Source organism: Diorhabda sublineata, chromosome 3 (genome assembly GCF_026230105.1).
Source record: "Diorhabda sublineata isolate icDioSubl1.1 chromosome 3, icDioSubl1.1, whole genome shotgun sequence".
Lineage (NCBI taxonomy): Eukaryota > Metazoa > Arthropoda > Insecta > Coleoptera > Chrysomelidae > Diorhabda > Diorhabda sublineata.
Genome location: NC_079476.1, coordinates 15,719,940 through 16,008,297, shown reverse-complemented (window position 1 = coordinate 16,008,297; position 288,358 = coordinate 15,719,940). Strand labels below are relative to the sequence as shown.

At 33.2% G+C, this 288,358-nt stretch overlaps 3 protein-coding genes across 3 annotated transcripts; all 3 read right to left on the bottom strand.

Annotated features, from left to right (window-relative positions):
* Positions 1–69,333: 69,333 nt before the first annotated feature.
* Positions 69,334–258,765, bottom strand: LOC130441447 (uncharacterized). Its single transcript, XM_056775140.1, has 6 exons — positions 258,515–258,765; positions 211,590–211,795; positions 160,905–161,040; positions 141,417–141,550; positions 79,171–79,414; positions 69,334–69,646 (listed from the first exon to the last, which is right to left on the bottom strand). The coding sequence occupies exons 1-6, from the start codon at positions 258,588–258,590 to the stop codon at positions 69,564–69,566; spliced, it is 879 nt and encodes a 292-aa protein (XP_056631118.1). The 5' UTR covers positions 258,591–258,765; the 3' UTR covers positions 69,334–69,563.
* A 13,345-nt stretch (positions 258,766–272,110) lies between these two features.
* On the bottom strand, positions 272,111–272,698 carry LOC130441677 (uncharacterized). Its single transcript, XM_056775459.1, has one exon. The coding sequence runs from the start codon at positions 272,696–272,698 to the stop codon at positions 272,111–272,113; it is 588 nt and encodes a 195-aa protein (XP_056631437.1).
* A 4,689-nt stretch (positions 272,699–277,387) lies between these two features.
* LOC130441676 (potassium/sodium hyperpolarization-activated cyclic nucleotide-gated channel 2-like) lies at positions 277,388–278,971 on the bottom strand. The gene has a single exon (XM_056775458.1). It carries the CDS (start codon positions 278,969–278,971, stop codon positions 277,388–277,390), a length of 1,584 nt encoding a protein of 527 aa, XP_056631436.1.
* Between the last annotated feature and the right edge of the window lie 9,387 nt (positions 278,972–288,358).

Below are 288,358 nucleotides of genomic sequence, written 5' to 3'. Positions count from 1 at the left end.
TCTGATACTGTCTTCTACATACCTGAAACTGAATGGAAAGTAATCTCGTTGTTTGCTGCCAACATTTGTATTCTCATCAATTCGCCTTCTTGCTTCATTTCACGCCTTTTCACGCTTCTTCGCTATTCTTCATATCGTCGTCTTCCTTCAAATTCACACGTTCTCTCTAACTCACGTATATCTTCTACTCTTCCTTTCTTCATCTTCCGTCTTTCGGCCTTTCTTCAAATATTTATCTTTCTCTCTCTTCGTCTTTTTCATCCCTTCATTTTTTTAGGTACCTGATCTTGCCTTCTTGATTTTTTGTATGGAGACATAACGAAAAGTCAAGTCTACGTCAACTGACCCAACAATTGAGAAGATTCAATGGAACGAATTAGACATGAAATGCCTCCGCACGGAAGCTCTGAAAATCAGGTATATCCATGCTTGGCGCAGACTGGTAAGTTAATTTGGAGATTATTATTTCCAGTTTATCATTAATTTATCTTTATCAAATAATAATCACTTAATAAAATAAACTGTTCGATGTGTTTTCACAGTTATTTGAAAAATGAACATTCTAAGTTCTGAATTTCACTTGATAGCAAAGCCTGTGCCCACTGTTAAGGCTTCTTGACTAAATTTTTTTACTATATTTCAAAATTTTTTGATGCTTTATTTATTCTTATAACATTATACAGTATGCATCTAGGCATATCCTCAAAAGGTTGCCGACCCCTGGTCTATACAAAGTATGTTACAATGTGACATGATGCTCAATAATTATTTAGATTTATGATTGAATTAGACGCGGAGTAAAATAATTAGACCTTCTAATAAGTGTTGTGATTTTCGATATCCAATTATTTATGGAAGATTTTCAGTAGTTGGTTGAGAAATTTAATTTATTCATATTAGAGTTTGTTTTCACGCGCTCAATAACAGTTTTCACATCTCTATTTCAAACCTCGTTTATCGCTGGCGCCAGCTAGTGAACATATAATCGGTAAACATCATTGTGATTATAAACAACCTATAAAGTCAAAAAAATTGATATTTTATACAAATTAATTAATTTATAACCTCAAAATATCATGATACATTTTTTCAATTAATTCAAAAATTTGCATAAATGAGCGATTTAACTATCCTCCGCCAAGAATCTCAAACACAAAAGTTATTCATTAATTTCCCTTTCAAATAAATGAGAATAATTTTCTTTTGCCTCTCAGACGACCGTAATTTTGTATCTTTCTCAATATACTGACTCGTGGAAGTTGTGGATCTCAACGAACAATGGCGCAGATATTCAAGAGAAAGGGGGACTAGCAACAAAAGGATTTAGCAGTCTCTGAAGTAGGTGTTAATTGATGCTTGATATTGGGGTATTTACGAGTAGGAATATCATATTTATCTTCAGAGATTCGTGGAATTTTTGATTGATAAAGAAGCAGATAGAGACAATGATCAATCATAATAAAAAGAGCGAGGTAAAGAAGGCCATAGAAAAACGAAAGATTGGGAATAGATGAAATAAAATGTGAAGTGCTAGAATATTTGAGATATAAGGGCTTGGAATCATCATAAAGAATAGTATAGTACCCATTTACAAAAAAGGAAGTTATAACGATTGCAAAAATTATAGGGGAATATTGCCATTTTGTACTGAAATTTATTATGAGAAGAATGACAGAAAAAATAACATTTACACGCAATAGGACGTTATAGCAGAAGATTCAGTGAAACCATTCTGTACTATAAACAGAGAAAAAATATGGAAAGTGATGAAAAATAAAAAAGTTAATGAACAATTGACGATGATTAAGTAGTTTTCTAACTGACAGAGGAATAAGACAAGGGGGCATTTCAAACCCCTTCTTTTTCTTTTCATTCATGAAACAGCTAGAAGAAGTGATCAAAGAAGGTAAGAATGCACATGTAGGATACAACAGACTTAAACCAATCTACACAAATGAACTAATTGCTCACAACCAAGTGGCTGGAAAAAGGATCAAGTTCCATCCCAATTCTGTGAGATAAGAACTATATTATCTGTGTTCCTTTGTGAAGAGCATTTGAAAAAATTATGAAATTGATGAAATTGCAGAAAATCGTGCAGTGACGATAATTGAATCTCCACCATAACACTCCGAACTAAACCTTATTGGACCTAATTGAACTTGTATAAGCACAAACCAAGGGAGAAGTATAAAAAAAATAATTCTTCCAGTTGTACACAGTTGTATTTAGTGGCTTTGAATAATGTGAAGCCTGAAAACTGGGAAAAAGCAATTATTCATAAGATTGAAGAAGAAGAGAAAATGTAGAAGCTCGAAAACATTACTAATGAAATGATAGAATCACTAATTGTGAGTATTAGCTGCAATAGTTCATCTTAGTATTCATCTGATTCCGAATTTGATTTGGATTTGAAGTAGCTCTACTTATACTTGTGAGTTTTCATATTGGAATTATTCTTTATGAACTTGATGTTATTTGATAATCAAATTACAACTACATAACTAGTAAAACATAATATTCTCAATATACCTCCTTGAAAAATAAAATATTCATTATTTTAACTTTGGCCGTTCAGAAGTTTTAAGTAGGTCAATAAAGTGAAAATATAAGTACACCAAATATATTCATTATATTCTTGGTATGAATTGAAAAAAATATTTTTACTATCTACTCAAAGAGTAGCCTAGAGATTACGATTTCTTCTTCATTTTATCACTACCTTATCTATGAAAATAGACTATATTACCTATAGTTTTTGTATCTAAATTTTTCTTGTATGTATTATTTCATATTATGTTCAATCTTTGCGTTGTTGTCTATATTTCTGCCTCGAGCGTGAGTATATGACTGACTACGTTTTTGCAAACTTGTATTCTTAATTCTCCCTCCTCTCTTTTATTTTTGAGCCTAAGTTATACACATGTTTGATTTGTTCCATTCAGTAATATACCAATACCATTTAATAATCGTTGTCTATAGTCAGACTTTTTTTTCTCATTTATTTTCTTACTCTGTCTCACTGCTCGCGTTGTTCTGAATATTTTGATATTTCGTCTTTCGATTTAATAGAATTCGTTGTATTTTTAATAATTCTCCGACTTCGTTTATCGTTGCTTCTATTGCGTCTATTCCTCTAAATTTTAGTGTATATCTAATGAAAAGCTTTGTAAAGGTCTATAAAACAAAAGTGCGCTTCTCCTGACTTTCTTATGATGAAACTAATTGTCTCAAATGAAACTCTAAATGGATTACCCATGTTAATATTCTGAATCAATACTATATGTATTATTTTGCACGAATTCCAATTCTATCATAGTAAGCATTCACTAATAAAATGGACCTTTGCGATAAATTCAAAAGTTGGTACTAGCGAAAACTATCAATTACCAGAGCATATCAGTGTTATGCTGATATAAATCATTTTGCTTGTAAGAGTTTCGAAGAATTGCCTTCCATAACTTTCGTGTCTCTTGATAAATTGACATCCATCAGGAGAAATATCACCTAATTCTCCACATTTCAGTTCACACTCGAGAAACAAATGCGGATACATAAAAAACCTTTTCAGAATATTAAACGGAATTCACTAACGTATTTTAGAAACTGTAGTAAATTTTTGACACTTTTCTTTCTCAAATGAATCGGACTTATATGTCGAATCGATAATATGATATAAATCAAGTTCCATTTTATGAAACCGTTGGTGATATGAACTGTAAAATTCACTAAAGGGTCACTGAAAATAAAAATTTTGTTATCAAAACGCGTATGTTACAATATAACTGTTGGTGTTCGTTTGTAGTAGATGAAAAATATGTAAATAGACGTGGAAAGTTTATAGAAATTTTGTTTTTCGATTATTGATGTTCAATTTAGAAATATACGGCGCCCATTATTTTTCAAGAGTACAATATTATAATATTAACTCATTAATGTCTAAGAGGACTATATGGATCAATCAAAGGTGGGAGCATTTAAATGGTGGGATCTGTGCTTCTTTTATAGTGATCCTAAACTCGTTCAATTATTTGCTCAAACAATACGAGTACACAGAGTGCGCGTTTTTAGTAGATTTGCACAGATTTTACTTATTTAAGTGATTTGTTTATGATTTACAAAATCAACGTAACTCATTTACTATGAAAAAATGTATTTCAAGTGGGTATAATAATTATGTGTAGTTATTTTTTAATTTTTTTAGAATTTTTTTGGTGTTTGGTCTAGGTAAACTGCTGTAGAATCTATCTAGAAAGCCAAATTGATTCTTTCTGTTTAATCACTAGGCAGTTAACAGCTAATAAGATTTTTTTGACGGTGGTATTACGCTAAAGGAGGCCCTACATATTGCCCACGCCGAATCAGAAGATGAAGGAGATATATATTGAACCTTCTGAAAGTAATGTCTCAAGAGATGAGGATTCAGGTGATGAGGATGAGGCGGGATTTGTGGACAACCTAAGCGCGACATGGATTCTATGAAGTTGAATGAGATTCAAGTTGTAGAGGAAAATAATAGTTTATCCACTAAGAACATACAGGAAAGGCTTCCACCTGTATTATCCATAAAAACGCAAATAATTATTCAGTTAAAGGCGACATTGAATCTTCGAAATACAGTTTTTCTTAGAGGGATTACTCCACTTGTAGTCACTTAAGTTGTGTAGAATTGTTTCAATTATTTTCTACTGATGAATTATTATAACAAATTCTGAAACAAACGCGAAATTACGCTATTTTGAAAAATTTCTACAATCCCCTAATTACTATTGAGGAGCTAACAATATTTTCACGACTACTTGTTTTAAGCGGATATAATCAATTGCCCTCTAAAAGAAGCTACTGGGAAAATTCTCCCGATATGAGTAATGAGTTGTTGGCCGATGCCATAAGGCGTAACCGTTTTCTGCAAATATGTTTATACATTTCGCGGAAAACGATAATATAGATTTAAAAAACAAATTGTATAAGCTTCGCTTGTTACACACAATTTAAACAACAAGTTTCAACTCATTTTGTGCCTCCACAAAATCTTTGCTATGATGAATCCACGATCCAAGGACGAAATCCTAGGGCTAATTTTGAGTCTTTATTTGGTAAATGTTCAGCCCCACGTTTGCAAATGATTGAAGAACTGCGAGTCAAGTCATATCTTCGATATAACTTTGATAACTTTCTCACATCCACTAATCTACTAAGTACGCTAGAAGTTAATGGCTACGGGGGCAATATAAGAGACAACCGATATCATCTTACTTCAAAAATGTTCTCGACAATCAAAAGCAAGAACATTTTTCTTCAGCTTTTGAGAAAAACTCGGGGATACAGTACGTACGTTGGTTGGATGATGGATTTGTTACCATAGCAAGTTCACAATTTATTGTAGCCCTCATCAAAACCTATGAAAGGTTTAACCGCACTGAAAAATACGACAACAATATTTCGTAGTAAAGTTCTCACGGATATATGTCCTTCTGTTTTCATATTGGTCCTATATTTTTTCAGCTATCGAATAGATATTGGATCAAATAAGTGGTACTGGCCAATATTTACATATCTAGTGGATGCAGCAGTACAGAATGGATAGTTATTAGGAAAAAAGCTTACAAAAGAATTAGTCAGCTAGAGCATCGGAGAAGTTTTTTCTCTTAAGACTTTTTATTTTTGCTTTTGTTCAAATTGCGAGGTGAGGTTATGTTATGTTCTAAAGATTTTCACTATAAATAAGAAAAGTGTTTTTCTTTGAATTTAAATAACATCCAGTAAGCGCCTAAGGGTATCGTATGGACCCAGAATTTAAAAAAAAATAATACCTAGAGAGATTTTTTATTTGCAAATATATATTAATTGGACGTCTTATTTTCAAAATTCCAGAAAATAATAAAAAAATTATTCTCAGCGTTAATGGGTTCATATTATAATATATAAGGGTATATTAGATAAACAAAAAATAAAGGTGAAGGAGTGAGTGGTAAAATTTGAAGAATACACTGAAAAAGAAATGGACATATGGCAAGATCGAATAGTAAGTGTATTAATAGAAGGGATGGGATATATTCAAGGATATGATAGAGACAGCAATTAAAGTATGTGGCATTACCGCAACTGTTGGCAATAAAAAAGTGGAAAGATGGTGGAACAAAAACAAAACAAGGACAAACCAAAGTAAAGAAACAAAAATGGAGTGAATATCGACGGAAAAGAACGACTGAAGAATATGAAAATTATGGAATTCTAAGAGAAAAGGTTAGGTAATCGTAAAGAAGAATGGAGCACAGTAAGATTTTGACAAAGAGAGGAAAAAACACAGTAGAAGTAATCGAAAACTCTTCCACAAAGCCCTAAAAATACTTAGAACTAGGAAATCTAACAATATAAAGCAGATATGAAAATAACAGAGGTTGTATTGAGACAAGATGGAAAACTTTTAGAGCAATTGAGGGAATACTTTGGAGAACTACTTATTGTAGAAGAAGAGGAACAAGTGGAAATCCAAGATGAAAGGCATCTAGAGCTAGGAAACGTTGAAAACGAATAACCGATATAAAGAAAAGAAGCTAAAGCTAAAAAGAGGTGAAGCAGCAAGATGACAATATCACATCCGAAATGCTACAAAATTTGAGAAAAAGGAGTTTACAAATGCTAATGAGAATAAAACAGCGAATATGGATGGAAAAAAATCCAACACATTAAGTATATAATTCTAAAACAAAAAAATAAACTAGTAAATAATTTTGATTTAAACATTAATAAGATTCATTCGAAAAAAGTTGCTAGGTACTCTTAAATATCTGGAACTGATAATAAAGGATTTTCAAACCAGTAAATAAATAAAGTAAATCCGTTAATTCCGGTCATATACATTTATAGGCGTAGAAACTATATTTCTCCTAAGAGTAAGCAGCTTCCTTTTCATCCCATCTGAGTTATATTTCAGTCATTTGGTGAACCTGTGTGAAAAATGATATCAATCGAATGAAAATCATGCAACAAACTTCTGAAAATCTTGTTTAATTATTAGTATCTCAACATACCTAAACTAGAATCCTTATTCCAGCTTAAACAATATGAACTGGTTTATACAATATTGATTAACCTGTAAAAATCAAATACAAATTTTAATTCAAATAATGAAGTACTCAGTTCACAATACAAGGTCAAATACATATATCCTGTTCAGCGCGCACCCAAATCTTTAATAGTTTAAGTAATGAAATTAGATTTAGAAGTTCTTATCAAATCTTCAACAGAAAATTTATTAGCTTTTTGAATACTTACTAGATGCTGTGAGAAAATGGGAATAGAAAAATAGAAAGTTATGTTATAAAGTGCGAAGTGCGACAACTTAAGTCTGTTTACTATAAGTTATTTAAGACTCGAGGCCAGAGCTTTAAGGCTCTGATGTGATAATCAAACAATTGTTAATACTCTCGTAAAGTGTTTAATTAGTAAATAAAGTTGTTACAGAAAAATTTTTACTTTACTATATCACATTGTGCACAAATTTTGTATGAAATTACAAGTAAAGTTCAAATTTGCTACCTCATATCGGTATAGACGGAAGGCCACATTCTAAAACAATATTTTAAATGAATTCAGAGTCATCTACACTCGTGAACAGAAAAGTCGACTCAGGCGACACTCCCGCAATCACAATTCACTGTCAAACAAACTAAATGTTATTTTTCTTGATAAAATGATATCGAATATTGTGATGCTTCTTACTCTTGCAGTCCGACACTATGTTATGATCAGTAACCACCCTTTTTATGCTTGTTTACAATAATGCTGATTTGGGATAACTTTCCATAGAAGGTTATTTCCCTGATCCACAACTATCATCTATCAAAAACCAAGTTGATATTTATTGAAACTGCCGGTAGAGCACAAGGGGATTAAGGGCGAGCCGATACATAGAAAAAATTTGAGGGATTCACGTCGTTATCGACCTCAATTATTTCATCGGCAAAAAATTCATCCTAATGTAGAAGAATAGCTGTCCACATACTAGAGGTTCCTTACGGAAGGATTTACAGGGTGTCGAAATTGCCTAGCTCGTCGCTCGGACTCAAGCATTCATGGGATGAACTAAATAGAAAATTTTGGGCTAGAATATCTGCACCATCTACGAAGTTGGAGCTCAAAAGGTGTCCACTGAAAAATAAGATAGCATGGAACAAGACCAATAAAAAAGCGATAGGAAGCTATTATTAGTACCTGGAAAGGGCTTAAGCTCTTAGGCAAAAAGGAATTACTAAAAACATAGACCACTAATTATGAAACTAAGATTAATGGTTTTGATATGCTGAAATCAAATAGAGAATTCAAGCTACAGATTTTTTACTAGAAAATTTAAAGCGAGCATGATACTTTAGTTGATTTTTTCGCGCACGATTGTATACAGATTCCAGATTATAATAATATGATAACTACCCAAAACTTTTCGTTCCATATCCTGTATAGCAAAATTCAATGCTTGTAAATTTTTCTTTATATCAATAAGCCTGACCCTGCTTCCTTTCAAATTGAAAATGTATCGTTATTATTTTGTTGTGGGAAAATATGATTCAATTAAATTTACGAAGGAAAAGCACGAACGAAACTTTTTATGATAAAACAGAAAACATCTCTTTCGAATTCAAATGAGAGACGAGATCGCGTTGGTCTCGTCCCGATACCGAAATCAACAGACCAAATTTATTATTCCATCACATACTTGATGCTGTTTGGGAATTTGAAATTTTTCATCAGAGACTCCAACATCGCGCTGTAAATATTGCATATTTTTTCATGTTCTTGTTCTCCCCAACGTCATCCGATTGGATATACTCATCATACAAAGTGGTTTTTCTCTCGAAAACACAAAGTGGCATCATGCTAAAACAAACAATCCTTTCTCGTGTCCTAAAATAACGAGTCTAGAATCAAAAAGCTATAGTTTCGATTTTCTTGGAATATAATAAGAAAGCATACCAGAAAATCGAAATGGATTTACGAGCTTGTACTTTTCAACAATAACAATGCGTATGCCAAAGTAACGGAAGTAATCAAGAAATTCTATCTATCGAACAAATAAAACACTATTTTTTTTCGTATTGACTCGATCGAATTGAATATATTCATGTGTATTATTGGGCTTATGTTACAGGGCTGATAACATATGTCGCATAGTTTTGATTCAAAATTTACGAGTTTACAAATAGGTAATAATATAATTTATACAAAAATTGTTTATTTTCTTGACATCAGTTAGTTCCTTTCTAAGTCAGTTGCATTAGAATATCTTATAAGTAAGAAATGCGAAAAAACGTTCACAAGCGGATTCCAGCGGTGTCTACTATCATATGGGCATAGGACAATAGATAGATGAAGTAAGTAGTGCAAAATAAGAAAAGCAGTATGATCTCTTTATGAAGTGGTGTCACCAGAAAAAGGCGTAAAACTCAGCGGAAAACTTAGTGCTCGCGTATTTTTCAGAAAAATCTAAAATCTGAAAAAGTTCTACTTTACGGTCTACATTCTCGATGATTAAAAGCAATAAAACATGATGTTCACATCAATAAATATCTAAAACTCATCAATTTCCTGAAAAAACCAAGCAAAGGGTATACTGCAAAAAAATCAAAAACTATAACCAAAGAAAATATAATAGAATTCTTGTTACATTCTTATGCGTCGTCTAAAAAATGTTGTGTACGCCGCGGCTTACCACTTTGTGCGACTGGTCTGTTGCTCGCCTTACTTTGCTCGTCTCGCAATTTTCAGACTCGTCCAACAAAGTAACACTTTCAGTCCTTGGCATGCAAATAACTATTTCGTATTATCTTTATAATTTTCACGTTAACTCCCCTGTCGACCATCTCTAGGTACTTTACCAAGTTCAAGAAGGCCATGTACAATTTCTTCTTTTCTTATATTGTTTTTTTGTGTGACCTATTCCATAATAAATACTTAATCTTGGGTGCTTCTTCCCATTCTTATCTTCAATATCTTTTTCTTATCATTTCCATTGTTGTACTAATTCATGTTATTCCTTAATAGTTTACATCGCCTTTTTGAAAATTGGTACAATTATTGCCTTCAGTTAGTCTCTTGTGGACAAACGTTATTAAAAAAATTAAAAAAAAACAATAGCCTACCAATTCCAAAATGAAATTATTCAGCCACATTGACGGTAGATAAGAACATTCTCATACAAAAGCCACTTGCAAGAACGTTAATTAATTATTTTCAATGTTTCAATATAATGTATATATCATCGGTTGTACATTCCAATAGGAATAGCCACCGCTCAATCAAAAGCTCTTTGAATCGTTTCATGTGGTGAGTCAATCCATCAATTTTCTTTTTTTAAAGTGAAGTTTCTTGCATGTTTTGACTTCTATTGCTATTTTCCTTAATTTTTGCCTGACGTTGGTACTACCTAACCATCCATGGATTCCCATTTTGTTCATATCATTTGCAACTGGATTTTCCCATTAGGTTTTTGGTCTTCCTCTAGGCCGGTTACTTGTAGGTGTTATTCCTAAAGGTGTTATTCTTCTTCTCTTCCTCAGTGTTCGACAGTGTTCATAATCTTCCATTTATTTGTCACTAGCCATGTTAGTCTTGCCATTGATTTTCTTTCTATTAGTGTTTTTAATTTGTTGTGTGCTATTTGCTGTGTCTTGAATACTTTTCTTCATATTTTCCCAGTTCCTGTTTATGTTCGTTTTTTCAGAGGTTACCTTTAAAAGTCTATCCAACTCATTAATGAATTCCTGTGGCGTGTTTTTCAACTTTTCTGTGTTCCATCTCTTTTTATTTGCTTTGGTATCTTTTCTCATTTTTACGGTTAGTTTCATTTTAGTTATTATCAGAAAGTGGTCTAAATCGACATTTGCCCGTCGAAATAGAGGTGAAAGTACGGTAGTAATCTTCTTTGGTTCTCTTGTACTTTTCTGGGAAAGTCATCCGTTATTCATATATTAGTATAGTATTTTTTATTTATATATCAACATTTTTACATTCCGGGTGCTTGCTTTTATACGATTGGGACTTATTTGTCCAGGTTCAAAAACACCTAATCTTTCTATTTTCCAATTCTTTTTCCAGGTCTGTTTGGAATGTTATCTGATCCATTACTATTTATATTCTCTTTTAGAGCGTATCTTTATCTTTGTCCTTATTATCAGGTATGCCCCTTAACATAAGGTTCTTTCCTCTGCGTTGTTTCCTAGAGTAGCTATTCTATCATCATGACTTTTTTTGTTTCAGCTAATAATTTTCATCAGAACACTTATGATCTCCATGTTTTCATTGATTTATTCTTCCATTGCTATTGATTTGATTTCATTTGTTCAATCATCTGTTTTATTTTTTCCATGTTTTTCGGTCTAACTCAACTTCTTAGTATATTTCCAGTCATCCAAATGGTGGAGTCCTCTATACAGTTCTGGTATCAAGCCTCTACTAAATTGGATATCTGGCCCACACAGAGGCTGCCATATATTTGTTTGTCTAGATATTACTTTGTGGTTCATTTATTTCCATTTAATGTCCGTTATATATATTTTGGTTTTGATTTTCCAGCGCACGTGTTGTTGGCAGGATCGGTAAAAAAATTAGACAAAACGACGTTATGGGCACTAGTGATACTGGAATAAGATTAGGTAACATCGGAAAGGAGTGGATGGAGAAGAGGTTTTAAGGTTGTTGATATTTTGGACATTTTTCTATCTCGATAGCTTCTCGCATTATTCTGGATGTGAAAGAGCAAAATGGGGCGATAATTCAGGCAAGGGTAGAGGAAATATCCTAATAAGTAACAAATAATAATTGTCTTTTTGCTCCGAGGGAAAAACGTCGATTTGTCTGGCCTGTGTTGGAACAGGACTGGACAGTCTAAGCAATGGATTTCATAATCACCCATGGTGTTCATTAGGAATCTTATCTATGACGGATATGATTAGGTGGAGTTTGAATATTGTGCAAATCTCTTGAGGTTTGAAGATTCTGAGCATTGAGAAAACGGTTAGTATGAGTGAGTTCAAGATAAATGGGGAGAAAGTGTGTGGAGGAAGGTTTTTGATCATGACGTCAAGACATGATAAAGACGAGTTTTCCTTCACGTCCATTATGAACTGTATACAGGAAGGTACGCCATAAATCAGCACCATTTTGTAAATAACAGCTTGGTCAGAGAGAAATGGTCCATGGAAATATTGGCAATAACAAAAGAAAAAAGATCCCGGGACATCGTTAAATTGTTTGTAGAAGTTGTCTTGGATTATGAAATAGGTGATGGAGAGACTGTGTTTGATGAGAAGAGGATAATCTGGGACAATGTGGTGATTAGTGTCCAAAATAGATGTTTTATCGATTGAGATATTGGTGAATTAAGAGACAATATTAAAACTAACAAAAATGAAACTTTCGGTCTGTTAAGGCGTGGTGATAATGAATTTAGTATAAATATTACTATTAATTCCAGGAATTCACACTTAATGTCTACCTCAAATCTAACGAAACCGCATAATTATGGGTTAACTAATATTGTGAAACTGGACTTTAATGTATCTAGAATAAATAGTTATTAGTATTCATATTTTGGTTAGCTTTATTCACGTACCATTTATCTCTATAATATGAAAAAATACCCTATGGTATTATTCAACGTGACCACAATATGCATAAAATAACTCGATTTCATATTCCAACCGAGAAACAATCGAATCGGGTACATCATTTCGGGATTTATAGCCACTCGAACGATTTATACAGCTATTTGCGACATTATGGAACACTATTTCAAATTGAATTAATTAATTGAATTGACAAACCGACGTGGTCTGCCAATACATTTTAATAGGGTAGTTACTCACTTGACAGAATGAAATCTTGTCGACAGGACGTACATATTACCAGTCAATGTAGTGATCGATCAGTTTCGTTGATTTCGGAAATTTGTAGTAGATTTTTGAATTGTAAGTAAAAAAAAAGTTATTTGACCTTCGAATTCTTATACAGGGTTAGTTTGCACTATGAAAATATCTGTATATCCTTGAAACGAAAAATGATACGAACCAGATTGTAATAGATTCTCTATTATTGAAAAAAGTGCAAATTTTTGCTTCACACAAATTGTATTCTTGGGTTATATGGTGACGCAGATAATGATATATTAACTATTACATGAAAAAAGTATATGGTTACGTAAATATTTCTCACATATGAGGGTTGCTACTTAAGTTTTCAGATAGACAAATAAAAACAAATATTTATAATCGGATATGGCTTTATGAATTTCCAACATATTTTGCATTAAGATCAATATACTTTTATATGCGTTTGAACCAATTGTCGTAGCATTTTTCCTTTTCCAATTGAGGTAATTCCAAAACGTCAACCTCGCAATTTATTTTTGATCTGCGGAAATAAGAAGAAATAATTGGGTGCAAAATCAAGGACTTTTGGATGGAAGGACTAATTGGATGCTTTGACTGTTCAAAAACGTGTTTAATTGTCATGGTGCAGAATGATTCGTTCTTTATAGATTGGTTTCCCTAATTTTATAAGCACTTCTGGTAAACAAATGCTAGTATCCATTTAGAATTGATCGCTCTACATTGCTCTAAGTGCAACATGTCCAGTTATTCCAAAAAAACCAGCGACCATTTGCTTCGTGCGTGAACAACTTGTGCTCGTCTGGAAAGATGATAAAATCATAAGAGGGTGGTTAATACCTACAATATTAAAATGGAAATGGCTCTTTAGTTGAACTTTATATTGAAGGCTGTTTTACCATACTTTCATAATCTTCTTAGAATAAACTAAATAAAACTGTGAAGATTTATCAAGTGTTTTGTGATGAAACCTAAAATAATGATAATCGACTTAGTTTTAAATAAGTTATCGAAATGCTGCTTATAATTTTATGTATATCATTCTTTGTGTGTCTTCGCTAATTCCTCTTCAGGGGGCGTTTATATAGTCAAGTTTCGAGTTCATATGCATAGATACATAATTCGTCGTCTGTCGCGATCTTATAGACATCTCTTGAAGCATCGCGATTGAATTTTCTCAGTATTTCTTTGTACCTATCGACACGAGGTTTTTTCAACGATTGACAAATTTTCGGTATCCAACGCGAATAAATCTCTTTGACAACCAAATGTTAATGCAATATTAGGTGGAGCTAATTTCCAAGTATGCATTTATCTCATGGTATGTCACATGATGATCTTCCAATATCAGTTCAACTTAAATAACACTCGAATGACAACACAGTCTGAGTATGTTTATTATTAAAAATGTCAAACTTCTTGATAACAATACCACAAAAGTTCTACATTGAGGAAATTATGGAAGATCACAAAGGGGAAGGAATGATAATAGTACATTTTTCTGAACGAATATTTCATCAAATATTCAAGTAATAATCGGAAAATCCTTTGTTGATGTTATTATTTTTATATTTTTTTAATGTTTCCTCCAGCTGTTACATTGGACAGAAAATAAAATTCACGAAAAAGACTATCTATTTCAATTCCAGCACTAGGCAATTCTTTCTTTATCGAATTGATATCGAATATTACATTAATCAGTTTTCTTCCTCAATTTATATTTAATTGTATTCTAGACTACCGTTACTGTCTCAAATCATCTTCTAATCCGTTAAGAAGGCCCTGAATCGTCATTTCTCTCACACAATAAACTGACCGTTGAGAATAAAATATTCTTAAAATAATTTTCTCACTTACCAATATAATATGAGAGTTGTACCAAAAGTGAGGTTTTCAATGAGATACAGTTTCGTGGAGAGATGCCAGGTTAAATCCGACGACAATATCGTGCGCAGGGACTCTTTCAGTCTCAAGCCCATACATTCATGATTCTCTACATTACTCATTGTCCATTTGGCAGTTGTTTGAGTGCTGGTTTGTTCAGCTCGTCTGCAAATGTTATAGGGCTTTTGCTGATGGGCACAAGGAAGCTCACGCTGAAGAACGGAGTGGAGTTCCGCCGGTTTCAGATGTGTTTGTCCATGAATTTGTTGAAAAAATGACTGAAACTTCTCATAGCTTAATTGGAATATCTCTAACAGAAACGTTAGAATATCGCAATGTGAGTGCTCGTTGAGTCTCCCTGATGGACACATTAAGCACCACCTTGACTGTGCTCGCAGGTTCATTCAACAATTTGAGGGGGTACGAATCAAGTATACTTTGTTGGACTCTATCGTCACAAGAGAAAAAATGTAGACGTTTCATTACACCCCCGGAAGAAAACTAGAATCAAATCAGTGATCAGTTGGCAGAAGAGGTTATGTCGACTGTATTTTGGAATCGTAATGGGGGTAAAACGAACTATAGTCGCAGGAAGTGTCTTTGACCAAGGGAGTGATGCTTCTTCATAACAACCCTCATCTCACGTTGCCTTTCAAACAAGAAAGTTTTGGAAGAATTTGGGTGGGATGCTACAGCACTGACCTCTTCTCCAAGCTTAAGAAATACTTACTATGCTGAAAGAGTGATGATGAAGACCAAGCTGAGACCGCACTCTCTCAACAGATTGGCGAAAGACTTCCCCGACTAATGAATACAAATGCCGGAGATAAATTTTTGAAAGGGTGTCGAGAAAAGTTGACAATTTTTTGAAACATAAACAAATGACTTCAAAACTGTCCACTCAAAATTCCGAATATTGATAACTGTTATATGAAACTTCTATACTTCAGAAGATAGTGATTAGTTGAGGAGATACTAAGAGAGAAAATTTTTATGTTAGCTTTCCGACATTATTCGCAAAAAAATCTGTAACGGGTAGACAGCCGCACGGTTACTGCTGGCGCCGATCATAACTTGATTTGATGGAAACTATAGATTGGCGGGTACATAGTTACACATAAGTACGGCGCCGTTCATTAATCAAATTGTTTATTGTAATTGTAAAGAATTTTCTGGACAAAATTTGTATATAACTAGAAACTCTATGGGTTCACAGTAGATGAGTCTGCTGAAAATTAGAAACAACGAATAATAATAGCACTTTGAGAACACTCCTTATTTATTAAACTCAATTGTCTTGAAGTCATCACATTGATGTAGTGAGGAATAAAGCTTATAGTATGACACACACTCATCGTGTTCTTAAACGATTGAGATTCAATCTTTATCATGAGACGAATGAAAAGAAGTCTCCACCTCACTCTCAGACTTGTTACAAGCGAAATTTGACTAGAAAGTACAAGGTTTGCTACTTAAGTTTTAAGATATGGCAACACTGATTAATATATGTCAAATCTGACATTGGGCATCATAATGTTTTAATGGTGAACGTACTCAGAACGTGTTGTCATACGAGTGCTATTTTAGTTGCTTACAAATACTATAAACAATGATCTTGAAGAAATGGAACTAAATCGCGAACCAACAGTTGATCAACACGCTTCTACTTTTGGTAATGAAGTGTGTTTCGCTGGATAGGATGAATTTCGTGAAGGTCGTTCAAAATAGATTGTTATGCCAGAAAATATCAATGCTATATGTAAACTAATATTGTAGGATCGTCATGTGACATACAGATATATCAAGGCCTACTTAGTCATTAGTTCCACTCGCATACATTCAATAATGCTTGAAGATTCAGCTATCAAAAAGATTTGTCCACGTTGGATACCGCATAATTTGACAATCATGGAAAAAATTCTTTTTGATGCTTCAAAAGACAAACAAAAAACAAACAAAAACAACAAAAACTGTTCGCGCACAAAGCACTTTCAAGCTAATGGTTGCCTGTTTTTCCGGAATAACTGGACATGTCGACACAGTTTCATTGGAATAACGTATAACGGTCAATTCTGAATCAACATTTTTTTGCAAATATTCAAAGAAATGACGGAAATCAATCGCAGAAGACGAATCATTTAAGCGTTTTGAATATTCTAAACAACGTACAGTCTTTGTTTCCCACCCAATGGTTTCTTCTCAGCCCCGCAGCTCAAAAACAAATTGCAAGGTATTTCTACACCTGGAGAAGCATTTGACGCATTTATATCACATATTTTGAAAGTACATGAATGAAAGTTTATTGATCTTAATAGAGAATATTTCGAAAAACAATAAAGCTATATTCAATTATAAATATTTGGTTTCACTTGTCTATCTCAAAACTTAAGTAACGAACCTCGTATAATGAATTCCTTTATCACAAAAGCTCGTCAACTACATTGAATTCATAATGAACGTACTCGCAACAGCTTATTCCGGTAACTGATTCTCCTCTCATTCAAATGACTTTCCAATTGTCTGAAGAGTCTTAGATTCATCTGAGATGTTTTCACTGTTTGAAACTCAATTCTTAACTTCAAAGTTCTCAACTTTCTCGAAGTAGATAACTACTAACACGCTGACTGAAAGTCAATTAAAGAATACTCGAAAGAGGAAAAGAGATAGATAGGCGAAAACAGTGACATACCGAACGATAAATTAACCAGATTATATTATATATCGTGAAGTTATAGGCTCAACATTTGTATACAAACCGTTTCTTAGTAGAAAAGTTGATATTTCCAGAGTTTACCACGAAAGTGAAGCAATGTATGTCTTGAATAAATGATGTAATAGATTCCTATAATTGATTGTTTTTTGAATTCTTTGTATATTGTCTGAGATATTTAGTCACTTCAATAAGAAAATTCGTGTTTAAGAACTTGATTGACGCTTACTACAACTTGATTGCCATATATCAGAACATTCTATGATAGCTTCAGGAAAAAAAATATTACGAAAGTGACCCCGAAAAATATGTGGAAATTGACGCTGAACCTTACAGCTGGTTTCCATATGTCCAAATAGGTTGAATATACCAATAACTCATTCTCGATAGATAGTTGTGATGTTCTACCAAATATCTAATATAATTGTCTAAGTTTAATCCCTAACTGTTTTCTTTTCATGAAGAGATGTTTTCACGAAAAACTCCTATCCACATTGATTCCAAGATATTTGACTTCCTCCTTCTGTGGAATTCCATGTTCGTTTATTTTACCGGAGGGACAGTCCTCATTTGTTTGTGAAGGACATTTGAACTGATTTAGACATGTTAACTCGAGATCACCATAATCTTAACCATTGCTTTGGCCAGTCGAGATTTATTTAAAGGGTTCCTGATACAGTTTAAGAATCTCACTAGTAAAGCAGTATCATCGGCATATGTTATATGTTAGCCGATGTAGTTAAATCATCTGTATACGGGCGATATAGTAGCGGACCCAATCGCTACCTTGATGGACACCTGCGTTGATTAGATGTACCGTTGAGTATTTGCTTCGCTCTCTAACTATAAAATACCGATCTTCAGGGTGGAATTTGAGCATGAGGAAATAATTCAAGATAGATTTGGCTTTTTCATAATATACAGAAACCCAACAGTTTCGATATGAGAATACAAACTAATTCTAATGAAATAAACATAAGTGTCTCAGGAGCCTAGCAACTGCAGTATTAACTCACTATATATTATGAATTTGAACTTCAAGAGATTAACAGAATGAGTGGTTTAACATTTAACGGACGTGTGGAGATGAAAAGTTAGTTTCACATTGTATAGTTGCGGTAATTTAATTATGCAAGATCTTGAATAATTTCTACAATTATCACAATTATGAATATCGATTTATTGCATCATCCGCCAAATTAACTTCATTTTGCTCCTTCGAATAACTTTTAATTCCTAAAGTGAATAAATGAAAAGCTTTCGCAAACAAATGAAAAAATATTACAGGGACATTACACGAGAAATTATTCTATGGATGGACAAACCAGGGGATTTTTATTGGGCCAAATGAATTAACTGATCCTCCATTCCCCGAAAGTCGTATTAAATCTACTGTTAAATTTGACTCAAAAACTTTTTCAGGTTAGGTTAGGCTTCAGTCAGTAAAATCGGTTGCATGGTTTTCTGATGTGTAGATTACTTGTTATTTACTCTACAATCTTCAATTTTTAATTGAATTTTTTTTATTAATTCCAAACTTTCCAGAATTTGTTGTATTTGTTTCAATTTATACATTTTTGAAAATATAATTTAACTTTGGATAATGCCGATAATGATAGAGTAATGATTAGTGTAGCTGCGATAGCAGCAAACGATGCGGGTTTTCTATGATCAGCAATAAGTTTTTGATTACGAGTAATTATCAAAAAAGATTCAGGGCATTGATCTTTACTTGATGAACTAGCCGAAGAAGATGTATGTCCTAAAATTATACCATCAGACCACGCATCGTGAAAATTCTGTACATGTGTATCTTGGTTTTCAGCGATTTGTTTTGCTTCCTGTGCCATCAATGAAGCTGCCAGAAAATCTTGATCCCTAAAAACATTAAGGTTCAATAGGTAAATTTCCATGGCGCGCAATCCAGACCTATATTTGCATTTTTGTTGGAATTAACTGCAACATTATAGAGACTTATTATTTATATGAAGCAATATTGGAGAAACTTCAGGAAAAAAAGTTATAACAAATTCTAAGCATTTCTCATTCCTATAAATAAGAACTGGGCGAGAGTGTAAAACTTGTCATGAAAAAATGCTTTCAAGTCCGGCTTTGCTCAGCTTATTTTTATGAAATTTTTATTGTTTAGAAAACCATCTATCCAGTTAACCAAAATATGTAAACTCCAAGCAATTTATTGACAATCTAAATGTTAGAGGGCGTTATTTCCCATGTTTTGAATATTGTGATTTCTCTCATCAAATTTAAATAGAAGAATGTATTTTTAAGTTTATCTTTTAAAAGTTATCCAAATTAATATCGAAATAGTGCAAAACGCAAGTTACTATCTTTTTTTGAACCGAGTTATATCGGTTCAAAAATGTGTAAACTAGGAAAATTTTGCACCCCAAATTTCTTAGGCCAAATTAACTACTCCAAAAGATGATCCATCTGTTATCTGGCCGAATTTACCTCGTGAAACTACCATTGGAAGCTAATAATAGATATCTGTTATTATGAAATTTTATAATACAAGTACGTCAGAATCAATTATGTAAGTGAATGTTTTTACAAATTATAATTCCCTCTCTTAATTCAACAACTACCTAACTATCACTTGAAAATCAATTTCTAAGGAATAATCCCCCAATTAATTGAGTATTTGATATAATTGTGGAATATTCTATAACTTCATACCATTCAGTGAACAAGTCAGATCTAATTAGATCGTTAACTGAATTTTAAAGATGCTTCTTAGGTATAAACCAACAGTGGAACGTCTGTATAGTTACAGAACAAAGGAGGCTCAATTATGATAACAGAAGGAACTATCGATTATAGCATAATAAACCATTGAACTGAGAGAATTCCTTTAATATTTCAGAAAACTTTCTCTATATATAAATATCAAAATTAATTATTGCTACAATCCGTAATTATTTCCAGCTATAGGTACAACATAACCTGAAAGTATTTAACAACAATTCTGTTGTGGAAAATCTCATTTCCATATTTGGGTTTGTTAAACAACATTTCATTTTATATAGAGGCTTTAGTAAAGTTACGACTTATATTTATATATTTTAGTTTTTGTACGTAAAAGTAGTAGAACCTACTTACTAATCCAAAACTTAGTACCGTCATTTAAAATATTTATAAAGGATAACCTAAATATTTCCCATAATTCTGTTTAAAAATTTTGACGTTTCGACTTTTCTTCAAGTCTTTATCAAAATATGATATTGACACTGACAATTTGCTTATTTATATTGATCACCTTTAACATGAATATTAAAATAAGGATAAAATCAACTTAGAACTTCGTTCTAACAAGAAATATTAATTCGTGAAAATTTATCTTTCTTTCAAAAATGATCAAAAAAAAACTAATTTTTAAACAGAATTATGGGAAATATTTAGGTTATCCTATATAAATATTTTAAATGACAGTACTAAGTTTTAGATTAGTAAGTAGGTTCTACTACTTTTACGTAAAAAAACTAGAATATATAAATATAAATATAAATATAAATGGTAGCTTCACTAAAGCCCTGTATATAAAATAAAATGTTGTTTAAGAACACAAATATGGAAATGAAATGTTGTTAAATTGAATGAAATATAGAACTATAACCTCATACTTCCGAGGACAACGGAATTAACAAGACAAATCTCAATTATGACAAACATTATATTACATAGATGTGGATTCAAGCGAAAATGATCGATGTTTGTTTTGGTTTGTTTTGTGACAAATTCGAAAAATATTGAGAAATTTGGTATAGATGTTTTACATACGAGAGGTGGGAACATACTTAATGCAGTGGACAGAATGCTGCCATTAACTATGAATGCGACTTTCGCCGTAAAAAATGGTCTGCAAAAAGGGAGTTTGTTTTCTTAACACTGAAGTTTTTGAGATATATTTTGTGGCTGTCTATTGTATGTGGAATATATTCGTTTTTTGTACTTTTTAATAAATGAGTTCACATATTCTTTGAGCAAGATTGTCACAATTAATCTTTTATTTGTATATCATTGCCCCAAAAATATCTATCATTAATCGTCATGAAAGATATTGCATCACAAATGCAAATCACAAAACTTAGGTTAATTTACTTCATGCCATTGCAATATTGACGTTTATATATAAATTACAAATCTGTGGTCTTAACCGATATTGATTAGTTGCTTAAATTACCTTCCTCTTCTCTACTATTACTGTTTGCTCCTTTTTCAGTTTCAGTACCTTCCTTACTTATATGAGCAAATTTTTTATGTCAAGCACGCAAAATATGAATCATATTACTCTCTCTTGACAAAACTGAATTTTAAACATTCTATGAAGGTTTTCTAATTTTTTCCATTCTGCTGCTTTTTCTACCAACTTAAACTTATTTTTGTTTGAGTACATTTATAGGTTTTGTCCAATGCTCTTCTTAACAAAAGCAAATAGCTTGGTCAACAGTAGAACCAATAGATCTTTCCTCATTTTTTTGCAAACTAAAACCAACAACATTTCTCCTTATAGCCGGCGTTTTACAAAATTTTTTTCATATTTGTAGGCAGTATCTTATTAAATGAAGTCCTTCACAATCAAAGCATTATATCTATTTTTATCACTCTTATTCTCCATTTTATTTTGATCAAGACTACAAAATATTTGAGTCGATATCACCGATGCTTCCTAACTATTCTTAGTACGTTTTTCCTCGAGCATTAATCTCGACATAAGATCAATAACAGCTCTGTTCACTTCAGAAGTTGACTCCCACGCTGTTACAAAATGCTCTGGCAAGGATATCACGACTTTTGTCATAACCTCTGATCTCTTCTCATTGTGACATTAAATCTGCAGCATTACCTTACTTAAATTGTGAATCGAAAAATCTTCACCTGTATCAACAAATATAATATTTTATTTATAATAGTTATAATAGTTTTTAGCTTGGTCCACATTTTTGGCATGATCAGTACATGTTCTGACCTGTTTTAATCTTAACACGATGTTTTTTTGTGCTTTTGTGTCAATACATGATACCGTTTATCTTGATTAATTAGTAATTCAAGTATATCGTTTCCTTAGGATCAAACTTCTACGTTACCTCATTCCATGTCAACTCCATTTTCCATGTAGAATTAAAAAATATTATTAAATATTGAGCGTTTTATTCAAAAATAATTTAGATGGAAATCGTAAATATTGCTCTGAGGTATGAGGGACATTTTTTCTAAAAAGGTTTATAAAAAATATAGAGAGGAGACGAAAATATCTGAATTATTTCCATTCTTCAGTTTCACTGGAAATTTCCTGCTTGCATGCTTGATTAGTACAAACAGAGAAATGTGAGATATGCCTTTATCAAGAAAAAACATAGTTTAAGTTGTTCATTGTTACATATTGGTGATAGATGAGAAAAATAGAAAAAAAAATGTTTAGATGGACTCTTCTTAACTTTTTCTCAAGGATTAATCAACTACCTTTAAGAATTTATGAGTATGTAGTAGGGCGTTAACCAAATTTGCAAATCGATTTGTTCATGGTTGATCTTGGAGCCACGGTTGCCATAAATTTTATTGTTGACTAAACTTTCATTTAAAAAACACTATTACCCAAAGTACCTACCTGATGATTATTGAAAAAATATTTCGAATTCTGCTTAATACCCTATATTCTCAGGATACTTCGACTTAGTGACTGGTTGTATCTGGGGATTATTTTTTTGTGTATTGTTCTGGTTTATCTATACTTTTGAATAATTCATTGATTATAGAAATTGAATATTGTATTGCGCGCCCAGAGAAGTTGTTTATTTTCAAATTCGTAGTGAGGCGTCTCTCACCCCTTTTTGTGAAGATAATATTTTTGCTATTTGATGACCAGCACTGTGTCACATTTAAGAAGAAATATGTAGTTCATGCAGAGCGGGGCCTCTCCAAATCTCCAATTATTGTTATTCCATTTATGTTTATTTATTTATTTAGATTGATCTTGAGCTGTGAATATTTCCTCCTGTAGAGATTCTAGACTTAACTTGAGTACAATGATTAGGATTTTAGAGACTAGTATATAAATAATTTTGTATTTTGATACGAACTAATCAAATTTCGAAGCAAATTATGCTGAAAACTCCATTTTATACATTCTTCATCACTCATTTGTTATGTGTTATTAGGAGTCTATCTCCTGGGTCATAAAAATCGTACCATCATCCATCATCAAATGAACTATTAATTTCTTTCTAACAGAGTTCAACTGTTGCGAGTTTTTGTATGCTCCTCTTTCCATATCATTGAATTATTACTGTCGGTTTACTAATTTTCCTGTAGAATTAATCATCCTAACTTTCCAAGGACGTTATTAACCAATTTAATATCTGTTATTTGGTACATATTGCACTGGCAGGTTCACTAAATGTGAGGTTTTGTAATAATTATAGTTCCCTAAATAATTGAATGTAGTCGTACTAGTAATTGCAAGAAAATAAATGATCAGTAGAAATATTCATATTATTTAAATGATAAATGAGCTTTAGTAATTTAGAATTAGTAAATTCACTACTACATAAATTTAAACTTATACAGTATTGATTTCTTTTAAATTGAATATGTCATTGAACATATATCATATATATATATATATATATATATATATATATATATATATATATATATATATATATATATATAGGTAGGTCGTCCCAAGAGATCTATTGTGTTCCATGTTCATTCTGTGGCACTGGGAATTTCCTATACATCCTGGGGTGTGCTTTAGATTTCCGTCTCTTCGAGAGGTTCCTTCTTCCTCACGTGGCATCATCCTTTAACAAACCTTGCGTCTCTAAGTGTCCATTCCCCATTGATGCTCCTCTTCAATCGAGAACTGCTGTTTGAGTTTTGAAGTATGGCAAACCTGGTGTGAATATGTCGAATTGACACTGCCATCATGAAGTTTCACATATTTAATGGTGAACGTATTCAGAACGTGTTGTCATACGAGTTGTTTACAGATACTTGGAACATTTACCTCATGAATTTAGAGATTCAATCTCATATTTAACCTGTTTTTTTTTTCACTTGTTTCTATACATCGTCCATTATCATTTTCAATAGTACTGGACTCAGTACTCTTCATTTGACTTTTGGTTATGAGAAAAAAAAACAATTTCCTAAAATATTCAGCAATGTAATTATTTCTTTTAAATAATATTTCTACGTACATTTTCTCGTTATTGTAATTTTTAAATAGCAACAGCTTTCATTTACAAAGTTAATTATGGAATACAATGTAAAAATCCTCAGCTGTTGGCAAAAAAAACAATCGTTCTAGTCTGGCGTTAGCTTCTTTTATCTATGTTCCGGAGACAAAGGTTATTTGAAATACGATAATCAAGGACGAAATTGAGAGGATAACTGAAAAGAAACAAAGGAAAGATTTATTTTCTCATAAAAAAGGCAGTGCTAGAATAAAAGTGATCTCCAAGCTTGAATATGATTACATAAATCAAGACTTCTCATTTCACTAGAGATGTTTTTATGTAGCAATTTCGACATAAGTAGCATGAGATTATTAATAAAAATATATTGGAATTGGGGAATGTTTGGTCGTATTTTTTCACATTTTGATAAATGATGATTTAATTCACAGGTGCCGTTCATAAGATTATATAGAATATAAATTAAGATACTTTTTTATCAAAATTAATTCTATATAGAAAGAAAGTCGGTGATTTCCCCAAAAAATATATAAAGACATTACGAGAGTGATTTGACGGGAATATAATACCTCACACTATCAATTGACAAGTATTCACAGTTATTACATTTGTCTATTTAGAAATATTCGATATTATATTAAAGATAGCATTTAGACAAAGTAACAAAAAGTTACACCTTGCACCATAAAGCACAATGGAATGCGTGTGCAGATGAGATAGTGTAACTGATAAGGTCGAGAAGTGGAATGAAAAGTGCTGTTAGTAAATTTCTAGATGAAGCAAAACATTTTGGAAGTCAAATATGAAAACAAAAATATGAAATGAAGAAAAACTGGCAAAGAATGTAACTTTGAGAAAGTCAATCAATTTGATAATCTACGAGTTACTATAAAATTTATAAACCTAGAAGAAGATAGGTAACAAAGAGGTAGGACCGTTATCAAAAATACTGAGAGCAAAAACGTTTCAAGAACAGTCAGTATGAAACAATTGTAAGACACACAGTTAGTTCTATGTGCAGAAAAACAAACAAAGAAATATTAGAATAAACTCGAATTAAGTGAAAAATAAAAAGAGCTACCACACTTCAGGAAGCGGGAAACTTCAGTGCGAATCATACCGGTACAGGTAAATTACTAGTGTTCCTAATCATTTTGAGAAGTTTCTTCTTTCTCTTATTATTTTTGTAACATGAATTATCATTGCGAGATATTTTTATTGTTGTTTAGACTGTGCAGGCTCTAATTTTGAATTAAAAAGATTTAGTACAGCGAAAATTTTCATATGATATTATTTGAGTATCTATAAACCTAAAATTAATTTGTCAAACAATGAATCAACTAATAACCTTCAGCCACACCGATCTAAAAGTGAAAAGTGAGTGGGCATGTTGAAAGAGTACAGACAATCGAGTGTTAGTGGCGCAAGTGAGATAGACGACAGCAAATGTTTGTAGTCAAGATGGCGTCACAGTCACATTGGTGTATCGCTTGCTGTCATTTTCAATGTTTTTGACAAAATTGTGTTACAATGGCTAGTGAACAATTAAAATGTGTTCAGCCAGACCGAATAATTGCGTTAGAAATGTCAATTTCTTGGATATTAACTTCTTAATAGGAATTTTTAGACTTATTATCTGGCAGGGAAGATCAACTCTTGACGACAAATCAATTTCAGATAACTTACGATATTTTGTCTGCTGTAACTATTGTAACACAATTTTGTCAAAAACATCAAAAACAATGGCAATGAATACTTCAATATGACTAAAGTAACACCATCTGGATTACAAACAGCTTTGTCGTCTATTTCGTTTGCGTCACTAACACTTGATTGTCTGTAATCTTCCAACATAACCAATCACTTCTCACTTTTAGATCGGGCCAAGTGAAGGTTTCGCAATCGAATTGTTTTGCAAATAATTATAAAGTTTTTGGATAACATCATATAAAAATTTCCCCCCTACTAATATCTGGCAATGATAGATTCTTGTTATTAAAATAATACGAGTAAAAAGAAACTTCTCAGAATGATTTGAAAAATTATTAATTCACCTGTACATGTAGGATACCCACTGATGAAAGCAACCACCACTACCAACCAGATAACTTGTATAACTTCCAGGAGAGTGAGAGAAATAACATATAACAAAAATGGCCTACCTGAAATTCTCGGAAATGCCTAGCTTTTATACTAATAAATCGGTGTCAAATTAGCAGAAAATATCTAAAGAAGGTATAAAAACAGAGAAATAATTATGATTCACAAGAAGTCTGAGATAACACAAATAGTTCGATCATAAATAGCAGGATAATTAGGACACATTGTCAGATTGTTTCAGGAGAGAAATGCGAGAATGGTACCGAAGGAAGACGCTAGAAGAAGGAAGAGGCATAAAGAAAAAAATGGGTGCAAGAAATCAAGCAGGATGTAGATGATGCAGGAAGGATTAAATAGAGAAACCAAAGGACCGATGAATCCAATAATCGCAAAATATTGAGAACTAAAGGTGAACACGGGACATCATAAATTCAAAATTTTAAATCGTATATATCGACAATATTTATAAATTAAATTTAATAAATATGCATCAAATCTATAAAAAACCAAAACATTAAAAAAATTACTGAAAATATCGATTAGCTCTACTTTTTCCTTTTATGAGGGGTTGCACTTTTCTTTTCAAAAACCTACAGTAATCAACCATCATGGCCGAGTCCCATCGTCCTTGACACCGCATTTCCATTGTTCTGATATCTTGGAGGAACTTTTCACCCTGCTCATCACTGACAGCTCCTAAATTTTCGAGAAAAAATGTCAGATGCGATGGAAATGAATTTTTATTGACATTCGAGCACCAAGGGATTTGTAGGCGTGTAGAAGTTCATCAACTAACTGTTGGTAGTTTGGATCAATATTGTTGCCCAAAAATCCCCTCACTACAATAACAAATGTCTTACATATACAATTTGACATCACTCAACTGGGGAAATACTTTATCTATAGCCTTTACAAAGTTTTTCATTAATCCAAGTTTAATGTAAAGGGGGACAGGGGCACATATCTGTCATTCATACTTGTAGTTAATTTTGTCTAAAAGCAAGCGAATATTTTTCATAAGTTTCTTTTATCTTCACAGAATGAGCAACTGGTATCTACGGTTTTGAATTTCCATTTTGTAATAACACTGCCTTTAAATTATATTTAGACGAGACAATAAATAGACGCCACTCACTGGGATTATGCTCAATATCAAGTTCTTTCATTAGACCATCGCTATCCGTACACGCACACAACGAATTTTCCATACTGTAGAATGCAAAAAATGTATCAATTCTTTTTCTAAAGGTCGTAATTTATGTCTCTTGGCTAACAATTTCCATTCCTGAAGACGGGAAGCAAGAAGTTGTTGGTTATCCAACCCCATATCACTTGCTAAATCATTCAACTCACTTTGAACAATCAAATGTGGCTCGCGGGAACTGGTACTTCGAGTAAAAATAGGGTCGATGAATTGTTCTTCGGAGCTTCCTGATGATAGGTTGTCTCCAGTATCTTCTAAAACAATATTTTATGGATCTAAACGTAATCCGTACTGGTAAATCTTCGTTATGGAGAACAGGTCGTATAGCAAACGGCAAATTTGGATACTCGATATTGTGCTTCTCTTTATAAGAATAACCTCCAGTCTTTATTAGACTTTATTCCAGTCGTCAAAGTGGTTAGTAGGTTTCCACCATACCATGCTTTTTTTCTCCCCTTTCATCCATTCCACCAAACACACACTACAACTAATACAGCACGCGTGGGAAGCCCACTGCTTGTCTTGGTCTCCAATCAAAGTACCATAATATAGTACCATAATATGTATCATAATAGGCTTTTTTCACATTTTCGGAAAATGGGCTTGCGATTCCACCATAAATTCTCCACAAATATAGCAAAATTTGTCAGGAGAAGTTTTGCAACTGCTGCGCGTTTGACTCAATATTTTGGTCTTTATAATCACTTTTTTGCACTATGAACAGAAAACCACTTACTATGAAACTCAGCAGAATATTAATTTTTCATGTTATTCTTATGTTTATTATTATATTATACTAAGTTATTGAAAAGTGGTACGTGTTAGGGCTTAATAAATATTTTTTCTATTATTGGACGGGTATTTCCATTTTAAAAATAAAGGTCTCGCCTGTGTTACGAAAATCTTCTCGACCAGTGTTATTAATTCAGTAATTACATGAAGCAATAATCAATTCTAATAACAATATTAACATATTTCATAATGTTGATGTCTTCTTATCTCTTCCAATGGAAGTATTATAAGTGGAGTTTCTTCAATAATTATTTCGATTCTGAATTCCTCCATTATTAGATGTTTTAAAATAGTTGAAACTAGATGAGATTTCCATTTGTAGCATTCTCTTTCCGCTTTTTCAGTGAAATGCATTATGTTGAGGAGTAGAAAATCATTTGTTACATTGAACTTGGAGCACTATCGTTTGAGCAAAGCACTCGAAATGATAATAGCATAAGAATTTTATGATGAGAATCTTTTGTACTCATACGTGTTATTGGAATCCACAGATTGGCATAATTTTTTATCAATACATTACAATGTATTATGCATTACATAATACATTTTAAGTAATTCCATCGAGTCACACCCACACACACACACACGCACAATATAATAAATAATTTTTTCAGATATTTTGTTTTCAACATATACAAAGTGTTTCTATATTCGACCGACAACGCACTACCACAGAGTTATCTCAATAAACGTTTAGATTCTATGATTGTTTCGTACACTTAGGAATTCATATAGCCCCATATAAAAAAATCGATAAGATTGAAGCCAGGTGATCTTGGATACCAACAATTGGGTCCACCCCGTTCAATCCATTTTTCTATAAAACATCTATTTGAGTAATTTCTTGCTGCTGCAGCAAAATGAACGGATGCTTTATCGCTCATTTCAGCTCCATAAAAGGTTATCAGTTTTTTATCTAAAATTAATCAAGCAATTTAAAACAATATTGAAGAAAAATGTTCCAGTGGCGAAAAAAATAGGGGGATAAAAGTGACAACCCTGACAACGCGCTATTGGTTACATTTTTCCAAAACTTGTTCATGTCACCAAATTTGAAAAAAAAATCAAAGGCGTTCTTGGTTTATGGTATTATCTTGATTTTGATTTAAAATTTTGAACACCCTAAATCTCAAAAACTATGTCCTGTACGGGTTCGGTCGAATATAGAAACATACTCTACTATTTAGAAATAAGTCATAACGTATTAAAAATATTTAATAATCAAATAAATTATACTTTCTTGTTAGGTGTAATATGATCTGAAATAGTTATTAAAGTTGATAATAATTGATCCCCAATTTTCTCCATTTTTTTTCAAATTCAAATGTCAAATAACCATAGTATAACGAAGAAGATTGAACTTGTCCTATCCTGAAAAGCAGTCAGGATTTTGATAGATTTTCTTCATCAATTTATAATTTCTAATTAGAGTTTATTTAAATGAAGTTATGTTTACTGTGAAGAAAAGTGTTACATGTATGAAATCTAGAATTTATGTTGTGGAAATTTAGAATAAATATGGACTAAAGAATATTTATCAAGAAGAGCATACAGAAGAAATAGTAAAAATTAGCATAACGGAAAAATCAGGAGTAATAATTAGTAGAGGAGAGGTAGAACATGCAATCAGAGAATACGATAAAGTAACTTCAGAAATGATGAAAAGTATGGATGAAAAAGGAAAAGCCATGCTATTCCATATTTTTAATAGAGCTATAGAAGATGAGACATTTCCAACAGACTAGCAGAAGGCATTATTAGTATCTATATTCAGAAAACATGATGCAAAAGACTGCAAAAACCACCGAGGAATAACATTAATCAATGCAGCGATGAAAATGATGGAAAAAATATTAGAGAGAAGAATCAGATTAATAGTAAAAGACACACTTGAATACCTGTAATTACTATAAAATAGATGACAGAAAAAGCAATACAAGCAAAGAAGAAAGTATAAGATTCCTTTTTCTGGAAAAATAATGAACTTCAAATGGATCACCCTATATATTTTATGCTCCTGGAAATCCTTAAGAAATACTGTTTATTTTTTATTTAATATTCTCTTTACTTAAAAACCAAAATAATAATTGTACATTAAGATGGCTACGATTGAATCGTTTAATTTGATTATTCTTTGATAATTTATGTGCTAATACAAACCTCGTACAAACAAGGTCAAGTGTCAGTTAAGTGAGTAAAAAGTTTAACTGGTGCTGTAAAATATTTATCCAAATCATGGCGCAGAAAACCTACAACTGAAGACAAATCTTCAAATGTTTATGTTTTGTTAGAAGTGGATTCACATTTGTGAAGTAGAAAAATTACAAATTTTAGAAAACATATAGTAAAGGCGATTACTGCAGATGCTCAAAATGTCTGAGGTAATACTATGTTTAATTCCTCAATATTGACAGGTTTTGTTTTATAAACGATAATTTTTAATTGAACTCAGAGGAAATAGTCTAAAGGATTCATGTCGTGTGATCGCGGGGGCCATTATAATCAACCACGCCTTCCAATCCATCTTCTGAGAAACACATTATTTAGGTATTGCCTTACCACACACTCATAGTGAGGTGGGGCACCATCTTGTTGTAGCCAAATATTGTCGTTTAGGATATTGTTTTTGTCTGAAAATTTCTAATAATGAAGTTTTTCTTTAATGTAATTGAAAATACTAAATTGGATTCGGAAATATCTGAACCAATTCAGGTATGATTCTATTTTTAAAAAAATCTATATTCGCTAATTCGCTCATATAAGTCACCCTCAATGAAAAAAGAACCAATTATTTTGTCGCTTGTCATTCCAGCCTATACATTCAATTTTTCGGGACATTGGGTTTGAGATTCACGCATCCAACGAGAATTGTTACGTGACCAGTATCTACAATTGAGGCCGCAAGCGCAGTGGCCTAAACCTAAAGCCTAGAAGATCTGGATGATGTGGAAAAATTAATATATGAATTAGCATATTTTAAACTTATTTGAGATTTAAATTTCAATAAGAATTATTTTTTTTAGTTTTTTATAGTTTTATCTAATTTACTTTTAAGATAAAAATATTTTAGAAATAAAAATTGTAATATTCATTTACTTATTGTGAGTTGAGGCAATTTTACAGTTTATGATTTCTTTGATATCGATTTATAATGTTGGTCATTTTGGCCAGGAATAAAAATCAATATTACCAAATATCTTTATTTTTATTACACCATATAACAATAAAAATTAAAAAAACAATTAATCATTCTGGTCATCGAGGTTGTCAATGAAAATCTCATCAATAGCTGTTGAAGATGTTTTCAAATTGCTGTAAATATTATGATGAATTGGGGGTAGGTAAGACAATAACTCTATTAAATCTTTGTTTTTCTTTTCACTGATTGTGTGAGTAGTGGGATTTAAAAGTTCAAGATTTTTAATGATAAAAGAATTCCTCTTTTTGAGGTCAACTTAACGAAAAAGAACATCATTATTATTAGAATATTTAAAAGGACGCACTTCACAAGACATTAGCCGTTGCAACTTCAACCATTTGAAAAAAAAATACACACATAGATGTTTTTGAAGAACTGTTTCTGTTTTTCCACTGAACCATAATCCTGATCGCATGACATATATGAATGTCCGCTCACAAAAAATTTGTGGTCAATTTTATAAATACCATATTAAGTAGACTGGAAACAATAAACCGACAAAAAAAGCAATCTTGATACTCCTATTTTGCTCTCCACATTGATGAGAGTACATTATAAGATGTTTGCATTTTAAAATATTTTTTAAGAAATACAATAGACAGGAAGCTATTTCTTGAGCACCTCTGGATGCTATAGTTTCATCCCACAAAAACATGTCCACTTCTTCATTTTTCATATTATGAACACCTAAGCAGTATGTCCACAGTTGACGCTTGTAGTAACATATTCATGTGCTAATAACAGGGGTTGGAAGTGTTTTCATAAGATCGAAGCAAATTACAAGTCTTGTTTTTTCATTATTATTTATTAAATGCATCACACTTTTTGTATGAATCTGTTACAGGGGGATGAAAAATTAGGTTAAATTGTTCATTAAATACTTTGCTAAAAATAAACTTGGATGCTGGATTTTCAACTCATTCAGCGTAAAGAGAGTACAAAATACTTGAATTCAAATTTGCCGATAACTATTGCGGTTTATTGTCTTATAAATGGAGTAATGTCACTGTCAACCTATCCCGCCAAATTACGGAGTTGTTAGTGTGCAAAATTGGGTTAACCATGAGAAACGGAGATTAGGCCATTTTTGCATCGAAATATTGACACTACTGAATTAGTTGATGTACTGAACTTTAATATAAGGAAATTGTTGAATAGGTCAGTTTTGCGCTGACGGCCTCAATTATGCCTATTTACGTTTCCATTAATACAAAAAGTGGCTTCATCGCAAAACATAACATTATTAAAAAAATTTGGATCGTTCTAATTGTAATATTTTTCCATGGTTCCATCTTCACGTCTATCAAAACCGTCATCTGACATCTTTTGAACCAACGTTACATTTGTAAATTTTTTTTACGGATGTTTGCGAAATATCAGATTTCCTAGATATTTGTCTAGTACTCAAGTGTAAATCGTCTTCTAACTGGATACGAACATCTGAAGATTTGTTTTCAGTTGATGCAGTTTTTTGATTAGGTTAAATCTTTTACTGAATCAGTTTCGCTAAACTTTTTTACTAATTTATTGATAGTAGATCATGTTATGGGATTTCGGTTAGGATATAAATTATTAAAGATATTATACTTTCCTTGTTGTCTTCTATCCTAATATCATTGAAATATCAATTCGTTCTTTTTCAGATAAACGATTCATCATGACTTTCAATATACTTTAACAATAATAATTTATTGAAACGTCAAATTTCTTATTGTGGCAGTCATAGCCATTTAAATGTATTATTTTAACTTCGGCGGAGATAACGCAAATATAGCTATAACTCTGAAATTATGGCATTTAGGTATAGGTAACATTGTATAAAGAATAATGAGTTTCGAGAAACGAAAAATATACAGGGTGATCTATTTGAAATAACAATAAGTTTATAATTTTCGAGGAAAAAGGGAAATAATACCGGCCGTATCTCAAGACCCTTACACTAATCCATATTTGATTATTAACTACTAAAAAACAAAAGTTTCCAGTAAATTCGCTTTCAGTATATATATTATCAAATAATTGGAAAAATATGCTTGATTTATATATCTTTAACAATTGACATCAAAATCCAAAGAGAAACAGATTTCATGCACCCACTAAATAAAATAAAAGTTGGTCGAAGAAATAATGAAATTATAATAATAAGAAGAAATATTATAAATATATATAGAGAATCATTACAATATATGTAATTTTTCATATATAAATCGGGTTTTCACAAATAAAGCACAAAGGCAAGTCATGTGGAATCACCTTCATTCAGTTCGCTGTGTACTTTTCTCAGTTTCCTAGCCGTTGTTGCAGTATCAATGTTTTTTTGCTTTATTTCGAAAGTCAAAAAGTATTTCTTTCTCATCTAAAGTTATAGATATTCATAGCACGCTTGGATTTCACACCTACAGTGGCTATGTTGACTCCATCTAGATAATTTTCTATCGTGAAAACCACAAAGATTTCTTTCTCGACGACTCGTCGAGCTTAGTCCTTCAATCGTAAATAATTCAAGGAAAGTGTTAGTAGGTACACTCCCATGACTATAAATTAACTTAAAGAAGATAACGCCGTGACACGTCTACGACCAAAAACTTTTCGAGAACTTTCTTGGTTTTATTTAACTGTGAACTTTTATACGCGTTGTAAAGTGAGTGAATGAAACAAACTCCTAGAGACACACCGTTCCATGTAAAATTGTGCAGTGATAAATTCAACTGTCTTTTCGGAAACTTAATGAAATAATTTTTAATAAAAGTTTTCTTCCTTCGTTATATTTAATAAGAAGTGAGATGATAAAACCATTTTCGCGGAAAGTTTTCCAGGGCACTGAACTAGATTTATATAAAATTCGAAAGTTTATTCGACACGTATTTGGAAGAAAACATTCTTGGATCATCATTCGAGGATATGTTAATCAAATTTGTTAGTGTTTACCGCAATGAGACTATCATACATCAGTGGTATTCAAATTAATGTGGTCACACAATCGATTATTCTGGAATATTCACGCAATAACTAATTTCGATATAAATTTTCCGTGTAATTTCCGTCGTGGTTGAAGTTTGTGAATAACGCTGTCAGATTTATAATTACCATCGTTCCAACTTCGCTCGGCCCAGGTTAACCACCCTTCACTAAAATTTATCAAAGTCTCTATTACAATTTATTTTAAAAATTGTCACTCATACATTTTTAATTTAGCCGTAGTTTGTATAACTTGGAGCTAATATATTTTTAGGTTACTCATAAGTGGTGACATATTCGTATATATCATGACAATAATCACCACTGTCCAATCCAATGAGTTATAGGCCTTCAAAGCTGAAGATTTGTTTAATTTATATTTAACGTGAGTGACCATTACAAAAAAAGTATATTTCATTAGGAGTCTGGAAATAAGGATTTTTTTTCAAAGTAATCATAAAGGTGCGTTGAAAATTGCAGGAGCCGTTTCCTTTATAATTCCGCTTATCGTACATACAGGTATGCGAAAGAGAAACTGCCAACTTCCATAATAATCATCTGAATTAACGCATTTTAATTTATTTATTGTAATATATTGTAGTAACTCATTGGAGTGCTCTTTTCAAAAATTAATGTGCTCACTATTTGTACGAATAATTCAACTTCCACACTTGAAAATCTACAAAAATTGCTGGGCTTCTTCTAATTCCAATTCACAAGTAAATGTGTGGTAAGCGTCTAAATTATCCGGTCTTCGCAATCAAAACCTAACCCATTTGTTTGTCTTCTTCAATTCGTCTTTCTTTGACTTACACAAAATCAACAAAACCGCTGCTATTTCTCGTTTCCTTGAAGACATCATGAATAATGTATATGTTAAATTAAAATTCTAGAACTGATAGCACTGAACTGAAGTCATGAGATGTTGACTGGATTAAGTCACTCTCAGAAAATAGCATGTCAGTTTAATTCATGCTAGTGTTATGAAATGAAGAGAATCCAGATATTCCTAATAACGTACTTATTAGTGCTAGCGGCATGAGCCAGTTCTGATTTGTTATCAGCAAAATCTAGGTCAAGATGTGAAAACGAGATCTCAAAAAATTTGGAACAGTGATAATATTCTTCTAGTTCATTTGTTCAAAAAAGCCAAAATATTGAATAGTTCAAGTTACGGAGTCGTTTCTTAATACTAGGAATTGCTGGCAGCACAAAAAATAAAAAGCTATTGCTTTTTTGGAGCATCAGGATGTGAGCTATATATAAAATGTCCAGGATACTAACGGTGGAACAAGTAACCACATCACATGAACAATATATACTGGTTAAATTGATTTTAATGTTTGGGATTTTTGGCGCAAATCACAGAGATGATTTGACACGTTTGTGTTTAGACGACGTGGAAGTTATGGGCGAATTATTGTGGTGATTTTGCGAAATAAAACAATCATATCTAAAATTTAACAATTACCAATGAGGGATGTAGATTCGAGCCCTGTGGACATTACCGACAATATTCAGATCTACGGCCAGAAAATTTCAACAGCAGAATAATATTTGTTGCATATACGGAAATGGCTCTGATTTGCTTATTTTGACTTGATAATTTCCCATTTGAAATTATTCAAATTTGCAAACATAGCACAAATGTAACAGACAGAGATAAAATCTCTTGTGTGTAAATCTATTAGTCATTTAGTTGAAGAATACAATAACGTTCCTTATTTTTACCTTCCATTAACGTATTTTCTCATCAAGATTTATTGTATACGATCTTTATAGGGACCCACATCTTAGATAATTTAATCTAGGTGTCCCTTGGACACTTGAGTTCCATTGAATATTCAAAAACGGACTTATATATTCATAGATAATTATAACCTTACAAACAATAGGATTTTTTTAGTATTTCAGATCTATAAACAGATAGATATCTTAATATTCTAGTGTTCGTTCGAATATGGTCGACGGATCATTGAAACCACGTCCAACTACTTATTTCATCATTTAATAAACAGATTATTTTGAAGTAGTTTTGATGTTTTTATACAGCTTACATGGTCAACCATCATTGGTTAGCCCGAAGATACATTACATTGATCACTCCGAAAATACACGGAGGATGGCGTTCCTTCAACGTAGCATAAGGATACATAGAGGAATCTATACAAAGAACAATAGAAGTATCGCAAACATTGTTGATTGCAAAATATAAGCTTCGCAACATCCTATTAGGAAAAGCAACATCTTCGTGCGGTTTGATAAGAGATGGTGTAACTTGTATAATATTACATCGTTCTTATATTTCGAACCTGCGTTGGAAAGCTATTGTACGTCTTTTCAGTATATGTCATTCATTTGAAACGTTAACAACATTTTTTTTTCACTCAAATATGTCGAACTTTGTTCCTGAAAGAGTGTTTTTGCGGGGAGTTCTTCTTCATTACTTCAATATGAAGAAACATTCTGCCGAAAGTCATCGTATATTGATGGAAGTTTATAATAAACATGCTTTAGCTCAGCGAACGTGTTAAAAGTGGTTTGCACGATTTAAAACTGGTGATTTTGACTTGGAAGACGATGAAATTGGGTTCCACATGAACTCAAGCCGAGAGACGTCGAAAGGCGGTCTTCCATGTCCAAAATGCTGCTGGAACGCCACAGAAGGAAGTCATTTTTGCATCGGATGGCTACTGGTGATGAAAAATGGATCCATTACGACAACCCCAAGCGGAAAAAATCATATGTGAAATCCGGCCAACCAGCTAATTCAACTGCAAAGCCGAATATCCGAATATCCGAATAATGCTCTGTATTTGTTGGGATCAGAAAGGTGTGCTGTATTATGAGCTGCTAGCTCCGAGTGGAATTATCAATGGATAACGCTACCGAACACAATTAATCCGTTTGAAGAGAGCAGTAGCCGAAAAATATGCGACCAGACACGAGGCAATAATTTTTCATTGTGACAACGCTCGGTGGATAGGAATAGTTTTACCTCACCCGCCTTGTAGCCCAGACCTTGCCCCTTCTGACTACCATTTGTTCCTGTCGATGCAGATCGCCCTCACTGGAAAACGGTTTACATCAAAGCAAGATATCAAAAATTGGCTTGATTCATTCTTGGCTGCCAAGCCGACGCAAGATGTGAAAAGGTAATAGCTTTAGATAGGAAATACTCTGAATGATACTATTGTACATGTTTTTCTTAAATAAACGTTCAAATTTTGAAAAAAAACCGCACGAATTAAGTTATTGTACATCAAATGTTGATATTAATACCAAAGATCACCAAATATACTAATCATGTTTTTGTTTCCATATAAGTGTTATGAATGGAATATTGTTTTTTATGCTGAAATTTCAGTTGTATTTTTTCATTTAGCACACAGAAAAAAATCGGAGATTGGGAAAAATAATGCTCTGTTCTGAAAATGTCATCTTCACGTCTTTCTAAATATAGATGGAAACAAGTTGTTTGCAGATAAGTATAATCAAAATGAATTATTCGGACCTATTAATAACAATTCTCATCTTTAGTAAGATGATATATTATTTCCATTGTGATTGTGCTCAGCTAGTAATGTCAGACTTACAATTTTGATTTGAAATTAAAGTCAATGTTAACTTACAAAATACATCAGACAAAAAAATTAAGTCATCGAGAACTGAAAGTAAAGTCGAGGTTTATGGTATGGAACAGCAAAATTCAATAAATAAATGAGGCCGTGCGTTTGATATGACAGTAACTGATACTAATTATCTTATTTTGAATTCAATCTACTGAATATTATATGTTTTTTGGATTCTTTAGGGAATTATAGACACAATTCATGTACAATGTCTTTTACCTATCTTCAAACGTCTCGATTTTTTTTGTTTTCGGACTTATTATTACAAAACTGAAAAGAAGGAAAGTATCTCATTTCACAAACTCGCTACATTACACTCAATACTAATTCACTATTCAGCTCTTGATATGGAGAGCATAGAAGAGAGCATTTTAGAGTCACTTTTACTGATACGAATTTAAAAAAAATACAAAAAAATGATATTTTCGTTTGAATTCCGTTACTTCACGTGATAGTATCGTTTTACGGATATGATGAAAAATTAAATGCATTTCTATATAATGACACCAGCTCAGAAGCTCATGGAAGAAAATTTCGATAGGAAAATGTATTTTTGTGAACAAATTATTGTAATACTAGATAACAGTGCGATCACCCTTCAGGATCACGCTAATCTATAAAACTGCTACTATGCGTCTAAAGATAATCCTCACTGGATGTGAAAAGACCATACGCAATATCATGTAGACATTAATATTAGGGTGGAAATTGCTGGAACTTATATTGTAGGTTCCTTTTCCATTGCTTGCAACTATAATGGTGATACATGATTAAAATTTGTACAAAATAATGTTGTGTCAACTTATATCCAGATCCAATGAATCTACAAGTTAAAATATGTTTTCAGCAAGATGAAGCAACGCCCCATTGCCAGAAGTATCTGAACGATCTGACTTATTTTTGTGATGTGATCTGTTAAAAGTACTGTATACAAAATCAAACCCTTAAGCTAGAAGACTTGAAAAGACGTATCATGAGAATATTAGGTATGAGATGTTGAGTAATGTTAGAAATCATTTCTTTACCAGATTAGCATGTAGCCAAGACGTTCACGGCGAAAGTTTTAAACAGTTCATACATTGCCATTAGCGTAATAGCCGTTTTTTAGAATTAATTCAATAAATAATCTGATAGACTAATAAACGGTAAGTTTAGGCAAATTAATATGTTAAGAATTACATAAGTGTTAGTTATAAGTTTTGGTGTATAGTGAATAGTTTATTGTACTTAATATAAGTGCATAAATAAATTAAATAAATAAGCAAAAAACGCGGTGTATGAATTCATTTGTTTCTCTTAAATTGAAGTGCGTCAAATTTAACGATAAGTTTTGTAGATTATGAGTGAATTCATATAGGTAAGATAATGATTGACGTAGATTTTTATATGGTCAATTAGGTAATCTAATAAAAAAGGTGATCTACGTGAAAATGACAACCGTGAACTAAACAATCAACTTTAAATTTCCATTTATGCGTATAAGTTTATCGAACATGAGTAGGTTGCAAAGTGATAACCTAATGGCAGCTAAAAGGTCCAAAGACAAACTTAAAGTTTTAGGTGGAGATTTTCATTAGACGAAAATGGATTTAGTCAGAATCTTTCTCATGCAGTTTGTGGGTATGAGTTACTTTAGGCTCTGTGGATATGAAACAACGCCTAGTATCTTTATTTTCTAGACACTCTGTATTTGATTTCAATCTAAGACAACTTATAGCTTACAGTAGTAAACATCTAAGGGAGAAAACACGGATTGTTAGCTGAGAGAAGCAGAGCGTTTTTGGAATGAAGGTTTACTTGAACGTGAGTTTAAATGCAGAAAACGTTTTTCAAACAATAAAACAAACGGGTTGGGGATAATATTATTTCCCTAGTAGTAATTCAGTGCTCAAGTCCCGTATTTAAATTTGTACAATTATTCTTTTCCGTCGTTTGAATCACTACGTATTCTGTCGGGAATATTTTAAAGATTGGAGTTTTGTCACGAAATGAACCTAATTAAAATGTGCAAGAAATTACAATTAGAACAAGGATAATTTCAGCAAGAATCTGAGACTTCATTTCCGGGATGAATCTGTAATTTTCAAACGATTATCATGGAGCTTTTCAGACGAAGCTACGTTTTGAAATGTTTGCACTGAATCCTACAACTGAACTGATTCCTTCTTCTGATATTCTGATAAATGAATTTCATGGAGAAAGGACGGAATTATACCTTAACTAAGTTCAAAGCCGTAGAGTAAACATCATTAATCAAAACAGTGGTATATTCTGTGGAAGAGTTTTTAATATAGAAATTAAGTTTCAAATGCAGGAATGGGATGAAACATAATTTATCCAAATTTATGCCATTGAAGACACAATGTGATGAGACATTAGTTTTTATGGCAAAAATAGAGGAAAGGAAAAATATTGAGATTGGTGCAGTTGTATCATTCCGTATCAAACACAATGAATGTAAAATGTAGAAAATTTCAAAAAAAAACTTGAGATTCTGTTCTAAGTCTTATGACACAAGTAAAAAAATAAGTATTATGAAAAAATTATTTAAGTATAGTTCACATGGCAAACAAACTGGAAAAGTTGACGAAAATCGGAATAAACTCAATTTTAGTAATAACCAAAAAAGAAAATTCAAATAAACTGTCCTAGTGAACGACAGAGCTGTTACTGTGATTAATCCACGACCAGAGGTGCCAACGTTTACTTGGTATATTACTATCAATCTACTCGTTTACCAGACATTCGAAACATTCTTCCAAGCAATACTCACACTCAAATCCATGAGAGAAATAGATAAATATACCGCCTGGGGTGGTAGCGGTAGCTATTATCGCTCGATAATTATTGTGAGGAATGAAGTTTGATTTGGAAGCTACTAGAACAGAAAGGCTGATCTTCAATGTTAAATCCTTCATTCATGCGTTGGAGCACTGTACATTGATGTCCTGGATTTGGAGATGAAATGTTCGAACGATGAAGATGGATGGTTTTTATTGATTAACCGTTTTTTTTAAAACACAGATCTTGCTACACTAGAAGCTCACTAAACTCACCACTGTATCATGCAATGAGGTTATGTAGCAATGCAATTTACTAATAATATTTCGTTTCTTGTTAGATTTACAAGAAAAATTTTGGAATTGTTGATAGAGTTTGATTATTTGGAGAATATTTCTATTCAATTTTTTACATAAGACTGAGGAGTGTACAGGTTTTTTGATACGAAGTAACTTTTTATCCAATGGGAAGCGATTCACTAACAATAGAATTGTGAGTCGTGTCATGATCCATTAACCTGTCTACGCTATTTCACATTCAAAATATTCGTTAGAAAAAGGTCAAAATCAAGATAACTTGATTGAAAATATCATCCAAGAATGACATAAATAAAATCTCAATGTATCTTTATCAAAAGCGAGAAAATATGCAGAGTAGGTCGATTGAAATTTGATACAAATTTGATAGAAACACTCCACGCAAATAGAAGAATTAATAAGATGAGTTGAAGAGAGTGAGGTAATTGAACAATTGCTGAATAAATAGCAAAATTCGTTTTCTGAAACATTGAAAGCCGTTGAACCATTGGGTTGTGTGTCATAGTATGGCGACCATACCATGTGCTCCTGCATTCAAAAATATATAGTACAGGTGCACTTTCATTCGTAATATTTCTCATATTTTCATCGTTTGTCCAAACAATTTCCTTGATATAATAATAACCTTCGAACCGAAAAATTCCAACTTGTCTTCTCTTGAGCATTAGAAGCTAATTTCTTTCATAACATTCCTAATGTCCTAACAGCATACAACAAACTTAATTCTCTCCTATGTACCAACACAGCTACGTCTCTCTACCCTCTAGATTGTTTCATGGCACTTCCTTCTATTTTTTACTTACGCATACCCAGGCAAAACGTGTTAAGGTCACTCTTTCTCGGGATAGCAGAGCGAGCAGATCTTTGTATATTTTTCGGACATTACCCCAGAGAACCAACTGTTGAGAAGTGGTTCACGATATAATGTCAGTTGATCGTGAAGTGAATCCGATTGATATAACTAAGACACTAACCAGAGCGATTTAAACTTTCTGGCCAGTTTTTAGAGCTAATCAAATGTAGTAAACGCAAGTTTTTGCGTGGACAATGAATGTAACCATTTCATTCAATCAACAATCAGAATAGTGGACTGCATTTTATGATTCCTTCAGCATCCACCGCGTTCTCCCGATTTGCCCATAAAGCAATTTGATTAAAGCAGCTTTTGTTAGTTTTAAAATGTGAATGAAAAGGAATTTCGTGTGCTAATGAGGCAAATAATATTGATTCAGGGCTTGATTTGATGAACATTATTCGGACATTGCCCCAGAGAAACAACCGTTGAGAAGTGGTTTTGTGAGATTAGATGAGGCAAAATTAGCATCGAAGACGATGCATGCATGGGACACACCGAAAAACTGTTACTGAAGGGAACATCAAAAAAATCGACGATACAATTTCGGTTGATCGTGAAGTGTATCCGATAGAGAGAACTGAGACCTTAACCAGAGCGATTTAATGTTGATGAGCAGTTTTTAGAGCCATTCAAACGTGATAAAACAATGCATGAGACCATTTCAACCAATCAACAATCAGCCGAGTGTACTGCATTCTATGAATCGACTCCGAAGCGTGCGTAGACGCAAAAGTAGGCTGGGAAAGTTATGGCCTCAATATTATGCAAAGATTTTCCTTCAGAATCCACTGTATTGTTCAAATTTGGCCTCCAGTCACATTTTTCTGTTCTCATAACTCTATAGGATGCTGGCTAGATAGAAATTTTGCGGCGATGAAGAAGTTATTACCGTCACTGCAGGTGTAAAATGAATGATCCAACGTGAACGCTAGGTTTACAATCAGTAATACGACATAAAATGACGGTTAATTCAGTGTACCCTTAGGGTACAATAATTAATACGATGTGCATTGGAAGCTGATCTAGTGTAAAATTAGTGTACGATCAGTGATACGACGTTCAATGGCAGTTTATCAGTTTACACTTATAACGTATAATGAGACCAAAGACAAATTGAACTATAAAAATTGTATCAAAAAATTGTATGACCGATATAATAATTGTATTATCATCGTAGGTAACCATATTGAATGAAAAATGAAAAAAGGACAAACAATTTTAAGAAAAAACTCTTTGGATCATATTCATCAGAATTTAGAACTCATTATATATATGGTGTCTTTTAAATAATGGATGAGGGATGATAACTGTTCCGCATTATTTAAAGTTTCTTGGAGCAAATTTCCCAGCTGGTGGTTATGATGTTTATTGGAGTATATGTTAACGACTTTTCAATAAGTGATTAACTGTCAGTGGTATTTTGCGGTGCTGACATTGAAGATTACCCGTTGAAGTTTCTTTTGCAGCTTGATCTGCAAGTTCATTCTCATTTATTCCAGTGTGAGACGGTAGCCAGATTAAAATAATGGTAACAACAGAGCTTGTAATAAGGTCAATAGAGTCATGATTATTCTGAATGATAGGTTATACTGGATATATTTGTCTGATGGAGTTTATTGATGTAAATTGTCTGTTTGTTCGTTTGCAGCTGATTGTTTGTCGTCAGGAGATAGGGAATTCAAAGCTTGAATGATTGCAAATAATTCTTTTGTATAGACGCTAGCGGAAGATGGTAGACGACGTCGTTTGATTACTTGATGTAAATTAGCTACAGCCCAACCTATAGAATCTCATCATATTGAATGGAATTGATAATATCTAGAAATCGTTGTTTTAGTACATCTCTGTGTATTTCATGCTTAAGGAATATGTATTAAAAGATGTATTGAATTCTGGTTGCTTCTTTTTCTAAGAAGGACGGGATTAAATAGGAATGGGAGCTTTTCCAGATAGGTTGATTTTGGTTATGAGTGGTGATAGGATTGCTGGAATTCATTGGAGTCTAGAGCCAGAATTACTGGTGTCAGATGAACGATTAATCAGAGGATGAACTGGATTATCAGGTTGTGCTGAGACTTTTGCACAGTATGACACGAGAAGTAGTTGTCGCCGCAACCATAGTAAAGGTTCCTGAATTCACGAAAGATGCTTTCAGAAGGACTGTATTCGAAAGTTCCAAGGCAAATTCTTATAGCTGTATTGTGAACAGTATTAAGATTTGCTGACATGTGAATAAAGCTTCTATAATTAAAAACAAACTAGAGATTTGTACACCTATAGCAAAGTATTTCTATTAGCTCCCCATTGAAGGTTAAAATGTTTCTTCGTACTATCCAATTCTTTTTTATTTCTTTAATATGATCCTTCCAGGTTAACCTACTACCAAAGATTTGAACCAAAAAACTGGAAGATATTTATTATTCAACTGTATTTGAGGGAGTATGTTAGATCTTGATGCTTCACTGAATTCAAAGATTTTTAATTAGGCGGTTGAAACTAGTTGAAAGGGATTCTTGACTAAGTTGATTTACCGTGAATCAAGTTACATGTGGTTTGTTCATTTTCATTGCTGTAAAAGATAATTAGATCATCTTTGTATTCAGAAATCTGAACAGGAGGGATACTAGAAGAGCACAACAAATAAATAATAGCTATTATGAAGGACGTTGAACTCGGCTGTTATCTAGATAGTGTTTTGATGAAATTCAGCCGTTAATGGACACCTGGAATGATCTATCGGTTATGAAATGTTGTATTAAAGCAAATATGTTACCTTGAAAGTTGTACCTTTCCAGTTTATAAGTATTAAATGTAATTTCCATATCCGTTACAATGATCACAACCTCATGTTTTTTGAAAAGAGAGTCTGCATTGAATGTTTGAAGATAGGCAAGTTGTTTATAGTACTTCAGTGTGGAGAGAGTTCCGTAAATCTTGTATCAAACATCTTTCCCATTAGTTCGCACATTGTATATTTCAAAGATATGGAGCAATATGAGTTGAGATCTGTTGATGGTTTTTATAGTTTCACCACGCAATTTAATATTGAGTCTCGTAATTGATTTGGGAACTGATATTTAGTTCAGATTGTGTTATATGATTCAAGTAACTCTGTTGAAGATATCGGTGAAGGAGATCTTAGGAAAATGAATGATATATTATCATTTTCATGTTTACAACAAGAGACAGCGTAGGCTAGTTCTTCGAAAGAGAATGGAAGATTCTTTTCGTTAATTATGATTTTGATTATTATGATTCTTGTGTCTGCATTTCTCTTCAGAAGTGGTTATGGAATTAGCGATTTTCTGATTATCGGGAATAATTTTACCATCAAGTATCAGCGTAATTTTATTCTTAAGATGTGTAAAGTATGAAAATAATAAATAAAACATTGAAACAGGGACAAATCCTCTATAGAATTATGGTTATATCTGTAAATATGGTCCAAAAAGATAAAAAAAAGTGGGCTAGAGATCTCTTCCTGGAATACCGTCACGCTCTCCACGACTATAATGAACTACGTATAATACTGGAGAGGTTTACTGCAAGTTTGTATCCTAACAATGGGAATTACTTTGACGGCATGAGAAGAAAAAAACTATAGTCGCTTTAAGAGAAGATATTGAGGGTTGCTAGTTTATATACTGTCACCATATAATTTATCTTATCATCGATTTAGCTGGTATAGGAATAGAATGAATATACCGTAGGTCATACCCCAGGAACAGATTATATTACAACTTCAGGTGAAAAGTATCTAACAAAAATGGCAGCATTATTTTAAAATGTTATATTTGTTTGCCAATGAAGCAAAGCATAAAATGTGGAATTTGATATAAGACCAGATTATTGCAATTGGCCATTATACTCGACAATCCTAAAATACTTTTATGAATCTTGTGGACAGATGGGACAGCGTTTCATAGTTCTGGTAAAATGAATTGCCATAATATACACTACTGGTCAGATAGGAATCGCCGTTGAATGCAGGAGAACTAACATCAGGGTCGTTGGTCTGTAAATGTGTGGTGCGGGATTCTAGACAGGCAAATTATTGGGTTATTTTTATAATGAGACACTTGATGGAGAAAGATATTTAGATTCTCCAAGTGACGAATTGCTACTTTTTTCTGAAGACATACGAGAGATGGCACATCACTCCATATACCAATATACGGTATTTTTTAGTTCAAACATACCCTAACAGGTGGATAGGTCGCGAAAGTTTATTATTCAGCTACCCATATCTCCAGACCTAACTTGCTCAGATTTTCAATTGTGAGGCCGAATAAAAGATCTTGTTCACGTCAATAGATTGACTTCATGTATAGAAATTGATGGACGACATTTTGAATATCTAGGTCGTTATTAATTATAAAATTGATTTATCACCTCTTTATTTAAAGATTTGCTCTAAAATCGTTATTTGTATCAGCTTTAGAATAAAATAACACAATCTAGCGGCAATAATGAGATTATAACATTGTATGTACTGATGTACAGAATTTGTTAAAGAACTTGATATCGTTTATAAAGTGCCTCATAATAAGATGAATTACAACCACAATCGTTATATCTTTTTCCTCCTTTAATTCGTTGGAGCATCATGAATTATGTCAAATTGATTATATTGCCTGTAACATAATAATAAATAATAAATAATAAACTGTCCAAAAGCCTCATTGGTCAATTCAGATAATAACTGAAGAATAAAACCTGCATTTATTACAAATTTTTCTTTCTACCTAACTCATTTGTTCATAATATAATCGAGAAAATTCGAATTAACCTTAAATATACTGGTACGGTTACTAAAATCCCTTATGAAAAACTTCATTAGCTACCCTTCTTGCGGTTTATAGGTATGCATCATTTCTAAGCATTGTGTGGTTGCCGACAATGTTATTTATTCTCTACGTACTGCATAATGTACATAATAAATTTTCCTATTAACCTCACCTCTTTGCTATGGCTGGATAAACATCAACTTTGTTATGATTTACTCAACCATCTTTTTTGGACGGAAATACTCATTTTCTTATAAAAATTGATATATTCTTGAGAAAAAAAGGAATAATTCACTGAGTTTCTGTTGAGATATACAACTTGCCTTGAAGATAATGTACTTAATAAAAAATACAAAGAAATAGTCCTTGTAAAATACAGACTGAGAAAATAAGGGCACACCCGATATATTCATATGAATATTATTTCTTGCGAAAATATTCGATGCAAACTCCAAAACATATTTCAACTGTCTTACTATGAACCAATACTCTTTCATTTTGATAACTTCTTTTTCATAAAATAGACTATAGGAATCGTTTGATCTTTATTAATTGAAGTAACCTTAAATCAGCATATCTACTTATAAATTCTACAAAGATTAATTTCCGTTAAATCTTCTACAGACTCATTCATTACACCATGACGGCACCCCTGCTCATTCTACACAAAGTATTACTGATTTGCTAAACAATCAGTTTGGTCTAGGCTAATTTAATAGAATGAATGGCACATATTTATTCCGAGAGCCAGCAGGGCGAAGCCTCAAAATATAATAATTGAAATCGAGAATTTTTCATCTCCTACAAATATTATCATCATCATCATCATAAAACCATTCACTCCTTTGGAATATGGCTATCGCATATAGTGCTTCCAAATCCTTTTTTGAGGTGGATTATTCCTCGTTTTTTTTTTGTTTTCGTCATAGTTTATCGTTTGTCTTGGCTGCTTTTGTTATTATTTTTCATTACTTTCGGTTCCGGCATTTTACCCTCCAGTTCTCTATATTAAGTGCTCTATTTCGTTTCTCCAAGTCTTTCTCGGCCTGCCTCTTCTCCTTGACTACAATGGGGTTCATTAAGTTATTCTCTTGATCATTTCAGTTGATTTTCTTTTCATTCTTTTATGTACCTTACTATATTTGTCTTCTCCAGGTCTTCCTCTATTTCTTCGTTTTTCTTTGCTCCTTTTTCTCCTTTCTGTGTTGTGTTTGGAACTGTTATAGTTCTAATTATTTTTCTCTCAGTTCTTTTAAGTTCTTCTTCTTTCCTTTTGTTGATCACTGTTGTTTCCATCGCATACGTGATTACTGTTCTTATCAGGGTTATGTACATTTTTATTTTGTTTTGTTTAGGTATGTTATTGTTTTTTAATAGGTTTTTGGCTCTTCCATGGTCTTTATAGCCTTTTTGTATATTTTCCTTTATCCTGTCTCTGGTTATTTGTTCCAACTTCAGTCCTAGATAGTTAAAAATCGATACTGTTCCATAATTGTATTTGTTAGTCTTCAGTTGATTTTGTTTCTTCTGGTTTTTCCTTATTTTCATAGGTTTTTTTTGCATTTATCTCCAGTCCTTAATCATTTATTTCAGCATGACGGTACCCCTGCTCATTCTACACAAAGTATTACTAATTTGAAAAACAATGAATGAGATATTGGTCCTCCTAGATCCCCAGACCTTACAATAATAAAATTTTTCGTATGAGGAATGATGGAACTGTCGATGGAATTGTCGACACATTCCGAGTGATAGTGAAAAGACAGAATATTTCGTGCAGTTTGATTAATAAATAGAGAACAGATCAGGTGATATCTGAACAGTTTCATAATCGTATTGAAAAATCCCCAAATTTAGGAGGGGGATTAAGAAGCCTAATATTCATGAGAGCCACATGGGCATAACCTCGAAAAATAATAATTGGAATTTTTTATCTTCTACAAATGTAGTTTCACTTAAGTCAAATAGTCTCTAGGTAACTAAGTGACTATCTTTTCATCTTTTCCGTTATAGATTGGTGATTTTTTCTTGACCTAGGTAATTTATAGGCATTCATAATTAATAATTTCTTGTTTTTATTAAAGTTTATTCGCTTCCTATACATGAATCATTCCAAATTAGTTAGATTCACCTAAAAATGTATATTTCATCACACTTAGAGACATTCAGTATCTTTTCTCATCATTCTTATCACACTAACATGTCCGATTCCCTAAAATTTCATTAAAGTTACTTCATTATTTGGAAAGAAAGTTATAACGAATTTTTATACGATTATTAAAACTTAGTTTTACAAAAAAAGATTATTCAGAATTATCCAATTTATTTTAAAGTAATAATAGAGGTGTAAAGTTGTTGAACGAAGATGTCGTCTATTTCAAACTCAATCCAGTTTAAGTTCATTAATCACGAGCTTGAAGTAGATTTCCAGTAGCGTCGTTTGGAACCGAATATTAATTTTACTACGAAATCAATATAATGTTGCATAATTAAGGTTACTGAGTGAATTAATTATAGATCTTCCTTTATCATCTCCTTCATAACTAAGACAAGTTTGTTCACCATATAGGATAGTTCGCACGTTGAGGTCACAAAGTTTTTCTTGTATTTGACTGTATTTCAGGGATATATGATTGATGTCATGTTTTTTTATTTAGATTTATAATTTGTTTTTAGTGTATTAGTTCTCTTCTTCTTCTTTCTTCCATAACAAGAGTAATACATGTTTTTTCCTCAATATCTTTCGTCATCACGATTCTAGCTCGTCACATCACCTCTTTTAAGGTCGACTTTTGCTCCGTGATCCAATTGCAGATTCATATCGATAGTCTATATATTATACCAATACCTCGTATCTGACTTTTTTGGGATTTTTGGTGCACCGACATGATGGGAATATTCTCGAATCTACTGCAAACCCCGTATCTTTATTTTCTTTCAAACTATATAAAAATCAGTTTCGATTAATACCCTGTACTGTGACATTTGGCACATGCGCAAAAAAAATAAACCGTATAGTTAGTATTTTTGTAATCTAGCTTATCTAACCGGTAAAATACGATCAGTGAATGGTAACATCATTTAAAGGTAAGTAAATTTATGTTTATTTTGGAAAATAAATCTTTGTAATGACGTTAACTTACAACATGTTCAATTAGTGAACACATAATCTGATTTAAGTATATTTAACATTTACAATCACGATACGTGATGTTATACAGAGATTTTTATGTAGATCTGTTAGATACGGTTTATTATCACTGATCTACAAACATAAGAAATTTTTTGTAGTAACACAAGAATGAATAACATATTGTAATAAAATGGACCTTTACAAATACGAAAATATGAAAAAATAATTGTAACAAGTGAGATTTAAGTGATATTTATATAACCATATTCAATGGTAAAATATTTGATATCTATTTAAAAAAAGTCACGTTTTTTAAATCGCATATATTGACAATATTCATAGTTTACATCTAATAAACATGCCTAACGTCTATTAAAAAGAAGAAATTTTTAAAAAAATCAATTTAAATATCAATTAGCTTTACTTTTTTCTTTTATAAAGGTTTACACTTTATCTTTTCAAGAACCACGAGTAATAACCCATCATGGCCGAATCCCATTGTCCTTGATACTGAATTTCCATTGTTCTAACATCTCGATGGAACCTTTCACCCTGTTCATCACTGACAGCTCCCAAATTTTCGGGAAAAAATGTCAGATGGGAATGGAGGAAATGAATTGTCAATGACAAATTGTTGCCCAAAAATCCCCTCACTAACTAACAAACTAACAAAAAATTGTCATAGTCAAACAATTTTTTTATTTGTGGATCAATAAAAATACCCTCCTTCAATTTGGCATCACTAAACTTAGGGAAGACTTCTCTAAAGTATTTGAAGCCATCAGCCTCTTCATACATAGCCTTTACAAAGTTTTTCATCAATCCAAGACAAAGTTAAGGGGAACAGAAGAACATTTTTGAGATAAACATAGGGTATACCATAACTTAAAATTTTGAGATTCCGGTTGAAACTCACTTCTTGCTTGCCAATTTTTTTACATAGTGTTGATCTACTGCCCGACTGTCTCATAGACAAAGAAAACAATAATATTTCGTTATCACTTCCTGAAGTTCCATTAAAATTCCAATCACCTTCAAGTCCTCACATATCTGTCATTTATACTTGATGTAGTCAATTTCGTCTAAAAGCAGGCGAATATTTTCATAAGTTCCATCATTCAAACACCATGTGTATAAATTCACCTCACCTTTTAAGAACTGAACCTCACCGATCATCATTAGATTAGATATTAGAAATAACATAGGGAACTTTTATGAAGAAAATAATTTCTTACGAGATATAAAACATTTTTTTGCCAAAAATTTCAAACTTAAACGTCATCTAGGAATCCTGTAATAAAGTTCCAACCCTGAATTCTATAATACCGTTGCACCGTTACCAAGGGTCAAGTCAGCATCCAATCCAATTGACTACAGTTTCAGCTGTTACATGCTATTCTTTATTAAAAATGCCTCGAAAGCAAAAGCCCCGTGCAGCAAAAGTTGCACGAAATAAAGAATCACACAGAGATGAAAAGACAACAAGCAGAGCGATAAAGTGTTTTGAGAGAAGCTGAAATTTCTCTATAGGACGAGTTCGTACAAAAAGACAAGCTCGCTGCAGCCAGCTAGAAGAGCGATAGAAACGCCATAACAATCGCAGGTGAGAAGAATTCATAAAGATGAAACTGTTGGGATGTGTTGTTCCAGTGATAAAGTTTCACTACCATCACTTGGTGAACTAGAAAAGCCTTTAAAAACTATTGACAAGTTTTACAGATGTGTCGAGAAATGTTTATGCAAACTAAGAAATTTTAAATCAATTATATTGATATATATATTTAATGGGTTCAATGCAAGCAACGCCGTTACGAATAAAAGCTAGTAAAAATACTTCTTCACATTGATGTTGGGAAGTCTATAAGGTCATATAACATCTCACTGCGTCCAATCCCATTACACAAAAACTTTAGTGATATTTGAATTTCGTTCACGATTTATTTACAAATAACAGCACAACTTCTTTATGAACTTATTTAACCAGGAAATCCTTATTCACTGGAGAAACGCCGGTTTTACATAATTTTAGCATAAAACAACTCTGCCTTTGTGAGAATATTTATTATTAAACACTTGTTTTGTGTTTTTAAGATAATTTGTCGTATAATGCAGCACTTAATGAACTTTTCACTGCAGCACTCGAATACAAAATAGGGCGTCTATTTAATGTTGGTAAAAAGTTATTATTCTACAAATTTGATATCAAATTTACTTACAAATCGCTTTATTGTACGTCTGGATGATTATTTTTTGTTTAGTATCTCAAATCTCGTAGGTTTTATGTATTTGTTCGAATGAAACAAGAAGCACATCGCAATCGAAATAACAAATTTAGGTCAATTATTCAAAACTATCTATCTATATATATATATATATATATATATATATATATATATATATATATATATATATATATATATATATATATATATATATATATATATTCTCGATACCACCGATTCTTGGACATTGGTATCGGGATCGAGAATCGATCTCAAAAAATCAATACCGATGCCAGTAAATGGCCGGAAAAATTATTTTTTAATCCAGTTCTTATTGTTATCAAAGTGAAAATATCATATTTTGGAAAATCGTTTGTTAAAATATTAGTCTTTGTTTAAACAAAAGGCTGCCCCAGTACAATTATTGCGCCGACAAATTAGTTCCATCTCGTCTTTGATATATTAGATGTAGAGTGTAGAAAAATCCTGATTTTTAAAAAAACGAAAATGTTACCTTTATTTTCGGCGACAATTATGTCCGCCTCTGCTGTGCCTTCCTCACGCAAGAGAAATTACATCTACATTTCTTCGTGATATTTATTTTATTTAATGATTTCGACAACTTAACCTTTGCGTATGGCTTACACTTTTTATCATCAGAAATAGCCCAATTTATCCCTGTATAAGCATAAGTATTTTAAAATTTGTTCGTAAATTGTTCAAACAAAGTATGAATATGTTTCTAGTAAGATAATTTTTTTTACAAGCAGCTATTAAACATCGATGGTATTGGTATCGGTATCGACAATCGAGAAACGATTTTTTAGGTATCGGTGTCGAGATTCAAAAAATTTTGGTATCGACACATCTCTAATCGCTTCATATATTTCAAATGATTCGTTGTTATGGAAAACGGATGAGCTATACTCACTGGACGCCACAGGAACACAATGATCTCAGTTAGCACAGATGCCATACAAGCCATAAAGGCCGAAAAGGTGTACTCTACACTAGTGCTTGAGTGCAAGAAAGTCCTACATAATCTAACTTCAAGATCCAACACGATTGGGTGCCCAGGCACTCAAACAATAAAGGCAACGACGAGACGGATTCACTCGCCAGATTAGTATCGGTGATGGCCTAGTAAACCTGCGAGCGTGGTTCAAACACTTGAGCAAGCCTAATAGTTTGCCAAATGAGATTAAAGGTCTCATATCAAAGCAACATCGACCTTTAGTATTTTCCAGTCGGGCACGACGGCCTCTTTGAACGCTAATGTGCTCATTGGCCCCTTATTCCCCCCAATGTAACTATGAACTATTAAAAGCTTGGTTACTGTTATGACAAAAACATTCAAAAATAAGGCATTACATAAATATCGATCGTTTAAAAAAATTATGTCATTTTAGGACAAATCGCCCTACTTGATACGTGTCATTTACTAATTTTCTATCAACACTTTCCACTGTTATGATGCTCAATACACGAGCCACCGATGAAAAGTCTTTAAATATGATACTGAATCAGCTAGATCACCTATCAGCTTAACACAAAACGAGATTTGTATCACACACGTCGTCTTCGAAACTTAACCTAGCAAAATCTTACGTTTTCATGATACGACGATCTTCGTCGACAAGAATGTGGGTATTTGGTGGTTCAATATATATTTAGTCAAAACTCTCGTTGTAAGCAATTTCTAGGGCTTCTTTTGGAGTTGAGCCTGTTTCGAAACAAAAAGCAAGGGCAACTATGAATTGATATGGGAATTGAAGTACTATGAGGAATATCAATGAAAATTATCGTGCTACGACCTCTAAATTATTGGTTTGTTACGAGGTAAAGAACATAGAACAAACAGTACAAAGTAACGCAGGTACAGAAACATTTATTATCGTTACAAAGGGTCAGGGCACAAATACTGAATTGCTGAGCGTGTAGTTCAATTAAAATTTGAAATTCTAATAAATAATTATTATGGTCTATATTAAATATTAACTGTTCATAATTTTAGATGTGGTACAGCAGAACTAGATATATTTTTTTCGTCTTATAAACTTCTGCAACACTGCTCGAAGATTTTTCTTTTGTGTGAATTATTCACCAAAATCAATTCTGAAACGATAACGACAATAGCTAGGACTATGGAAAATGTTTCCTTGGAGTTAACTTAAGAAGATTAAAAAAGGAAATCCCAGGTTGAAGTCCACTTTCCTTTCTTATAAGGTCTAAAAGAGCCCTCCCTTTGTCCTGGACGCCTAATCCGACGTCGATAACAATATAAAGGAATTTTTCCACGCATTTTGTTAATTGTTTCTACTCTTTCCTAAGGGAAATGCCAATTAATTAAGTAGAGTTCTCACAAATTATCGGCCATATGGAAAAAGTAATTCGCCCTGAGAGATTCTTAAGCTTAGAATTGACATTAAATGGAATTAAATGAAAAAGATAATTATCCCTTCCGGAGAATAGGAGCTTTATTTGTAACTTCATTCAAAGTAATTTTGTAGCACTGAGCTTACCAAAAACAATTCGAAAATAAGGGGAAAAATTCTTTTCAATATAATTATCTTGATGTTATTATTATAAGCTATTAAATCACGATTTTCAAATAATAAGGGATTAGTTCCGTCAGATCATTACATTACAATGATCACATACTCTAGTAAAGTAGACTAATTCCACATAGCGAATTATCATTACGAGGGTTGTTTCGAGATAGACAAATGTAAACATATACTTATAATTAGATATGGGTTTATTGTTTTTCAAAATATCAATAAACAAAAGTGTATTGATCTTAATGAATATATTCCATTCCAATCGAGATAGCAACTTCATCTTCAGGTGTAGAAAAACGTTGACCTCACAAGTTACTTTTATATGCGGAAATAAGACGTAATCATTGGATTCCAAACACAGTGCGCATGAACCATCCATTCGATCTTTTTACTGTTCAAAAAAGTTTTTGTTTGAGCTGATTTTCATGGTAGAGATTAATTCGTCTTCTGCGATTGGTTTTTCTGACTTTTTCACATTTCTGGCAAACAAAAGTTGGTGTATTATTCAAAATTGGCCGTTCTACACTGCTCTGATGGAACGGAGATGACACTTCTAGTTATTTCGAAACAACAGGCAACCATTTGCTTCGAAGTGTACGAACAAATTTTGTTTTGAAAGACCTATACCGCGATTGAATTTTCATAGCATTTCTTTGCATCACTCGACACGAGCTTTTTTTGTCAAATTATGCGGTCGTGGACAAATATTTTAATAGCCGAATGCATGCAATGTTGATTGTACGCACGTGCCATGATTGCTCAAATGTGCCTGAATCTGGCGGTATATCACATGACGATATTACAATTACAATATTTGCGCTCAGGATCTATGGTTCTTGGCACAGCAGTCGATTTTGGATGACCTTCACGCAATACATCCCTGTAGCATTCACGTTCTGAGTAGCTTCAACATTAAAAATATTGATAGCGTTATCTGTACAAGAGATTGAGTGGAACTGGCGATTTTCAGAATTATTATTTTGTGCCTATTCAGGCATGAATGAATTTCTGTGTGTAAAACTGTTTAAGACCAAGTAATTGGTGTGTTTGTTTTGTCCAGTTATTATAAATCACCAGCCTGAGTAGTTTTTGGACTATCTGAGCGTAAGCTTGAAATTTTAATACGGGCGAACTTTTGACCAGCTTTGCATATAGGCAATGAAAAGTCACTCTCTCTCCAAAATATCGCATTCTTGTTATTAGGAACTTCTTGATTATTGTATCCGTGGGACATACTTCTTGGTTTAACTTCAAATGAAGATGATTAGACTCCAAATGGTGAGATAGATTTCCCTCTATGCACCTGGCAATTGCAAATGTCCTTTTGGGTATGGCCATGGAGATATTTGCATTACTTACATTTTACATCAGTATTACTCGAATCTAGAAACACATGCGTCACATTTTTTTGTTGAATCTTCAATTTCCAAATCTAAATTTGGAAACCATTTTAACAGTTTCCATGTGGGATTTGTGTAACTCTTGTAATACTTGAAATAACAATTATGTGATTCAACATCATACAATTATAAAATATTCAAACTTATTTAAGAAATGTGACTTGAAGAAAATATTTTCTAGGCTATCCCTTTTTAATCAAAAACATTACCAGTTGAAGAATGTTACCTTTTGTACAGTTTAAAAATCTTTGATGTTTGTACGAAATAGCAATAGATTATTGCAGTCTTGTCTTTATCAAATGAATTATTATTTCAATCTGATGGCATACGTGATAATCAATGCTACTTTTCATGTATTCAATTCAATAATTACCGCCCATGGCCTCAGCCTATTAGCTGTTAATTGCGATATGCTCTTGGGTTCGCTAAAAATTATTAATAAAGGCTTGGGATCTGTTATAATTTTAAAATGTTTTAAATATAGGTACTGATCAAACTTCAAAACTCCAAAAAATTATTGCTAGTCCCTCCTTTTTTGGATCTGAGAGTATCTTTTTTCGGTCTCCGACAATGATCTGGACGATTTTGGGAAACTTCTACATATTATCTAATATGTTTTCGTATTAAATTTGATCATTACTACCGCACGCCAACGTGTCATCGTTGTACTTTCTATTTTGACTCCAAAAAGACTAAGTTGAAAATATGAGTCAATCTATACATTTGTGTATAGATATATATCCTTTTATAGTAATTTTCACGTAACATTTAGCACGTATTTACAAACTCTTTTTTCTGTATGCCAAAAAAACAACTTCATATTCCTTTCTAAATATTCGTCACTCGAATTATCTGATTAACACATAGATGAGGATCACGTTCTAAGCAAACTGTTATAATTAATCCATTTGAATGATAATTCATTACATAATCAGTTCAAATTAGACATGTCGAGAGACAAATTGTTGTTTGTTAAATACAAACTTTTTATATTACTTCCAGTGATTCTGTTTTCAAGCGAAATACCGCAAATAGAAAATTGATGTTTATTTAACTGTTTATTCCGCTCCACAAACTGTTTACTTTTTGTATTTTATTCTATTATTAGAAATGTGAGTAGTTATTCTAAATGATCGTTTTAACGGCGTATCTGGCTACAAAACTGATTCAATGATATTCAAAAGATTCCTTCCAAGTTCTATCTTTGTAATGGTTATACATCAACAAGTGAACTTTGAAAATTGACTTTGTGGTAATACTAGTGTAAGGTGAAGTAATCGTCACATATGATGACTAGCATCAATGCATAATTAATTTACTTGCTTATAAAGGGTTACGAGTTATTAATTTGGTTATCATATGTTGAATATTCATGTGCTTATTCAGTACTATTGTGGCAGCTCAATTTCATTTGTCAAAAGAATTCAATAGAATTACAATAGTTATTCATTAATAACTGGAACGAGACACAGCAAAAAGAATAGCAGATATACTGTCTGACTCGCATAGAAACGAAAGATTAAATGAATAGACTCACAAATGTTGTGTTTACTTACCCATTCCACGATCATGACGAACCAATCAAATGGTAACCCTGCCATGTGATAGGATATTAAAAAGAATTCACAATCCAATTATTTTGAAACGTACTCTGATTCAAATGTTTCTCTTGTAAAAGTTTTTCAGTGATACTTCAATTTATGTTTATGGTTGATTTGGTTAATTTAATCAGTAAATAGTTCAATTCAAATCTTCATTCAACAAATTTAGAGTTTTTGATGATTAAAAAGCTTCGTTAATGTTAAATAAATGTGCTTAATTAACTCGCAACCGACGACTCATCAAATAAGTAGTGGGGGAGAGTAGAAACCTTGTAATGAAACAATGCCCGTTCCCATGTTTCACTCACCAGCCCAATAGACGTTTGAAAGAAAAAATCTTGTCGTTTACATATTTATTAAGATATCTCGAGAGAGGGAAAATATTTATTTAAACTTTTATGCTTTATGCTATTTAAATTTTTAATGAAAAGTCACAAAAAATGTATGGAACGTCATCTAGCATTTATGTGGTCAATGAAAATGGAATAAACAGAAACGGACTTACAGAAATTTTCTTATAACCTACCTTTTATTTATTTTTTTACTTGTGAAATTCAAAATGCGCAGAATCTTCTGAAGAATTTGATTATTCATATTAAGTACCATTGAAATCGCTAAATTTTAAGAACTTTACTTTATTAATTCTATATTTTCGCTGAGATATGGCAGATAGCCGTTCTTGGTTGCCCAGCCGGTATAAATATTTTTCCCTAACGTCCTTTTTTTAATACAGATGGATGTTTTGAAAAGGAAATCGCAATTATTTCTTTGTATTCTACCTATCCTAGAGACGGGGTCTCCCCATAGAACTTCATGGATTTCAGTAGGGAGGAATTTCCATAATAATAATTATAAATAGGCGACATTGTCCACTGGAAGCTAATACTTCTTGATTACGCTCCAGCTTATATAGTTTATGTAGTTGTAAAAACAAGAAATATATTGTGTTGTCATAATGGGCCTATCCTGGTCACTTGCAAGCACGTCACTTCAATTTATCAACCTATATAATCTCAGAAGCTTAATTAAATCCTAATAAATCCTAAAAACCAATTTATATTACCTGTTTCCATAAAAAAAGCCTCTATATTTAGCAGTATATGTTGAATTTCTCGAATATACAAATGTATCAGTTCAATTGCAGCCACATTTTCACAATGCAGATATTTGTCATTTGTCAGCTCCTTCTGTCTTCTATTCACACAACTCCTCCCAATACGAATAACCTCATCGACCTAAGAATAACGCATCCAAAGGTGAAAGATTTCACAGTTTTGCTATTGTAGGAGGACGAACAAGTATATGAAGTACATAAAGATTGAAATTCCATACCATCAACCTTACGTCATGTTTCATTTTCGTCAAAATAACATGCCGTTTTTGCAGATGTCTTTTAGTGCAATTTATAATGAATCCATAAGCGAAACTTGAGAATTAGTTGAGTTCAAATATAAAAACGTCATATTATATGAAGTGGTATAAAAATATTGATGAATCCACTCTTCAAAATTCGCGAACAAATGCGAGTGTTATTCAAATATAAACTGAAGTGTTTGAATAAACGCGCGAAAAATTTAGTGACGCGCAAGAAGCTCCACTGGATGTTGAAGTGGTCTGTTATGAATCTGGCACCGCGTACGTCGCGTTTTAGGATACTTATAACCATGAAGAAGAAATATATGTACCTGTGTATGTTGCGTATCGCATCATTATTCATTTTTTAACAAAGATAATTAAAAATCTGCCAGAATTTATTCAAAATTACTCAAACACTTCGAGGATGATAGTCTCTCCAAGACTCAAGAGTATGGTGTTCGGTGGCCAATGAATGGAGGCAATCTTATTACAAGCGCGGCGTCCTAGAACCGATGTTATTCATGAGAACGTCATCACTGAAATAAAAACTCATATTGGAAGACCAATGCGATATGGCTCAAAAATTAGGCATTAGCGTAGATAGTATTGATCTAAAAATTGATGAAAGGCTCAGTTACCGCAAAATTTCAACCAGATGGGTGCCAAGACTTCTGAATTTTCAGCAGAAATTCATACGATGGGAGGTTTTCACGCATATCCTGTGGGAGTATCAGGAGCAAGGAGGAAATTTATTGTACCGAATAATTATCACAGACGAGACATGAGCGAGCGGCTTTCTAGACACAAATTTTCAAGCAGAGATATTTGCAAATTGAATCTATGCCGGACATTTCATCCATGAAGACCACAAGAACAATCAAATCTATAATTGCTGTGACAGTCGATAAGTTGATGTTGAACACTACTAAGATGGTGAAAATTCATATTAAGCGGCTTGAAAACATCAACAGTATGTAAATATAATATGTATTCCAATCCAGGAATTGGCCGGGCGTAATGGCTGAAATGCTGAATGTCCAGCACAATCACAATCCAATTCCATAGAGGAATTTTTAAGTATTTGTCTTCATTCACAATATTTCACGAATGGAAATATATTTTTTCATCACTTCCTCAAAACATGTGATAATATACAGAGTGTAGTCTGAGTTAACATCCGATCTAATTTTAAATAGTAGTGGGGGGTATTAAGTGAAATATTAATTGCATTAAATACTAATATCATGTTAGTTGTGTTCTAAATTATTTGTTGAAAGACTTTTTTATTGTGTTTGAAATAAATAGCTAAGAAATAGTTATTATAATAGCTAAATATTTATTAGTTCTTTAAGAACCACGTATAAGTGAACAACAATTGAAAGGAAGCAGTTAAACTCATTATATACGAATTGACAGTTCTTTATTACTCAATTCATTTGAAAAGTTGAAATACCTGTACACATTTTTGTTAGAAATCAAGCATTTCATGCTTTGAACAATGATTTAATGAAATTAGATACAAAATTCATATACTTAATTAAATCTACTATAGTCCTCCATTCACAACGGCAGCAGTATTCCAAAATCACTTCACTATTACGACCGTATATCATGCAATGTAATACAGGGTGAGTCATGAAAAACTTCACATAATTTTAAAATTATAGAGCCATAGGGACGATATAATGAGGCTTCTAAGAAGTGTCAACTTCTCCTTTATTAAATTACAATGTGATTTGTGGAATTGTCTATAAAGTGTTCAATGAGCTTTACTGATCAGCTGAATTTCATTGTTTATTTATCTAGTTTGGAAATCACTTATTGCATTAGAAAAAAATATTATACAGGATGCAATATTCATTGCGAATACCTAAATTGATTTTTCCAAAAACCGGTCTCGAAATTCCTGAGTATATTGCATCATAAAAGAAATTAGAGAATCAAATGAGCCGTATAAACACTATAGCGAAATAAAATGTATGGTCAATCACTTTGTAAATTGATAAAGAAGAGGTGTTGACACTTTTTAGTAGTGGGGAGGGAGGAGCGGAAGCGCATCGAGCGCACAGGCACATTTAGCGCACACTACCTTTGTCGAATTCGCACAAGTGCACAAGAAAATTTGATCTGTCTAAGTGAATCTTAGAGATGGGCAGACATATGAACTTTTGAATAATTATCCATCAGCAACACGATTTTCTAAAATGAGCAAATGTTGAACAAAAACTGATAGAAAAAATCATTTTTTCTAAGAATGAGGTAATTTTTGGTATAATGTTCAAAATAATTCAAAAAATGCGTATTTTGCGTATTTCAAATTTTCAACAAAAAAGCCTGTTAATCTGAGAATGGTTAGGTTAGGCTAGGTTAGGTTTGGTTAGGCTAGGATACTATTACTATATCGCATTGATGAGGAAGTATTAACTCTTCATTACTCTCTTCTTAATTCTTTTATAATTTTTCTTCATCAATTTACGGTAATAAACTAAGCAAAATACAGGTATAAGAGATACCGTCTTTATACCTGCACTCGATGCACCCTCCTATATAATCTGTGCGCTCGAACCACCGTGCGCTCGATGCAGGCATTCCTTTTTAGTAGCCACATGATATACTTCTTAAGCTCTACATATATGAAAAATTTCTCATTTATGGACGGGGGCCTAAATGTAAAGCGTCTAGCCAAGAAAAAAAAAATAATATTGAGATTACTTGTAGTTTAATCTGTTCAAAAGAAATGAAGCTTTGAGAGTTAAGGCATCTTAACATGGTGCAAGACAAATTGCAAGAAATTGCATGCAATTTTTTCAAAAGTCGAAATATTTCATAGATTAATATTGTACGTTGTTTAACATTACCACCACTAACAAAAATTCTATAGTAAATTAAACAAATTCCTGACGTCAAATTTTATTTAATATTTTTTGACAGTTGTAAAAATGAAAATAACAAAGCTAAGTAAAACGGTCAAGAAAAAAGTGATTAGTGAACGCAAAAATTAACTAGACTGCTCTCTAGAGTTTCAGCTTGTGCGCAATAAAAATAGCATCAATTCGATAATGTTGATCAGCTGAACTTCATCTGCGGATGCTTTTGATCAAGAAATATTGCGTCTTGCATTGCATTACACGTTTTATTGCATCATGTCAAGCGGCCTTTATAAATCATATTTCTATTTCAAAAATTATTAGTACCTCAGTTAGTATCGAGTTTTGAATAACCTCATCCAAATACATACTTGGTAGCTAATTTCTTCCAATTTTTGATAATTTTGAATACCAAAAAACGAATATTAATATTTGTATAAGCTTATCAATATATGCCGCAGTAAAATAACTGTTATTGTAAATGGATACTACAACATCAACAAATTTTACACATTTCAAAAGAATATCCTCGTAAGCATCGATTTTAAATGTATTTTTTTCAATTTAGGACTGAGCTGTTGAAAACTTAAATTTCTCTTTCCGAATTTTTCATTTTTATTTTGTCAATCGGGATTGAGCTACGATAGTTTAGGAGCAGACTAGAAATGTCAACCAGGAACAGTTAAAAAAAATCGAACAGAGCAGTTTATGTTTCGAAAAAAATTATCTCAACTACCTGTTATTATTTATTATTTAATTCACAACATTATCATGGGCAACATTTGAAGACTCTCTACGGGACCACACGAGAAAACGCGAATGCAAGAGTGTAGACGGTGGGCTGGTATCCCTTTGATTTACTGTCGCTCAGCATACTGTCGATTTTTTATCAGGATGGAACAATTTTTACATCTTTTTTTTGATATTATACCAAATCGAACCAATTGTTTGGAAGAAAAAATCTTTATCACAGGATATATACAGGGTCTTTTAAAACGTTCGCATGTGAGTTATATCACTGCATTAAGCTAAAAAAATCTCTTATGGTTCTCTCGACCGCTCGATAGGGAGGAACTTAAATGTTCCACAAGCTTTGATTGACTAAACCTTATTGTTAATTTGCGATTAATCTATGCGTTATAGACATTTGATTGTTTGGTGATTTTTAATCGATTTTTTTCGCTTAATGCAGTAATATAACTCACATGCGAACGTTTTGAAAGCCCCTGTAAACATACTGTTGTAATACACCATTGAATAGCTGATGCAGATACTTAAATAACGCCAATTTTGTGGAAGACGTAGCAAGCAACGAATAAATCGAGAGTGGGGATAGCTAGAATTCCTAATGTCACCACTCGTGAGAGCCTTGAGTGCACATTACATATGAATTGTTAATTCTGAAAGTGTTCTCAGTCCAGTTATACTCGAATTCAGATATCTGAAGTTTTCAAGGTTTAAGTATATTGATTACAAAGCTCTTATTGTCATAGTTGATAATAATTATATGTTTTATAAGTTATGGACTTAGATGGTTCCAAAATTAACAGACTCGTTATAAAATGCGTACATATCGCGTACAGTAGTGCGTCTGTCTTCCGAAACTCACAAAAATCGTAATATTGCACAACAGTATAAATATGAAAATTCGTTATTACCACTAGAATACCAATTATTGACTGTAAGCTACACAGCTGGCCGCGGACCTATCACTATATTTAAGAAACTTGCAGGTGTGTTTTTATTTGGAAAGTTTAGATTCCACATTTCACCATTTACGGGTTAATATATCTGTTTATAACAATAGGATGATGAAAAGTTTTTGCAATTGAAGTCGTTTATTTTGGTATTTCGATTTCGTATAAATTTCAACCTTATGTATCTTGATAAAAATAATTATACTTTACTTAAAGTTCCATTTATATGGTGCAGTTTAATGTGATTCATATCATGAATTATACTTTTTTAAAATTTTCTATATGTGAATTTGAACTTTGAGCTATACATTCTCCCATTTCGTCGTGATCTAGAAGCTAGCGTTATACCAATCATGTTAATAATTCATAAAGAGCTATTGACATCAATCTTGAAGCTTATCTTTGGCGTTTCATCAAACTGCTTCAATAAAATAGATTAGTTTGTTATGGAGCTTCGTTTTCAAATCAATCATTATGTCATGAATTCCAGTGCTTGTTATAGTCTGTCGGATTTTAGTAAATAAATGGAGTTCTGGAAGACTCCTGTTGAACAAAAAGAGATCTGCAATTGACGCTAAATCACTGGCATATCAATGAAGAATAATAATTTTATTTCATTCAAATGAGGAATATTAGGTTTCTACCAATGTTTATACAGTGCTATTCAAAAATTCACTCATATTTTTGGAAAAATGATAGTAGTGAAATCTGGAAACTGGATATTGGTTGGTAATATTGTGAAGTTCCCTAGTAATGATTATTGAGGCTCTAATCTCTAATTATATGCAGAATGCATATTTTTGCACTATAGCTTGCATATTTTCTCAAATTTATGATTATTTTTCAATTTTTTAAGTTTTTAAACATACTCACTTTATGAACATTTATGACACTTCTGAATTTAAATTTATTTTTCAATATAAGGCTTATTGCACGACATTCTGGGTATGACTTATCCTCATCAATTAGTAGTTAAGAATTTCCTTACTCCCATTACCAGCCAGTCCTTATTAATTTCTTCACCAGTATTTGATCCATTCTGTTATCTACGTTATTTTTAACTTGTGACAGGTAATGAAAGAAACTTCTTGTTTGAACGATTTTTCGAAACGTAATACACGATAAAAGAAGTTTCACATATCTGTCAGAGAGTTCGCGTGTCGGAATTCGTGATATTTGTAAAAATATTGATTTGAATCGACCCAATACAGAATTTTGGATGGTGAATGTTTGTAACCATGGCGGTAAAGAGAGTAGCTCCATTTAAAAAATATGAATTATGAATTTTTCCAAATTTAATTGATATATATATATATATATATATATATATATATATATATATATATCATACATACAGTTTTGTTTTAGATATCAAATTCAAACAAGGGACAAATAGACCAAAATTTTGTAGCACCTTTTCATAAAAGACCTTACGAGGAAAAGAACTCACAAAATATTTTGCAGACATCTATTCGGGAGGTTTTCTTAACCAATTCTGCACCTTCCAGTTCGATATAAGTAAGGCCATGCTTGGATGGAATATCAATATACTATTAGATGAGTTAGGTAACTCAAGTTTCACAAAGACAATGTTGTGAAAGATTAGTTTCTGATGAAAAAAATTCAATGTCTCATTTGATAAACATGTCTCGATAAATACAATCTTTAACACTGGCGGGGCGCAAAAGCTCGGAAAATCAGAATATTCTAGCGATACCAAACGGCATCACTGGTCTGTAAAAAGTTAATACCGAGACTAATGACGTGAGGTTTTAACCTATAAACAACAAGCGCTTTCCCACCAATTCCATATGTCCAACATATTGATATTTCATATTGGGTGCTCTAAACTTAGCGACCAGCAAGCACAAATTAAATCATGCCTAAATTATTATAATGATTACTCAAAATTAGCACCATCTACTTTTTGACATTCATGGATCCTTTTCATTAAGTTATGTCTGGTAATTCTGGAAATATGATCAGGTGTATATTATTCATATGTCGTAACACTAAATATCCGAATCTGAAAGAGCCAAATCAGGAGAGTGATCTGGCTACCGAAATGGACTCTGATTGGCAATCCTTCTACCATGAGAAACGTGGTGAAGATGCTAAGAAACATATCCAAAGTAATAAGTAGTGCTAAAAACTGATACAGAAGCGAAAAAGTTGGGACCAAAGTGTTTTATTCGCTCTTATTCATAAAATATTGTTTTGAATGTCTTTAATAGCTTCTTGAGATAATAAAATCACTGTTGGCGCATCTTTTGTTTGACAGTTGATAGAATAGTGAGTCATTGGGCGATAAATCGGGTGAATAAATAATGCATCAATTCCATGTTTTTCTTCTTCAAATATTCAGTTACTAGACATGCAATATGGAAGCTAATATGTGGAATCCATCTGGAACATATCTTCCTCACACCCGAATGTTAATGCAAAATTGATTGTATTGCAGTATGCGATATCCTAAGAGACGTCTCTAACTGTCTGTAAGTCACATAACGAACTTCTTTAATCATGTTTCACGCAACATCGAGGTTTCTCGGAATCACAACCGATTGCAAACAGTCTTGTTTAATGTTCCTTCATTATCAAGAGATGCACTTAGCAATTTTATGAATTGTTGTTTACAAGCTTTCTTCTTTTAAACATTCACTATCAAAGATGGACTCAATTCTGAATTTCTAAATTTTCACTGGATTCACAATATCAAACGTTAATGTTCACAAGTGCGACAATTTAGTGACGCCACCTATTGTTCGATTGCAAACACTTGTAAGGCAACACTCGTATCAAGCCGAAGCCGGGTCTCCCATTTCTTAAAATATGTAACGCCTGTCGTATGGCTTGTATAACGTAGCAATATATTTTACCATTTAAATTTGTATCATAAAAGTTTCATGCTAGAATTTTATTGTCATTTATTGTACGAAAAACATAAAATTTACAACTACATATTTAGGAAATAAAGCTCTCCACTGATATGTGGATTTTCATTAGACTAAATATGGGAATTATGTACATACATACATATATAACTTTTTGTTTGAAGTTTTTATTCCATGTGTGTTCATTAAAATCCATTTACAGAATTGCGTCCATTGAGGAAGACTACCTAATTACAAGTGTTTTTTTGAAATGTGATGAATTGTTCTTGATGACGAAGAACAGACAATCTATAATGGAGACTTTCAGAAAGGTCTTAGAATGAATGAAAATTTCAATTTCGTTCTTGTTACTGTCCACTAGTGGTTCATTTTGATCTAATTTTATCTCAAATTAACGAAACTTATTGTATTTTTCAACATTACCAGTTATTTTTTGTCTATTAGGATACTTTTTTGTAAAAACACGTTAAACTATCAAATCTTCGGCAGCCATTGTCTACCCTTTACTAATGTTGAAATAATTGTTATCATATTTTGACTTATATAATGGAATATCTCATAAATGATTGAATAAAGGTAAGTCAGGTAGCAATCAGCTTAAGAAATAATGGAAAATGTAATCAAATCGACGGTGTTCTGCTTAAGGTACAAAATTTATAATGATTCAAATTGGGCATATGGAGGCTCAATTCAAAACTTCCTGTATGAAATATCAATGAGTTGGATATATGGAGTTAACGTCTGTTGTTTATTGATGACAATTGCACAATTACTACAATGGTATAAATGAAGATATCCCTATTTAATGTGAGCTAGTATTTTTTCAAAATCCTGATAAAACGATCGCAAATACTCATTACATTTTTTGTGAAGGATATTGTGCATCAGCTGTATTCAGAATTTCACATAAAATTCGGAAACGTCTAATTCTCATATATAAGTGTAATACTGAGTTCTCATACTCAGTATAATGTCGGTCACCACCTAGCTAAAATCTCATCTTCACAACTGCGAACTTGATGGTTAACAACTCGTCTAGGTTCGCATTCCAATATTTATTTCATAAAATCAGCGGATCGTTTGAAAGTACTGATAAACAACAACAATACACAGTAAAATCAATTCCTTGGAATTCCTAAATGAAACAATTCCTAAATCAAATGATACTTAGAATATAATAAACGTTCATAAGATATTATACATAAATCGAAATGTTTCCTATAACTATCAGGTAGGTACGTTTAGTAGGGTTTCCGGTTCACAGCCAGAAGTTAGTTGTGAGCTGTGCAGTCGATTTGAAGATTCGGTAAATCTCTTATTAGAATCTAGAACAGACGCTTGAAAGCTAATTTCAACTGTTTTAAATCGAATTTGTACTTGAGGGATGTCCAATAGAGAAGCTATCCAGGAAACAATGTTTTTGAGAAATACTTCTCAGATTACACTCTACAAAATTATAAGGTGTGGCGATAAGATAAAAAAGGGAACGTCTCAGTGAATTTTTCAGAATTAAACCATATGAGTTAACCACAATATGCGAAACAGTATACAGTATGTTCGTATTAAACATAATGCCAAATCTTCAAGGTATTCTTGCAGAGCTCCAAAGGAAATATATGGTATGTACGGTAAGAACACTGGGTAATTTAGATAAAACATGGTTTCAAATATATAAAAGTGAACAAAAGGTAATGGAAAGTAGTTTTCAATTGAGTCGACAAAGACAAAACTATTACTTCGATGAAACATGGTTGGATACGTTTGATACTGTTCGTGAAGTCTAGACAAATGATAATTGGAAATGTAACATAATAGTACCCCATTCCAGCTTGAAGAACTGCAATCAAAAAGTTAAGTTAAGTAATCTATTTTTTGATCCAAAATTTTTGAAGCAACAAATTCCTAGCGTAACTGATCGCGCCACACCCTATATAACACGAATTGATTGAGACTAAGTGTTTTTCTTAACAAAAAATACTCTTTTATTTTGTAATATAAGTTACATACAAAACTCTGTCGCCATATTGCCGTATCTTATATATGAAAATTAAAATTACTCTTCTGGCAATAAATTATCAGAATTGTCGTTCTATAAAGTTTTCAACATTTATTACTCTGTCCCTAATGCTACGTTATTTTTGTGAATTGGCAAACTCTGTCGCTTTGTTATCTTGAAAGCTCCAGGTCACACACTTATATAAATTACAGATTTGAAACTCTGAAATAGCTTTTGAAATGAGGGGGGTTCCTGAAAACCTACATATAATCCAAATAACACTCATTTTTAAGTCCATTGTTCCAATTTTATTGCACATTCGGACTTGATTTTCTCACATATATCACAAATATTTGACAAATACTTGTAGGTCATAGTCATTTATTACACTAATTCACTTCACTATTGTATTTTTTCAAAAATAAAAGTTGCACTATTACTTTTTATGAAACTTTCAAAAGTTCTAAATAATATTGTTTGGCTCCAGTCCAACTGAAGGAATAGAAATGTATTTTCTAACCTGGTGTATGCCGTAGAAGTAACAGGAGGAAGAACGTGTGTAGAATAACAAGTATCTTTTGAGGACTAACGGAAATGCCTGAAAAAGAAACAGATTATAAATAAATCAAACTCAAACGACTTCGTACATAGTAAGAAAGAACACATCACGTCTGCTACATTAGAATGTTCAAAAAAAATTGATGATCTTTAACCCGTAGCTGTTACCGACAGGGTCTGTGCTCAACTAAGGACACTGTTCACAATCCCACGATTAGTAATAGAGTGGGGTGTCTGTAAAAACTGATTTTTCCCAGCTAAGATACCTTTTTACAAAAAATATTCTTCAGTTTGAACCCGCTTTGATTAGCTTCACCACCTGTAAATGGATTTGTAATTCTCTTTTGTGGCTTATTACTGTTAGTATCCCCACCACATTAATTGCTTTCGTTAGCTGCACGGGCTAAGGCATCAACCTCCGGATACCCTGGTCGTGGGCTAAAATCCCGTTCACGCTGTGGAAAAAATTTTATGTTTTTTTTTGTAAATTTTCACTGCAAATTTCCTCTTCACATTAAAATAAATTTCACAACGGTCTACTCTTTGTTAGAAATTTACATTACTAATGATTAGAGCTTGAAGAAACCTTTTTATTTTCAGCAATAAATCTAACTAAAAAGAGGGGAATAAATATAGTTAAAAAAAAACAGAAAATACGCTTCCATAGCATATGAAACTGAGAAGAGGAAAATGATTATATTTTTTAAAAACTGAGAAGCACGCTTTTAAAGCCGATCAAACTAAAAAACTGGAAATATTTTCTTCTCAAAATAAAACAATAATGAATGAAAAATAATGGTATTGTTGTGAAAAAGGCGTGAAACTTTGTTCCATATTTCTCGTAAATGCGCCCGACGCTTAAAACTTGATAATACCAGTATTTCTAATTCATTATTGCTTTAAGCTTATTTTGAGAAAAAAATATTTTCAATGCTTCGGTTTGATGAGCTTGAAAAGCGTGTTTTTAGTTTTTTAAAACTATATTCATTTTATCAACGTTGTACTGATTAGTTTTGAGAAAATTCGCAAGAGAATAACTCTTAAGATAACGTAGAATTAAAAAAAGTGCAGAAGCTGCTCAGTTTATATTTAATCAGGACATGTGTCATCCTTTTCTACATCAATATACAAGAGGATTTGTGAAATTGATCATAAAATTTAATTGGCTTTAGTGTTTAGACTACTTATTTGGTTTTTTTAAATTTTTTTTGTGATGCAATACACTACTATAAAATATTCGACTGCTATTAGCTAAATTTAGAAATTCCATGATCGGCTTTGGAAAAATCAATTTAGAGATTTGTATCAGTTATTGAACCCTGAACAATATTTTTTTTTAATGCAATGAGTGAATTTCGAACTACATAAATAACCAATGGAAATGACACTTCAGTTGAATTTACAGTGAACAATCAAATCTTATGCAAAATAGATCAACTATAATGACGTATCACATAATAATTTAAACAACTTCTATCAATTTTGACTATTTGAACTGAAATAAGTGGCTAGAACATAATTTATTATATATATTTAAATTCAACTTAATATTTACTATCACTTTGTATTGCATTTAAAGACAGTACCAATTGTTTTCCAATTTTGAATTTCTAAATAAAAATCGCATATCGGGGCATTATTTTCAATGATGAATTACATGATTTAAAGATCAAATATCATGTATGTGTTCATTGTAAATGATTGAAACTTTATATCAGATAATAAGACATTGCATCCACTGTACCAAATGAAAATAAGGAGCAGCTCTAAAAACTTAAGATTCACGTTTCTTGATATTCTAAACCCATTGTCATTATCAACTATCATTCATGTGCACAGTAATACATTTTTTTCCTCTACGATATATACTATTATGTTAGCTTTGGTAAAGCTTTCGTTACTTTCGTTCAAAATGCCGACATCATTTTTGTCTGTGAGTTATGTAATATGTATGCAGAGCAGAGATTTTCTGATCGTTAAAATCCAAGTCATCCAACATTTGGGTCAGTTTTCAATTATTTGCACTTTTGTAAATGACACTTTTCCTAAGGAAAAAACAGAAAACATACGGATGGAGCGCAGGAAGATGAGATATACAGGACACGTAAGTTGAAAACTGAATGTTACTTAATCTAAAGTAAGTAGATTCCTCCAAAAACATCATATGTACCCATATCATATTCAAATGGTTCATAGACTACATCTTAGAGATGAAATCCATAAGCTTAAATTACGTATATGGATTGAAAATCATCAACCAACGCTGTACAAGACTCTATAGACTCTATATTTGCAATAGGAAATAGGAAATATGGGTAACAGGTGGATTTGACGTGAAGGTCCTATTTTATGATCCCCTGATTCAAATCCCGGTGATAACCATATTTGACGACAATTAAAGCAACTAGTTCACACAAAGAATATGTGTTAATAACGGTCAACAATTACTTGGTAGAATTAAACTATTAAAACGATCTTTAGAGTATTCATAATTTAATACAGTAATTATCAATTCCACTCCAGATTCTGCATCAAATTATTTCAATTTTGTTGCAATTATTGTATTTTTTTCAGCTTTTAGTTATGCGTCTTAATTACATAATATCATTTGTTCTAATAATTGCTTTTCGTTATTCTAATTCGTTTATCATTTCAGTACCTACGTCATTATGGTTGTGCTATTTTTGATGAGATTTTATTGTTCTCTGAAATTTGAATAAAAGTGTGAGAACATTGGTTATTCATATAGTTTGAAAATCATTTATCGCATATAAAATAAGGGTGTAATATTCAATACGAATCCCTGAATAGTTTTTTCCAAAGCCAGTCCTGGAATTTCCAATAGCAGTCGAAAGCTTGATAGTAGTTTACTGCATGATTAACTCGTTCAAAAAGTAGCAATTTCAAACTCGCAAATATACATTAATACTAAATATACTCTTTATAACGGGTGGAATAGGAAAATTTATTTCCTATACAATCATTATCATCCAATTTTTAGAAAAGACACCTATAAGTGCATAAACCACATTAACGAATAAATATTACTAATTTTGTAGTTACTGTCTCTGAAGACTAAACAAAACTGCTCAAGCAAATCCGTTCGCAGTTAGTAAAAGACAGTAGAGTCGTGAAAATTCTGCTACCTTCCACTGTCAAATAATCAATTATTGAATTGAAATAAACAAACTTTCTTTGATAATACCATATTCAACAACATTCTTAGATGAACTACGATTAATTGAATGGATCAGTTTCTCAAAACTACATATCTCCAGTACAATTCCCTATTTTTTCACCAGTATCATATAATATGTAGGAAATTTGAAAATTTCATTACAGTTTCCTTATGCATTTGTGAGATCCTTAATCTAGGGTAAAGTGCTCAGAACGAGTAAAAGTATTTATTTTCCTGAGCAATAAACACGGTTTACGAAGAACTTTTAATGAATCGTCTAAAAATCCGGAATTTAATTCACATTTCGCCGAATCCGTAGATAATCGCGGAGCTGAGAGGATTCCAGGAAAAAAAAAGAAAAAAAAAGGATTCCTTGAATGAATTGCGGAGGAACAGATAAGAACTGAAAATGGCGTCAATTATTCACAATTTGAAAAAACTAGAATTATAACGATATAAGTTTAAATCGATTGTAATTTTAATATCACCGTAAGAAGTTTAAAAAAATTGATAAATGTTGATTCAATATTTCTAATACTTGTATATATACCAACGAAACACAAATATTGAATCCTATCATCAAACATCGTCATTAATAGGTAACAAAATTAAATAATTCTACCCAACTGACCTCATATAAGGCCAACTTAAACACTTGTCATTGTTGGATCAACCTCAGAAACGTAAACTTTTCATCAACAAGCATTGAAAAAACCATTTTTTGACCAAAATACAGAGCAAATAATCCTCAACTTTGTGTTATCCAAGTAACATTTCAGAACCGTACACGTGATTGCTCAAATTTCTCTAGTTTCGTGACATCTCAAAATATACAGACTTGACCTCGTATAACTTGTTTTGATTCCTCAGTATTTTTAGTATAACCACTACAACTTTAACGTACGCTCAAAGGATCTCCGTGTAATTCTGGGAATACGCACACTATAGACTTGAAACTACTGATATAAGGTCTGCAAGGTTTGGTTGGAATAGATTACTTACTCGTATTATTCCCGTTCTGCGTTCTGCGGTTGTTTGTGTATTTTATAGTTGTAAGCAGTTCATACTTAATCACTTCGTCAATTCTAAGCCTTTCTCTCCGTTGAGATGTATTATCACTTCTCCAAAGTTCCCTCAATTTATTATTATCAATTACTTTTCGTCTTCTTCTATTTTATATTTCTTTTCTCTGACGATAACTCAGCTTTCTCACACCATGTTTGTCTTGGTATTAAATTTTGTTTGCTGTGCTTGTTTTGTCAATTCTTCTAACCGCTATTCTACAACATGTGTGTACGGTATTCACTGCTCTTCCTGTATTTTGATATCTATCTGTCATTATACGTCAATTACATAGCTGTCATTTGCGTTTTGTTATTCCAAGTCTGATTCTTTTTTGTTATACCACGTTTTATAGTGACTGACGTTTCATGTCAAGTCACACGGAAATGCTGTCGAAGAGGATAAAAAGTATCCTATGTCCTTCTCCTGGCTCTAAACTACCTCCCTGCCAATTTTCAGCTAAATCGGTTCAGCCGTTCTTGAGTTATAAGTGGAGTAACTAACACGACTTTCTTTTATATATATATATATATATATATATATATATATATATATATATATATATATATATAGAAGATATGATTAGATCGTAATATGAATAAATGCTCTGCAAGCAAGGGAATTATAATAAGAAAAATCTATTTTACTTCGAGGTTCTCGGTAAAATTGGTTTATTTTTTATTTCCTATTATTACATCACTAGATTTCAACATGTTGAAATGGTTGATGATTTAATTTTTGTGAAAACACACTTTTTGTAACTAGCACAAAATTTTCCCAATTCAAATAACTTCCCTCTTCTATACAAATATGGATTCTCGTTGGGTTGTTCCCAGAGGATCAACTTTATTGTAGGGTTTCTCTGAAGGAAAAATGCAATTGGTATGGGATAAGCATACCGCAATAGAGTGCCAATTTATGTTTGAACTTTGAATCGTTTGTTATCTTTAACGATTTCGGAATTTCTGCCTTCATATATTTGAATGTACCGAAACGAAATACTCTTCTTCACTAAATATTTATTGAATATCATGAAACTAACATGATAAATTTCTAAACTGTAGTAAATTATCATTTTATGTGGTTTGATGGTATATCTAGTGCGCTTAAATAATATGTGTATTATAGAATAAGTTTGGAGAAAACATTGGATGTCTCTTCATAGACATTTCTGAACATCTATTTTCATGCTGGTAATCCTCATAAGCATTCCTGAACAGCTATTTCCATGATGGTGATCAACTTCATATTGTACATTCAGTTTCAGTTCGCAGGTTGACTTTGTTGTTTGTATCTATCCATGCTTGTCAATCATACTTCTTACACTTGGATGATACTCATGGGTCAATTTCAAAAATTTTACTTCGAATTGAATAACTGTCATTTATAAGAGAGACTTGTTTAAAGTGGATTAAAGATTATGTTGCAAAATAAAAAAATATTATGAAAATAACGTGCTTGTTTCTTTGTTAGATTGGAAATTCTTCAGATAACTCTTGAAAGGCTATGTGATGAGAAAAGGAGAGAACAAATTAATACGGAAGATGTTTGAAGTAGAGTAGAGGAGGAGCTGCTCAGAAAAATTTGAGATGGCGTGTAAAAATAGAAAAATAAGTTAGCAGGAAATGTACCAACAGACCAGGATAGAAAAGAATGCAAATAGTTGTGGAAAAGGGCACTCTCATTATGATTCAACCCCAACCTAAATGAAAGAAAGGCATCGGGATCCAATGAAGTGCAGTGAGTAGTAACTTTAGGAGCAAGATTTCATACTTGATGAAAATTTGTCCAAATTAAAGAAGGTTAAATCCAACTATATATCGATTTGACATGAAATGACTAATCTTAAAACTACTTCATTTTGAAATGCATTCGCTCTGAATTACAGTATGGTGAAAAGGAAAGAAATGAATTTCCTATTTCGTGAACCGCCAACCTCAATCGCGTCAATTATGATTACATATACATACATATATTATTACAATAAATTGGATATTGTAATATTCATTAAATACAACGAAATCTGAATTCAGTGCTCAAATTTGTCATCTTCAACTAAAAAACAATGAGAAAGACGAGCCGTGAACTTTTCTCTAACCTTCTCTATAACTTACGAAACTATTTGTGTAACCTCAATACGTATCCTATCTCTCAATCTTTGATATACTGTGGTCTATTTTGATACACTTTACTTTTAAAGTATCACACAAATAGTATTCAATATCTTGGTAGCCATTCTATTGTTCCTCTTCGACCTATCCACCGATTTGCTGTAGCTATAAATCATTTTTATTTAGATACAACCGGTTCAACTCGGGGAGTAAGAAGTTTTGAAGACATTCTAAATATTGAGATTTTTAGAAAAAGTATGGTCCAATAATCTTATCATCTATTATTGGTATGATAAGGATTCTAGAGCCAATCAAGCTAGAAAGCCTTCACAAACCAATAGACAAAATACATGCTAGACAAAGATACCTCCTTCGAAGCGATAATTAACAACCTCCAGTCATGAGTCAACAAAAATCTTTGTGAGTTCGGAATGTATCTCACACAGACGGTTCAAAGCTAGCACAAGAAGCTGGGCTGGGCATTTACAAACAAAACTGCAAGCTCTTCATATCTCTAGGAACTTCACTCACATTTTTCAGGTAGAGTTGCTAGCAATAAACAAATGTGTTCAAGAATGTTTTGTTAAAAACCTCTCTAAAATAGCCAAGAGGCTTTAAAGATCCTGTAAGCTGTTGTGTGTATATCCAACAAAAACAAAGTAACCCTAATTTGACTTCCAGGCCACCAGGCAATCGAAAAGATTCATAACCCTATTAGCTGATACCATATATCTGAAGAACTTCTCGTGATGATTAGAAACGAAATGAAACTGGTAATCGGTCTTCTGGCAGGTTACTGCCTCTTCAAATACACTATCAGATAATGGCTATGACATAGGAAAATAACTGCAGATTTTGCGAGCAAGCCATAGAAACATCAGAGCATTTACTCTGCTAATGTCTTGCTCATTTCGCTAAAAGACTCAAGTAACTTAAAGTAGTACTACTAGGAAAGTGGGACATTAGAACCCTCCTTTTGGAGAAGTCCATGTATTTTGGAAGCAGAACAATAGGATGTGTACAAAATATCTTTTAGGTGTATGTTTAGAGTAGTTGTAAAGCCAAAACGATTTCCTAAAACAATCTACAATCTACGGTACTCTGGTATCTTGTGTGAATTTATCGTAGCCCAGTACCGATAAGTTTGACGATTGACATGACCGTTTAGTAGATATGTAACTTCATCAAAGAAAAGAGCTATCGGATTTCTGTTACTTGTTGTTTCACTAAGTTCAATTTGTCAATCAAAATCATCTTCCATTAGTTCTTGTACTAAAACTTACTTTTTGGGGATGCCACTTTTCCATCTCTAGCTGTCTAAAAACGGTTGAATGGTCTATGTCATTATCTAATGCTACTTGCCGTGAACTAATATGGGAATAATCTTGAAAAGCTAACAAAGCATTTAGTTGTTTGTTTTCAGATATTGGTTCTCCACTGCTTCTAGAGAAGTTTCGATATGATCCAATCATCTGAATTTATCTCAATTCTCCACACAGTGGATTATCAAATTGGTTCTCGGTTAGGGTATCTATCATTTAATAACATACATACTTTTTTCTGTGCGTGTTTTATCTCCACAACTAATTATTATCAGAATTTCAAATCTTTGCGTCTTACTCAGCTTCATATTGATAGATACAAAGACTTTTTGATTACATCTACTACAATTAATCACTTGACGGAAAGTCAATTAAGTTTCGATGGTCAAGTATAAATATTGATGTTGATAAGGTAATTACATAATATTTGTAATAATACACAAATCAATCACCATACAAATTGATAGAACATAAATAGTTACTAAAAAGACCTTCCAAATAACACTCGAAGATTCTTGTCGATACCCATGTAAAATGACTTCCTGAATCAAATATTCCTAATCACTAACCCTCCCTCAACCCTCCCTTATTTTTCACATATTTAAGTTTCTAGCCATTCAATGTCCGAAAGCAAATAATAAAATTTATAGCAAAGTGTATGACAACAATGTTACTAAAGAGTTCATAGAAACTATAATGAAATACCAATATATAAGAACATTGATAAAATATACGAAGACGTACGAAAATATCACCAAAATCTTTGAAATTGTTGATGAAATTAGTTATCATGATAATAAATGGAAACTTAAAAGTTGTTGCCCTAGTCACGGGCTTACAATCAGGATTCACAAAATATTGCCGCTTCCTTTATGAATGGGACAGCCGAGCTCGAGATAAAGATTACACCGTACGGAACTGGTCTCTGCGAGAAAATTTTAGCTCTGATCAAAAATATATCTCCCCCGATCTTTTGGAAAATATTTACTTGCCACCTTTGCACATCAAACTTGGATTGATCAAACAGTTTGTTAAAACAATGTACAGGTGACAATTTTTGGAAACTAAATTTCCTCGTTTTCTCTGGAAGCTGAATCAAGGAGTTTTTGTGGATCCCCAGATAAGACAAAATTTTCAAGCTACGACGTTTATTGAACACCTAAATAAAGAAAAAACGTGCTCGGCTTGCATTCTAAAACGCAAAAGAGAACAAGTCTGCTAAATTACACTCCTTCAAGTCGCATTGGACTTTTTTTCTGAAAATTTAGGAGCAATTTCCGATGAACACGGAGAACGGTTCCATCAAGACATCGCTAAGATGGAGAAGAGATTTTCAGGAACGTGGAATGCATGTTGGCGGAGTATTGCTGGTTTTTAGAAAAAGACAAGGTATAAAAGGAAAGTAAGCACCAAATAATAGTAGATATCTCCATAATTTATAATTATTTTGGATAAAATGGTTCTTTTCATCTCTTCAAATTAAATCAATGTCAAAAGTTGATTATTATTATTGAAAAGTGGTAAATATACTGGCCCGAAAATGATGGGTTATAACAGCAGTTATATTTGGATTCAGGACGTCATTTTACATAAGAATCTCTAAAAATAATTTCGGGGTTGGATTAAAATTTTTTGCAGACCAATGTAATGTATTACAAAACCCATAGATGACGACATACTGTCGCCAAAAGTCGCCATACTGTATACTAATCAAATGATATAATGAGATTATTTCACTTGAGTATTCTTATTTGAAAACTTATCAATTCATAATTACCGAGGTACTCTAGCATGCATTATATAATGCGAAATGCATAGAATGAGTTGTTATCTTATTGGAACACTGAAGTTGAGTCTATTAGTACATAGTATCGCAACAAATTATACAAACCATTAGCCGAAGTAGACGGAACCATGATAAGAGCGAGTTGTGGGGCTGCCTCCTGTATATCGACCTCTTTCGATGAAGTGTACAAAGTAAACATTGTTGCCAAACATCGCAGTTTAAGTTTGCCGTTCCTGAAGAGATTGGGAGTAACTCTAATGGAGATCGTTGACAGAATTGTTTCCAAGCCTGGTAATGCATCGAAGTGGATGATTGTGTTGTCGATCTGGACGTCGTTGGATGGATGCATCTGCGGACAACATGAGGATTTAGTTATAGGTCATTTGTGAATCGATTTTGGAACGAATCGCTTTGCGGCTCAAATCAAATGGAATGCGGTTGCTGATTTTATTTACAAAACTCTGCTTTTGATATATGAAAACTGTTTTGTAACATCGAAAGGTCAATAAGCACCGAATAAACTGGGATAATATTTATTCATATTATACAAGGTGACAAAATTTTTATGTTTCTGATATATAATTCTAAAATAACAGAATATAATTTAATGAAATAGTGATTGTTACTGTAGTATACGAGAATATATCTATTAATTAGAAAGTTCAAAATTGCATTTTTGTGAGCTCAGACAGTTTTGAAATTGGTTTAAAGTTTCTGGGTGTTCTTGCCTTTGGAGAATATAACCAAATCATCAGCTTATAATCTGCATTTAACTACTTCCGAATAATGGTTAGATATATTAAAAATAGCAATACAAAAAGTGTTGTACTAATGGAAGATCCTTGAGGATTTCTATGATTTTTTTAAGTTTGAAATAGTGTTATGGTACAAGGAGAAGAACGAATTGGTAATGTTGAGTGTAGAGAATGTATTGCTGAAAGATCATGTTTGTATAAGTTTTTCGTAGTTTCTTGATGTTTTGTACAGATACTGTCCTGCTGGGAACCGTAAGAGACCCAAGAGACCCCAATGTTCTCATTTATCTAAAGTTTACCAATGCAGCTCTCTGAAGCTGAGAGATATAAACAAGTTACACCTAGCGTTTTATGACCGAACTGATAAACAATTTCATGATGCTTTCATCCTAAAAAACGTAAAGCCTCTCCCCGTCAAACGTCGTCGAAGTGTCGTGTGAACCAAAAACTATGAGCGTAAATTATTTTATTCAAATATCCTCTAAGAATGTACCTGTATGCCGATAGGTATTCCTGGATATATTAGGAATAATGAAACACCGAGTCAATACAGTCGTGAAAAATTTTAAGATTGATGGTACTATTCCAAAAAAGAAGAGGAAGGGAGATCGAAAATCACGTCTATATGATAATAAAATGGATGTTGTGATTACTTTCGTAAAATCGTTCAGGTGCATTGAATCCCATTATTGTCGCGGTAAGACTTCTTTGAGACATCAAAAAAAGATATATAAAAAATATGTAGCTGTTGTTTATGTTTCAATATTGGTTGACACGGCATGCCTCTAAGAACCTAAAGAAGGAGGAGGTAATTTTTTCCATTTCTGGACATTCGTTTATCCCTCCAGATAGGGTTTCCGCTCAAATTGAAAGATGTTGAAGAGAATAGAGACTCTCGTTGATTCTGAAGCTCATGAAAGCATTTTAGCTAAAATTTGAACAGTGTTTAGACCTTGAAGTGACTTCGACCACAATTGGGAGCAAGCCAGTAATGTATTCATCAAACCACCTTCACAATGTCATTGCAAATTCGTCCCGACGAAAAAATTTTTTATAACAAAAAACAAAGATAAATCTATAGTGCAAGTGAAGATATGAGCCAGAAAGTTAGTGGTGAAGAGCAAAAGAAATATTATGTGAAGCAGGCTTGATGCTGTAAGGAGCCCCCAAAACTTCGTGATGCCAAAAAATTAGTGACAAAACATTATGGACCAGATTGGGAAAAAGACAACCGATTAATTTTTTACTGAAACATTTTGGCTGACTTGAGTGGTAATGAGAAAGTTTACGAGGAAAGAGATGACGAATTCTTGGAGAATAATGAAGTCATCATGTGCGAGCCTGAGGAAGACGATTTAGCCGCTCAAGTGTAAAGTTTCGTTTCAACTATATTACTCGTATATCAAATATATAAAATTCTCGTGTCGCGGTGTTTGTAATTGAATTCCTCCGAAACGGCCTGACCAATTCTCATGAAATTTTGTGTGTATATCGGGTAGGTCTGAGAATCGAACAAGATCTATTTTGTATCCTCCTAAATGTCAAGGGTGGTCCCTTTCTTTATTTTTTAGATAAATTTTGTTTTAATTATAAACTTTAATTTTTTTGGCAAGATTTTTATTTTTTTTTGTCATGACCGTGAATGGAAAAATTCACATTACTCTCAATTATTCACCCTTCTACGATCAACCCCTATTTTTGCGTCGTGATTTTTTATTTCATCCACAGATCCGCAATATGAGTACAAGCTGAAAATCGAATATAATAATTATAGTACAATAAATTCTTATTTACAATATCAATTTCCTTTTCGTATCGATCGTAGCAGTGACTGTTGTATGTATCATTTTGAGTTCTCTTTACAACTCTCATATTAATTTTACTCTCATCGTGAATTTCTCATTAATTTCCAGTGCAATGATTATTTAATATCTCCATAACCTTTTCTGTTATGGAGATGAATGGTTTTGCAACCTCACGACACAATTAATGGATGAGATTTTTATGCATGTTTTCAACATTTTGTGCATATTTTTGTTGAATAATTTGCAATTTATGAGCATATTTTGAGAATATCCATTTGCATATCTGGATTTTTCTCTAGTCACAATATAATATGAATTTTTCCAATAACAAGTGTGGTTGTTATCTACATGATTTCTTTAGAACACAGAAACTTTCATAACGTTTGATACTGAGATAAGTGAGAATCATCTTTTTATTCTTTATAATGTTTCTTAATAATTATCATTTTCGAATAATATTCTAATGCCATTTTCATAACAAAAATTGCTATAAAAAAGATATAATTTCAAACTAAAGGCCCGACTTCGTTTATAAGAGGACTCCACTTGGGTTTGAACGATTTTGATATCATCTAAACGGTTACTCCACAATGTTTCAATCCCGAAAATAGTAAATGTTGGATTTATACAGATTAAAACCCTGAATTATTAAAACAAATGTGTTCCTGTGGAATAAACCCGTTAAGCCTCATATTCAATTCATAGAGAATCGTGTCCTACAGTTTAAGTGTTCCACTGAGGATATTGAACAAGTGAAGCGTATGGATTCCAACTCATTCGTAATAATTGTTAGGAAATGGTTTTCTTAGCAAGAATATGTGATTTCATGCATAACGAGGACATCGACATGCTTTTTATTAATTCTTATAATGCATAAGCATTTCTTTTACACATTTGTCTATCTAATACTATATAACTTGAGTGATATTTTCAAACAAATAATTTGTAATAGACAATAACCTATTTCAATACCTCATCCTTTGTCGTGTTACCGACATCAATTTTCATCAATTATGTTTCACACCTCTGTTATATTGGCGGTGGCAAGTACGATCTTTGGATTAACACCATCGCTACTAGGGTTACTATTAATTGGTAATGTATGTAGAGATTCCTATTAAGCAATATTAAACGGTCGTTTGCTGATTAAACGATTATAGTACTGTTGAATATGAACATTTTTTTATTGTCTGTTGGTAATAATGTTGACAATACCGTACCCTCCAGGTTAAAAATCTCAATAAAAACATAACAATTTGGCGTTTTATAAATCGCATAATTCATAATACAACTTTTTATCAAAACAAAATGAAAAACATTTGAGATATTTCAAAGACTTTATTATCGAGATGAAGTACATTCAAAACATTTATGAATGGAACTCGACTTCGCTCATATGGCCACCGCGAGCACGTTCGCAGCGGTTGATTCATTGGACCCAATTTTCCATGACTCGGCTACACATTTCGGCCGAAACGGCTGCTATTTCGCCTTCAATGTTGGCTTTGAGCTTTTCCAACGTCGTCGGCTTATTAGCATAGACCAATGACTTGACGTAGCACCAAAGAAAAAAATCTAGAAGCGTTAAATCGCACCAACGATACGGCCAATCTATTGGTCCATTTATTGAGATAACACGCTCAGCTAACTTGTTTTTCAATAAATCGATTGTAACGTGTGCTGTGTGGCTTGTGGCACCGTCCTATTGAAACCACATGCTGTCAAGTCCGCACCAAACAGTTTTCTTTTGTGAATGAAGTGGTTTTTGATTAGGCACATGTAGATTTCCACCCACTCAATATCGCATATTTTGTTTATTGACAAACCCATTGAGCCATAAATGATCTTCGTCACTGAAGATTATTTTGCGATGAAATTGATCATCTTTTCCAGAGTCCAATCGGAGAACGTCGCTTCGAATTGTCCATCGGCTTCAATTCTTGAGTGAGTCTGATCTTGTACGGGTGTAAAGTAAGATCCTTACGCAAAACTCGCCATAAAGTGGTCTTGGCGATGCCCAACTCTTGAGAACGCCGAGGAATTGACTGATTTGGATTATTTATTACGGACGTTCCAACGGCAGCGATATTTTACACACTTTAACCAACCGCTAGTCTCACTAGCACGGCAATAACTGATAGCGTCAGTTCGATGTTTAGTGAAAAGATGCGTTCACAAACTAAATTCAAAATTGTCAAGTCCCTATTGGAACACCCATACTAACAGTTTTACCAATAATTGAATTCGTTAACTTTTTGTTTATGTCCATGAACTAAATTCATAGATCACACAAAATAGCTGTGACATTTGATTATGAACACATTGAATACAAAATTGTTTTTTCCCAAGTTATGGGCAAATTAAGAAAACCTCACATGAGCCAAAGTAAATAAAACGTAATTTTTCACATTGTTTCGTTGAACAATACCCTCGTAATCTCCACTGCAGTAGCTGGAATCATCCTCGTAAATTTTTCCTTTAAAAATTGCCGGTTTTATAAAATATTATAGTTTTGACATTTCTTCGTTTTCTTTGGTACACATTATCCCGTTTATCATGTTTTATACTTTAAGCCAGTTTTCTTAATCTCTTATCATTGTCAGAATCATATTATATTTAGTTAATTTTGTTACAACGAGGGCTGCTACTTGAGTTTTGAGATATGGCAACCCTGATGTGAATATGTCAAATCTGAAATTGTCATCATAAAGTGTAACATGTTCGATGGTACTCAGAAAGTGGTGTCATACGAGTGCCATTTGCGTTGTTTATAGATACTTATAGATTTTTGTCAAAAAATGGAATTAAATTACAAACATCCCCATCCGATGATTTTCTACGACTTTCCTCATGAGTTAAACTAACAGCAGTGTGCCGAACAACTCGCTCCGACTTCCAATGATGACGCACTCTCTTGAGTCACTGTGTTACGCTGGTTTTCTGAATACTATCATGGCTGCACTTTTCTACAAGATGAATTTCGCGAAGTTCGTTAAAAAATGGCTGTTGTGCCAGAAATCAACGATGCTGTGCGTGAACTGATATTGCAAAATCGTCATGTAGCATACCGTGAAATTGAGGTATACTTGTGTATTGTTTCTATTAGCATACATTTAATATTGCAAGAAAAAAGAAAAGAATTGGCCGCGTTGGATAACGCATAATTTTACAATCGCTCAAAACATTCAATCGCAGTACTTCAAAAGAAGTAGGATAGTGACAGGTGACGCACCATGAATCTATGCATATGATTCAGAAACTAAACAATAATCGATTGTATGAGTCTTTCAAGACGAGCCACATCCAACAAAAGCTCGTGCACAAAGCACTTCAAATGGTCATCTGATTCTTAGGAATAACTGGAAATTTTGCAACCGTTCCATTAGAGTAAAGTAGAACGGTCAATTCTAAATAGTACAGGAGCGTTTGATTGCCAGAAGAAAAAATCAGGGAAACTATTCGCAGAAGACGAATCATTCTCCACCATGACAATGCGAGCTATCATAAATCAGTTTAAACAACAAAGTTTTTGAACAGTCAGAACATCGAATTGATGGGCCATTCACCGTACAGTCCTTGTTTGACACTCAATGATTTCTTCTTATTTCCGCAGATCAAAATTGAATTGCGAGGTCAATGTCAACGTACCTCAATCTGAATGGAAAAATGCTTCGACAATTGGTTCATTTGGAGAATATTTTGAGAAACTATGAAGCCTATATATTTATTACATTTTTCTATCTCAAATTTCAAGTAGCATTCCTCGTATGTTTGTTTCCGTTCTTATTTTCAATGTATCTCATTCGTCACAATAGAATAACGTTTACTCTGGAGTATCCATAGTGACGCATTAAACTCAAGAGTTCTCTGACTTATAGAGATTTTTCGTGTAGGATCCGTGTCCTGTGAGAATTTAGATTAAGAAGTAATTTAACCTACCGTTCAAATATTGTCCCTTAGTTACATTTCTATATCCATCATGTTTGACACGCTTTGCATGTTGTCTGTTTTACGAAAGAAATATACCTCTATTTGGTCTCCAGTTGCTTTTAAAATTTGACTTAGTTCTTCAACAAAGAGTCCAATAAATCGAAACTAGATAAATATGAAAGTATTGCTGTAATATTAGTTCTTCTGACCGACATAATATGAAAAAATGATAAGAATACTTGGAAAACTATTATTAAAAGTGGATAATATTGGCTTAAAAAAATCGATAAGGTTGGTACATCCGCAGCCAAATATATCTATTACTTCTTCCTTCTGTAGTAGGGAGTGTTTACTACAGCTCTCTGCCAAATCAAAGGCTGACCCTATCATGTGTTTATAGATGTGTCTGGATGAGAAGAACTTTGTTTCCTTTACCCAACTCATTTCATCATTCTAAATATTCCAATCATTTGCATCTACGTAACAGTCGATTAGGATTGATATATCTTTTTCCAGTAGTCTCAGCCAAAATTGAATCGTGCTGATTGCTAAAACTTCCACTTAAAATGAGAATGATATCCTATCATTTGGCGTATTCAGTTTAAACTCATAAACACGAATCTCTTAACGTATTATCTCCTATTTATCATCTTCGTCACCTACTGGGAATATCAACAATTGGATTTTTGCTTTACTCCTAAAGACGATTCTCTTTATTTGAAATCTGCCTTCAATCTTGAACGCGATAACATATTTTTGTCACCGTAAACAGCCTCTATTCTATTTTTAATTTGTTTTGGTTTTAATTTTTCTTCAGTCAAAAGTCGAAGCAGCAAGTTGGAACTTGCAAGAATCGTCTTCAGCGATTGGTTTCCCAATTTTTTTCACTTCCATCAAATAAATGCATAAAAAATTGAGCAATTTATGTTGCTCTAATAGAACGGTGGCCATATGTCCAGTTATTTCAAGCACTGCGATTGATTTTCTTCTTTGCACAAATCAACACGGTCTTTTTTGTGGGTGTCTGATTATGCGGTAAGCAGCCCGAACAAATTTTTGACAGCATGGTTGTTTTCTGGCACAACAACCGATTTTGGACGACCTTCAGGAAATTTATCCTATAGCGAAGTGGATCGGAACACTACTGTTAATTCAATCCACGCCTAAAGTCATAGAAAATCTTGAAATAGCACTCGTATGACAACACGTTCTGAGTACGGAAGTTGATGAGCTACTGGATGTTTTATTGACTAAAACTCCCTTATTCGTGTTGCAAGGTGACAATGCATATTATTTGTTGCAAGATCCAATTATACTCGATGTGTAGGTCTCATTCGCATGACGCTTCTTAAAAGTCTTTCAAGAGCATCTTGGTAAAAATGTTTATCAACTGCTTAGCTTCCAGGTAAAAACGATTCGTAAATTGTATGAAAAAATAAATTAGCAATTCATTTGATCCATAACTTGCCCATTCTTACTATTTGAGCCCTAGAAAATTTGCGTACATTATTCCATGCTCTGGAGCTCTGTTTATATATCTTATCAACTTCCATCTACTGCCGTCTTTCTAAGGATGCCTCAAATCGTCTGAATATTTCGACAAGTGACAAAAGCACACTAAAGTTTTGCAATAATTCCTTGTCTAGTTGAGGATCGAATAATAACACTAGTTTCGTTGTCCTTAAGGGACCATCTGATGGCTTCCCGTATAATGATCAAGTTATCATTTGTAACTGATTGAATGATGAGAAGCTTCATTCTGATTGCTGTCTATATCCACCTATTGTAGGTTCTAGGTAGCGAGTTATGCAGTTTTGGATAAAGCATGTCTTTGAATAAAAATATTTATTTCAATTTATTTTTTTTTTGTTCAATTAATTCAATTTGCTACGGGTTATCCTGTATGAAAAAATGAACGCATGGTAGTAATCCAAACGGAAGCCGCTGTTTTTAAGTCTCTAAGAATTTTTGATTGAGTATCACTATTGAAGACCCTCTCTTAATCAATCGATTTTGATGAAAAGTATATCTATCGAGTGATCTGCCTTGACCACCCGCTGCTATCCTGAATCTCTTCATAATTGTTCTTTGAACAAACTTTGATTAATTTCCGTAATCCAACGAATTGGAATCCTATTATATTCGTCAGCGTATTCGTTGTAGTTAGGTCTGCCCTATTGTGGAAAGTTGCTCTGGATGGTTTGGTGAAGGGTAGCGGCGAGTTGAATATTCAAATTGTGTAACTCGAGTTAATTAAATCTTGAAGGGCAAAACCTGATTCTAACGACTATGCTGTATCGTTTGCGACAATTATTATCCGTTGATTCCGTCATTAGAAAATTGTGAATTATGATGGAATATACATTTCTAGAAAATTCTTCGGAATGATTCACTTAACGTATTTCTAAATTTGTTGAACTTTATATTGAAAAAATTCATTGAAAAATTGAAAAATGTATTTGGTGATAGATACTGTTTACTGTATACTGTATACTATATACTGTATAGCACGTATTTCGAAAAATCATTGTTTGTAAAGCTTTTGTGATTGGAAAGAGTTGATAAAATTTTAGGAAGAATTAATATAATACCTCTAGAATTGTTAACTAAAGAAATTGAATTGGAAGATAAACGCGAAGAATTGGGACCAAAATGACACTCACTACACTATCTAACAAAAAGCAAGCTCGTAAGAGCAAAAGAGCGCAAAGATGGCAAAGAACACACGCTTTTGTCACAGATCAGGCGGAATAAAAAGCTGGGTCCATCTTCTCTCAGTCAAGACATCCCATACCATTTGTCAACAACCTATGTTGTAAAGGGGTCAATTCCATATGGGATCACGTTTGTATCCATCGTTCATAAAAGAGCTCCCCATCCTTATTTTATACTGATATTGGCATAAGACGCTTCTCACTTCAGGAGCCTTCACACTTATGAGCCCAGCCTATTTTTTGGAGTTCAATCATCATTCAGGCACTGGATGTATAATTGGGATCTGATTGGTACTCTTCTACGTGCACAACCTCTGGTTTTTGCTCATTTTCATTTCGTAAGATCTTCTCGAAACTCGTATCAAGTTGATCTTCTCTAGATGCTTTACCACAATTATTAAGGCCACGTCATCCACGAATTACACGAGATGCGTCTTTCCCTGTTACATCAGTTTCAGTAGCTCATCATACATGATTTAAGAGAGGACTTTGAATTCTTTGGAGGATTCTCTCGCTTCTCACCATCTTCTTTAGGTATCCTTATCTTGCAAAAAGCCTTCATATCTGACTGTATTGGAAGCATTCTTTATGTTATGCTTTATGATCAAACAGTACATTTTGGTTCCGCTCTTCCATATGACTGAGATTGCTTCCATTGCTGTACTGATGAAGAGATCAGTGGTACCCAATATGGAGCGACCTATCCAAGAGTATTGATTACATCCTGATAGAGGTTGTACTATTGCCTCTGTCCTTCTATGGAATATACGCTCAAGTGTTTTTTCGGCTATATCCAGAACACAGAGTGGACGATAGGATGATGATTCTTAAAGTGACTCCTTTCTTTTTGATAGGAGCTCTTATATCTATTCCTTTGATGAGATTGGAAGGCTTCTTTATTTTAGATCTGAGAACAATTTGGGTGTTATGTTGATGGTTGCTTTAAGCGTGACGTTTGGAATTCCATCTAGACCAGAGATCTTGTTGTTTTCTACCCTACCACAAGTTTATCTCAGTTGTTTTCCTATAATCTGTGAAATACAATCTATTCAATATTGCTGCTTTTCGGAAAAACAGAGTTATTGTGTAAACTAAACCGTTAGAATCTTTTCCGAGGGTTATAGGCACATGCGATATTGTGAATATAGGCTACTCAACCTTGTACGATTTGCCCCATAGGTCACCATCGTCTTCTTCAAGGAGCCGATGCCAGCATTGCTACTTACTGCATTTTATGGCTTTTGTTGACTTTTTCCTGCGTCTCCTTGTATGTTTCCTCCATCTTCTCAAATTTTGGGTTCTTTCTGTCACGTTGTGCTAGCCTTCTCTCTCTAGCACAATGCCTGCTGAGGAGATTACGCCAACCCAGAATATACCAATTGATAATGAAGAACTAATATACGAGGGTGGTCTAAAAAGCTCAAGACAAAAAATTTCCTAACATAGATCATATAGTTCCAGCGATTCTAAATGATCTTTCTCCTCAGAATAGCTGTTCAAGTGTGCGAGAACATCTTCAGCAAATAAGAATTAGGAAATCAGGAAAAGTTACTGGAGGCCAGATCTGGTAAATACGGTGAATGATAAACCATCTCGAAGTAAAATACGTGATTTCTAGCCATGTGATCATTGAAGTGAGAATAGGTACCTTGTCATGATCGCCTCTCTCTTAACTTCTTTGAGCCTGTTATTGTTCAACCTTTTTTTTAAGAGAGTCGATGAATACAATCTCATGATTTAAATAATGATCGCCATAACCTGTCCAGTCGATGAAAACGTCTTTGCTTTTTTCAAAGCAGGTTGTCCTCTCGCAATCCATTTGTTAAAATTTGTCTTCTTTCCAATAACATATATTCCAATTATTCTACAAGATGGAAAACACGACCTAGTACATGCTAATTTCAAGTGAAAAAATGGTCTGGAATACAGTTTTTGAAAACACCAACTTTAAGAGGAAAATTGATACTGTTTCTTAATCAATCCATATTTCAACATTTTTTACCTATTTAAACTTTGCGTTGTTATATCAAATATCTTGACATTTTCCCTGCAATTTCATACTGGAGCTTTGGAAGAAAATCGTAGTATTGAAATAAACTTTGTAATCTAACTCGAACCAATAATGCAGCTTAAATAGACCCCTGCTAAGGATATCTTGAAAGGCCGTTTGAGGTTTCAAAAAGGTTTTCACGTAAAATTCCATGTGAAAACGGATTAACTGTAATCTGTTTATTTGAAAGGACCCAAAATGATATGAAAAGCTGTTAAAAACATATAAAAAATTCCTTTCTTGCTCTTATACTTTTTTGTGGTTTTTTGTGTTTATAGACAAGTTGTAATGCGGTCGTTAGCCAAGGATGATGAGGATATTAATTAAATATTTTGTCAACACGGCTTAACTGCTTTGCGGTAAATTGCAATATGAGGATTTACCATGAATTAAAAGTATAACTAAGCGTCTTTTATAAAATATTTCATGAAATTGTGGAAGCTCTCATGAGATAAACAAGTTTTTAGAATCAACGTGAACGGAAATAAACAAGAAAATTAAGTAGTGAGTAGTCATGAGAATTATTATTTTTTAATCAGTGAATAATTACCTAAAATGGTTCGACTATTTAAGCGGATTTTAGTATCTACATTTCTTGCTAGATATGTACATTCGAACCACTTATAAACATTCAGGGTGGAGGTAATTGACTCTATGAAATTGTCGACCTCTGGGCATAATCATTTACCTACCCTCAAGACATAAATAACTATAGAAACAAATGTAAGTTGTTTTTCAATTAAAAAGAGGTGACAGTGAGAGAATCATCCAATTTCTAATAGAACTATTCAGGTTCAATATAAATGATATTCAATTTTGTCTTAATTATAACAATTCTTAGATATTAAGGTTGATAATATAATGCATCAAATGACAATACTGTTACCACAGAGATGTTCTCATTTTGTAAAACCATCAAAACCAAAAAAAAAACATTTTTCCAAGATCCTAAGGTTTAGCGAGACATATACAAGAGAAATACCCCAGCATTTCATGAACAAGTTCCGAGTTATACATCGGGGACAGCTATAGAAAAGGCGAAGGACCACGCAAATGAAATATTTTCTTGCCGAAGTAGGCAGCGAAACATACACATACAATAAAACGTCTAGAAATACAGCCGAGATTGTATAGCAACAGACTTCCCAGAATCTCCCATAGAACTCAGGAGGGAGGACGAGTTCTACGCGCAAAACTGTGACGCGAATGAGGATAAGGACTTATCAAAATAAAAGGAGGTTGGTGAAATGCACTTCTTCGCACCCATTTGGGGATTTATCCGGATGTGGATGCTTAGAGGGACGAGTTTTCTCACGCATGCGTGTGTGTTTATTTTTGTATTCGTATAGTTTTGTTATAATCTGATTATTATTGTAACATTGATAATCATCTAGGAAGAGGACTGAAAGTGGTTTTGTGGAAGCACAATCAGACAGTCCACCAAAAATAGATGCATTCATGATATTTCATTTCATTCCTTAAGTTTATCATGTCTAAATTCATTTTCGAGAATTTAAACAACACAAAAATTTTTCATAATGAAGTAGACATCGAATTATATGAACAATCGCTTCTCTTGTAGACTTGTTTATTATAGACCATTAACACCATTGCATTCTTGTTTTCGCATATCTCAAAACTTGAATAAACACTCTATCAGGTGTCCTTCTATTAGAATTTTTAAGATGGTATAATACAATACAATATAAAATGGTTATTAAATTTTTTCCATAGCTTTTGTCGCTTTTCTAACGTAAAATCTATATAAAGTAACTGTCACCATTAAAGTAAACAACAGCTTCGGCCAATAGAAATCCATTTATGTGTACGATTCGATCTTTTAATTGGTAAACAGTGGAGGTGATGAGTCCATGTAGACTGACGGTTTGTTAGATGTTCACCAAATGTTATACGGGGAGTAAACATCATTTTTCATCTCTTAATTTGATATGAGTACCGTGCGTATTTATGAAATATTGATTGTTCCTCGCACAACTGTCTTCTGTAATTAATATCAGAAGAACTATGCCAGAGAATTACTTTTTAACTTCATAGCTATGATAGTTTACTTGAAAATTCTCAAATTGTGACTCAAAAAATTTTATGTGGTCTCCATTTATAATATATAGACTACAAAACAATTATTCTGAATCACTAACATCATATTCATCATCAGAATTACTGTAGCTTAAATAAATTATCAATTTGTTTAAAACTGGTAAATATTGCAATTATCGATGTGCAACTCTTTTTACGTGATTTATGTAATTTTTCAAATTCTTGGTGCTAATGTTTTAACATTCATTCATCAGTTATACAACGTAGAAAGAACTTTTGAGTGAAGTGTTATTAGTTCTTATCTGTATTTTCAGTTGGAACCATATTAATTCGATTGGATTAATACCTATCTTATCCGAATCCTAGTACGAAGGTCATCTTAAAACAGTGTGACTATTCTTCTTGGCCGTTTCATCTACAGTATATTCCTTGGCAACCATTTTTGTTTATAAAACCTGTATGACTTGCGTCTTTGTAATTGTTCAAGTAGAAACACCTGTATATCAGCTTTGTAAGAATATTCAGTTGGAATTATTTGAATTTGTGTTATACAACACAATTACTAGCTTTACTAGCTAACTATAACATACTAATGCATCATTAATCCAACCTTGCTTGCCATCGCAAATTAAATGTATATACGCTTACCTCCTAAGACTTCGAAAAACCCATTGTTAGAAGTGTTATTCAACTGTTTAGCTTTGAGGCAAATACGATTCGTGGATTATAAAAAAAAATTAATCGTCTTTATTCGGTTCTTCACTTCTTTATTCTTCCTATTTAACCGATATAAATGTTCGTGCACTATTCCATGCTGTGAAGTTCTGTTTATTGGTCATATTCATAAATTCAACTATTATTACCAGTTATTACACGTTCAAATGATTCTTTTCCAACAAACCATGGCAGCTTTCTCTTCTGATCTCTAATTGATTGAGCCAAAGTTTGGCCCGGAGTTAACTTTTCTTGATTATTATAACCATAAAACAACGAGCGGAACGTGCAATTTCTCTAATTCTGTCAAAATTTTTATCGATTGTTGCTGTTAAATGCATTCAGCTACTTACTTGAACTTAAACTTAAACCTTAACCCATCGACTGTCGTTTTTCTGAGGATTACTCAAATCGTCTAAACATTTCGACTAGTGACATATTACCTCTGTAAAAGCTAACTAAAGTTTTTCAAAAATTTCAATAATTTCCCACAATTTAGGGATTCAATAGAGATCAAATTCGCACTCTTCAAGTCACGGACTGTTATGGATCGAATGATGACGATAATACTGGTTCTGCTATCTTTGAGGGAGCATTTCATAGCGTTATGTGGTATTCTATTGTTTTCATCATGAAGCGTCTCTTTGGATAGGAAATATTTTAGTTATTGTATATGTATAAGCATTCCTCTCTGGAATGAGGTGCATACGTTTTACATTTTCATTTCTTCACAAACAGTATCATGTCTGTTGAACCACGTTACATCCAAGTAATAGATTTGTCGTCCTTTACTACGATACTTCGAAATTTTTGTTATATATTCATTTCTCCACTTCATGAACAACTACTTTCCATTAGTCTTTACCCTTTTATTACATCAAGGATATATATTCTTCCATGTTCTACAAGTATACCTGAAAGATTTAGCATTATGTTCTCTAGCTTAAACAGCCATCACCCCATTGCTAGAACTTTTTGTGATTTTTATCAAACTTCTGATTGTGTTGATCATAATACTTCAATTGAAAAATTACAGTTCTACGGTTCCAGCAACCAGCAACCAACATAAGTCAGCTTGTAAGTGTTGATACAACGATGTCTTCTAGCAAGCCAATAAAATGTGGAGTGTCCCAAAGATCAGTACTAGGCCATATTTTGTTTCTTCTGTTTATAAACAACATCGCCTATCGGGACATCAGTGGTAAAATATATCTATTTGTAGACAATACTAATTTCCCTTCTCTCTTACCATATCTTGTGACCTAATCACCCTTAAATCATGGTTTTATTCGATTCTTTTGTGTCTTCGTTTCTAAAACTGAAGTTTCATCATATAAAAATACATTTCTGTGTTTTTATCGAATCACAACACTATTGACGCCGTTGAATCTGTGAAATTTTTAGGGTTTGTTGGCAACAATTCCTTGAAATGGGAATCAAATATTGCCGACTAATCTAAAAAATTAAGTTCTTTCTGTCTTGCGCTGAGATTAGTTTTTAATTAACTGAACACATCCACCTCCTTAACAGTGCCCTTATTTTGAGTCGTATCTCCGATGTGCCCTTCCCTTCTGGGGTATGTGTGATGCGACTCAATTTGAGCGAATTTTCAAACTACAAAAAAGAGCTGTTAGATATTTACTCGGAATGAATAGCAGGGAATTCTTTAGGAGATCAAAAATTTTGACTTTTCCTTCTGTATTCACCTTTGAATCCGTTTGCCTAATTCGTAAGCACGCTTCTATAGTTTCAGAGAGGACGTTGCACGGCTATCCACTTAGGAATGCGGAGCACGACCTTTACCTACCTACTTCACATTCAGAGTTAGTTAAGGGCTCGATATTTTACAATTTATTTCCCAATAATTTAATGGTCTATTCACTGGAAAGTGCCTTCTTCTCTGTGAACAACTTCTATTCTAATGATAATATTTAATTACGGGTATGCTGCTTGCTAGTTCAATTCTGCTTTGTTTTTTAGTTTTCACAAACTTTTGTCTGAAAATTGTAACAATTTTTTGACAATAAAGCATTTCTATCTCTAGATCTCTTCTAAACATTCCTCGACTACCAAGTCTATTAAAAACAGTTAAAGCCACTTTTTGAGCATCTGTTGATAGATGTTTTCAATTGTTTGGCCTCTCTTTGTGCTAGGCTCTAGTAGGACGTGTACCAAATCTGCAAATCGACTTGTTGATGGTTTATGTTGAAACTACGGTTGCCACATAATTTATTGTTTTTAAAGTGAACTTATTTGTTATATAGATAATTTTCATATTGTACAAACAATACACATTATTTTTTCCTCATGTAAAATATTCCTGATTTTGAATAATATACATAATATGTTGGAAATTAGACAGTCTACAAATCTTAACCTCAAAGAATTGCTTCATATATTCTTAAATACACATAATATAAGAAGGTAGTTTGAATATAAGCCGGAGTTTTATTATGAAAATTTTTATCATTAAGTTACAGTACTAGAATTTTTCACAGTCTTTCTAGTCACACTCTCCATACTTTTGCCATCTCCTTGAAGCTTTAGGATCCCTTTTTCGTGAGGAGAGTCTACCTCCCCATTTCTTTCGAATCGTAGTTCACCAAGTACCTCTTTCAAATAACCCAAATGAATTATTGTCGCATGGTAACAAATTAAAGCGACAAGGAGAGTGTTCCAGTTTTTTCCAACCCAATTCCTTCAATATTTCCATCTTTAGTCGAGCTGTACGTAGTTTTGCGTTATTTTACAGCAATATCGCACTACGGATTGGAACATTGCGTCGTTTCGATCTGTAGACTGTTTTCGCCTTATTATAGGAGGTTACTATAGAACACAAATTTTTAAAAAAAATTCTTTAAACTAAGTTTACAACATCTTCCTCGCTGACAGTGCAACTTTCGCTTCAACAGGCTGAACTTTCGCGGTAATTGAGCTGTTTATGCAAGATTTGTTCAATGCTACCTATGCTAATGTCCAATTCCTCAGCCATATCACGTAAAGTACTGCGTCCATCTCCCAAAATGAATTTGTGGTAAGTTTTTCACCACTTGAATCTTGAAGAGGTGCTCATCCTCAAATTGTTCGAGTGATTTTCGATGAATTTTCCGCGGATTTTACATTATCTTTGACCAAAAAACGAATAATAATGCGTTGCGCAAGTACACTAAAAAGCAAGGTTACATGGTCCCGGTTATTTCTTACGCTTCGGAACAGACCAATCTAACATCCAATGCAGCCATTTTTAGGACAATAAATTTTTCGCGCGATTATACAGACCTTGTCTATATTTGAACCACCCATATTTCTTGAGAGAATCAATATTTTTTTAACTCTTCACAAATCTAATGTATCTTCACAATTGTGCCTTGACAAATCAAATTATATTTTATGTTTTTTTCATACAGAATGATTCATAAGTGATGGATGAAATTATAAACACATGTTGAGATGTCAAGAACACCTGTAACCTTAATTGAATTATTCTTCATTATAGTCCACGAGGAGATTTTGTTAATAGATTCGGTGAGAAACTTTCTATAACTTTTGCAATGAATACTTATAAAACGCATCCACTCCACCCCTATATAGTCGATAGCCTCGTTAGTATGTTCCAAATAATATTAACGTATCTGCTATAAATTCAATTACCTAATGAACCTTTCCAGCAGGTAACACAATATTTACACAAATACTATATCACCGTTTCATTTAAACTTGAGATAGATCAAAGTTACCAATCAAATTATGAACGCAATTGATTGTACATCACACGGCTTTTCGTGCTCGATATCTCTGTATTCTACTAGCTCGACAAGAAAATTGATTAAATAGTTGACATTCTCAACATCTAAGTAATCAGGTCGTCGTCAGATGGGATTGGTACAATCAAGAAAATAATGAAGGTTTCTTAGCAACATAACTAAACCAAGATATTATGTTAGCACAGTGTGTTATCAAGCGCTTAATTCTCAAATCACGAAGTTCCAGATTCAGAGATTACGAAATATAATAATGGATTAATCAGGTTTCCACTAGGTCAAAAGAATCGAGAGGGAATTATACTTAGAGTCAAATATTTAATTAAAAGTATGGGTGTTATACAAAAATTATTAAAGGTAAAAGCCCAATTCCGCATTGAATAATGAGTACTTCCAAAACTTTTCTATTTGTATGTGGTATTTTGTAACTTTTTGCATCCCAACAGATTGTTAAATCTCTTTGGTTAGTTGAGTTGCTAACTACAATGTACTCTAATATTTTCATCCACGACCGATACATAATTTTAAACTGATTATTAATATATATATATATATATATATATATATATATATATATATATATATATATATATATATATATATATATATCAGTAGCACAGAGGTAAACCGTCGCATCTCCACGTTTAGCCAAATTTGAGTTCACTACACTTTACCGCAAACCAAAATTTTCTTTTTTCTAACGGCAAAAGATCGTAAGTATAAATGCATTTAGTATATTCGAGGTAGAAACTGTAGTATCTCCTGTACCCACGGAAGTAAATAATAGTAACTCCACCGAGCGGTACTGCGCATGAATCTGAAGCTAGATTTCAGTAGTGGTAAATGATCGTATCTCCATTCTTCAGTGTTTTCCACCTATTTAGAACTACTAATAATGACGAGCAGAAGCAGAAACCTTGTGCAGCTGGCTTTGGAAAATGTAAGAAAAGGTAATGACAGATACGGTGTGTAAAATTTTCACTGATAGCTTAAATTAACATGAAAACATGGTACGTTTTGAGGTTATAATTTCAAAAATCCTGGGCAAAGTAATGTATTGTTATATTCTAATACTAAATGAACGCTTGTGACAAATGTGAACATTATACAAGAACACATTTTTTGATTGTCTGTTACAAGAAAAAATGATGCCCTCAGTAATTAATCAATTTGGAGATACGACTGTTTACCTCTAAGATTCATTTCAGAAACCACAACTAATGAATCTGTCCCAGTTAGAAAAAATATAGCAAAAAGTGTCGACAATGCAAGGAAAGATAATATCACATACGGTAAGTCAAATTTTCATATAAACTTACGAATAAAAGAGAAATGATTCTCTCACTGACCATTTACTTTGAAGATACGGCTATTTAGGTATCTGTAAACTTTGTTTCAGAAAACACATCAGATGAAGCTGTTGTAAAAAACGTCACGGAAATTATAGAAATTTTTGATACTGTGTCTGAAACCGCAAATTATGATTTTATGCTTAATTCTCGCCTTGAAACTCAACCTGAATCTTTTCCCTTAGAACAAACGCAAAATAGAGAAGTGAGAACAAAGGGAATCTCAAACTGAGTTTGAAATTTCGAAGAATTTAGAAGCAGTGGCTTCGAACTTTAGAACTAACTGTACAGAATTAAGCAACCCAGAAGATATGTCCATTTCCGAAACCGAATCTGAGGAGAATTTGCCTCTCTCAAGCATAGCTGCAGAACTAGGCCATTCTTCTAGCAGTTCTACTGACTCACACCTCAAATAAATGGAAGAAAATACAAGTAAAACGACTCCAGCAGCTATTGATGATTACGATGGGATTGGGGAAGCTTATCTTGGTGATGACAGCGACGCGGATCCTGACTACGTTCCAAGTTCAGAATCTGAAACAGAACAAGCCTCAATACAAAATATGGAAAGTGAACAAGAGAATGTCGAAAATCTACATGGTGCTGCAAACCCGACTGCAAAAAAGGAGATTAGGAAACAACTAAGAAATATCGACCAATGGAAAGCAACCAAGAGAACAGTGAAGACGTTATCTGGAAAAGAGCATATTTCTAAAACAGGCAAGTTAATATGTGCAAAATCCATGCAACAAGCATACGGGCCCTGCAAGAAAAAGTTTCAGAAAAAATTGAACAAGATGTACGAAACGAAATATTCCACAGTTACCGGGACGCATAAAAAAACTGGGATGTAAAGCGGCAATTTATAATATCACATGTCAGCAGTAAGCCCCCGAATCGAGTAAGATCGAAAGACGGCAGCAGGAATGGTCAAAGGAAGCAAACAATTTCCTACTACTTTGATGTAAATGGTTCACGAATAGAAGTCTGCAAAGTGTTTTTCTCAAATACATTAGGAATCTCAGAAGCTGTAGTAAGAACGTCATTGAAAAAGGGAACTCTGGGGAGTTTTGCTGCACGTGATATGAGAGGTCGACACGTACCTTCAAACAAACTTCAGGAAAATGTCCTCAACAGAGTTAGATCTCATATCAGGGCATTTCCTTTGTATCAGAGTCACTACAGCCGCGAGAAAAGTGCTAAAAGCTATTTGGGAAGTGACCTAAATAGAGGCTTTACCAATTGTACAAACAAAAGAGTGTAAAAGATAATGTTACACAGAATGAAATCGTGAAGCATTGGGCTTACAATCGTGTCTTTGATAATGAATTCAATCTAGGATTTAAGAAACCTTCCAGTGACACCTGTGATACTTGTGACAGTTTTGTTTTGAAACTTAAAGACAACTCTCTTGACGAAAAAGATAAGCAAGAAGCTCAACACGCTTACCGTGCTCACCTTGACGAAGCCGAAAGACGGTACCAAGAAAAAAAGCAAGATAAAGAAATGAGTAGGAGCCTTGAAAAAACCAAGGTAATAATGTTAGACATTCCATATCTGTCGAATTGCCAAAGCTCCTATTTGCTAAAATTGTGGACACTCAATCTCACGATATACGATGCTACCGATAAGAAATCCTACTGTATAACTTGCAAATGTAACTCCTTGGAACTGGGAGCAACTTATACGAGCTTCTGGTGCAAATGTTTTCAGTATGGAAATAGAAGATTTTAAAAATTTTGAAGCACCCTTCACAAGCAGGAAACAAAATACGGACAAAGAAAATTTTCTAATATCTGCAGTTGTTTGGTTGGAGGCATGTGTTGAGTCACCATCCATTATTTATTATAAAACAAAATTCGACCAAGAAACCTTCAAAACTGTTAATTTGCAAGATCTGTTAGACAGGTGATGAAACTACCTGACAACTTACCTGCCATAAGAAATAGTCCAAAGGAGGTCAACAAAAAGAAGAAAGATCACTTAATTACACTTCTCAAGTGGGTCCCGACCACCTTTCATGACTACTACAGAAATATACCGGTAGCATCAAAAGGTGCGCAAGACGATGACGAATAAATTTAACTGTTTTGTCTTTTTAAGCTTGGCATTCAGTGCATGTTTCTTTTTGTGTATTTGAATAAAATTTCAGTTTAAAAATATGATTTTTTAAATTAAATGAGAAGTAGTAACTACCCTTTACCTGCTATTTGACGTTGAAGTAAATAGTCGTAAGTCCACAAAATCAAGTTCAGGTATGGGTTATGGAAACAATGAATACTTCTTTTTGTCATGCAGAGCGTATTGATACGGAGTGCAAGAGTAGGAGTTCCTGCTATTTTTCAATTTTCGGCAATTTTTTTAATAGACGAAATAAAAACTGTTTTCGTTAATTTCTCAAAACTCTCTATAATGGAGATGCGACGGTTTACCTCTGTGCTACTGATATATATATATATATATATATATATATATATATATATATATATATATATATATATATATTAATATAATTAACATAGAAGCAAATAGAACAATCCAGAATCCAATATAACGTCTGGACGACAAACAACGTATTTAACACTGTTATGACCAAGGTTTTGTTAGGTTTTTAGTGTAATCATGTGTTCTGTTGCCTTGCGTTGCCCAATCTTCATGCCAAATCCTGGTGAACTAACTTTACTTAGCACAAGCTGTTTTTTGCCTTTGAGAACTGTATGAGAAAACCTACTAGAGCTTCAAAAACTGCATAGTTATTTAAACCTGAAATGTTGTTGTCATGATTTCTTGAAGATTTGCTAGAAGTAGTGAGCTTTAACAATGTAATGAAAGCTAACTTAGTATAAGCATCAGATATGTCTTCTGATGATAAATCTGTCTGCACTTCTTGAGAACATCCAGATGGAAATTCTTCTGGAACGTTTTCTATAACTTTACCTGCAGTTTCAGTATCTTAAGTAGAGCTTTAAGATATTCTTATATAGATAATACTGATTTGAGTTCTGCTCAATAATAGTTGTCATTACGGACAGATGTAGCTTTTGAAAAGGAGTAAGCTTCTTCAAGCCCCTTTCTAGGAACAGTTTATCAAGTTTTACACCTATTAACGTTTTTATCTTCTTTCGTATTTTTTTATTGAGGTATAACCTGTTTCAAAGCCAATGTTTAGAATGGGAATCCAAACAGTTTAATATATCTTCCAGATGTACCGGTTTCCGTAAAATAAAAGAATCAGTGGATACTTGAGGTCATTCGTTTCCTAGGCAGTTGTATAGAACTAAGCTTAGTTTACTAATAAAAAGCACGTACATGAAATGAACTGTTTGGAGCATACTCTTGTAAATTTCGTTTCTTGTTGAATTTACTCGTTTTATAGCACCTAGCCTGTTTGAACTATGTAAGAGGCATGCCTTTCAGATCTACTACCACAATTTATCACAGTGAAAAATGTAGGCATTGTAGAGATTTTTTTTATTCATATTATGATGGACAGGCCAAACAGAAGTAAAATGTATTTGTATTCAAGTGACAGCTACTTGCATAGGTCTATTATTTCCACAGATAATTTTGCAAACACTAATTAATAATGAATTGATATCCGTATATATCATCCGTATTTTCAGTCTTATTTTTTTGAGTTAAAAAACAACAAAGTTTGATCAAAAAAAAAGAAGATAAGTGTCGAATATTCTAGAATGAAATTAGAATATGTATAGAAATAATAGAAATAAGAACAAAAATTAATAGATCTAACAACTCGCCCTATTTTTGTTTATACTAAGGTGTTTATTATTCCTATATATAGGAACGAGCATATTTTGCGCTTTAATTCATTTTCACGCACGTTAGTAGATAAAGAAGGTATATAAAAAGTATCAGTCGACAAGGAAAGAACATATAGTTTAAAACACAGTTTTTTCAACAAAGGTTTATCGTATGTAAACTGTGAAAATTTTTTGAATATTTTTCATAAAAATAGGGGACATATTCTTCGACAAAATGTGAATCCACTTTTTAAGAGGATTGTCTGCATAGTTTCCAACTTCGACTTGAGCATGTCACAGCTAATCAATCATCCCACGATGAGTTGAAACTATCTGTATGTGGCAAAATTCTTATATTAAAATCATTTTCTATGTTTGGGTTTTGGATAGGATCTTTTTAACTAAAATATTTTCAAAGTTAATTTACATAATGTGTATACATTTATACATTTTTGAAATCTTCGTAATATTTTAGTATACTTTTGTCCGAAAACTTTTTTCAAAAAATGCATACTTTTTGAGTTTTTTTTTTGTATAATATTTGACTGTTGCAGATCCTTATAAATTATTTTTTTACGAGGATACCCTTAAATATATGAAAATGATTTCCATTCGGTTGCCTTTAGCAAGGTCAGACGTATTTGAATCTATATTGTGTTTATAAAAAGTGTGCAAAGTTTAACTTCATAAATATCAAATTTCTTAATTTTTTTCAATAGAATTACCTAGTTTTTTCTATTTTGATGCATTCAGAGGTGAAAAATGAGGAAAATTCATTTCTACTTTCCTATACCTGAACCTTACCGTTTTCCAGATATTAAATTTTCAGAGTGTAGTCCGAATTTTATTTTGACCCGTTCATACAAGCATTAAGAAATATAAAAGTATTTTTCTTATTCTTTTCTGTGAAAATAATCGAATCTAATTGTATTTACCAATCCTATTCCAACTTTTAGTCGTTGCCGAGATATTTGAGTTTTTAAATTATTATTGTATTTTTTTCAACAAGTTTTAATTTTTTTGTATACTTTTAATAGGTTTTGTAATAAATGACATCTATTTAACTGTCATTAGTTAAGTGTTGATACTTTCAAAAATCGTTAGAATGGCTCGTTCTCAATTCAATAATAAATAAATAAAATTTAGATCACACCTGCATATCTAAAAATTAACAGAAAACATTGGAATGGAGGTGGGCTGAGTCCACATTAACTGTCTCGAGTTTCAGGACGATCGGACAACATTTAGAGGTTGCACACTTTGAACATGAACAGTTTTTAACCTGGTTTGCGTATTTCTAATTTTCAGTTATATAGGAAACACTAAGTTCTAATGGACTTCCTTTCCTTGTGTTTCAGGTAATTAATATATAAAATGGCAACTAAAAGAGGAATTTGGCTGTTGGAAAAAGTGCCTAGTATTGAGTTTTTAGGAGCTCCACTTCCTTCAAAGAAACAAGTACTCTTAGTATTCATTCACCATCGTAAGGAACTGAACGAAACACTTTCTGAAGCAGCTAAATCCACCAGTACTAAACTTTAAGTAGTTTGGAAGAAAGCAAATATACCTGTTAAAACTGAAGAAAACATTCATATTAGCATACAGAAACTGTACAAAGAATATCAAAATCTCGGCAAAGAAAAATCAAGAAACACGGATAAGGCTAAGTTAAAACGCGAGATGTGCAAAGGTGATCTGGTCGAATTATTTGACATTTCCCGCCAAATTAATTATTTCCCAGACGATGCATACGTAAGTATTCGAAAGCTCGGAAAATATATTAAAGTTAGTCCACTTTGGTTTTCCGTTGCCACGTTCCCAATAAGAAGCCTGGAAAAAGATTCAGATAATGTGTAGGGAGACTCTGAACCATTATTTTTTATCGTCCAATTTTGGGCCCCTGTTTTCCAACATTGTTGTATCAGCTTGACTCTCTATGAACATTTGGGATAGATAAAAATCACGACAACTAGGGGTATTAGCAAAGCAGTTCACTGAATAGTACCTACCAAGCTCTAAATTGATGTTGAGAAGATAGATATCTATGTGTTGGATAGATATCCACGCGTTGGGTGTCGCATTGCTCAATTTGGACCAAAAGCCCATTCGAATGAGAATTTCAAAAGTTTCTTTGACACGATTGAGGCAGCATGATATGCAGGCACAGCTTTTTTTCATTTCATATCAACTTTTTTATTTCATATTTATTAAAATATTTTTCGATACACCTCATATTATAAAAGGAGATTTGATAATTACAAACTTTCTCATGATTGGAATTCATTGTTGAAATTCAATCAAACATTTGATAAATGCCAAATTCAGTTGAATGAGCTCCTTTCACTGATGTGGAAATAATTCAGTGAATTCTACAAAAGGCCAAGGAATACTGAAATGTAATGAGACACAAAAAATTGTTAGCAAGTTCACTGCAAACTTCTTTGAAGTTTTTGTCAGTCGTTAGTAGACAGAAGCAGTATGAAAATGTAATTTCCAAGGCTGCTCCATGTATAAGTATACATTTGGTAAAGAAAGAAAATTTAGAAATGTTTTTCCATGTTTACGGTTGAAAACTATAATTAGGTGTTAAAAGTGGATGTTATTTATGAGGTATGAAATACTACTCAAAAACTTTTAAAAATATGTTCCCAAAATTTTTATTGTGAATATTCAAATACTCTATCTTCCATTGATCTCAAATTTCTCGATTTTTGAGTTATATTTTTTTTTATTAGTAGCACTTATATTCAATAATTATTGAAATTGATCAATAAATATGAACTTAAGTTGAAAATATCATAATCCAGTGACACCTCAACAAATTCTAGTCAATTCCGCACTAGCACGATTCCAAGAATCAACCTTGTAGTGTGCACCTAACGTGCGCCAAACGTAAAGCAACAACCAACCGAAAATATAATATGATATATCATAATGATCTAATCAGGCTGGAAAAATGCCTATCTTATTAAGGCAATTTTGACAAGGTACACGCTAGGAGCGCATCAGGATTACCCTATTTAGAAAAAATAAATCTGTAATCTTTCTTGATCATGACTATATAAGGATCACCTTAATGGAAAAAAATATTTCTTATGAGGTTATACTGACGAGAGCCATACTGGGATTACATTAGTTTGACTCTAAAGAAAATGAATTAATTTTTCATCAAGTCTTCTTGTTCATTTCCGTACAAAAAATCTCTGGGGTTCACCTTGCTGAAAAAATATTTTTCTACAAAATTTGTGGTTCAATTTTTTTATCATCAAATTACTCATTTTAATTGTTTTATTAGAACTTTCTACTATGAGTGAGATAATTCGTATTAACAATCAATCATCAATCTAAACTAGATAGATCTAAATATTCGCGATTATAAAAATATCTTTATGTTTGAAGGAAATTTCTCAAAATTTTCAGATTATGTACTTAAATTTATGTTCAAAAGTTTCAATAAAAGATATATTTTTTTATGTGCATCGACGTTATTGCCTGGAGAGCTCCAAATTTCGGGCTCTTGAAAATTATTATCAATGATCGGTTACACTCTGTATGAAATTTTTGGAAAATATCTGAGGAAGAGGGAAAAGGGAAATGGGAAAAGGGAAAAGGAAAAAGGAAAAAGGGAAAAGGGAAAAGGGAAAAGGGAAAAGGGAAAAGGGAAAAGGGAAAAGGGAAAAGGGAAAAGGGAAAAGGGAAAAGGGAAAAGGGAAAAGGGAAAAGGGAAAAGGGAAAAGGGAAAAGGGAAAAGGGAAAAGGGAAAAGGGAAAAGGGAAAAGGGAAAAGGGAAAAGGGAAAAGGGAAAAGGGAAAAGGGAAAAAGGAAGAGGGAAAAGGGAAAAACGAAGGGGGAAGAAGGAAGAGGGAAATAAAATGCGGGAAAATTCTTCTTGATGCTTTAAGTGCCATGACTGTTGCTATGTATCAATGCCTTTTGAAATTGAACCTAATTTCTCCAAGGGGATTATCTTAACACACGTCATTCAAGTGACTGAGTGGACCGTTGAACCATGGTTTCCATCTGTTGGGGTACCCCCATGGGGTATGATGGGACCGTTAGTTTCAAGAGAAATTATTATGTTTGTTAGGGCCGCGAAATTTATCTCTACATAAATATGTGGTTCCTGAATCAAAACAAAATGAATTGCCGAATAATGTTTATTTTCCATATTTAATGAATACAGATAGGTACAAATAAAACTGAAACAAAGTATATTGTCATATAATAAGTTGAAACAGGCACAGTTGTGACTCCCCTACACACCCGACACAGGAGAATGTAACTTTTTTTGCTTCATTCTGAGCTGCCTTTCTTCCATCTCCTTTGAATGTTATAACATTTAGAACAAAAACGCCCAAGTTGATCCGGTTCTTTAAATGTTTCGAATTTGATGTATTTGATGGTACATATTCAATATTACAAGTCGATTACTCTAAAAATCATTTTTCAAAATTAGTTGTGGAGAGACCTTCACTGTAAGATAAATAATATGAGCATTATTAAGTTGTAAACAGTACAAAAGCTAGTTGTCCGTACCACTTGAATGATTTACTCAAAGGATTGTTGTAGGCACCTATATGATCATAAAGAGCAACAGTTTATTCACCTTTTTTACAAAGGCCGTTTTTTTTTTCAACCTCCGATCGCTCCGTGCAGACACTACGCAGGCAGAAGAAAACGGTTATGTGCTGCGACTGCGAAGCCCTCGCACTATACACTACGCCATTTTTGACATACAGGCGTCAGTTGGCGTTGTGCTAAAGCTACGTAAGCATGTTCACCATTATTGATACTCTATCACTAACATGATTTTACATAATCTTCATCCTTTTCATTATCATCTGATCCGAAGTCCGGTACAGAACTAGCAGAACTATTACTGTTCTGGAGCACTTTACGCTCAACACCTGCTGAGCTTGTCGACGCCATGTTAACTCACATGTGTGTTGTCTCTTCTTGACCAATTAGACAAGAGGCAAGAAGGAATCTTTTACGCTACGTTCCCAAATGTTGATGAGTTTGCGTGAGAATAGTTCTGGGGCTTGTTAGGTCTATGATTAACCGTATTTCGTAGAATCTCAGGATTTTTCGAATTGTGGCTTGTCACCCTCCAAGCTCCTCAATTGTAAATCTTCTATAAGATCATTCAATTCGAAATTGCTAATTAAATGTTGAGTATTATCTTGGTGTGCGAATTTGTCAGAATCACTAGAAATCGATTTGAATTCAACATCACTTTCATTCTCATCCAGTATATTTTCATTCGAATTGCCGGGACACATTGGATGTGGTAGTTATTTCGAATGTAATATGGGCTTGGTAATAGACTGAACTTTGGCGTATATAATACTGGCTTTTTTATTATTCCAATATCCTCTGATCACAAAAGTAATAATCACTTTCATAATTACTAGGTCCACTCCATTGCATTGGTGGACCAAATGAAAAGTGAATGTTTTCTTCTGATGGCCACTGGAGTAAAATGCTTCTTCATATTTCGCAAACTTTACTCTTACTACTTGACATATTAGATCAATACGAAATAATAAAAATTGTTGTTTGGAGCGAAAAAATACACATTAAAGTGTTGTTAACATGTTGAAATACATTTGACTGTTGGAATAAATTGTGGCGTGATAAACTACGAGCGCCGTTTTTTTCAACCTCCCATAGCTCCGTACGGACACTACGCGGGGATGCCTGGGAAGCTCTCACACTACACGATCCAACATTGTTGATATTCAGGCGTTGTGCTACAGCCACGTAAACATGTCCGCCATTATTGATGCTTCCGCCAAATATGATTTGCGAAGTGTGATTCGTTTTCTACAAGCTGAAGGCCATAGTACTGCAGTTTCCATCGGAGAATAAGTCGTGTGTATGGGGAAAATTTCATGATTGTGTTGTGTGTGAATGGTGTCGAAGGTTTAAAGATGGCCGTAATTATGTGCATAATGAAGGGAGCCGAAGACGCAAATCTGTCGTTTCAGATGACTTGGTTCAACGAGTTGACAGAATGGTTAAATAAAACCGCAAATTCACTATTACTGCGTTGTCTACGGAATTTCCAGAAGTTACTGAAGGGTTAGGCGATATTGGCGACAACTTTCTTTGAAGAGGGTATTGGAAAGGTTGTCCACAGATATCGAAAATATCTCAATCTCTTCGGTAATTATGTCGAAAAATAACTGTAAGTGTATTTTGATAATAAAATTATTATTTTATATGAACTTCTCTTTTATTTATAGCATATCGGTGGCTCTCGTATAATCTGAGATCAATTTTAGTTTTAACTTAGTTCTTCTTCTATATCTCACTTCTTGTTACACTGTTGAATGTGTCGTGGACTTAAGTCACGACAAGACCAACGCTCCAATGAGGCAATTGAATCGTATACGGACCACGTTGGGTATATTGGCCGGTCATCAAATATATTTAATTATCTTCGAAATTTTATTGGGCATAGCGCTTACGTGTAAAATATTTCCATCTCTCAAATTAAAAGCGAAAGGTTATTGGCATGAAATTATAAATTAGTCAATTACTGATATAATTGAGTTTGATATTCGTAATTTCATAACTTCTTGTGAAAAGAAAACATCATTAACGTTATAAAAAGACTTTGAAACTTGGGTCACTAATCGACGCTCATTTAATTTGAGTTTCCAAAGAATTCTAAAATTGATTTTGAAGGCGTTGTTGACAACGAAGAATTATGTAAATATCCTAAAATATAGCTGAATGTATGAATAAAACCGTTGTAATCAAAAGTATCCCGAATTACAATTTCAAATGTCAAATAAAAAGGTTATGTGTGCATCCGTAGATTTATAGTTGAGTTTCGAATCATGATAGTATATTTCATTCTTATAAATTCGTGAGTTTGTGCAGTTCGTGGCGATGTAAAGGCTTGTGAATTTGAATAAAACTGATTTAATCATGTTTTGGCGCATATAGCGACGCTATTTCAGTGGAATTTACGAGATGCCAATAGATTCTCGATTTAATACTATTCTGATACCGTGCTTAATATTGTTGACAAATTTTAGTGTTTTATTCATATATTCGTGAAATGAATATGATTAAGTGATTCATTGAGTTCAAATTGATAGAGGGTGTTTTTAATTGGATTTGTTATATCTAGGCATATCAAAAGACTTGAATCTTGTTGTGTCAAAAAAAATCACGTTCACTTCTGATAAATCACAACTTACGAGGTATAAATTAGGATATAACTTATATTTTGGCATCCTGAAACTATTCTCAAAATTCACATATAATTGGATGGTTGTAAGTTTTGAAGTCAGGGGGCAAAAGTCATAAAAATCAATTTTTTCTCATTTTTTCCAAATATCTCGTTTTCTATGTGTTTCATGATATTTGTATTTATCATCAATATTGTAGAGAAGAGAGGAAGAACTGTTTTCGAAGGCGTAAAGTGCGCGGTCAGAGAATTATCTGAGGTCAACTGGTAGTCTTGATCAAAAACTTGTGATATTAACGTTAGGTTAGGTTAGGTTAGCTTAACGTTATACCTTTTTGCTAAATGTATAATTATTATTTTTTAGCAACTTATAGATTAAAATATTTTTTGTTACCTATCTATTTTTAATAAAGTGTCTATTTATTTAATAACACCAACCTAGCCATGTAAGTAAGGAATTGTTGAGGAAAATAATTGAATTGTATTTTATTTCCATATAAATAGAGATCTTCTTTTTCTCCATCTTCTTCATCATGTCGTCATCGTCCCTCATCCCCTCGAATTTCATGATTCTCTTCATTACCGTCCTCAACGACATTTGTATCCAAGGCATTCATGATTGATATAGTATTGATACAGCATTGAGACAAGCTTGTCCCTTACACTGGCCGCAAGCTGAAGAGCACCCTCACCCCGCTTTCCTGCATCCAGATCTTGAGCCACATCCACTTTTGCAGTTGGAGAATATTGTATTGAGTAATTCAACAGGTGCAGGTGGTAAAATAGTCATGATATGTTCCGGGAATTCATTATTCATTATCCAACCCCATTCCTGGGGTTCTGAATCATACCATAATCAAGTTTGAATTCGATAAACGCGATTTATGAGCAGCACCACTCGTTGTTGGTATATTTGGTAACTGCATAGGTTTATTAGACTTTGTTAACTTGACGTATAATGCATAACAGAGATGATCGATATTATCCACTGATTTCGGAGTATTATAAACTGCTAATAAAGTTTGCATTCCACTCTGAAATAATTTTTGATCCGGGCAGTTATTTTCATTAAATGCTGCAGCAAGTTTACGGATTTTAAATAAGATCTACTCGATTATTTTCTATTTGAATATATCAGAATATAATTACAATGTAATTGAAATGTGCCCCTTAGTAATTTTTCAATTACCGAAAGAGGTTATGAGTGTCATTTAATTGATAAATTTTAGAATTATTAGAAATAAAGATTGAATTTATTTCAAGAGTTGATAGAAAATGATAACTATATATTAAGAAATAAATTGCAACTTTACTTTCATGAATTTTTGTCCTAAGATAATTCTCTGAATACAAATTCTTTATAATATTGCCAATAAATACAAATAACGTAAAACCAATAGAAAACGATATATTTGCAAAGAAAGTGTTTTTTGTGACATTTCACAACTGACTTTGAAACAGTCGAACAACCAATTATATGCGAATTTTGAGAATAGTTTTAGTGGTAATATACTGGGTATGTCGATTTTCCGAGGTTACTACTATGTTCAATAGTTAGTCTGATTTACTGTGTATAGAGTGAAAGAAGCTTCTAGTTCTACAAAACGACTGCGAGGAGGAATATGATGCAGTTGTTGTATATGATGATATACCTGATGAAAGGGGACGGTTGGGTGATGAAGAAAATATTATTATTACGGAAAAGTCACTTAGAAAGAGTGCAAACAGAAAATGAATATATGTATTAGTTGAATTTTCATCTAAAGGCTTATACTGTGTTGCTAAAGTATTAAAAGAGAGAAATGATGCATCGTAGTTTCTTGTGAGTTACCTGAAATAGAGAAAAAATTATTTCACAATGCCAAATTCTTCAGATCTGGCATATGTCAAGGATGAAAATGTTAAGTTCAATGTATAAACTCTTAAGCTAGGGCCCGCGTTGGCGCCCTAGTTCGCGTTAAACATAAATTAAACTGATTACGAAGTGTGATTTATAAACCCAAACGCTTGTGCCCGCGCTCCACCTACCTGACTATAATTAATTTGTCCTTATTTCCTTGAAACATCATAATGATCTTATCAGATTGAAAAAAGGTTAACATTATTGGGGCACACTTGACGAGGTCCAAGCTAGGAGCGTATCAGGATAAAGACCCGTGCGAAAATAAATTAATTGTTGTTCACGCTTTCCTTATAATGTCCAGGCAAGGAATCTTTCGGGATCACCCTACTAAAATAAAGACTATTTCTCATTAGGTTATACTAACGAGGTCCACAATAGTGTCAGATTAGGTCTCTCAGGTTTATCTTAGTGTAAGAAGAATAAGTCAATTATTCCCGAATATTTCTATTATTGAATCAATCATTTTAGGCTATCTAATTTGAGCCTGCTATGAATTTCAATACAACTGTAGTCTCATTTTACTTACATAAGCTTATTCATTTGGCATTTGAATTGTATATCAAACTAAAGTGTAAACTACTCCAAGAGATACAGTTCTTCAATAATATAAGGAGATCTGAATATTTGCGTGAATATAAGTTTCTGATAAACGTTAACATTATTATATAATAATAAAATTTAATAAAAACTATAGCATTGTTATTATTGTTTCAAGATAGTAGTAAGTAATTTTTTCCTTGTATAATTAGATGAATTCTTTCTATTTAGTGTCTTAAATACCTAGACCCATTGTTAACCATGGAGAGATATATTGTTCAGTCAACAAAGTACACAGTGAGTGAATTCTACTTGTTTTTCGAATCTAATTTTCTCGGGTCTCCAGTATTGGTTTCAGAGGCATTAAGTTCATTCTTATATGTGAATAATCATCTTATACTGAAACTAAATTTGAGATTATTAAGATTGATACGTTTTGAGTTATAAGATATACGAAGAAAGTAACTCCTTGTTTACCCGGTGACCTACTATACTCGAAATTTTAACGTCTCTAGGCAAACTGTGAAGCTTGCCCAAGTGTTTGTACACTGCATTTGTAAGTTCTGGACATCCACCGATGATGTGGTCTGCAGTTTCTTTGTACCACAATCAACAGCGCTGTTTTCAGTTGTCCGTGATGTCTATAGTGTGTCCATTATATCTAGTTAAAAGGCCAATCACTATAGAATTTCACCTCTGTTTAAGCCGTTGTTTAGCAAAAAAGACATAAGGTCAATCTTTGTGTGACTTAGCTTGTTCAATTGCAGGTATTTCCATCCATTTCCGCAGTGCCTGCTTTGCGGATAGACTGTTGACCAACAATTTTGGCTACATCAAGAATGAGTTTTGGGCATACTGGTGGATTTGTTGATTCAAATGTGGTGGGCCAGACATCTCCGTTATTACCTTCGTTGCTTCTGTTTCTACGGCGTCGATTGAGTACCATACGTTTCTTTGCATTATAGCAAAAACATGAGCTTAAGAGACGATAGCACGTTCTTCAAACACCATCTACTATTGCTGGAACTCTATTCTAATTTTACCTGAATTTTAATACATATTTACACTCATAGTAGACCAACTTGTTAGGGGAGTTCTAGACGCAATGCTAATAGATAATGGAAGCTCAAAAGTTGTAATCACTCAAATTCTGATATAAATGATAAAAATCTCTCAGCATAATTGTTCTATCAATCAAGATCGTTAGAGATGATGAGTTTCTTGAAAAGTGGAAATAAATGGATGTATAAAAAAATGAACGAAATCAATTTATTATAAAAATCATTATTTCTGTCTAACAAGAAATTAAATTGCTATTATTCTCGATCCGAAACAGAGCAACGTTTAATTTTATTTCAAGAAACACTTCCATCAAATGCCGACGTTAATTTGATAAATGGTTACGTTTCCATATAACACGTTAGGTATTTATCATTAATTTTGTCATTAATTGATTACTAAGTCAGACAGCTTCCGTACAAGTATCTAATAATGAATTCCACTCTCAAAAACACGACGAAAACTTATTTTTTTAATAAGAAAAATCCACTATTCACGTAACGCATCATTATACTTATAACGTGAGCTGAAATGTTCGTGGACTCATACATAGATGGCGCTTTTAATATGAAATTCAATTGATTCCCAATTAGTCTTAACTAGGTGTTTCGAGTGTTGATGAAGCATTGCTTTTTGACAAAAAATACTATTAAATCCAACGTTTAACTTAATTAAAATGATTCGGACTTTTTCCCAGCAACATCAACCGTTGATGAGGAGTGGTTTGCTGAGTCTGAACAAGGCATTACGAATAACGATAGCGACAAAGAGGCGGTCATAGATGAAAATATCACAAAAGTCTAAACAGTCTATATATAAAATTCATAATCAGCTTCGCATCAAGATGATTGAGATATTTGAGATCCTTGTAATATCGAAGGAACGTGTTGGACATATCGTGATTGAACATTTGGGTATGCAAAAGCTCTGCTCAAAGAGGATGGCTGCGGGAGCTCACAATCTATCAATGACACCAATGAATTGATGATTTTGAGCAGTATTTGAAGCTGATCAATAGTAATGAACTCAAATTTTTGCAAGAGATGAAACATGGCTCACTGATTCACATCCAACCGAGAGAAATGCACTGCAAAACGTGGAGAAATAGAAATGTCGACTGGCAAGGTAATGGCTTCAATATTTTGGGATGTACATGGTATAGTTTCCATTGAATGTCATGAAAAGGTAAAATATTTATACATCAACCATCAATGTAGCATTATTGGATCGTTTTAAAGAGGAAATTCCAGAAAAACTGCCCCATTTTAGAAGAAAAATGTGCTGTTTCATCAAGACAATGCCCGCTTTAATGAATAATTTGGAACTATGGCAAAATTGAATGAGTTGCTTTATTATCTACTGTAATTTCCAGATCTCGCCCCTGGCGACTTCTTTTTGTCCTCAGACCTTAAGAGGATTATCGTTGGAGGAAAATTTTTCAGCGATGAAGAAATTCCGTAGACGGAGAACAACTGGAATATGTGGAAGAAGAAATTGAAGAGAATTAATGGACTTCTAAATTAAGAATAAATATGAAATGAGGGTGAAGTAAACAGAAAGATTGTAGTTTGAATGAAAAATTACATTAAACGATAAGGATATGAAAAGTTTAGTTGTACATGACTGCAACAGACAACAGCCGGACAGATGGAAATAAGAAAAAAAGCAGCTACAGACAGTTGAGATAAAATATAGATAAGTAACACTGTATGTGAGCATAACATACAACTCAATAGAGCTTAATAGAGCTCAAATTGAGTGAATTTATTCCGTTGATACACCACAGCAGATGCAGCTTGGTCATACTTCAGAAACAAAAATACAGTCGCAGTTATTAATGCAGCACGAGGAAAGATATACGAAGGAAGTGGAAATCTTTTTTTTTTCACAATAAGATCATGACAATAATGTTTTGGTATTCTAAAGGTGTAATTGTTATTGGTATTTGAATTGACGAAATAGAAAAAACAATAAAAAAATAAATACAGAAGACATATTAGAAACAAGGAATTTTTCGGAGGAAAATTCAGCCGCTGAGGTAGAAACTTGACAATTGAAGAAAAATTCGACGATGAAGCAGAATTATACGAAAAATGAACAGAAGAGGAAATAACGGTAAAGGAAGAGAAAGGAGCGATAGGAAAAGCCACAATAGGAAAAGTGTATGATGAGACACATTTGAATATATCCAAATGAGCATGGAATACGAATAGAATACCCAGAGACTTGGGAGGAAATCAATTGATATCACTACATAAAAAATCAGATGACCTAATGTGCCAAAATTACAGAGCAGTGTGTTTATCGTGAGGTGGCTTAAAAACATATACGAGAATCATCCTGACAAAGACAATATTGATGAGGAAACGGAGGAGAGGCAAAGTGAATATAGGAAAAGAAAACAAAACGAAAGATAAGGTAACCATATTGACGAGCTTAACAGAAAACAAAATAGAACAGCGAGAAGAACCATTTATTAGATTCATAGATTTGAAAGCTGCATTCGACTCAATAGATAGAAAAATGTTATGAGGTAGTGTGATGAAAATAATAGAAATTCCTAGAGAAATAACGGAGATAACGAAAGACATACAAGATGGGCCAGAAAGGTGTACAATTTTACAAACTCTCTTGGGTTTAAAAGTTATGAGAGGGAGCTGCGCGAGTGGTGGTGATGAGTAGCTTTGTTCTCGGAAATTTAGTCGCGATGGATCACTTTACCGGAGCGCAACGTGCATTCCGCATTAAACATTATTACAAAAATAGCGATTCGTGCGCTATTGTTCGGCGTTTGCTTCGACGTGAGTTTGGAATAAATGACATAAATCAGTGTCCGGTGTGATTTGATAGTGGATCAGGGAGTTCGAAGTTACTGGTTCGACTCTCAATCAAAAGTCTACGGGTCGCCCAAGATCAACAAGAACAGAGGACAGGACACAATTCAACATGTTAAACCGTCAGTTCAACGTAGTTCTGGTCTATCGAGAACATCTTTGCGTCGCATTTTGTTGAGAGATCTGAAATTACACCCGTATAAAATTCAACTTGTGCAAAAATTACAGCCAAATTATTTAATTTTAAGACGAGCTTTTGTTAGAATAATTTTGGAACGTTTTCAACAATATTCTACTATCCGACGATGCCCATTTTTACTTTACATTACAAATGGGCATGTCAATAGACAGAATTGCTATCAAAGGCCTCTTGCATTCGCCACAAGTAACAATTTGAAGCCTATAATCGCACGACATGGTTTTAACAAGATGGCGTGACATGTCATACTTCTAATGCCTCTTGGACGGTCGTAAACCAGAAATTTGCTTGGAAACTGATATCTCGCTGAGGTGACATTGCATGGCCGTATAGAAGTCCGGACCTAACGCCACAGGATATTTTTTATACCTGAAAAGTAGAGTCTATTCCAATATCCCAGCCGCGCTTCATCAGTTGAAGACTAACATCCGAGAAGAAATAGCAGCTATTCCCCACGAAAACGATTATTGGCTAATTAACTGACTGGTTTTAATACTGAACTTCTGAAAAATGGCCGTCTTCGTTGAAGAGAAGAGTTTTGTTCTATTACGACAATGCGTCTGTTCATTAGTTTGCTATCTTCACAGTTAAATTCGTTTCCCAATAAAAAGTATGTGAAATAGATTTTAAGTTAACTCAATTTATGATTAATTCACAGTTTCTTTGTACTCTTTTTTACGGAGACAGAAAAAAATATAATTAGGATTCCAGAATAAGGAATAAGCAGGATGATTTGAAACTGCCAGAGGGAATTACAGAAAATCGTTTTATTTCATTTCTCAAATGTTTGATGCAGATGTTGGAAAATATTTTCATATTTTCAGTCAAGCATCAATTCTGTTGCCCAAATAATTTAGGAAACAACGTTCATTTTTTATATAGAATCATTTTCACTTTGAATTAATGGAACAAGCAATTTATATAAAATAATGTATAACTCTTAAATGAATCTTCATTTAGAAATAATAAAGCACTTATATTTATTATTTTTTGTATATATCTCTGATACTGTTAACAGCCTAGAGATACGTCCAAGTAAGAGTGGCGAAGGAAAAAAGTTTGTTTCAACTATTAACAAAACAAAAAAATTATAAAAACCAGTGAACTGATTCTATGCCTTATGCATGGTTATTGTTAGTTGTTAAGCTCCTAGGCGATAGTAAAGCCTGATATTTGTAGTTTGTCTTCAAATCTGTAGGATTTATTGACATCAATATTGGCTTGAATTGTGATTTTTGAACAAAACAGAAGTATAATAAGTTTCAGTTTCAAAGATATTTAAATAAAAACAATATACATATATTTAATATTGGATATGGCTTTAATATTTTTAAAACTAATATCAATTAAGATCAATACACTTTTTATGTATTTGAACCAATTTGCGAAGCATTTTCTCCATTTCTATTGAAGTACTTTCAAAACATATCATTTGAACCAATCAACTGCTTCTAGAGGTGTAGAAAAATGTTGACCACCCAATTTATTTTTGATCTGCGAGAATAGAAAGAGATCATTGGATGCCACACAAGGACTGTACTGTGAGTGACAATCAATTCGATGTTTTGACTGTTCAAAAACGTTTTTTTTTAACTAATTTGTGAAAGCTCGCATTGTCTTGGTGGAAAATGATTAGTTTTCTGTAATTGGTTTCCCTAATTTTTTCGTACAATTACGGTAAATGTATGCTGGAGTACCATTCAGAATTGACCGTGATACGTTGCTCTACTGGAACTGTCGAAGCGAGTTGATCGGCACACTGCAGTTGATTGAATCCACGTCGCCAGTTATACATATAAAATCACCGCACGAAAATGTAAGCTATTTAATTCCATTTCTTTACCAAGATGAATGTTTGAAGTATATAGGAACGATTCAAATAGTAATTATATGAAATGACTGCAATGTCATATTCGATGTATTCACTTCAGTGTGGCCGTATCTCAAAACTTAAGTATTAACCCTCGTATAGTATGATGGTATTCACTAGAACCTTTTTCTTGGAAATAACGCAAATTATCTTTATTTTGAAAATCTGAAACCTAGCAGAATTTATGCTTAACACACTGTTCAACACCACTAGACCTACATTCTAAATTACATGATTCGCTCCCTCGAGCCTTTTATTGAATCATACCCGACTCGAAAGACCAGACAATGTTTCTGATTGAGTGTTGTTGTAGTAAAATGTGTTGAAAATTGAATCACAAGAAAGAAAAGCTCCAATCTTGATGTACTATTTAGTAAACAGAGTATGTTTTAGTTCGATAAATTTCGATGATTAAAAATAATCAAATTACTGACGTTGAAGAAGAATTGGCATATTTTGAAATGAGAAGCTTAAGAAAGATCCTGATACTAATACAAGTTTATTGAAACTCGATTCTAACTAAACAATTTGAATAATTAAGGAGGACAAGTCAAAAAGTCTGCCTCGTTCTCTGAATAGTAATTGCTTATTAATTCCGTTGTATAATGAAAAAATGAGAAATTTATGGATGGTAACGGTTGGGGAGTAGTCACGAAAACCAATTGGCCTCGAATGCATAATTTTTTGTATCCAAAAATTCCATTTCTCGTAAACTCATCTAATATTCAATATAATTTATTTTGCAGCTGAAGGAATTTGAAGAAATACCTTCCAAGGCTACGGAATGCGTCCAGATTGTACAAATTGCGAGATTGCGAGGGTTTTCTTGCTAGCCATCTAGCAATGTTGTGCGACGAGCGGTGGTCAATGAAATTGACTAATTTGACCGACATTTTTAATAAACTGAACACAGTGAGCAGCTCTCTACAGGGAAGCATGATAACCATATTCACAGTAAACGACAAAATATCTTCATTTGAAGAGAAAATCGCCTTCTGGATTGAATATCTTCGGCAAAAAAATTATGATTGCTTTCCGCTACTTCAGCAATTTGTTGAAAAAAATCATCTTCAAATAACTATAGACTTGGAAAGAAGAATACGTGAACATTTGACAAGCTCCAAATCTTTAGAGGAATATTTTCCAGAAGATAAGTTACAATTACGGGAGATCGACTGATTCCAAAGTCCATTCAGGATCCAATATGATATTTAATTGCCATTAAAAATTCATCAGCATTCAAAAAACTTCTCGAATCTAAAGATACCACGAATCCAAGTAAATTTTTGTTTCGACCTGAAAAACGAATACTCGGTATCGCTGTAAAGGCTAACATGGTTGTAATCCCATTTGTGTCAACTTATAGATGCGAGGCTGGGTTTTCAGCTTACGCCTACACAAAAAATAAGTTCAGGAGTAGGCTGAATGCTGCTCAAGTCCTCCGGATCCAATTATCAGACATAAAACCTGACTTGACAATGTTATTTTAAGGAAAACTATGAAAATGTTCCATTTAACACATTAAATTAAGTGAATGTATAACTAAATAAAAAATATTCATGTATTTAAATTTATCTTCAAGTCGATCTTTTGATGTCAAACTATACTTACTAGAGCGAACACCCCTAATTTGACCTAGGGTTCTGCCAAAAAAGGGTGAACCAAAAAGGGGGTTCTGTAGCCAAAATAATTCGGGAACCGCTAAGTTAATATATTCACTCACAATCTCTACTTATACTTTTCAAATCAAAAAATCATGGAAATCATATTGGAAAGTGACAAATCCAGTTATGACAAATAATGATAACAATTAATGCATCTATTTCTGAGAACAGTGAAAATAATAAAACAGTGGGTTCACTACCAGTGGTGATCACCCAAGTAATTGAAACTATGGAAAATGACCTCGACGAATATACAATAAACAATAAACCCTTCCACATTTCAATCAAAATCATTGTATATATAATTATTTTTTATCTGTCTCGCCAGGACTATCGAATCGTTTAACTAAGTGGTTTGTCCTCAAAATCCCTCAAATTTGCTTCGATGATAAATTCTAATATCAATAGTTATCATTATCACAATTAATAATTCAGCTTCATCATATCTAAAACATATTACATAATAACTATAATTTCAATATCAGCATTTTCTCTAAGGAATCTTATGTATTGATACTAAACTGCTGCTGCTGTATCTGAAGGACAAAGTAATTTATGTGATCCATATTTCGACATTGTGGAATATTTATTGGCAGTTTACCAGGAGCTTTACTGCTTATTTTCTGATGGATTCGTTGAATTAGAGAAAAGTTTGGCGTCTTATCGATATGAGCGTATTTTTACAAATGGGAACAAAAATCTAGATATTGAATTGCAATCAAATTGAATGGAGTAGTCATATTTTTTGTATAATGAAATCAGTTCAGGAAAATATAGGTCAATAGAACTTTTGTACCAGGAGGTAGATAACCAAACAGCGTCGATCAATGAATTACACTAGTTTACAGGGTTTTCATACCCCAGGTAAAAATTGTTATTTTATTATTCATTGAGGTATAATCATCCATAAAAGATAATAAAAAACTTATGTTACGTCTGGCTTAGAAAATATTCATCAATTCAACTGAAAAAATCATAATTTTGGTATTGATACTAATTAAATAATCATTTTTGCTTTCTTTTCAAAGTTATCAAATGAATCTCAAAATCCTTATGTCGTTCTTCGAAAACCTTTAAATCTTAGTGAATAAATTCCCTTTGTTCGTCATATTTCTTAAATTTTCAGGGATAAAACTAAGATACCAGGGCAGAAAATCCATCTTCCAACATTTTTCATGTAATTTCCACTTTTTCTATTTTCAACTCCACAACCACTTTAAATCACTTTCGAGTGGATTTTTCATTAACAGATAAAAGGATTTGAAACTGAGAATCTTTCATAATTTTATGGATTTTTGGGCCAACAAATATACCGTTTTTCCTATGTAATGTTTGAAAAGTTTTTTTGTAAATACGAGAAAGGATCTCTGGTTTTATCAAGCGGCTGCATGAAATTTCAAATCAGCCTTAATTTGATTTGTAAAGGGGGTGGAGTGATGTAATTGGGATCTACCTACAGCTCGTATTTAATGTTGACCTTGATGTTGCGGCGAACTTTCTATTTATCAAATTAATCCAAATACGCATTTTATAGCTCATTCTACAATTTACTGCGTGTCCTAATGGTATGAACGTGTTTTTACTACCATTGTGTAATAAAACAGCTTTTAGACTGTATTTCGAAGAATCTTGAGGGGTTCGGAGAAAGAGGGTGACAAGCCACTAAGTCACATGTTTGAGTTATTTCAAATTCTACATTCCAAGCAAATCTTGAAATCGTAATTATTGATGAGTCATAAAATTTTTTGCTGTAATATATTCATATTTAAATGAATCAAAATAATGAAACAAAAAAAAATATCACTAGGTAACAAAAAACTTTAATTTTTGGAAAAAAATGTCGCTTATTGCCTTTTCCAACTTAAAATATATATATAATAAACCAAAGTAACTAGCCTAGTTCGTCATCGTTAAGATCCATGTGTTCTATATTATCTTCGTATAATTTATCGGTTGCTTCCAATTTTCTACACCTAATTGCGCGTAAAACCTATGATAACCTAGGATAAACTGACTTGAAAGACTCATTCAGGTAATGTTTTATGAACATAGTAGTAGAATACTCTACCTCAAATCAAAAGCACCGTAATTTGTTGAAATTTACATTTTCGTCTGTGTCTGTTATATTTTTTTTGCTTATATATTTTTTTGGAATATCCCCATAGCAATAACAATCTGCCTTGTCATTGTTATTACTTGGAAGGAATTTTTTTATCCACTATCATAACTTGTTTTCACATATTCTTCATCCTTTTCATTATCATCTGATCGGAAGTACGATACAGAACTAGCAGAACTCTCACTGGGCGCTTTACGCTTAAAACCTGCTGAACTTGTCGGCGCCATGTTAAATCACATATGGCTTGTCCCTTCTTTACCAATAAAACAGATTCAAATGGCTAGAGACGAAATGGGTAATATGGACTTAGTAACAGACCGAACTTTCACGTATATGATTCTTGCCTCTTTTTACTATATTCAAATATTCGGAACACAAAAGTAATAATCATTTTCATAATTACTAGGTATTACAAAAATATTAGATGTCAGAACATTAACCTCAGTAAACACAGGGACTAACCACCATATGGTGCTAGCCATAATGCGGAACTGCGTACAAAGGAAAACCCAGAACAAACCGAAAGTGACAAAAAAGCTGAACATAGAAAGCCTTAGCGATGATACCACAAAATACCTCTACCAGCAAAGACTACGGAAGGCAATAAATGAAAACAAGATGATACCGTAGAACTAGCATGGAAAAGATTAAGTACTAATATAAGGACAGCTGCAGAAGAGGCATTAGGCAAACGAAAGGTGAACCTAAACGGAAAGCCCAACACGAAACCATAGTTCACACACGAAATCAAATCACTTGCGGAAGAACAAAGGAAAGCATATCTTCAATATAGAAGTCAAACAATTACATATGCTGATTACAAAGTCGTGAGGAATAGGACAAATATGGAAATACAAACGATTAAGAGACAATTCTGGGAGAAATACTCATCAGACATGGAAAACGACTTATATGGGGGACAAAAAAAGATCTGGAATATGATAAGGAACATCAAAAGACCAATCAATGAATACATCCACACGAAAACAATAACGTTAAAAGAATGGGAAAGGTATTTCCATGAACTCTACGGTGACATAATAACAAGCCAATCCACAGAACAGAAACAAGAAAATATATCTGAGGAAGGAGAAGACATCCAACAACAATTAATATCAAAAGACAAAATTGAAGCAACAATGCGCAAGATGAAAAATAGGAAATCACCAGGGCTGGATAACATTAATAACGAGCTTCTTAAATATGGTGGCAAATGCATGTCATGTTCAACAAGATATACGACCAGAGAAAAGTACCAGAGAAATGGAAAGTAAGCATAACGATCCCCGTCTTTAAAAAAGGTGAAAAGAAAGATTCAAATAATTATAGAGGGATCAGCCTCCTAAGCACGACTTCAAAATTACTAACAAAAATTATTGCAGAAGAAATCTCAAGTAGCGGCATGAGCGAAGAACAACAGGGATTTAGAAAAAATAGATCAACCATAGACGCTATACTCATCTTAAGACAGATTGCCGAAAAGGCCATAGAGTACAATAAAACCGCGTTTATGTGCTTCATAGATTTAACAAAAGCATTTGACAGAGTGAGATTACATGACGTCATTGAGCTACTAAAAAAACGAGGCGTAAACCAAAGGACAATAGACATCATTCGGGACATGAACAACGGAAATAGCACATATGTAAGAGTAAACAACGAACTCTCCAGTAAAATGCCAGTATCAACAGGGATCAGACAAGGAGATAGTCTCAGCCCAATACTCTTCAACAATATAATGGACGAAATCATAAAAGAAGTCAAAACGGCAGGCAGAGGATACAGAATGGGAAAACATGAGTTTAAGATAGTTTGCTACGCTGATGACGCGGTGTGATATCTGAAGATGAGGATAATCTGCAAAAACTGCTACACAGATTTGAAACAGTTGCAGGAGAATTCAATATGATCATATCGAAACAAAAGACACAATCCTTGACAATAGCGAGAGAACCAAGAAGATGCAAACTGGCAATTTATAATAAAAGTGTAGAACAGGTTATGTCTTTTAAATATTTAGGGGTTAACATCACGAGGAATAGGAACTTGAAACAAGAAGTCAAAACGCAAACAACAGCAGCATCTAGGATATCAGGATTCCTTCGAACCGTGATATGGAGGAATAAATTTTTAAGTATCGAAAGCAAAACACGGATATATAAAACTTGTGTCAGAGCAGTAATGACATACGCCATAGAAACGAGGGCGGAGACTGCAACTACTAAGCGGATTCTCAGAACGACCGAGATGAAGACACTACGCTCAATCACAGGGAAAACACTAAGAGACAGAATAAGGAGCAATGAAATCAGAAGAATGTGTGACGTTCCGGATATAGTGAGATGGGCCAGAACTAGAAGAAGAGCATGGAGAGATCATGTCAATAGAATGAACAACGATCGACTGGCGAAAATCGCAAAGGAAGAGAGACCCAATACAAGTAGACCGCCTGGAAGACCACCAAAGCGCTGGTATGAGAGCTGGTCCTCGCAGTCACAACTTAGGCTGCCTCTTTGAAAACACAAGACACAGTCTTAAAATAAGAAGAAGAAGAAGAAGATAATTACTAGGTCCTCTTCACAGCATTGACGGGCCAAATGGAAAGTGGACATTTTCTCCTAATGACCACTCCGCAAAACACATGAGGCACCCACTTGTTATTTTGATTTGAAACAGAAAATCAAAAATAATGAAGATATGAACTTTTCAACGAATCTACACTGTGTTTTTACTTTTTTGAAAGTATAAAATAAACTATCCACAAATTTATCAAAAACGATCAGAACTTAGTTTTCTCATTCTACTCGGCATATCAGATCAATTCGAAACAATACAAATTGTTGTTTGAAGCGAAGAAATAAAGATTAAACTGTGTGTTTTTTTCAACCTCCGATAGCTCCGTGCAGACGATACGCGGGTAGAAGAAAGTGGGCATGAACTGTAGGCGCCTGCAAGGCCATTGTTGATATTCAGGCGTCAGTCGGCGTTGTGCTACAGTAAGGTAAACATGCCCGTCATTAGTGATGCTCCCGTCAAGTGAGAATTGCGAAGTATGATTCGTTTTCTATAGGCTGAAGGCCATAGTGCTGCAGAGATCAATCGAAGAATGAGTAGTGTGTATGGATAGTATGAATGGTGTCGAAAGTTTAAAGATGACCGTAATTATGTGCATGATGAAGGGGGCCGAGGACGCAAATCTGTCGTTTCAGTTAACATGGTTGAACGAGTTGACAGAATGGTTAAGAAAAACCGCAGATTCACCATTACTACTTTGTCTACGGAATTTCCAAGAGTTTCAAGGTAGTTTCAAAGGAAGATAGATTAAGGATATGGGGATATGAAGAAAGTTCAATTTTTGTAAACTAGTGTTATTGTTATATTGAGCCAAAAAGGGTTTTCCATCCACAGGTCTTGATACATCCAGTAGTTACTGAGGACTATATAAGAATATTTAGGAAGCAATTAATTCAATTCGCCTATTGTTTCATTTGAATTGAGTCGTATCTTTATTATTTTTTTTTTGTTGATTGCTCCTATAATGTACAGTGATAGTCACTCTCTATTGTTACTAGAAATAAGTGTTGAACACGACATTTGTATACCAAAGTATCCAGGCCTCAACCTTACAGGTTGAGTATTGCATTTATGCAAGCAGAGACTAGTTTTAATCGTATTTAGACCAATGCCGGGATTATGAGGAACGACGACACCCAATTAGAAAGAATTGTTTCAAAACAAAGAATTGTTTTAAGCAATGAGGAATGTTTACTATTTTGGTGGGCGATAATTTCTTACTGTTATTGTCAAAATAAGTCAAACATGAAATGTTACATATCTAATTGAAAAAATTGATAGAATGACTATAGTGATTACTTATATAACATGCAATATTAAGTTTTGGACATTATTTCTCTCCTTGTGGCCAATTTTATTTGAAATAAGAGACAATTTGCTGTTAACCCACCCCGATATTTGTAGTGTTTAACAAGATGAGAAGTATGTGATTTTAGAGGAAATAATTTTCTCAGTGGAATTTCACAGGAAATAGAGTTTTTCTGTAAAAACAAAAAATAATCTACCCTCACAATACTTGTATCTACCAGGCTTCACTTTTTCATTTGTCACTTCTCATAATGCAGTTTTATGAGAATAGAGGGATAACTGTGAATGAGGAGGCACTAAATCGTAACTAAGCTCAGCTAATTTTGCTGCAACAGCGAATGCATATACAGGATAAATTCTACAGTACCTCGTCATTTTTGGTTTCTTTTTCTCATTTTTTCCAATTTCTCAGTAGAATTCTACTTTTTTGTTTCTTTAAATAGCTTTCCATTATCTTGATTGGTTTTTTAATAAATTCTTCTCTCTTCTCCTGTCTACACGTTGTTTTGGTTTGTGCTGTTTTTTGAAGCTTCTATTTTGTACGGTTCGAAATTCCAACATGTTTATTTTCTTCTTGTGTTATTCTTTTTCTTCTAGTAACTTTTGGGTAATCTCTGATAAAGGTTCGTTAATTTTTTCTTATCTCTTTTATTCCTTGCCTTTCCTGACTTTGTCTCTGTTTCAAGGAAATTACCTTTTTAATCCACTTTTGCACCGTATCGTTTTTTATTTTCACTACACTGTGCAATTTCATAGTTTTCATTCGCCCATGGTCTAAAAAACGGCAGAAATATTTCGAAGAAATTGTGTACATACGCCTCCCGACAGCTTCGTCCAATAGAAATGCATTTATGTTCACGATTCGATGTTTTCATAGAATATGACAAGTCCACGTGGGCTACCGAATTTTATACGGGGAGTAAACATTATTTTTCATATCTTAATCTTGGTATGACTGACGTGCGTATTTATGATATATTGATTGTTCCTCGCATAACTCTTCTGCAATTGATATTGGAAGAAATTTATCTCTTGATGTATTTTCATAATAACTGGGAAGTGATAACTATTTTGAATATATACAAATATTTAACTAAGCCAGATGTAATTATGGATAAATAAACTTATAATACAAATCTACTGCAGATTTTCATTAGATTGATTCACAAATCCTCAAATATATTCCAAATTAAAACAGTATAATCAAAACAATATTGAAACTGATTCGTTAAAGCTACTTCAAACCTCATTACCCATATGTAATAAAATATATTCAGTGGTATTTAGTTTAGTAAACACCAACAAATAGATTGATGCTGAATGAATTCACTAAACCACAAAAGCTATATACAAATGAAGCCAGCATTCTAGTTCGCAATATTTTGTGGTTTATTGCATTTTACAATTTGGAATTTGCATTAAACATTTGTGTGAATTATGTCCTACATCATCACAGTCCATTGTCGAGTTGAGAGGAAAATACGGAACAAGTCAAAGTTTAGATTTGTTTCATATTAATTGTCGAAAAATAATGTAATGGGATACGTGGATAAAAATTTTATCTGGTACAATAATTCGTTTTTTTTAATTGGTTGCATCGGTAGATGATTCTTAATAGGTGCTTCAACTTTTTATTGGGACAAAATAGATGAACTGCAATATTAGAAGGTTACGTGAAAGTACAAAGTGAAGCACGTCTCATATAACAAGTTTAATAAAATTTCCAAAAGTTGTGAGTGAATTACGAGAGTTACTTAAGTATTGAGATATTTAGACATTTTTGAAGGTGAACGTACTCAAAACGTGTAGTCAGTTGAGTGATATTTGAGTTGTTTGAATATACTTGGAACAATCATCTTAGTGTAAATTAGAAAATAAATCGTGAGATGACTATCGACGCGACGTGGCTTAAGCCAGCAGCAGTTTTCTGATCAACCAGCATTTTTGATCTCACTTCGCTACAGGACGAATTTTGTCAAGGTCGTTTAAAATTGGCCTTGTGCCAGAAAACATCGATTCTGTGCGTAAACTGATATTGCAAGATTATCATGTGACATACCGTGAGATTGAGGCATACTTGGGCACTCGTTCCACTTGCATGCATTCAATATTGTATGAATTCTTAGAAAGGTTTGTTTGCGTTGTGTACTATGTAGTTTGAGAATCGCTCATAAAATGCTCGTGTCGATTGTTGCAAAGAAATGTTGAAAAAGTCCTCTATGAGATTGTTAAAGGCGACAAATCATGAATCAATGCATTTGAGCCCAAAACTAAATAATAATCGTCTGAATGAGTCCTTCAAAACGAGCCAAATACAAAAATAGTTATTCGCGCACGAAGCAAATGGTCGCCTGTTGTTTCGAGATTACTGGGCATCTCACACATCACAATTCTCATCAGTTTCACATGTTTAATAGCTTGGAAATTAATTTGGAACGACATCATTTTTGTACATTGAAAAAAATTAAAACAGTTGAAATCCACCAGCTGGAGGCTGGAGGAGTTTGAACAATGCTGAAAGTAATGGAAAATCCACCTTTAACGTTGCGTGGCTTTCTGAGGAAATCACCACGAAAACGAGAATATCCAATTGTGAGCTCACACGAACAAAACAACTCAATTCACGTCTCTATTTATGGCAACGTGAATATGTCAAATCTGATAATGCTATGATGAAGCTTGACATTTTTATTGGTAATCGTACTTAAAACGTATTGTCATACGAGTGCTATTTGAAGTGTTCATGAATACTCGAAACATTTAAATCATCGAATTGACGGGTCATCCGCCGTACAGTCCTTGTTTGGCACCCAATGATTTCCTCTTATTTCCGCGCAGATCAAAAATAAATTGCGAGTTTTTCTACATCTGCGTGTATATCAAATGCTTAGGTAGTACCTCAATCGGAATGGAAAAAATGCTCCGACAATTGGTTCAATGGCATTTAAAAGTTTGTTGATCTTAATGGAGAACTTTGACAATATTAATGTTACTCATTGGTAAACATTTTTTTTCCAATTTTGGATAGACCTGACGAGATATTTACAGAACCTAAATGCTAGAAAATACAAGACCTACTCTGAATAATATATAACCGTTATAAATAGCTGAATATATTGTAAAAGGATTGCTCTTGGATTGGGTTTTAATAGGACCACTCTTCTGAATCACAATAAATGCAAAATAGTGAGAGGAAGAATTACTTTTAGTCCACTCACTAGTAAAACTGTTCTAGATTGAATCACCTCCACTGATAAAATCTAATCGATTATTGACAAATCTGACGACAATTACAGTTGGTGGTAAAGGAGAGAGCTATTCTCCATCAACAAATGAACTAGTCAATTGTAGTACAAAGTACTGGAAGATGAAGAAGTTGTATTCTTACACACTCTTAATCCACCAGAGATAACTCCTCATATTCTCGATATTGGCACTCCAATAATATTATTCCGCAATTTAAATCAGCCAAGATTTTGTAATGGTACCAGGCTATAAGGTCTTGCACAAATATTTTTCAATTTTCTTCAAAAAATATGGAAGAGATAGTATAGTAATTCCTAGAATTTCTATAATTACTAATTCGAATTCGAGAATTTAAACGTAATACAATCTAATAATTTTCAGGTCAATTGAAAAGCTGAAACTACGAACATTTCATTTCAAATACGCTTTCAAAATACAAAATTGGTGAACAAAAAAATTTAAAATGACAGTATAAAAGTGAAAAACATACTAGAACAGGAAATGCTAAAAAGTTCATTGTTTCAGATTTATATCCATTTAGATTAAGTTAATGAATGATATGAGTCAAATTGCTGCTTTTTTCTTGAGCACGACAGAATATTGATGACTACGTTTAGATTGTTCATAACCAGTAAATATTCGCCTAAATTTGATATGTGAAATAAACTCTAGACTAGACTTTATAGATACGTCGATTCCAGGTGTAGGCCTACTAAAAAACGCATGTTGACCGTTCACGACGAGTTCGCCGATCAGTAAATAGAGAAAGTACTTCGTCAACGGAAGGTGAGGGACGAAGAGAAGCACCGATGTACTATTTGTCTCGTGATTGGGTTAACATAGACATTGACTAACACTTACGTGCGAGTTTACACTTTGCAGCGTCAACCTCGCTTAGGCGGATTGTTCTGAAGGTCAATGTAGTTAAAATAACTAGGTACGATTTCGAGCAGACTGACAGACTTAGTTTCATTTCGTATGTTTTCAAGGTCAATTGCGTAGTACTTCTTAAGGGCCTTGTTTGTTGACTTTGATCGTTACAATGACAAGTGAAAACCGTGAAGTTGATTCAGAATGTCGTGTTTTTAAAAATAAGTAGTCTTGGAAATACTTTTTTACCACCATAAAGTGGAAACCTGTGTGACTCATTAGCAATGAAACTGTAGTCGTATTCAAGGAATTCAACCATTCACGACACTTCATGTGCAAATGCAGAATTTTTGCGAAGAATCAAGACTTCAAAGTTGTGGAACAGAACCTGGACATTTTCAGCATTACATTTAATGTGATTTGTGAATCGATAAAACCGGAATAGCAACTCGAGATAATTGAGTTGTAGTGTAACTCTGAATTTATTAATTATTTTTAAGCATTTCTAAATAAGCTCATCCCCATTTCTACCAAAATATGAACTTTTAGAAGCTAAAGCACAATTTCATCAGTCGCATATACCATTTCTAAAAAATACTTTTTACCATTATAATCTTTCTTGGCCCGCCTACATAATTTTTTGTTTTATTTTGTCCTTGTTCTCCTCCAAGTTTCAGAAGAAATTTGCTCGTATCTCTTCAGAATTTTTATTATATTTGAAAAACTGAGAACTGTTGAGGTCGGCCATCCCTTCTAAGTTAAAATATCACGTACTTCCACGTCAATAGTTTTATAAAATCATATACTATTTTTTGCTATTTGTTCGAATAGCTTAAAAAAGAAATAATATCTATACTTCCCAGGGAGTCACAGAACACGCAAAAAAATATTTTTTGTCGAATATTTGTAAACATGTCAGTGATTCGCGATCGACAAATATAATGGAATTTCTAAAGCTATTGTGTAAAAAAAGCAAATAAAAACTAGGGAGTAAGTTGGGAAGAATAGCCTCCATTTCGTTAAACGAAATTTGTTGTCGCTTCCACGCATCGCACATCACTAACAAAAGAGGAATAGTGTAATTTCATCTCTCTTGTTATGAATTGTAATTTGATCTACCGCATTATCTAACACGAGTTCCTTAGAACAAACACTATTATTCTTAGAAGCTTTAGGTTGACGTAACAAGATATCAAAATATATTTTCTGATCTCTTAAATGGGCTGTTGAACCAAGAAAATTATCTATCACTATCAAACCTATCAAGGTTTTAGTTCATGAAATTTTGTCAAAAATTATAGTCCAGGAGATAGTGATATCTTTACATGGACAAATTCCTCTAAGCGCTAATTAATATAATGGATCAGATAATTGTATTGTATTATGAAACCTCTAGGGCGGTGGATGAGAGGTGGTTACCTCCCACGTACAAAGGAAAAACCAAATATATTCGATCATTTCCCCCCAGCTAAAAAATTGTAGATAACCCGATATCATGCATATGAAAATAAAATCAGAAAACTTTAACTTAATATATTATACATCAGTAGGTGTTAAAAGCATAAAAAAATTGATACGCTCAATGATTTTCTCTTAAATGAAAAGTTACTATATAAAAATGGATAATGGAGCACTCTGAGCTGATTCTTTGAAACTTATTATGTAGTAGGTAGTTATGCCGAAGCAACTATTGCTTAATCAAATGCATCAGCTAATTAAGTTTCGTACGAATTACTGATACCTGATTTTTTAACGTATATTCACTTACATTTTGTCCGTCTCACATAAAGCAAATAGCGAGCTTTGGTTTTATGATTTTGAATTCCTCTATAGCTGAAGACAATACGGAAGAAATTTTGAACATTATTTGGAGAAAATTATATAACATCCATTCTGTATATTCAAGAGAAGCTACAATAAACGCAAACACATCAATGGATCGAGTCTTTCCAAATTGATTGCTTGCAAAATTGAAACTTCTAATTATGAATTTATTTTTCATTTCATAAGCCGATCATAATGAGAATTGTGTCAAGAAATAATGAGGACAAAAGGTAACTACCTTTTTTGTCGAATCGAATGTTCAAGTTTTTTGACAAATAGTCCATGAAGTAAGGAGTTTATAGAGCAGGTTAATAAAAAATGTATGTACAAGCATCTAGTTTTTCTATATCTTCCAATCCATAGTAACAAAACGTTAAAGTGATCATGTAAGTGAATATGGAGTCTCGTATACACTGCCACCCAAAGGGTCTATTGCGTCCCCCTTTCTTACTGCGATACTGGAGAACCCAGCTGATCCATCAATCCCATTCCTTTTGCAAAGTTTAGAATATGGGATGGCTTCAATTGCCAGAGATCTTCGTCTTCTATTTCATACGCACCCAGGTGTAGTGCTCTGGAGTTCCTTAGTATTTCACACTTCGTGAGAATGTAGATAGACGTTTCGTACTCTGTACAACAAAATCTGCACGCCTCATTATCTGCTAAGTCTAGCGTCTTTAGGTCTTTGATGAGGTGACAGTGCCCCGATAGAACTCCTGTTAGTATTTGTAGATTGTTCTCACTTAGGTTGATACATTGAGTAGATCTGCTCTGGTTATAGTATCACAGATACCATATTCATATCTTTGCATGTCTTATCCCCTGTAGGCTGCCCCAATAATTGGTTTTGCTCCTATGTACTCTCCTTCTTTTCCAGTGCTTTTTACATTCTTCTGTAGCTGATACCACAAAAGAGTTCGGTTTCCATGGAAGGGCTTGTCTGCCTCCACTTTAGCTAGCTTATCAGCAATTTTACTTTCCTTCGCTCCGGTGTGTCCCTTAATCCGTTGTAGGTTAAGTTTATTTTTCTTCCCTACCTCGTCAAAATTTTCTGGGCAATCCCAAATGAGTTTGGATTTTATATTAGAGCTCAAGCTCTAATGACTGCTGATTATCGGACATGTTTGCGATAGTTCCTCTTTAGATTGAACTGAAAACATTTTTCAATTGCATAAATTTCTGCTAGAAATATAGTAATCATAAATATGAGTTCAAGAATTTTTCATAAAACTGTGTCCTTAAAACTTATTAATTTTCTACTCATATGAAAACGGAAATTCTAAAGTTTGACGGTTCTTGAAGATCACAGGTCTATTTGGACCCTCACAATTTGCTAGCTAACGCGAACGTCGTTATCCTAGGGAAGTATTTTCAGCATAACGGAGCATTCCCTCACTTTTTGCTGGAAATAAGACATCTGAAAATAATTTATGGAAACACGTGAATAGAACGTGAAAGTCTGGATCATGGCTTCGAAAATCCCCTGATTCCAATCCCATTGATTGCTATATTTATGGCCGATTGAGGCGACTAGTTTACACACAGAATATCAATCACCGACCACAAATAGAAATGATCGTTACATTGTTTCAATTTAATACGGAAATTACCAATTTCGGCAATAAAATTGGAAAGGATACTGGGTTCCATTTCGAAAATGTACTTTAAATGATTGTATTTCCTTTAGTTTTCATTTATGCGTCTTAATTACAAGATTTTAGTTATTCTATGGAAACTTTTATTGTTATCAGTTACTGTCTTCTGCTGTTTGTTGTTATTGGAATTCGATATATTCCATTTTAGTGCTAAAACTCTAATTTATGAAATTTGTTGCAATTTAAATTATGTTACACGTCATTATGGTGTTCATATAGAGATCGACATAAGTCGGGCAACAAACTTGCAACAAGCGGAAAAAAGCAGCGTCAAAAGGAATATACAGGAGGGTTTTGAAAAACGAATCCTCATCTGCCTATCCATTCTTAAAAATGAAGGTTGAGGTATTCCCACACACATAACGCGTAGTGCGGCGAAGGTCCATCCTGCATGAAATGACCGATGAAGCCACGAGAATTTCCGCGTGATTACATGCCCTCACACATACACTCCCGGCAGGTTTTATTTTTCTTCAATGAAGATGTGAAGATTCTGGTCGTTCCATTTGGCACTGAAAGTAAACTGTTTACCTTCGAAAGCACGCTTCTCCAATTTCACAAAGGTTATCCAATTAAGAACGCGGAGCACGACCTCTACTTACCTATTCCACGTACAGAATTAGTTGAGGGCTCAATATTGTACAATGCAAAAAACGCACATTCATTTGCCAATTGTAATCCAAGCGATATCATCTTTTAGCGCTTTCCGCAATAATTTTAGGGTATATTTACTGAACTTCTATTCTGTAATCGACTTCTATTCTAATGATAATTTTCAATTTCGGGCATGACACATTTGGTATGTAAAGTTCCTCATATAGTCAAAATGATGAAGAAAGTGTAATTTTTTCTGACTGGATGGTTATTTCATCAATCCAGGAGGATTCAAACTTATTGTCGATTCGTGTCCGGCACTAATCAAAATTCAAAAGCTCACGTGAGCATGTGATCAAATTTGGACAATGTTACATCCTTTTAAAAATTTGTTTTTAATATGGTGGATGATAAGAGCTATCAATAACTTTTTCGCGTATGTTGAACGTTCCACTATCCAATAATTTCTAAATTTTCCCAAACATTTCACGCCATAACTTTCAATCTATTAAATTCATACGTATGGTAAAAAAACTTCTGGATCTCCCCAAAATCCTCGTAGATAGTCGTATCAAGGGCTCCTTATTATTTTCAAGAATATAGGGATTTTTCATGTAATCTGAATACAGCAGATAATTTTTCATAATATTTAGATACTCGCTTGTTGTCTAGAATATATTTTCCATTCATTTCATTTTCTTTTCGAAGCTCCTACAATTTTTTCAAATACCGTGACAATAAATACTTCAGCAAAGTTGTAATATCAGAAAAATTATCCATTGAAATATTACTTATGGACTCGTAGTGAAATCCGATTTAGAGACGAACATTGAAAGTACTTCAGATTGAGTAGTTGTAAAGGAATTTTGACTATTTTCAGATACCTAAGATGGACGGAAATGAGAAAATGTGATTTAATAAATCAAAACGTGTTCTATACAATTGACATTCAATAATGAGAACAAATTTTATGCAAAATATTTCATGTAATTTTATATATCATTTAAATTGTTAAAAGTTAAAAGAATTTCTGATAGTAAATAAAATTGACAGTACACCCTTGAAAATTTATATCGCAATTTTCTTAAAGGATTCAATTCCAACTTTATGTTTGCCAGCGAGATGTCATACTACTTTTATTATAACCATTTTTAATATTCAAGTAGCTGTAGCAGTTTCATCTCGACATTCTCTTACTTTATGTCGTTTTGTGTTAGCTCCTGAAAATGTAAATTTAATGGAAGAAAAATTCTGTTATGTAAATGATAAAAACATGTTACACTGTGGAAAATTTGTTTTGATACGACTGTTTGTATTAATAAAATATATGTTATCCGTGGTGTTTCTAAATTAATGTCACAAAATTCGGGGTGATTACTCGTATGGAATTATGTTGGGTTTTTCCTAAATTTCCAGAATTTCCTCAGCCCACCCCTTAGTGTTTGCACGTATTTACAACCACTTATCCAAAACTGAAATTCAACCAACACTGGTCGTTTCACGTTTCACCATTTTCAAAATGTTTTTTCATTTAACGAATGTATTGGTATGTAGAGTATAACTTAATTGGACCACATTTTCGGCCCCAGCCATTAAATGGAATTTCATACACCAATTTTCTCGAAAATGATCTCCCTGAACTATTTGAAGACATCGCATTCAATATCAGACAAAACATATGGTTCGTGCAAGATGGTGGTCCAGTAAACTTTCTTGGAACTACTAGTCAACATTTAGATACAACAAAACACTACTATTGAAATGATCGAGGATGGCATCAGCATTGGCCTTCTTGATCTCCAGAATTGAATCATTGTGATTTCTGTTTATGGAGTGACCTTAAATCATTAGTCTACTTGAGATTCATAGCTGATATCAACAATTTGAAGAATATTCAAATAGCTTTGACACCATAAGAAATACACCTCAAATCTTTGAACTTGTACAACAATCCATGACACGTAGGCTAAGTTTATGTAATTCATAGTTTTCCACTCAATTTATTGAAAAAAATGATAAATTGTGATGTTCATTTCTTTTTCCTCTGCAGGTATTGGTTCAGGGCAAAATATTTAATAGAAAAAATATTTTTATATAAAACAAAGATTTTAAGTTACATTTTTTTTCATAGAACTTGAAAAAAAGGTTTGATACGCAATAAAGTAAGGGTGATTAATTTCACTTTTGTATAATGTAACAGGAATATTAAAATAATACCCGTAGCTAGTCCTTTGCAAGTGCATGTAAATTATAGGATTTAAACATTCTGGTATTACTGAAATTTTGGAAAAGCAATAAAACTTTAAGTCACCATATTTTAATGGTGATATCTCGAAAAGAAGTAGACTGAGTAGATTTTGTTACAGAAAAGACCCATCTTAATTTGATACAAGCAATCACCTCCTGAAATTTGTCGCATGAATTACGAAACCTATTTATATGAAAAAAATCGTGATTAAGAGAAAAATTCTGTATATTGGATCGAGAGGAACTCAAGTTTAATTTTTCACGAATTGTAGCATCTTTGTTTTTGTTTATTTAATCAAATTTATCAAGTCATTGAAACGTGAGTCCTCGAGAAATTGATTTCTAGGACATAGCAGTGATCATAAGGTGATACCCAACCTGACAAATTTTCAGAGCTTTAATTTTAGGATACTTTTGACTTCAACTATACCATCTATGGAAACGTTGGTAATAAAATAAAATGTAGTACATGCTATGGGACGAGATGAAGGCAGACAGAGTTAACAGGAAGTACAACCAACAAGTTAACTTTACCGAAATACGATAAAAATAACTCTTAGCTGACCATACACAGTTGGAAGATGACTGCCAACGCAACATCATAGGAAGGGTCAGTTATTCTACTTAAGTTGCATATGCAATAGCTAACTGTAAGAAGAAAAACTCATTAATCGTACAAAGGTTGAATGTATATACCATCAGTTATCATCTCTTAGAACAACTGAAGAAGAGCCTTACATTCAATAGAAATTAAACACTAATGAAGAATCCTTTTTTATATTAACAGCTGTGTGACTTTAGCTTCGGAAAGTGTGGACAAAATTTGAACCATGAATATGAACCATGACGAAACCACAACAACGACTCATTTCTATGCCTCTGGCCATTTCCCCGTTTAAAATGACACTACTTTAATGGGAATTAGATTAGATGAAGTCAATTTCTAATAAAAGCCGCATGGTGTGAGTTAATCTGAATTTCTTGGAAAGAAAACTTTTAGCAGGAAAAAAAAATCTTGCTGTATTCTCCATTCATGAGAATTAAAAGCTTATAAACGACAAGAATTATATAAATTTGTGAAATAAATCATTATAAAGTCTAAATTTTGAATTTTGAGTCATACCAACATGAGTTTTGAGGGCAATCGTTTTTTTCGTAATTTCATCCAACGAGTACAATGTAAATGAATTTATTGAAAAAAACCACTGTCCAGCTTGTTGTACTCATATATTTGGGTTATAATATTTAAAAAGAGAGATTTTAAGAGTCTTGGAAATTTCTGTAAAGTTGAATATTTTTTCTTCAAGTATTATAACAAAACAAAAACTGAGATCCATATAATGAATCAGGTGTTGGATCATAACACAGCTCCGACGCACAGTATTTTGTTCAGTACAAACTAGGGAACTACAGTCAATTCAAAGAATAGAATAATCAATGATTTTATACGTCCTCCTTATTGACGTCTCATAGTGAGTCGCCCAGAACAAGCTAAGTCAACAGAAATATGTAATTCAATGGCTTATGATTCTTTGTTGTTTTCTTAAATAGTTATTTATCAATTGATTATTAAGAAAGTTGAGTTATATTTTTGAATATAGAAAGTATTTAATCGGTATTGTTAAGAAGAAAAACACTATCAAATCTACACCCAAAACTGAACATTTTTATTGTAGAACTTGGTTCAATATTTATCGTAGGATGATTCTTGTACATTAGAGCAATCAAGTGATAAGTGAACTTATCACTTGTCACTTTATCAGTTTTTAATAGAGATGATTAAAAATAGAAGTTCTCCAGGAAATTCTCGGTTCTACTTTTATGAACTCACAACAGTTTCAGCAAATCAGTATTTGTGGAAATACGTGATATTTTTTTAACATTATGGCACTTACAAAATCTTTGTTTTAGGTTTCTTGGCTCTAGTTTTAAAATAAAACGGCTCTAATATAATCAAATTGATACCCTGTAATTTCTCCACTCAGTGCCGCATTTATGGGAAACCTGTCTTCTCATTATTTTTGTTACCCTAACCAAGTCTTTCATTGGTAACAATAAGCCTCATCTGGTCAATCAATATCATCTGCCTGCCATTTCTTCATATCCAAACAAAAAATACTTTGAGAAGTGGACAGTAAAAACTTCTCCCAAAACTTTGTTATTTTCCGTTATAGTGAATTCATTTAATTCTTTTGCAAAAATTATTTCATAAGTCGACAATAGAATGTTAATGATCTCCGTGGATTTTGCAAAATTATATTTCGACCGTCGCTCACCTCAAATGAATAAATAAAAATACAGAGAGCAACTTGTCAGTAACATCTGTTTGTGAGTATTGTGACCAGAGCTTCCGCCATATCTCCTATCTATGTAAATGAATTATCAACAAGTATATTTTTCAGAATCTCACTTTGTGCTTTAATTAAACGTTTGTTATTTCTAGTGTAGCTTGAGGTTTGATTTCGGTACGCGTTTTTGTGTTTTTTTATGTTCGTTACATTAGTAACACAATCTATTAGACTCATATATGTATGTATGGATGATGCTCGTCAGTTTGGAAGAGTTCCAGGTGCACTTAGAGTTCACAAGTTTATGCTTCATCACTGGCCAACTATTTGCAGCAATTAAATGATTGAGTTTCTTTTTTTCAGAAGCATTTTCTAATCGAAGTAGTGCAACGTTTAGCAGCTTAGCCCCTTAGCACCTTCATAAAATAAGTCATTTCCTTGGGAAAAAATTTTGGTATAACAGAATAATGGTTTATGATCCACACATTTTTTTACACATGGTTTTTTCAGGTGGGAAATATTTTTCGAAACTAATATTTGAACTTGTAAGTGTTGCGCTATGATTTCATTTAATTTTGATAAGTTTAAATCTTTTTGCAAATTAACAAAATCAAAATAATTATCAATATTATTGTTATTTACTTCATCTACCCAAAAATTAGTATTTTTTTCTTAAATCCATCCATTTTATAAAATAAATGAAACGCAAATTTAAATCGTTAAAATCTTATTCCGCGAGAGCCATCGAACATCTGTATGAAATAATAATTGCTCATGTTCTCACCAACCTCCTGACAAAATATTGCGAATAATTGCAGTTTAAATCGTTTTTTAAATAGAATTAATAGTTTTTATAGATTTCGCTAAAACCTTATTTAATTCTATAGATAAACTTTTTGCAGCTAAATGTTGTTTTTGTATTATACAGTGGGTCATTAATAAATCAAAAATAGCTACTTGCTGAATTCTTTTAGTAACACCAGAATGTCTGTCAGAATATTCTGTACGTTCGTTACTTCCAACGATAAGAAAAACACTTATAAGAATTTCGGGAATTTGTCTTCAGTGCCGTACTAATCATGAATTACGTAGAACAAAATTAAGTAAATTTTTCTCGTGGATAGGCGAAATGTCTGCGAATCAGTTAACTTTCTCCGAGGACCCGAGATTGAGAATAGCTGGATTAGTTAGCTAGTAACTAGTAATAAGTTAGGATCGAGGATTGCTTTTTTTAAAGATAATTGAGATTTTCTACCCATCAGTCAGTATAAATCTCTTAGTTTCAAACCCTATTCTTTGCTCTTAGTAAAGATGTGTTCCATTTAGGCATGCCTAGATTTTGGTTGTTTAGAGGAACTTCTGTATATTTGCTTCTACGGTTGATAAAAGTTACTGGAACCAACCTTAATTCATTTGCTTCAATTCGCTTCAATTTTTTTAATCAGTTTCCTACCTTATCGAGGTGAAACTGTTGTGTGTTTGACGCTACAACAGAAAATATTTGTGACACTAATTAAACGGTGTAGTATGCAAATTTGGCTGCTAATACTTCATTGCTATTTGGCAGATTAGCTGTAAAGAGGAGATACAATAGTAGCTCCACTACATTGTGAAATTCTGGGTTTAATTTAAGGAATGGTGTTCGATCTTTAGGTAAGGATTTTATGATTTTACTCAAGAGGTTATCCAGCCATACATTGTCTAATGCCTGGGTAATGTCTCTAGGTACGATGCAGTACAACATTTTTTATTTTCTAGATCTAGTCTAGGATAAATTTTGTTAAAAAGGTTCATAGAACAAAAATAAACTATATCGTGGGAAATACTTGGAAGCTAATAAGTAATTTATTTCATGTTTCCAATCATGAATTCAATGAAACTATATGTTAAGATCGATTATTAGTAAATCATTATATACATTTTGAAGTGTATCTCGAAAGAACAAAACACGACGTTGTTATTTCTCTAAAAAATCATTAAATCGTCAAATTTAAAATCAATATTTAAATTGACGCTTCATAGAATTATTAAGCTTACTGATTCATTCTAAGAGAACGCTCTCGACATCTTTCTATTCCACTTGACTTGATGGGAACACCTAGTCTTACATCACCAGACGTTTAACATTCATATTCAAGTAATAAGAATAATATGAAATGAAAAAGCAGTAAAAATTTCTTCAAAAATTCTACCGCTTCAAATCTAGTGAAAATTTGAGTAAGAAATGGAAATTGATGGAGGGTGTCTCATCATTTTTTTGTTTCCAAATGTTCACTTTGTTTATCAAATAATATGGTACGTCGTATTCTATGGTTTTAACAAAACCTCTTGCAAGCAAGCTCTTGGTAAGTAAAACCATTCTTTGGGCATAGATATTAACAACTGTCACACTATATTTTCAATATCTCTTTTGGATCCAAACTTTTGATCATAGATCTGAATAAATAGAAATCTGACAGTCCGGACTAAATGCTGTTTGCAGTAGGAATATAATAATATTAAGTTCGTCGATCTTATTTCGCGTAACTTTCACAGTAAATGATTTAGCATGTGTTGATTGTAAGAGAACCCGCTTTCGATGGTCTAAACTTGGATATTTTTCAAATAAACCCTTAAATATTAGCATAATCTGTAAAGTATATACCTCGGAATTGATGGTTTGACCATCTTGAATGATTTCAAAGTACATACATTTTTCATAATTCCCCCAGACACACAACAAGACAAGGCTCTAAATGATCCCTCTCTGCGACGAGCTCTTGTAATTGTACTTTGTCTAACCACTCATTTTCGATGTTCGGGTTTGGGTGAATTTATTGTTCATTGCAAATAACAACGCGTCCAATAAAATACTAAAATTCAACTCTTAGTTTCGCTTAAATTCTGGTATACTCTTGTAGCTCTTTCCGGGAACTTATAATTTTAAGTGACAATCTATCTTGAGAAGGTCCAAGGCAGTCCGATAATTGGCGAGGGCAAGTACTAGGCTGGATTTTTATGCTTTCCTTGTAACCTCAATATCCCACTTAGGTGGATGACCTGAGCGGGAACGATCTTCAAGCGTCAAATTTCCACTATACAAATGATCAAACCAACGATGTGCTTTTCAAGATAGGACATGTCTTAAGTGATGCTCAAGAATTTTCACATATGAAAACTGATATTATTGGTGATAATTAATGTCTCTACTTCCAGCTCTGGTGATTTTAACAGGAGAAATTATTCAGAATAAGGATATAAAAAAATTTCTGGGTATATAGGTAGCTGCAATACAAAACCAAGAAATGTATGAGAGAGCTAATACCTGATGTAAATTATGCTAATGAGATAAGTAATAATACTGATTATAAATATGATTTCAACTTCAAGTAAAATGGCAAGGAAGTATCAATTTTTAGAATACTTTCTTTGATGAACGTCAAATACATATCTATATGAGAATATTAGTCAACTCACCTTCAAAGTATTAGCAAACCAAGTTATGTTCATAGTGGGGTATGATCCAGGTGTTGAACAATTTGCTTTGATCTTCTCACCAGGAGCAACTTTATGAGCTTCTGTTCGTAATACAGGACCATCTTCTGGAACATCTGGAATAATTAAAGTAAAATTCAATGTTATGTACAAGCGATTTCGGATGATATCGTCGGCACCATGGTAAAATAACGAATGTGAAAAATCGCTTTTTTTAAGTTCGATGGTTTCCCGTAGTACTAAAAAACGGCTACCTATTGGTAAAATGATGAATCTGTTAGATGGTAGTAACCCAATGTCATTTTCACGAATTCAAAGCTTTGCTATATTTACGAATAAGATAATCAACAGCTTACATAGTTGAACAAATAGAAAAAATTCCCAAACGTTATAATCTAAACTGGCGAAAATGCCAGTTTCGTTAGTTAGTTTCGTTTATTACCACTAGACAATTGAATGCGCAAATTGAACCATTGTAATGTATCAAATATGGCACATTCGATAGTATATATTGTAATTTTGTCTCTGCATAATTATTCATGAATGTTTTTCTAGAATTGAAATCTTATTTCATTGTAAACTATCTCATTCCTCAACTGGAGTGCGTAGTGCTTATTAAATTCGAACCTTCAGTCGCTAAAGGTCTGTTGTCAGGAGGAACTCCGATACGTCCACAGCATGAACTTTTTTCAGCCGTTGAAGTGTTTAACTCCCCTCAAGCTTCACTTTCTGAATACCAAAAAATCTATTTGATCTCCAGTCTGTTTTGACCACGCCTAAAGGAGCAGCTGGGCCGATTTTTTACGGGTGCAAGCTAGCTGTTTTGACTATATATAATTTGGGGAACGCAGAAGTCAATTGTTATACCTAGAACGAAACTGAGGGAAAGAGGGATAGTATTGAAATTTTCAAATTCATTTTGACCACCCTGAAGTAACCAAAGTTCGCATGTTGTCTGACAGTTTCGGAGGGTAGCAGAAAAATTTTAACTTTTCTTGAATGTGCCTGTATGCGTTACTCATTTGGAAACTATTGATCATGTTTATTTTGAGTTAGGCTATTTGCAAATGGAGTGTGACTCGGTCCACTCTAAAATTGAGGCTAAAGCAAAAAATATACCAGTACACGTACCCTCTGACTGGAATTGATCAGATTGGCGTGTACAAAACCAAAACCTCGCGATGTGACTAGGCTCCATCATGATGATTTTCTAAATTTTCATCGTTATGAAGACAAATTTGTTCCAGAAACCACTGAGAAAAAGAAAAACCTAATAAGTTCCAATTCTTGTATGTGGTTGCAATACAGGAAATGTAAAGTGAATAAAGTTTTTGTCGAAACTAATTTAGATGGCATTGATTTCGATGTTTTGATCCGAAAACGAAAACGAAGGAAAAAATTCACTACTTCCAATGATAGCCCTCCTGAACCTTTTATGCCATACGATGGTCAGATTCGTATATCGGAAGTGAGAAAAAAAAAGATTTATTGCATCTATGCAATCAAGGGCTAGTTCCCAGGGCACACAGGTCTTTTTATAATAAGCTTCCTAGTTCCAAGTCAATCCGTGATTCTCTGGCGGAACCCGATAATACCGAAACTGAACAGTAAATTTATTTTTCATTTATTATATGTTTTCGATTAATCGTTTGTAGAATGTACCTGAATTACTTTACTTACTGATTATTTACTTTCCATTATTTATATTATATTTTTAAAGATTTATTGCGTTATCTTGTGTTCAATGAAAGTTGTTCTTAGTAAAAAAAACGTTTGTTTTCAACTTTTCATCCATTATCATTAATTTCCTTCTTGTATCCTATATGAATGTAAAGTAGCGAAAATAAATGCCATGAAACTTCATATATATATATATATATATATATATATATATATATATATATATATATATATATATATATATATATATATATATATATATATATAATAAATAAAATTAAAATGATACCTTCGAACAATAGTTTTACATTAAAAGAAATCTATAAAAATTTAAAAATTGAAAATAACCAAACGCGAAAAGATTATATTCAGTGTTTTGGCTTTCCTGAAAAATGCCAATTTTCAGATTCATAATTTAGCATGGTACCGACGATATGATATCTCAAGTAAATTGTGAATCTTGGAAATGTTAATCTGACACCTGGTTAGGTGCTAGGAAACAAGAATTTAATAAAATTCATACACATTGAATCTCACAATTCAATATAAAAAAAAATAGTATAGACTACAACCATAAAACTTGTATACGACAACGCGAAAGCATGTCTGAAACATGACTCAGAAGCATAACTAAAGCATGACTAACTTAAGCATAGAAAGAGGAGTAGAACAAGACGACGACACCGAACCAAATCTGTTCATTACTCTATTGAAATATATTTTCAAGGAAATTGAGTTTGACGATAGAGGTATTAATAAAGATAATGAAAAACTTGATTATTTTAAATGCTTCGTTGACCTTGTACTAATAGCAGACCGTCTCGACTATGTCAAAAGTATGCAGATCTGTGTATCTGTGATTTGTGAAATAAGCAAAGATTCAAAATGGGCCGACTTCAGTAAACTCAATTATGCCTTTAAATCTGAAATTCCTTGTTTATTTGAAGAGATAGGTGTTGGAAATCAACTGCTAACATGCGATGGTGAAACTTTATTTTTAACATAATCTTTCATAAACGAAATCCAAGTAATGGAGCAATTGTAGGTTTAACTATGAGGGACTGAGTGACAAATATAACATTATGCAAAAAGACGGATTTAACGAATGCGATAGTTAACGAATTCAGAATAACTGAACTGATATGGAACTGGGCGGGCCATGAAAATCGCTGGACCAAAAGAATTATTGAGTTAAAACCCATAGAAGATGCCGTTAGGAGTAAAGGACGCCCATTGACACGCCGGTATGACCTTATCAAGAGGGTGGTTCCCAGTTGGATGACAGTAGCTGGGGAACTTGTACAGTGGTGAATATTAAGCGTGACCTTTGTCCAGGAGTGGAAAAGACTGGCTGTTTGATGACGATTAATATAAAATTAGTTGACGGTTGAAGAGATTTATTAGAGAAGAATTCCAAATGAGGTGTCAATACAGAATTTATTTGTTTTGATTGATTCTGGGGTTTCTTACATAAGCATACCATGCATTTTCAATTATAGTAAAACATCGTAAAGCACTATTTTCATAGAAAAAATCGATAATATGCGAATTATCCTGAAAAATTGATATGGAGACGAATCCTGCCATCAAAATCTGATAGAAAATAACAAAAAAATAAATATCAAGATACTATATTAGTTATTCTAAAAATTTTCGATATGAAGTTTTAACCAGCCATAGGGAAAGATATTTTTTAAGATAATCTAAAATCATATAACTAGTCTACTTACCCTGCTACAATATTTAAAATACAGCCAACTCTCAAGAAAATTATTAAAAAAAAGATCTTAACCCCATATAGTAATGTTTCAGCACGAGATTCGCAATTTTATATATTTCCTTATACTTTGATAAATGGAAAATTTAGTGTGATAGATTCTAAAATTTTATTCGAATGATAAATATAATTTCTATTTGGTTATTACGTTGAAGAGAAATACACAAAAATTGCATGGCTCGGGGTCATATGCCACCTAATTCGCCGGTGCTGCAGAGAAAGTTTTCATTTACTTAACCATACCCACTTCTGATCTGGTATAAAATTTCTGCATCAGAGTCAAAAAATCATTCAATCAGCTACTTTCTGAATTAAAAATAGCAAATTAATTCAATAAATTCCAGAGATTGAGAAAGGCATTTCTGCTTGAGATACCTTAGTATTCTGTGGCAGAATTCGACAATCTACCATAGATCTGGTAGACAGGCATAATACAATTTAGTATAAATTGAAATTTTACATGTATTATTATTATTATTACTACTATTATTATTATTATGATTATTATTATTCTCCATTCGAAGTTATATTAACAAAATTTCCCATTTATTGTAGACGTCTGTATTATGTATAAATGACCTTCATAACTGCGTTTACACAAATCATTTATATACCTAAATAAAATTCTACAAAGCTTCAGAACAAAAAGAAACAGAAGAAATACATAAATAGACCTAAAAATAATTTAGAAGAAATACTGTAAATAAACCGCCTGCTACTAAAAAATTGTATATAAATAAACATCAAAAGACTTCCGCCTTTTATAAAGACATGTGAAAGACGTCGCCCAGAAAACACCGCGTGAATTCGCAGAATTTTTAAAATTCCTTAGTTGCTGGACAGAGCCGGCCCAGGAAATCATTCTGTGAAATTGTTCTTAACAGTATATTAACAGTAGAACAGTTTTCTTCCATAACGGGGTTTTGTGTTATTTTTCTTCATTATGATTTGATACGTGCCATATATACTAATGAAGAGGCTTGCAACTATAAAAATAATGGAACAGATTTCCAAATTTCTTTGACAGAGTACGGGGTAGATCTTTCAACTTCCGGAAATTGTATCGATAAATCACTTCAGCCATCTTCAAATTTTTGATTCCACTCACGAACAAAGCCAACCTCATAAAGATTTCGATTTACATTCGACTCATTCTCCGATGAATATCCGCTGCATTGCTCCACCTGCAAGAAACGAGAAAACCAATAGCGACAGCAACTTAACTGAAAATGACCTGCTGGATTTGCCAGTAACAGAACGTTTGAGCAGGACTGATCCGCTGTCGCCTACTATGCATCTGCTGCATTTAGAGGTAGAGAAAACAACCTTCATAAAATGAAAAATATCAGATCTCTATCGAATTCCAAGATTTTGAATTAGCATAACGATTTATTCGTAGCTGACACCAAGGCGATACTATGAATATTTATATTAACTATATCATAATTAACATTTTCATTTCACATACATTCCAAATATCTTTGGAAAAATCCCGCTACATGCTCATGAATATTGGGTTTCGTGACATTATCTCTTATACGGCTATTTTCAGGATAGTAAAACAGCGACCTCACTGGTAACAAAACAGTCCTTTCCAGAAAGAGTGGAGAGCGCGCAAATACATTTACTAAGATTTCTGACATTTTCGATGTGTAAGATGAATATTGAAAATGACGAATCGCTCACTTGCGACAGCAAATGGCTCGAATCGAAGGTATCAAAAATATTGAGAAACAGTAAATTGTTCTATTTAGAACAAATTTTGATAATAGACGCCTCTTGACTCTGGATTAGAAATATTAGAAAACCTTTCAGCTCCAGCATACGTTCAATATAAGATTGCAAGAGATGATGAAGACAGTTTCAATATAACCAAAGACTACTTGAACCAGGATTGATAAGAATCACACTCTAGATTTTCAAGGAGTACTGCACTACACCAGCCGTGAATAACTTATGCAGCAGAAGATGAAGTGGTGGATGTAAATGATGAACAAATATTAAATTATTATTCTACATGTAAAGACTGGGAAAGAACTCTTGAAAATTATGCTTACGTAGCAGCAGTATTCTGGTACTTGAGGTGTGCTTGTCATTGAATCAATGTCTCTTCAAGCTTGCCTTGAGTGGCCACCACTTTTCAACCTTGCCTAAATGGCCTAAACGGCAGGAACCATTTTATCTTGCATTGACTAATATGTAGATGCTTATGAAAAATATTAAAAGAATGATGAACGTAAAAAGGGTATTATCCATAATACGGAATTTTTTTTTTTCGGGTACTTTTAATAGGGTTTCCGATTCACATTCAGTAGTTAGTTATCAGCTGTGCAAGTGTGCGGTGTATTTGAGGTCAAATTATTCTTTATTAAAAATTTTATGAACAGTATGTGGCAACCGTGACAAGATCGACCACCAACAAGTCGATTAGCAGATTTGGTAAACGTGCTACTAGAGCCCAGCACAGAGCCAAGCAGTTAAACAAAGACGGCAATATCTATCAACAGATGCTCAAAAACTGATTTATAGTTGAAGAATGTCAAGAAGAGGTACTATCCAGTATACAATGGTTTTGTCAAATACTTTGACTAAACTTGAAGAAATTATTAGAAAGTTTTTTGAACATAAAACCTGTTAGATCAACTCCAATATACGAAACAATTTGCAATATCTTCGCATCGAAATCTTCTAGGTATTCTCGCAGAACTGGAAAGCAAACATATCCTTGAGATAGTTTCGGTACGAACAATGGAAACATTTTTCAAAAAACATGGTTTTAGATATAAAACAGTGAATGAAAAGGCAAATAGTAATTGAAAGTAGTCGTTTGATGTAGTAGAGAAATGAGTATATGACAAAAATTCTGGAGTAATTGTGGTGGGTTTGGATGAATAATGCGTTATTATTAAGTTCTAAGCATGTTGAGGAAAGTTCTTCAGATCATCACTAAGATATTAAAGGGACCCTTTTCTAATCTTGATTTAACAAAAATCTGTTACCATAGCTACATGCACACAGTGTAATTGTGTTGAATAACACCTCGTATCATTAAAGACAAATTTCTATTTGAACAGAACATATTTAGTAAAATATTATTGATACAACTCATAGAGGTTTTAGAACACTATTTTAAGATTAACTCCGTACTAGTGTGTTTTAAATCCAATCAAATTAATATGGTTCCAACTGAAGAGACAGAAAAGAGCTAAAAACACTTTACCCAAAAATTCCTCCTCAGTTATGGAACTGATAATGGAATGATGTTCAAACAGTAGCACCAAGAATTGAAGAAATGGTATAAATCTCGTAAATCGAGTTGAAAACCAATATATGCAACAAGTACCAGTTTTAAATAGACATTGTAATTGATTTAAACGATAGTGATTTTGACAAATATGAATTTGATATCAATTATTTAGAATAATTGTATCATAGTACAAGCATTGCTAGTGAAGTTTCAGCCTCGTAATGAGGCATAGAACAATCTGCGTCGTGCAATCCAGAACAAAAGACGTGGCAAGTTGAGTAAGGGTATCGTTTTGCTGCATGACAATGCCCGTCCACATGTGGCTAAACCAAAGATCTCATCAAATATTTTCAATGGGAAACTCTAGATCATCCTCCCTGCAGCCCTGATCTGGCGCCCAGTGACTGCCATTTGTTCCTGCCCAAAACCTCTCCTCTTATTGTAATCTTAGAGTATCAAGGGGTAGTTTTGGCGGGCTTTGGTGTTTCGTGCACATTGAAATTTTTGATTAGCTTGCTTTGAACTATCATTGTGTCAAGTTTTATAACAATTAGATGAAAAAAATTCCGTTCTTCGCAGTGTACCTTCGTTTTGACGAGGTTGGGAGCAAGGAGTCTGGGTTTCGAGCTCATGGAGACTTTTAATATCAGCTATAATTAAGATTGAGATTCAGAAAAATTAAACGAAACCCAATTTGTATAAAGATTGAGTCTTGAGTCAGGATTTTTTATAAAACGAGGTTGGAATTCAAATTTTGTAGGTTTCTAATTGTGAAAGTCTCAGGACACCTTGTGAATAAACAGGGATAGAAATATATTTTGATTTAAATAATTTATCACGCCGACAATTTTTCAAAATTCAAACCACGTTCAATTAACATATACGTTCTTCTAACATAATTAATGATTTGTTAATCCTTGGGTTAAAGCTGCATTTAGTGTATTGTTTACCAATTAGATATTGCTCCAAGTTCAATACTAAAGTCCACAACTCCGTTCGTGAATTCCCTTGGCATTACAAGTTAATCTACGGATCATGTAACTTCAAATACAAGTTTTCAACAAACCAAGACAACATTATTTCCAGTTATGTCTTATTTCTCAGAGGACGATTCCTCGAAATCGTGTATGAAGTTGTAATATATGAGAATTCGATTCACGACAATTTGTTGATAACAATTACGAAAGTGTCTGCGTACTAAGCTTATAGAATATGTGTGGTTTGAAGTGCTTTGAAGATTATACCTCAATAAATTGTTTAACCACAACTGTATACAACAAACTTTGTAAGCACAGTCACTTAGAAAGTTCATTTCTGCAAAGATAATTGTGAATAGATAGATAGATATTTTAGTTTCTCGCAATACCTGATAATTATGAATAAATGATTCCAATATAAAATTGTATACAAAAGTAAAGAGAAAAGATGACGAAATAGTGAAATAAACTGACAAAATTAACATCATAGTGAATTTACAGGATTTTAAACGTTAGATTAGGTTAACCTAACCTAACCTAACCTAACCTAACCTAACCTAACCTAACCTAACCTAACAAATTTCCTTTTTTCCTTCTACCTTTTCCTTCCTTTTGCAAAAATTAGCAGAAATCAACTGTCATGGCTGTATCATATTGCTATTCTTTCCAAATTTACATTATTCTTGGTGAAGCCTTCTAGGCTGCTCGTCACTGCCAGTTTCAAAATTCTCAAAAAATGATAGATAAGTTTAGAGAAAGTGAATTTTTAATGAAATTTTGGCAAGCAAGTGATTTGTAGACATCTCATTGCTCTTTAAGTACATATCCATAATTTGTATCCATAGTCTCGCCCAAAAAATCCTTCACGACACTCACGAATGAGTTTCGAGCTCTAAGTAGTTGATTGGTTTGGATTTGCTATGGAATTTATATCGCCAAGCGATTTTTTATTTTGTAATCCGAAATAAGTTATTCTATTTTTATTCATAGTCTACAGAAAGTTTTTCATTAGTACAAGTTTAATGTGAAGCACAGGAAAAAGCATTTTTTTAAGAGGCACAAACTGCATATTTTTAAACCACAGCTAAAATTCGAGCTTCCCTGAAAATTTGTTCACCATAATTCATCCACTACAAGATTTCGTGAACCTTCCCTGATTAAAATTGTAGCAACTTTCAAATCTCTACATATTTGCTACTTGTAGCAGTTAACGTACATTTTTTTTTGAAAAGTGACGGATATTTTCATAGGTTTCTTCTAGTTTCGCAGAATGGTGAATTGCTATGAATGATTTTGGATCCCTATTATATGACTTTATGACCCTAATTTTATTTTGATGAGTATGTATGAACAATCGCCATTCATTCGAAAAGAACTTGATATCAAGTTTCCTCATTTTAGTTATTTCAATTTAGCTTCCCACATCACCTGAGAGTAAATAATTCCAACACAAAATCATACAAAAATAATACACAATAATACACACAAAATCATACACAAGGGAAGTAAAAAGAATAAAGAAAAGATCTATTATCGATTACGTTATAGTGAACTTAAGAAAAAGAAAAGCGATAACTGATACTAGAGACAAACACGGAGTTGAGATTGGTATTGATCACTTCCTGCTCATATCAACGGAGGGGAAAAATGAAAAAATAGATGAAAATGAAGAAAACATGTACATTTCGAACTATGAGAATATATAAATTAGAAGAGAAATACGTGACAAAACGCTATCAAATGAAGGAATAAATAGGGAAAAAAATATGGAAATGATATCTGGCTAGAAGAACAGTGGAAAACTACTAAAAATACAGATAACAAAGTTAAATACATAGTAGCCGAAGCAACTAAAACGAGTTAAGTAGATTTCGGTAACAAACTAAAAAGTAACAGCAAGAGAAACCAGATATTATTCTACTTAACAATTAATTCTTAAATAAAAGGCAAGAAACAAGACGAATTGTACATAAAGGCTGAAAATGGTAGAATTTAAACGGAAAAGGTTAAGAATGATATGAAGAAAGGTGAATTTCAAGCAACGTAGAGGACCAGCAGCAAATAATTAGGAAAATAGAGAAATTAATAACATAAATAGGAGAAGAACTATGGTGAGAAGAAGGATATCGATAAGAAGAGAATATAGGAATGATCAAATAGCTAAAACATGGAGAAGCTACAGAATGCGACAAAATAACACATGAAATGCTGGAATCAATGACAAAGAGAGCTTTATACTTATTCACTAAAATATGCAACCTTGCTTGGAATGCGGCGAAGATGCCAGAAAACTGGGTCACCTTGTTACTAACAATTTTAACTCTGTACATCGATGTAACTGTACAAAAAAAGATAACCAAACATAGAAAATACAATAAATTATGCACAAAGCGGATTCCAAAGAGGTGAAAGTGTACAAATGTAGTTGTTCGCGGAATACAAATGTATTAATTGGATTAAATGATATGAAAAATGCTTTTGACAAAGTGGCAGGGCAAAAATATGGAAGAGTTTGGAAGAAGACGATTAGATAATAACTCACGAAATGCAATCAAAACCCTATACAAATGAATTGTTAACTACGTAATTAGTAAAACCCTAATATCTTTCCTAATAATAAAAAGAATAGAACGAAGTAATAGCAATGGCTATCTTCATCAAAATAACCGTCAAGAACCTGTATTTAAAAGCTCAAATTTAATACAGAGTAGGGTGCAAATGTACCATAACACTATTAGTGCTTATTATTAGTGTTTTAATGATATAATTGAGAAATATTCAGAATAAAACACAATCTACTCATTTAAATTATATTTTTACATCAATAAATGAATGAACACAATCTGAAAAAATATTATGGAATGATTAGATGCAACAAAAACTAAAATAATTATGAAAAAAGAACAAGAATTTTACCTATACCTTGAACATTGATTGATTTAATTGTCAAATTTGTTCGAAACTGTTATAATTTTGAATGTTCTGCACATACAGAAATTTCGAAATTCTCTATCTTCACTTCTATCGCATAACAATCTGTTATCTACCAATAACTTGAACAGGTCATTCCTTCCTTACGTTTAATTCTGACAAAATAGTCAACGTGGATAGTTGCGATTTGTCTTAGTGGTATCTACGGATTATATTTTTTCTAATCGATTCTTGGCTCAACTTCAAAAAACATTCTCATCCAAACGATTAATTTTCTATTCTGAATTTTTTAAGATCTACAATTTATAGGCGTTGATGCCACAAATATCCAGCAGATGGAAAAATAAAGCCATCAGCTACCGATTACTTTTTATTTGTGCCGTGATTTTCTTTGCAAATTATCTGTTGTATCAACTACACTCTTGGTTTTATTGTATTGTGAGATAATAGATTTGTTTGTGGGTTATATTCCGAATCAGTTTAGGGACCGTTCACACTTTCAGAATTGTCGTTTTCAGGTCGATGACTTCACCACCCCGCGAACGACAATTTTGAAAGTGCACATGCGATCGGTCCTAAAACTGGAATTTGGTATTTGATCTGCGCTTTTTACTGGTAGCCTCTCTACTTATTTGTCATCGAAATGTTCTGTCGATAAAATCATAACTGTCGCATTTTTTTGCTACGTAGGAAACTAAGGTCTTAATTTTCATAAAAGCAAATTCTTTTTTATGTTTTGCTGGAAGTGGTTTTTTGAAATATGAGAATCCTTTTCACGCAGCATAAGGAAAGATTCTCATCTAAAAGCTTATTAGCTAGTTAAATGCTGGTAAAACAATTTGTGGTAGTTGTTACATATCCTGTAGATAGATGATTTACCAGGTCCATCAATACCGTTTGTCCTTTGCATTTCTCAGGTTTTTCACCTACTTTAACCAACTAAGGCTGCATATTTATTGTCTATGTTGAATTACCAAATCTAACCTAACCTATCCAAAGCCTAGGTTTTTAAGCTTCACTTATTCAGTTTACTCTTCATTTGAAGCCAAAAAAGGAACCTTGTATCGGATAGTGACTAACTGCTTATCCAGCGATCATATGAATTCTAGGATTCTTATAATTCAATGGAAAACCATCAGAATATCTGATTTTGGCATATTTATTCGTGTGTTTTCTTTCATGTCCTGTTTCAAAATTGTCGAATCTTAGAAACCTCATAATCTATTGGAATCTGTTGCGAGACAAAGCACATAATAATAGAGGCCAACACAAAGTTGATTCTTGGTTTCATACCACATATATTGGCTCTTTCGCGAAGTGACCGGCTTCAAAAATAATAAGTAGACCAAAGAATGCTTGCATTTCTTCTTGCACAAAAGAAGAAAAGGCCTACTCATTTTTTGCATGAAATGATCGGCCTCTTCTGTTTTATAATATCCATAATATTTAGTAAATGAAAGTAAAGAAAGTAATGGTCAGCTCTTAAGGGTAGGTATAGGGGAACAATCCTCCCGACCATCGATTATAAATTTGATAAAAATACCATTTCCAGTCCTAAAGGAAATGGTGCAAAACAAAACCTCTCCAAGCACTGAAAATGCTAAGGAAGATGTGGAGGGCACAAATAACCTTTATATCAAAAGTCTGGACCAAAGAGAATTAATCTCAGTGGCCCCAATGGAAATAGAATGCAAAAGAAGCGAAACTACCGTGGAAGAACACGAACATTTAGTGAGCCAGACGAACCTGATGTTTGATCTTACTGCGAACGTACACGGCAATTCTGAGACCAATCATCACATATGGGCCGGTAGTTTGAGGCACTAGAACAAGTCTTAATACAACGAGGAGCAATCTCTCGCAGGTACAAAGACTGACTTACATATGTGCAAGGTGAGCCATAAAATAATGCCAAATAACTTCAGTAGAAGTGATTCTAAATTGTACGGGAAAGCGTGGCAGAAGAAACATAACTTAAATTGCTTGGTGTCGACATCACTAAAGGAAAACCAACCTTTAATATTGACCGAACCTGGAGCATGTCAACTGAATACTACGCTGTAGAAGTAAGTGGATCAAAACACCATACAAGAGTTGAACATAAATGTCATTTAATGCTATACGGACGGATCTAAATCAGCAGACAGAACTGAATTAGAACACAGGCCAAGAATTGAACACTCTAAAAACCTGGAAAACATACCAAGCATTTTTCTAGCTCAAGTAAATCCAAACTTATTTGGGATAGAAATATTAAACGAGCTAGGTAAGAGTGATTAAGTTACCCTACAATGGATTCCGAGACATACCAGAGCGGAGGAGAATGGAATTGCTGATTAGCTCAGTAAAGCGGTGGCGGATAAGTCCATCACGAGACTCTTCTGTGGTATCAGCAACAGAACAATGAGAAAAGCACTGGGAGACTGACAAAGATTCTTCTGAGAAACTATAAATAACCAGAGAAGATCTTCTAAATGTATCAACCTAAGTAAGAACAATCTACGAATACTAACAGGAGTCCTATCGCAGTACTGTCGTCTCAATGGACACCTAAAGACGCTAGACTTGCACATTTGTCGCACGAGGACGAAACCTCTATTCATATTCTCTCATGTCAGTTGGGATTAATAATATCACTTTTAACGTCATTTGAGGAAAAAATTAATCCCAGTTATTTCAAAATTAACATCATTATCCAGTTACATAATTGTATTTACCATTCGATGAAAACACTTAGAAATTGTCTTTTTTCATAGTATTATGAATTGATAAAAAATCTGCTCACCATCTTTGTAATATTTCTACGAATAAATCTAATTTCAACTGTAATCAATAATCGCAACAAAACCACGTTCTATACGTTCTATCTAACTCCAATAAACGATGAGTATTTGAAAGTGCTTCAGGGATTAGACTTCAATGAACTCCTTAGGCCCCGAAAGACCTAGTCTTATAAATATGAGCAAAGATATTCTTTTTACAGACTTAAAGATGATGGAGTAGCAACAGCTGTTAAAAATAGAGAGCGGGTGTACCGGTTCAAATACGATATGATTAAAGCAGCGAATGTATTCAAGAAACTTCCTCGGTGTCACAAAAAAATTACTTCGGAGACCTCAAATTTGAAATGCAAATTGCGCTTATTCTTTGCTTTGATATTCCGTTCAATGTGTTTCGGTTGCAGTTAATTTGTTTTATTGAAACATGTGAAGAAGCACAACGAAAAAATGTACTATTTAAAAAGAGTCAGAACTGTATTTCTCATATTTATACGAGGTATATGTTAAAGAACTTTACAGATGACTTTCATAGACCAAAACAAGTTTATTTCAGTGAACGTAGCAAAAGTCGCTTAAGCACTATGGAGTATTGAAATTGTATTTATATACGGTAGACAAAGAAAAATTTCCGTGGTGTAACATACTGTAGTAAAATGAACTTATTTAAATACGAAAAATAAGCTATAACAAGTAGGGTGTTTTTGTAACATTATAAAACGGAAGAGTGGGAAAAACGAACAGAGGAATAGAATCCTGCTCAGAAGGAGAAACGGACAAAGAGAACATATAATTGAGCTTTGTGTGAACAACCACCTAAAAATAGATAATAGAAAGAAATATACAGAATAACGAGAGAAGAAATTCCTACTAATTACGTTTATCATTTTAGAAGGAAAATTATTTATTTTTGTTATCCTTACAAATAAAATATTTTTTTAACATGTTGCAATAGATAGATGGTCATATTTCTGCTAGATCTTTACTTCTACATGCAAATTCTGCTTTAATAATACCTTGTTCAGGAAGCGCGGAATCGTCGCGAGAATTTGAATGCGAATAAGTTGAGTCTTGATGAAATCCGCATGTACATTACCGGTCAAAAGTTTTTGCACACCCTTTAGTTTGCGTAATAAACAACAAATAAAACCAATACGTATTTAAATTTTTTATTCATCGATGTAGCCCCTTTTTGTTTTTATTATTTCAGTGCACAATTTTGACATTCTTTGTAAAAATGTAGACAAATAATCATCGTATATTTGTTTCAGGATTTTCTGGCACTGCTTTCTAACTTCCCCTTCCAATTTATCCCATAACAACTCTATCGGGTTGAGACTCGGCCCCTGTGGCGGCCAAATCACTACTTTCAGTACATTGTTCCTTTCCAAGTCTTACAAATACTCTTCGTACAGCTTCAAGGTATGCAAGTGATAGTTGTCATAAGGTAACATATATTATGTGCCGATCAGGTTCTGACCAAAACTATATTTTTATACCCTTCTTTCGACCAATTTTCCAGATTCCAGTCGCCGAACCTCCGCCGCATACGTTCTTTCTTTGACCTGCGCACAAACACTTTTTTCTTAGACCCAAATAATTCAAACTTTGCCTATTCCATAAAACTTTCTGCCACTCTTCATGCGTACAGTTTTCATGTTCTTTAAGTCACTACAACATTTTTATTTTATTTTGACGTCTCAAAAGATGTTTCTTTAATGCCACCCTTCCAAAAAGGCCTTCTCTCACTCTCATTTTTAATGTAGAAGTACTCAAAGATCACTAAGATCACTAGATTTATTGATCTGCTATCTTTGACTCGTGAGTGGTCAATCACATTCACTGATTAATACCATATGTTTATCTTCAGCGTTTGTGGTTTTTCGAGGCTGTTTTCTATCACGAAAGATCCTGGTGGATGCATATTTTTTCGCGTTGTTGTCCACGGTAGGTGAAGGTATTTTAATTCGGCGAAAATGGTACGGACCTGCGATTAATGTACGAATTTCAACTTAATTTTGCAAGAAAGAGAACAATTCGTATACTACCACTATTATTTGACAACTCTCGTGAACCACCGTCATTTCATGCAGCAATACATGTTATACGAGTATATGCAGAAATACATTAATGCTCATTTTGGAGAATGGATAGGCAAATGAACATTCGTTAAGTGGCCCACATGCTCATATTATCTGAAACCCTGTGATTTATTTCTGTCTGGTCATTTGAAGGGCGGTGTTTTTGCAAGAGGAGCTCGCACCCTTCTCGATCTCCGAACTGCAGCTAAAGAAGAATTTGAAACTTTTCGTGGACAGATTGACGTGCTTCGCCGGACCTGCCTCTCCTTTGAGAAACGTTGCCGATAATGCATTGATCAAGATGAGCATCATTTTGTTACTTGCTTATAATATGAAAATAGAAAATTTGTTGATTCTAAACAAGTTTTCTCAATAACTTTTTAGTCGAATTTTTCAAGGAAAAATTAGACTATTACGGTAGGCATGACTAGAAGAAAAATGGGGGGCACATCATTTTTCCCATGTTTTGAGACCTCCTGAACACGATTATGATGGTTTTTCAAATGTCTGTAGTTATGAATATTTCGAGGGGTCGCAGTGCAAAAAAAATGGTTCTTGACTTTTGCTCACCTCTGCAGGTCAAAAGAAAAGTGACTGAAAAATGAAATTTCACATGTAGGTTCAATTAGATGCGAGATGATTTCCTGTCTATTGTCGAAACTTTCCATCTCCACCCCTCTCCATTTTATGGTCATTTTTGTTATATTTTCTCATTTTTGGCCAGAAAAAGTTTAACTAGAGGGTTCGAACTTCGCATGAAAGTAGGGGTGATGTTAAAGAATTCTCTTTCTTAAGCTCAAAGTTTTCTTCTTCTAGCACAAAACGTCCAAAATCATTTTGATCGTTGTAATTGTTGAACTGGACCGCCTCCTAGTTAATGAATAATACGAGTATGATCGTTGCTAGGGTGATTTTTTTTACTTCCCATTTTCGAAATTTCTTGTCATTATGACAATTTTTTCTTTGTTGTCAATTGGAATTGAACAAGAGGGTTCAAGACCACCAGGTCTATTGAAATTATGAATTTTCATTCGAGAGAGAGAATTAACTTGTGAAATGAAAAGTTATTGAGGAATAGCAAATTTTCCATATAAAGAAATAAGATTGAGAATTGATATCATTTCCAAGAAATTCATTTTATGGAAAGATTTGCTTGTGTATCAGTTAATTTCTTCATTCGACGAAAAATTCGACTTTCGTGGTGGAGCTCTGCTGCTCACGGCTTTTTTTTAATATTTATTATATACAATACCTCAGAAAAATATGTTTTCTGGAAAATAATAGGAGAATATTTGATTTTTCAAAACTCAAATGATGTTAAAACCTAGCCTTCCACTGAGCAGTGACAAAATTTTCATCTCGAATGGGAGTCGTTTCATGTATTTGGGGATACATTGTATATCCGGGAAAAAGTCCATAATGACTTTTTATCAAAGGAAAATAAATATTAAATGTCAAATGTGTTCCAGAAAGCGTCTTGCATGATTTTTTTAAAAAAATCAGTAGTAAAGTAAATTATCAGTCGATAGATATCAGCAGTAAAATCGCTTTTTGCTACATAGGCACTGAAGTTACTGTCATCCGCTTCATGTTCGACAGCAGTCGATTTCACGTCAACTAGCTCACAACATTTTAACATTACGAATGGTTTAAGATATTTTTTCTATTTTTCTGCTATTCATATAAATAAATGGAAAGAAATAGAATTTGCATGCTTTTATTTAAAAAGGAATCATACTATACAGATGTGCATCATATGCAACACGAGACGCATTACCTATTAAGCTCGCCCTAATTCCAAATATTTTCGCAATTACTCCTGAATCTGGGCGATTTCGAAATAAATATAGAATGTAACTCCTCCCTTATTATTAAGATTTGGGATTAGATTGATTAGATTGGCGTTTTCAAGAAATAATAAAAATTTTCAATACTGTCTATTATTTGATCAATTCCTCAATATCGAAACTAATGAGAGATTTTCTACCGTACCCTTCACAATCCTATTCCATTATTCTGTTATTTTGACGAATTATTCGAAAAGCTCTTAACAATTATTGTACTCCTAGGTTGGACTATCAATCTAATACGTGTTGGAACGAAAGGGTCTACATCCCATACAGGTAAGAAGATGAGTTACGTCCCTATTTTGAAGTGCTTAGTTTCTCCAAAGCTTCTCAAAATATTCCGAATGTTATATGGCACTCTTAATTCAAAAATAGCCTTGGTCATAATTGGAATATAAATGATTTTTTTGTATACAGCGAAATTTATTGTAATATATATATATATATATATATATATATATATATATATATATATATATATATATATATAACAGTCTAAAATTGAGATCAAATTGAGAAGTAATATATTTATTTAATATGCAAGAAACCATTAGTAATTAGTAAGTTCAAGGTATAATAATAGGAAGGTTCCTACTCAAAATTTTTTCCATTCTGATTGAGGTATCTCTAAAATATGTGATTTGGACCCATCAACTGCTTTTTTAAGTATAGAAAAATGTTGACCTCGTCATTTATTTTGGATCTGCGAGAATAATAATGCCAAACAAGGACAGTTAGAAAATCAAATTGATCCTCTGTACGATCAATTCGATATTTTAACTGTTCAAAAACGTTTTGGTCTGAACTGATGTGTCTTCTGCGATTAGTTTTCCTAATTTTTTCAAACACTTCTAGGAAAAAATGCTGGCATATCACTTAAAACTGAGCGTTCTACATTGCTATAGTGGAACGATTGCAATGTTTAGTTTTTCCGAAAAAACTGGCGACCATTAGCTTCGAAGTGTTTCTTCGTGCCCGTATAACTTTTGTTTGACTTGGCTCATTTTGAAAGATGACTAGTTTCAGATTCATATGCAACGATCCACGACTTTTTTTGAGCGATTGTCAAATTATGCGGTACCCCACGTGATCAAATATTTTTGATAGCCTCATTTTCATACAATATCCAATGTATGCGAGTGAAACCAATTCCTAAGTATACTTCAATCTCATGGTTTGTCACATTACGATCTTGCAATATCAGATTACGCACAGTATCGATGTTTCCTGGGACAACAACCGATTTTGTACGATTTTCACAAAATTCATCCTGATGGTTTAATCCAAGGGCAGATCCATGGTCAATAGTATTAAGGCGAGTCCTCCCTCAGAGACATGGCATTTTAAGCCTTTTACCCACAAAATATTAAACACAAAAAAGTTAATTACGTTGTTTTTGACATTATAATGACGAATTTTACGCAATTTTTACTTTAAAACTGAATTCCTCATAGACTTTGAATCATATATCACAGCGTTAGTCAGTATACTGTATATTCTTGTTTTGTCTAGGGTAGTTCTCCATTACAGTTGAATAACGCGAAATAACGGATAATGCGAAGAGTTTTGATTGAGTTTATTTTGACTTGTTAAATAATCATAATAACGTTTATCAATTCTAACTAAAAAATTACAATTTATTAAAAATTAAACTATACTAATATGCACATACAAAAATGGATATTAATCAGGGTTTAGGAAGGACATGATCCCCACTGGATCCGCGCTTGGTTTAATCCAAATCGAAAGTCATATAAAATCATCGCTTGAAAATGTTCACCATCTATTTCCATTTTTTTAACCAAGATGAATTTGCCAAGATTTCAGAGATATAATGTCATCTTTCATTAAGTTGAGCAAAAATATTTCTTTCATCATATCAAAGATCCAATTATTTTAATAAAATATATGTTTATGTTGACCCTCACTGTTTGATAATATCGTGAACCTCTTGTTCCATATATCGGGCCAAGAATCTTGGATACAATTTTTGATGGGAAACTTAAGATTATTGTCTGACTAAACTAGAAATGCTAGATGTTGTTTGGCCTGACGATCTTCAGATTTGTCACCAGAGTTTATCAATTTTGTGGTGTAGTTAGGGATCGGTTACCGTTTATCATTTGGAAATAACTTCACAAAAGTTTTCTTACCCGCGACAATCAAATCAGCTGTCATTATGTCAGTATGGAAAAGGGGAGCATCTGCAGATACTTCACACTTGAATTTTCCTGCTGTATCCCTCTCAACATTTTCCAAAGTAACTCTCGTTGAATTTGATTTAGCCATCTGCAACAAGAAAAATATATGAGCTAAGAAGAACAAGCGCAATTACCAAAATTCTTTATTCAAAATATGTTTGAAATCGTTAACTGTCTATTTTTCAAGTAATACACAGAAAAATGAGATGGCGTAATATTTATAGAAATATTCACTTCATATAAGATAAAGATGAAAACAAAGTCATCACCAATCATTCCTATCGTATTCAAGGGCACCTGAAAATTCAAAATTCTTTTTCTAATAATTCTTTATCTGTGTCTTCTTCGGGACTATTTTATTGTTCTCTATCCATTCGAAACTCTTACATGTTTTTTCCATTGAATTGTTATTCTTTAGCTCACTGTAATAGTTATTTACAAGTTCATTGTCATTTGGTCCTTACAAAAATGGAAATAGTATTTTTCGGCTCTATTTGTAGGAATTTTTTGGTCCAGCAACTGATCTATTGACACTAATGCAGTTCTTCAGTGAACTTATACATTTATATGAGCTAATTACTCTCTTTTTATGTTATATCACACAATTGCACTCAGATTTCCACCATAATAGTGATTTGTTTAACTCATAACATTTTAGTTGACAGGTTAAGCTCCTAGAGCTGAGAGTTCTATATATTTCTTTTCATTCTTGTGATTCATTTTAACTCGAACTGACCATTACCAACAACATTTTTATTCATTTTAATAACAAATCCTAATTATCGGCTTGAAAATAGGATCCTTCTGAGCCAATATATGTATGCTTATGCTTGAGCTAATTTTCCATACACTTGTTGCAAGCCCATAACATATTCAGAAACAGGAACCCTTCTCCTAAAATGAAGAAGAAGCGGTGGTAGCAATGGTGGAAAGAGACAACGATATAATTGACATTACGTAAACTCCCGTTGAATTCGTTGTGAGCTTTGCTTACTGTATTGTTTTTAGCGAATTTTTATTTAATTGAACATGTATATATTGCTAGAATCAATTCTTTGAAGAACTAATTCCAAGACTCTCCATTTAATTCTACATCTGTAGGTATGAAGAGATTATCAACTTGGAAGCTTTTGAAATTCTATATCAATTGAAACGCCGTGAGACGGGAAGACTACAATGCTATTGTTACTATTTGTTAGTGGTAAATAGTGTTAAAAATTTTGTACGATTTGTGAATACCTGTATAAAATTCGAAATTGCGCCCAAGAAATGCCTAATTATACCTGTAACTGTGTATTAACTAATAGTCATTTCCAGAAAATCGATGAAAAGCATGTTAATTCATTAACACAGTAGTTTGTTTATGAATTTTTTTGAATATATTGAAATGGAGTGGAGATCTTTCCAACCTTTTTCATCTATTCACTAACGTTAATATCTGTTCAAGGACATTTTTATATATAGTATATATTTCATGGAGTGGCAATTGCGCTTAAAACACTTCTAAAATTGGTATGCTTCGTTAAGAGAAAAATGAAGAATGATCCATCTCTCAGTAGGACACCTTGGTTAAAACTGAAAACAGAAGATGTAACCGGTGGAAACAAAATGGCAGTACGGAATAACTTATGTAACTAAGTCAGAGCATAAACATCTGAAATAATGATACTATATTGTCCTATGTTCTTAAACTTCAGATTAAAGTTAGCTCATACTACTAGGATTACATATCATAGTGCATGTAGTATTATCTATACTTGTTATTCTCAAAGTGTTCCAGGTGGACCAGGGGAAATTCGACGAGGGTCTACCTTAGTCATAACAAAAAATGGTCCACAAGCGTAAGCGAAAGGTCCATGAAAATCCATTTTGTTTCGATAGTGAAGAACGGAAATGTTTGCTTGACTTCTCCTACCAATATAATCAGATAATATTTTAAGAAGCTACGCGACTGTTACTTCTAAAAACTTTCATATTCCATATTCGGTACAATGAGTCAAGACTTGCCGTTGCCGCGCCGGTAGCCGCGTCATCAGTAACGCTCATTTAGACTTAATTAATACGACGAAGTGAATCGATTAGTGATTGCCAGTGTAGAAAAAGTGAGAACCCACCTTCCTTTTTGATACATGCATATAGTTTCATTTCATATATTATCTATTTTACTATTTATTTTAATCGAAAAAGGAAATTAGATGGAAAGAAATATTCAACCGCCATGCTAGATGCTATATATAAGTATAATTTACAAGGTCCGTTTTTGTTTCAACCTCGGATCGCTCCGTGCATTTGCCACGCGAGCAGAAGAAAGCGGGCATGCACAATAGATGATTGTGAAGCTCTCGCACTACACATTCCGCCATTATTGACATTCAGGCATCAGTCGGCGTTGTGCAAGAACCACGTAAACATGTCCGCCATTATTGATGCTACCGCCAAGTGTGAATTGCGAAGTGTGATTCGTAATAAAATTATTGTTCTATATGATTTTGTGTTTTACTTATAGCCTATCGGATGTTGAAACAACAGCCCTCGTATTATTTTACGTATGTAATGTGTCATCCTAATAAAATAGGTGAATATTTAACATATTTTCAAACATTGAGAGATAAATATGAAAAAAGACTAAGTATGCTTACTTCTAGGTATGAAAGCAACGATGATGGCTTGCGAGCATTTACAATATCACATTACTTGTCGCGAAATCTGGTAAACCGCAAACCTTTGGAGAGGAGTTATTTTACCTGTTGTTGAAAGATTTTTCGAAAACTGTTTAGCACAAATCTTCATTTGACATTTGATACTTCAGAGAAGAATGCCTTTGAGCAAAGACGTATTGATGAAACGAACTCTGATTTGGACAAACTCAGTCTTAGGCAAACTAATTAATTTCGTTAAGAGGACACTCATTTGATTGAATCTGAGAGACTGAATATTACGTCAATTTGGTAGACTACATAAATATGTACCTACTTATATGAAATCCTCATTATCCTGCAAAAAAACTCATTCATTCATTCACCCAGTATATCGATATTTTCATCGAAAGAGCTGTGCTTAATATTTTGATGTTAATCATATAAATAGAATATAAGCAAGTCCAACCTATCGAATATAAGTTAGTTGACAAAAATTTTGGTTTTATTTATATTGTTGTAAACGGATTAAGCTAAGGACACAATTTCAATACGTGGTAACATGTGTCAACCCGACACGTCAAATTGCGACATCAGATAAGCCGGACACATATCTCTGCTGTAAAACGTATGTGCCAGCTGACATTATGATGTTTTTAAACTGGTGTAGTAGTATCCTCGACCTTCACGTTCATACAACACGCATTCACAATCCTCCGGAGTTCATAATATAATGGAGCAACTACAAGAAGAGATGGATTGGTTGGATGAAGAAGAGGAAATGATTGCGGTTACTGCAGCATTGCTTGTGCTACAATATGAATCCAGGAAGTACTGGGTTTATCCAATAAACCAACGTAGGCATGCTCAGAACCTACCGGTAAAGGTAAAAAACTCGGCACAGGTAGTGAATATAACCTAGAACACTTTTTAGCCCTTCTGACGAAAATCTGATCAACGTAGATATTGAAAACACAGTGTTGTCGGTCTCTGACGACACATCACAATAACATTCATAGATCTGTTTTAAATACCGTGAAAGATATTTATATAACACGTACTAATGCGTGTTAACACGACACGTGTTGAAAATGTGTCCTTAGCTTTAGTCACGAGATGGTTGGAATACATCGACCATTTCTACTGTATAAATTATAAAAGTGTGTCAAATGAATCGGGACGAGGCTTGTAAGTATATATTATTATATTTTCTGCGTCGAATAACTTTTTCATAACATTGATATTCCACAAATCAACATTATTTTTTTCTCAAATCGTTTTTAGGGAAAAGAAAAACTTTGTGTGAGTTGTTTTTTCTGAATTGAATCCGCGGACCGATAGACATTTCACAAACAATCCTTTCTGGGTCTGCGAACTTCTATAAAAATACATAAGTGGTTATCTGAAAACCAGTCCTTTGTTTGTTTATTGAAGTAGCTACAAAAAGTTGTATGTTTGTGGGAAAGAAAGGTTCGTGAGGGTACTTGGATATTTTGGGAGATAAACGAAACGAGAATTTTGAGATAGGGAAAAATCATAATACGTTTTGCTTATAAGTTATAGATTGTTTTTTATGTTAATTTAATAGTAGACCGAGTTTTAAAACTGTTCTGTATAGTCAGTCACATTAAATATATTACCCTACCACTACACCAACACTCACAATTACACTGACTCGCGAGCGCTTCGAAAACCAAGTTATCATCTTGAGAGATTGGAGGTAAGCTAAAGCCTATTTTCATCTAAAGTTGCCCACCAATGAACCTTCTCCCGTGAAAAATTATTCCAGCAGGAAAACCCTTCGGCAAGAATCTTCACATTTATTCCTCAATTACCAAACTATAAAGTGGGCTTGTAAGAAATAAGTCTTTTGTCCCTATTTTAATTGTAAAATTTAATAGAAAATAGGTAAGTTCATAGGTTTAATTTTACCTTTAGTTTCTGAAGATGATAACTTGATTATCGAAACATTCGTGAGATATGTAGCTCCCATTTCAATGAACAGATATGAGAATTTTACAGATCCAACTACGTAAATTATGTTATTTAGTTATAAAAGGCTGCACAGTATTTTTATATGACATATGGGTTACTCCAAGAGAAACTAGTATCTTCTACATATGTCGTTCATACTCAGAAAAAACTAAAAAGGGCCTAGCACAGAACCTTCAGTTACTACACATTCTATTGGCTTGCAAGAGGACATCGTTGTTTCAACCCCTACAAGATGACTTCAGTTGATAAGGTATAAATTCAACATCGCGGAAGGTGTTCTCCTGAAACCCCGGTATTGCAATTTGTTAATTGAAATATTATGATTAACACAATCGAAAGCCTTAGAAAAATTACAAAAAGTTGTTGCAGTGGAGTAATTATTGTTGACCAGGCTGAAATAAACAATATTTAAGTGGGAAAAATAGCATCTTTGGCGCATTTGATATCTAAAAATACAAAATGATGAGTAATAAGTATTTTATATTTAAACAGAAATGATAAGAGCTTTTTTTTGACAAATCTGATCTTAGATAACGTGGGAAGGAATGCAATCAAACAAATAAAGAAGAATATTCCTAGACGTAAGGATGAAGTTACAAATTAAAACTAATGTCTCTATTATAGAAGCCGACAATCACATTTTCAATTTTCAGTAATCGAAAAAATCATTCGGTTAATCTCTGGAATGGGAATTAGACTAAAATCTAATGGTTACAAAACGTAAAGTTAGTTTTAAAATGTCATACAGCACCCAAGGCAAATCTCTCAATAGGTGAATTAGAGTTGAAATTTTATGCTCACATATTACTGCAATTCAATTTTACATAATTTACAAAAGTTTTGTAGGTCATTGTTTCTGAACTCTGAACCGCTATCGGCTGTTATTTTATACAGTAGACCGTGTGAGTTATGTGATTAAGTAGATTCACTGGTCGACAAAAAAGATTTTTTTGTAGTAACACAAGAATGAATAGAATATTGTGCTAATATGGACATATACAAATACGAAAATATGAAAAAAATTATTGAAACACGTAAGGTTTTTAAGTTACATTCATAGAACCATATTCATTGGTGAAATATTCAATATTTATTGAAAATATATTCATAGTTTACATCTAATAAGCATGCCTGAAATATAAAAACAATCACTTTAAATATCAATTAGCTCCACTTTTTTCTTTTATAATGGGTTGCACTTTCTCTTTTCAAAAACCAACAGTAATCACCCATCATGGCCAAATCCCACCGTCCTTAATACCGATTTTCCATTGTTCTAATATTTTTGTGGAACCTCTCACACTGCTCATCACTGACAGCTCCCAAATTTTCGGAAAAAATGGGAATATAGGAAATGAATTTTCATTCGACCACCAAGAGATTTGTAGGCGTCTACGAATTCATCAACTAACTGTTGGTACTTTGGATTCATATTGTTGTCCAAAAATCCTGTCACTACACTAACAAATGCCTTTCAAGTTCCAGTCTGGTGAGCTTTTTCGCAGAATTGTCATCGTTCAGTATTTTTTTTTATTTGTGGCCCAATAAAAATTCCCTCCTTTAATTTGACATCTCTCAACTGGGGAAATGTATTTGAATCCATCACCCTCTTTATCCATAGCCTTTAGTTTTTCATCAATCCAAGTTTAATCTGAAGGTGGGACAGAAGGACATTTTTGGGATCTACAAGGGGTATAAACTTAAGATTTTGAGATCCCGGTTGAAACTTCTTGCTTGCCATTTTTTTTACATAGTGTTGATCTACTGCCCGACTGTCCCATAGACAAAGAAAACAGCAATGTTTCGTAAGCCCTCCCTGAAGTCCCATTAAAATAATTGTTGTAGTTAATTTTGTCTAAGAGCAAGCGAATATTTTCATAAGTTTCTTCCATCTTCACAGAATGAACAACTGGTTTTGACCTAATGAATTTCTGAGATTATTAATCCCTCTATGTCCTTTCTTATATACGTGATAATGCTCCATTTTCTCTTTCTGTTTTTCAATAATCAAAACATCTTTCACAACATTTATACAATGAACGAATTTAATTACACGCAGCGTTTTCAAAATATTTCTATACATTTTTCTCTATAATAGCATAATTCATATAATTGGGTAGGGTCAATAACCTCTTTTACGAATTGAATTTTGTTTTGTTCTTAATAATTCACTCATATCTATCATTTTGTATTGTTTCATTTGCATTGACTATAATTTTTTTAGCATTTTCTTTTTTTTTGTTGAGTAAACAAAATTATGAATTTCATAAATAAATTTCTTATATATCTAATGATTTAAACAATAGTTTTTCTTTTCTAAAGTCCGAAAGTATATATGTATTTCACATAGTTGTTCTATTCTCTTTTAATTTATTATCTCATTTCATTTTTCATTAAAATATCTAAAACTCATTTTATTATTATTCTCATAATTTTTTTTCTCTTGTTTCGTAATTAATTTCAAATTTCTCATTTTCATTATTCATTTTACTTTTATCAATTATATTATTTTGAATCTGTATATTCAATATTTTGTATCTGATTTAGGTTCTATAATATAACATTCATCTCCTAATATGTCATTATCCATTTGTATTACATTATTTATATTCTCTTCTTCTTTTATATCATTATTTTTTCTGTCCATTTCATTTTCGTTAACTTCAATTTCATTATTATTCTCAATTATTTTTAATCCATCTGATCCTGTACGAGGTCTGGCTATTAAATAACGATATTGGTTACGAAAAAGGGTTTTCCATTGAAATTATTCTACATTCGAATGCTCCCCTCCAATATACTTTTTTTTCCCTCGCCACACACCTTTCCATACGTTTTTTCCATTGAAAGAAGCAGTGATGGGAGTCTTCTTGGGTGAGGGCCTTTAGGAGCTCTGCCGTTTTTTTCTTTACCGCTTCCAACGACTAAAATCGGGTCCCTTTCAAAGCAAATATTGTTTTAACCTTCCTAACCTTTCAAGGAAATCTGAGCAGTCCCGTTAACGCAAGAGCTTTTGGTCAGGAGTCAGATTTTTTGGCACTAACTTCGCACAGACTTTTGTCACGGGTAATTCCTCTTTGTAAAATTTTTGTAACCGTTTCTTTGTTCACAGCCTCAGCAATCATCCGGATGCTCATTCAAAGATCTGCTCGCACGATTTGGTTAAATTTCATCTCTGTTTCCGGTGCTAAAACAGTTACAGGGCCGCCTGGGCGCTGGTCATCTTCAGTGCTCCCTCCCTGACTAAAGCGCTTACACCACTCAAAAACACGCGCACGAGATAGATAATTCTCCTCATAGGCCTCTTGCAACAATTTATAGCACCCAGTCAGAGTTTTTTTCAATTTAACGAGAAATTAGAGATTGATACGTTGCTCCTGTTTTTCGAGACAGATGGTTTTCGCCACGAGAAAAAAAACACGTTCAAACCGCAACTGTTCAAATACGATTATAGTGACGGAAACGTGTTTTGAAACGTGCATAGACAAGATATATATACTGTAATTCTTAGTCTTCCTCTAACTTTTTTATCAAATAATTCCATTTTTAGTTCTCTTTTTGTATCACTATTCTCTTCTTTTCCCATCAGAATATCTTCTCCCGAGCTCTTTTCTTTTGCATTTCATTAATCTTCTGCATACAGCACCCGAGGCTTTCATGATAGTGATATTTATGTTCTCATCAGTAATTCTATTCTCATGGCAAGAATTATTTATAATTGTTCAGTTTTATTATTGCTAAAGGCGTGTTGTTTTGTTTTTCTAAACTATAATTTATTTTTGTTTTGGTACTTTATTGTATTTCAATGCTTCATCTACGTATTATGATTTTATGAAATCGATTGATCGGAAGATTCCCACACTTCACTTGTGTTTCAGGTTTATTTAGAAAAATATATTGAAAACATGAGTCTGCAAAGTTATTATTTGTGCGATTGAACATGATATTCTTCACAAAATCAAAGTTATTTTAAACTCTTTCTAATATTAGAATCAAATAAGAGTTCGACATTATATATGAATAAGAAGTTTGAAAAGCTAAAAATATGCACAAGGCTGTTGACTGAAGCCGATGCAAATTACCTGGTGTTTGTGAGTCAAAACTTCGAAATTGCTTCACATCAAAAGCACCTCTTTTAAATGTAAAAGTAATCTCAATATTTGTCGATGTCGTTGAATGTTATCGTGATTCATTATTCGGATCGCAATGTTTACTTTGCGTTTGAAGTTTAAAAACATTGCGAAGCTGGTTTGATTGGTGATGCTTCCAAAGGGTATTAAAAAATTCATAAACATCTTATAAAAAAGGAATTTATGAGATACCCCTGTAATTATATCTGATAAGTTCTTATGTTATTATGAATTAACTGAAGCAATAATATTTCAATGAACTACATGGGAAATAAACTTCTATATGCAATTAACTAGTACTAACCGAAATCACAACGAAAATAGATCCGGCTGAGCTCCAATGAAACAATGAGTTTAAGAAAGAACGTAACTACAGCCTAAGAAATGCCTAAATGTCTTGGATAGGATAAAACAACCAAAGAAATGTTGGAATAGCGTCATTATCGAAAATGTGACAAGAGCGATCTGACAAACTATCTACTACTAACTCTCACTAACATAATTTATAAGCTAAAAGAGTAGCTGTCTAGCATCAAAGAACAAGCCGTGTTCATAAATGTACTTATGACCATGGAAGAGCGAGCCAATGAATATAACATACTACTCGACATTGTGTTCATTGATTTTGAAGCGGCGTTTGATAGTGTTAAATACTGGGCGATATTACGAGAGTTGCTATTCAAGTTGTGAGATATGATAGCATTCATGTGAATATGTCAAATCTGACATTTCCATAATAAAATTTGTCATTTTCGATGTTGAACGTACTTAGAACTTAACTTCATACAAGTGCTTTTTGAGCTACATACAGATACTTGAATCATTCATCTTGGTAAAAAAGCGGTTTAAATCACGAACATTTTCGTTCGATGATTTTATTTGATATTGACATACCGATGCATACTTGGGCATTAGTTCCACTCGCATGTATAACTGTCAAAAAGATTTGTTCGCGTTGGATACCGCATAATTCAAATACAATAATAGTTGTTGACGCTTGAAGGACTTCAAAGCAAAGGTCACCTGTTTATTCGAAATAACTGGACATGTCGCCACCATTTCATTAGAGCAGCCTAGAACGGTCAATTATGAATAATGCACCAGCATTTTTTTGCCAAAATTGTTCGAAAAAATTGGAGAAACCAATCGCAGAAGACGAATCATGCTCCACCACGACAATGCGAGGTCTCACACATCAGTCAAAACATCGAATTTATGGGTCATCCGCCGTGCGGTCTTAGCACACAATTATTTCTCCGTATTCCTACAAACCAAAATTACGAGGTCAACATGTCTTTATACCTGAAGAAGCGATGGATGCGTTCAAATCACATATTTTGTAGTAGTAGTAAGTCTTGTAGTTAATAGACTAAAGACACAAATGCCCAATAATGAACATATGTACAGATGCCAAAACAACAATTGAAATTTATGAAAGAACAAAACGAAAATATACAAAGAAATAGGTGTGTGATAGGGATTACATCATCACCTGAACTTCTCAATAAAGCCTTAAAAAGTGTATCTGGAAAGCAAAAGGTAAAGAGAGATAGAAATTTGTAGACAATACTAGGAACCTGATAAGAGAGAAGAGATGTGAGAACTTGTGAAAGAATGGACACTATAACCAAATGTATAGGTATCAATAAGAACTACAAAAAACTACGAATGTGGTAAGCAGAAGGCAAAACTCTCAGAAAAGAAAAAGAACAATGTGAATAATGGAAAAACATGGAACAATGGAACAACAAAAACAACAAAAAGTGAGACACGAGTTGGCATGGTTAGCATTGCATATGGATTTTAAATATGGTCACTCATAAAGTTATGGACACATTAAAAAACACACAAAGATCCTTGGAAAGATAATCATGAGGTATCAACCTGATAGAGAGAAAAAAGAAAGGTGAATGAGAAATAAAATAGTAGTGAGATATGCTAGAGAAGAGATGGACTTAGATGGAAATTCCCTGACGACAATATCTGACAAATGGAAGAAAAATAAAATATTTATAAATTGGAAATTGTGTGGATACAAAATAAGCAGAGAATATCGGCAAATGGATAAATACATCGGAGAAGATTGTAAAAATCTGGAAGGTCCTGTGTGTACAGTTGGAACAATGGGGGTAGTGAAAATTCTATACATGATTGTACTAAAATAGACATGGATATATGCCATCCCTACACGGCGATTATAAGGGTGACAAGGACACATCTCAAATCACCTCTAATAACTTTGCATCTTTATGGAGGTGGCTTCAACACTAAGTGATTGGTATTTCAGTTTGAACTAGTGTGTTAGAAGCATGACTTTCAGGGCTTCTCGCTCTTTCTTTGAATAGCCACCATATGGAATGGATTTTCAGCTTACATCACCCTTAACCAAAAAGGCGGAGTCTGCTAGACTCTCCCTCGCAATCATCCAGCTGTTTCACCCTTCGAAATTTTTCCTAAATTCTGTCGCTTCATGTATCTTCCTCATTTTAGTGACCTACAACCTGTCGATGCAGCAACATTGAGTTATTTGGCGTTTTTCGGATATTCACGTGTAGAAGTCTGACTACGCGTCAGTATTAACGTGATATTTTCACTGCATGAAATGGATGTTGTTCAGCTGAGTATATCAGATATACTGACACTAATTTTGAGGAAATTGTTAAGCCAGATTGAAATGCGTATAAGTGATCAACAATAGGACAGTGAAATGGGAGGCAGGGACAGTGAATTTGACACTAGTAATGATTCCAGTAATGACAAAGAAAATGGAGAAGATATCACTATTTCTATGGAAAAACCGTTTTCGTTTACCTGTCACTCGTTTTCTGATAGAAGATGAAACTAACCTTATGGGATACTTCAATGAGCTGATCTCAGGAAAAATTTTAGAGTTGATTGTTACATGGACCAATCACTAATTAGTTTCCTTGAGACAAAATAAGCGACCGAATAAGTCAGAAATAGCATAAGTGAATGTTGTTGAACTGCAAGCTTTCTTTGGGTTGCTTCTATATTCGTCAACTTAAAAATCTCACGATAAAGACATCAGTAGCATATTAGCCATGAACGGAACGGGGAGGCATATATTTAGAGCAATGATGTCAATGGACGCTCTTCAATTTTATTTAGATCGCTGCGTTTGACAATCTAGAAGACAGAGAAGAGAGAAAGAAGACGAATCCTGCCACCATTAATAGTTAGTTTTTAGAAACACTTATTTAAAATGCGAAATTCTATGTTTGAAGACAGATTTTAATTTGAAATGCACTCTGTCCATACCAGACAAATACCGCATGAAAATAATAACCCGTACAGATAAAATATCTGAATAATGCTTCTATTCATGCAAGAAGATATACAGATGGTGTAGGTCTAACCCAGATAAAATGAAAATTCGGCAAATCAACGCAATCAGTTATCAGATTAGCCAAACCTTCTTACAAATCTAATAGGAACATAACAGCAGACAATTGATTTTCATCAATCAAGTTAGCAGACCATCTGTTGAAAATTTAGTTGACCTTTGTAGGAACGATTCAAAAAATGAGAGAGAAATTCCTGCAGAAGTTTCATACAATAAAAACCGCGAGGTAGCTACAACAATTATTGGATTTACTGAAAATATGACACTGATATCGGATATCAGGAAGGTTATTTTTTGTCAAGATATCATGAAAATTGATTGCAGATTTCGGAAAACCCTACGTAGTTCATATCCTGGAATGAGACCAACTACTTTAGTTTTGTTGAAAAATTAGCTGGCAATTGGTAGACTAGTCACCAGACAGAGATTGGAAAAACCACAAATTCCTAGGGAAACAAAAAATATGATTACACATTCTTTGCAAATTTGGGAAGAGCCTTTCAAATCCTGGAAGTTTGCAAATATAGCATTTCAATTATCAAACTACAACAAACACTCAAAAAATAACACCTTGCAATAGGAGAGTGATGTAGATGAGGGTCTCATAGATTCCCATCACCATTAGTGTCCAAAATTGGGGTGTTAGTAGTTAGGGGTTTATTGCTGAAACCCATAGCCAGAGTTTTGCATAGGAGCATCACCGGGAATATCCTCGCAGCACTGGAAGTTAGCATCGAGTTTCAAACGCTCGGCCTTACTCAAAAACCTGCGTTTAATTTTGGTGTTTCCCATTTTCATTATGGAGTAGGTTCTTAATGGTAGAAAGCTGCTCAACTATGAAAGAAATTGTTGACTACACAAAATATCCAAAAGATATTGCTTCTTTGAGGCGTCAAGCTGTTGGATATTTACCAAAAAAGTTCAGGGTACTAACGGCATAACAAGTAACTACATTTTTATGCGAGGCTTCAGATAAACAATATTTACTGGCAAAAGTTTGGAATCTTTGGCACATATCGGAGATATATGGTAGTTTTGCGGTATAGAGAAAAACATATGTCAAGTAGTCTTTCCATTACCAATGAGGGATGTAAGTTCGAGTCCTATGCACTTCACTGTAAATATGCAGATCTACGGCCTGAAAATATGAACAGTAGAATATTATTTGTGGCATACCGAAGTTGTTGGTATCACGCGAAATATGTGGGATGCCATACCATCAGCGCTATTCCGAAACTTATTGCAAAATACCTGAAACTGAAAAATTCTGTTGGTGAAAAACGGCGCTGATTTGCTCACTCTAAAAAGACATACAGGATGGTGTTCTTCCAACACATAGAAGAATACATACAAAGGAAAATTGAAGTATCACAAAAATTACTTAACCCTTCTCACTTGCAAAACATACGCTCTGCGACATACCATTAGGAAATTCAAAGCATCTGCGAACCATCTGCTATGCTATGATATTTTCAGATTAGTATAATAAAAATAATATTGCCATTACTCAATTATTTGCCAGCACGACATCACACTGTCTGACGCGTGTTTCTATAACTATGATATCATCTTCAGAGATTCAATGTAAACTTCTTCTATATTCAGTTTCTGAAGCTGTTAGTATACTGGCAGTGTAAAGAGTGTGTTCATCATGCCAGGATCATCGAACTATTTTTTATTAAGTAAGGTATATTTCTATGTGCTATTTGATATGATGAACATTATAATTTCCTATAGGCAGACAATAGTTTATTGAACGGAATTGTAATTAAATTTTAATCGAATAGATAATTATTTATACAATTCCAACGTTCAATCCAATTTATTGAAACCCATGCGGCTAGTATATATTACTTTTCTGCGAAACAGCTTGCGAATGGCTGGTTCTAGTATCAGTTATTTGCAGAAACGCTGTAAATTGAAATTAATTACACGATATATCAATTACAGCTCGCCGATAATAATGTCATGGTTATGAAATTTATAATAGCTGACCACTTCTCCATAGCAAATGTTGTTGTTTGTATCATGGTTACGTTATGGGGATGCGAAGAACGCCAATCGTAACTTATTTTATAGCTTAATTCGGTAGCAGTGTTGATATAATATTTAGTTCGCGCTTATACGCATTCTCGCAACACATAACTATTTATCCTATGGATGCTGATCAATAATAATGGAACACATCAAATAAATTATCAACTACACGAGTTTAAATTATGATATCCCGGTTGATTGTTCACAAAAACGAGCAACTTATTTTGCTATAAAGTGTTTGTGATTGTTATTATAATTATACTAATTTTCAAATATTTTCTATAATATTCGATCATTCTTGATACATTGTAAAAAACTGCCCTAGAGGGTAATTTTATACTTTTGCGATCTCCTCGTTTTTTGGCTCTAGAAAATCGGAAAATCATCTAATTTCGATGAATGTTTTATAAAAATCTTCGTTTTTACGGCGGATTTACGAAAAAAATTTTGGGGATAAAAAAATGAAAATGGGTTATAATGGCTTTAAATGTTCATGAAAATGTACTCATTCATGTATATTTGTTGATAACTTTTTTCCAAATAATCAAATGAAGTTATTATATATTTTTTCATAATCTACACAAAAAACGAAAAAATTTAAAGAAAGAAAAATGATGATTTATCTTGTTTTCACAATTAAAAATAATAAAAATTTTTCTCAAAATTGACCTTTTCTCACATATAGTCGTTTGGTTTGTACCTTTTTTATTGAGTAATCATCTGTCTACTACATATATATATATATATATATATATATATATATATATATATATATATATATATATATATATATATATATATATATATATATATATATATATATATTTTATATATATAAAAGAAAGTTGTGTTAGTTATACTATTTATAACTCAAGAACGGCTATACCGATATGGCTGAAAATTGGTGAGGAGGTAACTTAGAGCCAGGAGACGCACATAGGATACTTTTTATTCTGTTCGACAGCGCTTTTTATTCTGTTCGACAGCGTTCCAGGAGACGGACATAGGATACTTTTTATTCCGATCGACAGCGTTCCCGTGTGACTTGACATAAAAAGTCAGTCACTATAAAACGTGGTATAATAAAAAAGAATCAGATTTGGAATAACAAAACGCAAATGACAGCTATGTAATGGAAGTATTGATGACAACTTGATTTTTGTGAGAAATCAATATTAAATCTATTTCTATTGAATAAGAATATTCGTATTAAATAAATAACAATCATAATGCAATGATGGAGCCATTGCCTATTTAAATAAAAAGTGGAGTGAACTATAACAGGTGGTAAAACAAAAATGCATCAGACTTGGAATAACAAACCGCGCATCTCAAACAGCTAACATTTTGTCTGAATTAATGAATAGTTGAAATTTTGAGTTTCGAAATAAATATTTAGGTGAATTGAAATTAAGTGAAGTTTAATTGCTAATGCGGCGACCAAGACGATCGAATCTTTTCCGACAAAGCCGTAATGCAAGAAGGATATGAAACACTGCAAATGAAAGGACTGAAGAAGAACAAGAAATTGCACGTGAACAGCGCTGCATTAGTATGGCTCGACTTCGTGCTTCTCAATTACAAGAGCAAAGTGAGACAGCCCGTGAAACGACTAGGTTGACAATGCAAAATCGTCGAGCGAACAACAGAGGTCCACAAATAGATAATTTGCGACGCAGAACAAGAGATTCAAGTGCTGATCTGAATCGAGCAGAGTTTCGATACGATTGCAGCAATGATTATAGCCTGCATCCTAGCGTTTGCATGGGCAAATGGACGTTGTTTGCGAGTATTGTGGTGCATTAAAGTTTTCCGGAGAAACGCCAGGATTATGTTGCCTTAGTGGTAAAGTGAAATTGCCATTGTTGACTCCGCCACCTGAGCCATTGTATTCAATGCTTTGTGGCAAATCACCAAAATCACGCCACTTTCTTGCAAACACTCAAAAATACAATGGTTGTTTCCAAATGACATCATTTGGGGTAGATATTATCGAAGAACGAGGATTTAATCCGACATTTAAGGTATTTATTTTTGTACTTACATAGAATATAGTAATATAATACTGACTGTTTTTTATTTTGTACATAGAAGGACAGATTCACCATCGAATTGGAACATTACTACCTCTCGAAGATGCACAGCATAAATTTTTACAAATATATTTCATGGGCAACATGGAAGAACAACTTGATCGACGTCGAGAGATCAATGCAGGAATAAAGCGAGCAATTCTTCAATACTTGCAGCAACTGCTTCATGAACATCATGCGTTGGTCAGGTTGTTTAAGAGTGCTAACATCCCAACACAAATTCGTCTGAAAGTGGGATGCTAGCATCCTAGTATAATGGTAGCTTAAAAGTTAACTTAAAAAAATTGAAAATTTTCACTATTAAAAAAACGGTATCTTGCTAAAGTTGACTACTAGAGATAAAAACGAAATAACAACCTTTTTTTTTCCAAAATGTTCGTTTTTTGTGTAGATTAACATAAAAATATATGAACTGCGTTTGAAGCTTTATAAAAAAGTTATGAACGATTATATGCGAATAAGTGCGTTTATGATCACATTTAAAGTCTAAATGAAATCTACAGGTAAGATATTTCCTGTATTTTTTTTCATAAATTCGCTGTGATAACGAAGATTTTAGAAAAAATTCATCGAAATCATATGATTTGTCGATTTTCCAGAGCCAAAAAACGAGGGGACCGTGAAAGTATAAATTACCCGCAAGAGATGTATCTAGAAAAATCTCGACGATGTTGTATTTTGAACGTAAAAAGAGTATAGGTTGTAAACAATAGCATTAATTGTGAACATCAACATCAATTTTTATATAAAAAGGATTTTTGCGAAATACCATTTAATGTGTTATGTTAATCACTGAAATTACTTTATTCTTTCAATTGTGATTTTTAAGTGGATGAAGTTTTTTTAAGAATTATATAATTCGATATGGACTCGAAACCAGTACAGAGGGACATCACTCATCCCGACTCGAGTCTGACTTAACTCGCAACGCGAGTTGGAAAGAGGAATATATTACAATGCCACCCCTTCCAATCGCAACCACTGCGTTAGCAATCCAGACTACTGCGCATCATATCTCGCTCACGTCGGTAGGCCGGACAGTGACAGACACAGACTACTGCGTGTCACAGCTCGCGCTCTTCGTTAGCGGCAGTTGCATCTGTTGCCGTCTTGTTATTTTTAGTAATTACGTACGTGCAGACGATAACTTTGGTTTAGTTTAATTTGTATTCGATTCGTGTTGTTTCATTATAAGAATTATTCTAAATTCAAATGTTCCCACACCTTTCTATACATTATTTCCATTGATCGAAGCAGTGCTGCAAGTCTTCATTGGTGAGGGCCTTTAGGAGCTATGCCGTTTTTTGCTTTGCCGCTTCCATGGACTCAAATCGGGTCCCTTTCAAAGCAGATCTTTTTCTAAGCTTTCAAGGATATCTGAGCAAACCCTTTGACTCAAGAATTTTTGGTCAGGAGTCAGATTTTTTAGCACCAACTTCACACAGACTTTTGTCATGTTTACACATGGAAAGTTGGGAAAGTGACTACTTGATTGTTCATAATAGTGCAAAGCTGCAATGTTTTGTGTATATGCAAGTTGTTTAGGTACCTAAGGATTATAATGTGGAAAGACATCACAGAACATTGTATGAAAATAAGTATGCTAATTATACAGATGAAAGACGACGTGCTTTGGTTGCAGATTTGAAAAAAAGCTCAAACAACAAACTGGTATGTTTAGCAAAATAATTCATTCAAACGCGTGCCTCTTATGCCGTGTCTCTTATGTTGTCCAGGGCAAAAAAACCGTTAATTGATGGCAGGTTGATTTAAAAATGTGCCATTGAAATGGCAAAAGCTTTCGAGGATTCTAAAATAGCAGAAAAGTTTGAATCATTACCACTTTCTCATCAAGCACGTCAATAACAAGCAAGTCAATATCTTTTTCTATGATGACGTCAGTTACGAAAGAGTTGTAGAGAATTTTGTACTCTACAACTTGTATAATTAATAAAAATTTCATTTGAGCAATAGGAACCGAGATATTCGCAAAAAACCGATGATGACCTTTGGCCTTAAGACGCGGACACGATAGCAATGATGACTTTTGAGACAATATTTATCAAGAGAAAATAAAGTTTTATGCCAATTTTCAGCTTATTATCGTTCATTCCGAGGCTGACCCTTTTTTTTACCTAATATGACTGGGCTATTAGTTCATTCCATAATTGTTGAGTTGTAATTTTGTGAATGTGATGAATAAAGTATTTTTGCAACAGTTTTACAGTGTTAAAATATACAAACATCAGCAATCAGTTGATTTATACAAGTCTAAAAAAATTTGCGGTCAATTTATTCAAGTTTATCAAGTTCGAGATACGAAATAAAGATAGTTCGCGCTCTTTGTGAAGCTAACGAAGTAAATTTTGACTGCGCATTTCCTACCTAGATAGCAATGTAACAAAAATTTTCGGTAGCACAGACCGGAACAAGATAATACAAGTCAAAGTGTGAGAAAATTATGATTCGAAAAAAATCTATTACCTTTAGACGATAGACCGTGGTTCAAAAGTCCATTTAATGAACAAGAATAGTTTAATGCTAATTTATGTGAGCTGATGATTTGTGTAAATATATCTCTGATAACACTACAGAGCTTTAATTTCATTATCTTTTTGGAAAAGTAATCAAAGAACAGTATTTCCTACAAAGGAACATCAATGAAATTCTAACGGAAGTCAAGAAGAATGTCGAAAATTGAACTTCTTAGTATTCTCTACATATGGTATCAAATGTCGCTCCATAAAAATTAGAGTCATATGGCTTGGGGATGGTCATGGATGCAACAGAGAAGCCGAAGATGTAGATGTGAATTATTTTATACAAATGTAATAATTGGTATCATTAAGCGAGTAATTGTTAAAAATCCTTTTCGGATTCAGTTCTAGTTTACTGAATGTATTATTACCTCCCGAACCAGTGTTGACTTGGTTGGAAGTGGTAATATTTTATACTGAGTATTGCGTAAAACTTGAGAAATTGCTTCTAGAAATCAATACCGTACTGCTATCGCAAAGGCACCATATGATGTGAGAATAGCTGCATTGGCAAATAAGTTAGCCTTTATTAAAACGCATCACAGTTTTGTTGTGAAAAGTATAAACTATTTTCAGAAACACAAAAGATAAAAAATGTTTTATCCTTCAAAAGAAACCGAGGATTGAAAACCCTTGAAAAAAATCGAAACTTATGAATGGAAACTCTGAAATTGCTGTAGGTATAGAAATATCAAGTTTAAGTCACTTTAAATATGCTTCAACTACCTTTAAAAAATTGCAATGTTAGAGTAACTTGTATACCCCACAATTTAATCCCATACGTACATATTACATATGGGTTTTAAAATTATTTTATGGAGGAGCAGCTTATTTTCAATCCTTAATCCTGAGTTTCTGCCAATTAACGAGTACATTTCTCTGAATCTATGACCCAGTTGTATCGTTTTTGTGAAGTTATGTATTCTCCTATTTGGATATTTTGTCTCATTCTCTTATTTTCAATCAATGTTATTTAGTGTCACTGGTGGGCATGTGTCTTCGCGTAAAGTACGTTGGGCTTGAATTTGTTCCATTTGCTTTTTCAGATCTGAACTTTATTCAAGCTTTCGATACGGTTTGAGAATTTGAATCTCTTGCAAGATTTACTGAATCAACAGCAAATGTCGCTATATCCGTTTTTCTGACATTTGACAAAGAAATATCTATTCTCCAAATATGATTTTCTACCATTCTTGAACTATGAGACACCTCATTTTGTTTGTAAATTACAAGCAGATGAGATACAACTACTGTATGAAGATCTTACATAACTACGTAAAAAATTCTGCAGGTATATAGATAATTCAACATTTTATTTGTTTTCTGTTTTATCTACTCTACCATATTTTATAAGAACTTGACAAAGTCAGAAATATTATAATGTATAATAAGAAAAAACATTATAATAGAACTCCAGTTATAAGAGCAAGTGATAGTACATCAAACATTACCGGAGAGGAATAGAAATACAATCTGACACATTTCAACACAGTCAATTACCGACTCAAATCAATATAATATGCTGAATATCTAACGCTAGTAAAACAATGATTTTAGTTATTGTTTAGCTATACAAATTTATACGCAATTATCAAACATTTCATATTCGCTACATAAATACGTAAATATTTTGATTAATTTTGTGTTAACATGAATTTATGACAGCGGTTCTTGGAACTCAATTTGAATAGCAGCGGCATGGAAAAACATAGGAGCTATAAAAAGTGAAAAAATTATATTTCGTGAACACTTGATCAGCATTTATTTTATTATAAATAGGAATTGTTGTAAATACCTTCCAATTAATTTTGTTCATTAAATGAATTTTGTGAAATTAGTCAAAGTTAAATCTATTACTTAGAGTTTCGATAAAGTGACAGCAAACGTCCACGGCAACGCAAACGGAAAGCCTAGTTTATTAATTAGCCTTCACAGTTCATTTTTGAATAAAATGTATATACATATCAAATAGTTGATTTTATTCAGTCAAAAAAAAATAAAACATCATATTTGTCTAAGTTAATATATGTCCGTTACTCAAATACCCGGTTACCCACCCGGTTCGTTAAATATCAATGTAAAAATTTGATATTTTCATAGAAATAGAATAAATGGTGGGATTAGACGACATCCATTTCAGGGAATATGTTGAGATAGAGGTGCCTGAATATTTCAAAATTCAAATCAATATTATGTTTGCGGATTCACTCACAAATATCCAAAAAAAAAACAAATCAAAGTGAATGAAATAATGACAGAAGATCAATTTACAACCAGCCATTTACGTGAATAGTATTTTCAAATCATATTTTATATCTAATATCATGAATTACTGAAATTCTATTTACGCAAATAATTATGTTACCGATCTCTAAACCTAACACGAAATTCAATGTTCGTTCAAAAAGAGATTTCCTATTGATAGGAGAGTGATGGTTTCGAGTCTCATTTATTTTATCCTTCCGTTGACCCGCACTGACCCATCCCTATTAACCTTCCGCTCTCAGAGATACTACCTATTCTAAATCCAATCTTACATCTTGTGGCGTTATGTTACGGAATGTGAACATATAAGTTGTTCGGATCCAGTTTCTGTGGTTTGATTCATGAGGACGAGGATATTGAATTCTTCTTAAATTGAATCCAATAAAAATAATTTTCTGCATATAACTGTTATTGAGGTGATAATTCTGTTGACTATTGGGAACATATTCAGAATATTTGTTTTTTCATCCAATATTTAGTATAAAACGAGATATAACCCATGAATTTCAATTATAAACCATTTATTATTTAATATTATGAATCCAAAACGTTAAGATAATCAAATGATGATACTCTGTGATTCAGGAGATTTAGAACTAGTCAATTTCATAAGCATAAACCGTCAATTTACGAAATGAAGTGAAGGTACTGCTGCTGCTTGTTGTTGGTATAGAAATTCCATTCTGTCAGTGAAGCATTTATCGATTTAACCCTTAGTTACTGTTGCAGATTCCCATATTTTATTTTTCAATATACTTTTGCTTCCAAATACGACAACAATGAAGTATGTGATTATTGATGGATCTTATTAGAGTATTCATCAGGTCATCTGGCAGCGTCAGAAATGATACTGTTACTGTTACTGATAACAGAAATACAGGATTTTTGATTACTTCTCTCACAAAGATCCTTTCAGTTTTATCATGAATTCATCTCATTTTTGATGTAGTCTATCCTAATTCGATATCCTTAACTTACTTATAATTTTTTATCTGTTTCCTATACCTAAACGTCATAATTTCGGATGGTCCCTTTTCCATTGAATGTTACATAATCGGGATTTTGAAAAAAAATTATTAATTTGTTTTATGTATTTTAAAACTTTAATATCAATAATATTGATATTTCATACGAAAACTTCGAGAAAACTTTTTTTAAATTAATTATAAACAATAAACAATTGATGGAATTTAAAAATAAATCATGTGACTATGAACGTGCCATGATTGAGCACTATAGTTGTCATAATGTTAAAGTTATTTCATAAGAGTACAGTGTTTACGGCTATTATACGTGACTTAACAATAATAGTTACAGCTTGAAAACAATTATTTAGTTAACCCTTAAATACTAACACACCTCCAACGTATCACAGATGGTATCGAGAGGTTGAGTCTAAAATATCTACCTACTCCCACGTTTCCAAACCTCGGTCGATCATGTAATTTCAGTATACATCGGTACAGATGAAGGGCTGGTAGCATACTTTGTGAAATTGTATCGTTCTTTAGATATTTGAATTCTAAGTGTCGGTGTCGTCTGCCAGACGGGATTATAGTGTTAACGGTAGTTTTTGCCTATATTTGTGAACAATGGATGAAGGACCCAGTGGCTCAAAATATGGTGACACAAATTATGAGGACGTCCTTCTAAAGTAATGTGAAGAGGTTGGCAGTGATAATAGCGACATGGATTTAGAGTATGATGAGAATTTTGCTATTGACAGTGATCCTGATACAGAATCCCAGTGTGAAGGTTATAAATATTTCTGAATATTACGAATTTTATTTAGATTTGTTTTGTTACAGGTGATAAGGACATGGTTTCTCAAGATCCTGAGAACAAAAGAAGTGATAGTGAAGAAAATGTAGAGGACGAAAATGAACCTGCACAAAAGTCAAATTATTATTATGAAAAAAACAGGGTCAAATGGTCCAAAGAACCCGCAACTTCCAATCGAGGGCGACGACCAGAATACAATACACAGTTACCTGGTTCACGTGAGGAAGCGAAAAATATTGGAGATCCAATTAATCCTTTCAAAGTTTGGAAGCTCGTATTTTGTGACGATATGTGTGAAATGGTTATAAAATGGACGAATATAAGAATAGGAAGAGAAAGAGCTAAATTTAAAAAACAAAATTCAGCAACGCTTAGGGATCTTGACATGAATGAATTTTATGCTTTTATGAGATTTTTTGGAATTTATATCGGTGTTCAAATCTAATGATGAAAACCTAAACACAATATTTGCCACTATATGTACTGGTAGCGAGATTATAAGATGCATTATGTCAAAAGAAAGATGTGATTTTTTATTGACGTGTTTGAGGTTTGACAACCCTGAAACCAGGGATATCAGAAAATCAGTAAACCCGTCTGCTCCAGTGTCAGAGAGTATTGATATTTCTATCAAAAACTATCAGACTTCATGTACCATAGGCAAATCAGCCTGCATTGATGAAATGCTTGTGAAGTTTAGAGGTCGGTGCAGTTTTAAGATGTATATCCCAAAAAAACCCATGAAATATGGTATAAAGATGCTGGACTGATGCCAGAATTAATTATCTTCCAAATGCTTACATTTATACAGGTAGGAACTCGGATGGAATCGGACTATCAGATGATGAACAGAAATTCAATAAACCTACACAGGCCGTATTACGACTTTCAAAACCATTTTATGGTACAATTAGATCAGTGACTTTTGACAATTGGTTCACTTCGATTGAGTTGTTTCAAGCCATGAGACAAAGGGGCTTAACATTCATTAATACTGTGAAGAAGAAAAAAAAAGGAAATACCGGCAGTTTTCCTACCAACAAGAAAGCGAGGAACGATCCTATACGGGTATACAAAAGATATTACTTTGCTTTTATACACCATAAAAATCAATAAGGCTGTTCTTTTACTATCATCTTTCCACCACCATGCCAGTACAGACCTATTAGCCAATAAGCCCGACATCATTGCTGATTACAACTGCACTAAAGGTGGTGTCGACACGTCAGATGAGAAGTATAGTAAGTTTAGCGGTAGTCGTCGAACTCAACGGTGGCCTATGGCAACATAATGGTACAAAACAAGAACGATAACTTTTGAGGTTTGACATTTTCAATATATATTTGAGTATTTAACAATGAGTACCAAATTAAATAGATCAAAATACTGTACTTATTATCTCCGTATACTTACTGCATTGAGTAAAAACTAACATTATAACGTCACACTCGCTCGGGTCTATTCGGGAACTGTCGGCGTGTCTTCGGTACTAGATTCAGAAATGAAATATTGCAAAAAAAATTTGTTATGAAACTTATATATTATGATATTTCTATTTAATACAAAAAAACATAATTTTCAAAAGCCCAAATGGTCCGGCGTATTCAGATTTATTGGAAAATAGTATTATACCTGAGCTGGCTCGGATATTTCCAAATCCAAGAAAGTATTTTCAATTACATCTAAAAAAAACTTCATCAGAAACAACAGATAATAACAATATACCAAACGGCAATATTTGGCTACAACAAGATAGTGCCCCACCTCACTATAAATGTGTCATGAGGCAATACCTGAATGAGTTTTATCGAATGGCCCCCGCGATCAACCGACATGAATCCTGTAGACTATTTCCTGTGATGTCACTTAAAAATATCGTTTATAAAAACAAACCTGTCAATATTAAGGATCACCATACACATGATTTCTTCAGATATTCAATATAAACGACTGATTATGCAGGTTAGATTCTTTAAATGTGATCTTCATTTATTGGTCGGCAGTGTATCTCATTTTGGGTGAAACCAAAATATTGTCACATTCTGTATTTGCCAAGAATCAGAATCACTGTGATTGGAATTTCAACAGAGCTTTCGCTATAAGCAAAATTTTTTACAAAGAGAGATTGTTTACACGTAAATAAAGCAATTACCAATTTAAAGGTCAAAAATCTTGTGGCGGTAATTTCGTATCAAACAGTTCGGCTAGGCATGTGCACAACAAAAAAAACTCTTATCTTACAGCAACTGAAGCGTTCATTCAAGGTTAAATTATCTATCTTTTATTTATAGATCTTATTTATGAAATTGAACAATAAATCTTGAGAAAAACCCTCTTTTGGAAAGCTACATCTTACACGAAAAATTCCCTCAAACCGTAGTTTATAAAAGAACAACAACAAAATCAATATTGCCTTTCTCTCGGATTTGGATAGTTATCAACGAACTGATTCTAATCGAGATAAATTGGAAATACTACAAAACCAGCATTTACTTTATTTCGTCTTACAGTTTTCGTTCATAGCCTTGTTTATTTTCTTCAAAATCCGTTTCATGCTATATAAATAATAGTTGCTACATTTACCCGAATTTACTCAAATTACCGTTGTTTTTTAAAGTTCGATTACTACGGTTTTTTTATGATGATAATTTTGTTAATGTTTCTGATTATTTCAAATTATGCTAAGATGATATATTGTGAGGTAATACAAGGCGCAATTCAGTAAAAGCAAAAAAATATTATATGAACAAAATGCAATATTATTAATTTCTGGAATTATTAGTGACATTCATATTGAACACACTGTTTACACTTCCAATACATAAACTTTCTGACGCGCGTTACGATATCCAAGTTATCTTTTTCATTAATGAACTTTCTTCCGAGAAAAATAATTCCAGCGGGAAAACTTCTTCAGTAGGTAATTTCACAATCATTCCTTAACTACAGAGTGGGATGTTAGGCCGTGGTTATACTGGATGCGGGTCCGTGCGTTTTTTTAATTGTGCGTGCTCGGATGGAATTCATATTAGATACGTGTTCGCGATCTGGAGTTGTCAAAATAAACGGCACTACATCTATGTTATATTACAGCAGTACTTTGAAGAAAAATCTAATACTTGAATTACGACAACACTTTTTTTTTAATACTTCGCAATTCCAATTTATTTTTCTTAAGGTGAAATTTCTCAATTGCATTGAGTGTATCGACGGAACGCACATGAGAATTCGCGCTACCACAGATTCTGACCCAATATTCTGGAATCATAAACAGTTTCATTCTGCTGTACAATATGCATTCGTTAATTACAAAAAGGTTTCCATGTTATAATTGAAAGAAAAGATTCATGGAATTGATTTCCATCCAGACATGTAAAATGTACTTGTAATCTTCATAATATTATAATTGACAGAGAGGGAGTTCATAGTGGCACAGAAGATCAAACGAATATTGGTTAAATTCAACTGGTTGACCAAGTATCACTAAGAACCAACAATCTTTCTACTGTGAAATGTGAGAGGAATATTTAAAAATTATTTTAATAAACCTTTTGCTTCTATATCATCCCAGAATACCTATGTTACAAAATAAATAAAGAAAAATTGTATTTTCCACATTTATTTATTAAATGGTATATGAATATGATTCTCTAACTATATTTTTAAGCAAAATAAAAATTACTTTTGGCAATTTTCTTACTTGCCTCTATATTCATTAAATGATCATCAATTGATTGCACATAAGCAATCAACTTCTCAACATTCATTATGGTCTGCAAAATTGCGCGTGTACGTATTGAAAAAGCAAACAAGTTTGTATTCATCCTACCAACGGAAAATGACGCACATGTACTAACATGCAAACTCGCTAACTATTTTTATTGATGATTTTTTTCTTCATGATGAGGAATAACCAACCATTGTCATACTAAAAATTCACCTTGTATGTAAAACTTTCTTGTGCAATAGATTCGATTACCAAAGAAAATGTCAAGCACGTATTAGATTTTCTTATATAAAAAAACTAATTTCGAATTCTTTACCACATTGGCTGTCGACTTGAGTGTATTTATATACCTTCATCCAATCTTTGTGTTGATATTAAGCTCGACTGACTTTTACTTTCCAAGAAATGATGGTATATTTAGACAGGACCGATCTTACGGGATAAATCTGTGGAATTTTTTCGAAGCCATGAAAATTTTAAAACTTCCTGTCACATATTTTGATAATGTTATTAAAAAAATGTTTTAGATGAATCTATGAGTTTCAAATAAGCTGATTTGGAGTTTGTACTTTATGAGTTTCTGTCTTAGAAAAACAATATTAACCACAAAATTCAACAATCAATCAATGATTTAGCTATTAATTCATGAATTAATATGAATTACAAGTTGAAACATATTGACGAACTAACTTGGTAACGGCTACGAGGGCTCCTACTTAAGTTTTGGGATAGACAAATAGAAGCAAATATTTATAATTAGATATGTCCTAATTGTTTCTCAAAATATTAATATCAATACACTTTTGCATGCGTTTTTACCAATTCCCATTCCGATTCAGGTACCTGCAACACTTGTGATTTGAATGCAGTAACCGCTTTTTCAGCTGCATGGGTGAAAAGTAACATCTCTAGTGAGAATAATATATTCTTTCAAGATCACTAAAATTACTGAGGGATTGTCGATCCTAATTTTCTAGATAATCCCTCGCCCTAAACCTTGGAGGCTCTCCATAATTAGAAATGTTTTTCTGCGTCACTATTTTTGAAGTAAAACCAATCAACTTTTGTGATACTTCAGTTACCAGCAGCTAAATGACTACAATGAGACCGCGATACCTATTTTTTCTCTCTTAAGTTAGCTATCCAAGATGACCTCCAAATATTTGCCACTCCGTTGTTTAGAACCAGGCTATACGTTACATCCCATTTGTATAACGTCTTATAAAGACTAAAATATCAGTCTCCCTGAGATATATCTACAACGAATAGACTTCCACGGCTTAATTGCGGAATGTTTTCTGCGATTCCTATTCATTCATGGAACAGTTTTCTCTAATGTAATTAAGTTTTTTAAGGTCCTTGACGTCTTGTTGGAGGCTCTATGTATATTCATGAAAAAACCACTACCGAACCCCGTGCTACGTCTGGATTTCCAACAATCAGACTCAGTGTGACCTCCGATCTTTTCACTTGGTAACCAGGCTTACGCTCCACTAACTTCAACTATTAACTTTGAATCTAAAGCCCACCCGAATACCAGAACTATAAAATCGTTAGAAACCAAATAAGCAACAGGATAAAACAACTAAAAAACGAGTACTGGGAAAGATTCTCGGTCGAAATGAAGAGGTATCTATTTGGTAGCCAGTCGAAGATATGGAATTTGCTACGAAACAGAAGCAAACAGGTGACGGAGGAAGTGCAGGTGAATGAGATAACACAAGAGACATGGATTAGATATTTCGAAAATATGTATGGTGCGCCCAATGACAATGCATCGACTATTGAAATCACGCCAAATGACTGAAGAACCGGAAGACACCTGGCATTGATAATATAAACAATGAACTTATCAAATGCGGAGGAACAGAGTTACAAAAAGAACTCACGCGACTATTCCAGAAGATTGGAAATCGAGTATATCCCTACCAATACACAAAAAATGAGAAAAAAGAGATCCGAATAATTTTAGGAATATAACTTTGCTCTGCTCGGTTCTTAAACTTTTTACTAAGATATTGGAAAATAGAATAAGGAATAAGGTACCAACTTCCGAAGAACAAAAAGGATTCAGGTCTAATAGATCAGCAGTGGATGCAATATTCATAGTTCGTTAGTTGGTGGAAATGTCGATAGAATTCAATAAACCCATGTTTGTCTGTTTTGTTGACTTTACTAAACCATTTCATAGAATACGCCTGGTAGACGTGATCAGGAGTCTTGAGAAAAACAACATAGACTATGAGTACCAACGAGTCATCAAAGAACTTGGAACCAGAACAGGGATTAAAATTAAGGTAGGACTCTCTGAAGAAGTTCAAATTGATACTGGTGTTCGATAGTCCTAGCCCAACCCTATTCAACATCATAATGGATCAAATTATCGAGGAAGTCAACAAAGTCAATGCAGGATACAGAATTGGTCACCGCTCCATAAACGTATTGTTTTATGCTGATGATGGTATTGCAGTAGCAGAAAATGAAGACGACTTACAACGTCTACTATATAAGATGAAAACTTCTGCCGAAAAATTCAATATGAGCATAGTCAACAAGACACAATAAATGGTAATATCAAAAAATCCTATTAGAAGCAAATTGGCAGTCGATACCGGAATAATACAGCAGGTATCAAGATTCAATTACCTGCGAATGAATATATCTAGTGAAATAAACCTTACAGAGGAGGCACGAACCCAAGCGATGAAAGCATCAAAAGTCAGCGGCTGTCTGAGAGGTATAGTGTGGAGAAACAAAGCGATGAGCTCACAGGGGAAGACCAGAATCTATAAAACGTGTGAGCGACTTATTCACACATATGCCTCAGAAACCAGAACCAAAAAATCAACAACAAAAGTCATAATGAGAACCAAAGAGATGAGAATACTGCGAACCATCAAGGGAGTCTCCTTCAAGGACCGAATAAGGAGTGATGACATAAGAGAAGAATTGGGTGTACAGGATATGGTGAGATGGGTGAGGGCACGAAAAAGATTCTGGAGAGTAGAGTAGAAAGAATAAAATAAGATAGATGTGCAAAGTGAACTAAAACTCAGGGACCGAACACACGTAGACCTGTAGGCAGACCACCAAAGAGGAGGTACGAGAGCTGGAGTTCAACTTCTCAGGAAGATCCAGGAAGAGGGCCAAACGTGCAGGATTGAACAGGACCTGGTCCTATTGAAAGAAGAATAAGAAGACTTTGAATCTATAGAGACGATAACTTGGTTATCGAACATCCGAATATTGAAAATTAATTCCGTTTCACTTTGATCAGAATTATTCAATTGGTAGGTCTTTCAAGATGAGCAAAATCCATCAAAAGTTGTTCGTGCTCGAAAAACTCCTAAGCAAATGGCAATAGCAACTGATCATGTTACCACCGTGTCAACAGAACAACATGTAGAGGTCGATTCTGAATGGTACAGTAGCATTTTTTTGTCAGGAAACCAATCACGGAAGAATCATTCTCCACCATTAAAATGTAAGCTTCTATAATTCCCGCAGATCAAAAATAAATTGCGAGGTCAACGATCCCCTAGTTGGTAGAACATATTTATTTTCCACGTGCACAGGCTATAACATTGACTTGGGTATAATATGAATCACTGGTTCATCATCCTGTCAATCTAAGGTAATTTCAAATAGAACTATATTGAGTTTGGCTTCACGCCAGAGCGACATTTTCAAATTATTCATTTTGAGGGTTATGATTTATGTTAATTTTAGAGTCAAAGCGAGTAGAACTTGGGTTTATGGTGGACACAATGAGAAATTACAACTGTTTAGCGTAGTATGGAAGAGTCTAAAAGAATTTACAAAAAATGAACCTTATTTAGGTAAATGCAATTTATGAAAAATTTTACGTCCGGTATTTGAAACTACTCGATGATCGTCGATATTATGACAATGTAAGTCCATTAGTAACACTATCAAATATTCATGGGATGGTGTTATAATTACCCATTTTGTCTTTGGAATGTCTTCTGATGATGTGTAAAGATGTGATTTCTGTCACCACATGCTACACGGAGCGTGAAACATTTAACCATTAGAAACGTCTAACCAACAACTGACCTTGTTCATGAAACTTAACTTATGGATTATTTTATTTGGGCAAATATGAACTACAAGCTAACATTCGAGGCTTGAATGCTTGAACACAGTTTGTAAAAAGAGTGTGAGAATTAAACACCTAGATTGATCCATGTATGTACTGCCGCAGGGGCCACATGCTCCAAATTGTATTTTATTATTATTTAAATTCCTCAATTCCTTCTAAAACCACCCAATTATTCAATTTCTCAATCTATGTCACCATTTTGTATAGTTATATTGATATTTAATTAGTACTTAATTATCATAGTTCTCACCGAAAATCAAAAAAGCCGGCACTGTGTCTCGTTTTTAAAGATAATGTGATGGTGTGGCAAAAGACAGGCCGAACTACATTTTCCTTTCACAGAGGCCATATAAAATAAGATTTATATCTGAAACGCGAACTTGAACCGAAAAATTACAACGAGAGAGCTGTGGCAGATAGATCCGCAATCCGCAAATAAAAATATGGCTTTGGTTTAAAAGAGCGCGTGAATTGTGAAAATGGAAGAGGCGGCGGCGAAACGCGAGGTGTGTAACCTTGCTTTGTTCCGATTTCCTTGCCTTTCCGAAAGCTGATGACGTATACGTATCCTCAAAAGGACCAATTCAGCTTATTGCACTCTGCAGGAAGTCTAAGAAAATGAGAAATAAATTGTTTTTCATTGTTGTGACGGTTATTTTCCAACAATTCTTTTATACGATACTCTACGTTCGATGCATTGGAGTGTGGACGTTTTATATAGCACATGATCAATGGTTAGGCTTGGTTATAAAAAGAATGATCTTCATATAGAGTGAAGAATCTATTAGATAAAAGAATTATTTTTATTCTTTGTTGTGAATTATGAGGTCAACATTTGAGTAAAGTGCTGCTCCAATTCACTCAAGATTTGAATGTTTTTAATGAACGATCCTTAACTGTCTGTTAGGCGAGTAGTTTTTTGTCAAAATATCTAAATACATCCATTATGTCATCTCAATATTTGCATAGCATTGATGTTTTCTGGCATAACAGCCAATTTTAGACGATCTTCACGAAATTCATCATGTAGTGAAGTACGACCACGATTGAATTCGGAAAACAAGCTCGAGATTGTGCTTCATCTCCAAAAATTGAAGCAAGTTCATCGGAACACTGCTGTTGGTTTAATCCATGTCAAAAGTCATAGTAAATCATCGTACGAAAATGTTCGTGATTTAATACCATTTTTTGACTATGAAGAAGTATCTGTAAAGAACTCAAATAGCTCTCGTGTGACAACACGTTCTGAGTACGTTTACCATTAGAAATATCAAACTCAATGAAGGCAATGTCATTTTTACTTATACACATCAGTGTTGCCATACCTCAAAGCTCAAAAGTAGTATCCCCCGTATTAACTATTTTATAATAATATTAGATGCTCGTCCATTAATGTAAACATCAAGCTTAGCCTCTTGAATTGTGTTAATATAAAGTTTAGCAGATACATACAATAGTGCGGGAGCCGTCAATCTCAAAAGACCCGTGATCGCGGAGTCGCAAAATGTTTATATAAATTGACAGCTATTAATTAGAGGAACATAATGCACTCGTTGACCTTCATTTTATTTGGCCGAAAGTATGAAAAAAATAATCGGCTTACCAATTTTCTCCAGCCAGAAGGGCTTGGCTTACCTATTTAAAAGGTGTCATTGGGGGATAAAATTTCCCCATAATTCCGGAAAACTTTTTTTAAATCTGCTTATTTTCATAAAAATTTTAAAATTATAGTGGTATGCGTGCCTAAAAACGGCCGCAAATATCGCGCATACCAGTTTTATTGTATACGGACTCGATTCAATGGCAATAAGCCTTCAATTACATCTTTTAACTCTGTAATAAGCGTCCATATAAAAGTAAAAAATGTTATTTATATCTTAAATTTGAAGATGTAAAAGCACAAATAGAATCGAAGAAAATATACGAAATTTTTTTTCAGTTGATTAAAATATCGTGATCAATTTATTTATTTATTTATAAGATAATATAATAAACAATTGATTATACTAAAGCCGAACAAAATTATTATCCTTCATTTAAACTATCATCGCCCCAATTATAATGTTTTCCATCCTCTGATTCGTCATATTCTTCATTATTTTCAAGATGATTCAGAATTTCTTCAGCTTTTAGTAGTGTCGCTGGGCCGTTATACCACAATGGTTCGAGTTTATGAATTGCGTGAATTGCCATCCACATTCGGTTGCATCATACGAACTATACAATTTACTGATATAAAATGGAAAGTGTCAAAATATTATTGAGCATTTAACGGATCCACAAGACATTAATAATAAAGAAAAAACAGATATTATACAAAGATTTACGAATGAAAAGTACAATGTACAAAATAGTGATGTAAATGCTGCAAGATTTGAATTATTTTTGAAGTTCTTCGCAAGTACAAGTGTACAAGGAGAATTTTATAAAGGCATGATGAATTTTAATTCTAGTAACATTCCGCCGTGCTGGAAAGCCTTATCACAAAAAATGTTATGCACAATATTCGTAAATAAAATGTGTTAAAATATTACAGAGCCAAAATGCATTTCATTTGATAATAATTATGTTCTGCTTTAGTATAAACAATTAAGTTTTCCAGAACTATGGAGAAAATTTATCCCCCAATCACACCCTTTAAATAGGTAAGCCATCCCTTCCTGTTGGAAAAAGTTGGTAAGCCGATTTTTTTTCCATTGATTCACAAAAATTTCCTATCAAATAAATCGTTTCTTAACGACAATTGCGATGACAGGAAAACATTTTTGCTTTTTTTTAATAACTATTTTTTTTTATTCTTTTGCATTTTGTTCCTCTAATTAATAGCTGTCGATTTATATAAAAACTTTGCAATTCCGCGATCACGGGTCTTTCGAGATTGCCTGCTCCCGGACTACAAATAGATACCAATACATATACTTATTCACAGTATGTACTAGCCTTTTTGATAGAATAGATTTCTATTAAGGACTTTATATTTATTTACGGCGAATAATAGATTCCAAATATTCTGGAGATGATATGACCATGAAGAAAAAAAGTCTTTAATAGCCGTAGTAGTCAGAATTAATTAAGAATTGATTAAACTATATAAGTGTTCAGTAATAAGTTAGTGAACAGTTAAGTGTTGATAATGTAGTGAATAGTCAGTATATACATAAATTAAATTGAATAAATAAAAAATATCGTTTGTACAAATTTTGCTAAAAAACCTTCTAAACAAATTGAGAAATATCACAATTATATTGATTAAGTTATAATACGTTTTTATTATAAGTTTTTTATAAGTTTTTATTAAAGGTTGCCACATAAGTGAAAAAACAGTAAAGAACTTTTTAGTACTGATAATTCGGAAGAAACCCAAAGAACATCATACAGATTGTTATTTTTCCATTGTCAATACACGCAAATAAGATAATTCGAAGAAAACATGCTATTTTGATCTGAACACCAACATTCGTTCTAGTACTACGTACATAACAAAATCTTGTGTCTGCTTCGCCTGCGATGGAAAATGACTAGTTTCTTAACGAAGCCATCAATGACAAAGTTAATTTGTGTCTATACTTTCCGAATTCGTTCTTGAATATAAATCAAAACAACCATACCTTATCAACTATAAATATTCTAACAAATAACACTGGAAATTCACCAGAGATTCTTTATTGTATTTAGTTCTAGTTGCAAACTCCTAATTACAATTCCACACATTATAAAGAGTGGATGCATACACTGGGCGAGAACCATACGAGAACCTTACTATATTCTTTTTTAATAAATGAGTAATAAAATGAGGCATTTTCTTACCAATCCAAATTAGAACGGAATCAAAAGATGAATTGTTTCAACCAATACATTTTCTCTTCTTCTTTTATTCGTTTCAATCGTTTATTAATTGAGTTTCTAAAGTTTCCATTTTAAAAGAATTATTTTTTCCTAAAACTTCTTCCTTTATCTGTGCCCATATGAGGGTTGGGTTCACAATGATATGGTAGAGATGTAGCCACCGCCATTCCGCGATTTTCTGCAATTATATCAATTTCATATCTTTTAAATTTGTTTTTATGAAGGGAATAAAAATTGTACTGATACAGTTCTTCTCTCACTGAACCAGGATGAAACTTGATATGGTTCGAATTTAGCCAATTCTGTAAATATTTTTTTAACCACTTGCTTTTGGGCTATTGATAGTCACCGGATCGAGTTGATTCGAAAGACAATAAATCACCTTCAAGAAATCTATTTGAGCTGCCAATGTATACTATTATCAGTCTGCACCCCATCAGTATGCATCCTTTACGTAATGGTGGATTCGAAAAAGAAAAATTATGTACTTATAAAAGCCCGTCTTCGACTTGTAATAGTTCTATCTTGCTTAAATTTATTTGTTGCATGTCCTTCATCTAAATAAAATATATTTCTTCTTTGGTCTCATATTTCTTTTATAATTCTCAGGTTTTTCCTTCTCTATACTACAATATCGTTTTTTCCCATTGAAATAGACTTTCTGAAATGCTTTTTTCAGTAAAAACCTATTTCTTTCATTGTTTTCATAGTGACTTTCGACTCATTTCAGAATAATCCTTTTCTCTTTCCCTCCTCCTCCTTCTTCATTCTATGTGTATTGTCTTCTCTTTTCTAGTTTTGTAATGACGTTTTCAACTTCCATTATATTTCTCGTTAAATATCATTTTGTTCTTGTACCTGTATAGGTGTCTGTTGATACACGTTCCTCTTGACCAATTTTTTCCGTTTTCCGTCTGTTGCCTTTTTTTGAATTTCTCTAGAGTTTTTTTCCTTTTCTCCTGCATTCCTTCGTTAGCTTTATCCATTTTCAATTCTCCCTATCAGTTTTTAATTATCTGCTACTCACATTATGTTTATTGTTAATTTGTTTTTTCCTTCTACCGTTTTAGGTGCCTGATAAAAATTTAGGTCCCACTCTTATCTATTTCTTTCGTTTTCTCTTCTCTGTTCCCTTCGAGCTATACAGTTGTTCTATCCATCTTTTTATTTTTAACATTTTCAATGGTACTTCCAGTCTCTATTTTTTATATTCATCTGTTATTATTTCCTTTCACTGTCCTTTAAAGTCTTTCCCTCAAATACTTTTTGTACATGAAACTTTTCCTGGACCTTTAAATTCTATTTGAAACTCGTCACTGTGTCTTTGATACTTTTACATTAATGTGAATTTACTGTAAATGATTGAAAATAATTGAACATCAATGTTCTTAGGCGCTTATGCGTCCCTTTAAGATTTCTTATAATGACACTGGAATTCACAAAATAGTGTATACTGCACCTGGTAAGTTATAACTAAACTAAACTATTGACAAGAAGAGATTCTTCCAGTTAAAGTGAAACAAAATTTTCAACTTTTATTGGCAAATAAATACTTATACATCTTCTGAAACGGTTATGTTATATTTAATCTACAGGGCTTTTAACGGATTAAAACCTTTTTCTATGGTTTTGTACAGCTTATGGTTATAAAAGATCGAACACTTGTATTAGCTCATGTACATTTATCAGAATTTCAGCTTAGATTAGATTATTCTGTAGATTATTACTGTACTGAGTTTTGTATTAGTAAGTAGATTTCATTACTCTCGTATATAAAAATAGACAAACCATCACCCAAATCCTAGTTATGCAGAGGAAAATTCCTCCTACAGCAGGATAATTCATAAAAACCATTAAAAGTTTCACAAGAGTGCATTTCTAATCCAGGAAATCTAGGATTTTAATCGGACACTGAAACCAATAGAAATGATTCTTCGTATACGAGCGGTTTTTGAACACTACACAGAGAAAAAAAAGTTTTGCACGCCAGCGACTATGGAAACTGGGGAAAAATTCTGGAAAACCCCGGATAATTGGTATTTTTTCAATAGCGTGGAAGGGATTGAAAATTCCATTGAAATGTATATGAACAAACTTGTAGAATGTGCAAATCTGCACAAAAATGTCTCGACATATTTTTTTGAAAAATGCTTCCTTTGCGAGATAATGAGCTATAATTGGTAATATCAGAATCCCTTCTTTTTGGGTGGAAAGCCCCAAAGTAAACAGGATTTTAAACGAAAATCTTTTAGCAAATTATATGTACAGCTGGAAATTGGCGTCAAAAGTGTTTGAGGGTTTGTTATCCAAAGCTGAACTAGTTTTGTTCATTAAATAATTGTGATTCCACTAATTTGTTATACAGTGCTTTTCAGATAAAAGTATCCACCTTTAATAACTTTTGTAATACTGGTATTTAGAAAAAATCCAAAAACACGTCAATTTATGTTGGAAGGGACAAGCATTATGGCCTATTTAAACTTACTGGAAAAGCCACCCCCTCACCCCTAGCAGCATCCCCTTTATTTTTTTAAATTACTTTTCATATTTTTTATGTAAAATTTGGATACTCCTCTTTGAGCTGATGTCAAAAATGTATAATACTTGTAGGTTAAAGTGGTTAGTTTATGAGATAAACAATTTTTCTTTTAAGAGCACAAATTTTACTTATTATTTACTTTCACCTTATTTGCCTGTACTAAAATGGGTTGTACAACAGTTCAAACTCTTTAATCTTTTTAACTGTGCTATTTATTCTACTTAAAAAATCCAAACAACAAAAAACTCCACTTTTTATTAAAGTTTGACATTGTCAACTAGAATTTGTAGTCACTATTGATAGTGTAATTTGATACATTATTTATTTTGTTTCTCTGAAATGGTTTACTCTTTGCAAGAAAGAATTGAAATTGTAGGTTTATACTACCAAAATAATAATTGTGCAAGAGCTGCTGCTAGAATATTTAACGAATTACATGACGGAAGACATGCAACTCATAAGTATGTAATTCAACTGATGGAGAAATTTACCACAACAGGGTCTGTTTGCAATAAAGTGCATAAGCGAGAGGGACTCGTAAATAACGAAGCAATCCAAGTGGCAATTTTAGGGCAAGTCAGCTTAGAGGCTCAACAACCCCAATCGTTGTCAACAATAAGTAGAGCGATCGGTGTTTCATCTTCTACAGTTTTCCGAGTTCTACATAAATTCAAGTACCACCCATACAAAGTTAAGTTGGTGCACGAGTTGAATGAAGATGATTTTGATCGTCGTCTAGAGTTTTGCGAATCAATGACGCAAATTATCAATAACAATCCACAATTGTTAAACAATATTTGCTTTTCTGATGAATGCTCATGGTCATTAAATGGCTTAGTAAGTAGGCATAATTGTAGATATTGGGCTGAAACTGACCCACATATTAGGCGTGAATTCCATACACAACATCCCCAAAAGTTAAACGTTTGGTGTGGTATCCTAGGTGACCACATTTTCCGACCTTTCTTCATCAACGGAAATTTAAATGGTGAATCATATCTTGAGTTACTCAGGGAAGGGGTTGACCCACGTATTACAATAATAATAGAAAATGATTATAACCTTTCCGAAGATTTACTGGTATTTCAACAAGACGGAGCTCCCCCACACTATGCTATGCCTGTCCGACAATTTTTAAACGAAACATTCCCCGTTCGTTGGATAGGTAGAAGGGGGCAGATGATGGAGTGGCCACCTAGGTCACCGGATTTAACACCCCTAGACTTCTTTTTAAGGGGGTATTTAAAAACAAATGTTTATGCTACCCAACCAGAATCTCTGGATGATTTACGAGAGAGGATAGAAAATGAATGTCGACAATTAAATCCAGCCGTATTAAGCAATGTCAGAGAGGCATTTCAAAATAGATTATACCATTGTATGGAAGTGAATGGTACTCATTTTGAACACTTATTGTAACTTCATAATAAATAGCAGAGTTAAAAAGATTAAAGAGTTTGAATTGTTGTACAACCCATTTTAGTACAGGCAAATAAGGTGAAAGTAAATAATAAGTAAAATTTGTGCTCTTAAAAGAAAAATTGTTTATCTCATAAACTAACCACTTTAACCTACACGTATTATACATTTTTGAAATCAGCTCAAAGAGGAGTATCCAAATTTTACATAAAAATATGAAAAGTAATTTAAAAAAATAAAGGAGATGCTGCTAGGGGTGAGGGGGTGGCTTTTCCAGTAAGTTTAAATAGGCCATAATGCTTGCACCTTCCAACATAAATTGACGTGTTTTTGGATTTTTTCTAAATACCAGTATTACAAAAGTTATTAAAGGTGGATACTTTTATCTGAAAGCACTGTATATTTTTTAATGGATTCTTTCGATAAGCAAAGTTTATTCCAAGATTAAATAGGTCAAAATTGAACAAATGAAATATACCTTCTCTTTGGCCAAATTTAATCATATTTTTCTAAGCACGCTGTTTCTTAGTTTGCTAATTTTTTCTGATAGATGTTTTTGGGATCGACATCGAAATATCAAGGTGCAGACATCTAAAAACGTGGGATAAGAAAGTTTTCATTCATCTTTTTACACTTTCCAGAATTTTTCCGAAGCAAATGGAAATTCTTCTAATATGGCTAGTAAGTCTATCTTATTTACTATATCTTTATCAAAGTAAGAATTCGTATTTCAGAATCTGCTTTTTCTCGCTGTCACCTACATTTTTTTCTTGCTAATATCAGGCTAGTTCGATATTGAAGTCCTAAGTGACGATTTCTCACACAGTGATGACGATGATAAGGTTGATATTTGATTAATTGAATAGAAATGATGTACTTCGTGATTACTCACCATCGTACAATAATTGGTGGAATTGCTGTAGGTATTATGTAACAATCTCTCTTTATCATTTCTGCCATTGCTTCGATGAGTGGTTTTTTTCTATTTGAACTTTTACCTCTTTTTAAATAACTCCTGCATCGCATCAATTGTGCTTACCCAAAAAATAGCCTTTTCTTTGAAATCTCAAATGTTTTTGACCAGCTCCTTTTTTCTCTATTCACACTATTCAGTATAATTTTTTAATGCATTTCAATTTTTTTTTAAATATAATCATTAATCATTAGCAACATTGATAAGAGCTCAATAGAATAAGGTGTTAATAATGATTAATTACAATAAAATCTCCAAACATCACCATTCTGTTGAATCAAACGGAAAGTTTCCACTCTATATACTCAGCCTAGCTCCAAGAATCCCATATTAATATATCCGAAATTAATTATAAAGTTCCCTACCAACTCTGAATATAGTTTACTCTGAATTCAATTCTCACATACTCCAAAAGAGAAGAGAACACTCAACAACAAATTAATGTCAGCTACATGTAGTAACCAGCATTTTCCTTGTTTCTCCAACTTTGGCACGTGTAATTAAAGCTATAAACTCGCTTGACGTATGTCATACGTTTTAGTAGCTACTCATAAATTTTAAGACAGTTAACCTGCATGTTGTTTCAGTGCTTTTTTGGTAGAAAATTGATTCAACAAACTTTGTTTCCCATTTTATTTCCTAAAAATTACATTTTCTCAGTCGATAGAAGCAAAAGTTTGATAGAATATATATAGAGACTCAATTCTTGAGTTTAAAAGTATATAAGGAAACATGATTACTATGAAATAAATGACATTTAGAATCAATATTGCAATGCAGTTTCGCAGAATTCTTGTCGTTGCGTTTTGAGTTTCTACAAAAAGTAAAACAGGAGTTTTCTAATTCATTTTAAATGAAACATATATTGAACTATTACATTATTAATATAAGTTTAATATAAATGAGAAACTTGAATTAGTTTCTCTAAACGTAACCTGTCATATTAGTGAAAATTCAGGTGTACACTGTATATACAAGCGGTATTGTATATTCTAACGTACAAATCAGTTAAATCCATATTTATGTTTGTTTATTTAATAATAAGCTATGAATTCTTTCACACATGCATTTGATTATTACTTTATTAAAACACCATATAATTTAAGCCTATTCAATCATACTCAAAACATAAACTCAAAATATTACTCTTTAACATAAACTTAAAAATGTTTGAGCATTAACAACCATAATTACAAAAATCAAATTAGAAACTAAATTACAAAAACCAAAAAAAAAACATATGAATCTAATGAAATTTTTTAAACTGTCTCCATTTTGTCTTATTCATAAACCACATTCAGTTTCAATTCACCTTATGGAATTTAAAATCATAAAGGGTCGCCTTTGTAAGTTTCTGAATGTTTCTTCAGTTAAGGCTCGAAGTTCATATATATTATTATGCCGATTTGCATCTTCTTCAAGTGCCATCTCAATAATTTGATGCCGACTATTTCAGCATACTTATTTTAGTTTTGTGTGGTGCGAATCAGAGATGATTGGTATGTATGTTTTTTTAACCATGAATGTTGTCTGCGACCAGATCCACGTTTTCCTTCGATTTTTCCTTCTGCTATTTATTTCAGTATATCATACTTGTTGTCACGGTATATGTTGCTCCGATAAGCGACTTTTCTCCTCTTTGTCATTAGGTACGAGGATACATTGAAAAATTCATAGCCTACTATAGAACCAAACAAAATTTCAATGTCAAAATATTTCATTACTCAACATATTCTCCTCTTAATTGAATACATTTATTACAGCGAACATGCAACGTCTCTAGACCTTGCAAAAAATGTTTCTTCTTGCTCTGCAAACCAGACCTCCACAGCTTTTATTACCTCCTCGTTGGAAAAAATTTTCGACCTCTTGAAGTTTTTTTCAATTGAGGAAAGAGATGATAGTCGGGCGGAGCCAAATCTGGTGAATAAGGGGGGTACTCTAGTTACTCAAACCCTAGATCACGAATTTTTTACATGGCAACATGAGATTTGTGTGCAGGGGAGTTGTCCTGCAAACACAAAACACCTTTGGATAGCTTTCCACGTCTTTTCTCTTTAATTTTTTCCCGTAGAGTGGTCAGTAATGTCGAATAGTAATCTCCAGTTATTGTCCTACTCTTGTCCAAAAAACCAATCATGATTACTCTATGGCAATCTCAAAAAAACTGAAGAAAGAACTTTTTCAGCAGGACACGAAATGAAAGGTCATAGAGAGCCAGAGTGTCGCTATTCCATTGTTTCTCGCTTTGTTTCTGGATCTTAGAAATGTACCCAAGTCTCATCCATAGAAACCATTCGGTTTAAGAAGTCTACATCATTTTCAAATCGAGCAAAGATCGAACGTGATGCTTCTACCATTGGTCAACATTCAAACATTTGGTGATCCATTTTGCAGCAATTTTTCTCATCTCGAAATTGACGTGAACTATATGATGAACGCGTTCGTATGAAATATTCAGTGCTTCAGATATCCGTTTTAGCCCAATTCGATGGTCTGATAAAATCATGTCATGAATTGCATCGATATTTTCGGAGACTGACACAGAATCTGACCTTCCCGATCGGTCATCATCTTCAATGGAAAATTGACCTCTTTTGAAGTTTGTAGTCCAACATACGAAGGATATTGATCACCAAGGGTATCTTCGTAAATCTGCTTACCTTTTAACCCTTTTAAAACAGGTATTTGATGATGACTCGATATTCCAATTTTTCGATTTTCACAATTTCGGTGGTCATCTTTTTTCTTTTAATTTATTGCGTAACTCTGGTTCACTTTTTAGACGTCAATCTTTCACTTATAATAAGTTATTGTTCGTTGCTATGGTCACGCAATATTTTGTTTATGCATGGAACTGGTCTAGACTAACTAGATATCATTACATCTTCGTACCAAGGAAGCCTTCTCACTAGATGCATCACTATTACTACATAAAGGGAGACTGAGCTTATAGTAGAAGAAAGTATGGGATCAATTTCCACGAGCTGCGCACGACAAAAGGTTATACTTGCAACATTGACATCTATGTAAACGGGCAGAAGAATTAAATGAGTTGGTCTCTAGTGCTCAAGCCTCTTTCACCTTTTCTAAACTGAAATTACCTGAAAATGTACCTTTTTATTGATATAATTATTTTATATTCAAGTTAATAAAAACTCTTCTCTTCATCATTTGTTCAACATTTGTCCCTACTACATGTCTGCCATAGTAATAGTCGTGTGTCCTTTACACTCAAATTTTAAATATTCAGTCACATGGCTTAAATGGCAAACAGTCGATTTTTTGCTAACAATACAATCAAAAGTACTTTCCACTGTCTTATACTTATGTTCCAAAAAAACTATTTTTAAAAAAATATAAGTAATATTTTGAGTACATTCGAATTCATCCGAGTGTTAAGTGTTAAGTTCTTTACATCTTTATTTACGCTTAAACGAAGTCTGAAAATATTTTTTTCGCTCTAAAGCTGATATCACAGAAACATGGTTTTTGAAAGTCTTCATAGGTGATAAAAATCGCTGGAGGCACATCGTTCGCTTAACAATGCGAAGCAAGGAGAAGTCATCAATCCGATTTTTGTTTCCTTCAAATATAAAGTTGTTCGAGATGGGTTTTTTGTTATTAATCATACAAAATCGATTGAATTGGAGTATGTGATATTCTGAAAGACGCCTCTATCTATCTGTAAGTCATATAACGAACTGCTGTGTAACTCAAAGCATCGATGTTTTTGCGAATGACAACTGGTTTACACTGACCCTCTCGGCATTCATCACCGACGAACATACCACTCTGACGAAATTGTGCAAATCAAAAACTTTCTTCTCTGGTAATGATTCCTCTCCGAATGCTGCACAAAGGGTTTCTATGCATTCTATGCCTTTCTAAAATCATGAAAAATCATCTAGCATGATTCTTCATTATACGGGTGAGCTCCATTTTTGCACAAGATCACTTTTTTTAAACGTTCACCATCAAATGTCTATTCTCACATTGCTATAGCTAGCTCAGCAATAAAAAACGTTAATGTTCACAAATACAGTGTTGCCACAACTCATTGACGCCATCTATTCCGATAGAACTAACTATATGCTACCTACTGATTGATTCAAGCTAAAAAATACAGTCAGAAAAAGTGATATATTAAGAAATTGATGAAAAGACACCATAGGTAAGTAGATTTAGTATAAGTAAACAAACTGACGAAGGTCAAGAAGCGTAAAGAAATCAGCGTAGACAGTTATTAGTAATGGACAGATTAATGGATAGAAAATAAAATATATAGTTATGAGGAGACTACCGCAGCAGAGCGAGTGGAATTGAAAAAAAAATCAATTTCAAGCAAACGGTACGAATTCGTAAAGGTGTTGGCTTTAAAGTGGAAATGATTATAAACTAGAGGTTTTTTGTACTTCCTTCACGAGGTTTTTTCTTTATCTACAATTCGCGGTTCAATTCCAGAGTCCCAAGCAATTCTAGAATTTTTGTTGACAATGAGGAAGTTTTAACCACGTTTTTTGTCAAAAGTATCCTATATTGCACTGGACCTTCATATTTCATTACATCAAAATATTTTATCAATCGAGTTAGTAAGTATCATATATTTCCTTTGATTCTTTAGAAGTGTTGTGTCAACTCTATTTTGTTTTAACACAGAATTTTTGGCGTTACCAATTGCTTACTGGAATTATGTTTACCTCTTATAAATTCAGAAAATTTAGACAATATCTCTAAACTTCTACTAATGTTGAAGTTTACCTTGACTAACCAGATAGTTTTTATATGAAAGATCCACAAAAATTCTTTTGAATAAATAATCCCAATAAGACAATTCCAGGGAGCTTTTGATATATCCATTTCATGAAACTCATTGGAACACATTCCCACATTTTTTTTGGTATGATAAATAAAAGTTAGTGCTCCTTCCTTTGCAAGTATTCTCTCATTTCTTTTCACTTCTATATGAGTCATAGTAAAAATATCTTTGCTGACACCTCAGGCTAAGATAGCTGCATTTAAAACACTCTAGCAGGAGCCTCGAATTATTAATTATTCAATAGGCATGATTAATGAAAAAATGAGATTTATTAGAACATTTATAGTTCCTAGAAAATCCACATTGGATGTGTGGAGCTTATATGCTTATTTTTATTAAAAAACCTTGTATTTATAAAGTTGTATACACTGTCACCCAAAATATTTTTCAGTTTTCTTTCTGTGGGCCTGGGGTTAATTAGTGATCACAACTATTTTTAGGAAATTCAGGCTATAGTATGGCTTTAGTTGCAGGACATTTTCGTTTTCTATTCTGCACACTCCCACATATAATCATCTGGAGTTCAGTAGTATCTCACACTTCGAGATAATACAGATAGAGAGTTCGTTTTCTACGTACTAGAATCTGCACATTACACTGTCTTATGAACTCAGCATTTTCAGGTGTCCATTGAGCCGGCACTGATGGATTCAACAGATCTTTTCTGGGTATAATTTTCCAGGAATAGCTTTCCCTGACACAACTAGGGCGAGAAAAACCTCACAAATGAATGATGAGATTTGATTATGAATATTGAGTACATGGTTTTAACAAGACTATTGCAGTATCAGTATCAGAGATTATCTTGATGGAATATTTGCAGGATTCGACTTCTTTGTACCATTTAATAGCTTTCAAAAGTCCCAAGTGTAAATTATATTAATTCATTTGGAGATATTTGTGGTCTATTGTAGGATTAATGTGATCTATTGGTGATGATTAGGACAATAGAACAACATTTTATTTTATCATCAATTATGTCAGTTTACAACAAAAAAAAGGATGAATGCATGTATGTCCGAACTTGCAATTTAGCGTTAATCTTCAACATCTAATTGAAGCTTGAATCAATGATAGTTAACCCTCCGGTACCCGCTTGAAAATCTGGGAACAGTTACCCGTTTCGGTCTCATAGACCGTTTTGTTTTAACGAATAATATAATAGCTTTTTCTATTTATTTTATATAGAGGTATTGAAACAAAATAATATTATACTAAAATATGTTTGTTCTTTATTAAATAAAACACAGATACAGATAGAAGAGGTAAAGAATAAACTGAAAACTTATTCTAAATAAATGTAAACTGAATCACAATGTGTAAAATATATGATCTAAAAAACACAGCAACTAATTTTACATTTTCATTCCGAAAACTTCTCGAAACATGTTTCACATACGATGGTAACAGGCACATGAATTTTTTACATTTTTCACAATGAAAGCGGGTTTTTCTATTTCTTTACAAGCGAATACCCGAAAAAATCCAACTCCGATACCCGTTTCGGTCTCGCAGACCGAAATCGCCTCTATATGCCAAACGACTATACAGATATAGCCATCCCACTGAACTAACGTCGAACGGGTCGAGCTAGGAAGGTACCCGGGTGGGAGGTCGAAACCGACATTTGATCCCACAGACCGGATGCGGGTAAACTGTCCCAAATCTAAAAATTATCTAAGAAATAAAATATCAAAGAAAACTTTTATATTGATATGTCACATCTCTGCAATTTATTCACATCACAAAAACACGCTGCTAGATATTAATTTGTGAATATTAATCCTCCCTAATTCAAATTCTGAACGCATAACGAAGTTTCTGTTCAGGCTATTCATTAATAGAGAAAGTATCAGATTTGATACATTGTTGTCGTCACAACTTGGCTGTTATTCAACTTTTATTAATTACTGCTTGACTCGCCCTTATCCCAGAAAAAATAGATGACGTTCGTGAAAAAATGTGTTTTTCCATAAAGGATAAATTATTATTTGCGTTGAATTACACGTTTAGGTCTCCATCTTATTAATGATATTGTGAGGTAGTCGAATTTGGCTATAAGAAATCTGTATCGAACTGAATAGTTCCGAATCCGGAGATAAAGCAGGTGAAGTTGATAAAGTGAATGAAAAATATCTAAAACAAATACGGTATAAATTCAATTTTATTGTTTCCAATTATTAACATTAATATTTTAAGTTGTAAAGTTCAGATTTTAGAACAAAACCTAAATCACAAAACTTTTCGTTTTTTATTTTTATTTTTCCATTGTTACGAACAAGATTATGAGTAGATTGTGAAGTAATATGGCAAGATCATGGATGCTTTCGTAGATACCTTCGTACCAAGAGAAGATTAGTCAATCAAAAGTTACAATTAATTGGCTCAATAGGTATGGGGGGTTGAGGCCAGTGTTTTGTACTTTAAAAAAGACGATTCTAATACGGAGCTTGGTTAACATGTTTTAACAAATACACGTGGTGCTACATTCTCAGATTGGTTTTATTTTAACAAAATAGCTCGGATCCTGGTATCATACATGGTGTCAGGTGTAAAAACTTGATATTAAAGTTTGAGTAAATTTCGTACATTCGTACTTAGATACTGGTAAGCAGGACTTTGCTGCGATATAAGTAGAAGCTAACAGCAATTAAATCATACTTAAACCTTCAGATCCTTCATCCATTGAACGAATTTGCTGACTGCTACAAGTTTTAGCAATGAAAATGATGAAAAAAATGATGCAATTCTATTGAACTTAGTTGGTGATGATGGTCTTGATTTATTTAACTCTTTTGATCCGTTGCCGGAGAGCCAGAAAACTCTTGATAATGTTTTGAAAAAATTTAAAGATCACTGTGAACCAAAGAGAAATGTTATATATGAAAAGTTCTTATTTAACAGTATAACGCAACAAGAGGGACAAAGTTTCGATCGTTTTCTGACAGAATTAAGAACTGCAGGAAAAACAACTGGTTATGGTAATTTATTAGAAGAATTCATAAGAGATAGGATAGTGTTGGGCATCTGCAACCAAAGCACTAGAGAAAAATTGTTAAGAAAATCTGATCTAAAGTTGACACAAGCAATAGACATCTGCAGAACAAGATAAATTAGTCAAAAACAGTAAATGGCTTTGCATAATGAAGCTAGTGTTAGTTCTGTAAAATCTAAGCATTTTTTGAAAGAAAAAAAGAGGGGAAATGTGAATTCTGTAGCTACGTACATCAGAAGAAAAATTCATGTCCTGCTTGGAATAAAACATGTGCAAAATGTCAGGGACACAATCATTTTGCGAATGTGTGTAAAAAAGAATATAATAGTAATCAGCCTGAGAAGAAATGGGAGAAAAAGTAGAGCTATAGAAGATCGGGCAGAAGAAAAATGCATAAAGTAGAAACTAGAAGTTTCAGTAATAGTGAATCAAAAAAAGTGATTGTGAGAGCAGTTCAAATGAGTTATATGTTTAGTCTATAAGAAAAGTTGGTTCTGTTAGTAGTGTAAAGAAACCATTGTCATGGTTGAAGAAAATTATTGTAGAAAGTCATAAGGTAACATTTAAGCTAGATATAGGATGCGAAATAAGCATTTTGACTTTAAATATTGTTAAAAAACTAGGGCTTCTTGATAAAATGCAAAAACCTAACGTTAAACTAGCTCCGTATGGCAGTCGTGATTATGTATTCACTCCATTATGAGAAATCACTTTAAAATGTCAAATTGATGACAATGTTAGAATATTCTTTGCAGATTCTGATAATAACGAATTGCCACTACTGAGTTGTACTGATTGCGTTGATTTAAACTTAGTAAAAAGAGTAGGCTCAATTGTTGAAGATTCTGGTCAATTTATATACCTCGATCATGTTGTTAAAAGATACCCAGTAGTTTTTGAGGGTCTTGGTTCTTTTCCTAAAGAACATGACATTACTTTAAAAGAGGGCACAGTTCCGGTAGTTCAACCATTAGACGGATTCCAATTGCACTGCATGATCGTTTAAAACTTAAGCTTGATGGTCTTGAAAAACAAGGTATTATAAGGAAAATTCATAAGCCGACTGAATGGTTGAATCCTCTGGTTATAGTTGAAAAGAAAAATAAGGATTTACGCTTGTGTCTTGACCCAAAATATTTGAATTTAGCAGTAAAACGAGAAAGATTTTTGATTCCTTCAGCCGAGAAAATAGCTGTTAAACTTAATAATAAAGAATATTTCACAGTTTAAGATATGATGGGTACTTTCAAATTCGAATTGATGAACAAAGTCAAGAATATTGTGTATTTGGAACACCCTTTGAAAGGTATGCATTTTGTCGTCTACCTTTTGGTATTTGCAAAGTCTCAAAAACAAAACTATAAAATATTTGGTGACATTGTAGGTGTATGATTATAACCGGCAGTAATAAAAAGGAACATGATAATAATTTACGGTTAGTTTTGAAAGTATCACAAAAATATAATATAAAATTTAACAGAGACAACATTCAATTTAAATCTAGTAGTGTTAAGTTTATGGGTCAAACTTACTCAAAGGAAGGTGTAAGACTGTACAGAAATTATGTGAAACCGATTCTAGAGATGCCAAAACCCAAAGATAAAACTGAACTATTGAGAATATTAGGCATGGCTAAGTATTTAGGAAAGTTCTTGCCCAACATGTCGAAAATAACAGCTTCACCTATAAATTTGACCAGGAATTATATTGATTGGCAATAGACTAAATCGCATGATGAATCTTTAGCTATACTTAAAGATACATTAACCAATGCCCCTATTTTGCCATTTTTTGATTCAACAAAACCTATAGAAATAGACACTGACGCTTCCAAGGACGTTCTAGGTGCTTATCTATCTCAAGATGGTCACCCAATAGCTTTTGCATCCAGGAGCTTAACCCCCTGTGAGCAAAAGTATGCGCAGATAGAGAAATAGATGCTGGCGATCGTTTTTGCTACTCAAAAGTTTCATTATTATATTTATAGATTTGATGTGAAAATCAACACTGATCATGAACCCTTGGAAGCGATCATGAAAAAAGATCTAGCATCTATTTCTTCCCGCCTACAACTGATGAGACACCGCTTAATAAATTATAAAATAATTGTGAATTACAAACCTGGAAAATTTCGATATGTGGCAGACACGCTTTCAAAAGCGTTTTTACCAGAAACTGGGCTAAAGTCTGATCAAGAATTTAATTTTGCAGTACACTCTTTATCAAAAAATTTTGCATTGTCCGAAGAGCGGAAGGAACAATTCAGGCAGGAAATCGTAAAGAAGAGATTCTGAAACAAGATATCATCAAAACAAGAAGAGCTCAAGGCATCCCTCACTACCCTCACCACCAGCCATTTGGATTTTGAATCAATTCAAAATAGAAAGTAATTACCTTTAAGCGGCCAACTGTACTCGTTCTCAATTAGCGCCAGAAACGTCCCAGAGATGGACGACAATTCAGGGGAGATTCTTTCTTTGCATGGCACGGTTAGCACAGCTTCTGAATAGGTGTTCAATAACACGGTGAATTCCTTCCCAATGCTTCTCATTCATTGTGGTTGATCAATATATGTTCACTAGACTTTCATTTATCCTCGTTGCCAATTAATTAAAGCAAATTGATGGGAAAAGACGACAAAACGGCTGGTACTTGTTGAAACCAAATCGAGTAATGAAAATATGACATTGCCAGAATTAATGATGGCTTGATTAGAATCAGGAGTGCCACAATAGCTCTAGATACAACAGAATGCTTTAAAAATATCATAAAAAGATAGAAAAAAATGGAAACTGCTGAAAGATCCCTCGTAATGACTCAACTCCAGCATGCATTATACCTGAAGAGGTGTATAGACTTCAAGATTAAGAATCTCTACATTATATTGATGTCACTTGCGTATGGTAATATTTACACTGATCTATAACTTGAATGTGTCAGGGATTAAATTGTCATTTTTGATTATGTATTCCATCTATAACTGATTAGTCAGCATATTGTGAATACGTTTATATGCTTATTGTCTTGTGATTATTGTCATATCAATTTTCCTAGTATTTTAACTCCTTCATGACAACATAAGCTGAAAACTATTGAATAATGAAAATATCAAATCAAGAAAGTGAATAAAATAATAGTTAAAATAAAGTTATCCTCATGTTTTGTCAAAGTTTAGGACTTATTACACTTTCTAAATGAAATATGACTTTTTACTCTATCCTTCTAAACACATAAATTATTCTCCAGCTTGCATTCCAACTATTCTATACAAATACTTGTTATACACGTATTAACATACAAAAGCTCTGACATTTCAAAGCTTCCTACGTATAAACCGTAATATTTAACACTACTCACGTCAACATTAACATGGGAAACGGAAAATGCCTGGGAAGGCGGTGACTCCTTAGGTACAAATCTGTAAAATTCCTCGTCGTCCCTATACCATTTGATACTATACAAAGCGGCAGATTCCAAGTCGTAGTCGCATACTAGCGTTACCGAATCTCCTCTTTTAACTGCTTCCGGCACTTGTATCTGCATGTTCGTGAGTGCACGTACGTCTAAAATAAATAAAAAAATTGAAAAGAGTCAGAAATAAAACTTCAATTCAAAAATGTCATTCATAAATATGTTAATGTAGTTTTCATACAAAATATGATTTTGACAATATACATATATATATAAACATAAGTACTTTCGTGGGGTCACACATGAACCCAATTTTTTTTAACAGATAGAAACATATCTAAGGTAATCAGAACAAAAATAACTTGTGGAGAATAAAGAATCAAAATGTTGGTTTTTGTTGAAACAGTCATTGAAGATAAAGTTATGGGAAATTGAAAGGAATCTTGATACCAGTAGCATGCTTCACGTTTTTCTTACCTTCTTGTTAAAAGAGATATTATTTAGCTTTCGAACTATGAAGTCTCAGTTTTTTCAATAACTGATGGTAATAATATTTTTGAAAAGTAGTTTTAAGTAATTACATATTTAATTGGCGCAGTTAGTAGGATTGCAAATCGTGTCAACAAAAAACATATCTACATTTATTTGCATTCTCGAACACAATGTAACTTTTATGAATCTAAGAGTTTATTTTCATTCTCGAACCCAATGTAACTATTATAAACTTAAGAGTCCAGTCTAGACCACATCGCCCAGATCACACTGGAGAAGAATGAATATTTCCTTCATAGTATTATTAATCGAAAAATATTCCATTTTTATTTTTCCAAGATAAAAATAGAAGTAAAATTCCACTGAAATTCTTTAAACACTTTTATGTAGAAAAAATGGAATATTTAATATATAAATGAAAAATAGAATTAAATATAGCTTGAGAACGAATCAGTTGTTGAAAACATAGCGGATACACTAAATTGTAGCATCTTTAAAGAAAGTAGTGATAATACAGAAAGTGATGTGATGGCTGTTCAAAATTATTAATTATCAAAATTCGTTCACACTATTCCACAGTATGATGGTAATGCTCATATTTTGAATATTTTTCCTTATAACTGTGAAATTATAAGTTCCTAATTTCCCAATTTTATTGCACAATTAAATAGCTTCGCTGAGAATGAATTAGTTGGCGGAGCATTAATACTCATAGCTTCAAGAAGTGAATTGAGAACGTGGACTGAAATAAAAAACAAGATCTTCAAATATGTTTCGAAAACCAATTGTACATACACATTCAATTGTCTCAATAACTTTTGAATAAAAAACACCATATAATTTTGGTATACGATGACAAGAAGCATAATAATTTCAAAATTAAATGCTTTAATCTTTTCAGTACAAGAAAAAACTATTCAAATTATAATGATTTAGCTATTACGACTTCCATAAGAGATATAACTGGCCAATAACAAAATTATACACATTTGCAAAACCCAGTTGGCTTAGAAGTAACTATGTCTTTAGTTATAGAAGAAAAGACTCTCATAGTTAGTCAGATTAGAAGTAATACTGTAAAATGCAGAACTACCTAGTATTCCGGATTGTATCACTTAAACACATGGAAAACCATTGAACATATTAGTCACTCTTATGATGAATATTTCAATTTCGAAATTTGTCCTATTCACTATGAGTGAGAATATATACAACGGTGGTAGGAGGCTAGGATCGGAGAACTTACTGATGGGCCCAGAACTCATCCTTGGTGTAACTAAAAGAGTTGCTATCGTGTTACTCAACGGTCTACTTGCATGGCGGGCTCGGCAGAGATAGATACACCTGACATGAGACAATAAAAGGACATAGTTGGACCTTGTGTGTCTCATACCAAACAACTGCTTCAACGGAATAGGCACAAAGTCGGTCTAGTGACCGTACACTGTCATCTAGGACACACGAGCGCGGTTTAAGCACTTGATCAAGCATTACATCATGACATCAAAGGCTTCAAGCAAAAGCGCCTGATCGGCTTCTCGAAGAAAATCGGCATTAAGTAACGTCAAGTTGGGTACGAGGGGCCTATATGAAGGCCTATGTGGTCAACGGCCCCTTTGCGGCCCTTAATGTAAGTAAGACTATGACAAAGGTCCTTTTAAGTAGATTGAGAGTATCAACAATTTGAAATACGTGGTAAAGTTGTAGATAAGACTTAACACGGAAGTGCGAAAAAGTAAAGCAACGCCAAGCTCATGCTGCGATGTTGTAAATTTAATTAGAATAGTAACTGCCAAACTTTTAGCAAGAATTCCATGTTTTTAATAAAGACATAAAGTGAATATCTGTGTATATTCCTATGTAAACAAACTACAGGTTTTTTCCGAAAAATGATGCGTTACATTAGCGACTATACGTTTCAGGGCGCATTCGAGCGTAGGGATAGAAGGGTCTAGACAACACAGCGGACAGGGCAAAGTGAGCTTAGAGTTTTTGGAGCGACAGGAGGCTCCGATAAGTGCATAACGTTCTCAGAGCACGGTTCAAGTCAGGATGGAAAGAAGGCTCAAGCTTATAAACCAATTCCAAGATAAACTCCATCAAGACCACCGAATTATCACTAAAATTTTATGCAAGATACCTACTCTCCATATCAAAATATTCGCTTCTTCTATTAAAAAGGGGTCAACACTATCTGAAGCTATAAGTTTGTTATTGTACCTTTCAGTTTCCACTTTGTTCCACTTTACAACCTTAGAAAGTACTCACTCATGTTTGATAAAACAGATGCAACATTGAAAATTAGTTTCTAACAAAAAATACCAAGTATTGTGAATTCTGTGAATTACTTGAGAGTTTACCAACATTGAAATCAAATCAATTCCACTTCATGCTTTTACATGACGACTTCACGTCTTCATATTATCTGGTCATTTATCCCAAGGAGACACACCATAATTCAAGCATGTTTTTCGTTTAAATTAGTTCAACAATACAAAGTTTGAAGATGGATAATTTACCTTAATTATTTCACATTTACTTACTGATTAATTAATACCAAGAATTTCATTTGAAAGGTACCTGTCCAGAATGAGTTTAACTAATTGAATTCTCTTTAGACATTAACCCTAATTCAGACCGTCGCTAACAGTAAAAAAACTGCTACCTCCTTTCACAATTCGACTAAAAACCAGCAACAATCCGTAAAATCCTTCCCTAATCCCTTAATAAAAAGGGTTAACAAAAAACCATTTCGTTTTCGACCTAAACGATTCTTACATATTTATTTCCGTTTGCGAACTAATCTAGATAAAGGGAATTCAAGCTTACTAACAAACAAACGGAGTGACATATATAGCTCGAATGGAAATTAAATTCGCATTCAAGAGCAGCTTTTCGTGCAATAAAGAAGGAATCATCTTGCACTGATTATAGAAGAACAACGTTTTTAATGGTATCTCACAACAGTTTGTGAGACAGTTAATCCAGTGTTAATTTCAACATAAGATATCACTTGCAAATGAAACAATAAAACGGACTATTATCCGACAAAGTAAATTCCTGTGCTTTCACAATAATTACTCAAAGTATTGTTCCAAACTTCGAATAGGTATTGGTTAGTTTGTGAACACATCAACATCTTGCTTTGTAGTGTGTTTCAATAGAATAAGTCAAAAACATTGAAAATTGCTCGCAAAAATTTTATAACAGATTTTGAAAGCTTGTTGTTGTTATTATAGAAAAAATCCAGAGAAAAAACTATTTTTCAAAGGTGTAATTAACAAAAGAACAATTAGAAAAGTTAATTGAAGATCCAGACGTGTTGATTTCGATAAGTGAAAGATGTGTTTCCAGTACGTATGCTGTAAATAATTTGATTATGATGTTCTTCGTCAAATCAAGTGGGGTTAACATGGTTGTGACCCGTAATTTTAATAAGATCTACTCTTGTACACAACTTTTGACCAAATAACTAACTACGGTGGATCGATTATTACGTTTGTTTTCCTTGTCGTGAAGTCAAAACGAAAAAATGAAATAAATAAGACCGAACAGTCTGAAATATCACTGCAAAAGTTCAATGAATTTTTTACGTCAATATCAGAAATAGTCTCTAAATTTAGTTACTTTCAAGTCAAGCTCCTTTTAAAGATATTCAATAAACCCACTTTCTCATTCTCTATTAGCCCAACCTCAGAAAGTGACGCCCAGGAAGCAAAACTGAAGATTAGCATTAACAGCAAAATGATTGAACACTCTATCTATTCAATGATAGATCCACTTACCATTTTATTCAATAAATAAAGAGGGACCCTGGCCAGACTCTTTCAAAATAACAAAAAATGGTAACGTGGGCTCTCCAGAAAACTACAGAACAATAGCTATTTCACGCACAATAAACAAAATATTCGAATTTATTGTCAAATATAAATTGGTAAATTATCTAGAATCTTAGTCACTATTAACGAAATTTCAATTTGGATATAATCGTGATGAATCTATCATATCTGCAATTCTTCGACCCTTGAAAGAAGTTGTTGATAAAATTAAAGAAGGCATGAGCTCGGTTGCAACGCTATGAGACTGAACGAAAGCTTTCGACTGCTTTGCCACAGATTTACTTTTCGACAAACTAGAATTGTATCCTGTTAGGGGGAAAACATACAAATTACTGCTTGTAGAATGCGTTGTTGTACTGGAAATAATTTTGTTTCACATATTTTTGTTAAAAGTAAATATTCTTCTATTACATCAGCTCTCAAATTATTAGATCTCAGTAATTCGTCAAGGTATTCCAAGGTCTGCGGAATTGACACGCTGGGAAATAATGAGCTCTTTCAGAGGAAATTGAAATTTCCTCATCTTCAATTATTCTGGACTTCACTTTGTTGATAAACTCTAACGAATTCTTCACTCAAAAACTCTGAGGTTTACGGATAACTTATACCTTATTATACCGGTTACAAGGTTTTTTGCAATTTTCAAGTGTTTTTTTCATTTGTGATCATTTTATTTAGCAGATTCCTTGAGATTTTGGTGTAAGTTCCTGCTTCGATTAAGCTGTCCACTCTTTCGAAATAGTCCTTCTTGTTCATTATAAAAACCTTGTTTCCTTTATCTGCTTTCAATTAAAAAAAGCCTTTCCTCCTCAAATTCCCCACAGTATTTCAATCTTTTTTGCTTAGATATTCTCATTCTCAGGAGACTTATTTTTCAAGATTTGACTTCTGCGCGCCTCCGGGACGAAGTTCTAAGATTCATAAAGAAGATACTGAATGGAACTTTATATATCCAATCAATTCACCCAGATCACTATCGCCTGTAGCAGCCAAACCCAAACCCTTATTCAACAATTTTATTTCTTTTTTGTCAAACGTCTGGGAAGAAAGCTTGATAGGCTTCAAAATAAACATTTATGCGAATTTCCCAATTGAGGCTACTAAATATTGAACTGAGTTATAACTGTGACTTCTCATACAAGTTTAAAAGGCTTGGTGCGTTCGACTGTGTCTTGATTATCGAAAGTTCCAACATTTCGTTGTTTATGTGGTCGTTCTTCGTCACCTTTTGCAATTTTCCGTCCATACCGGTATAAGTGTTTGTTTATATACTAGTACCTTATTTTTAATAGTGAATTGTGAGCCTCTTCCTAGTAACCAATATAGTCAATATGGTTTTTTATATCTGTTTCAGCTCCTTTGTTTCCTGTTTGATATGTTCCTGTCACTTTAGTTTCGTATCCAAATGTAGTCCTGGATATTTGACCGTTTTCTTATATGAGTGTGAAGTAAATCTGATATTAGTAGAATTTTTTCATAGAATTCAATTCGCCTTTTTTATTTAGTCGAGACAATAATTTTTTTGATTGAATTAATCCTCCAACAGCCAGTATTGCAGTGTCGTCTGCATATGTGGCCAGTTTAAGATTTTCCGTAACAGAGATGTCAGAAGTATAGTACAGTATTAGTATCAAAATAGTACCTTGAGGAACCCCCGCTTCAATCAGTCGGAGCTCTAAATATACATTTTCTGGTTTAACTCTGAATGGACGGTCTTTCAGGTAGGAGTTTATTAGGTGAACATAATAAGCAGGTAATTATTTTCTGATTTTAAGTAACAAACCCTTATAATATATTTTATCAAATAATTTTGCGATGTCTCAAAAGACAACTGATCATTTTTTTTTCAACATATGTCTCTATTATATTTGTTATACGATGTACTTGATCTGTTGTGGTGTGTTTGTTGCGGAAGCCAAGCTGATGGGATGGAATTATTTCGTTTTGCTCAAATATGGTTTCTATTCTTATTAATAGTATCTTCTGAAATGATTGATGATAATAATACCGGTTTGTGGGACTCTATTTCTATCACTTCAGTTGTTTTCCACGTTATTGATACGTATTGGAACCTGAATACTACATTTATGAGGTTTGTGAGTTACACAATGACCTTTCTTTTGTAACTGTTATAATATTTTTCCTGTTATCAGGTCATATCCCAGGGATTTCTTGGGGTTCATGTTAATCTTTACAATTTTCATTACCTCTTTAGGTTTTAGGTATATCAAACTCTATTTTTTCTCCATTATTCACCCTCATTTTCGTCACTAATAATTTCATCGTTATTGTCCATGTCAGTAGTTTGGAAAATATTTTCTATGTATGAGGCAAATGCATTTGCCTTTTGTGGATCATCACGTGCTCTAGATCCATCTTCCATTCGAATGGGCGAAATCTGTTATATTGGTTTGTTTAATCTTTTCGTACATTTCCTTAGTGGATAGTCGATGGTTTGACCATCTGTTAATTTACTTAGTTAATGGTTTTGGGATAATTTTTTGGTTTTTTCCATTCCTTTTTTTAATTGATAGGTGAGGTTGCCTAGTGTGTTTTATTTTCTGCAGTTCTAATCTTCTGCAACGTTTTTCTGGGTTTCCTTCTCCTTTGAACTAGTTCTCTGATTTGTTTGGTGTAGTTGTGACCTTTCGTCCTTGAAATTGATTTGTTATTGTTTCATGCTGCTCTTTGTATATTTATCATAAGTTTTCTAGCTTCTTCGACTAGTTGTTCATTAGTTCTAATTGATACATTTAACTTAATTCTATTACTTAATGCTTGCTTGAAACTTTAGAGCTTAGATTCTGTCATTATAATATATTCGCTTATTGTGATTGATATAGGAGAATAATCTCAGTTCCCGCCTCAAACATCTTCATTTTTCATGAAATTCATACTTTTCTTTAGATGGAGAAATCAATCAAATCTGGTATTCAATTTTTATCGCAGGGCTTGACGAAGAAGATGAGGCAGAACTTCCCACTTTATCTCTGGACTGTATAGAGAATCTGGTCAAAATCAATGTACTTGATGACTTTGCATACTATAGTCGCCAATTCTATACGTACAATTTCACAGTGTGGAAAGGCTCCTTAAAGTTTAAATTTACTACAGACAATGTTTTTTTCAATACTTGAATGGAAAATGAGTTGAGGGATACATATTTAATAGGTTATTCTACAATAAGGTTTTATGCAAACGCTTGCAAAGGTCAAAGCATTATGATTGCAATATGTTGCCACAATTCAAAAAATGTTATAAACATATGGGAAATTCAAGTAATTTTCCCCGTTTGAGCACATTTCTCTTTGTTTCTTGACCGAGTATTAAAAATATTTAGAAAGAAGTGACGATTGCGTATCCAAGAAGTTATGAAGATATTTTTCAAGACAATGGTATAGTTGAAAGTTTAAGGCAAGATTGCAGAATATTGGACTTCACATCGGAGGCTAAAAATGACTCAAAAAACGTGGTGTTATTGCATTTTAAGTTCTTCAAGTTATAATAACCCAAAATTTGGCGAAAAATATTTTTTGGATGGTTGAAATTTTCCACAATTCAGACACTGGTAATACTTAAGAGGTTTTAAAGCAGAGAGAATTTTTGTATTCTGATTATACGAAAAGGAGTATAAACATATTCTGAGTTCTTAGGCTGCTGATGAAGTAATTGGTACTTCTGACTTCTACTAAGAAAGTAATAATGAAAATAGAGATCTTAGGGTCTAGTTATAATTTTTCTTTTCAGATTGCTTATATTTCAACGAAAATGGAAAATTAAAGAGTTCAATTATAATATGTGTTCTCTTGTATTGCGGTTATATTCCAATAAAAAAATTATGATTTACAATTTCTATTTTGATTAATTATTTTATGCAAAAAATAGGTTTCATATTTATGTTAAATATACATAATGTATGAGATAAATATCAAAAAGTTCATATCATATTTCAATTGCATAAGATTTCATATTTCACTTTACTCTTAAACAAAAATCAAACCCGTATCTCTGTGTGAAATTAACGTCACTCGAGTTCATTGATGATGCAATTAAATTATGCAGAAATCCAATTACATTTGTCACTTTACATATACCAACTAGTGGTTTTCATTGCTTGGAATAACGAGGATTCGATGTACAGATTTACTTGTAAATACGCAAATTGTGGGAACCGAAAGTAGTTAGAAATTGTGAATAACGCATATAGATGAAGGGTTGAACTAACTTTGAAATGCATGACTAACTCGAAGTTACTTCAATATTAAATTTACTATGTAGTAAACTATGTGAAATGTAGAAATGAATAAAATTAAATGATTTTAGAGGCTTAAGAAATATTCATCTAATAGGTCTTATACATATATTATGTAATTTATCGACAAGCCTATCTACACTGTCCTAAATTGGAAGCTCAAAGGTTTTGAAATAAAAGCAAGTTATGATGTATCAATTCACATGCACCTCTAGATAGGACATTTCATCTTGATCAAATTGCAATGATGGAGGAGAACAAGAACTGACATAAAATTACGAAACACCATTCTATTAAAAATTCGAGTAGGAACAAAACAGTTAGAATTTTCAGAATGCCAATAAAATTTTCAATCACTTGGAACCTATTCAAGAAATGTTTCAGTCATTTACTAAAATTTATCCTATAATTTTTATTAGAAGAAATTAAATCCACCATGGGGTATGTTATAGGCTTCACTTATATTTTATGTTTGTTTGACGCATACGCTTTGGCAGCATACGAGGTGTGGTTATTAAGTAATGAGACTAGTGCTGCTGCATCAAATATTTCACTCTTTTAAAGGAATAAACGAGAAAGTGGATCCAGTGTACAAATTATGTGCTCAATATAATGTTCCGCGTAGTAGGTTGGCCAATGGTCATCTTTAATGGTATGGTGAGAGTTACAGGATTGAATACTTTCGTAATTTCCACTTCAAACAATTCAATTTCAACATATGTTACAAGAGAATTTCTAGTAGCACTTTTATCCTCATTACTCTATTGTCATCAAAAATATCGTGCTATCCTCAGTATTCTGTCGAAAACAATGAAACTAAGAAAAAAATATGCTATCTAGACGTCGAACAATAAAAGTTTCCACCTCCAGGTACAGTGAGAAGATGTAGTTATTGTGAATGGAGAAAAAAAAAGTAAAACCAAACACTTTTGCAATCAGTGCGGAAAATTTATGTGTCTCCAGCATATACTTGGCGTCTTGTGTAAGTCAGTTTCTGGTAAATTGACTTTACCGACGAATCATCACCTAATAATGAAGTGAAAGAGACGACATCGTGCTTCTTGAGAAGTTGAGATGGAAGAGCATCATCAAAAGTTGATTAGATTTAGATATCCATTGATAAACAGAAATAATAGCAACATAAGTATAACCAAATAATAATACTAACGAAATTTATGTTCACGATAACGATGAAGCTGAAAATGCATACGAGAAATCGGTAGTAAATCAACAAAATAATCAATAGAGAGATAGGAAACAGAGAATTGAGACTTATAATTAGAGAGTGGAGCAAGTGGTAATAAGATTTGTTCAAGAGGATACAGCATGAAAGAGAAAAAGTTTATAACACGGGAGAAAACAAACACACTAATGGTGAAAATATGAATAGATGTAATCTTGTATCAAACTTGATGTATAGAAACAGACGGCAAATGGAGAGATGACGAATGAAATTCATAACCACAAAATGAGAGTGGGTAAAAGCGAATAAATTAGGACAGAAGAGGAAATCCAGAAGCCTGATGAGATTACGTTTTAAATTTATTGATATTAGTTGACAACTGTTATTTATATATTTAGCTTTGAATTTCTACCGAAATTTTATGTTTTATGTTTTTTTATTTAAAAAGGTGTTACGAGTTATCTCGTAGTTGGCTTCTGTAACATAAATATCTTCGCAGAAGTCAACTACGAGTTAATTTGTACGCAGACACGATTCGACCTGTCACTTCTCTAAAGCTAAATCATATATACGCGTCCATATTCGTCAGATATTGTCGAGTGCATTACAGTTACGTCTTTCTTGTTTATTTTGTTTTATAATTAACATCATAATTAAATGATCAAGAATCCAATATGAATTAGAAAAGACCACTTACTCAAAATGAAATTGAGTACTCCGCAAATCTAAGAAAGACTATTAGATGGCCCAAAAAGGTTTCTTTATATAGAGATATATAAACAAAACGCTCACAAAATTTTTAAAAAAGTAACTTCTTCTAAAATAAAAGTGATCAAGTTCAGAGCAGAATTCGTCGTCGCGTTGATTGGAGAAGAACGCAGAAAAACGCGTTATTTCTGTCCAAAATGTAAACAAAAGCCAGGACTTTGTGTGGAAGATTGCTTTAAAAAGTTCCACAAACAATAAAATATTATTTTATTTCGTGAATTTGAATTTTTTTTTATAATTATATTATTTGTTAGTTTTTCAATAAATTTTCTGTTCATGCAAGCCAGCATTGATTTTTTGTTCTTTTCCCAGAAGCCATCTATCGATATTAGCACTTAGCTAGTTTAATCGCAATTAATTGCACAAAAATGGCCAGTAAACACCAGACGAGATAACTCGTAGTTGGCGTTCTAGAAAAGAGAGCAATCTACGAGTTATATCGTAGTTGGCAGTCAACGTGTTAAGGAAACCTTTCTCACAGAGATCAAGAAAGTTCAAGAGTTTTTTAAAGCTACCAACCAGCATTGGAAGTTATAATTAAATATAATTCATGAGTTGTAACAGTTTTTATAGTAGTTTTGAAAAAAATCAATGATCAGAATAAATTTAAATTTTGTTTTTGCCTAAATCTCATTAATAATACAATAAAGTATTTCTTCTATCTATTTAATTAATTTCTAAGACTCAAATCAATCCCAGCCCATATTTATCATCATCAATAACAAAAAGTGTAACCTGCTATACCGAATGCAAATATTACGCCAACAAATAAGGGCTTTGTGTCCTGCGTCTCCTGTTCTCAGTTATATTTGCATAAAATCTGCATGTATTTCGATTTCAGAAGCTCAATTAACGCTGATGAATTTACAATTCAGATGAGACGTATACCCTGCAAAAATCTGGTAGCAGTAGTATTTTGTTTTATCCCTCTAAATGAATCTACTGGGTGTAATTATGATGTAAACATGTGACAAAAATAGATTTTAAGGAATAATATTATCAAAGTTATGCTGCCTCAAAATGGTAAAATTTGGAATATTTATACAGAAATATTTATCTAAAGTGTAAAAGTAGAACCAGCTTTCTGAGAGACCACCATTAAAAGGTGATAGCTAAAATTGAGTTTTTATTTTTTTTGATAATTAATAATTAGCAGCCTCAACTATATTTTATACGAAAACTTTTTTTAAGATGATTTTTAATGAAATAAAATTATAACTTAAAATCATTGTTTCATTCAAAAATATTAATATTATTGGATTTATTTCCTAAAACAAATAGCTGGAGAGAAAATAATAAGTGAACACCATAATTTATGATCTTGTTTTCAATTAGACACAAAATTTTATAATAGTAGACTGTTGTGACATCGACAATTCATATACCGTGTTCATTTTGCTCATTCAAATTGTAGTAAGCTGATTGCAAACACTGTAGTTGATAGTTACCAATCGAAATTTATTTGAAACTTTGTTATCTGTATATTGTAACAAGCATACAAACGCTGAAATAGCCGACATGCATTCCGTGTATGGTATACCAAATGGTGGTTCCTGACAAGCTAGACGTCTTCAGGCTGAAAAATATTCACAACGATTGATTAATTTGCACATATTAACAACCGCTTCTCCGAAACTGGAAATTTAAATAGAAATTGAACCAACACTGGTCGTTTCCGCAGAGCAAGAAATGTGATGGTAGAACAAGCAATTCTGGATGAAAACTATGTATGCCGAGAATCAAGCACTAGAAACACCCTAAATTCATTCATTTGTGTGGCGAGTTTTGAGAGTAGCAGCTATATCCTCACCACATCTAACGAATACAAGCTCTTTACCTAAAAATGTTCCTTGACGAACTAGATTTTGTGATTGGTTTTGACACTAAATGCAACGGAATCCTCAATTTTGAAATAATGTATTGTTTACGGACGAGGAACATTTTTAGAGAGTATCTAATATGAATTTTTACAATAATAACGTACAGACAGACAAAATTATTAAAATTACTTCCCTGAACAACTTAAAGACATCGCACCCAATATCAGTTAAAACATGTGGTTCGTACACGATGCTGCTCACACTCACACAATTGGACTACTAGGCAACATTTAGATGCAACATATCTCATCCGTTGGATTGGTGAAGGATGGCATCAGCATTGGCCCCCTCAATCTCCAGAATTAACTCCTTGTGATCTCTGTTTATAGGGTTACTTCAAATTGTTAGACTATAGGACACCCGTAGTTGATATGAACGATTTGAGGAATCGCATAAAAATTGCGTGTGACACTCAAATCTTTAAACGTGTACGGCAATCCATGACTCGTAGGCTACGTTCATGTATTTTGGCTAGAGGTGGTTATTTCATGCTTTTATAATACCAATTCAGCAAAGATTCTTCTAATTTTGTATACAACTATAGGCTATAATGTCAATTTTTGAACTTTAATGCAAAGTAAATTCAATTACGGCAGTAGTAATTTCGACAAATAACTTATAATAAGCAAAGTGAGACGTTAAGTTTCAGTTGGAATACTGCAATCCAGCAAAACTTCAAAATTGGTTTGAACTATTTTAGAGTCGCGTTTCATAAACAGCTTACTAATTCATAGTGTGGGGAACCCTTCGAACTTCCAGGATTATATACAAAGAAGTTGTTTGTACTTTGCTACTTAAATTTTGATAGAATTATTCAACTCTGACGTTAGAGAAGCTGTTTTCGTATATTTTACAATTACTATTGAGTTTGGAAATGCTCACAACTCAGAATTATTTGAAGTCTGATTCAGCAACTAATAAGTATGCTACATAATTGTTGTGGGCAGATTTACATCTCTGAATATAAATGAGTACTGAATAAAATGTCATATTGTACACATATAAAAATAATATTCACTTTATGTTAGTGGAGGGTTTGGTACGTGAGACATAGTAAGTGCGTATTCGAATAATAACACATAAATTTTGTTCTTAACACACTGTTTACACTACTACCACACCAACACTGACGTACGTTTAACTTGGTTCCAGTTTATAAGATACCTTCCATTCACCTTAAAAGTCATCCAAAGGGAAATAAAGCTAGAACTGATAAAATATATGAGAATATTTTAGTCATACAAAGGTTATTATGTTGAAATTCAAATTGAATCGTGTACCTATACAAAAAATACGATAACATAATCTCGTGACAAAAGCCGTACCAACCATTTCTGGATGCACCAAGACTTTCTAGAAAGTTCGCAAAGTGACTTTGTAGAAAATTAAATTTCTGTTCACTTCCCAACCAAGCTTATCAAAGCTCTCTGAAAATTGGTGAACAATTTCGATCTAATTTTGGGCTCGAGTGTTTCCAAAAAAGTTTTTCATAATATTTTCGAACTCCAAACAAGCATTTTTTTAAGTTATTTCATTATTTGAATCAATTTCGATGAAACTTTGATGAGTTGCCAAATCTATGGACCACAAAAGACATCGATCCTAATTTTTTCACATGATAAACCAGGTAATGTTGATATGATGTACTACATCTTTTATTTCTACATATAAAAGAGAAAATATGAAGTTTTTCTTGTCAACAAGTAGCTAATTTGAAATTATTGAATCATCAGATCCCCTTGGGCCGGTTCAACTGCACCTAATGCTTCTCACGAGCTCTGCTATCTCACCTGTACAAAAATAGGGATACATCGTATATCCGCGTTGCTGGCCAAAAAGAAAACATAGTACCTAATGGTCAACACAGATTATGATGCATTGATATATGTTACAATACAAGTCAATATTTGTCTTCACGTCTTCATATTCTTAACGCTTTTGAGATTCAACCATATAAATTTTCTTTGTTAAGAGTACACTTCAACTGTGCTCCTAGGCTATCTCTGAACAATCGCCTTTGAATTGCGTTATACTCCGAAATTCCAATTCTGTCAGTATATAAATCCGACATCACAATATGAGTTTAGCTCTTCTAGGGCTTGTGAATTTTAGACGTTTTGCTCTAAATTGAGAAGAGATTTAAGAAATACACGAGGAAAACTAGAAAATATTGTAAATCCATTTCAACATATTTTAAAGGAGAGCTATTTTTGAAAATGCTAGCAATAAGAACTCTGAAATTTTTGAATATAAAGCAGAAGAACTCATTCACGCACACATAAAAATTACTCATAATTTACCCTTTACCCATAAATTTGGGTTTTAAAGTAACAAATGCACAAATAATGCTATATTCTCCCTCCTTAATAATGTGTGCTCTAGCCTAATCAACCATCATTCCACTGCAACAACTTTTTGTGATTTTTCTAAGGCTTTCGATGGTGGTAATCATAATATTTTAATTAATAAATTGCAGTTCTACGGTTTCAATACTATCATGCTATCCACTAAGGGACTCATAGCATAACCTTTACCTACCTATTCCATGTTTAGAATTAGTTAAGGGCTCAATATTTTACAATGCACAATCACTTACCAATTGAAATCAAATCGATATAATCTTTTCCTGCATTCCGCAATAATTTGAGGGCATATTTAATGGAAAGTACCTTCTACACTGTAAACGACTTCTATTCTAATAACAATCTTCAATCCGGGCATGCTGCATACTGGTTTGATTTTTGCTAATTATTACCTATTACTATCACCTATAATTTTGTGAGTCTTTGTGGGTTTTCTCTGTATATTGGAATTTCATTTTATTTGTATCTTTATTTAGTTATATTTATGTTTGTTTTCTAGTTTTTACAAGCTTTTGTCTACAAATTTTAACAATTTTTGACAATAAAGCATTTCTCTCCCTTTCTCTCTGTTCTTATCCGGCCGTGTTTTTTTCTCGTGGCGAAAACCATGTGTGACGAAAAACCGGAGCAACTTATCAATCGCAAATTTCTCATTAAATTGGAAAAACTCTGACTGAGAGCAATTGTTGCAAGACGCCTATTGGGACAATTCTCTATATCGTGCGCGTGTTTTTGAGTGGTGTGAGCGCTTTAATCAGGGCCGAGAGAGCAAATAAAAATGCAAGGCAATGTTGATCGTTTTTTTTTTCGACATCGTGACGACGGTATCGTGATGACTGAATGGGTTCCAGATTATCAGACTGTCAACCAGACCCACTATTTGTCAGTTTTGGCAATACTACGAGAACGAGTTTGTAAAAAACAGCCCGAGTTGTGGAAGAACAACTCATAGATTTTGCACCAGGACAACGCACCTGAACATAACGCGCTATCTGTGAAGCAGATTTCGGCAAGGAAGCGTACAGTTCTCGAACACCCGCCTTACTTACCAGATTTGGCACGGTGCGACACTTTTTTAGTTCCGAAGGTAAAATCTGCTTTCAAAGGTGCCCGATTTAAGTCGATGGAAGCGGTAAAGCAAAAAACGGCAGAGCTCCTAAAGGCATTCGCCAAAGAAGACTTCCAATACTGTTTCGATCAATGGAAAAAACGTATGGAAAGGGTTGTGGCAAGGAAAGGGTAGTATATTGAAGGGAGGCATTCGAATGTAGAATATTTTTTATAATAAAACCGTTTTTCGTAACAAGTGTCGTTTGATAGCCAGAGTTCGTGAAGATACAAAAAGAATATTTATTTTACAAAAATACGAAACCAATTAATGAATTTTTTCGATAACTCTAATTTTTTCACGACTTTTTAATAAAATTCAGTGTTTTCAATCATGTGGTTACATGTTTTTCCATATGGTCATTATCGTTGAATTATTTGTGGTGTGATTCGGTCATTATCTTGTAAAAAAAAACAATACCTGCCTAATTTCCCAATGCTCTCCTTGTGAAAATTTGTGATCATTGTTTGGCTTCTGGCAAGGAGTAAGCGAGTCAAATACTCAAGTGCACTGCCCATCCTTCTATTGTGCTAAACAATTAGAATTTTGGGTACCCAGTAAAGTTTTCAAAATTCCAATTTATTATTGATAATGAGATTTGCGAATATTCTACATTGGAAGCGCTGATTGTAAACTGAAGGCTTCGCTTAAGCTTCTATTCATTTGTTTGAACCATCCCATCAGTAACGAAAGAAGGACATCGGGGATTAGATAACGTCCATTAAACTGTCTGTCCCATCTTATAAACATCTTCTCTAAACACTCAAAGCATTTATATTTCTAGAAACAATTCTTGAATTGAAATTCGAAGCTCAAATTATGTTTCAATTGCTCAAAAACCAGCTTTTTCCAATAGTCCATATTGTACTTGATAACAAACGTGTGCCAGTACCAACGTTTGCAGTAATACTTTTTCAGACTCCTCTACTTTTTAGGGAGTTTTGACTACCCGAACATGATACTGGTGATCAGAATGAGCAGAATAGCTGACAAGAGCTACAAGGTGCCACTCTACTAAAAGCGATAAGTCACTCTATCCAGTTGTAAATGGCGTCTCAAGTGATTTATCAGAACTTCGATGAAAATTCAATATGCGAATTCAGAATAATGATCTAAAAATCAATTATATGGTACATTTTTTTATTATATATCGAGATTGACACGAACAGACATATATTCAATGTACTTCGTTTTATTGGTAATTGTCAGCACAAAAATTGGCTCTTCTTTAGAGGCAATTGAATAAGAATGTCCTTATATTTTTATCGGAAGTGCATCAATGGAATATTTATTTTAGTATAATATACTGAAGAATAAAGGTTTTTTGTCTAAGAAAAATTCATTGTTAAAATACAACATTTTTATTGACCAAAATGATTTGATATTTGAACAGAATTATTATCAGGATAGTAGCATGAAAAATTACTTATTATTCGCCTCCTTTAGGGAAATTTCCAAGCCTGTTGGTAGAAACCTATCCAGAACTACATATCACAATTACGTTAGGTGTCGTAGAATCAAAGGTCAAACTGTGTCTTCCCTATAGGATACTTTCAGTGATAATGTTTGCAATTTGATGGCAACCCATTTGAAAACGGTTGATTATGCCGGTCTTCTGTTGGCACTTACGCTCCGCATTGGCTGTTTATCTTTCAATCGAATAGCCGATAACGATCGTACTTTCATTATCATACAAATATTTTGGTGATCATTTTTTAACTGAGTGAAGATATGCTTCTGAATCGCAAAACGAACTAATGGCGCAAACAACTCTCTATTGATATCATGGTCTTAGTGAAGGGAGAAAACATACTATCCATGAAATGGAAACTTAGATGAGTAGTTGCTGTATTTACTGGTTACGATGAACTTAGTCGAATGGCAGTTATATAAACTTTCAGTGGTATTATTTCAGCAAAATCTGTCATCTTGCAGATTGTAAAATGCAGAAACTTTCAATGCTCCTGAGAAAGCGAAGGAGACTGAAAGAGACATGCCATTTTTTGATTTAAAACTTACAAGCACAATCTATATGAAGAAATGTGATTTTTTTGATAAGTGAGGTTCCTTTGACATCTGGAATGTATTTTGGTAGCTTGTGTTAATTGCGCTCCAACAAACAGGATATAATTTATTGTTATAAATTCAACAGAAATAGAAAAAATTTTCAATTTACATCATCTTATGAATACACTGTATTGAATGAAAGTCAATTAACATTTTTATCGTTCATCTACTCCTCTCATCTTATGCTCTTATCAATTAGCGATGAAGCAGATATTTTTTATGCTAGTACCTATTTCATATTTTTTAAGAACTGAAGATTAAAAAACTCCGGAGGTAAATATAACGAGGCTATTAGGGAAGTTGTGTAGGTATCTACTTTCGGTATTAGAAGGATATTGTGAGGGAGAAATATATTCTGTGTGATGTTGCCGTTTTACCGAGATATTACCGACATTACCATTACGATATAGGGTGAAACGGTATTGGTCGTTAGTTACACCTGCATGAGCATAATGGTGTAACTTCACGCCCTTTTGTTCTATCGACTTTTAGTTTTCTCCGGCAAAACACGAAAAAGATCGCGTAAGGAAAATAAGCAGTTAAATGTACTGAAAGCCTCAGATATTTGTTGGAATGGTATATTCGAATCAAGAAATTTATTTGAACATTGTCTTTCTCGTATATATATATATATATATATATATATATATATATATATATATTGGAGTTTCATGATCTGAAATGAGAAAACAAATACTTTCCTGGCTAATACTACTAATAATACTAATAACATCCCTAATGGCTCACTGTTACAAGAATAGGTCGTAACCATTGACTAGTTTGAAGCGAAGATGTCGCTAGAAGATGTCTACTACATAAATCAAGAAAAAGCGCCGGCTGGCTGTGTCTTCAGTTCGGAATAGAGACTCCGAACGAGAGGTTGTTACGTCACTATGAAGAGACGCAACATCGTTGGAACTAGTCAGTGGTTACGGCCCTCTCCTTGTAATTACGAGCCATAGGAGATAAGAATTTCAATATTTTTATTGATATTAGCCAGGAAAGTACTTGCTTTTATATTCTTTATTACTAGTAATGAAAGAAAAGAACAAAGATATAGTAGAAGTTGACAAGAAAATGAAATGATTGATGACTAACGGTAAAAACAAGAGAATCCAATGGAAGGATATAATAAGAATGGTATTATGGAATGTCAAGACAACGCCGGCTATTGAAGAAATGAAGGAAATCACATAAGAAATGTTGTAATATAGTTGTGATAGAAAGAGAATGACAAATAAATAAGGAATAATAGACTCTATTTTATGACGGGAAAGATAAACAAGGAAAAACGGTACCAGTTTCATGATAACCATGAGGCTAGTGTGTAATGAAAGTATGAGTATGAGAATATCAAAGCTAAGAATAAAAAATGTATACACCGAAAAGTTGGTTGAGGTATGCGAGGACATTGGACACAGCACACAGGATATTGATAATTATTGGAGATATGAATGCAAAAATAAGAAGAAACACTACTTGAATAGTGTGGCAGGGAAGCACACATTGAAGCTAACGGTAATGGAGGCTGAATATGTAATTTATCCTAAGAACTCAACATGTATATTGATAGTACTAGTTTCAAACATAAGAAAGAATATAAAATCACGTAGATGATACCACGAACCACCACGGGCAACCAAATAGATCACGTCTCATTATCAAAAGAAGATCAAAGATGATACAAGATGTAAGATCATGGAGAGGAACTGGTGTTGGGACTCATCATCATTTAGGAATCATCAAAATAAAATCAAGATGGTAAATACAGCAAACAAGACGATGAAAAGCAGAAAATGAAATTTGTAGAAACTGAAAACGAGTGAGGACGAATACAGAAAAGGTATAGAGAAGCAACTAAAAAAGAGCAAGGAAAAAAATATTATTGAGGGGCAATGTAAAAAGATAAAGGAAACTATTTTAAATGGTAGGAAAGATATAAAAAAAATAGCGCATGGTTTGACAATAAAAGTTAAAGAGAAAGAAGTAGCTAGGTTAAAATTGGAACAAACTTTGAAACAAGATAATTATGACAAATATAGAACAATAAGAAGAAGATAAAAAAGAATCAAATCAACTTGAAAAGTAATAATTGGACTAATGTGAAATTATATCAACATATGAAGAAATAAAGAAGAAAATGATACAATAAATATTGAAGAAAAAGAGTAGAGTCGGCATTTCAAAAATTTATTAACGGAATAAGACGAGTGACTACTAAGAAGATGATATAAGTGATGATGATACAATACTAGAAAATGGAGAAAAGCCAACAGAAGTGGAATTTAATGACATAATCAACAAACTGTAACAGAATAGAACAGGAGGGTCAAATACGGGAGAGATAACTTAAGGCAAAAAAGATAAAGATATAAAAGATAATGGGCGTATGAGAAACAGAAACAATTCCAAGAGAGTGGTCTGATGGATTGATCATACCATCATCAAGGGAGCGTATGAAATATTTATGAAGGTATTATTCTGCTCAATACCGTATACAAAATACTATCAACATCAATAATTGATAGACTGGAAAAGGCAGTGGAACCAGAAATAGGGGAATATCAAAAAGGCTTTAGGCAAGGAAAATGAACAGAAGATACCAAATAAACTATAAAACAAGTGATCGAAAGAAGCTATGATCACAACATTAGTATGCAAATGGTATTAATCGACTTAGACCAAGCATTCAACAGTCTAAAAAGAAGGACAATTATAAAGGATATGGAAAAACTGCAAATTCTGCAAAAGTTGATTTGATTGATGGAAATGACTATAGTAAATTCTAGAGTGAGGGTAATTTCGAAAAACCGACCAACGGCATTAAAAATAAATGCTGGGGTATTGCTTAACATTGCATTGGAAGACATAATAAGCGAATGTCATATCGATAGAACTAGAGATTTCATTTTTGGAGTAGTCGACATCTTGAGGATAAACTGCAAAACTCAAAAGCTCCAGTTTCATTGCTTGCGCCATTACAAGTGACTGCAGATTATTTTGGCAATGAACATCTCTTATATCTCTTACAGCAATAATTCAATATATGCATTTTTAGGTTACAAAATTTGAAAAGTTGAACTTTCTTAGAAACAACTCCTCCATGTTTTCCAATTATATCAATTCGATGTCATTGTTTTTACTACACTACCAAATATAAACAATTTCCCAAGTTTGTGATCAATTTTCGGAAAAGATGAATTTTTTTCTATAATCCAAATTCATTTTGTTACAATGTATAGTTATTATTTCTATTTCCATGTCCCAAATTTTCCTGTAGGCGTGAAAATGAGAGATATATTATCGAAAAAAATTTCCTCAGTAGTCAAAAAAATAGATGTGAGCTTTGCTTTTCAATATGGCGATCGTGCATCAAATGATATCGAAAAGATCACAGTAACTTATTCTTTTTTGGAAAGAAATATATCAAACAAAAATCTCGCGTCAGGATTTTATTTTTGCTTTCTACATATTACATTGAGGGAAATTCTTTAGAGTTTCTTCTTTGATTGAGGGTATTTTTTTGATAATATAGACAATTAAATGAATACAGGATAATCTCGATAAGCAGTATTTTCTTAGCAAAATGTGAGATTCACTTTTTTTCCATTTGCCAAGAACTCTGTGTCTCCAGGGCACACTTTTCTTTTGTCTACAGTATTATATTTCACACAGTTTAACCTGAATCGTGAAAACTTCCACAGTTTATAACCAAGATTTGCACGGCGTATAACTTGTGGTTAACCAGAGAAGGAATAAGGTCAAATATTGTGCTTTACCTACCTTCGTGAATTGTTTTCTAAAAATATTTTCAGCGCAGTTGCCACTTTTTGAAATATGTAGTATTATATAGGTATATTAGTATATTTATGCTAATATCATATTTATTGAAATAATTCGATAATTGTTGGAAAATTCCTTGTACATATGGTAAGGAAAAATGTTTTATGTTTTGATGTTTTGTTTATATTTTGTTTTCTAATTGATTGTAGTATCTGTTTATCCTTTTCTTTATTTCAATGCAGTTTTCGCTTTTTAAATAGCTAAGCATCTAAATTCAAGATCTGATTGTTAGATAGATCTATCAGCCAAACTTATCATCACTGATCTTTTTTGTGACAGTATGACACGAATTGAAGTTTAAATATCTTTAGGGCCAAGTTGGCTTTGTATACTATTCTGTTCTCATGTTATTGTTAATTTTATATAATGTGACATCAAGAAAATTGATTCTTTTATTTTGCTCGACCTCGATTGCGAGCATTTTATGATAAGAATTGAATTTTTAGGTTATTTCCGGATTATCGATTACTTAAATTTCATACGAATCAAATAATAGAAAGTTGAATTACTTTTTGAACACACTGTATGGACTGATTTTAAACTCATTAATCTGAGTATTATTTTGTATAGTTTAATGACAGGAAATGTTGTGTTAGCAGAAAAATGTAATTTTTCCATTTTAATCGTTCCATTCAGCAATTATCAAAACGCTATCTGAAATATACATCATAGATTAATTTCAATGAAATCGAATTCCGAACCAAAAGAAAAAAAATGAGGTCGTACACTGAATTAGGTACGTGTCAAAGTTGCTGAATCAATCATCGAACGGGGAGATTTGCGTTCGATAATAATTGCAAATCGTTTCAATTTGACTCGAATGATCGAATGATCAAAGCCGGTGAAATTTTAGAGGAAAAATTACGTGTAGCTGTTAAACGCTAAGCTCTAATAATGTGGCAAAAATTGTGATAAAAAAACGCGACGTTGGGTATTAACTATAGAAATTTTATATTGAATTTCAGGTAAACGAAAAAGTATTCCGAGTACATATTACAACTCGTGATGGATTCATTAAGAGATTAACGGGAATTTAGTACCCAATTCACCAGAGGTAGAAAATCCAATAAAAAAACTTGGAATTTCTGAATTCTTTAAATTGAATCTTAGTAGTGAGTATGTACCGTAATTTGTACAATGCCATATTAATATGATAATGCACACTTGCAATTTGTTGAAATTCCACCCCCAATATTGCCACCAATCTTTGTCAAATTGAAATAATAAATTCGTTGCTAGGTTCGTCATTATTCAAACATAATGTGGTTTGGGTGTTTGTGTCAAGTGAATAATGGCATTAGTAGTAGATTTTACGTTCAGAAAAGTCAGAAAAAAAAACAAATTTCTTGTGATTAATGATTTCAAACAGGGATTACAAAAAATTGACAAATTCTTAGATGCTGCTCGGTAGAAGAGTGTAAACAATAGTGCCATGCCTATGAAGGTAAGTTAGGTTAGGTTTGGTTAAGTTCGATTATGTTCGGTTAAGTTGGGTTAATCTAGGTAACGTTAGGTTTAGTCTATGATTAAAATTCTAAACTGCATAATCTTCCATCACGAATTGTCTATTCTTAATGACAACCAAGATCACAGAAGTTAAAATTTTATGGCGTGTATTAAAGTCGCGAGCTGGTGCACGCCTCTCTGAACAAATCGAGCAGGTAGGGAATTTCACGATAGTTAAAATAGCCCACGAATATTTGGCAGTTTACTGAAAGTGAACTGTTGCTGTATGACATAAACAGGTGAACTTTGTGGTCCATATTTATAAAGTTACACCAATTTAAAAATAAGATGAAGCCAACTATTGATGATATATGAGAAGTTTTATATTTCAGTTTAACGTACCTCGACAGAGCTTGTCATTGACATACAAAAACTATCATACAGAGTGAGTTTTATGTATGAAACGCCTCAATTACCTCGGAAACGGGCTTGTACGGTTTTTATAAATTTTTATTCCCATAGGTCTTGTGATACAGTATCTACATTATTGTCAAATCTTCTATAGCTTCTTAATAAATACAGATCATTTTCCATGTCATATTTTATTTACCTAAATTCCATAATTTCGGAGTTATAGCTACATTTACAGTATCTCCTCCAGAGTTTCAATGAATATTGTACATTCACATGGCTACGATTCAATAAACTCATTTAATTTGATTATTTTTAAATAATTTATGTGCCAATTGAAATCTCATAACAAGGTCCAGTGTCAGTAAGTTAGTAAAAAGTTTTATGGAACTGGTGCAGTAAACTATTTATCCAAATCATGGCGCAGAAACCGTACAACAACTGAAGACAAATTTTTAAATGTTTGTGTAATGTTAGAAGTAGATCCACATTTGTGAAGTAGAAAAATTACGAATTTTAGAATACATATAGTAAAGGCGATTATATCAGATGCCCAAAATGTTGTCAATTCACTTATTACGATTTTTTGCAATATAATTTGCAACATCTCTGCACAATTCTTCTTATCTCTGTGGTAATTCTCTCTCTCAATTTCTGAATATTGATTTCTTATAATCAAGTTTTTTTCCAATGTAATACAAAGTTTTTACTTGGATTTAAATTTGGACATACATTCGGTTTTTCGATAAATTGAGTGTGGGATTCACGCATTCAACGAGGATTTCAGGATTTTCTTCATTTCGGTTGGGCAGTTGAGTGTCTCCTTGAGGTCTCTCTGAGGTTGGTGTTGATATGAAACCGCTGGTATGGGGTAGGGTAGCTCCGTCTCGCCAGCACCAAGTTAGGTTAGATTAGGTTAGGTTACGTTAAGTTAGGTGTTATTAAAGTAGAACCCGCCCGATGTGTAACTTCCTATAAGGAATATATCAAATATATTGAAAATTAAAAAAAAATAATTCATTTTTTAATCATTTGAGCACTTTCACGATATTGACTCTTATTACGTTAATAATCAATGTACTCTAATTATCGTCTTCACTTTTAATAACCTGAGAAATTTGCAGAGCACTTGATTTTTGAACTTGGCACCTAAAAAGCACCTAATTCTGGCATTTTCTGAATACAATTTCTAGACTTTGCGTTGCTGGCGAGACGGAGCTCAGTAGGGCATCCTCTGCAGTCAGTGAGGAAGTAGGTATTTAACAGAAAGGCGAACGTGACAATTTTTGGCAGACAGGACGATTTGCTGACGACATAAAATAGCCGTGAGTGAGTTTCGTATGGTTGATACGTAGTCTTCTTATTGTCACAACTTCTCTCCTACTCGAAAAGTTTAGGGGCTATTTAGAAGTAGATAGGCGTTTAAATATATAAGATTAATGGGTGGTTGAAAAATTATTTCTCATTACCTTTTTTGCCATGAAAAATATTCAATTTTCGTACTGAAAATTCTCATTCATTTGTATTTTTTTTAATAAATATTCAAAATTTTACTTCGGTACAAGCGAAAACACTCTCACACCGGGATTAAAATTTGTAATCAAAAGTTTTATTACAACGAAGTGGAACGTGAAAATTGGAATATCGTTAATTTGACGCGAACACATTTTTGCAGATAAAACTGAGAAAAATTGTGGGGGAAGTTTAATTGAAACGATTCTCTTGTCGACATAGCATATTGATAAAATTAAATCAATAATGAGAATAATTTACCGCAATTACAGATCTGAGTTTCAGCATAAACCAAGCTTGTAATATTGAAGTTTGTGGAATGATATGTAGAGTAGGGCGGTTCTAGTTGAGCATAGGAGCAAGCTAGGCAATTTGAAAAATCTTGAAAACCATTTATTGTAAACGGAAGAGGAACTCATCACAAGACCTCTAGTAGCAACTTGTCGATCGAGTAAAGAACACGTGCTTATTGTTATAAGTATGTATATGTCGTAGGCGACTGGCCGAACCAGGCGTTCTACACAACGCCTGGAATTTTAGACGAGTTAAAGAGCCGCAGCTGTTAAACAGCTGTTAAACAGATAAAATGCTAGGCGTTCTGTGGAACGCCTAGTTCGGCAAGTCGCCTACGATATATATAGGAAAAAAATAATAATTATATAGCGGAATATTTCGTTTGTAATAGCTGAATGTTATCCAATTTCAATCAGTTGAGTGTTAAACTTTCCAAAATTCATAGATCATTTAATAAGTAAAAATATTCTAAGTGGTTTTTCATAACCTCAATTTTATTCCAAAGTTTCAGATTGGGTTTAGTTGTGCTATAATTGCTCAGCTAACCATGCTAACTGGAACTAACATAATATATGCTTCTTTTTCCGGATGTGGACTTAAGACGATGACAGAAATAACGTGAATGTCGCTGTAAAAGAATTCGGTCTAAAACGAATGAAGCAAGCTATAATGTCCAGCACTGAACCATATTCCAAACCTATCTCATCCAGTCAATCTGAACTCGAGCCTGGTATAAGCAACAAAGAAAATGAGCTTGCCAATCCAACCCATGAATTTTATTCAGAAATTGTTGGTCTATACTCAAAGACAGCCACTAGAAAAGCAATCCAAACTAATGGAAGAGAAAGGAAAGCTTCTGGAGTAAAACGCAATAGAAGAAGAAGAAAATAAATCCAATAAAAGAGTTGAAGAACCAAGAAATAAAATTGTTAAAAAATCAAAGAAAAGTTCCCCTAGAAAATTACTATAATCAAATAAGGAAAGTTGAGCTGATAATTATTCTGTCTGATACATACGTTTATAGTTGGATCTTGTATCAAGTCTGCAAGTAATGGGCTCATACAAAATGTGTCCGATGTACTGATGTTACTTTCGATTGTGTCAATTGCAGCAATGACAACCACTGAAGCAAAACTGTGAAGGTGAGCTTTAGTCCCTGCAGACGATAACTTGGTTATTGAAACGCGATTAAGACAGTCAAATTTTGGGTGTCGGTGTAATGCAGACATTGTGTTTAGTAGGAATATTACCAACAGTTCAAAAAACTCCAGCTTAGTTAAAACAGCTCTACTAAAAATATTTTCAGGATATTCAAATTTCTATAACTCTTTATGATTGTCAGAGTATTGAGATTCTTGTTTTCATTCTGCTGTAATGCATTTTTCCACTCTTTTCGATTCTTCGCTACTTCATTCATCTGTTGTTGTGTTTTCCCTTGTCCTCCCCCTTCCACTGCTAATTGCTGCAGCCAAGTTTTTCTCGGTCTTTTCCCTTTTTCTCATATCATTTCACTCCTGTCCTTGCGAGGTATTCCTTTCTTCATACGTCCGTACTAATTTGAACGTATCTTAACTATTTTGTTTGCTATTGGTTCCTGTTTTTCTGAGTAATTTGAACTGTTTCCAAATCGATAGTTATAAGAGTATTTTGATAAGGTGTTACTTAGTAAAAAAGGATCGGATTTTCATTTTGCTCCAATTTTTTTGCATCTGTCACTATGAAATTACCTCTCGATAAAGGGAAATGATTCTAAACAAAGTAGCAAAAATAGTAATTGATTTAAATCGTCATATTTGGCATAACTACACAACCTTATTTACACCCAGTTTTATTTGGCCCAAGTTTTGATTCTAAGTATATAAGTGAAAAATACAATAAATGATTTGTACAGCTATACAAATCTTAAAAAACCTTTTATTTTTACAGAAAGTACATAACATAACTAGACTAAAACTGCCGAACATCATCTTTTAACACTTTCATTATTTATCGCTGGTTTTGTTTCCTTTGTACATTTTCATTTGACTACATACAAAGTTTGGTCCTGCAGACAGAAAAACAACTACTGGTACTCAAGCAGGTACGTACTGAGCCGCGAGATCTCGGCAGCTTTTCTGAACTTAAACATGATGAAGAAAGAGAAGAATTCCAAGAATATTCAATATTTCGGCATCAAAAGTTCTCACTTATTTAATCTCCGGCAGGCGTTTTGGGTTAATTGGTTAGGTATTTATTTGGGTATATTGAGTTAACATTCCTTTGAATAAATAAAAGTCAGAAAATTTCAACCCGTTCATTCAGCATATTCATTTTAGTCAATAGATGCAAGGACTCGTCTTGAGCATTTTCCGATCACGTATAGATTGTTGTTTGGGTAGTTCTTCTCTAATGCTGCTAACTTTGAAGTCTCCCTACTGAGTTTCTACTGAGGCACAAAAATTATTACTTAATACGGTTTTCTTCCGAATGTTTGGAATCCGTTGAGAGATACGTTTAACGATCAGTGAAATATTATGAAGGACATTGTTGAAAAAAATATTTCTTCATTGCTAGAATGTAGTTGAACTTTGTTATATAAGCCGTATATACAAGATAAACAAGATAGTTAATAGTCGGTAGAACATAGAGGTTAGTCGTGTGTATTGCGGATATTTATCTCGAGGGATTCCAGTATTCTCTTACGAAGATTAAATATTGACAAAAGTGAGAACAATATTTGCTAAATAGCGTATTCTGTATTTCTCGTTCATATTAATTATTGATTCGATTCGTATTATTGTCACCAGCTACAGACTTTGTTAATATTCCGGTTATTAAGCTTTCAATGTGTTCATAGAGTTCAGAAATATATTGGATTCAGAGTAAGCCATGCTTTTAGTAATTAATAAATTCCTCATTATAGCAACGGAAAAAATGATGACAATATTAACCGAACTATCGTTCGAGTATGAACGACAATTTTCTATACGTCTTGCATTCGTCATGACTATTAACAAATCACAAGGACAATATATAAAAGCTTGTTGACTACATCTGGAAAATCCATGTTTTTTCCATGGTCAATTATATGTTACTTGTCGTTTATCATAAGATACTTCACTAAAGACTGCGAAAAAAATCATTGAATTTTTTTTATTTATATTTATTGTCCCAATTAAAAATTAAACTTGGTAAAATCCAAAATCTGCAAACCGGAATATAGTTCGTCGGGTCAGGTGGTTTATAATAAAGTGCGTTATTTGTAAAAATTAGTATGTTGAGTATTTTTTTTTGGTCCACGCTGTAAGTTTATCTGAATTATTCACATACATAAATATGTTTAAATTTAGTTAAATGTCATATTTTTTTTGCTAATTTTATTCGACATGATTATTAGTCACCAATCGTTGAAAAATCCATTATATCATTATTGGTTATTCTATTAGAGAACCGGCAACTATTGAAAGAAGCTCCCATTGTTAATATTTCTCTGTTCTTCTACCACGCCCAGTTATTAAGAAGGTTGTTGATGTCTAGTTTTGACACCTTGTCCTAAGCAATTTCGTCAATTGAGATAGCAAAGTAGTTTAGAGGAATCACCAACATACTGCCGAGCTGTTTAGATAAGTGTCCACTTAAGATTAAGTTTCGAGAGTGAGTCTCGAGACTAGTCTGAGGCTATTGTACATCTGCAATCACTTACCGTCTCGTGACCGCTTCAGGAGACTCAACATTCATTGCAGTCTCGAGACCTCGATTACTTCATGTTCAGTGTGAGACTCCACTCATAGTGATATGTGTTTATTATGAATTGCTTTACGCCAGACGTTTGATTTTATTGTGGCATGCGAAATTGACCAAAAACAGGGAGTGAAAAAGAGGAACTGCTGGATTAGTATTTCCCGTCACAATTTTGGATTTTTTTGGCGATTTCGTCCAACTTTGTCATTGTTTTATCACGATTTTCATACATTATATAGATTCATGTTCCTCATAAAGATGGATCAACTCCATGATTTCATCGTCCGTCCACTCTCTTTCATCACTCATTTTTAATATATTATTAATAAAAATAGAGGTCTATGATAAATTTCTATTAATGCACTCTACTTATTAATGTACATAACATACTAGTTAAGTAATAGAAAATATAAAGAAGTGATACTATTTTTTATTATTCTATGTTTTTCTATTTTTTTGCACAAAATAATATTAATTATGAATAAGATATTAGCACAAAACTTTAAATAGTTATTTACAGTTTTGCCAAGCTTGGCTGAATAAAGGATGATCTAGGTAAGGTTACATCGAGTTCAGTCAGGCTGGGCCGACTATAGAATGGCCGGGGGTAATTTACCCACACTTCAACCAGGCTTGGGCCATTTTTGGTTTGCCAAGGCCGGGTTTTTCAGCGTTGACTCAAGCTAAAACCCTTCGTTCCAGTCTGGGGCTTCTACATGGGGCGCTCTCTGAGACCTGTCCGTACTTGACTCCGACACTGCTCTTAGCCCCCTATACATCTGCGACTCGAGTCTCGAGACTGTTTTGTCTCAGATGGACACCACCACAAATAAATAAATTTGGTTATCGACTTCCACAAGTCATTATTTATTTAGGTGTCTAATAATTTGCACACCCCGCTGGAATGGAAATTGGAAAAAACATATATACGAAGAAGTTAACTACTCAACAAGTTTGGAAAGATTAATGAAACTGTTCAATCACATGGGTTCAGTTAATAATGAAAAGAATAAACAATTAAAAACTGCTGTCAGAGAGGATAACGAAGTTATTGATTTGCTGGTAGCTGGTGAAAACCCACACACAAGTGTAAGGAGTGTTTGAGTATTTTTAGAGAACAAGAACTAAGCTACTACGGTATGCAAATAATCTGTAAGAAAACCTAAATCTATCCTCGCCCAATTCACTTGCAGCAGGAATTAATTGAAGTTATTTTGATAAAAGACTTTGAATACACGTTTGATAAAAATGGTTGGGTTAACAGACAAAACTTTCAATAATATTCATCAACTAATCCACATCATATAGTGAGACACGGCTAAACTGGATGATTGTTGAATGTGTGAGAGGTATTTTTCGAGATTATGTGGTAAGACCATATATTTCGAAGAGCATGATGAGATGTATTCAGATTTTTTGTAAACCAAGCATTATTGGAAGAAGTCCCACGTCGCACACGTCAAAGGATGTGGTTTTTGCATGATGGTGCTTTTGCTTCACGCTAATGAGTTAATTAATGGTGAACTGAGTTAACTATGTCCTGGAAAATGAATCGGAAAAAATGGTATAGTACAGTGACCAGAAAGGTAAGCATTGCCTGGTCTGACCTAGAGAAGACAGTAGCTTCTTGTAAAATACCACTGTATTAGAGAATACACAATCTATACAACATATTTTTCGAGTTTGAAAACGCCACGTTGTTCAATATTTCCTTGGCAGCCAACCTCTGTGAAAGTTTTCAGTGAATTTGTAAGCATCGAAAACATTAAAGCTGTCAACAAGATGGGCGCCGCGTCTACTCACAATAAAAATAAACGTCGTGAAGATGTTTCCATCGAGTGTTTGGCTTTGTTGCAGGCAATGTAATGGCGTCGGTTTAATAAGCGTGGAATAATTTTCATTGCCAATGGAATGGAAAAAATTATCAACGGCGAGTATTATGCGATTACGTTGGAAAATTAACATATTTTTACCAAAATTTTTGTGTTTTCTTTGTTGTTCTTGGACCTGCCTCGTAATATAAGGTGACAAGAGATGTAATTTTGATATGTCACAGCATTCTGGATAAAATTGTGAATAATTTCAAAATATAATGACTATGATCGTTAAAAATTTAAAGTTGCTATCTGGAAGGACAAAAGAGACACTGAACTTTATCACATAAATCAATCACCCTGTTCGTATACTTGACATGCTTCCTGTAAATATTATCTATTTTGTTGCTCGAGTTTGGTATTTTTGGCCCCATATAAGAGAGACATATTCTAGTTTTGTAAGAAAGAATGCAGTAAAAAGTGAAGTTACGGTTTTAATTTCGGTAATCTGTCTAGAGTGTCTCAGTACAAAACCTAGGTTTCTAAAGGCTCTACCAAGGATGATATCGATATACTTAACAAAATTCAGTTCACGACCAAACGTAACACCAAAATCTTTGAATGTAACAGACCTTTTATCGGAAACGCTACTATTAAAAAAAATTATTATTGATACTCATCTTTGAAACAGAAGATTAAATCATAGGTTATGTATTATGTCAAAGTTGAACTATGAAGATTTGTTTACTGTTTTAAGAACGCTGACAGAGACTAAATTGAATTTCACTGTAAAAATTTTCGCAAGCCCTGTCAACGTTGTTTTCAACCAATAATTGATTCCAGTTGATATGGAGCATGTCACTGTTAAGTTGAGCAAAATTAGCTTTTAGGTTAAGTTATACTATTTGGTGATGGAAATGAGGCACTTGCATTTTCTAGCATGATTAGGATTTCCAGGAAAGCCTGAAATTTAATCATTCATTTTACGGCTATCGTATACATTCTAATTGCTGACCAATGTTCCTTCATCTTCTTGCCACACACGTATGATCATCATTCTAAGGTGATTAAAAGGTTATTGGATAATAGAATAAATCAAGTTCTAGAAAGGCCACAATAATTTTGGATCTCTGATAAAAAGGATTTTGATATGTTCAATGCAGTTCAAGTGAACGTCATTTAATTACATACTACTCCAGGTAAGATTTGATACCGTGTACCATTATAGAAATATGTGGTTTATAGAGTGATGATGAAGTTATTGATGGAACTAAAAATCACAGAAAGTAAGTTTGAATAGAGACTAGGAAATATAAAATGATGTAGTCCGAAGCATTAAATTCGCATGACTGAGGCCAATGGATCGGAGATTCTGTACTTCTACATATCCATAGATTCGAAAAATGGTTGATCAACCGATTTCAAAGTACGGTGGAGCTCCACCTTGCATAAAAAATAGATATGTCTGCTTGTTAAATCTTCTAATATCTCAAATAACTATTTTTTTTTCACAAATTCTGGTACATATCTCCTTTGAAAATTCCAAACAGCATGTGATAACCTCTAATTTGTAACCTAGAGCTTCTACTCAGTCATAACCTTGAAATGAGTGTTGAGATTGTTATAACCTCTTAGCTTGTAGATTGGAAGCTGAACACACTTTTTGCGTTAAAGGTGGCATTGACCAAAAACATTGGATTCTTGTAAACTTTGACAGAATTCCAAACAGGTAGATTGTCTAATAAGTTCTCTTGGACTTGTCTGTAATGATAATGTAGTTACTGTTCATTAAGTATTCTCAAAATACCTAATTATGAGGTATTTTTTTGTTTTGCTATAATTTTAGGCTACTGGTCTACTGAATTCAAATTAAAATTCTCCTTATTGATGATTCCTGTTGTTCTTGGCCTACTAATTTTTTTTTATCTCCCATTCTCAGTTTCTCAATAATTCGCTCAATGGCTCCAAATTAATTGTTATTTAAGTTTCTTCCAAGATACTTTTCTGCATAACTGATGCACAAGAGTTTCCAAAGAACTCACCAAAGGTTGATAATATGTCGTTGTATCCAATATTTGAACACATTTTAATGTTCAAGTTCACTTTTTCTAGGTATCAACCGTACAACTAGCACCCTCTATGAAAGTTACGTATCAAAACTGATTCATGAGATGTATCCGAAATATATTCGTATCTATAAAACTGCATTACAATGTTGCCAATAGTTTCCACAAAATCGTGAGAAATGTGTATTTTTTTCTTGGACGCCTTTCATCTTGAATACATATTTTTTTCTAACACAATTATTTTTCAATTTCTTATCAATCCTAGACACGTAGTCCTTTTTGTCAAACATCCAGTATAAAACTGATGAAACAATTTCAATCACATCATTATTTTCGATTCATTGTTGATCACCCAGTAACTGAATATTGCAGTTTCATGAACAATGAAATTAACGAAATCAATTATTACCGGTTTCATATAAAATATATCATTCCTCATAATTTTCAAATATTTTAATAATTCCAGGAAGATTAAAATTTAATCACATTTTCACGACTGTTGCAGGAAAATTTAATTATTCAGTTTCAATATTTCTGTATTCTATAGTCATCAATTTTGTTTTATACAATATATTACAATAATATCTAGAATTTGACAATAATTTATTTTAATAAAATTTGGATGTCATTTTAATTTCATATTTATTCACGAACGACAATAACATAAAGTATGGTTGAATTATTTTCAAAATACTAGATTACTATGCAATAACCATTACATTAGTGACATAACTAATCAATTTATTGCGAGTGAATAACTGTAACAGAAATTACAGGTTAATTCATCAAAATATTTTGTATCTGTAGCGAGTTTGTACTTTTTATAATCCAGTAAATATAGGTCGAAAAATGTATCAAGTCGAGCAAAACCCATAGAGTGTACATTTGAATTTTAATTAGTAGATTCAAAGATATTCTGGAAGACAGATAGCGATTAGGATGTTGAAAACGTCCCTGAAGTTCCAGAAATTAATTTTTTGTAAATATCTCCGAATATATGGCATGTTCATAATTCTTGTTGGAATAAAGACTGAAACAATTATTTCCTACAAGTTGCTCCATCGATTTTTTTGTAGCATCAATAGATCCTGAATAGTATCTTGAAATTCAAAGACATTCTCTATAAGTTCCACCAACTATTTTAATTGTAGCATCAATAGATCCTCATTGGTATTTTGAAATATGAGATATTTTGGAAAACAGATAGCGAGGAGGATCTTGAAAATGTCCCTGAAGTTCCCGAAATTAATTTTTTGCGAATATCTCCAGATATATGGCATGTACATAATTCTTGTTGCAATAAAAATTGAAACAGTTCATTTTCTACAAGTCGCACCATCGATTTTTTGTAGCATCAATCCTGACTAGTATTGAAATTCAAAAATATTATGGAAGACAGGTAGCCATAAAAATCTTGAAAATGTGAAAATGTACCTGAAGCTCCCGAAATTAATTTCTTGCATATACTTCTGAATATATGGCATGTACAAGCTTTAGTTGGAATAAAAAAACAGTTCATTTTTTACACGCTGCACTAACGATTTTTTTGTAGCAACAATAGATCCTGCCTAGTACCTTGAAATTCTAAGATATTCTGGAAGATAGATAGCCAGAAGGATCTTGTAGCATCAATAGATCTTGACTAGTACATTGAAATTCAATGATATTCTGGAAAACAGATAGCGAGGAGGATGTTGTAAAGGTTCCTGAAGTTCCCGAAATTAATTTCTTACGCGGTTTTTGTTGAAAAAAAAAACAGTTCGTTTTCTACACGCTGCAATAACGATTTTTTTGTAACATCAATAGATCCTAACTAATACTTTGAAATTCAAAAATATTTTGGGAGACAAAAAGCGAGAAATATTTGGAAAATGTCGCTTAATTTCCTGAAATTAATTTTTTTCAATATCTCTCAATATATGGCATTTTCATAGTATTTGTTGGAGTAAATATGAAAAACAGTTCATTTTCTACAAGTTGTACAAACGAGTTTTTTTTTGTTTTTGTAGCATCAAGGGATCCTGACTAGTACTTTGAAATTCAAAGATATTCTGGAAAACAGATAACAAGAAGGATCTTGAAAATGTCGCTAAAGTTCCCAAAACTAATTTCTTGCCAATATCTCCGAAGTTCTTCCAAAACATGTTTGAACGCGAAGTACGGTCACGATTGAATTTGGAAAACCAGCAAAACCCAGTTGCTCGAAAAGCACCAAAAGCGGGTTTCGAGTTACTGTGAATAACTCAAGTAGCATTCCTATGTATTGGGGAAATTCGCCATTAAAAACGTCAAACTTTATTGAGGCAATGTCAGATTTGACATGCCAATTTTCAAAAGCTGAGTAGCAACATTTCTATAAAAAATTAATCCGAAACTTTGCACAAGTGACAATAGCTTCAAGTTCTTACTTATCCCAAAAACAATTATGTTTTAGAAAGTCAGAACATTCCATATATGTAGAATTACATTATTATTTACGGTATTCACATTTATGGTAGAAAATATATACAATATAAAAATCTCATAGCTCACACATCTCAATCAAAATCATATTCTCATTGCATCATTTCATCCTCTGCTTCTCTCTACCTCTCTCTCAATTCCTTTTCCTTCATCTACGCTTCATTCTTTTTCTCTTTCTTTGTTCGCTCGTCTTCTTCTTTTATATAGTTTCACTATCTTGATAATTTGAGCAAGGAACCAAAAAAAAAAAATGATTATTTGAGCGTCGATTTCTCACATGAAAATTTGTTTCTACAGTCCATTCACATTGCTAAAAAATCAACTCGAGAAGTTATGGATGCGTCAACTCCTTCATAGTGTCAAATGGCATGAGTACATCCTCTTTTTTTGTTCAAATCTCCATTCTTTAGGTGATCGGGTCGTATTGTTCCAGCAAATGTTCTTTAACGAAAATGAGGCAAAATGAACTAATCATCAATATCAAGAATCCTCCAGTATTCTTATTTTTTATATTTCATTCAAAAAATAAACTTGATGAGTTTTCAGTTCTTTCAGAAAGGAAGACGATACGAGGTTTTATATATTCTTTAATTACGATTGTTCCCGAAATTTTTGTGAACACGGATGATATCCAAAAATGAAGTTAGAAAGTGATTTTATATTAAGGTAAAACCCAAAACATTCGACACAACTTTTCTTGGTTGACGTAACATCCTTTAACATCCTTCAGGGACTATTAATCAAAAAGATCCGAATAAATGGCAATTTATTTGAAAAAAAAAATCGGAAAAATCAAAATGTATACTAGCTATTGTATGTATATGTATACAATGATATCAATTAATCAATAGTTGGGTGCATTTGAAGGCATTAACATTGTTAATTGTGGGGACAGTCCAAATAGGGACAAAAGGTCCATTCCTCACAGCCAACTCCATACTTCAGTAGTAGAAGAATGAGCTCCCCGCCAGAATCGTTTTTCGATGGATGTATTTCATTGATATAAATAATTAGGTTGAATTAAGAGGTTCTAGTTCACATTTAATCTCTGAAGACGATTACTTGGTTATGGAAACGCGCGTGAGACGGTGTTATTATGATTATGATTATATATGTTGTTACAGTGGTAGTATAAACAGTGTGATCGATTTGAATATCACCAACGGTTTCAAAAATTCCAACTCAGTACCAATACTGTTGAGAATTTATTGTGAGAAAATACTTGAACAAAGGATGAGGAGAACAATTATTTTCCATTTCCTATCGTGAAACTTGACTTTCATCCTCAATTGAAAACTGAGATCACAAATTTTGAAAAATATCCCTCACCCGGTTTCCTAACCACATGTTATATATTCTTCTTCCTACCTACAATATCAAAATTTAATTTTTGAATTAAAAAAAAAATTGTGTAAACCTGAGTTATCACTGTTACCGATATACACATATACTGAGCTCATATTTCACTATTCTTGTCTTATCAGAGTGAAAACCAAACGATTAAAAGTTTTAAAATAGCTAATAGAAAGCCACAAACTGAATCTAAATCTTATGAAAACAAGTAATACGTGTAACGTGACTGAGACTGTTAATTTCGCTAAGATATGAAATTTCATTAAGTTTAAGGCTCTTTAGAGTTTGTTTAAAATACCTCAAGTGACATGAAGTGAAATTATAGTTTTGTTTAACTTATGGCAACTAGTTTTCTCGCTATTTCAAATTATGAGGATAATAAACGATCTGCAGATTACGATTTAGTTAACTCAACCATTCGTAAAATTCGTTATAAGGATGCAAGTGTACATTAAAGTAATTTATTAAATCCGTGACTATGAATGAGAAAAAAACTTCTCTTTTCAATGAGAGATTTAAGGAAATCACAAAGTTGATGTTTGATAGATGAACTGAATCATACCATTTTTTTTTGGAAAGAGACCACTCAATTAAGGATGAATTTGATGAATACTCTTAGCCCTTAAATTGTGCGTGGAAATGATTTGCCATAATCCAACAAATTTCGGATGTCCTCTAGTTGTCCTCAACCGTGTACGAAGGTCACCTTGTTTTAAATGTACTTGGGGTATCTCATACTCCGCCACAAAAGTGAGAAATATTTTTTTCCCCTATTTTCAGAAGTTATGTTATGGTATCGAACAAGAAGGAATACGAGAAAAATTTTCTACATTCGGAGAGTGAGAAATCTTCACCATCAAGTTCATTAGTAAAATAGTAGTTAACTGACGTAATTTTGGTTATACATGTACGCAAAAGGTAACGCGCTTCAAGTACCCAGTTGAGTTCCTTACATTTAAATCAAATCTAAAAATTCTTAATGTAGTGAGTGCCTTTAACTATTCAACACAGATAGACAGAATATTTCATTTCTAAATAGGCAGGTGGGGTAAAAAACTAGTAGTGCGTTGGGTACCTAGATATCTTGTTTGTGCACTTCCCAAAACACGTTTCCGTCACTATTATAGTATTTGTGCAGTAGCGGTTTGAAACTAACGTGTTTTTTTCTCGAGCCGAAAAACATGAACAACGTATGAATCTCAAATTTGTTGTTAAATTAAAAAAAAATCCGACTGAGTGTTATAATTTGTTGCAAGAAGCCTATGGGACAATTCTCTATCTCGTGCGCGTGTTTTGGAGTGGTGTAAGTTCTTTGGTGAGGTCCGAGAAAGCAATGAAGATGACCAGCGCTGGTGACTGTTTCAACTCCGGAAACAGTGACCAAAATCAACCAAATTGTGAGTGCAAATCTGACTATTAACTAAAAGCTCTTGCGTCAAAGGTTAGAAAAGTATCTGCTTTGAAAGGGACCCGATTTGATTCAATTGAAGCGGTAAAGCAAAAAACAGCCATCACCAAAAAAGACTTCGAGCACTTCTTCGATCAATGGAAAAAACGTCTGGAAAAGTGTGTAGCGAGGGGAGGGGAGTATATTAAAGGGGAGTATTCGAATTTAGAATAATTTTTATGATAAAACCCTTTATCGTAACCAGTCTCGTTATTTAATAGCCAAACATCGTATAACTATGAAGACAACGTTCTCAAAATTGTCTCAACATTAACATTCCAAAAAAAAATTATATTTTTTTCCATAATATAAAATGGGTGGAGATCTATTGCAAAAAGTTGTGAAATCCAAGGAGACTGATCTTATTGTCTTTACAATGCGCTAAAACTGGGATGGAAAATGCAGCCTTTTTCGAAAAGAAAATGCTATAAAGCAAGAGGCAGAAATGGTCAGTTATACTGGGGAGAATTCTCCATGAAGTTGTAGCCAGAGACTTTATTCACTAATATTTCCATTTGAGGTTACTGAAACCAGATAGCCGCGCTTCGCTGGTCTGACAGGGCTGAAGACAGGCAAATGTTCCATACACAATTTTCTTAGTTTTATATGAATATTTATGAGAGATATATCATTATCCGTTGATGTTCTTATTAATTCATCTATCAAATGTGTACACTCTGAGTCACACCATGACATTAGGAAACTTTCAAGGAATAATTTATGAATTACTCTATAAACTGACAATCATCCTATTATTTGAACTGGCAATCAACTTGAATATTGAATTATTAGAGACAATTATTCAGAGTAAGTCCATTTTCTATGCTATGATATCTACATATATGCCAGGGGCTTGACCCAGAATGTTTCTAAAATCCTTTGCTGCTTTATTTTCAGAATATCCGCTTCTGAGTCTACCAGAAGAGACGATGACAGAAGAAACAATGTCCTGTGTATCCATTAGCATCAAGTAGACTCAGGTATCTACTGAAAAATCTATGTTTGTGATTTTCCAATGGTATATATAATGATATACATTTTTAATTATAATATCGCACAAAAACTTTGTCCTGCTCCACATCATGAGGTCTAATAATATTTCTATACTTTTTGAGGTCAACAACACAACAGATTTATTCAATTATAAATTATAAACATATCAAAAATTGAGTTGTTCATTTGCAAATAGAAATATTTCGTCCTAAAAATCTTTCCACATTCTCCTTCGTCAAAATCTCCGATTTTTTTGCATGAGATCCTGCTGACCGCCTCTTCAGCCAAGCCAAAAGCATAGTGTACTTTTTGATATCGACATTTTTGCGCACGGTGAGTTCAGATCTCAACAATAAATATGTAATCGACAAAGTCGACGCCTTTAATGTTTTTAAGTACAAGTAGAACATTTTCGTTGATGTTCCTTATATTTTTCAAATCACAACATTTTTCAAATTTTTGGTAGGCCAGGGCGTTTCTACTTCTTTACTTTTCAGGTATCAAACTACTAACTGCAGCATTCGCTCTCTCACTTCAAAGGAATGTCTGATTTGGTACCTGAAGACATTACAAGTAACGAATTCTGAGTTGTTATGACTTCTTTTCAGAAATTGTTTGCTTCCATAATAACAATACTTCAAAACCTTTTTCCAGAGTAACAATACATCTAACATCAGTTGGTTTCACTATAGTTGAAGATTCTATCAATTATTATAAAAGCGTAGAATAAGATAAAACGTTGAACGTAAACACGTTATGAAAAGATCGTTGACGCTCCTTTTGGTAAATATTACGCTTGTTGAATATCGCTCTTTTCATGACTAGTTACATAAATAACTATCACTTATTATCTAGTTAATTTTTGCAAATATGAACTACCTAACCATCCATCTAGCGTAATTTTTCTATTGATGGATCCAATAGCCGAAATTTAACATCCGACAATTAGTTTAAGAGTATGGATTTAATGAACAAGTTGTATGAGGATCATAAAATCACATTCGTTGGCACCATTAGGAGATATAAAATAGAGTTGCTGATAGAGTTCACGAACTCAAGAGCTCAATCAGAATATTCATCATTATTCCGATTCCATTTGAATTCTATTTTACACGATGAAATTGATGGATCCACGAATGGAACATGCAAGCCCAAAATTATCATTTATCAGAATCTTACATAATCTGGAGTGGATAATCAAAACAAATTGTGTGCAACTTACAATGTAGCAAGAAACACAAAAAGATGGCGGATGGTAATTCTTCATGCTATGATGAGTATGACTAATGTTTACTCTCAGATTATCTATTTTTCAAATAACAAAATATATGATATTGCAAGAAGATTGTTGCTCAAAAATCTTTACATATCTCTAGTCCAAGATCAATTAAGTGCTAGTTTCCTTCCAAATGCATGTAACACCGTCAGTGAGAGTGAAGACAGAAAGCTGCTGGGATGTCAAATAGAGGCAAGGCAGATACTAAAACCAAATATTTCTGCCAGAAATGTCTTAAGTTTATATGTCTAAGTTATGCTCAAGCTTGATGTCAAACATGTAGTGATATTGTCAAAAACCAACGAACATGAAATGTTTTTATATGGTGTGAATGTACGAGTATTGCAGTAACAAAACGGTATTTAGCATAAGAAATATGGCTACGGATGTAGGAGGATTGGAAGGTTAATATATGGAAGTTGAAACAGAAACCACAAAACAAGAAATGGAGCTCGGTTATTTGGGAAGAGTTAAGAAAATAACACGTAAAGACAAAATCAAGAAGGGAGCATTGAGTAAATAGTTAAGTAATAAATCAAAACCTGGCACGATAAAAAGCAAAAGTTGAAATAGTTTGAAAACATGGTTATAATGACAAATAAAACATCAGTTGAAGTTATGAGGTTCACTGGGAAATATAATCAGATAACAAACGAAAAAGTGGTAGAAGTAAGAATATTTGGAATCAAGAAATAACAGAAATATTTAAAAAAAAAGACAGAAAACATGACAAAAAATAGGGAATAATGGATTTACGTTTGACAAGTGATAAAAAGGCACTACAGGTTTTGTTATGATTATACTAGATGGGATGGAATTCATTCCAATCGTCTGCGCTGATTTGCTGCATGAACCAAGAATAGAAGCCCCTCGGGCTGGCAAGTTCATACATCGTCTCTGGCCTCCTTTTTAAATAAAGTTTAGTTTGTTTTGTAATTTTCTTTTCCATAATAAACAAGTAAATATAGTTTTCCTGAATGAAATGACATTCTCAAGTTTTTCATTTAATTATTCAAATAATAAAAAATAATTTGATTGACTTGTACACTTTAATAGGAATAAAGAAAAAAAATTGATAAAATTAATTGATAAAACATATTTCCGTTTAATGATGAGATGTTGTACAGAATAAAAATAAAATACTACCATATCATTTTCATGAAATATTGAAGTCCTACTAGAATAATAGATTTTTCCAGTGAAGTATTACTCAGAATATAATAATATTCAACAAATTGAGTTCGGTGTACCCAAAGAAAAGGTTTTTGGAACTGGTACTGTACCTGTTGTTCACCTCGGACTTGTCAAACTGCAGTTTCTACCTTCTCAGAAAACACAAAAATACTAGAGTCTCACCACATCCGAAAATAAAAATCAACGAATTGAATTATCATATCATATTTACACTGAGAAGAGACTATTTCCCTTTAGGTACACTGAATAACTGCCAGTTTACATAACTAGAGAACGTAAAATACCTAGACGTACATCTGGATAAGAGACTAATGTGGAAAACACACATATTCAATAAGAGAAAGCCACTGGAATCTAGACTTCAAGAGTTTTACTGGGTAATTGGTAGGAAATTCTAGTTTATAAAACCATTATAAAGCCCATTTGGACATACAGCTCTGGGAATCTACTCCTAGTCAAACATAGAAATCATACAAATTTTAGTTAACGCGTACGACGTTTTCAATTACGACATAGAAACTCTGTAATGAGAAATATAGAGATAAAATTAAATCCCAACCAAACGTTTCAAAGCGACAGACCATTTGACTAGGTTCAATTGAGTATTCATCTGTGTACTCAAAACAGAAGAATATAACTTAAGAAAAGAGATATTCTAATAGAAATATTTCCTAAATGTCAAATTTTGTAAAGTCATACTATTTATTTATTGTTCTCCTATATTTAACAGATTGTAAATTCTATGAAGAAAAAGATAAAAAAATTATGAGCTGGGAATGTAAGAATACACAATTTATAATTACTAACTACATTTAAAGTAACAAAAAATAAACGTTGCCATCATATTCCTTTTCGTCTGCGTGTAAACTGTGTAAACTGGAATAAATTTTCCCAGAAAAATCATTGAAATTTATTCCAGCGATTAGGGGCAATCTGATATCAGCTCACTAATAAACATGATTCATATTTTCTATTCCATCAATGCGTTTTCTAATTATTTGGCGCAGTCTATACAATTGTTACGAAACATTTTTCAAAGAGCTTACGTATTTCGATATGTAAATCAAAACACGAGTTTTGCCGATGAAAACGGATTTAAAATAATCGCCGGCTACCTTTTTTATCAGGTCTTTTCAAATCGCCCAGCTTAAAACTTTTTTTATAGCTAGAACGTTTCAAGCCCGCTTTATAACATATCGTTAGATATAACTGCCTTTTTTGTAGATCTTTTTTGCTTTGCCAGTAGAATGACACTTTTTTTGATTGTAACGAAATTTACAGAAATCCCTCGAGAGCTATACAACGGTCCTATTTATGTCGAATAGTCAGCTAACGATTTAGCTTACTTTTCACTATTTTCACGTCATTCGATAGGACGTTTTTGATTTAGAATGTTACGAATGGTTTTTTTCATTAATTGAAGAATTTTATATTTATAAAATAATAGACATAATGAACAAATTTTATGAATGTGAAAAAGAAAGGGTCTTGCGAAGGAGTATTCGAAATACAAGGGCTGTTAACTTACGTTTAGAGATTTGGCAAAACTAATGCGAATATGTCAAACCTGACATTGCAATTTTTTATTGGTGAAGAAACTCGTATTGATATACCAATGCTATTTGAGTTGTTCACAGATACTTGATTCATCATGGTCAAAAAAATAGATATACTGTTCACACCAACACTACACCAACACTAATAATTACACTGACGCGCGTCAGTATGAATATCGCCAAAGCGCCTAGCACAAAGTTACAAAGTCATTACTCATTTTTCCAGAATTGGAACAATTAATTTCTATCAAATATGTGAATTAAACAAAGATGAGGGTTCTATCTTTATCAAATATACCCTGGATCAAATTTTCAGATAAAAATTTCTTTATGATAGTTCCTATTAACTCATGAAGCATATGAATAGAGTACTCGGATTGCCTAAACATTATGACCCATATATTTATATCAGGTCACCGGGCTGGTCACTCCCCTTTGTTAGAACCGTTAAGCTCAGTTTTTTTATCACAGTGAAGATACGTAGCATTATTTATCACAAAACGTGCTTCTGTAATACACTTGAACTCTGTGTAGTATTCAAACGCTGAAAAACTTGAGGTTACCTTTCTGTGTAGAATTTGAGGCACATGGGAGGCTGTTAAGTCTATTTGAGATGTATTCTACATTAAATAAACTATCAACTACGCTTTGGAGTAACTTCAAACCTAAGGCAATAAAAAACTATTCCTGATCAAATTTTTGATAGGTGGGTTGAACGACAAACATAAAAATAGTTTAAGTAATTATAGCTACCAAAGAAATACTATCTTGTTCGTAATAATTTCTCCGATTGTCGTTTTTCTTATCCTTTTCTTCGTAATTCGTAATTCTATTGCGCCTTGCGGTACCTAAACTGAGGACGCCATCCTGACCCAAAAATGAGAATGAGAGCAAGGTTGTATATTAATGATCAAAGTAAAGTCTATAATTTCAATTTTTTCAATTTTCAATTATACAACAACTTGGTAGCTGCGCCCAAATCTGGCTCATTCGCCGCAACTCTTTGATCTGTATTATTGTCTTGATCTGTCTACACTTCAAAGCGATAAGCAAATCCTCTGAAGCCACATAAAACTAACAATTCAAATCCCCATTTATGTGGTGTTATGAAAAGATATAGGTTGATCGAACATAGTTGTTAATCGATGGATAATCGAGGTTCGATAGGAATGTTTTCAAATTTTTTACAAAGGTTAGTAAATAATGATTAGGATTTTCACGTGGAAGGTGCTCACTATTATTCGCCCAATTGACAAATAAATAAGAATACATAGACATAATTTTTTATTTTATTGGTATTCAAACCTAAAGTTTTATTTATGTCGGTTTGTTGTGCACATGAATTCGATTCGTATACAATATTTTCTAGAAATTGTTTAGTAAAAAAGAATTGGAATCATTCGTACTGCGTAGTTTTTTTCCAAAATTTTAACAGGAGCTTGTCGTTTCCATGGAAAAACATTTGGGTTTCATTTAGCTCCAATAGCTCCAAGTCACAATCAATTTAGTTTCAGCTTTTTTCTGCTTTGATTCATTGTTTCTTTTTTCTGTTCTGCAACTTGCTCTTCCATGTATTTCTTTGCTACCAACGGTTCTTCTATTTCTAGTTTGTCAGACTGCGATATTGTTAGTTCCATATAAAAACAACAACGGACAAAGTTATAGTCCTGGAAATCCAAAATTTTATCTCGTAATTATCATTTCTGGAAATCTGAGATTTAAATTCCATGAATCCGTTCTTTCTAACCATCTATTTGGAAATTCCCCAATCAGATAATTTCTTAGTGCTAAATAATTATCATAAATTGTAATTATTGATAATTCTCTTGCAACTTTTAATTGAACATCACGTGGTAGCTTATTTAACAGTAGCTTACTAGATGAAAAATAATTATTATCTCTTTCAAGTTTTTTCTTACGCTAGTAGTATGATCTAAGATAGTATGTAGTGGAAATGTTTTTTTTCCTCATTAGTTCTAAAATATTGTGACGCTTCAAGGGAGAATATTGGAATACTCTTCCAAGTTTAAATAAATATCCTCTGTAGACACCGGAACTGTGTAGAAGTGCAAGGTGTGCACCTCGAACATTTATCATATTTTATTTTTGTTTTTATTTGATGGGCTGTAGGCTAATCGACTAAATTCTCCCACTTTTCAATTTTTTTCTTATGTAACTAACACAAGGTTCCACAGTATGCAGTTAATTTAGAAATGTTTGATTAGGTTCCAATATTTCCTGTAATTACATTAATAAATATTCACCATTTATGATAATTTTTTTAAGAATATCTCTTTATTACGAACGGTTTCCTTGGCATGTATAACGATCTGATAATCTAAATATATCCAAAACCATGAATTTTATCGAATTAAACAAAGAATACCTTTTTGATGGAAAGTCGAATGAAAAATTCATGTTTGCTATCTTTAGATTGTACAAATTGGGCATGAGCCATCCCTGACCTATAGATAGTAGTGTAGAATCATTTACTCCATCAACCACACTACATGGACATGCGTAATCATCCATTAAAAATTCATAATGTTTGAATGTATAATTCAGAAAATATACTTAAATATAATTCTCATTTCGCAACTTTGGATGTCTATAACTCAGAAAAGAGGGATAGTATTAGGAAATACCACAGAATTATTTTCACATCAAGTCCTGTTTAGAGGAATAACCTCGAAGATATTCGAAAACGCCCTTTTGAAAACCATTTAAAAGTGTAAACCAGTTACGCGATTCTTTGTAATCCCATACAAAACATTTATGCTACATCAATTATAGTATGAAAAAAGACCCTGTTTTTATCATCACAAGAGTAAAAGTTTATTTACCATATTAGATATTATTATTATGAAAAGTGGATTCGTCTGTATAAATTTGGGAAATTCTCCTATTTCTGCAATCTCAATCAAGGGCCCATAATAAAACAAGAAATTCTAGAAATTTTGGAATGACTTGTTTGTTCGAAATTTTTTTGTTGCTTATGTTCAGACTCTCAATTACTGATCCTCATCTTCAGAAGAATCTTTTCATAGCACTCGCTTGAGGTTAAAATCATGTCAATTGTTTTTCAAAATAATATTGTTTTATCTTTTGAAATTTCTCTACGGAGTATTGAAGTTAGAATGGAAACAAAGAAAACTAAAATTATCTAGCAGAACTAAACAATATTGTAGCTAAAATTTCAGATCCATGCATTTCAAGAATTAACACCTAGTGACTTGATTTGACTCGATTTGACCGACGTGACCTTCAATATTATGAAATAATGGAGCTACAAATATCACGATTGATAAATCAATTTATTATCAATCAACGTTGTTAAATTCTCTTGTCTGTATTAAATGGATTCGTCGGGATTGAACTACTTCATCTCGTTATTTCTGCTAAAAATGGATTATATCGAGAACAGTGGAACCTGAGTCTATTCAAATATACGATTAAATATGAGGCACAACAAAAATCGTTTGTTTCAAAGTTGATGAATAACCACAATTTTAAATCAAAATAAAAGCTTACCAAAAATATTAAATCCAAAAACAAAAACTACCCAGAAGAATATATTCATTTTGACCAGCGTCGCACACTGTCCCATTTAAAAACAGGCCGCACATATGGCGCACATACTTTGTATTACATGATGTTCGTTACACCGCACATCGCTGTTCAGTTATGTCGCATTCGAAAATTCATGATAATGTCAGTTTTCCCGAAGCGCTTTTCGTGGAGTTGAAACCGCAACTGAAACTGAGGCCCAAAGAGAAGCCGGGTTGGAGGATCTCGTTGCGAAATTGGTTCAGCGCAGCATCATAAATACATCAAGCCTTTAGACGATGTGGACAGATCGAAATTGCGTACTTGTACTATATTTATGTTGGAATCAATGTTATTTTTTATTATTTATAAATGAAATAATGTCATAGTGAGTGACAAATTTCAAATCACGTTTGTTGGTTACAAGTTATCAACATATTTAACCCTCAGACACAATCAAATTAAAATACTAATGTACTATTGAAGAGGCGCTAAAAAATAAGTTTACCCAAACTTCTTAACAAACTGATCGAGTCTTGATTCAGTACAAAAATAGTTGTGAGGATTTTGTATGAAAAATTCTGAATATTTCTCATATTTTTGGGACATCTCAATATAAAATAAACTATGGAATACACAAATTACGAATGAAAAACAAATAGAAATAAGTGTATTCCTGCGAAAATCACATCACAGAATTAGATGTGACATAACATGTCATTGTTTGAGACTAGTATAACAGAATAGTACTTCAAAATATTCCCCATGCCAATTATATTTTCTAAAAAGATAAACAGAACTTTTAACTGAGAAAAATCGAATAGCAAGAGACAATTTCAATAATTTGAATAAAACAATCCAGTCAAACCAGTAAAATAACAAAACTGTTGATAACTAGTATTTTCAGCTGGTGAATTCCCAGATTTCATATTCAACTAAAAAATTATTCCAAATCATTTTCCAGAACACAAATTCACAATATTCTTGTTAGTAGAATATTATGTTTAACAATTCTGTTCAGTTTATAATTAGGATACAACAGTGTGACTATTTGGATCGCAAACTACGATGTGAAAATGCAGTTTTACTTTTAGTGAGAACCACTCTTTACCCTGTTTTTAAACTAGAAGAACCATTTTAACCCATCATTAAAAAGGTAACTAGATTGGGAAAGTTGACATAAATTACTAGTCATACTAAAATTATACACTCTGTAAATAATGAACTACAAACTAAATAATAATAGATACAGAGTAAAAAAGCGTATGGAAATTATACAAAACGAATATGAAATACAAAGAATTGTGAAATTAAATTAATAAAAAATTTCAAAACCGGTAGCTAATAATAATTGTCAAATTTGGTGAAGCCTTGAATTTCTGATCAAATAGTCCACTCAAATTAGAGGAAAAATCGCTGTTTCAGTGAAATGTTCCCCACAGCAACGAGACTAGTAAATTCCGATGTATTTTGGCCGTCTGAAACCGAATTCGAGTTATCTTAGTCTCGAAATTAAGATGGGGGGCAGATATATTGACATATATATATATACCAAAAATCGCTGTTTTTCTCCTTATTTCACTACTTTGCCGGAAAACTATGGAAATACAAATATTTGTTTGTTTTAGAAATAAATCATCCGGTTCTAGAAATTCCAACTTAGATAATTCTTCTAAATGTTCTTGAGTTCAGGTCTCTTTTGTGTTAAAATTATTTCTATTCGTTTTTTTAAAATCTGAAAGATATGTAATAAGGTTATTTAAATCAATTTTCCTATTGATGCATTGGTCATTTTCGGCGATATATGTTGTTACTCAAAATAAACATTTTTTTAGTCTTTTTCAGTTGTCAAACTTTGGCAGATTCGTAATTCATATTGTGTCCTTCATGATAGATATGTGTCGGTAATTACTTTAGCCTCTTTCAAGGAACCAAACGATTAATTCTGATATTTACTGTCAACAATGAATGAAACTGGATGAAGCAATCAAAGAAAAACGGCCAGAATTTTCAAATAGAAAATGTTTAGTGTTTCACCATGATAATGCAAGGCCTCACACATCTTTGACAACTCGTGGATAACTGTTGGAGCTTGGCTAGATCTGGAACCATCTAATTACGATTTATTTCGAAGTTAGAAACATTTTTTGACTGGTTAAACTTGCACAAATGACGATTGCCTTCAATCGCAGGTTCAGTTTTTTGCTGACAAGGACCAGAAATTTTATGATTGCGGAATCATGAAGCTGAAAGAAAGATGGCAAAAGGTCATTGAGCAAAATTGAGAATATACAATTGATTAAAATCTACTATTGTTTGTTAGAAAAAATGTGTTTTATTTTACCAAAACCGAAATTAATTTGTCTCAAACTAATAAATACTACGTCGCCGACTACTACCACTGACTAGATTTGATCAGTTGATTAGTTGAGCAGGGTTTTTTTCGTGGATCCTCAAATAACTTACTATTACTTATTTTTCCACAAATAACGATGTTATGACCTTTAAAATACGCGGGATAAACCAGATTAACAGTGTTTGAGTAGAAAAGTTTCTGATTTTCATCACAAAATATTTAAAATGAGATAGGGAAATCCTTTTGTTTCCTAAAAGTTATAGTACCCCTAGAATTTGTTAATTTAATCTACGTAATGCCAGATCATCTATCAAAAGGTGTCAACAAAATTACATTCAAAATGTAGTTTTATGAAAGTTTATATAAAAAAAGATACGACGCGATGGTAAAACAAAACAACGTGGTGTGGATGCTGTTGCATTTTGTCAGGCGAAACTCGATCGGCGTAAGCAAGTGATTGACGGGTTGTAAGAAGAAATGGCGGAGTTAAAATATTCCACTTTTAAAAATTCACTTCAGAGCTATTATAATTGCTGGAGACGACCCATTGTATGGTTCAAATAAACGGGGGCTGCACCATTGTATTTGTGAACATTGCCGTTTGTTATTGCGAAACCTGTAGCACTTTAGATATTGTTGGAATAAGTGGTTAATTGTCAATATTTAACACGTTCACTACCGCTCAGATCTTGCTAATCTGATTGATAATTATTATTTATTGAAGTGAACTTGAGTTGTAAATAATGAAACATTAATCTACAATAAATGAAAGTGCCATTGTAAAAAATTTTGCGTAACACATAATCCAAGTTGGTTTTCACATTGCGGGCAGTAATACTTTGACCTCTTTCATATATTTCTGTTCGAGCACCACCTGTTTCTTTTCTTAGTATTCTTTTCTCCAACATTCTCAGCCAGATAGTGGTGTGACCGGAGATCTGTGGCTTGTGGCTTTGAAATTGCTTTTGGTTTGAGAAGTTCGTTCAAGAATTCTTCACGAAACTCTAGAAGGTTGTTTTTTGGTTTGACGTTTCTTTTTGTAAATAGGTATTCCGAATGCAGATAGTGGTGTGACCGGAGATCTGTGGCTTGTGGCTTTGAAATTGCTTTTGGTTTGAGAAGTTCGTTCAAGAATTCTTCACGAAACTCTAGAAGGTTGTTTTTTGGTTTGACGTTTCTTTTTGTAAATAGGTATTCCGAATGCAGATATCTGCTAAATGAAAAGCAATTTTGCGATTCCATTTTATTGTCTTTCTTGGACTGGAATAGTATGATATCATTTGATCGGCTCTGTCAACTCCCGACTTATAAGCATTTTAATCTAGAACTCTCTGTGGTTTTAGTTTTTCATGGCCTCGTCTTGTTGTAATTTTAACCATCTGATGTTTATGACTAGTGTTTATTATTCTGACGTCCCTCTTATCTCTCCATTTGGTTACAGCAATTTTTCCTTCGCGTTTCCATATAGCCTTCCCTCTTTTTAGCTTCTTATTGAGCTTTTTTTGGGATTTTCTCTCCTGTTAGCTCTTAAAGTGCCAATCATTCCAGTATTTTGAGAGAGAGAATAATCGGCAAGTGAAACACTAGTGTAAAAGTTGTCTACCTACAGTCTGTGGCTTTTGCCCAAATAATTTTCCAAAAGTTGTTTTACAACCGATGTGGCTTGCGACTCGTTTTGGTCGCCCAAGGTACACTTACCTCAACATTCTTAGGATATCTGAAAATCTATTTCGAGACACAGTTCGCCCGAAAACAAGATTAAAATACAGCGTATCCTTACTCCACTGTTTTCCCAATGTAGGAAAGCGGATATAACCACTAAGGCAGCATGAGCCCAAGAACCTTTTCCGTCAACAGATGTATCCTAGATGTATCCTGCCAGTTTCTTTTTCTTCCGGTAGAGGTTGGCTGCTTATCAAAAAATTCTCTGGCTCATCTTTTCGTTTCACGGACAATTATGTCAATGATGGAGTCATCAGAAAACAGCTGGAAATATTGTAAGACCGAAGCATTTTCCGGAATGTCTATATTGATAGACTCGTCTGGCGCCAAAGAAAATATTGTGGGATCTTCTTCTGTGTCAGTTCACTCATTATCGGAATCATCTGAGGTCTGGGATAATTTTGTTTGTGAAGAGCGGGGAATGCTAACCAGATTGTCATCCGCATCGCTCCGTGATTCTTAGTCGCTGATCTCGGAATCTGAACTTGATGAATCATGTGGTTGAAAGTTCCTGTCAGCAACAGAATCATCACTTGAAAATGCATCTACGGACAAATCAGACTACTTTGACATATTTGCTAACTCTTACAATTCAGCTTGAGTCAACGGACGCTTTGAGTTTCTTAGAACCTTAATAACTAATAAACAAATATTTAAAAAAAAATTATCTCGATTTCTCTGTTAAATCTATGTTTTATAACAACAATGATGGTTGATAAAAACTTCTACACGCAAAAGACTCAGAAAACACTTATTTTGTATTAAAAAAATGCAATATCAAATGGACGTCTTCGCCTTTGAACACAACCACACTCAGCATACCAAAGGCCACTCAAATGGCCGTGCGCGCGCCTCCAGCTCGCGATATCCGAAGGAACCATGCGCACCAACTCCCCCAAACGTAATCTGTATCGCATGAAAATGAATTTGAATTCAGGGCCAGTATAGTGGCCGCGGTTGGAGTAAGCAAGTTTTTGCAAGAATTGAGAAGCCTCAAAAATCAAAAAAGACTTTAGTCAGCAATAACGCATAAAATCGTTCCGTATAACTTTTGATAATGAAGCACTATCAAAGAAGACTGATTACAATTGGTTCGTATTATTTCATAATATCTTCTTACTCTATATATCTGATACCTAAATCTGAGACTAAATATTACTATCGTCGAATTAATTCAGTTGAAAATGCTGATGCATTTTTTATTTTTCACTTAATTACAAAGTAAATAGTATTGTCTCTAAAAATATGCAGTTTTGAATAGAGATAATTTCTTGCGACAACTATTAATCACAACTTTTTTCACATGTGGAAATTGTCTCAAAATATCCAGAAAGTCCGATCTTTTCACTTGATATATTTCTGTGGGACTCACCGCTATGATAGTTACAATCTTATTTACTTCAAGCAACAAACACATTTCACCAAAAACAGCACCATCTTCTAGATGACAAATTTCCAAACCACTCAAACCATAAACTGCTACTGCCCCGTGATAAATAAAATATATATAATCGTTGTAACTTCCAGCATGCATAATAACATCGTCCTCTAAATATATAGAATTTTTCATTTTAGCAGCTACTTTGAACATAACATAGTCGGGTAAGCTATGAAACAAACTGTTCTCATCCGCGTTTTTGATAATCAAATTCATAACAATACGATGTCTTATCGAATCGGTGATGATATAATGAATTCTTCGTTCGTGGTAGAAATCTTGTTGAAATTTAAAATCGAAAAAGACAATCAGCTTATTCCTCAAATTAATCGGTAAACCTTTGTACTGCATAAATCGTCTAACTTGCTGGATTATATTGCTGGTTGTAGTACTTGCATTTAGAAAAGTAGTCCACGCTTGCAGTAATTGTACGAATAGATAGAGGTGTAGACAAAATCCTGTGACCATAAAAGCTGTTAGTCCAATTGAACATTCCAGATCAACATTCAATCGATGTGTTCCGTGAGATGCCATCATTAGAATCAAAGTTGCTGTTAGATACCGACTCTCTATCTTCATCATTTGTTCGTTTGAGATATTTTTTATGTTACAACGATAAATGAATACGAAAAAATATAACGCACATAATATAACAGCATATAGAAAAATTATTTTCAACGGTTTATAAATATAAGAGGAGTAATTTTTATAGTTATACATAAGTTCTAAGGCATCTAACCATCGACCAATTCTTAGGAGTCTTATGATACCAATAAACCTCAAATGCATGAGTACAGGATTCGATGTTTCGCTGATTAAATGGGCCAAACTAAACGGTACGAAAAATGATGGCAGAATAGCAATAACGTCCACGATGAAATAACTCTTCAAATATGATTTTGCTATCTTGTGAGGATTTAATATACTTTTACTAACCTCAGAGTCGTAATATCCAGCTGCAAAAAAGTGGAATAAGTCTGCTAAATATATCAAGTCGCCTGCAAATTTCACCATACTGATATAATACAAATATTCTTGTGAATACATAAATAAATCTTCGAAAGAATATACTATTAACATGTATATATAAACGAAAAACATCATGGACTCCCAAAATATTTTGAAATTACTGAATGGGTGGATTATGAAATAGTAATTGGTGAGGTGTCTTCTTCGTTCTCTTCTTCTCGCCGATGTTGATTTATAATACACAAAAGTACTAGGATGTGATGTACTGATTATGAATTGACTCCGTATCCATCTGCGAAGTTCTATACAGACACCGGAATCAATTATTATATTAACTATTTTTTCTGTTTCTGGTTCTTCTAAACTACATTCAGTATGAAGATACCTTGATTTTTGTAAATTATGTATATCAACATGCATGCTTCTATTTATCACTGAAATATATTTTTTTCAATAATCTATTGAAATTGTCTTGATTGTTAGTTATAAAATGACAAACATCAGTTTCTAAGGTTACGACAGACTTTTTTTTCAATAGAATCATAGAATGTATGATTGCGAAGGCGTCGACAAACATTTCAACAGATATTAGCGACAACTGACAAATATCTGTCAATATAGAAATGAAATTGAAATTTAAATATAAACTTTTATATTTTTAACCCTTTAGAGCAAGATATATTTAATATGTAAATAAGGAATAATTTGAAGTGAATAGGCCTCAAAATGAACTACAGATTTTTTTTCAAAAGTACATCTGTTCAGTTTTTATTTTCAGAAATCATATATCGTAGCTTGAGTTCAAACACTGCGTCGAAAAATACCTCATGACTTTTCATTTCATAGAGAATTGAAAGATGTACCTATAAACAACTGATAAAAAATCTAGAAATAGATCTGTTTATAAATTTTCAAGGAAAAAATAAATGTATTATGATTGCGATATATTATGTAGAAGTACAGTTTTTCTGATCTCCTGAAAAATTGTCATTTTTGTGTTAGAACTTAAGCGACGATATGGATTCGTATGTATACTAAGCAAATATGAGAAGTGATATCGTAATCTTATATCTAAAGACAATCGAGTAGAAAAAAATCTAATTCAAAATTATTGCAGTCTAGGGAATAACGGTAAAAATATGATATCACCCCAGAATTCCATGAAGACGTATGTATTTGCGTGAAATTTTGGAATTGAGTTCTATTTATCTTTCATTTCAGAATCCACTATATGCCAAAATGTGCACATTATTTTCAGGAGTGGAAACTACCTATTATTGTCAAAATTTGACAAAATAAAAGATGAAGCATTCAAAAAGTTGGAAAAATATTTGTAGGATTAGAATAAAGATAACATGATATCTTAGGATATTATTCATGTTTTCAACCCTCAATCCGTTTATATCGACCCTTAAAAACCAAGTTAGTTTTAAATGAAATTAAAAAAAAAACAATTATAGTACTTTATCTCACTAAATTCATTTAAAAAGTGTTTTTTTTATTGTATTCAAATCTAATGTTTCTTAATAACCAATTTTTTACTTTAAAAAATCATCCCTAATTGCAAAGAAAATGAGAAAAATATGTACTGATTGATTGGTAAATGCTTATTCCAAATATTTTCTCTCAAAACCTACCCTTCTTTAAGAAAAATATCAAATCTCTAGAATTTGTGACGATTTTGGTTTAGAAAGGATAATTTAATATGGTTATTTCTTGTATTTTATGTAATATACTGTATTTTGTGATACAAATAAATCCAAGAAAATCAACTAATCAATGTTCAGAATAAATGAAAGTGAACAATCCCATTATCACTATCAGTATTTTCGTCTTCGTCCTCCTTCTCATCACTTATTGAAGCACAGACAATTTGCACCAGAGCATTCAATGAAAGTAGTCTTTCAAAAAATCCAATTTCTTAGCAACCACGTGATGCACCACATCCTTTTTGCATCTACTCAATATCAGTTGTAAAAGTTTTTGTGGCGTACTTTTTTGTATTTTAATGGGTTGCAATAAGTCCTCAACTTTTGTACACACCTAATCAAATTGATATTTTTATTTCTAAGCCAAATTTGAACTTGATAGGTTGACTTGATATGCTCATCCAATTTAACAACAAAAACAAAATTATTATCAAGAAAACCTGAATTTTTTCCATATCAATTAAGTTCTTTTTAATAAAAGACAATTTTTTTAAAAATTAAAAAATGCTTTCTCTATTGTAACCATAATTTTTTCAAAAAAAACTCTCTAAACCATTCAATCTTCTTGATCCTATTATTCGTATTCAGTTGAAGTGATTTACAGATTTATGAAATTATATTTCAATTTGGGTGGCAATATCAAGGGTAGAAATGACGTTTCTATATTATTTTCATCATAATTCTCTTATTTTATGTATTACAAAGTCTTATAGAGTCTTTAAAAAAGATGCAATAAATGTTTTTCGTAAAAATTACCATTTTTCATTTATGTAATTCTCAACTTTTCAAAATCTTTGATTCATTGGATAAGTTCCACCTTAAATAAATTAAGTCTGTAATCAAAACAACACGTTTAATTTTTTTCAATATACAATCAACTTCCTCATAGTTTTTTTCGAAAGAATGTGAAGTCTTTAAGTTATTTGTAAAGAATTGAATAACTCAAAAAGTCGAAAACCATTGATTTTTTAAAAAACTAAGCATTGAGTACTTTGTGCTTCAATTCTTTTTTCTATCGATAACAGCACATATCGGCATAGGGTAGGCTCTGCTTTCTAAGGTATTAACCATCTACTATTGAAATTTCAAGCGAATCGATATTTTTTGCTAGAAATCTTCGGTAAAAGTTCTTGTTGTTTGGTGGATTATTGATGAGATTTGGGTAGACAAGACCACCTTAATTGGAATAGAAAAGTTACACTTTTGGACAATCAATATAGTTAAGCGTAAAGAAATATCAACAACCCATGCTAAGAAAGGTTATACTAATTTATCATCAAAAAATCCTTCTTTACATTATATTACTTTTTTCACAAGTCATGTTATGGGAGCAATCAATTTGTTGATATTATATTGTGATAGATTGATCCAACTTTGGCATAAAGCATTCCATATTCCTTCTTACGAAGATGGATCACATTTACGAACGTTCCTATCAAGCTCTTCCCAAAAAAATCCAAAGTAATTGAGATTCAGATTATGAGAAGCGCAAACTGTTTATTAACGCCCCTTGTGCCTCTCTCTCTTCCAAATATCCTCTGCATTAATTGGAACTATGCTAGGGGTCATTATCTGGAAGGATGGAAAATGAATCCATTCCCAATTAATCGCACACCTGAAGAAATAGCATTTTGTTCTAAAATTTTTTATACTTTTTATTTTCCAAATCTCCAATTTTGATTAAATAGACAGTTCCTTGGCTAGAGAAGCACCCCATACTATAATTGAGCTACCACCGTACTTAACTGTGAAGCCGTTCAATATCGATGGACAAGGGCCCGCTGTATCCGTTCTTTCTTGTTCTGTGACTTTAACAAAGGTTTCCTAACAGCGAGAATGACAAAATCTTCGCTTGACGTGGTAGCTCTGATGCTATTAACACAAGTCTTTGATAACTTCAATTAAAAAGTAAACGGTTCTGCCTTCATTATGTGCAACAATGTTGTTAATTTACAGTGGGTTTTGGGTTTGTAGTTGCAAATAAATTGAGTCCAATCTTGATCAATGTTCGATCTATTGAACAGGATTTCAAAAGTGCGTTCAAATAACAATAATAACGGAATATCAATTTCGGAGCACGTTTTTCTTTCGCCTTTCTTTTCGCTCGTGTCACTATTACATGAAACTGTCAAAAAGATGCTTATCGCCTACTAATTTTTAATAAAATCAGAATACATTAGAATACATAATTACCAACTTTGACTCTATATAAAACAAAAGTATAGTGTGAAGTTGGATAGGGTCAAGGTTGGGTTGGGTTGGGTTCGGGTCAGCTGTCAATTGATCAATTCTCAACACTCCTCCTTGATCAATTTACAGCGAAGTGTCTCAAAAACTTTTCTGTTGAGTGCTTTTGTGAAAATGTCTGCAATCTGTTTGCTGCTCTCGATGTGTTGCAGTGTCACAGTGTTGCCGACGTGTTGCTGAATGTGTTTTCGTGGTATCTCAATGTGTCTCTTGCCTCTGGTTGTCTTTCCTTCGTGTTCATTCTGTAACATGTGAATCGCTGACATGTTGTCGATTTTCAGAGTGATCGGCTGATCACTTTCCAGGATACCAAGTTCCAGTGCGAGTCTCTTGATCCAGCACACATCTCCAATCACAGATACTGCGGCTCGGTACTCGGCTTCTGCGGTTGAAGTCGCTACCAAACGCTGCTTCTGTGAGTACCAGACTACTGGTCCTCCTCTCATCACCAATACTCCACTTGTCGACTTTCCTGTCTCAGGGTCTCCTCCGAAGTCTGAATCGATGTATGCTACGAGTTCTTTGCCTCCTCCGAAGTAGATTCCTGCTGTCACTGTCCCTCTCAAGTACAGGAATACACGTTTCACCATCGCCCGATGGCTTTTCATGGGATTGTTGCAGAATCGACTGAGGTAGTTCACGGCGAAACTGATGTCTGGTCGAGATATTGTAGCGAGGTACAACAAACTCCCTATCGCCTCACGATAGTTGTTCTTCGCTGGTAGTGCCTCGTCGTTCTTGAAATCTGTTTTCTTGGTGATCATTCCTTGCTCAATCGGTGTGGATGCTGGGTTGCACTGTTCGAGTTTCATCCTCCTCAAGATCTTCTCCGTGTACCGAGGCTGATTCACGAAGATTCCATCTTTGTCGACCTTGATTTCCATGCCCAAGTACGTCAACTTGTCCTGAACTTTCTCACTGTAAGTGATCTGAAACTCCTTGCTTATTTCCTTCAAATGTCTGTATATTCTCTTTTCATCTTTCCCAATTATCAGTCCATCATCCACGAGGAGTGAGAGCATAATGCTCTTGTCCTTGGTGTAGTAAATAGACGGGTCGTCATCTGCGTTGATCAGGCCAACTTTCTTTACAGTGTAGTGACTGTGTAGTGTGTAGTGACTCTCTCGTTCCACATCATTGGGGCTTGCTTGAGTCCGTAAAGACTCTTATCCAACCTGCAAACTTTACCTGATCCATCGTCGAATCCTTCAGGCTGATTCATGTAGATGACTTGTTCCAGATTTCCATACAAGAATGCCGTTTTCACATCGAACGATACCAACTTCATTTTCTCTGACGCTGCGTGACTTAGTAGTAGTCGAATCGATGCACGGCGGGCTACTGGGCTGAATGTTTCCTTGTAGTCCACTCCTTCCTTCTGTTCAAATCCTCTGGCTACGAGTCTGGTCTTGTATCTTTCATCTGCTTTCTCTCGAAGTACCCACCGACATGTGATAGGTTTCACTCCTTCAGGACAGTCCACCAGTTCCCAAGTTTTCATTTCCATTAGCGAGTCGTACTCTTCCTGCATTGCTTTTCTCCACTTTTCATCTTTAAGTGCCTGACTCACCGGAATGTCTTCAGCTTCACCAATCATGGCTACTTTTGCGCTCATTCCTCTGTTATTAAGTACATAGTCTTTCAGTCTCGGTGGTGGTTGCAAAGTTCGACGATCTCGCAAACTTCTCCTTCCTGGCTCTTCTTCTGTCGGTTGTGTCCCACTTTCGTTCTCACTTTCCTCTTCAGCACTTTCTCCAGTTGTCTTCTTCTTCGTCTGACTCACTGCTGCTTTCTTCTTTCTTCTCAAGTGTACTCTCTGATGCCGATGTCTCAACTTCAGTGCCTTGCCTCTGTCGTATCCTCTCCTCGTCGAAGATTATATTGTCTGAAGTAATGACCTCTCTTTTCTCTTTCATGTAAATCCTGTAACAGGGCGAATCAATGTCATAGCCAACCAGAATTCCCTTTTCTGATTTTCTATTTATTTTGCCTCTCTTTTGTGCTTGGGTCAGCACATAACATTCACAGCCAAAAGGTCGCAGTTTCTCAATCTTCATTTTCCTTCCAAACCACAATTCTGCTGGACTCTTTCCTGGTACGTTGCTGGTTCCTGTCTGGTTGATCGTGAAGATCACCTGGTTCATTGCCTCTGCCCATAGTTTCTCGTTCAATCCATCTTCATGTATCGCTGCCCTGGCTGCTTCGACAATAGTTCTCATTTCTCTTTCAACCCTTCCATTTTGCTCTGGCGTGTGTACATTCGTAAAGGTGTGAAAGATTCCCAACTTGTCCATGAGTTCTTTCGTTTTTGCATTCTTCAGTTCCGTGCCGTTGTCCGATCTCAGGCTCTTCACTCTCCTTCCTAGTTGATTTTCTACAAGTCTCAGGTAGCTTGTAATCTTCTCAGGGGCCTCACTTTTCGTCTTCATGAAATAACAGCTTCGGTAGTGAGTGAAGTCGTCCTTCAACATGAGTCAATACTTTGCTTCTCCCAGGGATGGGATGTTCATCTCTCCAGTGTCGACATGAACAAGATCTAACGGCTGCTGGGCTGTCTTGGGATTTTTCGGATGTGCAGATCGATGTTGCTTGCCATATGCGCACCCTGTGCACACATAATTATTCCAGTCATCAACATACTTGATCCCTTTCCATTTCAGTATGTCCCTCACATACTTCACGTTTTGATGGGCGAGTCTTTCATGCCATACTTTGATCGACTGAACCATCAAACTTGCCTCTTCTTCCTGTCCTTCTCTTCTGAGCATCATTTTATATAAATTTCCTTTGCGCCTTGCTACTGCCACAACCTCGTTGCTTTTCTTACAAAGGAATGTCGACTCGTTTTCATCTGCCTTCTGTACATGTCCCTTGTCTAACATATGACTGACTGAGAAAAGATTAAAGTTGAGATTTGGTACATAGATCACATCTTCAACTGCAACGCCATCTAGCCTAGTTGAATCTCCGATCACAATTGGGATTGGCTCGTCCAGCTCGACAAGCTGTACAAACCATTCTCGATGAGACGTCATGTGTTGACTGGCTCCACTGTCTTGATACCATGAAGTTGCCCTGTCCTGCGAGATGTCGTTGTCCACTGTCGAGAGAGCTGTGGTCAAACATGCCTTCTTGGGTTTTCAATTTACTGACTTATTTCCTTCTTCTCGGGATGGACAATCCTTTGCGAAGTGGCCTTTCTGCTTACAATTGTTACATGAGTATTTCTTCTTGCAATATTCAATGTACTTCTGACATGCCTTTCCTCTGCACTCCTTGATCACGTGACCTGGCTTCCCACATTTGTAACATGTGAACTGTGACTTGTCCTGCTTGCTCGACGACTGCCCTTGTTTTCCACGTTTTGCCATGAGAGCGTTGCTGGTACTGCCCTCTGCGTTTGTCGTCGGTTCTCTAAGCTGCTCGTCCTCAAGTCTCAGACGTTCGATGAGTGTGTCCAAGTTCTTTGCATGTCCCGTCACGTTGTTCCACGCAGTTCTGAAATGTGCCAGTTTTGGCGGTAAGACACTCAAAATCCTCGTCATGACCCAACTTTCCCTCATTGGATCATTTTCTGTTGACAATTCCTCTGCCAAGTCCATGATCTCCATACAGTTCTCTATTGCTGACTTACTCTCATCATACTCAAAGGTAAAGAATTTGATTCGGGACGTTTCTAAAGTTACATCAGTCTTTGTACCATATAAACTAACTAATTTGTCTATCATGTCTTTGGAAGTTTAACAATTAGCAATTTTGTTAGCTATCTTACTGTTTACATTCAAACCTATCAGTGTTTGAGCTTCGACATCTTTCTTTGTCCAAGCTGAAACAGTTGCATCTGACGCAGCCCCTGCTGGACTGACTTTCTTCACTTAACATTTCCAACTGAGATTTTACAGTATCCATTTTGCATTTAAATTCTACAATTTGACTGACTTCTGACAATTTTTTTTTTAAAAATAAACAGAATGAATTTACAATCTTTCGTGGCGATTTTCTGACTTAAAACGACTTGCGTGTGCGTTGTTCAACGTTGACTTGCTGTGCGAGCCGGATGTGGTCGCCTGACCGCGTGCCGGTTCTGACGTTTTGAACTGCTTTCTGGACTTCGCCGTCGCTTTCCTGGCTTTATTTACAACAAAACCCTTTTACAGCTGCCCTTGGCCCATAACCTGTTGTTAATTTACAGTGGGTTTTGGGTTTGTAGTTGCAAATAAATTGAGTCCAATCTTGATCAATGTTCGATTTATTGAACAGGATTTCAAAGTGCGTTCAAATAACAATAATAACGGAATAACAATTTCGGAGCACGTTTTTCTTTCGCCTTTCGTTTCACTTGTGTCACTATTACATGAAACTGTCAAAAGGTGCTTATCGCCTACTAATTTAATAAAATCAGAATTCATTAGAATACATAATTACCAACTTTGACTCTATATAAAACAAAAGTATAGTGTGAAGTTGGATAGGGTCAAGGTTGGGTTGGGTTCGGGTCAGCTGTCAATTGATCAATTCTCAACAAACATCGGTGGCAGAATGCACTACAGCTCGACCAATGAACCTTGAGACTTCAGATGCGAAGGCAGAGAAGAGAGACAGCAAACGAAAATTATTATGCGTGCGAGCTGGTTGACACAAACACTCTGTGAATTCATATTAAACATTATTAAAAATCCAAATATCGCCGAAAGCTAAATATGTGTGGTTCGGTGCGAAACAAATTGTTTTTTGGGGATGGAGTCAGCAAGGAATACGATATATTGAAAAATTCTTAGCCTATTATAGAAACTAATAAAATTTCAATGTAAAAATATTTTATTCCTCAACATATTCTCCTTTAGATTGGATATATTTATTACAGCAAACCTGCAACGTCTCTAGACCTTTCAAAAAATGTTTCTTCTTGCTCTGCAAACCAGACCTCCACAGATTTTATTACCTCATCGTTGGAAATAAATCTACGACCTTCTAAACTTTTTTTCAGTTGGGGAAAGAAATGATAGTCGGACGGAGCCAAATCTGGTGAATAAGGGGGGTGTTCTACTAAAAACCACGAATTTTTTGCATGGCAACATCAGATTCGAGTGCAAGGGCATTGTCCTGCAAAAACAAAACACCTTTGGATAACTTTCCGCATCTATTCTCTTTAATTTTTTCCCGTAGAGTGGTCAGTAAAGTCGGATAGTAAACTCTAGTTATTGTTCTACCCTCATCCAAAAAATCAATCATGATTACTCCATGGCAATCTCAAAAAACAGAAGAAAGAACTTTTCCAACAGGACACGAAACTTCTAAGGTCTTAGAGAACCAGAAAACTGAAGCAATCCATCGATTTTTGCTTTGTTTCTGGATCGTAGAAATGTACCCAAGTCTTAACTATATTAACAATTCGGTTTAAGAAGTCTACATAGTTTTCAAATCGAGCACAGATCGAACGCGATGCTTCTATCCTTGCACGCTTTTGGTCAACATTCAAACATTTGGGGATCCATTTTGCAAAAATTTTTCTCACGTCAATTATATGATGAACGCGTTCCTATGAAATATTCAGTTCTTCATATATCCGTTTTAGACCAATTCGATGGTCTGATAAAATCATGTCATTAACTAGATCGAAATTTTCGGGGACTGACACATAAACTGGCCTTCCCGATCGGTCATCATCTTCAATGGAAAATTTACCTCTTTTTAAGCTTGCAGTCCAATTTTTCACGGTGGCATACGAAGGACATTGATCACCAAGGGTATTAAGCATATCCACGTAAATCTGCTTACCTCTTGACCCTTTTAAATACAGGTACTTGATGATGGCTCGATATTCCAATTTTCCATTTTCATAATTTCGGTGGACATCTTTTTTCTTTTAATTTATCGCGTAACTCTGGTTTACTTTTTTGACGTCAAACTTTACTCTGACACTTCTAATAAGTTGTTCGTTGCTATGGTAACGCAATATTTTGTTTATGCATGGAACTATCTAGGCTAACTAGATATCAATACATCCTCGTATACATAAGCATATTTTTTCAATTTCAGATGAATATAAATCTGCGCTTTAAATATCAGGTTACATCTTGTAATTGTCTTGAAGATGAATAGCCAGCAGGTTGTTAAGAAATCCTAAATGAAAGTCTACAAGTATTTTTAATAATAATTTGTTTATATCTTTATTTAATTTGAACTAAGGCTCAATATTTAATTTATGACGCGTTTCGCTAACACAGTAATTTCCTGGTAAAATTGTTCAATACTATTTCATTAATATTAGTAGAATTCCGTATTTAGGCATTTTTTGCATTTTATTTCCATGTAAACATTTAGTAATACTTTAGTTAATACTCAATATCTTAAAATTCCGTATTTAGGCACTCTATAAATTAAAAATATTTCATTATACCATCACTCGTTTGACAAAGCTACTGTGTTAGCGAAACGCGCCACAAATTAATATTGAACTTTAGTTCAAATTGAATAAATATTTAAACAAATTACATTATTTTATATCGTCTTGATAATAAAATTATATCATATATCACTTTACCAAAATTATAGAATGTGAAAATAGTAGATATTATTTATGAAATTGTAAATAATTTTGACGAAGAATCACTATCCGGCCCGTTTTGGGTGAAGAGTGTCGCAACCTTCCACCTCTTCAAACTCAAGATTTCTTGAAGAGCTTTCCCACCAAAATCGTCCCCACTTTCCGCAAAATGCGTTACGGAATCAGTTTCGTCAGTATAACTTTCTCCTCTTGAATCATCATTATTCAAATCTATAATTAAGTTGTCGATTACCTGATCGAGAAGTGGTTCTTTCTCCATATATTCTTTCTCAAACTTCTTAGCATAATCACAACGTGACGATACAAAAATTATATCATTGAAACATACATTAGAAAAAAATATAACAACTTCCTACCTTGTCGCTTCCTCTTCCATTAATTTTAGGATATTACTTACTAGTTCCCGTATCTGACCACACAAAACTTTATTTTTTAATTTACTTCTAAAGTCTTCTATTCCGACCAGCATGACTATCGCGCATCGAAAACTCAAGTCTCAAGCTACACTGGTCGAGTTATACACTGTTAATTTCGCACGCTTTTTCCATTCTAAGACGTCTTTACTGCAAAAACCACAATCTCAGATTAATTTAGAATGTAATGTTACCTCAAGTGATAATAAGTCGAAAATTCGTGTTGTTAGAAGCTTAATAATCCTTATTATTGACCGATAGGAAACAAAAGCAAAGCAATTAGTTATTAACACATTATAAAAATATTACGACTGTACCACCTGATCTAACGTAGCGTTTGTCGGTTAAGATACTTGATATTAATGATATTAACAATAGAATATGCAGGTGTGTAATGGATAATTATCTTATATGTTAAAAAAATTGATGATTTCCATTCAGAGTCCGTTCAGGCGTTCTACCCAAACGATTTGCTTAATTTTTTTTTTCATTGTAAGGTATTGATGCACAGATCAGCCATCAACCATCGGATTTGATCTATTTTTCACCATTCTCAAGTTAAACTCAAACGCGATTTCCCCTTGTACATTACTTATGGGAATTTTTCACATACACACGTTCTATCCTCAATATCTCAGATTCTATTCAAGATAGAGACTTCGTTTTGGTTTAAGAACACTCGCTGAAACACCTTCTTTCTTTTGAGTTTTTGAACACTTAAACCGGTTGAGTTGGAAACGAGCTAGGCGTGGACATTCAATGTGGAGTTATAGATTTTTGTAGGTTTTTGGCAATTTTTATACATTCAAAGATCTATATCTCAGGTTCTAATATAGCTACAAAGTTCTTTCTAGTTTACGAACACTCGCTGAAACACTTTCTATCTTTTGAGGTTTTGAACACTTAAATCGGTTGAGTTGGAGAGGAGCTAGGCGCGGACATTCAATTTGAAGTTATGGATTTTTGTAGGTTTTTGGCAATTTTTCTACATTCAATGATCTATATCTCAGGTTCTAATATAGCTACAGAGTTCGTTTTTTTCTGTTATGATCATTTCTGATACTTATTTAATGGATGCGATGCGAGCGAAGTCGTGGGTAAAAGCTAGTATTGTTTTATTGTGATCTTAAACTTTTGAGCGGCAGTCGTATCAATATTCCTGGTATTCCGAATTCGGTCATGATAACTCTTAATGGAATCATGGGCTTTATATTTTCAATTTCTTCTCAAGGTTTATTTATTTCAAATTTTTTTTTCATAGTGGCTCTACATTTGCGAACCCGTCACCAATGACAGTAGTCTTTCACTTAAGCCTTATGTTCATTTTTCATATGCGGTATATAGAAGAGATATAATTTGTGAGGAGTACTTCAAACAATCAAAATATATAATCAATTAAAAAAATATCATTGAACAGTACAGCGAAACAAAGTATTTCAAAAATAACTCGTTCTTGCTCTGAGAAATCTCTCGCGGCAGTCCAATAAAACATTTTGTTTTATTGTGGGAAATTCTTCAAGTACTTTTAATAAGTGGAGCTTTTTGATTCGGAAAATCTCGCTAGGAGCAATAGCGACAATACTAACAAGTTTCTTCTCTTCCAATAAAAGGCATAGTTCACCGAATGAATCTCCATCTTCAAGATGACAAATTTCTGATCCAGCCCAGTTATAAACAGCTACAGTTCCATTATGTATGAAATGGATAGTTTCATGTAATTTTCCTTTCCGGAAGATAATATCGTCTTCTAAATAAACCTCTGTTTTTATTCTAGGTAGCAGTTTATGAAGCACGTCATTGGGTAGAATAGTGAATAAATTCGTACCAGTCACATGATTCCTGAGTAAATCCATCAATATTCTGTGTCTCAGTGTTTCCGATATAAAATACTGCATTCTTCTCTCATGGTAAAAGTCTCTTTGGAATCTAAATTCAAAGAACGCCATAATTTTTGTCCGCGTCTCTATCGGTAAACCCTTGTACTTCATGTACTCACAAAATTGCTGACTGATACTATTTGTTGCAGTTTTAACATGAATAAATGTATTCCAGGTTTGCATCAGTTGTGCGAACAAGTAGAAGTTTAGTATAAGTCCAGCGCATAAAAAAGTAGTCGTACCACAAATAACCAAAAAATTAAACGGTAGTTCTGTCGTACCATGAGCTGCCAACATTAAAATTAACGTTGCCGTGAAGTATCTGTCTTGGATGGTATCCAATTCAATATTTTGATATCTTCTAATATTACCACGAGTCTTAAATAAGAAAAAGTACAAACTACACAAAATAATCGAATACACTAATAAAACTTTGAACGTTTTATGGATGTAAGTAGGAAAATTGTTGAATCTACCGATCATTTCTAAAGTATCCAACCAACGGCCGATTCTTAAAAGTCTTATTATTCCAAGAAATTGTATGATATTGAGAACGGGATCGTACTTTATATTTATGTAACCCAAATATTGAAACGGCATTAATATCGATGGGATAATCGCTATAAAATCGATGATAAAAACTGTAGAAAGATACTTTTTGATAATTTTCTGCACATTCAGAACAGCCTTACTGATATTAGTGTCATAATAACCTCTGAAAAAGAAATGGCATATGTCAACAAAGTAAACCAGATCACCTGAAAACTTCAGAATATTGAGATAATACGAATGTTTCTTAGAAACCATGAAGAGATCATCAAAAGCATAAACTATCAGCATGTGAATATAAACGTGGAATATAATAATGTCCCATACTAAAGTGAACGAGCTAAATGGATGAATCACATAATAGTGATTAGTTAAATGTCTGTATTCTTCACTTCTTCTGGCTGCGGTGGATTTGAAGTAAGTTGATGTTTTTGGATGAACTTTACTTATTGTCAGTTTGTTGCGTATCCATCTGCGCGTGTCTATAAATATACCGGAATCGATTAATTGCTTGACAATCTTATCATTTTCTGGTACTGTTATCTGGCATTCTTTGTGCGTATTTTCGCTTTTTTCTAATAAATCCAAATGCATATTTTTGATTTTGAAACTGATTAAGTATCTTTGAATATCATTAGAAACATATTGACATTTATTTTTATATAAATGATGTGTTTGTCACAAAACTGTCAAAACAAGTTTTCTTATATAAGTAAGAACTTTTGACTCATCCTACATCTAATTAATCTAAGTTAATTTAGTCCAATAAGCGAATACGGTGAAGTGTAACAAAATGATAGTTGAATAAAAAGTATTGTTGATGTTATTCCTAGATGGCTTTGATAGACTTTTATAGGTAACAAGTCTGGTTCACGAAATTGTGGTATCAATTTGGATCTTCCAAATGTAAATTGTTAATATTAATTTTGTTATGAATTTCTGAGGGTTCTTTGAGGCTGGGACATTCTGGACTGGACGTTCTATTCCTTTCCTTTCCGTTCCTGTCTAGGTGTGTTTTTGGAATGAATGAATACAATCGCTGTTTCCTAGTATGACGTTGCATTTTAAAATTTTCAATGATTTAAAATTGTTTTGTTTCGTTTAAACTTGTCATTTTCTTTGATCAAATGATTGTATTTCCATTAGTTAATTATGTGAAAAGCGATAAGTCGTTTTTTACGTGAGAGATCTTCTAAGTTGCAAGGGTCTTCGTGAGGTTCTTTCTCGCAGTACCAGAACGAGAAGGTTTTCTTGCATTCTTCATTTGTCCATTTTGTTGATCCTTGAGAATTCAATGCGAATGTGTACGAGGGTAGGAGGGTATTGTTTTTTTTGCTGGGAATAGGGATAATTTTGTAGATATGAAGCAATTCGTCGGCTAATATGAGAACTTTGAGAGTTACATATAAAGTTTTGGAAGTAAACATAAGACTGATTTTAATTATTTCTAATAAAGTAGGAATATCAGAAATGATTTCATCGTGTGAATGAAATAGTAGGTGAAAAGTTAATGATTTCTTCTAATTCTTTTTGCTTAATTAACTCTAATTTAGGGTTTCTTGGTTACTGAATGATATTGTTCTAAATAAAATTTGAATATAGTTTCTTAGGTTCCTAATTTGTTCTAACTGAATATGGATAATAATTTCGTTATTAAGTCTATTATTTAAAGTATTCGATCCTTTGAGTATGTTTTCTGCAAAAATTTGAATTTTACGTAAATTTGTTTGCCAACGTTGAGTAATCTGTCCTGCAAACGTATATATATCTTCGAAATTTCCGTCATTAGTTCATTTTCGTTTAAATTAACTTTTTCTAAGGTATTTTGAATTTCTATTAAGTCGTTTTGATCGAGACTTCCGGAAATATATTTTATTACTGTACCAAGACCGTCTACTAAACCTCTTCTGATTATTTTATTTGGTCGTGCATACATTCTAAGTTTCTTTATATCTTCTAAAGTAATTCAACGTCTTTTTGATAGATTTTTGCCAAAGTTACTATTGAGTCGTCAAGTCTACTGGCTAAATGAACTTGATTTAAAACTAAATTACTATACGAATTTTCGAATCCTAAATTATCTAAAATATAACCTTGGGGTTCAATTGCTTCGACTTGAATTGCCTGGCTGGCTATCTTCATGGTTAACCTGGAAAGAATTGGTATTTTTAATCATGTGTTTGCTGATCTTTTTAGATTTTTGAGAAATTATTTTATCAGTTGATCATTTGTATCTACTAATTTTTTTTTATATTTTGGTTCAATTTTATTTCGTGGTTCCATATCTAGATAAACAACGTCTGTTTTGGAGATATCACCTTTTCATTCTAGATTAATTTTATCCATCTGTTCGGTTCATTTTGTTTTTCGTGAAGGTCATTAAAAAATGGAGTAATTTATGTTTATGAGGATCGATTCAGTGAATGAGTTAAAAAGGTGTAAAATTTGTTACTGAGTGAATTGATTGATTATATATAAGAATAGCGGTTGTAACTAAATCAGTAATATTTTCTTTTAATTTCTATCAAAGAATTCTCAATTTTTCAATTAAAGTTGAATGTGCTCTTTCTATGGGAGAATTCCGGTATGATTGAGGGATTGTATGGTGTATTAATGTGGAAGTGTGACATGAATTCCTTAAAGATTTCGCATGTAAATTTTCTTGCATTGTCGCAAGTTATTTGTGAATGGATTCATGAAAAATAATGACGAAGTTTATTGAGTATAGTGATTGAATTCGCATCATTAATTTCGTATTGAAGGTATCTGGAGAATATATCGAGTATTGTTAAGCATTGTTTATTTTATACGTCTATGTGAAGATTTAGAAATTAGAGGGACGGAAAATGGTATTTTTCGAGGGATTCTATCGTATTTTGAGGAGAGATAATTCGCAATGATCAATAAGGTTCGTTACTAATTCTTGAATTTTTGGGAAATAATACAAGGATTGTATGTGCTTTATAGTTTCAGTAATACCGTTATGAGTTTCTGAATCGTCATCCGAAATTAATCGAATTCCAATTATTTTCACATTTGCTTCTAAGATTTTTGAGCGAATCGTCAAAGCAGTATATATAATATGTCTCTTTTGGATCAATTATTTCTAAAAACATTTGGCTTAAGACATTATCATCACATCCTTTTCCAAAACTAAGAATATACCGGTTCTTACCAAATAGTTGGAAATAATCTATATCATTTTTATCTCGGTATTTTAGGATCATTTGAAAATAGGCCGAATTTAAAGATTTCTCTGAGATTGGGAAACCAAAAATTTGATTTTCTTGAGCAGAATGTCTAGTTTCACATAAAGCGGTACTTTTGTTATATTTAGATATTTTACTTAAGATTTCGTTAGCGTCCCTAAGCGCTAGATTTGTGTCGGAATTTGCTCTTGCAAGCATTGAAATAGCGTCGATATCAGCTTTTAGTTCAGGGTCCTTAGTGTATGTTTTTGGATTTGCAGGGGTTATAATGATATCACTTATTATATTTATTTTGGGATTGCGTTTAGGAGGTTTTTTATGGATAGCGTTCAATTCTACTTCAATTCTAGATAATGCGTCGGCAACGTAATTTCCTCAGATTGTATGAGAAAATCAGAAATGTTGAATACAATTAAATATGAAAGAAATCGTAGATGTTTGTTAACATTTGATTATTTTGAATTATGTAATTGTCTCTATATGACTCGTGGTCTCTCTGATCAAATGGCAAGCTACAATAGTTCTCCGAGAAGGACGTTGAAGTAGTTTAGGAAAATTGCCATTTAATTGCTATTTATTACAGCAATGTTACTCTTTTATAAAGAAGAATATATCGATTACGGACTTTCAAATTTGTGTAGCAATTGAGTTGCTGAAAAAAGAAACTACGAATGATGCTGACAAATAGATGCCAAAACAAAAAAAACCATTGCTCAGTCAAGACAGAAGGCCCAAGTCACAAAGTGAGAAGATATTGTGAAAAAAAATCACACAAAAATTATCACAAAATCCAAAGTAAAAAAAGTGATCCCTTTTTGCAAAACGTTTGATTGTAAAACCACTTCATTGTATTCCTTGTTTCGCATGAATAATTGTGATTGTAACAACAATTAATAGTTATTCTATTCACTTTATAATAAAAGTTCCGTTCTTTTTCAATATGTCATCTTTTTATCCTTTAAAAACAAAACTAGCTTTTACCCGCGGCTTCGCTCGCATCGAATCCATTAAATAAGTATCAGAAATCATTATAATAGAAAAGAACGAACTCTGTAGCTATATTAGAACTTGAGATATAGATCTTTGAATGTAGAATAATTGCCAAAAACCTATAAAAATCCATAACTCCACATTGAATGTCCGCGCCTAGCTCCTCTCCAACTCAACCGATTTAAGTGTTCCAAACTCAAAAGAAAGAGGATGTTTCTTTGAGTGTTCTTAAATCAAAATGAAGTCTCTATCTTGAATAGAACATGAGATATTGAGGATAGAGCATGTGTATGTGAAAAAGTCCCATAAGTAATGTACAGGGGGAAATCGCATTTGAGTATAACTTGAGAATGGTGAAAATTAGATGAAATCCGATGGTTGATGGCTGATCTGTGCATCAATACCTTTTATTAAAAAAAAAATGAGCAAATCGGTTGGGTAGAAGGCCTGAACGGACTCGGAATGGGGATCATCAATTTTTTTAATATATAAGATATATCAAAAATAAAAAAAAACAAATGTCGGTCCAAACAAACTGCAAAACACATTTAAATGCGATCCCTTGGGGCGTGGGAAAGGTTTTAAATAAAATGAGTCCTGCGTTCTATAGGACCGCTCTGAGTTGTGAGGAAAGTTCGGGCCTATGGACCGCACCGGGGTTCAACGTGTTAAGCTCACTTTGTGTTTTGTCCAATAGGTGTGATTCTCACTGTGGAGACTATTCGAATGTTTTTTAAATTACTGAAACTCACTCCCTTTCCATTATTCTTTTGTTTTCCTATTTTATGGATAATATCGAACATGCCTTCAATGTTAACATGGCCATTAGAGTTTGTCGGTAGATCTCATGTCTAGGTGACTGAAATATAAATGCTAGGATAGCTCAACTGTTGAAGCTTTGAGCAGGTAACTAATTTATCTATATAGACAGATAGGTAGATAGATACATAGTGCCAATTTTAATGACAACTAACAATGTTGGAAGTGATTGTTTACGTTGAAGCGTGTTAAAATATTTTTTCACATGTCTCAGCATAGAACCAAACAGTTTGTTGATATTAATTTTGAGGAGGCCAAACTATGTTCATCAACACCCCTTGTGTCTCTTTCTCTTCCAAATATCCTCCGCATGATTTGGAACTATGCCTGGGGTCATTGTCCTGCTAAAAAATGAATTTATATCAAATCAATCATAAACCCGAAGGAACGGCATTTTGTTCCAAAATTTTTTATACTGTTTATTCTTTCCATACTTTTATCAATCTTAATCGAATAGCTCAATTGTGGGAAGTACACAGTCTGGCATCACCTATTTTGTATACTGCGTTGAACGTAAATTCTTCGTTTTGAACTCAATAGCTCAGCTAAATATTCATAAGTTCAATATCGATGGACAGGGACCCACGGCAAACGTTCTTTCTTGTTCCGAGGCTTTAGCAAAGGTTTTCGAACAGCGACATACACTTTACAACTCTCAGTTTACTGTTGTCAATGATAAAAGTTTTGTTCACTTGCACGTGAATTTCTGGTGCCTTTAAGCGTCCATCTCGCTTGCTGGTAACAACAATGAAATTGTGAATTTTTATTATCATTATCAACAATCATTACTAAAACAACCATTAGCATTAATGTCTTGCGATGCTAAGGAGTCTCCCTACCATAGAGTTATTATTTAAGATGTAGAGAGCAAGGTATGGAAGCTTGTCCAAGTGAACCCGATTTGATAATAGAAATGAAAAGAACATATTTGCACTACTCTATCTCTCTCTTTCTGTTCTATTTTTATTGGATCGCCATGACGTTTAAGTTTCGAGTGGTAGGGCGGATGGGAAATGCAGGTAGTGAAAAGTTTTGATTTTATGAGTGAGTAGAGGGAGATAGAGATTAGTGAACCGATGCTCTTTCTCTCTCTTCCAATAGTACGAATTCTATTCAGACGTTGCACTTTCTATTTTTCGTATTAAACCTATGTTCGCAACACCTAACTAGAATTTCCAGTATCATCATAAAAAGTAGAAACCGGAAGTACAATATTGGATGATAACATTCGAAAACCTTGCTCGGGGTCGGGATAATTTTCTCTGCTATGGCATTTTTTTTGATCATTGCAATGATCAACGTAGCACTCGGGTACTGTCGTAATATTTGCTCCTGATCCTTATAGAAAAGAATTGGAAGATCTACGAATATATATTGCTTATATTCTGGCAGCTTGAGAAATTTGGTAACATTAGAGGGCATTTTGCCAAATGTATTTAAACCAAACGGATTGACAGTGCATTTTTTATTCAGGAATATGTGAAATAAATGACGATGTTTGATAACAGATGGGCGCAGTGCAATGTACTTACGGAAATACTCAACATACTTCCCAACGATAGACTTTTGAATTTGAGTTTCTCAATTTGTATGACGAAAAATAAGGGAGCTTATCGTGATCATTAATTTTTTTTATTTTTCTTGTAAGTATGCTAAGGAACCAGGTTCACTTCTACATTTATCAATTCACACCAGGCCCTAAATTGGTAGGTATATACAATATCGTACGAATAAGCTGATTTTTTAGTGGAAGCTCCAAAGTTGCTTTTCTTGCAGACTGTCCAATTATCACAGTCAGAATCAAATCAACACTTTTATTGATCATACCTGTTTATCAGAAACTATGTAGCAATCACGGCTCAAATATGCTGAAAAATATATATAAATGAGTGAATTATGTGAAAAATCTAGAAATGCCTGAAATAAGTCAACCTAAACGTTTTCCGTCATGTCTTTAAGCAAATATTTAAACTCTCTGATCCATTTTCGGACGTCACCTCTACTAATTACTTGAGCGACATAAACTTCTGCTATCTGTTTCTATGCGACATGCTTCAACGAAATATATGAGGGCATTTTAAATATATTTGAAACAATCGCTCTTACACATTAATATATTTTCGAAAAGATTTCCACAAATTCACAGTCTTTCTAGATAATTGCACTCACAAATGTCCTTGGCCAAATTATTAGACGTACTATATTGTTTCATCAATTTTATGTTTCTTTAGAATTTTTATGTCGTAATTATATATTTGAACTATAATATTATCGATTTTTATTTAAAAAATTGGTTGTAAGCTACCTATTTCAATTTATTTCAAACATATAGCAGCATTGTGTTGACAAAGTGAGCATAAACGTGAACAAGGATAAACCTGTATGAGAATCGCATCAGGTACAGACGTGTTCTTGAGGCTTTATGGACTGTTTGACAGTATCATATTACTCAATTATCAGTCTATTTTGCAGCCAGTGTATTCATAAGGCCTTTGTGGATGGGAAAACTTTCACAAACCGGGAAGTACCACAGAGATTAAGCTTCTGAAGCTAGTTTACTACGTATAATAGAGAAAATTGGATCAGGGTATTATGTCTGAAAAGAAAGAAGAGATACGATAGAAAACTTCACATTACGCTCAGAAAGATGTCTTAAGAAAATGGATTTGCTACCACAAAGGTGATAAGGTTTCCTTCGTTATTTTTCGTTTTATTTTGGCAAATTATCGTTCACTTTTTCTCCTTTTCACCCATTAGGGTAAACACAACCTCATGCAACCTTAACAACCCAGCACTGCAGAGGGGCGATTCCTCTATAAGGCCCAGCACCAACAAACCTTTCTCCTATAACAAATTTCCCTCATCCTACCTACCTTTTCCAATGAATCTCTCTCTCGTCTGCACTATTTGGAGAGAAGCAGTTCATCTGAGAGTGAAATTCACTTAAGCTCTCAGTGGGATGTTTGATCTGAACGAGACTCTAACCAGGGTACAGAGGCGAGTCTGTCTCATCAAGGCGCTCGAAGGAAAATTTGGATGAATCTACCCCCTCACCTTACTTTATATATAAAAAACATATATCCACCCCATAATCGAATATATAGCCAATGTTCACAGCACTTTACTCAACTATCTCCTTAAGAAACCTCTGACCTGCGAGCATTCCTATCATCGAATCAAACAACTCCGCTGCCAAAGAAACCCTTCTCACGCCCTGGCTCCCCAATATGCGGCCTCTAGACTTAAGTCATATGGATGACTATAGGGAATAATGCAGCTACGCTGTACCCGATAAAAACCGTTTTCACTTATTGAGAGCTCTCTTTTTGTACTCTTCTGGCCAATGGTCGATCGTTTTTCCTCCTTTCAGCTAATAAAATACAACCCAATGCAACCTCAACTACCCCAGCTCTGTACAAGAGCAACTCTTATATCGGAGCCAACTCCAACAAACCTTCCTCCAATAAAAAATTTCCCTTATCCAAGCAAAAACCATCCAACGAATCCATCAAATAAAACCCTTACCACACTCATTTCGTCGATCATGGGTGTTGCAGGTTTTCTGCGGATTCCTTGTAACTTGGTGAAATGGTTCACCAGCCATATGGCTGACTATAGGGAATAATGCAGCTACGCTTTCACTTATTTAGAGCTCTCTTTTTGTACTCTTCTGGCCAATGGTCGAACGCTTTTCCTCTTTCCAGCGAATACAACACGACCCCACGCAACCACCACAACCCCAGCCCTGTACAGGAGCAACTCTAATATCGGAGCCAGGTTCATCAAACCTCCCTTATCCAATCTAAAACTATACAACGAATCTCTCTCTGTCTCTCTCATCTGCAGTAAAGATTCGAGTTCAAAACCGTTCTCCTCCGCTTCGTATTGTGCAGCAAATGGTGACACAGGGCATTAATATTTGGTGAATGTTTGGAAATCCATCACGCCGTTATTATGCGAAGGTGTTCGTTGATGATAGACTCTATACTACTCATATCAATGGCGAGATCAGCAAAAATTTTTCATACATCATCTTACGTTCCTTCAAAATGCTGTTTGGTGTAATGCTGGTTCGCGGTCGACAATCATATGACTTATTAACGACAGTTTCGTGGCCATCTTTGAATGCCTTGTCTCATTTAAATTCAACAGACCGACTCAGACACTCACTAAAAAATTGATTCCGTAAACGCTAAAGAGTTTCCATATTTGATATGCCTTCTCATAAGAAAAACCGAATACACTGAATTTGAAAATACCTAGGATATGCACGATGTGAAAAAATATGTATTTTACGTATAATCTGAGCCTCATCTATGCAACATTTGATTCTGATTAATTCTTTCTATGGTTTCTTCAATTGATTTTTTTCCTTTTCATGACCTTCTCATTTACCCTTTATTCATCATATTTATATTTCATCTGATTCTATGAATGGAAATCAAGCTTTTGTTTCAAGTTTACTTATTTTTTACATTCTTCGCTCGACTAATAACTTCTTTCTTTATATTCGCTTTCTCTTCAATTTACGAATAATTCACATCAGAAGACTGTTGTTCAACTTTATTCATAATTGAGAAATGAGGATGAAGTTATTTGAAATGAGTTAAAAAAATAAATAAGCAGCTTTGTGACATCTTATTTGAACAAACAACTTACTAATTATCATGTTCCTCTGGAAAACAGTCTCAATTAAATTCAACTCGCAATTATTATTCCCGTATTTATCATAAGTATCACAAATTGGACGTGATTCATTATTGAGCGGAAAATAAGAAGGAAAATTTCAGGTTACCTGGATTATTCGAAATATTTCTCTTTGATTATATATATATATATATATATATATATATATATATATATATGTATATAATATAGACATACAAATCCTAGTATCAAGTGGAAATCATTTTGTGTAACTCAGCAACTTCAATAAATAATTGAGGCTCTACGATTTTTATAC

Excerpts from the sequence above, each read along its gene's own strand:
- LOC130441447 (XM_056775140.1), bottom strand. The coding sequence starts at position 258,590 with ATGGGACAGTGTGCGACGCTGGTCAAAATGAATATATTCTTCTGGGTA. Across the intron at positions 141,551-160,904 it reads AGCTGATTTGATTGTCGCGG|ATGTTCCAGAAGATGGTCCT; the intron begins GTAAGAAAACTT and ends TAATTATTCCAG. Across the intron at positions 69,647-79,170 it reads TCCGTCTACTTCGGCTAATG|GCATTTCCGTTAGTCCTCAA; the intron begins GTTTGTATAATT and ends TTTCTTTTTCAG.
- LOC130441676 (XM_056775458.1), bottom strand. The coding sequence starts at position 278,971 with ATGCATTTGGATTTATTAGAAAAAAGCGAAAATACGCACAAAGAATGC.
- LOC130441677 (XM_056775459.1), bottom strand. The coding sequence starts at position 272,698 with ATGATAGACAAATTAGTTAGTTTATATGGTACAAAGACTGATGTAACT.